The 218,973-nt window shown below is 41.1% G+C and overlaps 4 protein-coding genes and 1 long non-coding RNA gene across 20 annotated transcripts; 3 read left to right on the forward strand and 2 right to left on the reverse strand.

The window, feature by feature from the left end:
• The first annotated feature begins 24,434 nt into the window (after positions 1-24,434).
• Positions 24,435-49,706, forward strand: RNF2 (ring finger protein 2). 4 transcript variants are annotated; one of them, XM_074833129.1, is made up of 7 exons: positions 24,435-24,617; positions 41,987-42,075; positions 42,426-42,586; positions 43,787-44,002; positions 44,845-45,117; positions 46,229-46,400; positions 47,318-49,706. In XM_074833129.1, the coding sequence occupies exons 2-7, from the start codon at positions 41,989-41,991 to the stop codon at positions 47,417-47,419; spliced, it is 1,011 nt and encodes a 336-aa protein (XP_074689230.1). In that variant the 5' UTR covers positions 24,435-24,617; positions 41,987-41,988; the 3' UTR covers positions 47,420-49,706. The 4 variants fall into 4 exon arrangements, with proteins under 4 accessions (XP_074689230.1, XP_074689227.1, XP_074689229.1 ...); XM_074833126.1 differs by lacking the exon at positions 24,435-24,617 and adding an exon at positions 24,801-25,037; XM_074833128.1 differs by lacking the exon at positions 24,435-24,617 and adding an exon at positions 38,442-38,477.
• A 2,418-nt stretch (positions 49,707-52,124) lies between these two features.
• On the reverse strand, positions 52,125-73,293 carry TRMT1L (tRNA methyltransferase 1L). Of its 2 annotated transcripts, none has more exons than XM_074833124.1 (16): positions 72,963-73,293; positions 70,333-70,485; positions 69,081-69,191; positions 67,149-67,262; positions 66,048-66,112; positions 65,423-65,552; positions 62,560-62,683; positions 61,645-61,724; positions 60,347-60,593; positions 58,540-58,752; positions 57,116-57,306; positions 55,649-55,727; positions 54,689-54,855; positions 53,981-54,040; positions 53,435-53,561; positions 52,125-53,303 (listed from the first exon to the last, which is right to left on the reverse strand). In XM_074833124.1, the coding sequence occupies exons 1-16, from the start codon at positions 73,108-73,110 to the stop codon at positions 52,985-52,987; spliced, it is 2,328 nt and encodes a 775-aa protein (XP_074689225.1). In that variant the 5' UTR covers positions 73,111-73,293; the 3' UTR covers positions 52,125-52,984. The 2 variants fall into 2 exon arrangements, with proteins under 2 accessions (XP_074689225.1, XP_074689224.1); XM_074833123.1 differs by having other exon boundaries at positions 69,129-69,191; positions 72,963-73,280.
• Positions 73,294-73,365: 72 nt separating this feature from the next.
• SWT1 (SWT1 RNA endoribonuclease homolog) lies at positions 73,366-116,514 on the forward strand. Of its 10 annotated transcripts, none has more exons than XR_012624200.1 (20): positions 73,366-73,520; positions 75,600-75,674; positions 79,926-79,984; positions 81,550-82,303; positions 83,633-83,698; positions 83,825-83,881; positions 84,516-84,645; positions 84,775-84,876; positions 87,527-87,715; positions 88,278-88,371; positions 89,724-89,857; positions 90,685-90,836; positions 92,107-92,245; positions 93,454-93,599; positions 94,941-95,149; positions 96,766-96,894; positions 108,117-108,183; positions 109,084-109,148; positions 111,034-111,320; positions 115,376-116,514. XR_012624200.1 is itself a non-coding variant. In XM_074833130.1 (19 exons), exons 2-19 carry the CDS (start codon positions 75,609-75,611, stop codon positions 115,479-115,481), a joined length of 2,664 nt encoding a protein of 887 aa, XP_074689231.1. In that variant the 5' UTR covers positions 73,366-73,520; positions 75,600-75,608; the 3' UTR covers positions 115,482-116,514. The 10 variants fall into 10 exon arrangements, 5 of the variants coding, with proteins under 5 accessions (XP_074689231.1, XP_074689232.1, XP_074689235.1 ...); XR_012624201.1 differs by lacking the exon at positions 111,034-111,320 and adding an exon at positions 107,378-107,519 and having other exon boundaries at positions 115,376-115,449; XR_012624204.1 differs by lacking the exons at positions 111,034-111,320; positions 115,376-116,514 and adding an exon at positions 103,638-103,759 and having other exon boundaries at positions 109,084-109,149.
• Positions 116,515-117,847: 1,333 nt separating this feature from the next.
• On the reverse strand, positions 117,848-136,024 carry IVNS1ABP (influenza virus NS1A binding protein). 3 transcript variants are annotated; one of them, XM_074833137.1, is made up of 15 exons: positions 135,778-136,024; positions 128,733-128,981; positions 127,386-127,512; positions 126,907-127,076; positions 126,753-126,828; positions 125,823-125,996; positions 125,296-125,421; positions 123,809-123,916; positions 121,585-121,711; positions 120,801-121,025; positions 120,533-120,654; positions 120,229-120,355; positions 120,008-120,139; positions 119,683-119,856; positions 117,848-119,260 (listed from the first exon to the last, which is right to left on the reverse strand). In XM_074833137.1, exons 3-15 carry the CDS (start codon positions 127,494-127,496, stop codon positions 119,007-119,009), a joined length of 1,926 nt encoding a protein of 641 aa, XP_074689238.1. In that variant the 5' UTR covers positions 127,497-127,512; positions 128,733-128,981; positions 135,778-136,024; the 3' UTR covers positions 117,848-119,006. The 3 variants fall into 3 exon arrangements, with proteins under 3 accessions (XP_074689238.1, XP_074689239.1, XP_074689237.1); XM_074833138.1 differs by lacking the exon at positions 135,778-136,024 and adding an exon at positions 129,391-129,627 and having other exon boundaries at positions 127,386-127,508; XM_074833136.1 differs by lacking the exon at positions 135,778-136,024 and adding an exon at positions 129,391-129,627.
• Positions 136,025-136,136: 112 nt separating this feature from the next.
• Positions 136,137-142,282, forward strand: LOC141926756 (uncharacterized). Its single transcript, XR_012624205.1, has 4 exons — positions 136,137-136,271; positions 139,383-139,464; positions 140,328-140,452; positions 142,148-142,282. It is a non-coding gene; the product is annotated as an uncharacterized LOC141926756 (long non-coding RNA).
• The last annotated feature ends 76,691 nt before the right edge of the window (positions 142,283-218,973 follow it).

The following is a 218,973-nucleotide window of genomic DNA, read 5'->3' on the forward strand; positions in this document are numbered from 1 at the left end:
TTCTTGGCCACCTGGGCACACTGCTGGCTCCTGTTCAGCCGGCTGTCAATCAACCCCCCCAGGTCCCTCTCTGACTGGCAGCTCTCCAGCCACTCCTCCCCAAGCCTGTAGCCCTGCTGGGGGTTGTTGTGGCCCAAGTGCAGCACCCGGCATTTGGCCTTAGTGAAACTCCTCCAGTTGGCCTCAGCCCATCGCTCCAGCCTGTCCAGATCTCTCTGCAGAGCCTCCCTACCCTCGAGCAGATCAACACTCCCACCCAACTTGGTGTCATCTGCAAACTTGTTACCCCCATCTCAAAACCAGCACCCCCTCAGAGACACACTTGGACCCTTTGAAACTTCCCTGGAGGCCACTTTAAAGACCATTGATTGCACACGGAATAGGTATCATGGGATTGAAGTCCACTAGAAATATTCTCCAACACTCTCCAAGAAGAAGGAAGAACCACCTGAAACACCCTTCCAGTAGGACACCGCCTTCCACGAGGCATGTTGAGACACAATGGGATTCATGCGGCTCAGCCTTCAGGGCTGTGTCTTCCCACTCCAGTCAGCCTCTTACGGGGAAACCTGGTGGCCTATATAGGATGCTGTTGATGATATGATTCCAGAATGAACGATAGACCTACAGGGGCAGGAACTAAAGTGCACGTCAGTTCAGTAAAAATTGTCCAGTGATCAAATGAACTTCCTAAAACATGCAAGAGCACCAGTTCGCAGATCCTCTGCACAGCAGTGTAAGATAGTATGAGACAGCTATCTTAAATTCCTTGCCTCTGAATAATAATTTCAGTGAGGCTTTATACCATATGTGACTTTTTAAAGTATTTTATTCTGTTTTGCTCTTTTTATAATGCTCATTCAGCTGACCTGGAATGGGCAGCATGCCATTCGTTATTGTGCCTCATATGTTTAGTATGGAGTTGATGAGTTGCAATGAATATGGATTGTGCTGACACGCTGGAGATTCACAGTGACTGGAAGTTATGCGTTTTAGACTTAAATACTCTTCATTGAGCTTGTACACATCTGTCACTTGCTGTGAAATTGCTTTAACATAGTTAAGCTTGACTTACGTGGATTGTGCAGTCGGTACGTTTAATACTTTGCCACTTGGTTGATCACAGGATGGTTAAAAATTTTTGTGTTGAATCTTAAAACTTTTTGAACCAACACTAAACTTGATCAGATTTGAAATATTGAAGGTGATGTGTAAGATCGAGTTCAGTATTCTGCTAAACAGCCTCTTCCTTCACGAAAGCTGACCGAAGGCAACTTCAGTACCAATTCACGCTCTCTGAGCCTGGTTGTACCAGAGTGTAACAGAGCAATTGTTTAACTACCCTGAGGTGACCAGGTTCATCCAGAGCATCACTAAAACAGTGTTTCACAAGTCTATAGATACCTCAGCTGAGAACATCATACTAAACCAACGGCACTTCTAGAGGTCAAATGTGAATCAGACTCTCTCATCAATGCAGTTGGTTGTTAAGCTCTGCTTGAGAGTTTTGCGCTTGCTTGCAGAAAGGTGGATGCTGTGGTTTGCTCGCTGCACATCTCCGGGCTGCGTGAGCAGACAACGATGAGGAAATACGGTTTGCTGTTGTGCATTTTAAAGGCTCAGAGAAGAATTTGGCCTCCACTGTAGCATAGCTTTTATCAAGTGTATTTGAGAAGCCTTTCGTAATGTACAGTCACATGTAATATGCAAGTCAGCTCCAGGAGTCTGGAGAGATAAACTATGGAAAATTCATGAGCCGTAAACTGGATTGCTATTCTGTCTCATCATTTAGCAGATGAAAATATGCCAAATCCCAGAAGCTTTATACCAAGAACAGATGTCAGTGTGCATACTGAATGGGAAACCTCCCTGTCTAATTACAGCTTGGGTAAAAACAAAATGAGAACTGAATAGTTTTTTAATTATAACATTTTATACATCAGTAATACCTGGTCCCCAAGATCCCCAAGCATTTCACAAATGCTAGATAATTAAAGACCATAATTTTCCTTTTAAGATAGGGAAATGCTATGCTTTAATGGCAAAGTTTGTATCTTAAGTATCTTAAAAAGACACCATGAGAAATGTGAGCAAAGTCAGGAACAGATATAAATTATTTTATTTCTATACTGCTTAATAACAAAACCACCCTTCTCAAAGATAAGAAATCAGCCATGTTAGATTTTAGGCTGGTGTAACGTATCTGCACTGCAGCTATCAATGATAAAGTAATACTATCAAAACAAAAACACCACTGGAGGCGAAACAAGTATTTCCCCGCTTTTTCTCATATGAAATCCTGATCTTTGAGGTTTTTTTTCCTTTACTCTCCCAAAGAGTTCCTTCTCTAAACACCTGCTTTGTATTGCATCCTAACATATTGCAACGTGATGGGGCTCTTCCATGCCATAGAGAAAGTGAACTCCTGAGTGAACAGGACCAGGAGAGGCACCTCCTCCCCAACAAAGGAATGAAGATCTGTCTCCGCTTCCTCTGTGACTTCACCTGTGGCAGCCTGATGTCAGGAGAGAGGTGGTTTCTTACATCACCAGAGTCCACTCTTGATCTGTATCCATGAGGCAGCCAGTGAATGTACTGGGAGCTCTCGGACCCCAAAAGTGCAGCGCACAGTCACTACACTGCCTTATTTTGTCTCAGCCTCCAACTCTGTTTTGGGAGGGAGGGAGAAGGAGGTTGTCTCCACAATCACTTCTTTATTTATCCCTGCGGAGGGAACTGTAATGTAACCCTGATGTGCCACAGACATAGACGTGACAACGAGATCCATTCTCAGCGCAAATGGGCATACCATCGTAATAAACTTCCAGTGGTTGTTAGTCAAACACACAGTCCTTAACGTGACCACAGGGCTGACAAACTGCAGATGTGTCATCAGAGGCACTGACAAAATCTTTGCCACGTCGTTGGCTACTTCTCCTGTGTACCAACAATTGTAAATAAGACGTGCCAAGGAACAAGTTGCTTTGACATGCTGCCTAATAGCACTTGACTGCGCCCTTCGCTCTGGAGGGAACCGCAGGGTTCATCCTCTGTGTACTTTCCCACAACCTTCTTGGTTGTCTCAGAAACAGTTTGTTATCAACCAGAAGCATTTAAGTGAAATGTGTATGAAATTCATCAGGAGAGAAAAGTAATTATCCAAAACTACCTTATAAGGTTTCTCCAAGGGAAAGTAGCCATTTTAAGACTGCTGACTTCTGAAAGCAGGATAACAAGGTGCTGTTGACAAAGACAGCTGCAAATATAATAAAATCCTTGTGGATAAATAATAATTATCTATTGCTAGAGGAAACTGTTAATCATTATTGTCTGAAAGCCAAAACCAGGTTGCAGAAAGTAGTACTGAGAAGATGTGTCAGAAGATAAAAGCAGCTCTTTTCTCAGAACAGGCTGGTGGTTGAAAAATATTCTGAATTCCCTCCATCTAAATAACACAGAAAAATGTTTTTCTTATGAGTTATTTTCAAAAGGTTAGAAGGAGATCTTCAAATCTAGCTGCAGAAGATACTTGAAGAGAATGACAACTGTTCTGGCTGGAGAACCAAAAGTAATACTTTGACAAAAGAGCCTTAAAAAAAAGTTAGAGCTGGTTGTGCTTTAGCTGCTACCCTAATTCTGAAAGACCATCAAGAAGCACTGAAAACCCACAAGCGGGAGAGTGGATTTTAATAGATTCTTAATCACAGAATCATGGAACAGCCCAGGTTTGAAGGGACTTCAAAAGATCATCTGGTCCAACCTTTCATGGGAAAGGGAGCCTAGATGAAATTATCTAGCACCCTGTGCAATTGCATCTTGAGACCCTCCAGCCATGGAGACTCTACCACAACCCTGGGGAGCTTGTTCCAGTGAATGATTGTTCTTAGGATAAAAGATTTCTTTATTTTTACCATAAAAAATATCAAGACAAAGTGAAAAAGCATGATGTGGAGACAGTATATAAAGAGCTAATATCTTCTGGGGAAGAGATAAAAATGGTGTTTATGGTCATTATTCAAAGAAATAAATAAACCCCCTTGTTTTTGTAACTTCAGAAAGCACGGATGACAGTCTGAACCACTCATGAAGGAGGAAAATCAAGGCAAAAGTATATTTCAATAGCAGATGGTATCTTGGTGGTAAAATTATATAATTTGCATCTTTATCTTTCACTAGCTCTGTGAAAGAACAGGGTTTAAAAGGTGATGCAGGTCAAAATGTAATCAGGCCACTGAGTGCACAACCTAATGCAGGAGGAGGCTTTGCTGGCTGCCTCCCTCAATCCTTATTTTCTTCCCAATTATGTTTTCTTGCCATTCAACATGTAAACAGCATTCATTTGAATACTCATTGACTACCAGTGCTCATAAAATGCCAAATTATAAATAATGTTCATCATTTTACCTTGCTTGGTTGCAAATCGTTCATAAATGTCAATCTCGTCCACAGAACTGAATCTGATTCATATTCTTAGAGATTGGTGAAGTTTTTCAGCAATGAAACGTTCTCATAACTCATTCGTGGTGACATGTCAGAGTTCAGCAGTTCTCCACTCGCATTTAGTAAATACATATATACACTGAGCCCGTGATAAGGCTCAGCTAGACATTAGCATTGCTACAAATGTAGAATTTCCATCCTCTGTATCCAAACAGCACACATCTTATTCTTCAAAAACAAATACTTTTTAGTGGAAAGGTAGAAAACACAGGGTAAAAACTATTTTTTCTTAGTTGTCAAAGAATGAGGTGGGGTCATGGAAGCTATGCTGTAAATGAGGGCTAGAAGCTTTTCTCTCTTTTGACACTTGAGATTCTTGAGTGGGAGGATTTAAGTAGCTGGGCCTTAGAGACACTAAGTGTGCAAAACGTGAGGTTGCTGCTTACATAGAATTGCTTCTCAAAAATTAGGAGAATAGCACACTGCTAATGGTAGACACTCAAGAGAAGGTATGTTCTTTTCCTCCCTATTCATAAGGGCCCTTCAGTGTGTCTTAGGTTCCCAGTTCACATGGAGTACAAACAAAAACTTGTAAATATGTTCTGAGCAAGTGATACTATTTATAACAAAATACACAAGCTCTTAGTACTTAGGGCATATTACCAACTTGCAGGTCAAAGCTGCTTTTTAAAAACAGATTCTGAAATTGATTTATTATAAATAAACAGATTCTCTCAAATCCAGCTCTAGATAGTGGCTGTGGAGAAGGAAAAGTACTCTGCACACCACGAGTACTTGAGTAGAAAAGTCCTCTGAAACCAGTAATCTCACAAGAACAAGAGACTTTGCCTTACGTTAACTTTGAAAGAATTAATCTTCAGTCCCCATGGTGAAAAGTTCCCCTGGTCTTCTCTCCTTCCCTCTCTGTTTTTAGTGCAGGAGTGTTGTTGGCCCTGTCACCTGCCATGTCAGGAACCTAACAAGAACACTGCTTTAAGCTTGTTCTTTTGATGTCAGCCTTGTGACTCTTTGAAGCTGGAGTCTGCTTTTGGCAGGTTGGAGGGGCAATGCTGGATCTAGAAGAACAGGAAAGTAAAGAGGTGCAGCAAACCCAATACAAATGGGAACCAGTAAGGAGGAAACTCTGATTGTTAGGGCAGGACACGGGACTAAGGGCATTTGGGAAAGGAATGAATAGGGCTATGAAATTCAGAATCTTTAAGATGTGATTCTTGATTTTATTTCCTATAAATTAAGGAATCCTAGAGCTGAGAATTGCCTCCAGCTGTTGCATACCCAATTTGCCTGTCCCAGTGGCCAAGTAATTACAGGGTTTGTATACATGTAAATGAAATAAATTATATGTGTTGAACTTTTCTTGTTTACTAAATACACAAATAATATTTTGTAAATTCAAACACCATTTCCTTCTCTGCTTAGTCACTAGGTTATGAAATCTGTTAAACGACACAGCTAGAGGTGATCATTCCTGCTCAGCTGCAATTAGAGGCTATATTTTAATTAGAACATTCACGTCAAAGCAGCTAACATACAGGCCTTTGCAGATTAATTGTTGAAGCAAGCTTCCTCATTGTCAAACAAGACACATTGATTTGTTCCCTCACCTTGAAATAGAGGTGGCGTATAGAAACCAGTAAATAAAACCACAGTTGACTGCACTTTCCACTGCCTAGTGCTCACTGAGCTACAGAAGAGCAAACAAGAAGGCATGGCTCAATCTGATGATCTCAGCAGAAAATCCAGGATAAAAATCCATCTCTCAGACATCCAATGGATTCTATACTACCTCAAATGGGCAGCCACACCTGCCTGGGAAGACAAAAAGAAAAACCTTCGTAAGTGGTGGAAATTAGTTTATAGGGTGGGATTTGAAGGAGGCAGCGTTAAAGGCTTTCAGCTCAGGTAACAGAAGAAGGCTCAAGGCACCCCACTGTCTTTGAACAGACTTTAGTGAGGCAAGACATCAAAAGCTAGAAATTAGACTTGTCGTTTTTTCTTCTTAATTAAGTAACTTGTAGTGTGACTTTACTTAGAGGAGCAAGAAATTCCGTTTCCATTTGATTAACAAAGATGTGACCAAAACTTTCTTCCCAGGTTGAGCTGATGTTCATGTATTATTAACTACCCTTCAAAAGCACAGCAGGCATATGCTGCAGAAGCTGAATGATCCTGCAGACATGATTAACGAAGGAGAGGACTAAATCCCCACGACATCTGGATTTGCTCCTTCTGGGCACAGATGGTTTTGGTTGCTTTTTATTCCGAGTATATTCATTAAGACTAAGCACGGGGTTTAAACACAGCCTTCCTGTTCCAAGCCTCCATTTTCCATAGAGAAGCTTCTCATCGGGAGCCTATCCAAGAAGGCATATGTAGTGATTGAAATGGGATTTGCTAAACCATCTTGCACACTGAATGGGCTGCAAGAGTTCAAAAGGAGATACACAAAGGAAAGCTGAATAGTATGGATTTTTTTGTGTTTTTTCCCCCTCTCTCTCAGAAGTGATTGTCTCATCTGCTTCATTTTTTCCAGATCATTTTATAAAAACCTTAGCACTCCTAGGTTTTTAACTTACAGTAAATGAATCCCAAAATGTTTACAAGTTTTCCTGTTCATTAAGTTTAGATTCCCAGAGCGTAAATCCATCCATCCAACCCTATCTTCTGACATGGGAAACCACCGAGTGATAAACCTTCACACCAAAGGACACAATGTACTAATCATGTCAGTGGGTGAGGAACGCACTGATCCTTGTAATCCTGTTAGCCTCGTGCTCCTCCCCAGCTCGTCTGCAGTCACACAAGAATTTGCTCAGGGCAGAGAAGGACATCACCTACTCGATGGCACCAGCACATCCCCAGGGGCCAGTTCCCCCATTCCGGTACATGCTGTGTCGTGATGTGTTTGTTAATGGTGCAGGGTCTGCCACTGTCATGCTGACTGCTGGATAAATTGCAACGAGCATCTTACAGTGAAGCAGGAAGAAAGAATCTTAGAGATTAATCATTATCAAGACCTATTTGGGTAGTAATATCTGGACACAGAGTTTTTCATTGTCCTTTAGGAGAGCAAATGTAATTAACTGTGTATTAATTACCTCTGCACTGATTTTCTTATGCTTACTGCGTTGCTCTTCTAGGTGTTAATGTGGGTAACAAGTAATCTGCTTTTTTAGCTTGTTAACCTGGCTTGGGTTCTCTCTAGTTAGCATCTTTACAGAGGTTGCTGTATCTTGTGAAACATATATATAACCATCTGTAGCAAAATGGGTTGCATTAGCTTTGCTTTATTATACATTCTTCTACGGTAACTAATGCTAAAAAAAAATTTAAAAAAGGAGAAAAGTAAACTGCATTATTGCCATGCAACTCATATAGACATGTCAAGTGCCTGGCCAAGCTAGCAGTGTCGGTTACATCTCTTAAAATGGTTAACACTAATTTGTATAACACCAAACACCCTGGTTTCCTGCAGAAGCAGTGCAAAATATGGTCTCAATCTGTAGAAATTAGAAAGTATCCAATACCTCCTTTTGCTCTAAATTGAGCATTTTTATATAGTCTACTTAGAATTGATGAACTCTGTCAAATCACTAGTAAGTCTGTTTTTTTCAAAGCAACTTAAATGTCAGTGTTTATTTGGCTTTTATAGGAAAACATAATACTCATTAAAAAAATTGCTTGCTTTCATATACATGTCCATCTTTTCAAGCCCAGCTGTTTTGCTGTACTGTATCGAACATACTGGCATATTTACTGCATGAAAGCAGCCCTCTGCAGAAAAAAAAAAAAAGATCATTTTATTATTTTTTTTTATGATGTTTAGCAGAAACCTATATTATCCTGGTTATCTATGCAGTTCAGCTTTACCAGATTGGTTTTGACCACAGTCAATTGCAATAAACTTTGTAAGTGAAATGCAATTATTGCTTTTCCTTCCTTTTCTATTTCATAATAAAGTTAGTATTTCCGTAGGCACTGGAATCCTCATTTGCCTGACATGAGAGAAAATAACAACATTCTTCTGTTATCCCAACTTTGAAACATGATGATTAGAAGTATTATCATAGATCACAGAAAAGTCTAGTTTGGAAGAGACTTCTGGAGACCATCTGGTCCAAACTTCTGCTGGAAGCAGGGCCATTGAGTTTGGTTGTCCAAGGCTCTACCAAGCCAAGTCTTGAATATTTCCAGTGAGGGAAATTCTACCACTTCCCTGGCAACCTATTTCAATGTTTAATTGTTCTCACAGAGAATTTTTCTACTTACATTCAGACAGAATTTCTCCTGAAGCAACTTGTTTGTATTAGCCTTAATGGGTTTTCCCTTGATGTGTTCAGATACGGAAATTAGTGCTTGCCTGTCTAAATAACCAACAGAACAAACAGCAGTGGCCTTGTTTTATTTCTGATGTTATGCTGGGTATTTAGCAATTGAACTACCTGAAGGCTAGCTTTTGTCCAAGTCTTTCATGCCCCTTTGCACAGTGTGCATAAGTACTGGACAGAACCGGGCGGCCTTTAAGTACTCTGTCAAATACCAGAGAACCAAGGAACACAGAAGTGAGCAGGAGGTTGAAATCAAAGGCGTTAATGTTCTGCAACAGCCACACACCCCATTTTAAAATGAATTTTTTTCAAGGACTTTGCCTGTATTAAAGGTCCTAGCCACTGCCTGAAGGCCTGTATTCGACCCTCATTTTGTGCACATACATCACGGATAGGGACTGAAAGCAGTATGCAAAACTAACCTTGTAGTCTTGCCAACAATTACCTGTTACTTGGAGCACTGCCCAGAATAGGATCTTGCAAAATTTTAGACTCTAGTTTCCATTTCTCTGGTATATTTCTATAACTATTTAAACAACTGCCAAAAAAAAAAAAAATATGATAAAGATGTTTAGATTATGGAATAAGCATGCATAATGGTTTGGCTAGAGTTCCCTTCTCTTTCCCCAAATACTTAAAAGAATAACAAGAGGAAATACTAAAAAGAAACAGCAATCTAAACAAAGGTTGTGAGGTCAAACTCTCACTTGCTCCTCCTCCCTTCTCTTTATCGCTGCTAGCCACTTGGCTGCTGGATCTCAGCTGCAGGGATTAGTTGCATTGTTAGCCCATGGACAAAAACAATAAACGACAAAAAATGATTCTGTGGGTGCCTGGTGATATCTTGAGCCGTTCCAGAGTCTTGCCTTGTGCAAAATGAAAATCCTCTGAAAACAAGGAAAAATAAACTGAAGTTCATGTACATGAAGTACACGAATACCAGCCCTAACTCTGGTTACCATCAGTGGTAGTTATCACTAGAATGAGTTGCACAAGTGACAGCCATGTCTGCTGGGTTTAGATGTATCTGCAAGGGATGGTGAGGAAAAGTGCCGCGTCAGCTTGGCAGGACTGTAATTGCAGCTATGAGGGAGGCAGCGGTGGAGGAAAGACGCAAAGACGAGTTATCAAGAGTTTCACTAGTGGGGCGCAAAGGTCTTCCTGCCAATAGGTTGTCATAGCAGTGAAACAGAAGTTTGAGTATGTGAATTTAAAGATAGCCCAGTGAAAGTTTTGCATTAAGTGGCGGTCTGTACAAATAGGTGAAGGACTGCAGAAGTCTGCCAGGCATGAAGATGTTTCTAGGAATCACGCTACATTTGAGGATAGAACGGGTATAAGTAGCTGCTGCTTGGTGCAGTTCATGTAAATCCTGGATTTACCATTGCAAAAGCAGCCGGTAGACCCTGTCTGACAGTGCTCCAGTGTCCTGTTTCCTGGATGTTTCTGCTCTCTGCAAAGAGCAGGCACCTTGTACTGCTACAGCCCTGAAAATAAACAGAGCCGAAGTTGTAACCGAGTTGCATGTTGCCTAATCCAATATTCTGGGAGCACAGACAGCCAATGCTAACTGCATCGTTTGAGAGTCTTTGTAAGTGAATTTTCTAGTTTAACAAGGAACTAGTTCACTGCAGAGGCTGGTATCACATGGCTGTAATTGAAGTACTAGTGTGACACAATAAAAATAAAGGAAGCTATACAGTTCCCACTGAGTTTGCTCTCACACATCTAATTATAGAGGAGTGATAAAGTTTACACTTCTAACCGATCAAAGGCTGGAGTTGCAGACATGAATGACAGGAATCAGATTTTCAGTCGATATTCATACGTCCTGACTGCTTCAACGGATGTTGAGTGCACTAGCTACCAAACTCATGGATGCTCAGTTGTCCTCTTTAACTCTCTGAGGTTATGCAAAATATAACCTCAACCAAAACTTTAGCTGTTCTCTTCCTATTTCATTAAAATGCTCACACACCAAAAGTTACTCCTTGCTATCTGGCGCCCTCTCCCGCACGTTTACTTGTGTAGGCTGCTCTGGTTACAGAAAGTGCGTCCCACACCATCCTCCTGCTCTGGTAAGGCCTTTCAGTACAAAAGTCCCTCCTGACCCAGCAAACCTTACCTGCCTATTTTTCAGCTGCCTAGGTTGTGGCCATTCATTACACTCCGAATGGCTCCCAGGCAACCTTATCTTTGTTAACGAAGAGTTATCAGGCAATCAGTTTTCTTTACAAAGCAAAATTATCCCCAGCATCCTCAACCGTGGTCTAGCTCTCTGCTGGTTGTCTCTGGTCTATTGATAGCAATTACCCTCGCCACAAAATACACCGAGCTGTGTCTTCACCTCCTCAGGGTAATCTCCCCACCTCTTCTACCTTTCCCTTCACAGAGTTCAGCTGAAGTTGAAGAAAATTGCTTTGAGTCTCACTGTCTCCTCACCACCATCACACCACCTTCAGCCTTCTTGCTACTCCCTAGAGTGAGGCAGGAATAACTACGTAGCCGTGATTGCCCCTGCGCTCAGTAAAGGCAAGAAAAAGCAGGCAGATTTTGTGTCTCTGATCCAAATTGAAGTGTTTTGCATGTCGTATCTCAGCAGAGGAAGTTCAGAGAAGTGTGACTTGACCTCTGCCTCCTGACGGCAGGTTCTCAGGTCATCCCGCTGAGATTATAACAATCTGAAACAGCAGCCCTGAGATAGAAAGTCTGCTCCACGTATGGGTTCTTTTCCTCTGGTGTGAGAGAGAATGAACCCACTTCATTATCTGGAGATGAAAATCTATGGTCCCAACTCCCACAAAAGGCAAGGAAGGGGGCACAAACCCTGAGGAGTTTAAGAAGCCATACAAAAGGAAATAATATGGGGCTAGCACTTAATCACCACATTTCTACATCCTCCTCTCACAGGCTGACTGCCAAACCACTTTCTCTTCTGTTTCCTTCCTCCGTGTTGTCTTTTTTACACTCTGTCAAGTCATTCACACTGCTTCCTCATCCCCGCTCAGTGTTCCAAGACTTCTCTATCATATTTTCATAGTTTATCATCAAAAATCTGCCAGAAACAAAGAAATTATGTCTTAGAGAACAACACAGAGAATGCTTTGACTTTTGGCTAATGCTCTGCTGCAGTGTTGGTGGTATGTGATCGATACGTTTTAGAAGGCTTTTTACTTGTAGGTTGGGATGAGAAGTAGATGCCTGTTTTCAGTAAAAGTTCATAGATACTGGCCATTCATTTTCTGTAGCTGCCTTTGAAAAATCTTTCTGCAGGGTGGCCTGCTTGATTATTTGCTGGTCAATGGCTATGTAATACTACTGTAAATTATTTTTACATTATAAATATTTTCAGCTGCTTTGTGGAAACTTAAATCCAGCTGCTTTGTGGAAGCAGGTGTGTACTCTATAGTTTCAATGCCCAAGAATTCTGTATCACTGACTTCTTTAGACACAGATCTTCTTTTTTTTTTTCTATAGACTTCCTGGACCGATGCTGAGTGACAGGATGAAGGCTCCTAAAAATGCATTTGCAATTTTTGTTTGTCTGACTAACCTACATGTGATGCTATGTTCTATCTCCTAGCTGAATAAGATAGGGTGGCTCCAGCTGTTCCTGCTGGAGGTAAGTGTTTAGGACCAGGACATGTGCTAGGCCTGGAAGTTTGTGAAAGCTGTTTCTATACTTGTGTTGTGGATTTAAGTTGTCCCTTCCCCCAAAATCTCCTGGTGCACACCAACTCACTAGACTTCTGTAAAATAAACCACTGAAAGTACTGGGAAAAGGAACCCACAAAGTTTCATGAATTGAAACCACCTACTGTATGATTTACTTCAGTATAGCTGTTCCTGAAACACAGTAGGCAATTCTGTAAAGAATGCAAAAGAACGTAACAAAGCTACTCACAATGCCTACTCTTTTATGGTAGTAAAAGTTTTGGTATCTGTTGATAGTTTTCTCCCACTACAATTTAGCTTATTACTAGTGATGTACGGATCTCCTTTCAAACAGTATTCTTTAAATTATTTCCAGGGTTTGAAGTAGGCTTGTTTTAACTTTTACTAACAAAGTGTTCTCTGTTGTTGCTAAATCACTATCAAAAAACCTTATTTTTGTGGCTCATGGCTAAAAAAGATGTTAACTTTCTCCCACCTGTTTCACTAACTTCAAGGAGTTTCAAAATCTTTAGCTTTGGACCTTTGAGAAAATGTCGTTTTCAAAGCAACTCACATTCTTTTTGAAAGTAGGTATGATTTATGCTTCTTAATCATGTAGATACTATGGAATCAATACCTGAAGAGAACCACTACATCCTATTCCCTTCCTTCCTTCCTTCCTTCCTTCCTTCCTTCCTTCCTTCCTTCCTTCCTTCCTTCCTTCCTTCCTTCCTTCCTTCCTTCCTTCCTTCCTTCCTTCCCAGAATCACAGAATCATTCAGGTTGGAAAAGACCCTTGGGATCATCAAGTCCAACCATCAGCCCTACTCTACAAAGTTCTCCCCTACACCATATCCCCCAGCATCTCATCCAAACGACCCTTAAACACATCCAGGGATGGTGACTCCACCCCCTCCCTGGGCAGCCTATTCCACTCTCTGACCACTCTTTCTGTGAAAATTTTTTCCCTAATGTCCAGTCTGAACCTCCCCTGTTGCAGTTTAAAGCCGTTCCCTCTTGTTCTGTCACTAATCACCTGTGAGAAGAGACCAGCACCAACCTCTCTACAATGTCCTTTCAGGTAGTTGTAGAGAGTGATGAGGTCTCTCCTCAGCCTTCTCTTCCTCAAACTAAACCTTCCTTCCTTCTTTCCCCCTCGACTTTTTTATTCCAAAGTTGTAATTGAAACAGACTTTTTAAAAAAACAAACAAACACAAAACTAATGAAGATCTGTTTTTAAGAACTTAAAATCAGGTTTTTGTCTTTCTGATTAAATCTGTCAAATCATACCTTCCACAATTTCTCTTCCTTGGCTTTCTAAGCTTAGCTTCAAATTGTATTGTAGCTTACTTGTACAAGTTTGGACCAGGCAGAAATCTAGAACTTCAGCTTCAGCTTCACTCTATACATCTAACTTCAGTATGATCCAGAGGACCAAAGCTATCTTGCTAACTCAGTCAATTTAGAGCCATGTAAGCCCAGACAGGACAATTCAGAACATCTAAAGTAGGTGCTTAGAGGATACTGTGTGGAAAAAAATCCCAGCTTCATGTTATGAGTACAAAAAAAAAAGCTTCTTTGAGCTATTAGCCACCTCTGAGCACTCTCCTGCTCTGCATTCATTGCAATGCCTCTTTTCCAGCCAGCCACACTGGCTACATAATAGAAGAGTTCCTTACTGCTTCTAGTTTTTATTGTCATTGTGTTCCCACTGTTATGTTAATTAGATTAAACCAGACTCCCACGGAGACTGTAACAATGATAAACATTGTAGTAATCTGTCAGCTCTCTCTGAAACCACTTCCAATGGCTTTGTAAATGCGCTGCCCCAACAGGCCACGCCGCTGAGTAATGTAAATATTCTGTTTTGATCACACTTGCTCACATATGTTGCAGTAATCAATACAGAAAAATACATTCATAATGACTGGGAACCTGAGGCAAGTTATTAATCTTTCCAATCAACTAACCATGAAGAGGGTAATGGAAACAGAATTATTTAAGATATATATTAATGCTGCCATTTTTTAACTATCCAGTGTAAATGTTGTGGGGAATTATCTCTTGTCAGAAGTTTAAAATGACTGTACATTAATACTTATCATTTTCTTTGTCTGGAAAGATTGTCTTGTTCCATTTTTTCCTCTTTGCCTTAAATAGGATTTAGCCTTTCCACTGCTTCTGCTAAAGATGATAATAAATTCTGACAACTTCTATGGGATTTCACTTCCAGGCAGTTAACTTCTAAATCCATATTCTGAGAGATTTCATCGAAGGAAAAATGAACAATGCAAGAGTAAGTGCTGAACTGCCTTTCTTGTCTTCTTACTGTATGAAGACATTCAGCAACAAGGCACTCCCCATTATCAGACCATATTGAGAAGCAGGGTGGGCTTCAAAAACATAAGTTCTTTACAAGTGACGTGGAAAACATTATAACATATAGTTACGTGCTTCTCACCAGCCCTAATTATGCCTCATTAAATGAAATCCAAAAGGTCTAAGTCTTCTGTATCCAGTGTGTGTGTGCGTGTGTGTGTGCATGTATGGACATACACATATCTGCTGTGCTCATAAACCTACACATCTCATTTCTCCTCTTGCTGCAAATTGGAACCAGATGTGTGAGGCCGTAGAGAATAGGTGTAGGCTATTTTTCTCTAAAGTGTGTTCTTGCTGGTCATTTGGAAGGTAAAAATTTTTCAAATAGCAGAACCACAGACTTTAAAAACAAGTAACAACATCCAGCCAAGATCTCACTTTTCCATCCCTTAGCCCGAAAATAATGACAGAAGAGTGGAGGTGGAACACAGAAAGAGAAATTATTTCTTCTTTAGACCTCTACCCTAACATAATACCTGCCCCCAGCACCTATCAGAGTCCACTAAAGATCCCTGATTCATGAGGTTGTTTAGAAGATGATCTGACAATTGTTATCTCTGTCTCCAGGTGTGGGAGCTGATTCACAAACCCTAAGTGACTTGCTTGGGTTCACATAGGCAGTCTGTGGTACAAGTGGAAATTGGGCCTCCTTGGAAAGAAAGTCTCTTAACTGCAAAATCCTGTTTAATATGTTGGACTGAAATGTGAGTGTGTGCAATATGCATTACCATCCCCAAATAAATTAGAGCTCAGATCTATGTGCCCCAAAATCAGGGGCTGTTCAGACTATAGTACCAGGACTGTCTTTGAGTTAAACAATGTTTATGAGAAAAGAGCAGTGTTATGAAGAAGTGAGCAGAACTGCTTTGGTGAGTCATATGCTGACTTGGAACAAGAACACACCTATTTTCACAATTTCTTGAGGTCACTGCTTAAGTTCAAATAACGGAAAAACCAGATGAGTTAAAAGAAAACCTCTTTGAATTACATTTGAAACACATAGCTCAGGTATAGCCTCGCAAAATTTAACCAGCCTCTGGAAACTATGGCACAATCATCTCCAGTTATGGAAAGTAGCCCACACTTACATATACACACATACAGTTGTATGGGGATCGTATGCTTTGACAGCTACAAGACAAGTCTGTGCTATGTGAAATCCTTTAAAATAAGGTATAAAAAGAGGGAAAGAGCAGTCACGCATTTGCTATAACTGATGCTTAAGCCAGGGATGACCGATTTTGATTTCTTTTTCAGGATTCTTTCTCCCTCTCCTCTTCTTTGCCTGCCTCTGTCCTTATCCTTGACTGTTTATTTAAAAATATACTTTTGTTCATAATTTTTTAAAGGGGCTTGTAGAGATAAACACAACAGGCCAAGACATCCTCCTACTTATTTATCTCTTGCATGCTTTTCAGTGCGAGCATAAACCTTCAACAACTTCAGCAAAAGTGCTCTTGGTTGGGCCATTCACTAGCAGAAAAAGCCTCTGTATTTGCAGAACTAATAATTGTAGGAAAAAGATCTGTATTTGACTGCATCTGTTTCAGTAGCTACAGTTACAAATGTGACTAAACTTATTTGTGCCCTCCTTTAGAGAGATCTTTGCAGATGCTATGAAGACAGAGGAAGAGGCTTCGTTCTGCTATTGCCTGATAAGAAAAACTCCGCAAGAGGGCACCAGATAGTTATCTTAAATACCATCCAGCAGCTACTGATAAAAAACTGTTACTTGCACCTAATTTGAGATCAATAGCTGTATTAACCAACTACAAGTTACGTCTTCAATACAGACACATTCAGTGGCATGTTCAGTGTTTCCATCTACACTCAGCTTGAAGGTTGCTGCTTCTGTTTGGGATCCCGAGAAGAGCTTGTATGCAGGTATTGCTTCTACCTATAAACGTTGCCCCACTTCTAATCTTACTGCCATGCTGCCTTGTGTCACGTACCTAAGATAGCGCACATACCTCAAATATTGCCTAGAGCTCCAGGATGAGAACAGCAGTTGTTACATTTGTTTTCCAGGGCACCACGCAATTCTTTCACCACAAATGAAAAGTTCACCAGTGCAAGAGACGGCTTTCTTATGGGTTAGCCTCAGTCTGTAGAGCTATTCCCCCAAGCACTGCCACCTTCCATGCTTCAAAGGCCTTTGACATTGTCTTTGCAATGCATATGTATAGTTACTTAAAAAAACCCACCCAACCTATTTCAAAACATTGCCTACAGAATTTCCCCTATGGAAAGCCACATTTGATAGGTGTTAATCACACTTGTTTCCTTACTGCAGAGCACAGGATGTTGCAGACATGTTTGTTGAATCCAAAATTAAAAAGCTGTAAAAATGATTTTATCACATCCATATTTCTGTTCAGATTACCTCTGCTAGGCACCCGAGCTGAAGCATTCTGCATTCTTCTTTGTCTTGAGACTACTTAGATCCTTCTGAAAGTATGTGCAAAATCTCCTCAACGATGTTGAGGAAACAAGAAGGTAAAAAACAAACTAAAAAAATTATCTCTTTCCCCTCAATCCACTTATTATAATGCAAAAGGTAAATAAAGTAATAAAAAAGGAGTTACAGGAAAAACAGGCAGCTGGACACCTAGCCTGGGTTCTGTCTTGTTTACTGCCCCTTTTGCAGAGAAAGGTGACCACAGGAATAGCTTCTGTTTCACTAAGGCATTTCAAAAAGTTATCCTTTAGCAAATCTAACAGAGAAATGTTAAATCTTTAAAGCAGATTTACAATGATTCACGTGTAATTATTTTGAAACAACTGCTTAATTGCAGAAGCCCCTGCATAGCATATGAAACTAGCCTTGGCCCCTAGCCATGCTACTAGTGGGAAACGTGGGATGGCAGGACTTTGACCCTCTGGAAGAGAAGAAAGGATTAAGAATCTTTACTGCACAGGGCTAGGAGAGAACAGAAGAAGGTCAGTGACAGTTTGCCAGTCACACACATACTCTAATCTCCTTCAAAAGGGAAGAAAAATGCTCAGTGGGAAAGCAAAGAGTACTCCCAGGCTAGGAGTATTAAGTCTTAGAGCAGTTACTACAGAGAGCGGAGTTCCTCTTCTGTTTTTTGTTTCTAGACATATTCTTAATTAGAAGACTCATTTGACTTTGTATTCAAAAGGAGTAACATTTTATTGCTTTCCTAGTTGCTAATGAGTTACCATTCTTTTGTCTTTCTCTCCCAGCCCTGAATTTCTGGGAACGGAAGGGTATCTATTAGCTTACCTTTTGTAGCTTCAATTTTGAATATCCATTAACTACACAAAACAGGTCATAACACACAACATCGCACAAGTAGAAGGAAACCACATGTGTTTACTGTGTTACACTCATTCCTTGAAATAACCTGGACAAGAATAACATTCTGTTATCAGAGATTAAATCACCAGTGAATTCAAGCCAAAAAAGTTCAGGGTACTCGGAGAGTATAGCTTAGAGTACAAGGAAGCCGGACCAGACAGCTGGCTTCCCGTGCAGGAATCTACACCAGAACGTAAACTAGCCACAGTAAAGTCACACCTGTGTTAGGGGACCTGAATGCCTGTAAACACTGTCAGAAAGTTGCTACTTTGGGCAGATAAACAGCTGCGATCTATTCAGTTCTGATTTTCTTTGGCAGCACATGCAAGAAGAAACAATTATTACCTTTGGTTTTGTTGTGGCTAAACAATACCTTTTAGATAAATGAAATTAATTCTCTTACCGTATTAAAGGGATAAAGGAAATGCCTAAAATAAAGTTCTCACCAAATTAAAACATTTTTAATAAGCTAATTACCTCATTAAATAATTACGTTCGTCTCCCTGCATTTCTACACCTGTTAATATACTGTCTTAAATATCAAATTCAGAATTAATACCAGCCATTAAGTGCATGCTACCCCACTCCAGAAGTCCAAATTAAGCATGTCTTTACAAATGATACCTCTAATTATCCAGCTTTGTTATTTCAGTCAAATGTCTTAATATGCCTTGAAGACATTTCACAAACTAAGGAGACATAAAATGTCTACTCAAAGTATGAATATTCTGAAAACATTGTGTATTTTCGAGCACAAGCCCTAAGGCTACAGATCTGTAAAAATGGGTTTTTTTAGTCTAAGGGAATTTGGGGTTTTTCCTTTTGAAATGTTTAAGAATCTGAATTTCATATACTAACTTTTTCATTTGTATGGTCATTTATGTAATTCGGGGGTGTGCTATTTTGAACTATGTTTCATCTTTTTAATTGGCAAAATCCTTCGATTACTGCCTGAAACTTCATTTTACAGAGTAGATAACATTACCTTGCAGCTCCTCCTGAAGTTCTTGGCTAGTTTTGACCTCTGTTTTTACTTTGCCAATATGATTACTTTCAGAACCATGCAGTTTAATGGTGTTGTGAAAACAGTGTCTGGAAAATACCAAATATTTCTGAATTACTACCAGTTACTGATACCACTGTACTAGTCTTGTTCACCAGCTGTGGTTGTATGATTGTTTGGCTTGTACCATGCCCATACCACTACCAAAACTATTAGACTGTATTGCCAGTTAAGAGTTGAGATAACATTTTTCCTACACTGTCTCTCATCTTTGCCTTCTTAGAAGCAATCTGCAGTACAGAACTTGGCCTGATACTGTTTCCATCAAAGCTGGTGATTTTATGCCCCTGCTTGCTCAAAATCTGTCCGTTGCCATTCTGCACACTGCATTGCCATCATGAGTTTATTAAGGCTGATTTATTAGGCTCAGATAAGCAACATTTTTAGGATACACTGGAGGAGAAAACAAGTCTTTGACCCTTCCTAAGCAAGATCCGCTATGTTACTATCTGCTCCCATCTCGGCTACTCCTAGCTCATTCGGGACTTACAAACTTACAAATTTTTGGCAATATCTTTCCCTCTTGGATCAGCATTGATTGTCCAAATGCTGGCTACGCACTGGTTTCCAGTGACTTTTTTGAAAGCAAGAAATTAATAAGGGTGGGGCCTGAATACTGAAGATCCTGTAGTGTCTCATCCAAAACTTCTTTTCCAAAGGAATAAAGGTGATAGAATCCCTAATTTGTGCGTTTTGCGTAACATGGATTCTGCTACAATTCCCATTTATTCACATTACCTCTGTGAGTAGTTAATATGCCACGTCTTTGTCCTTCCCTCTTATTTTTGTCTACAAGTCTCAAAATAAAGCCACAGTCCTTTCAAAGTATTTTTCAAATATATTACCAGGGTATTATCTTACCTACTAGTCCAGGACATTAATACAGATTATAGCAGAGCTGACTGTTTCTGACACACATTGAATTATTTTCATCACATATACAAACAAGCATCCAGAATGCATGACCCACCACCAAAAGAGATGTCTCCAGATGTATATTACTGCTGAGCATAACCTCATACACCGTTAGCAAGTATATCCGAAGTAACTCCTTACACTTGTCTTCAAGATGCCCATTTGAATGTTGCACAAAGTGACCTAACTTCTGCCTTGGCACAAAAGGTACCCTCCATCACGGGCTGCTTTGGGTCTAGTAAAACCAGCTACAGCCAGAGAACCCTACCTCAAACACGATGCCTTCATGCAAGTGAACTCTCACTTGATGGAAGGGCTTAACTCCTGCCTTTACCATACCTTTTTGCAGCTTTCATGATCCAGAAAAGGGTTTTTCCTCTGGATTGCCACAGGACATTTTCACCAGATTATTATAGCTCTAGCAAGAGGAAGAGGTACATCGCCGTTAAAGCCACGCTGTGGCAGTGTCACAGCAGTCCACCTAACTGTGCCAACGGCGCCTCTCAGTTCGAGATACCATTGTCAAGAAAACGTTTCTGGTTAAGGTACTTTAGTTCAGTTTTGAAGCTGGTATAAACATTAGCATCACATGCAAGTATACAGAGGGTTTTCTTGTATTCTGAACTTCCTCTAGAATGTGACCTGCCACAATACAATCTGTGCTGAGCAATCTTGTTTAATTCCCCTCCATTCATAATATTGAACATTTTCATTAAAGGTCACACAGCTTGCTTGCCTGCCTCTGCTTTATTCTTAAATTGTCACAAAACCACCAGTTCTGAGCTGGTATTGGTTCAGAAGAACACCCTCAGTGTCCTTTCTTCCTGCCTTGCTCCTTGGAACCTGCACAAGGGGTAAATGCCCCAGAAATCTCTCTTGCTCTGTTTGACAGGGGCAGCCAGCATGGGAAAAAGGATTGAGCATTTTACTAATGCTAGGGCAGACAAGTCTACCTGGGACACCACCAATTACCATACCTCATCTTACCAATCCACTGCCCATTTATTTTGCCCTTGCTATCATTTATTTATACACTCACCTTTCTTTACGGTAATGTACCACAGTAGAGTAACACATCAACATGGTCATTTCCTCCTACCTTCTTCCACCTTCGGTGTATTATTTACAGTTCCCTGCCTCCAGTCTTTTCAAATGGGAGCACTTTATTTTCCTTTTTCTTCTCTCTATATACTGGTTTCTAAAAGGCAGTGAATGGGTGACCTTCAATCACTTTAACAGGTAATAAATATTTTACCTGGAAGGAGGACATGGAAACAGCATGTCTCAGTTGACTGGAGTAATTTTCTTTACTATTATTTCGTGCTGCAAGGAGCAGAAGAAATGTTTCCATTACACCAGGAACAGTGGAAACCACGAGCTGATGAAAGCTTTTTCAGCTACCATACTGCATGAGTTTTCTACCTGCCGCAGAGAAAGCTGCCAAGAACAAACATGCTCACAAACGCAAAGGTTTGAAATACAGTATTATCCATATTCCAGGCTTTCTTGTCTGCACTGCGAGTGCAGAATCACAGAATGATGGGGTAACTGAAGCTGGAGGTGACCTCAGGAGGTCCCTGTCCAACATCCTGCTCAAAGCAGGTCAGCTCTGGGGTCAGACCAGGTTGCTCAGGGCATGGACCAGTTGGGGCTTGAAAACCTTCAAGACTGGAGGTGGCACAACCTCGCTGGGCGAACTGCGCTGCTGCTTGAGTGGCCTCATGGGGAATAGGTTTTCCCTGCATTCAGTCCAAACCCTTCTTGTTTCAGTTTGTTGTCACCTCTCACCTTGTTCCCTTGCAACACTGAGAAAAGCCTGGCTCCGTATTCCCAGTAACCTCATGGGAAGGCGCTGGATGGTGTAGGGTCCCCAAAGCCTTCCCTGCCACAGGCTGACTGAGCCCCACTCCCGTGGCCTCTCCTCTCAGGGTGAGTGCTCCAGCCCCAACCACCCTGGGGGCCTCCCTGACCTTGCTCCAGTTTGTCAGTGCCTTTCCTGTACTAGGAGCCCAAAACTGGACCCGGTATCTGGTTGCAACCTAAGGAGTGCTGAGTAGAAGTGACTAATCCCCACCTCGATCTCCTGGCCATGCTGTCTGTGCTGCCCAGGATGCTGCCCCCAGGGCCTTCACTGCAGAGGCAGTAGTGTCCTGGCTCCTACGCCGAGCAGGGTACCTGTTATGGAGAACAACTGTGCATCTGCATCCTATTTTTCCCCTGAACAGCAAAACTTCTTCATGTTGATGTCTTGGTGGACTGACAGCCTGCACTTGAAAAGCATTCAGTGGCTTTTTTTTTTTACGTCCTTAAAAGTAGCAAAAATACTACATTGCTGAGAAGACCCATGGTGCTACTATTAAATGGTAAATACAGAAAATACAAAACAAAATCACACAAATATTCTTATAAATATGGTGAGCTGGACACCATTAGCACAACTTAACTTTTTGCCTCCCTTCCAGCAAAATTTCTTAAAAATGTTTATAGCCTGTTAATTTACATGCCCCCGTATAGTTTTGCGTTTTACCAGATGCTTCCAACTCACTTTGCACTCCCTCTGCCTTTGGAGATCTGCCTACCTTGCATGCTTGCATTTTGCAAATCTTATTTTTGCAACATTCAATGACCTAATATTCATTTTTTCATCTCAAAAAAGATTTTACTGACAGGGGTACATTAACGTAGGGACTTTTTCACTCACTGCAGTACTGCAGACGATTAACAAGTCAAGCAATTTCCACCAAAGGGCACTTTCTGGTACAACAATAGCTTGACAGATGACGTCTTCCTTTCCTGGGCACTGACAAACAGCTGAAACATCAGGAAAATTTCAGTCATTAATTCTGACTAGTGTCATTCTAAAGAGAGGAACTTATCAGAATCTCTTTTTCAGTTCTGTACCAGCTTTGAACTTTAACATTTAAAGAGCTCAACACAACCCATTTAAGAAAAATAATTCTTTAAAAAAAACCTAATCAGGAACAAAAAAGGACTGTTAAATCCTGACCCTAGTTGACTCCCTCCAAGATTTAGCCAAGACATTCGATCACACTTAGGAAACAGAAATGTTATTGCTACCTTATCAAGCTCTTGTGAGGGTTTAATTATATAGGCTGCAGTGCAGGTCACAAGGAGCACGGGGGAGTGAAAGCTACTACATAAAAATAGTTACTTAGAACGACCAGGAATAACCTGGGCTGGAATTTCTTAAAAATACATAAAGTTTTGTAAGGAGGGAAAAAGTCCAAATCAGGACTGTTAATATTCCATTTATGAGAACATTGACTATAAAACTCTAGGAAAACTTAAAATACTCCATACTGAATAATCTTAAATGATGTTGCTGCATCATTAAAGACTGAAGTATTAATTCAAATTTACGTCTCACAAGGTGATCTCTGTTCGCTTTTTACTCGCACCAGATTTAATTAGACTAAGCATACTGCTTTGCTTTTGCTATAAAACAGTTAATGACGGGACCAATAAAGGCACCACTGAAGACCCAAAGCTCATAAAAACTATCTTAATTTAATGAACATTAAAATGCAGACACCGGAAGACAAATGGTTATTTCACGTTACGACTGCAAAGCGGACTTGAGACGCTTGGAAACATCGAATGTGTGTTTTTGTATCTCAGATACAATCACACCGAGTCTTGCGTCAGCTTCGGACCCGTTTTTGAGGGGTGTGTGGATGGCAGCGGGGCTTTTTGGCAGGCATGGTGCCCCGGCCTCACGGCCCAGTCCTGCCCGGACTCCAGCCTTGTCTCTTGGCCTACGGCCGGCTTGGGAGAGGTGGCTGAGAGCGAGAGCGGTCAAGCTGCGCCAGGGCAGGGTCAGACTGGCTCTTAGGAAGTATTTCTTTGCAGAAGGGGTTGTTGGGCGTTGGAATGGGCTGCCCAGGGCAGGGGGGGAGTCCCCATCCCTGGAGGGGTTGAAGAGTCGGGTTGACCCAGCGCTGAGGGATCTGGTGGAGTTGGGAACGGTCAGGGTGAGGTTCATGGTTGGGCTGGAGGAGCTTCAAGGGCTTTTCCAACCAAGGTGATTCTGTGGCTCTGTGAAGAGCCGTGAGTTTAGAGGGCACGTTCAGGGAGAAAAGCCCAGCAAAGGCCAGCCCGAGGCCACGCGGTTTGCCCACGGAGGCCGGCGGACCCGCTCTTGCCCGAAGGCGATCTCCCAACCTCGCTCCACCGGGCGATGAGGCGCGGGCGGCTGCTCGGGGCCAGCCCAGGCTCCCGCCAGGCCGCCGCCATCCCGCCCGCCTCGCTCGGCACGGAGCGACCCGCCGCCGGCTCCCGGGCGGGCACCGCGGCTGCCCGAGGCTCTGCCCCGCGGCCCCCGGCCCCTCCTCGGCGGCGCCGAGCGGGAAATACGCGATCGCCCACCGCGGCTTCACCTCAGGCAGCGGCGGCGCATCCCCCCCGCCGCCAGGCGACACCGCCGGCGGCTGCCTTGAGGGCTCAGCCCCGGAGCGGGGGCCGCGGGCCGAGGTGAGGGCGGGCGGCGGCGGGGAGCTCCGCTGGGCTCGGTGCCGCATCGCCCGGGACCGGCGGCGGGGGAAGGCGGGTGGGGGCGCGGCGCTGGCGCTGGCAGGCGGCGGGGAGCCGGGGGCGGGCGGGCGGCCGCAGCGGGGCTGCGGGGAAGGCGGGGAAAGGAGCGGGCGGCCCCCGGCCCCCGCCGCGCCCCGGCGGGCAGGGAGGGGGAGGAGGGCGCTGGGCGGCCCGGTCTCGGCAGCCCCATCCGCGCTCCCCCTGCCCAGCCCCGGCCATGAATATGTAACTCCCCTCTATTTCCCGAGCTCCATTGCGGAGGCTGCCGCTCGCCATATTGTGCTGCTGGGGCAGCGGCTGCACCGGCGGCGCGAGCGGCGCAGGGAGGCGCGGCGGCCCGAGGCGGGAGCCCGGCGGGCGGTGAGCGCAGGGCGGCGGGCGGGGACCGCGGCCGCCACCGCCGGGTCTGTCCCCACAGCGGGGCCGGGGAGGGGGCGGAACCGCCGGCTGCGGCGGGTGCCCCGGCGGGGCGGCTGGTGCCGGGAGCGGTCCCGACCCTGGTGCGGGGGGAGGCGGAGGAGGGGCCGCGCCTCCCTGAGGGGGTTGCTATGGCGGGGGGGGTGCGGTGTCCCGCAGGGGGCTCCCCGCCAGGCTGGGGGGGCTGCCCGGCCCCGCTGGGCAGTCGCCGCGCAGGTGGGCGCGCTGCCCGCCCCGGCGTCAGGCGGCTCCGCTCGCCCCCAGCCCCTGGCAGGCTGCGCCCGCCGGGCTGGCGCTGCTCGGCCCCGCACGCCGGGGGGGGCCGGGGGGGTGCCGGGGGCCGGGCTCTTCTGCCCCCCCGCCCCCATCCGCCTCCAGCCTGGCACCTTCGGCGGGGCCGCGGGGAGCTCCGCAAGCCCTCAACCGCCCCGGGGAGCCGGCCTCGAAGCCTGGAGGTGCGGGGAAAAAAAAAAAAAAAAATGTATATGTGCACACGCAGACTGTGGAAGCTGCGGGGAGATGGACCATACACACCTCCGTACCACAACCGCATACCGCTAACACCAACCCAGAGAGCGAGGCATTGCCAAACGGGAAGGGAGAGCTGATGAACAGAGTCACGAGCCGTTATTGTTCTTTCTATAAATTGCCCCTGCTTAAAATACAACATTCAATATGATTTATTGCTCTGCGTTCCCAGTCTTTTGTTTCTCTTAAAGCCCGTGCACGTCACCATGCTGAACGGTATTTGCGAGGCGTGATGCTGATAACCTGCTGCCGGCAACGACCTGACTGCTCTTGTGAAATTGTCGTCCTTTCCAGCAGGGCAGCAGGGGCAGAAAGACACTCTGTCGGGAGCTGTAGATGTGTCTCCTCCCTTCACACTCGCTCTCACTGCTTCCAGCACGGATTTAGCACCTGTTTCTTGCCAACTTTTATGCTCTGTGGTAGCTGGCTCTTCAAAATCGTTTGCCTTCCTTGGACCCACCCCAAGGCATAGCATATATGTGAAATGAACACTGAGCAGTGTTCTTCTTCTGGGGATTTTTGTTAAGCTGTTTGTTTTTCAGACCCTCTTCTGTGGAAAATAATTGGATCAAGTGCCTAATTCCATAGAAATCCAGAGGACAGCTAGTGGAGAAAGATGATTTCCAGTGTGATAAATCATTATCCAGTCCTGCTTGGAAGTGGTTACAGCTCTGTGTAATAACTATGCATTGCACGCAGGCTTTTAAGGATTAAAGGGAATTGCTTGCATTTGAAAAAACGTGACTGGTGTGCAGGTGAAATTATTTTTGCTTGGGGAAAATTCTTTAATCAAATATGTCATTCATTCAGTGACAAAGACTTGATTTGTCATAGGAGTTCCCTGCAGAGGTACTCTCATTTGTATTCATCTGTGTTTTCATTAAAAACTTTTGTAATGAGATAATTTGACTTTTTTATACATCATGTCAAGCTCAGAGCTGGCATTCAGCTTGTCAGCTGAGACAGAGGCACTCACTTTGAAAGCAGCGGATACCGATAAGCAGTACATTTGGTATTAAGATACACTTGTTTGAAGCTTTGCTGGTTGTTTGGAGATGGGAGGAATTTTCGCTGGACAGGTGTCAGCGTGAGCCGCAGTGTTGGGTAGCAAGCTTTGTGGCTGGATCTGACTCTTGTTGTGGCGAGCTTCAGTGGTGATATTTCAATAAGTTTAGAACACCTTTAGACCTTGTTGACCCTGTGAATTGTTATTTACGGTGTTCAATAATTGCCTTACTATTTTCTGCATTCAGCTTTGTAATAATAGCGGGACACAGATTTTGCATTGGAGGAGTTTTTTAACTTCTCCAGTGGCTAAAATTTTGACCTTTGGCTTCAAAGCTTTGAAACACCAGTCCTACTGCAGCTGCCAAGAAAAGCACTGCCTGTCATGTCTTAGAGTTGAAATAATACGTGAGTGTCAGTGAAATAAATTGCACGGAGCCCCCTTTATCAGTGACATTTTGCATTTTAAGACTGATGCATGGTAATATGTTGAGTATAAAGACTTGGTTGGGCATCTTGGGTGATTAGAGCAGAATTCTGGCATTTTCAGGGATGTGTTACCATGAAAGAGAAATATGGTTGGCACCTATAGGAAGGCCATCAGTCTTATGTGTGAAATAGATGTTGGGATATGTGAATTTCTTCAGCTCTCTTTAAAAGTTTCCCTTTCCCTTGCTTAACAAAAAAAATGCGATGGGGGGGGGGGGGGGGGAGGGTGTGGAGAAAAGGGAGAGCTTCAAAAATGAGACATAAGTCTGCAACTGCTCACTTGTATTTTTCTGAAAAGGGTCTACTGTTCCAGAAGCATCAGTTCAGAGAACATGTGTGAAAGAAGTATCAGAGTAAGGGAGTTCCTTTCATATTTTTGGGCTTAAATATTCTTTATCTATTTTTACCGAGTAGATCAGCAGTTTAATAATGATGCAAACAAAGAGGAAAAAGATTGGAGAAGGGTTATTGGTGAGCCTAAACTTGGTTCTGCTTGTTGGTGAAAGTAACTGGCCTTTGAAGCTGACCTTAGATTCTTAATTTTCTGAGGAATGAGCAGCGTTCAATATTATGAAGCTGTTTAGACTTGTTGCAGTGGAGAAATATTTTAGGAATTATCCCCGTCTGCCTTCCCCCCACTTCTGGATCATGGAGCTCTCTTGCGAACAGCTGTGAGTTAGCAGTGGTATTCTGCTAACTAATTAAAAACCTAATCCATTCTTTACTCGTCACCACTCAGGGGTAAAATTAAACGATTTTGAATGATTGCTGAGTTTAAACTGTGTATGTACTGCTCCTGCAGTACTGTTTACAAAATGTACAGTGTTATTTGAGAGAGAGTCCTTAAAACACAAAGTGTTGTTAGCTGTCACCCAGCTTTAGATGAAAGCTGTCTGGTTGCCAAATGAACAATTTTGTTTCTGTATATTTATTGTAGCTATTAAGTCAATCATACATAAGATGACTTGGGTCTTTCTTTTTGTCTCTCAAGTGTTGTGGGGGAGTTCATTTTCTGTTTATTAATAACCAAGCTGTCTCTTTTTCTCATTAAGAAAATTATCACTATTGGTCGTGGCTGCCTTCACTATGATAACTGGTAAGCGGGTGAGAAATTTTTGTGGCTATCTAACATAGCTCTGGAAAAACGGAAAACCAAGCGTATTTCTTGATCTGGTATTTTCAGAATTTCTCCCACAATACAAACTCCTTGGAATACTACTGCTTACTGCCATTTATATTAATAAATGTGATGGATAGTAGGTGTGTTGTATGCTGAAGGGAAGGATAACAAAGTGGCTCACTTGATGTGATCCCAGTAGCCCGGGGAGAGCAGTACACACGATTTACAGTATATTTGGCTTGAGCATCTACAGTCTTTCTTAAAATTTGCTTAGGAGCATCTTGGATCCTGTAGCACTGTAACAAAGCAACCAAAGCAGTAGTCCAAGAAGCTGATGAGCACTCTTTCCTGTTTTCTGCTGGTGAAATGAAAAATAACAAACCCACGTTGGTTTGTTGACCACAACTGTCAGGAAGGAACAGGGAAGCTTTGACTACACATACCCCTGGTAGGAGTTTTTTATCTGGGGGAGCACAGTGGTGTGTTAAAACTGCAAAGTCCTGAAGGTGGAATTGAATCAGTGTGTTTCATTATCACCACCAAAAGTGGGTTGAGCTGTTGGGTGAAAAGCAGCTGCGTTTGTTTGTTTTGTGTTTTGTTTTTTTTTTTTTTCCCCTGGTGTAACTGTAGCTGTAGAACTGATTTCTACCAGCACAGTCCTCAGTGAAGAACTACATTTCTCCACGTTCCCAAACTGTAAGTAGAAGACTAGACCTAACCTTTGCTGCTCAACTATTAACAGCACTTGTGGAGATGGGAAAGATCATTTGAATTCTGGTGCAAGTATTTTCATGGGATTTCTATTAAAATGTACAGCAAACTAAAAGGCTGACAACAGGAGGGGTGCAATGATCCAACTTAACCTTTATTGATTGAAGTGGTCAGTTCTTGCTTTCAGCAGCTGTTATTTCAGAGAGACAGTAAGAAATTGGTTAGCCTCAAAAATGTGCCAGCAGTGCTGTGAGGGTAAGAAAGTACTGTAAAAACAAAAGCACTGGTTCTGAAGCATAATTCTGTGGCAAGAGGGTACACTCCACAATAGCAGGGTACGTGGTGTTTTGTTACGGTCAAATCCATGTAAATGTGGTCTTTTACTGTAGACTCTGAGGTCCAGTGCACTATAAACATGCTACTAGACAATGAATTAAAAAAAAAAAACCCAACGCAAAACCAGAAAAGCAATCAAAAAGTCTGATTAAAAACATCCTAAGGCAACATGTATCATTCCTGGTCTGTTTGTGTGTGTTTAGTTGCTGTGACAGATTCAACTTTTCTGGAGTTTGAAGGTTTACTTTTGTTTGCTCCCAGAAGTTTTCAGTCCTTTGTCCCTCCTACTCTGATGCAATACAGCACTGAAATGAATTTTAGGCAGGATTTTAGAATGGCATTTTTGCTTTTCTCCTTCACAGCTGGTTATTAATTCTGAAGTCTAAGATTGATTTAACTCTAAGAGCTTAAGAACTTCATTAACAACTACAGTAGCATGCTTCATATTATGAGAAACTTTGCATAAAATTTAACAAATAACAGAGAATATGGCAATTCTACTCACTCCCCTGCAGAGTTCTGCTTAATATTGTTACTTCACAGGGCTAAATTATGGTGTGGTAATGGCTGTTTTCCTCTTTATATGAATTGTAGGGGAAGGTCTTTAGCATGTTTTAGGTCAAGTGCTTGTCCAATTTATTGGCCCACATGAGGAGTGAAAAGGTGCTGTTCCTGTAACAGTTTTGTTTTCACTCCTGGCAGAAGGTGTTGCTGTGTATTATTTTAGTGCTGACTTTGGACAAGGTATAGATCGTGTGAAAGGGTTCGTAGCTTTAATGATTCAAATAATCTTACTACGTCTTGCATTAGAATGGTGGGCAATGTTTGCTTTCTTTTTTGTACCAAAACCTGAAGTTTTTGACTTAATCTCTCCGAGATAAAAAAAATCTAAAATTTTTAGTACAGGAATAGCCTAGTTTCAGAATGTGAGTTTGAGCATTTATAGATATGACACCTAGAGGAAGATGGGTGAATTCTGGACTACGTGGAGGCAACTGTCATGACAGAGAGCAACCTCTCTGCAAATATTAGGGTAATGTTGTGTATTCCAGTTTTTGTAGCTCAGGAGATGTCTGGGAGGGTATGATACAGAACTGTAAATGGTCAGTTGAGCAGTAAGGGCTGAGGTTATCGGCAGTAATGGAGTGATCCAGGCAGTGCAGGGAATGTAGAACTCATCAGAATAAACTCGGATTTGAGCATCAGCTACATAAGAGCAATGTACATGGACATAGAGTGCTTATATGCTATCATACTTTACTGTATAAGAATAGAGAGAAGCACCAACTAAAATCACATACTTCTGCATGTCCAAAAGTACATGACTGTTCTGCACGCTGTGATAAAACAGCCTTGAGTATGATCAAAAGTTTAATTTGGTACTTCTTTTTTCTTAATGCTCTTGACATCTGAAACAGGAGGATTATCTCTGGTCACTTGTGTTAGCATTAGATTCACTGAATTCTTCCATAGGTGTACATATGTATAGCAGATGGTTTGTATGAGGTCATACCAGAAATGTTTCTAAAGGCCAGGATGAGCAGCTTGACGGCCAGATTGGAAATGCTGCCATACTCTATGCATCAATTCATTTCAGGTCCAGTAAATTGTGAATGGCAATTAACTGGAAGATTCCACATCTTAAGGCACCAGGCAAAATGCTTTCTTCCTTAGGAGAATAAATACAGTGAAGCGACTGTAAAATACCATGTGCTAGCAAGCTAGTGTGTTTCAGAAATACCAGTGTTATTTTTTTCCCCCTCTGTCAGATGTCATCTGTCTGTTGGACGTTTCATAATCCCAGCATTGGGTGTTGTTACTTGGTTTTCAAGGAAGGGGTTTTTTTTATGTTGAAGAGACATGCCTGTTAAGTTTACAGGGCAGGTTGTGGGAAAATGGGAGTTTGGTACTAGTTATCAGGAAAACTAAAAACTCAGAACTAGTGTGATTGAAAGGGACAGTCATGTTGGGAAAACATCTGTACTATTACTGACTGTCGAGGCTGTTAAACTGCGCCAGTGCCTCGGATTTCTCTGCATTCCTCAGTTTTATTGGCTGCTTTGGGACATTTTTGAGTCTGTGGTCTTGAATTAATTATACAACCTTTTTTTCCTTTTTTTTTTTTTTCCTCCTGGCTGGTAGTGCTCAAGGGCAGAAATGAGGTTGTCTGTCTTTGCTAACTGCTCTTTATAGACTGACAAACTTCGGATTTCTCAGTTTGACCATCTGAAAATGCAGAGCTTTATAATACTTGCTTTGGGAATAAACGCAGCTTCCCTAATTTTGATGTACTTCCAGTGTTGAGCGCCATAAAGTAACTTCTCATGTAGTCCCGTCTCTTCTAGATGAAAAGCTCTGTCGTTGAAAGTAATGGGATAAGAGGCAAAAGTATTAATCTTTCTAGGGTGACCTTTACAATGGATTTCAATGAGCTTCATGTTTTGAGACATCTAGACTCAATTTTAAGTGGCAAATGAGAGAACCTAACAAACTGTCTTAAAGATTATGTGCTTTCAAGCAGCCGGTAGCAATGCATGCTTAGAACTTCTCCTACTACGCATTCTGGTGCCACAATACTATAAAGGAAAGAAGGATGTGCTGTTTTTTCATACAGAACAGGCTGGATTTGTATTTTAGATGTAGAACTTGGCACAACCTTGAGTGTAGGGAACATCTGGCACTCACTATGTACAAATAATTTTATTGTATCAGTAACATCTTCCTTGTGCCAGTCGATCAGTTCTCTGATGTTCAGTGGGAGTTAGATGTACCCATCTGAAAGTAAAATTTGTGTTTCATTTTAATATTACTTTTCTGGTTTTATTATAGTTAAATTGTTTTCTCAGCCATAGTGGAGCTACATTGCTGTAGTTGATCAAAACATTTGAATGTTAATCTCTTCATTTACTTCTGTAAATAAAGTAGAATAGGATGGCAAGGAACCAGATGCAAACATTGTTAAATCGGGTTTGTCAGGATCCTTATCACATTGTGTCTATTTCTTGCTGTGCATCACAATATCCTTCAAGTGTAACTGAAATTGCAGTGACTTCAAGTAGTGACAAGGTAGACGTGCTTTAAAGTTGTTTCATCCCGTTAAGCATGGACTGTAACACGCACAGCAGTCAGGTTGCTTGCCTTAATATACATTATTATTTATGGTAATGTGGGGCCTCAGGATAGTCCCAGCCGTTTTTTATTTCCATACATTTTTATTCAGATTTAGTTTATGTTGTTTAGCTCAAAAACAGGTTTCCAGGTTTGATTTTTAAGAATGAAATACAGAACCCCTTAAAAATGGACCTGGGAAAAGAGGAGAGAGGATGCTGAACTATGCAAGTGCCTTGTGGCTAATAGCTTTCCTGAGGTCCGGGTTATAACGTCGGCCTTGGAGCAATCATAAATGTGTTTTTTTACCATTATTCAGTTGTCCTGGGAAGAGTGTAAGGGCAGCAGTGGGATCTGCAGTGGAGGTAGCCGGGGGTTTCTCTCTGGGCTGACATGATCTTTGCTCTTGCAAAGGTGGAAGAGCAGAGGGTTCCTGCAGTGCTGTGGGGACTGCGGAGGATTGCAGGGGGGCGTAGGGGTAACAGGGCCTTGCCTTGGGGTGTTTGGGAAGGAATGGGGAGGACTGGGGTGGTGTTTGGAGGAGTTTTTGGGGGAGTGAAGGTGGTGGTTTGTGTTTTAATGATGCAGATGGTTTTAAACATGCACTACCAAAGCCCAGTTCAGGACCCAAGGATGAGGCCCTGACAAGAATCTGATCCCTTTCTTATTTCCCAGCAACACTGTTGCCCCTGGAGTTGCTGATGTGTTGGTTTCATCTCTTTCATGGAGCATATAACAAGCTGGAGCTATGTCTCTTCTCCCTTATTTTTTTTTTCTAATTCAGTGTTTCTATCCCACGGACGTGTTTGTAAGCTGATACATTGTCAGGGTGGAAAGCACAGTGTAAATACTCATTATTTGTTATCAGATTTGACTTCTGGAGCATGGAATTGCTACTTGAAGTTTCAGTTTCATAGTTTGTATTAATTTGGCATTTTTAATAGTCATAATTGGCTTTGATTGTGCTTTGCAGATGATAGACTTCTAGTTAATGTGTACAAAAGTATTTTAAACGCTGCCTTTGAGTAAGCATTGCTAACTACTCGTTTTTAAATGTAGGCATTTACGAAGGAGCTTACTTACATTACTCTAGAATATTAACTGATAAAGTGGTAATAATTTTGAAATTAGCTCATGAATGTACTTTTAGGCGTCCTGTGATAGTAGCTGAAACTATTCACTTGAGAACATTCCTTTTGTAATCTATATCTGATCCTCATGAACTTGCATCCTTATGAATTGACTACTAATCTGTCACCGCTTACAGCTCTATTCCAACAGCTACAAATGTTAAATTTGGGCAAATACCTTCAGCTCTCAAGAGGCCTGCTTTTCAGTAGGTGGTCAAAACCCAAGGCAGTTTTGCTTGCTCTTGGTCGATTTAAATGTACATGCAGGAGAGAGAAACTGTACTCTCAAACATTTGTGTATTTGTGTGGTGTTTTGGGGCTTACTTGTTAATTTTCCAATTGAGACAAAAATATCTAGTTGCGAATTTTACTCCTGGTTCCACAAGTTCTCAGAAGATATTTAAGGAAAGTGTTCTTTTTCTTAAATATGCGGTTACAGCATGTGTTTATGGAGGAGACTTCCATCTTAAGCAGACTTGCTGGATATTTTTTATAACACTAGGTATCTGAAGGCCTAGTTCCCTTGTTGCTGTTTTCACACAGTTCAGACAAATGGATTCTAGTTTGTATAAAGCTAGTGGTCACTCTAGTCCCAGAAAAGCCTTCTGATATTTCTTCGGTGGTTAAGGAGGATGTTCATATAATCATATTCAGCCCTGTAGATTGTAAAAGGTGTGTGGAGTAGGAGAGGATCCTGTTCAGGTTTCTTCAGCTTTTTATTATGGCAGTGCTTTATCGGCTGATGAGTGTTGGTTGCCATTGGCTTTTCTTGGTTGTGTCACTTTCTGTACAGCAAAACTAAGTATAAATGTCTCCAACAGTAAGATAACCCCATAATTAGAATAACTTGGGTTGGAAGAGACCTCCAGAGATTGTCTAATACAACCTCCTGGTAAAAGCAGGGCTACTTAGATCAGGTTGTTCATGACCACATCCAGTTGAGTGTGATTGTCTCCAGGAGTGGACATCCCACACCCTCTCAGAGGTGGCCTTTTATTAGTGATCCTTTTGCTGCAGCTTTATGCTTTCCGTATAGAATTCGTTTCCCCTGTGAATTTTACTGCTCAACACTTAGCAGTTTATTCTGTCTGTCCATATGCCTTTTGTTGTGGCAAATACTTTCTCCTTTTGTTTTTGGTAGCTTATGTTATTGTTGCTTTATGTCTGACTCACGGTATGAGTCCACGGCACAAGCTCCTAAAGATTTTAAATGTGGTTTACTGCCTGTAAGAGATTATGGTGGGTACCAAATTGTATCTTAGATGTCTGCAAGACTGACAACTTGCACCTCGCGTGTTGGAGGTGAGCTGCACTGCAGAGGCACTCTGTTTTGATTGCAACTCTGAACGTGAATCAATGAGCTTGAATTTGTTGTTAGCATAGATCACGACTGATTGTGCCAAGAGAAGATGACTGTACGTGTGGCTAATATAATATTGAATTGAATTTTCAAATACAAATAAGTGAAAATCTTCCCAGTAAGGCACATTGTGACATTGAACTTGATATTGGGAGGGCAAGGATGGATAGCTGAGTGAACTAAAACCACTTTGGTGTCTTTCAAGTTTATCCCCTTTTGAGATCAGTATATAATTACAGTGAGTGCAATATAAACTTACCGAGAGATAATTGGAGGAGTGGTGACAATATGAGTAAACAGGCAGGAGAGGAAGGGGAGGCAGACAGATGCAGTGACATACTTGTTCGGGATCAGCGAGCAGTTAATTTCAGATCTGGGAACAAAATGAGCTCCAGGCCAGAACCTGATTCAGCTGTCTCCCAGGGATTTTGAGATCCAGAGATGAAAAAAACTTCAGAAAAGAGTGAATACTAAAAGTAGTAGATTGTAATCTAGTACTAGTTGTCCTAGATTACAACTGGATGTAGAGCAATCTGAGCTGCCAGTGAACTGCAGTGAAGATGAATTCCTTCAAATACTCTATTCAGAAATGATTTTTTTTCAAATCAAGCTCTTAGCTAGAAAGTAAAAGCAGAATTACTTAAATTTCAGAATGCTTTAATTGAATAAATTGAAATGAATGGTTGAATACTTTGTCAAAACATGCAATTTGTCCCTAATACTAGTTACAGTATCAGAGAGAGTAAAACCTAAAACTCTAATCCTGTTAAGCTTCAAGTAACTTCACTATGATACCTGTTTTTAAAAGAACTAATCCTTTGGAAAAAAAAGTCAGAATGGTTGAAAGTACTGTTGAACTTGGCATACCAAATAGAGGTCTAACTCTCTTACTGTTTTAAGTCTAAATATTTACCTTTTAAAACTTGGAACAAAAATCAGTTGATTTCTAAGGATTTAATACTGTGTAAAAATGTGTGTATTAATTTTTTTTAAAGAGCCTGATGCAATTTTTTTCCTCAAAAGTATTTTTTCATGAAAATATCAGAGATCAGTACATGTTTTTGAGTTAAATAGCAGCTGGTATGGTTATGGCCACACCTGAGCTGGGTTTGGGGGTTATCTCTTCCAGCTGCTTGGTACCATTCCACCCTTACTCTGGTCTCGAGGTGTGCTGACACAGCCACTCCTCCAGTTGCTTTTTAGCCTTTGCCTGGGCAAAAATAGGCACTGTAAAGCATTTCTGAGAAAATTCATCTTGTGGGGGATCTCTGATGACATCCAGTAGAAAGTCCCTCCTCCCTGGTTAAAGTAGGACCACCATCAGGGTTAGTTCCAAGCTAGAGCTAAGGAAATCTTAAATTTTCGCAAATGACAAATTTTGAGAAATAAGACTAAGGAGCGATTATACATTGGTGAATCTAAGGGTAGTAGAACTCTGAAAAGGTAAAGTAGGGACGAGCAGGAGCAGTGAGAGGCTGCTGCTGAGCTCCTGCTTTGGCTGCTTTGTAGCCAGAAGAGCCTGCCTGCCCGCAGCTCTGAGCCATCTGAAGTGTACTTGTTGTCAGTTGGATTTTTATTTTTACTGGACAGTTTCAGGAATAGGATGCCCAAACGCCCAACCTACTGCGACTCATGACTACATTGGAGCAAATAATTAAATGCATTTCAGTATAAGCTTGTAAAGTGGCTGTGGTGTGTGACAAGTGCGGATGTTGCTCTGCTGGAGGTTTTTTCTAAGGTTGTTGGAAGGACTCTCTGGTATAAATTCCCCAGTCAGTAATCAGGCAGGAGATCAGAGAGGCTTTTCTGATGGGGTCTTTCATACTGTTATTTTTCCTGTAACTGTCTGCCTGTTTTCCAGCACTTGAGGAACAAGACTTATTTTGTTGTTACATTTTTAAACCTCAGCCATTTGTCTTCAAATTTGTTTTGGAAAATAGTCTACAGATGGGTGAGCACAAAGAGCGAGATTGCATAAGCCCTGTTTTTCAAGGAAATTGGGCTTAAATAGCAAGTCTTTCAAATGAGGTGATGCGCTGCTTTTTACTGAAGCGGGCAGGCTCATCTCCCAGCTCTATTAGGGAGCTGTTCAACTTGTGGATAAAGTTTGGTTATATAAAGTCGATCAAATGTTTCCAAAGCTCCTTAAGAACAGCACAGGTGGGTTTTGTTTTCTTTTGTTTCTAATGTTCTGGCAATGTGGAGAACTGAGAAACATCCTGGATACAAAGAAATACAAATTTATACGTTCTGATAATCTTCAGCAATCTCCCTGTTTCATCTTCCAGTCTTGTATAAAAGGCACGAAGCAACTAGGCAAGTTTTATGACTAAACAGTAAATGTGGGCTTGTTTCCCTTTTTTTCAGATGCTGTTTGGAAATGGGGAGTGACAGGGAATCAAACCTGAAGAGATTCATAACATTTCTGGTTCTCAGATATGTAATATCTTCTTTTGGTTATATCAGCTCTCGCTTTGACAGTGGCAGATGGGTGTACTCTGTAATTACGAAGTTTATGCTTAAGAGTTTCACTGTGCTTGAAGACTGAGTCAGTCTGAAGGATTGCAGGTGTCCTTATATTGGTTAGGGTTTGTTGGTTTTTCTATGACTGACAAGAGTGGCCCTCTGGCTATAGCATAAAGCACAGCAACTAGCACTTCTCAGTGGCTCCAAGAGAAAGATGTTTGATCTGCCTTCAGGAATGTGGCTTTTCCCCTTCATACCATCCTGGTGTCGTGTGACTGGTTGCTTTCCTCTTCTATCCAGAGGGTATAGACAAGTCATAAAGGTAAAAAATGATTAAAAAGTATGAAGTTGTGATCTGTTAGAAGTTTTTTCAAAACCTTAATGATAAAAAAAGGCTTACAGGGGGTATCTGGCTTCACATTGTTCCTAATGCTAGCACATGTGACCTGTGAAGAAGAGATCCCATCTTCTTCATTTATAAAGCGGAAAAGATCTGAAATGTTGAATAGTTGAAAACTTAAGTAGATATTGTGATGAAATCTGCTTCATATTTTGAGTCAGAAAAATGAGCATGAGAACATTGTTATGTAAGACTTTTTCTTTTTTTAAATGCTGAAAGGGATGCAGAGGCTGAAAGGGATGCAGAGGAGTAGTGAACTATGTCAGTGAAGATCCAACTGATCTTAAGAATGTGAGATTTGAGTGGAATAAATTTTCAGACTGAAGAATAAATGTGAGGTTTTATATTTATTCTGTATCTTCTCTCCCCTTGCCAGTAGTAGTTAATAAAAAGTCTGTCGCACCTTCTGTCTAAAAACTTTCCACTTCATATTTTTCACTCTGAACAAAGTGTCAACAACAGAAGAAATTCTTTCTTTGGCTCATGAAAGACTTTTCCTAATTTTCTAGCTTTAGAAAGGATCAGCTAGTCTGGCCTGCACCATCCGGGATTTCTTTTAGCAGATGCCTGCTTCAAATCTAGTAGCAGTGGACTGTCCTAAAAAGAAAACTGAACTAAGGAGTATTCTTTGTATTATTGTTGCAGGCTGTGAATGTCTTGGCACTGTCAGAACAGCTAGAAAAAACCCTTCTGTCGGATTCACCTTCGTGTCAGAGGAGACCTGGAGATGGTCTGTCTACAGCAATTCAGCTCCACAGGCAGCATAAGAGCAGAGAGAATGGTGGGGTCCAGTCCTGTCTTGCTCATTAGGGTTTTTTCTACTGGAGATAAACAGCTTAAACGACACCTGAAAAGGAACTAAGCAGTGCTGTTTGGGATGTGCTTTGAAAATGACTGCCCATAAAGAGTGCTTGCTACTTAAAACAGATTTTGGTATAACTGCCCAGCTATTTGCTGTTAAACCTGAGAGCAAGGGGCCAGTGCAAACTCCTCCTGGGTGGTTGTAGTGCTTGAGTCAGCTAACTGTAGAGGTTTTTCCTACCTCCGTTCTCCAGGCGGATGGTGAAGATCAGTCATTGATGAGAACATCTAAAGAGCTGGTTTACTGGTTATGATTTTGAGACTGCTAGTTGACACTTGGTGGCTATTACGTGGTCAGTGCAATTTTAGATCAAAATGCCTCTCTTGGTTATGGAGTTTGATCTTTGATACTGGTGCCAGCTGTTGATGTTGCTATGTTAGATTTCAGCAGTGCGAAGAAAGGTAATTCAATCTGATGTCCAACAATGTCATAAGGAAGAGAAGTCAGGCCTCATTCAGGTGCATTTTTCAGGCCCAGTATAGGTCTGGAAATTGTAGGGGAACAGGGAAAAAGCTAAGGAGGCTTATTTATTGATCATCAAACAGATTAAAAACTCCATGCAGTGTAATGTGATTTTTATTTCTTTTTTTTTTGGTTGATTTTTGAGGCAGGGTCCTTTTTGGCATGTTTGAATTGACCATGTTTCTACTGATTTCAACTTTGTACATACCAGAGGCGGAGGAGGTGTTTGCTAGTGATGAAGTGGGCTATGTGGATCCCTCCAGCTTTCAGCTAGCTTTAAGGCCAGTGGTTTTCCTCTTAAAATTTGAAAGAGCTGTCACTGCAGACCTTAGGGTGAGAATGAAGCACTCACCATCTCAGATTAGAAGCCTTTAGAATAAAGCTGGTCAATTATTTATCATGACACTTGTACCGTGTCTTCTGCAGTGTAGCCTTGGGCTTGTAGGCAAGGCTGCAATATAAATGATAGTGTTAATAGGTTTATTCTCAGGATTGATAGGTTTGCTGACAGATGGGCACCCGGAGAGCTGCTGTTCTGTGTTAGCAAGTGTAAGCACGCAAGCTTCAGCAAGGTATTACTTTTGCCTGCGATGATCTCTTTACTATGGGACTGCTTAGATGAGCTCTTCACTGTGATGGAGCTGCCTGCTGTTGGGAGCAGGCTTTCTGTTAAGAGAGGCTGGATTTACTGGGATTTAGTTGTCTTAATCTGCTGCAGTCTGACTGTATGCTTCAGCAGATTTCAGGAAGGGTGTGAATGATTAGCAGCTTCACGAATCTCTCTCAGTAGTTGAAATGGTGGTTAATTAAATGTGTCAGCTTTAAAAGAACTCAGGAGTAGTATCCAGTGCAGGTACAGAATAATAATGTTGGGCCTCTGTTAGAACAACCGACTGGCAACAACACGTAACAAAAATCCTTACATGAAAGGATTTGACTTCTTGTGTGCCTGGAATTACCTTAAATGATAGTGGAAATTAGAACACAGAGAAATAGTACTTCCTCTTTTTGCCCCTAGTACACTTCTCAGCGTTGCTTCTTTGCTGAGATGTGTCACTTAATACCATCATTAAATTCATACCTCTGCATAATTTAAATAAAATACCCACAATCCTGACAGGACAGTCCAATGCTTGGCCAGACTGGGAGCTGACAGTCTGCACCTGGGTCGTGGTGGCTTGTCACTTTTAATGGGGAGGTAGGGTCCTAACTGGATGTTTTACTTTTCTGATCGACGCAGAGGATCATGTCTCTTGTGACAAGTAAACTGTATTTTTAGGCATAATATTTATACAGTAAAAATTGGAATTGATGGTCTGTCATCACCTAATTATTTCTTTTGACACCTCTTCAGACCGTTGTTACTTATTAGACATAATAGTGGATGTGGCTACTTTATGTGAGGCTCTTCTCCCCCCTTCCTCCTTCTTTTTATCATAAGGTGAGAAAATTCTAATTTCTGTGCCCGGGTAGAAGTAGATATAATAATCTTTGCTGCACTGCTTCTCTTCCTTTCCCCTCAATAATTAATTAACGCTTCTAAAGTAACCTTGTTCTCCAGAGAGGTTGACCCTTTTCATACAGAACTAGATGATTTGGAAACTGAATTATAATGTACCTGGTAGATGCCAATAGAATCTGCATTTGGCTGCTGATTTGAAGGATCTGGAAATACAAACCCAGATTTAAAAAAAAAGCAATAAAAGAAAGGATGAAAGCACTTCTGCTTTTTCCACCTAGTAGAAATGTAATCTTGTCTCTTACATGGTTACATTTAGTTTTTTAAACATACCACCACAGTCTGGGATAAGTTTTCCTGCTTCAAGGCAGGCAGTTTTGGAGAGATGGGGAGGATTGCCCCCTTATCCCCACTGTGAAAATATTTTCTGTTTAGAAACATCTTTTTCTTCTGTTGTTTTGACCTGACTTTCTTTTACATGTCTGCAGTGACCACGTGTGGTAATTTTGCCTCATCTCACACAATAATCCCAAAATTTTCACGGGAAAGCATTACAGTTTCTCTGTGTGATCTTTTTGTGTTGCGTTTTATTTACATTTTTGTGGGGTTTTTTAATGAAAAGGTGATGCGTGCCTTTTGCCTGCAAGCAAACCCTGCAGCAGTGATTGTGGTGTCAGTTGTCTGGTGAGTGCCGTCATTTCTAGCCCTGACCATTTCCAGGAGTGCCCATCTACCACTACTGATACCACAAATGAGCAAAACCCTGATACTGTGTGTATGATTTGGGTTTCTGAAACTTAAAAACTTCTGACTTCCTCCCCCAAGTCACCGGAGGTGCGCATCCACTGAAGCTGACCAGGATTGCACAGAAAAACTGGATTGAAATTACCCAGTGACTAGGTTTTACTTGACCTTTTGGTGTTCTCTAAACTTCTGATTGGAAACCCCTAGCCATGTATTTTCAGGAGGAGAAAGAAAGGCATTATAGTGTGCTTCCAGTGAACACGTTTAGCTAGTTTTCTGTGTGCGTGCATAATTTTGACCTTCCACGTGGTTAGGAAGTAGACCCTCCTTGACCCGAATGCATGTTTGTAAGTGGATGTTTTATGAATGTTTTCCGCATCAGGTGGCATTTGCAGCCTTCACACCACCCAGCCGAAGTTTTATGGCCTTCAGTTCCATGTCGCTTTTGTTTGACAACCTTAATTGATTTTTGCAAAGTGTTCATGGCTGACTGACTCCCTCATTTTTTTTTTCTGGAGTGGCACAGAGCATGGGATTCTCCGTGTGTAGCACAGCGGAGCCTGGTCCGGGGCTGAGCGAGCGTGGCCCCTGCGCTGGTGGCACAGAGCCCGCTGTGGCTGCGTGGACGTGGGCACACGAGCGCGGGGCAGGCAGCGGGTGCCTGCAGCCAGAGGTACACCAGTGTGCAACTTGCTTCTCTTTGTCTTCCCAGCCATGTCTCAAGCCGTCCAGACGAACGGGACACAACCTTTAAGCAAAACATGGGAGCTCAGTTTGTACGAATTGCAAAGAACACCTCAGGTAATATCTGCTAAAGAGCTGGCCTTTGTGGCTGGGCTTTTCTTTAATACTTCTTAGAACGTGAATCTTGATGTTTAAGATTTTCCTTTAGGAGTGTTAACTGCCTGTTCTAAAGGACAGAATCTTAAAAATAGCCTCCAAAACCCTCTCTCATATTTAAAAAAAAAAAAAAATTTGATCTTTCTTTTTTCCTTTCCTTAGCAGCATGGGGGTGTGTGCTTGCTGTGGTTGTATATGTGTCTTGTTTTATCTTTTTACTGTGTTTCTCTTTAAAAGAATAGTAAAACATGAAGTCTCCGTGAGCAAGTTACTAAATTCCATTAGAGAATTTTTACTTTATTTTACGCTAGGAAGCAATCACCGATGGCTTGGAAATAGTGGTGTCACCCAGGAGCCTGCACAGTGAGCTGATGTGTCCCATCTGTTTGGATATGTTAAAAAACACCATGACGACAAAAGAATGTTTGCATCGCTTCTGTGCTGACTGTATCATTACAGCCCTCAGGAGTGGGTATGTAAATATTAGTACAGGGAAAAGGGATTTCACTTAAGATGAAAATGTGATCAAGGAAATCCTTTAAGTCCCAGGTGTCGATGTGGAACAGTTACACGCCTGTGCACTGCAAGTTTCTGAAGGTGTAGCACACCTTTCATATTTCATTCTTGTGTGTTCAGCCATCTGTGGCAGCCCAGATCTGTTTTTTTCCTCATATGAAAAATCATCCCATAACTTGGTTTCTTGTAGGGAGTTGAAAACCTCTTTTCTCTTCTTTTTTTTTTCTTTTTTCTTCTTTCTTTTTTTTAGATCCAGTAGCATCAAAACAAAAATATACTACATTAATTACAAAAATGAGTCTCATAGCCCTTACTCTTCCTAATAATAAATTGCAAATTGTGTGCCCTTTCAGCAGTAGTCCTGCTTCCAAGCTTCACTACTGAAACAACCTATGTAAATAATTTTTCTTGTATTCTTCAGTTACGAGTTCATATTTTCCTAAAAGCAACAGAATTCTGAGGTAACCAACAGCAATTAAGTCAGTGATGTGAGTATCTATTTCCAATAATGGCAATTACCTGGGTTCAGAGGTCACACTTAATTTGCTGTGCCTGTGTAAATTCTGATGAGTAATTGGCAAAAATACATTAGAGGGAAACAAGAAAACCATCAGGAGTAAAGACACCAGCGTTCAGCTGTTGAGGCCTCTTCCTCTTACAGGAAAAAAATTGTGTGAACCTGACATTTCAGTTAAATGAGAACAAAATGGTAGGAAGGACAAGACTTTTAGTTTTCCCAGTAATTAGTGCTTGAACTATAGAGTAAGTTCTTAACCTTTGTTTTGTCCCGTGAGTTCTAGAAAGACTGTGTCTTAATATAATTTCCATCAGACATGCATTTTTTTCTAGGTGAAAATCCAGCCAGAGGGAAGAACCAGTTTGCAGAGTGGAACTTTTGAACTCTTCAGTCTAAATACAGTTTGCTTAAACATACTTTAAAAAAAAAAAAAAAAAAGCAGGGAGATGTATGTTTGGGGTTTTTGTTTAAATATCTGGAACTACCTGATCTGTCAAAAGATAGAAGGAAGCCCCATGCCAGATTTACTAGAAATATTGAGACTTAATGAGCACTTTGGCTAAGACTTGAGGCATTAGGGCAGAGTGTTGTTATTGCTGGAGAGTTAGTACTGTTTTCTCCCTTCTTGTTCATGTTCAGCAACAAAGAATGTCCCACGTGTCGTAAAAAGCTAGTTTCAAAAAGATCACTGAGACCAGATCCCAATTTTGATGCTCTCATCAGTAAAATTTATCCAAGCCGAGATGAATATGAAGCTCATCAGGAGAGAGTGCTAGCAAGAATCAGCAAGCACAATAACCAGCAAGCTCTGAGTCACAGCATTGAGGAGGGATTAAAGATTCAGGCTATGAACAGGTATGTAATCCACGTAATTTGTCCACATGGAACCTTGTTTGCCTTAACGCTAAAAGTAAAATGTCTGGCCTCACTCCCTGCATAGCTTGAGATTCGTCTTCTCTCCGCTGAAGTCTGCCAAAATAATTTCTAACCTTTGGCAAAACAATTTTAAACCATTTGTCCACTAACAGAAACCTTTGTATTGCTCCCTGCAACTTCTGTGGCAGCCTGGTGTAGACAGCAGATTTCAGCTTAGCTTTACCAAATTATGGCTGTCATGTCTTAGATAACAAACTGTAATACAATGAATTCTGTACCATCGTATTGCCAGGATGTACAAAGAAATGCACATAATGCTAGAACTTAGGTTTTAACTGCGACTTAATTCACAAGGCTGGAATAGATGGTGTTTCACACAGTAGTGAAGTGCTGGGTGTGCATTTAAATGTAAGAGAGCCAGCTGGGAAAGAGGCCCCAGACTTCGTTGTGGTGATTTGTATTCCTAATCACATGTGGATTCATATTTAGATGAAAATAATGATCTGAAATTGCCTGAAAAATAAAAATAACTATATGACTTTAAAAATGATCTTAAACTATGTCTAAAAGGTGTTTGAGGGACAGGAAAAAATCCACAGTCTCGTCTAAAAAGAGTATCTCTTTAGAAGAAAGGATACATTTTATTTTTAAAAAAAAAAACTTTAAATATCTCTGAAATGTTTAGTGCTTGTGTGTGCATAGTTCTAACATCTGGCACAACGGAGACCAGGAGAGGGAGGAGTTGTACAAGCGTTGCGGGCCTGTACGTTGGGTGAATTCTGAACGTGGATTAACGTTTATTTCTACCTATTTCTGATCAGGCTACAGAGGGGCAAGAAACAACAGATTGAGAATGGCAGTGGAGCAGAAGATAACGGTGACAGTTCACACTGTAGCAATGCCTCAACACACAGCAATCAGGAAGCGGGGCCTAGTAATAAGAGGACCAAAACGTCGGATGATTCTGGGCTAGAACTGGACAATAACAACACAACTGTGGCAATAGACCCCGTAATGGATGGTGCTAGTGAAATTGAATTGGTCTTCAGGCCTCATCCGACCCTCATGGAGAACGATGACAGTGCACAGACGAGGTAAATGGGTAAATGTCTTCTCTTCCTTTCCATGAATTCTGCTGTTGTATTCTGGTGCTTTTGTTCTCTATCACTCCTTGGAGCTTTTTAAAATCAATTTACTTTGGTCATACCACATCCTGTTTAATCATATGCACTCTTTCCCTCTTTCCATTGCAAGGCAGGTAGATGTGTTAAACCTTTGATCACAAATAAAGATGTTTTCAAGGCTTTCTAGCATTGCAGTTCACAGTAGGTACTAGGATGATGGTGTAGTATCAGCCCCTTTCTACTTATTATGAGATTCTTTGGGAATAAACAAACCTTGTGTAAGTGTCGGCAGTTTTCAGAGCGGCTTTGTCAGTGGGATTTGTAGGCTGGAAGCTTTTCCTGGCATTTTTTTTCATGATCCAGTCCAAGCACAGACTGCAAATTTTGGATCAGAGCAATGAGCAGTCTCGTGGAGTTTCCTCAGATCTCTTCCTGGCTTTCTCTCCTGGTGAGACATCTCTCTGTAGTGCCTATAAATATATCATAAGCTTCCGCCAGCTTTTCTTTTTGGTTTGGAATTGCAAGGGAGTTCTGGAGGTTGTTCTGAACAGCGAAGAGAAAGCTAAGCTTCCGGGAGCGGCCTCTGCAGCATTTGTGTCAGCCTTTAATTCTTGCACGAAGAATTGAAGTGAGAACAGACAGTGAGACAATAGGGAAGGGTAACTTTAATGAGGTGTGGCGTGTTGCGTGTGTAGCTCTCGCACCTTAAGGCTTTCTGTCCAGGCCCTCCAGGCTGTATCTATGCTCCAAAGATTTCAGCAGTCATGAGCAGTTCTCAGAAGCTTTTGACAACCTGTTGCTAGGTTTTTCATTTTGAGCAGATGAGAGGGCAGTGCTGTCTTCTCTACAAAGAACAGGAGGGCCTGTGGGAGAAATGTCAAAAAGGTGTAAGGGCGCTTAGGAACAGTATAATTTGGTGAGCTGCTTGCCTGTCTTGGGTGAAAGCAATTAATATTCTTGTTTGGGAACTGTCTTTAAAGGCCTTTCACACTTGAAGCTTAATATTTGGGATGTTCCAGGTGCCTCTTTCCCATACCTGCAACTCAGATGTCTTTGATTATCTTTGTGGTTGTTGTCACAGATACATCAAGACCTCGGGCAATGCCACCGTTGATCACTTGTCCAAGTACCTGGCTGTGAGATTGGCTTTGGAGGAGCTTCGTAGCAAAGGAGAATCAAACCAGATGAACCTCGACACAGCCAGTGAGAAGCAGTACACCATTTACATTGCTACTGCCAACGGGCAGTTCACTGTAAGTAGAACTTCTGTCCAAGAGTAAAACTGAGCATTATAACATCTTTGATACAGATTTGATTAAAATCCACTCAGCTGGACTTTTCCTGAGTTGGCTTTAGGGTAAAATGCGTAGCACCAGGTTGTTTATTTAGAAGCAGATCAGTTGCTTTATAGGAAAATGTATACACCAAAAGCTTCGTTAGTAGAAAAGAAGGCACATAAATTACTTGGGAAAATCCAGTGATGCCAGCAACTACGAGCTGACTTACGCCATTGCTTTACAGTTAAAATGGAAGAGGAACAACATTACTTCATCTGAGAATCTTGCTTCAAGAGCAGATAGCTCTAGCACCAGGAAGTGTCTGTTCTAAGGTGGCATTTGTCCACTCCTGTGTAGGCTTCTCGTCCTCTGCTAGGGAAGAATCCCCCCGCTCGGCTGCTGGCTTCAGAATATACACATACAACAACAAGGCAATACCACACCTAGATTGAACTCTGAGCCTGGTCTTACATGTGGGCATTTATCTGACTAAAATAAGTCTTCTGGTTGAGAGACAGGCAGATGCTTTGCAAGAGACAGCTTTCACCCATGACTGCAGATGGTCCCTTAGACAAAAGCAGAGATGCTTCTGGTGTAAATACACATCTGCTGCTCCCTCTGTTGCAGAGAAAAACTCAAATTCACTTAATTTACAACTATAGTCACTTTGCCAAAGTGTTTTTTGGTGCCATTTTTGTGAGATCAGCAGGAGTTCAGCCTAGCTTGCATTGTTGCTTTCTGAGGCCGAGTGGGGAGCCAAGTATCTTCTCCACATCACCAGTGACTTCTTTAAGTCAGCACACTCCTCTGATTTCAGGAGTTGTGGGTTGCTACAGTACTGCCTGTGCAAGCCATCAGGTTTCTTTAATTTCTGTTTTGGTGTTCCCTTCTAGGTACTGAATGGGTCGTTTTCCTTGGAACTGGTCAGTGAGAAGTACTGGAAAGTGAACAAACCCATGGAACTGTACTATGCACCAACAAAGGAACATAAATAAGCTGTGCTGGAAAACTGAGATGGGACTGATTCTTTTTATAGCTATGACTTCTTTAATATTACAAGAAGGCACCACCATTATCTTCATGAACAATACATGTGATGCCTTCAGGCTCTCTCAGTATACTTATTAATATGATTAGACGGTATTCTGGGTTGTATTTAATTTAGTCTTTGTTTTGGGTTTTTGGTTTTTCCCTAGGAGACTAAATGACCTTCTCCGGTGCATTCCAGTGTTTGACATGCTTTTTTGTTCCTAATGCATGATAACTGAACGAGTGTTCCAGTTTGGAATGTCTTAATTTTGTCCAGGTAAATCTGGATTTCTAATACATTTGACACAGTTATAGTAGCCTCTGTGAAGTATTGAGCATTGGATGGCTAAGTAAGTCTATTCAATAGTAACATATGCCAAGGAATGTGTTAAATGTTGTACTTTGCTAATGGTTATCCATATAAAAGATTGGTAGAGAATTGATTTCTGATAGTCTTGCAGCTAGAGGTAATCTGATTCCCTAGAAGAGATTTATTAGTCATTTTCTTGTGAACAAATAGAGCTGTAGTGAGAAAACTGACACTTTAAAACCTTGCTGCTTACTGGGCGTAATACTTCAGTGCAAGGTGATTCATGAGATTTGGTTTGCTTTTTAACAAATATTTCGGACAAAAAAAAAAAACCAAACAACCTGAAAACCTGTAACTGTCCCTCATGTAGAAGATGCCAATCCTGATGCACACTGCCGCTTCCCGCCTGGCCCTGCTGCAGTGTCACCCTGCCCTCACGAGCTCCACTGGAGAAAATCTTCCCGAAGTTTTACAGCCCTGCTCTGTTCCCTACAATAACAGATTCTTACGGTGAATGTATTAGAATGTTCTGTAAAGAGTATTTTAAAGCAAATCCCCAAAATTCCAGCACACAGACATAACGCAACATGGAAATGCTTTGCTTTATGGAATTGGTGCCACCCCAGCTGTGAGCTTATCCAGGCTTCAGTTTAAGTAGGGAGGACTTCAACCGTAAGCTGCTTGAAGATTATATTATTATTTTCTTTTTTTTTTTTTTTTTTTTTTTTTTGCCATAGCTTTAACAAATGTGGCTTAGCACTTTGGAAGACAATTTTAGTACTTGACAAAGTTTACCATTTAGTGTCTTAAATTTAGGTTCAAGTTTTAAAACTTGGCAGTAGGCCGTTGTGTGAAGTCCAGTAGCTGCTGTTCATTTGCATGTTAAACTCCTCTTCCCTCGCTCTGGACCTTGCTGTCACTTAATGGGGGTTGCTCTACCTCTTGGCATTCTGTCTGAAGGGAAATGATGTGACCGCCAGATTCCCTTTGCTCTAAGACTTGCTGATGAAGCCTTTACCCTGTCGCACCTGAAGCTAGAAGCAAAAAAATGTTGCGGGTAGGTGAGAAGTAACATCCTCTAAACCGTACGGTATTGCTGCTTCTTCGTCTTGCCTGTAGTCAGACTGGTTTTGGCGCGTGGTACGCAGGTATTCAGATGCTCGGGGATTCTCTTGGGAAGGAAGGAGCCTTCCCTCGCTTCCGTCTTTCAAGCCTAGCACTTGTAAATACGTGTCCATTCCAGATCAGCTTTATCCTGATGTGAAAACTCCACAGGCTTCTTTGAGTAACTTATTTTCTCTTACTGGAAAGACTTGGTTTTTTTTTGTGACATGAAATGGAAGCTTTCAGGCCCCAGAACACAGAGGGGGCAGTTTTTAAAGAAATAACATTATTCATGACTTTCTGGTGAAACGTTGCATTGTATAGACTAGTAGTGCATGTCCACTAAATATAATCTGGGGGGGGATGGGGGAGCCGTGATTATAAATGCTTTAAAATTTACGGGGAAACTTCTAGATTAGTTGCAGCATACCTTCCCATTGTGATAGCTAAGGTAATGTCCAGTCCCTTAAGCAAGAGAGGTGTTTGTGAAGCTGAGCAGTCTGTCTAGGAGCTGTCTGTCACTTTGTCCCCAGTTCTTTAAAAAGCGTGGGAGAATGTGAAGCTTTTATTTTCATGTTGTAGTGAATTTACTGAATATTTATGTTCTTTAAATATTATATATATAATGTAGTTGTTTGATTAAACCATTGATTGCACTGTGACTCTTTAGTGCTATAAACTATTTTATTTTCAAAATGACTTTACCACCTTTTAAAGCCATGCTATTTTTTAAGTACGTAACATGTGTTAGGTACGGGTAAGCCTAATAGCTCTGGTATCCAACTAAAGTCACACTGAAATTCTCAAACTGACAATAAAAGCAAAAATGTTATCAACAACCTCTTGGAAATTCCAGTGCTGTTTCCTCTTACGATTCATCAGAGAAACCCTTCAGCCAGGCCAGTTTTGTTTGTTAGTGCTGCTGTTTGTGGCCGCCCGGAGGGAAGGGTGAGAAGGTGCAGCTGATCTCCCCGGGGTGGTGGTGGGGGGAGTCTGGCCCCCCAGCACGTTCCAGCCCTTTGAAACCAGCTCAGAGGCAGGTAGAAGATAAAGAGCAGCTCTGCCAGAGCCCTGCCGGAGTGCTGCTGTGCTAACTGGGTCCTGGTGCCCCAGAAACGGGGTGATGAAGGGTTTTCACAGCACTCACGTTAAAGCCAGAAACTGTGGTTGTATTTAACTGTGTATTAAGCAGCTGCAACAGAAAACATTGTAGGGTACTATAACGAATCACTTGAGGTATATTATTAAAAAAAAGTTCTGTTCCTTTCCTGCTTTTATCTCAACAGTTATTACACCTTTTAACCATCAAGATGCACCTGGAGTTAAGAGGGAATGCTTGTGTAGGCTAAGAGTAGGGTTTCTGGAGGTGTAGTGACCATACTCTCTGACTGGGGAAGATCCCTTCGTGCCTGTGCTGCTGCTCGCTGGGCTGCCACTGGTTCTCGGAGCCTTCTCTGAACAGCTTTAACTCCCTTAAAGGAGCTTTGAGCTTCTTGAATCACAGCTGAACAGCAAACCCCCAGAGAGCTCCTGGGCAGCTCCTGCCTGCTCCATGGGGGGTAGGTGGACATCTCCCTCTGCTGAAAAGCATTTAGAGGTGTCACTGTCCTACGCCAACTGGTAACTAGAGCAGCCCCTAAAATCTTTTGCATCATCCTGGGGTGTTTGTCCTCCACATGCTGATCAGCCAGTAACCCCGTACCAAGTTCAGTACCTTAATGGTTCCAGCGGTTCATCAGTTCTGATTCAGTTCAGCACAAGCCGCGTGCAGCAACACCTTGATCTGAGCAAAGGTTTGTTGCCTGTTGCAGGTCTGTCACTAGCGATGGCAGCACAGAGTGCCAGGCAAAGGACTACAGCAAGTGGCAGCACAACATGGGTCAGCCCTAAGAACTTAACAAGCAGCAGCAGCAACCTTGCCAGCCACACCTGCATTACCCTAACTCGTTTAGCACTCTGTTTCCTACTGCCGTAGCTGGCCACAGCAATATGGATTGTCCAGGTTGATGACAACAGCTTGGGGGCTGCTGCCGTGCACTGAGCACACCGCAGGGCCGGAGGCACAGCCAAGCAGGCTGCCGTGCTCCCCACACCCCACTTCCCTGCAGCACGAGGACAGCGGACTCGTCCTGCCTCCCCAGATAGTCAAGGAATAAGCAGCAGCCCCCCAACAACAGCCCTGAACCAGCACTGTTAACTAGTTAGTGCAGGACTGACCCTACCTGATGAACAGCTGAGACAACTCTTGAAGAAAATTCTTGTAGGCCTGAGTCACAAACAGCCCTTCTGCTGGTCCCTTACAACAGGCAAAACGCTTTGGCCCAGATTATAGTCACTTCTGCCCATCAGACACAGGAAAAAAGCCTGAACTGTAGGGACAGGCCTGAACTCCACTCACTCTGCCTCTCCTTGTGCACAGCTGCAAACGCCAAGGAAGAGTTACTTTGACTTGGAAAAGATGCACAATACCTTCTGTTACTGAGGAGGAGCTGTAAAAGTAATCAAAAATATTTCCCACAACAGGCTTCAGTTAAACTTTCTGTTTAGCCTACTTTATTGTAATTGGAACACTCCCTTTTGCTCCAGTTAACCGACTTCGACTGGTTCTATCCCACTTACGTTAACGCTGAAGCGAGCAGTGCCTTACCTGCAAGCAGAGCCTTCCAACAGCCTCTCCACTTAAAAAAAAAACCAAACATAGTTCAGAACAACTAGGGAATGCTAATTTTTCTTTCTTCTTGCATCTGTCTTTCCAGTTTGATCCCAAGTTATCTTTGGAAAAGAAATATAGGCACTAAATTTTTGAAGGAAACGTTGTTTGTTGCTGTATCGCTGCTGCAGTGCAATCTATTATCCCTTTAGTGGTCTCCTCTTTTGTTTAATTAGGACAGGATGAAAATACCTCATCACCAAAACAGCCTTAAATTTAAGATGGTATAAGAGGCAGTAACTTGATTCTGGCCTGCCAGGAGCTAAGGAAGTTTTGCATGATCAGGAGTGTGTCAGTCACGTTACTCTCGGTCGGCGCTCAGTGAGAGAGAACCAGCACTCGTATGTGCAGTTTCAGAGGTGGATAAATAAGAATAACCCCTCCTCGTATTCTGCTCTTAGATAAGCCCAGCACTGGGGGCCAGGCTGAACACCAAACCTGTGAAAAACTGGAACGACTAGTTCGGTTGTGAGAGCTGTTCCCAATTCACGTGCACTATATGGAAGTACCTGAACAACGTTTGGGGGAAAGAAAGGACAAAGTCAAGCTTCTTTGGCTGGAATGCTGCCATGTATTTAAGGAAACCAGAACCGAGTACCAACACGCAGCATCTCTGCTCGTTCACGGAAGAGATCTTTCTAACAGCTAAGGTTGTATTATTGACAAATTCATAGCAAAACTTCACCTTGAACTTCAGCTTGTGGTAAGCTGCCTTGTCCCTCTACCTTTTTGCAGTACACAGCCAACTGTAATCTCTGAACAAACAACTACCCAGGGTGACTAACACAATTCACTAAAGGTTGGTTAAAAACTGAAGTTCCAGTAACAGTCTTCCTTTCCTTTTTCCTTTCAGTTCTTACTGGTGTTACGTCCTTGCTTGTAGGCAGAACTATGAAAACAGAACCGAATGCCAAATGACACGTGCAATCTGGAGTTAGAAGTGCACAGAGCCAGGCTTGCTTAAACTCAGATCATCATCTTAACATGACCTCCCCTCTGGCTTGTAACCAGTGAGGTTTTAGGAATGGTTCATTTTAGGAATATTCTGGTTTGTATTAACCTCATGTTCAGAACTGCTTAAGACTTTTGGCCCCATCCACCCTTCTGGATTCTGTGCTACGGGTAAGGCTTCCACAGAGTGGGGAGTAGCCGCAGTACCTCCGTGGGAAGGGGGATGTGAGCATAAAAGTAACTGTCTCCGAGACTTTCTCGCAGTAACAGTACCTTGACCACACATGCTGTGATCAGGGGTAAGTTCTGCTATGTGATTCTAAAACTTCTTTCCAAATTAAAGTAGCAGGCAACCCAAATTTTCAAAATCCAGTTTGGTAAGAAGTACTGGCTTACTTGAACAGGGTGTGCTTGCAAGTCTGCAATATCCTGATCTATAAGCAAACAGCCCGTGCATTAGTCGGCTGCACAGTAAGTCGGGTAGTCTTTTGTCAACGTGGCGGCAGCGACTTCAGATTTATCATATTCCACGAACTCAGCATCATCTTCTGCCTTGCTGTCTGCAGCAGCTTCAACCTGTTCTCCTGCCTGGACGCCTTCAGCTAGGTGGACAGGGCCTTCCGCCTGCCCCCCCGTGTAGGTGGGAGCACTATACTTCATCAGGATCGTCTTAAACTGTGCCAAGGGCGCGTTCGTGCGAACTCCCATGGGGTCAAAGTGGGTTCTGCTTACTCTGTATCCAGCTTCACAGAGATAGCTTAAGAACTTATTCAACCTGAAAAAAAAAAAAAAAACCAACCACCAAAACATTTAAGAAGGAGTTAATGCTAATAAGGCTGATTCCATACAAGTTATGTATCAGTTGTCATAACAATGTAAGACTGGAACTTAAAACAAAAACCTTACTTTGGCATGTTCATTCCTTTAATGCTGTGTCTGTGGATATTGTAGTAAAATGCAGGGTGCTCAGCACTGTTCTCAGATTTTTGTCGCTTGCCTGCATTTTGAACCACTTCTTCACTTTTTCTTTTTCCTGGACCACAAAAAAATGCCAGTGAAACCAGCGAATATTCAGCAAAACTACAAAAAACCCCAGTGAAGCCAAAGAGTACATACAAAGAAAAGCCACACAGCAACTACACCTTTGTGTCTGCTTTTATAAGCTAGTATTTTGCTGAGTTAAACCCAAGCCTGAATTTAATTAACACGCCATTTTCAGTAATAAAAAAGTGAACTCAAGAAGGCTTCATGCAGTATTTAGCATTCTGCTTTTACCAGTGACTATGATTCTGAATGAAGGCAAAGTAAAATCAGTGTTCAGTGGGAAAATAAATCCGGACTACTAGTATTATCAAATATAAAAAAAGATGTGAACAGGAGGTTGGCTTAGCTATCACTTAAACTATAGTTTCATTTGAAACTTCTAAAGCTACACCAAAATGATCTACTTACCGTGTATCAAGAGGGATTCTGCAGAAGTATTTGGTGTTTTAATATATACGCCACACTCTTCTACAATACAATTGAAAGTCAAAATTAATTCTACTGTAAGACAGTAAAATGGCAAAATGCCTTGGTTAAACAGAAAGAAATAATACCACGTTCTGGCCTAAAGAAGGAAGTGTAGTAAGAAGCATACATACGGATAACTTTTACTTACTAACTCAGTAACTTGAATTTAGAGGGGGCACTCAAATACAATTTAATTTATAAAACATCATTCCCATACAGAAAGCCATTTGATTTGCAATCCCTGCGGAGTGTGCAGAGCACGACAGCTGGAGCGCTCTCTTCTGGACAGCACACGCGCTCAGGTTGGGATCGGGAAACACCACAGAACTAGCAGACACGTCGTTTTTCCATCTCCTTCAGGGAACATGCTGGATTTCATGGCAGTCAACCTGCCTGCGTTAGGTTACTTGGTTTAGGACCTGTCACACTGCTGAAAGCTCTCCAAGTCCAGCACTGCCTCTGACAGACCCCACTCTCTCTGCAGCATCCAAGACCATCTGACAAGAGCTGACAAGTCCCACACTGCAATCAAAGCTACATTTTCTTGACATTTTTATGTATACACTGCTGTTAGTCAGTTATCAAAGAGCAGAACCTCTCTCAATCACCACAAAGCCAGTCCTTCTTGTGAACAGTCTTTTCTCTTACCTTGTTTGTTCTCATCATAAGAACTATAGATAGAATAAGGTTTTAAAGTTGTGCACTCAGCTTCGCAAACTAATGTCTTCAAAAGTGACTGAGCTTCATCCAAACCATAATGGGCAGCCTCAAAAAACATTCTCCTGAGGAATCCAGTGTTGAAGAGGGCTCCCGACCTATGAAATACAAGGCAAGTGAAAAGTTAAGACTTCCTAATGAAAGCAAAATGTTGCTCTAGAAACCTCTCGCCCAAACTGATCAGCAATTACATTACACCGAAGTGCTGAATCAGGCTGGCTGTGTTCTTAGCTCAGCGATACTGAATTGCTTTGTTTTCAGTGACAGTAACATTGCTCTCATGTAAAAAAATCAAGATCTCAACAACGGTAATTTTATTTCCACCGCTGACTTGCCCTACTACGTTGAGAAACTAATTTAACCCCCACAAGAAAGGCACTGTCAGTTGTCAACTGTTTTTAATACTGCTTTGAAATGGTTAGAAGACTTAACAAAAGGATTTATTCTTGTTTCTCACAAGAGAAAATTCTAAGTATTAATTATCGAGCCGTGTCTTATTTACTACCAAGAGCACATGAAAGGATTTGCTAAATAAATTCTCCACAAGTATCAAGTAACTGACTGTTGCTTAACATTTGGCAACTAGAGGAACACACAGCCAGGTTCTTCAGTGCAGGATGTTTTACGTGTTGCGCTCAATGTGAAATTTAAAGCAAATTTCTTATTATTTATGAACTGGTTTGAGCTCTATAAACCAAAGCAAAAACTGAATACCCTACTAAATTCAAATCAATTAAACGCTTCCTGGATTGCTCCCGATTGCTATACTGCCTTCTGTAGAGCTAAGACATCCAGCAGACTTGCATTTTTATTGTATGACTGAACAGCTGACCTCCGGAGATCCTTCCAACCTAAATTATTCTCCAGTTCTGTATTGTGTTCTGTACGTACCAGAGAGGACCAAGAACTACTGCTGTCTTCCCAGGCATGCTGCCGTGACAATCGCAGGGCAGCTGCTGGTAAGGGTTTTCTACAACAGAAAAACAGGATTTCAGTTGTTTTGACATAGTCAGGAATGCCCGCTTTACTGGGGAGAGGTGACATAGATAGGAAGTAGTAGCTGACTTCAGGGGAAGTATTTGGAAGGGCAAGAAACAGCAGAAGTGTGATACCGTTCTCACTGCCGCCAAGCAGTGCTCGTGAGAATTTAGTGATTGATGACTTGATCCTTAATCATTATGCAAACGTTGAAGGAAAAAAAGCACACCTAAAAAGCCACATAATTCCTATGTTTCTTGGCAGATTTCAAGGAACAAGGAAATTGTTAGCCTTCCTACACCTACATAAGTAGCTGTCCAGGTTAACAGTAAGTAAAAAGAAAAATTTCAGACATCAGCCAGTTACACCTACAAAATACAGCCCACCTACAAGCTTTCTAAGCCTTAAGTCAGCTCACTTGCAAGTAAGGCATTAAGTAAACAATTCATTTACTAATTAAGATCTCTATCATAACACTGTACTTAGCAGTTACTCATTTCTGTTCTTAAAACTTTAAGTTTTTTTAAAATCTTTTTAAACAAGCTCATTGCATGCTCCTGCACCTGACTTTGAGCAGGGCAGTCAAAGACACCTCCAGTTAGTAGTTAGATAGACAAGAAACACTAACTTTGAAACAAGGTTTTTTCCCTTTATATTCATTGAAACTACCAGCTGGCTAGTAGCCACTTCCTAGCTTAATTCTTGACTCCTACCTCTGCTAACTCGTGTATAGAGACAGCCCACAGTCAACTTCTATCCGGCAGGTTGCCTTCATTTACCACCAAGGGTTAGCTGAACTACAGGAACGCTGCAGGCCTTTCCTACCACACCTGCTGAGATACCTCCCTCAGGCACATGCGGATTGTGCCCAAGGCCAGGCAGAACACACCCTCATCTGAGGGGGAAGAGATACTCTTTAGCCCACAACATCTTTAGGTAACTGCAGTGAACAGTACAAAAGCGATCTGTCACTGCCATCTATCAAGCTGCTGCGGTATGGAGGAACCAAATGCTAGCAAGGACTGTCCCACTCTTCCTGCCCTTCACTGAAAGGACAAGATCCAGGGGCACATCAGCAGCCTGGCAGCTTCAGCAGCTACACCGAGTTGGAATATGTCCTGTTGAGAAACATCCAGTATGTTTATAGGAAAATCCATGCAGACAACAAATCTAACCCACTACCACAAAGCACAGTACCTTCTCCACCTCACACAGTGGGGTGGAGATACCTTCCCCACCTCATACAATACACTGCTTGTTACGTTAAAGGGAATTATTACTTTACTAAAGGGATGCAAAAATAAACAAGGCCCAAAACAAGCACAAAACAGAGATACAGGAATTGGACCTTCTAGAAAGTACGAAGAAAAATCCATTTACCTTCTACCATATTACCCTCTTTCTGAAAAATTCTCTCTTCGCACCACTGGCAGTGGATGAGGTATCTTATTTTCTTTGCTGAATCATCCGCAGGGCTTGGTCCCCTTAAAACTCTGACCACTACTAGAACAAAATGTTCTAGAGCTACCGAGAGTAAAACATCAATGCCTTTGTTACAGCGAGCTGCAGCTCTGTGGAGGAAAAACAAACACAAAGCCACATTGTACTGAAATGAGCAGTTTAAGATTGCCAGACACCTGAGCCTGCTGTAAGATTCTTGAGCTCATCCACTTTCTAGAAAGAGATACTAAACATCTGAGGAAGTGATCAGGAGAAAGTGGTGTTTCCTAAGTGCCTAGCTTCCTGCAAGGCTAAGCAAACCTTGTGTTACTTCTTTTTATCATGTTTAGAAATACTGGTCTGCCATCTTCATCACCTTTCTATCCAAATACCTACCTATTGCCAGGATATTGTAACAAAAACTATAAAGAAACTAAATTAAAATCTGAGAAAGTAGGAATGTAGAGGGACACACATGCTGGTACATCATCAAATGTTAACTGAATAAGGACCGTGTGAAGGCAAGTCAGCAGTTCCTGAATAGGTAAGCATTGAGAAGGAAGAAGAAATCTTTAGGGAGTTGGAGCACGTAACCCAGAACACAATTAAAAATGTGCTTGAGCAGCAGGTCTGTATCCAAGAATATTCTGCAGGGAGCAACTTCACATGTGCAGGGAGAAAGGGAAGAAAAATCTAAACATATTCAGGTCAGCATTTGCGCTCCGGCATTCTGAAGACCTCCATGCACTTAACCTCCTCCCCACCTCCTGAGCATCCTCGTGCCTGTATCTTCTTTTCCCCAATTAGGGACCAGGGTTTATGTCTTCGCTTATTTAACAGACTGAATTTACGGAGAATATCTATATGCAAATGACTAATTTCACAAGTTAGTAATTACATATATCTTTTTAACCTCAAGCATGAGGATCTGAGGTGAACATTGAAGCGAGTCTAACTAATGCTTAGCTAGAAGCCATTCAAGCAGCTTAATTAATAGTTACAAAGTTTATTTATTTAGTGCTGTGCAGCACTAAAATGACAAAATAGAGGAATAAAAGAATTTGCAGACAGACTGGGCATTACGGTCTGGGTATTATTTTCTGTTACCATCCCTCCCCACCACCTGAAACCCCCACCCTGTTTATGCTTTTTCACCTTGCCCAGTCTTCTAGTTTAAAATTTACATTACCCCATACCAGCACACATAAAATATGAAACATTAATTTTGTATCGAGAAGTCTGGCTTTTAGAATTCAGGAATTCTGGAAACTGAAAATGTACAACCTACAGCAGCAGTCCTTCATTTTATCACCTGTAATTTTTTAGTAATTTTTTTACCATAATTTGAGCTGATTTAGCAGTACCTTGTCACAGCAGCTATTACTATTCTGGCTGCCAGTTCCTTGTAGTACTCTGTTCTGACAATATTACACCCATAATGGCGCAGGGCAACGTGTTGAGCCTTTGCATACAGAGAACTGATGTCTGTGGACGTCAATGACACAATTCCAAAATTTCTCACATTGCAAAAGGCAGAATCCAGATAATTCACAGAAGTTCCGAAGGGGTCCAAATGGCTGAAAAGAAAGTAAGTACCACTGAGTATCTATAAAGGCTCAAGAGTTTTAACTTTATACTGAGGAAAACACTATTTTACAATCTTCACTTACGGTCATATTTAAAACAAAAGGAGGAAATGGGACTAAAATTTACAGCACACCTTTCATGAATTCCTCTGGAATAGTTAAGTGTCAAATTGCAAGAGCCAGGGAAGCACTGTGCTGGAAAATACACATCACCACAAAGCCAGCCAAGTCCTTTTTTTTGCATCCTGACCCACTGATTAATTCAAGTTACAGCAATATTGGCCTGATGCTTACCTTCATCCTTAAAACAAAGGGAAACTTCTAAACCCAAAAATATCCTCAAATATATGCATTCTGGTTTATGTCCTAAATAATTAGCGTAATTTTCAGCCTGAATACCTGCTGCTTAGATCTGGGTTTTAATCAACAAATTCAAATAATTTTGATGCCTGTATAGGTTTTGAATGTAGGCATCTATAAACCCAACTTGGAAGAATTAGCTTAATGTAATTGAAAATAAATGTGCTGCAAAATGGATTAGAACAAGAGATGCAATAAAGTCCTACACAACAACATGCCAAGGTAGGATTTTTAAACAAATTCAATAAATTGCCCAGAAAGCCAACAGTCTCCTGGGCTGCATCCAGAGCAGTGTGGGCAGCAGGGCGAGGGAGGGGATTCTGCCCCTCTGCTCTGCTCTGGTCAGACCCCCCCCTGCAGTGCTGGGTCCAGCTCTGGGGGCACCAACATCAGAAGGACACGGACCTGCTCAAGAGAGTCCAGAGGAGGGCATGAAGATGCTCGGGGGGGCTGGAGCACCTCCCCTGTGAGGACAGGCTGAGAGAGTTGGGGGTGCTCAGCTGGAGAAGAGAAGGCTCCAGGGAGACCTTAGAGGGGCCTCCCAGTGCTTAAAGGGGCTACAGGAAAGGGGGGGGAGGGACTCTATCAGGGACTGTAGTGATCGGATGAGGGGTAATGGTTTTAAACTGACAGAGGGTAGATTTAGATTAGATAGAGGGAAGAATTTCTTCCCTGTGAGGGTGGTAAGACACTGGCACAGGTTGCCCAGAGCAGCTGTGGCTGCCCCCTCCCTGGAAGGGTTCAAGGCCAGGTTGCCCAGGGCTTTGGGCAACCTGGGCTAGTGGAAGGTGTCCCTGCCCGTGGCAGGGGGGTTGGAACTAGGTGATCTTTAAGGTCCCTTCCAACCCAAACCAGTCTATGGTTCTATGAAAAGTTTTAAGAAAAAAAAAAAAAACAACCCACTAATTTGACATTTCTCTTTCTCAAACAGATAATGAAGTTATAAAAAAAATAGTTTGGCTTAAACTTTTCATGTACATTTGAAGTCCATTCTGGATGTCAAAGGGCTTAATATTTTTCCAGCAATTTCTAAAATTTTTAAGATTAAAGTTCTGTTCCCACCCATTTCTGGGACAACGGAATTAAATTTAAAATACCAAAATACCAAGTGACTGTTGGTTGATTCTTTCATTCCAACCTCCCTAAATAATCATACACTGGGACATGGGGTGAGGTGTGTCATTATCAAATCAGAAAATTATTGACTGAAACATTCAACACTTACATAAAATCAAATGATCTCAAATGCATTATAACATTGGCATCCATTTTTGTCACCTCAATGGTGTCAGTATTTTCTTCTCCATCTCCCATAGCTTCATCATTATCTTCTTCCTTAGCGTTCAGTTTTACCTTCATTTTGTTTAAATGGCAGTTTTCCTGAATCATTGTCACAGAATTTTCATTACAATCATTAATTGTAACTTTCACAGAACTTCTGAGGTGCTTTGCCCATTGTAATCCCATTATACCTAAGGAAAGACAGAATTGTAACTCCGTGAGAGAATAAGGAATTGGTTTCTGGGTTGCTGAACTCCCTAAGAAAAAAATTCACCCTTTTAAATACTTGTAATACAGAAGTGTGTGTGATGCAAATTTTGTCATGTTCCTGCAAAACTGTGTTGGTGACCTCCTGCCTCAGCAGAGAGTGACAATGGGGTATGTAAAGGGACAGTCTATTTGTCACCTTCTTATATGATAATTGGGGCTACAGACTGAAAGCCCCGTGATTTTTGCAGTGAGCTGGAGCCACAATCTGCAGGAAAGCCCCCTGGCTTGTTTAACATTCCGGTGTAGGAGACAGACCACCGTAAAACACAAACATGAGAACAGGCCCCGTGCAGATTTTCAGGCTGCCTCCAAGTATTTATTGCTGACTTCCATAGTAAAGTCTATGATTATGTTGTAGAAATGCAGGACAGGATGCATTTGGGAAGTCTGGCCTAGTTCAGAATGGTGATACATTCATTAGCAAGAATTGTTACGCAAAGTGCTAAGCAGTTACTGCTGTTCTCAACTATGTCCTTAAGTTTACAGTAGCTGGCTGATTATGAGGCAGCAATCCACATCTCTTCAGATTTTTGTTCCCGTTGGTTAATAGACACTAATATAACTACTTTATATTTAGTTCGTGTTCAGAATTTTTGTAATCAGTGAAGACATTCTGATAACAAAGCTTGGATTCATCACCATTTTTAAACCACAGGTTGATTTTACAGCCAAATTCCACAGCCTCGGAGTCCCAAGAGATCTGTGACCTTGGACCCAAGTTTAGGAAGATGCCATTTTATGGACATTAAGGCAACTGATTTTAAGGAGACCACTAAACTTTAATATTCTTCACAGTCTTTTTCAAGGCCTAATACCAGGCTCTTGATGGCTGGTTTTTTTTTTTTTTGTATGGAAGCTAAGAAAATTATTGTGTACCTCACATTATTTTTGAATACATGATGTTGGTTACTACTGATTTCACAGCTTCCTACTACTGGATATTAGCCAAGAGATTAAAGAAATTGACTTTACCGGTGGCACCAAACGCATCCAAACACTCTATCGGTTTACGTTCCTCAGCTAGAACGGCTAGTGCGCAGAATATCAATTGCCTTGAAAATAAAAAAGAATGGTCATCCTAAGCAAGTTGAGAAAATACTTTTCCTTATTTATTTCCCTTAAACATAACACTGGCACATTTAAGCTAAACTCTACCTTTTACAAGTTTAATTCTACAGCAAGATATTCATAAGGTAAGATCCTGAACCAACTTACTAGTTACTCTAACACTGGAAACAGTGTCTAGCATTGAAAACAGTGTTTTTCTTACTTTCCTAGCACAATCTGATACTACCCTACTAACGCCTCTGTGTTTTTAAAAAGATGTCAGAAATTACTGTAGAGCAAAGGAATTCCACTGTGTTGAGGAACAGGCCTTGTTCTTTTAGATGTGGCCGTAACCTTACTTGCAGTGGCCTTCTTCAGAGGCATGCCTTTGCTTTCACAGCTTTCAGATATTAACAGCACTGAGAAATGGGGGCTCAGCACAGGCCGAAAAAGCCTAAAATATGAAAACTGTAAATTCTAGGTATGCTGCTGTTCAGTTAGAGAGAGCAGTGACTATCCATAGTATCTCGTGGAGATTCACAGAGGAACATCTTAAGTGTATACAATGAAGTTAGTTTTCTAGTATGCTCCGTTCAAATCCTGTTCTCCACAAACGACTCATTATAGAAAAATACTTAATTACTTCAGAAATTACAGTATTTCCCATATAGTGTTCTTGGCTTTAAATAAATATTACTTGTCAGGAGTTTTCTGGTGGAAAACTGTTTCTCCTGCCCTCTGAACATAAGTTTTGCAGGGTTTGCTTTTCAAAGCATATGAGGATTTTTCACCTCAAACTCACCACTCCTCTGGTGCATCCCCCACCCCCTGTTCTCTTACCTGTTGAGTTTCATTTTAGGATTAAAGTAGGAATCTGTTTTTTGAGGTGTGGAGTAGTTGGGAAGAACCCGCACTTCTGTGGCAGACTCTTTCAGCACCTCATGAGAAGACACGGGAGCGGGAACTAAAAGAAAGAGTTAGCGAGAACTGACATGAGCACATTTGATAAATTAAATTGAAAATTTGCTGCCATATAGCAAGAAGTCTGGGTTATGCCGTAATCCAACTAGCACACAGATCAGTTAACAAGAATGTTGAGGGAAAAAAAAAACAGGCAACAATTTATCTTCCAGTCCTAAGAGCGATAGATAAGGATCGAGCTCTAGTTTTCTTCCCATAAAACATCAGATTTGTTTCTCAGTTGGGCTCCTATGTATCCACTCAAAATTAAGAAAGCAAGCCCCTGAGCCTGAGGCTTAGCCCATTTGTTTTGCATGTTCAAACATAATGCATTGCTAATTAATTAAAACCCAATTAGCATAGTCCTGCACGTGTATCAATGAATGGCAAAAATCCCTCAAAACCCTTGATCTAATCTCCGGAAGTCATCAGCCAGCTTCATGAAATGTGTATAGACAGCACAAGCATAGAGACAATTTCAGCACTTAAGCTTTCTACGAAATAGTCTGAGGCAAAACAAGCTTTCTGATTTGACAGCTGTAAACACATGCTGCCACTCCTCTGAGCAATTTATCCCCAGTCTAGCAGTAGCAAAATTTACCCAGGAACGACCAGGAAGAATTTGTTAGTTATCAGCTGGGTACCTTTCCGTGCTCAGCCTGCCTAGCTCTCAGTGCTTTCAAATACACAGACTGTGTATCAGTGAACTGCTCTACCGTGTGCTCCACTTTCACAGCCCCTAAGTGCTGCTTTAGCGCCTACGAGGCGAGGTATATCTGGCCTCTGAATTTCTCCTCTCCCTGTGAGGAAAAACAGGCACATGCATGTTGTTAAAAAATGACAAATGGGCCATTCTTTACTTACAGCTCTGAAGGGAACCACACAGAGATTAACATATTTCACAAGACAAACTCTATTGAAGTTAAAGGCATGGAATATGGTATGGATGATACTACTATCACTGCTTCTCAGACATGCAAACTGATGCCCAGACACTGAACTACTATTCTTAAACCACATATTGTTAACAGAAAGAAGTGTGAACCTCATAGCTCCCAGGATCATCTTTACTATACTGTATCTAGATAAAATCCATACGCGTACACAGGAGACAGAGAAAAAGAAATCAGACTAATTCTCAACAGTGACAGTCCAGGCTGCAGCAAAAAACCTTAATTTTTACACATCAGCTAATCAATTATGTGTTTTTTACTTGACAGCTGTAGAGAATAGACAGCTTGCAAAAATAAAGGAAATAAAATGAATTTTCAAGATTTGGCATGCTGATTATTTAAAATGTTTTCAGCCTAGTTTATCCAAGTTTAGAAACAAAAGTCTAATTCTGGAGAAAGTCAGGTAGGATTGTAATTTACCAAAGAACCACTGACACCTCTATCATGACTCTCCAGGACTGAAAAAACATCATCTTGCTTTTTGTGAACCCATTTGGATAAAGTGCAGTCTGGATAAAAAACAATTTATATTGCAGAAAGATTTACTCTAGACTGTTTTAGGAAGAAAGATGGAGAAAGAGAGAGGCATGAAATCCTCTGTACAGATTTTGTTTTATGGATGCCATGCCCCCCATTCTTTTGGAGATGCTGAAGTCTGTATTTATAACGTTCAACTAATTGTGAAGGGAGTATTATATAAGAACAGAGTAACTGGTCAGTGCTGACACTAAATCACAACACTGCTGCATCTCTGAGGAAAACAATAATTCTGAAATATTAAGGGCAGATTTCTCATTAGTAAAGCTAAATCTGTTTCGGGATTTTTCTCACGTCTCTGTCGTGTTAAGAGTATGAGTCTGACACGTGACTGAGGGAAGCCCTCCCGCTGAGTCACGAGGTTCAGAAAGGACCCCCTTGCTTTCTAGACTCCTTCTCAGAGAGGAGTCTAGGTGCGGCTAGGTCCAGTCTTAGTCCCAGACTTCGTCAATGGTTTATGTCTAAAGGAATACGTGTGTAGCCACTTACCAGAGTCAATGTTTGCCTGTCAGAGCCCTCTCAAGGACTTTCACTGAGACAGTTTTGCAAAGTTGAAAAGATAGGTGATTTATTATGGCGACAGATAAAACAAATTTGGAACTGCCACTGGTAAATACACTTACTACAAGAAGCGAGCTCGAGTTAATCTAATAGCTCAGCAGTTTAGTTAACAGTATTTTCTCAGGTAACATCCAACACAGTTGGAGGCGTGAATCTTACCAAAGAGGTGTCCCTGCTTGGGGAGGAGAGAGGTCCGGGCCCATCGACCCATCTGATAGTTAGAATACCTGTCCTCAAAATGGAGGTTTCTAAATACCAGATTTATACTCTTGGCACGGTGGGGCTAAGTCACTTACCGTGTGCCGACTGGCTCTTAACAAGGCTTGTTGCGTGGTGATCAAAAGAGAGGGAGGGAAGGTGGTCGGTGCAGAGGTGTGACTGTTCTTCCGGCATTACTGAAGCAACATTGGGCTGTGAGGCCTCTGCTTCACCCCACACATCACCCAGTCGCTAATGACTGGGCTTTCGAGCGATAAGACTGCAAACTCTCACACCTGTCCTGTTCTTTGCCAGATAAGCAAGTTCCTCAACTCCTGTCCTTGATCAGGCCTGGTGCTTATGGGTGAAGGGGAAGCATGCTGCATTCTAACACCAAGCCTGGTAATTCTCCACAGTCTCACCCACATATCATAGTTACTGCATGTGCTACATAGTATAAAAAGATTGAACGTGTTATGTAAGTAAGAACCTACCTATAATAAACCTTGATTCAGTTTCTCCTTTATTCACATGACGGTTAATATGACTTATCATGTCAGTTCTTCGTGTGATAGTTGCTGAACAGACGATACAATGGTAATGGGCTCCCATCTTTGAAAATGTCTGTAAAACATATGTGTAGCTTCAGAATACATAAACATAGTTAAAATAGAACTATACCTGAACATAGGCATATGAAGAAGTTGTCTGTCACCTCTAGCACATAAAAACATTTTGCATTGACAGCCACAGAGAGGGTGAATAATCACACCCACAGAGCCAGCACAGCACCGCTATCCCGCCACAGCAGCACAGCCAGCTAACTGCCAAGGGTCCATGCCCTGGCCTAAAGAACCCAAAGCTGCTGCTTACTCCAAACTGTGACAGTGATTTACAGGATCTAGGTAGCTACCCACCAAAATAAGAGAGAGATACAACTACGTTCAATCACCCACGGGTTACATCAAATACTTTTATTCTGGACCAATAAGCTTTTGGTATCCCACACCAGATAGCAAGATGTATTTTGCGACTAAGTAGATCGCAAAAGTTGCCCTAAATCACCCATTTCCCCCACTTTGTAGGGTAACAAATACTTCTGTGATTCAGCATTTTTACCTGGTCTCCAATGAAGTTTGGTTTTACTGGACGACAAGGTAAGTGACAGATGCACATCCTGTACCCTGGAAAGCAAGTTCTTGTCACATCACAGTACAGTAAGTAAGCAGAATGTACATGTCCTATACCACTCGGTCTCATTTAAGATTCCCAAATACTACCACAAGACAGCAATAAGAGCACATCACTAATTATTGGCACATTCACCCTCTGCACAGAGAAATTTATCCACTAATTATACATTTCAAATTTCAAAAAATGCACAAAAATTACATACAGGAAACTAATTTTAATAAGTCTGTTAGCATCCTACAAAGCTACATTGAGTCTTCAGGCTATACTGTATGTAACTTTTTTGAAAGTACTTGTGAGTATTATGCAAAAGTATTGTTACCTGGCTAGAAGACTTGTGTGAAGACTCTATAGAATTATGTTCTACACTTTAAAGGAAAACAAAAAACTAAAAGACACCTGCTAATGCATGCAAAACCAGAACTCCAGTCAGATCATTTTTAGTTTAACTTTAATCTTGTCCATCTTCTAATTAGTCATTTTATTTCCCGCAAACCCATACACCTAGTTCTTTAAAAAACACATACTGCTCGCTGCCTTTTCCTTCTTAAACTTCTTGTAGGGATTTTAATGCATCTTAGAAGCAGATCACAGAGTTTGTTAAAAAACAGATAAGGCTACTAAATAAATACTTTAGCTACTTATCTGAAACCACGGAATCTTTATGATGAGCCAAAAATAACTGTATGCACGTATGTGTGTCTGATTATTAACAATATAATCAAAACTTTTATTAAAGTCGTTTTCATTATATATACATTTTAAATTTGACAGTAATTTTCAGGACATGCCAAGTAATTGTTTTTTTAAAGGAGAAAATGCACAACTGTAACTATTTTGGTGTGTAGAAGAATACAGAGCTATTTAACATCCCAGGTCAAAACTCATTATGTCAAAATATGGTTCCAATTCAGAGCTGGTAACAAGATGCTTAAGTCAAGAGAAATTTAAAAAGACGAAACACAGAACGCTGTCCTACATGTCCACAATTTCTTCTAGTATTTACTATTCAAATATGATTGTCATTACCTTCAAATTCAACAGAAACTTTCCAGTGCAAATTCTGAAGGTGACGATGGAGTTTATGACTATAGCAAGCTTTGTATTTCTCCTCAGGACACAATGGACAAGGCTTCTTTTCATCTGAAAACATAAATAAACAAAAAGTATGAGAAACATAAGAAACGCAGCTACCACTCATATTAATAGAGATGCATGCTAAGAGAAAAAAGAATGAAGGGACTATCAGTGGGAGTTAGATTTGTTCCCCAGGGTATTTTCTATTTCAGGCATACACAAACTTCAAATTTATGGATTGCCTCTTTCTACTCCACAGAATAGAGACAAGAACCACTATTACTTCAAAGATCAACAACTTCTACAACCTTTAGTATTTTTTACTCCAGCAGAACAAGGCTAATGCAACTTCTGAAGAGTATTGCAGAGTAACAGAATTTTATAGGTGAAGTCTAGAGACTTGCATTGTTTCAGAAAAAACCCAACTGAAGAGGCTAGAACAAGAATCTGTCTTTCCTCCTCCCGAATCTTTTAGATAAAACAAGCACCTGGTATCTTTTTAAGCTGCAAAAAAAGCTAATGTACTCTATGTTAAAATAATTGTTCTTCTTGGAAATCCTGCATAAGGGACAAAAAAGCCAAGACGAGATTATCTGCTATCAAAGGTGCTGAAGCACTACTAACCTAAATAAAAACTGTGAGATGTATGCTGTAGAGCTGTACATAGGAATTATATATCAGAGCACGCACACATCTGCTCGGTCTTAAGACTGCTGACTGGCAAACAACCTCTCATGCACAATTTAGAGAAAAACTTCTATGTTTCAGAACAGTACAGGATGAATACCGAAACATGCCACACACCATGTGCATCTGGAATAACAATTACTTATCTTAGGCTTGCACAACAGTAAAATTCCTTTTTTATTACTTTTTTATGAGTGGATTACTATGTCCATGCAGAGTTCCATGCCACTGAAACCAACAGCAGCAACTTAGAGCTCACCAAATAAATCACCAGTGTTCTCTAACGTTTATCAGACTCTTTTACTGACTTATGATTTATTGAGTATCAAATACAGGAGGTGATGGTAATAAATACGAGTCAGTCCATTAACACACGTGGCGGAAGAATGCTACATCCATGGCAGAAGAAAAAAAAATAACCATTGAGAATAGACAAGGAAATAATGAGTTTCTTATCACTACCACAGCTACCAGTACCAAACCTATCAGACACTTATGATGTATCTCCTCAAGAAAAATGGAACAAACTCTCTGTAGAAGTTTTTGGCCTATTTGTTAGTAAAATTAAACAGACATGGAGGTAGGCTGTTATTTCCATCAGTGGCCATTCTAAAAGATCTAAAAGGTGCAAGAGCCAAATGATGCAGAGTCTATGTAGACCCTGATATTTTTCTTGATCTGTAAATAAAACTAGTTTCCGTTGCAAGAGCTGCCACTACCAGCACTAAATACATACATGTAATCAAAGAAAAACTTAAAGTTGTAATAAAAACACTTTGCAGTCTTAAAGCAATCCTCCAATATACATCTGGATCAGAAATAAATACAGAGTGGGGAAAAAAAACCCAAAACAGAATACATTTTTACTCAAACTGATGTTTAAACACTGCAAAGTCAACAATTAGCTTCCCTCTTATTGCAGCACTCGAAGTAAAATAAAAATGAGACCAAGCTGCTGATGTGTAGCTAGAATTAACATTTTGCTGATCCACGCACACTGCCAACATTAGAAATCCTACAATGCAGAGGAAAAAGATGGAATGGAATCATTAAGGCCTTAAATTTACTGAAGGAAGTAGGACATTCAGTAAGCAAGGGAACAAATCATAAAGCTCATTTTTATGCAACCCCTAGTCTTCAAGCATTATAAATATATGTAGTGTGTTAAAAATAAAAACCAAGAAAAAATGTAAATACCTGTAACATGAAGATCTGTGTTCTGGGATACAGCCATGGTTAACTCACCTTCTTTCAGGTCAGCTAGTTTCTCTAGATCAGCAAGATGTCTTTGAATTGAAATATGTTTCTCTAGAAAGCAGAGATATTTAGAAGTTAAACACTCTTAGTTAAAAAAATATTTTTAGTTTACTGCTATTTTTCTACGCATCATTTCAAATCTAACACTTAGAGGATGACTATAGTACTAATTGGAACACTTGTTTGGATCCTTTAAATTCCATGGTAGAAGGAATGACTGCAAAATTAATCCCCAGAATGGTTCTTCAGTAAGTTCCATATATTTCTAATAGTTTTTTAACGCTGACACACATCAAATTTCTCAAATTGGAAAGCCCTTCATTTAAAAAAACAAGCAGAAAAGATGAAGTCACATTCCATTTACCCCCTATTTCACTGCTTGGCGTCGTTAGTGAATGCGAACCATGCACAAAGCAGTATAAAAACATGCTATGAACTCTCTGGCAAAACTAAAATATCAGCTAGAAGTGGACCAATTGCAAGTAACAATTATTCACTGTACAGCCAGGATACATTAAATTCTACCACTCCCCCCCCCCCCCCCCCGAGACTATCCTTTACATTTACCTCCTGATTTTTCAACTTATCAGTCAACGGGAACAGTGGAGAATTTGCTAAAAACAAGAGAATTAGCTTATCCAATAAATCAGCTTTATTGGTTTGAGCACACAACATCCCAGTTTACAGTAATACTGATTCTGTAGTGATTTTAAACCTTTAGGATGTTTTTACAAGATTAGCTTTCAGGTTTTCTTACGTGAAACAAAGACAGCAGTTGATCAACATGCTCAAGATAGAGGTGAGTTTTAAAGCTAGGGTTAAAAGCAATTCCTAGCTTTTAATTTCTGCACTTAGATACAAGAGATTGTCTCTGCTCTCTGTGGTGCTTTAAGCATCAGAGCCTGAGGGAGATCATACCTCATCTAACCTTGACTTCTGTCACTGTGTATGTGCAAATTTCCGCAGTGATTTCTAGAAATGTTAGTAAGGGGAAAATGGCATCTCATTTGAAAGGTATTTCCAAGGCTTTAGGAAAATATTTTATTCAGATGCATGGGAAAATGTGTCCAGACCTATCAGATGTATGGAAAATGTGATGTCACATATTCCCTTTACCTTTCTTCCCCACCACCTTTTCTCCTTCTTCCTTCAAGCATACAACACAAATATTCTTAAGAGTTTTTTAGCAAACCTCTTGGATAATCAGATGATACATCCAAAATGTTGCTATCGCATTCCCTTGTGGATTCTTCCTCCGTTTCTTTTTCTTCGGTTTCCAATTCTGCCTCAGTAACTTTCACATCCAGGTCGTTGCTTTTCACTTCTTCAGAGACAACCACGCCATCTTAACAAAATCAATCGAAAAAAACAGTAAAAGTGTTGTTGATATAACTGAATTACACAAATACGTTCATTTGTTTCCAACGACTTGGTGCTTCTAACAGGCACAAATGACTACAAGTGTGAAGGAGGAAAAAAAATATATAAACAGCATGTCGAAAAATAATGTGAGATTAATTTTCACTCATCCTTGGAAACCACTGTGAAATAATGCCACCCTGGACAGACGAAACTGTTCACCTATCTGTATCATCAGATGTTTAAAGAAAATAATATTTACATACTCAATATACTAGCAGCTAAGAAAATTTGAAAACAGAAGTTTAGAACTGTTTATGACTAGTTGAACAATCTGAAAAAAGGAGGGAAGTGAGAAAAGAATTTGCTATCATCAGGGGCCCGTGATGAGAGTGAAGTGCTGGTGCCATCAGCATTTACAAATGAATGACTTCTCTGAGGTGGCGCAGATGGGCCGACTGAAGAATGTCTGAAGGACTTAAGAGGCTGAGTGATTGGGCCATAAAATGACAAAAAAGAAAAGAGTCAAGCGGTGGGCCTGGGGAAAAAAAAGCCTTAATTTTGATTTACATATGAATGCATGGAGTCTGAGCTGAGCACCACCATTCAGGACTACTACCTTGGGATTTTAAAATAGTTTTGACAGAAAGGAGGTATAAATCCTCAGAAGCGGTGGGTTCCTCTCCCGAAATGACATCAGCAAGTACCAGGAAAGGCTGCAGCAAGCCACGGGCAGCCTGCATACTCAACTAGAAATTCAGAGCAGAAGAACGTTCTCCACACAACTGACCGCTAACGCCGCGGATCTCCCTGCCACAGGCTGCTGCAAGTCTACGAGTGCCAAAGCGAGAATTTTATCGAAAAGAAATCCACTATCGGATTTTAAATATGAAAACAGGACCTTTGGCTCAAGAAACTGCGAGTGACGAACTGTTTTGCATTTGAAGATATTTCTGGAGGATGCGATGTCTGGTTGCTCTGTTCTGCTAGCCTTCCCTAGCCATCTACTGGCCACTGCTGAAGACAGAATAAGGGCTGGAAGCAGTTCTCATGATTCCCCTGGGGTTTGTCGTTTGTTTGCTTTTAAAGATTGCAGTTGGATACAGATCTTTGATATTAAAAAAAACACCAACAGAGGAAATCGAAGGAATACCTCAAGACAGGGCTTCGAAAAGTTGTTTAGACAGAAGCACAGAGTAAAATTATTCTACCTACGTTAAAATATATCAAGAGCACCACTGCTAGGCGGTATTTCTCACAGATCTATAAGCTGATAACTCACCTGAGTCAGACTTATATTTCCTGCCTACTTCTCAATTAAAAAGTTGCAAGATGCCTGGTGATACAGTTTCTACACATTTATTAATAAGAGACAGAAAGCAAATGACGACGTGAACGGATTTTTGATTAGAAAACCGTAATTAGAGCAATGATCGATTATGACTACATGTGCTGTGAGAAAAACTGGTAACAGTTACAAAAATGCATAGCGAGGGCATAGCAGTCACCAAAGTCCACCCGAGCTGGTCAGCACCTTCAGAGCAAGTGTATAGGTTAAAATAGTTGATAAAGACAGTATGCGTGCATGCACATATGGTTTGTAGATACATCTACATGAGGAGAGGTAAACTTTCACACTAAATTATTCAAGAAAGGACAGGAAAAAAAGAAAAGGAGGCTACTACCGAAGCAAGACGGCAGGATTTTTAAAATGCCTGTGAGGAATCACGGATTACGCACATAGATAATAATGCTTCAAAGAGCCTAAATTATATATATTTTTTTCATCAGAAGAACCAGTTCACTTCAACTGTAAGACTGCGGTAGCAAATGACTGGCATCAAGGGCACATTTGGCGCGGCTGGAAAACCGGCGCAACCAGTTTAAACGCATCTGGAGAAAAAACGGGAGGAGAAAGCGCATGGGGCAGAGCCGGCATGGCACACAGCGCATCCCGCCCCTCCGGCGGCCTGGAACGGGACCTTGTGGACCACGGTTCGAGAGAATAAAAAGATCATCATCAGCAACAAAAATCTCCCCGAAGGGAGGACAGGGCGATGGTCTCGCTGTTTCAAAGCTCCCCCAGCACGGCGGGAGGCGCCGGGCCGCCGCGGGCAGCACGCGTGGCCTCGCCGCCTGCCCAATTCTCCACAAAGTCGGTAAAACCGGGGAAAACCGCGCTTCGTTCGCCTCGCAGGGGCTTCCCGGCGCAGGCGGCGAGAGAAAGGAGCCGGCGTGAAGGCGGCTGCAGGCGCCCGGCTGTAAATTCAAACCCCCGCGGGGGCTCGCTCAGGGCGCTGCTCCCTCCCGCGGCTCCGCATGGCCCCCGCCCGCCCTCAGCCCGCCCCGGGCACACCGGGGAAGAGCAGCGGAGCTCCCCTCAGCGAGGGGCCCGGCTCCCGCCACACCGCGTTACACCGCGCCGCCCGCCCGCTCACGGCCCCCCCCAGGCCCAGCCCTCACTGAGCGCTGCGGTCTCCTCGCCGCCGCCTTCGGGGTTCTCCTCGTTGCCGCTTTCGGGGTTCTCCTCATCGCCCTCCCGGTCCGGCTGCTTCCCCTCCGAGGGGGACAGCCGCGCCAGCGAGGCCTCCGCAGCCTCCTCCGCTGCCATCTTCTCCGGAGACAGCCCAGCGGCGGGCGAAGGGAGCCGAGCCGAGGCGGGGGGACGCGCCGCTGTAGCCGCACGCCGCTGGTTGGGGCGCGGGGGCAGCGCTGAGGGAGGCGGGCGGGGAGGCCTGGCGGCGGCGGGCGGCCCGGCACGTAGGGCGGCAGCGGAGGCGGGCCCGCACCGCCTACATTTCCCAGAGCACCTCAAGGCCCCGCGGCCCGGGTCTGGCCCAGCGCGCCCCGCGGCGGGGAGGGGCCGGCGCCGCGGCCGCCCCCGGAGGCGAGCGGGGCGGGGGGCTGTGCCTGACGGGGAAGTCCCGGGGCCGTTTTTCGGGGCAGCCCTGAGGCCCCCTCCGACAGAACCGTCCTCCTTTGGCCGCTGCCCGCCTCCGCTTCGACTTCTTGGACGGGAGGGTACGTCGGAGCTGGCTGGCGGTGAGGCGGGGCCGCCCCTGAGCCCCGCTGCCGGGGAGGGCAGGGCTGGGCGCTGCCGGGGCGGTGGGGGGCCGGCCGGCTTGTGCTCTGAAGGGCCCCGGGGCGCGCCCTGGGTTTGCCGTTTCCTCACGCGCGGGCTCGGGGACAGGAGGCTGCCGCCCCTTCGGTTGTGGCGGAGCAGCAGCTCTTCCGTCAGCCGCTTCCACCCGCCCCGCTGAAGGCTGCCTTAGAGCCCTGTGTTTACTTCGGCTTCCCTGCTTTATGGCCGGGTTACTCCTGGGGCTTATTATCTGTTGAGGCAGCTGACCTGTACTCTGGAAACTAGAGCTTCGGGAGCTTCTGGTGCGGCTCTCTAAAGATTGAAGAGAAAGAAGCTTGCTTTCTTAAACCTCTTGTTTGTGGCATACTCGCAGGACTAGGTTGTGTAGAGGGTGGTGCAGCTTTTACAGGATGTCACGATATTAACTCCACCCCAAGGGAAGGCGGGGGGGCTAAGGCCAGAGTTACAGAGTTGGAACTGCTTTAAAACTTGACCGATCTCTTTACTTCCCCATTAAGGGCTTCCCATTGCGTGACATCTGCCCATATGGCACAGGAATCGACACAGATAATCTTTGCTCTGTTCGTACTGCTAGAACAACTGCCCTTAATTCTCCTACTCATGTGCTACCTTCACCTTCTTCTGTTACTTGTTTGGCGGTGTTAATTCCTAATGCAGCAGCCTTATATTGTCATTTACCATTTATTCTTTCTTGCTGAGGTGCTGGGAAACCAAATGCCTTCAGTTGGTGTCAGTGAGGGGAGGTGCACCTAGAATTGGTGAAGGCTTAAATGGCTGTTTTAGTGCTAGTGGGCCAGGCAGTTGTAATCTGGAAATTGTTGTCCTTCAGTCATTTGCATTTCACCTGCTAGTCCCACCAGGTAGGCGTGCAATTTCCTTTTTGTGCAATTCTTTCTGGTTGAGCAGTTCCTTTTAGGACTGTTTCTGGCCCTCTGGTCTGAACAGGTTGTTCCTGGTGTATTTTCTCTGCTCGGACTAAAGACAAAAGTCAAATAGTTGTAATTACTTGCGAGTAGATACTCTAGAATATCAAATCATGACATACCAGTGTAAATATTTAAACCTTAGAATGGTTTGGTTTGGAAGGGACCTTAAAGATCATCTAGTTCCACCCCCCCACCTCCACCCCCATGTTCTGGCAGATCTATTTCCATGCTTTTAAGTTCATGACAAGTCTGTGCTACAGACAGCGCCATCCTCTTCTGAACACGAGCAACATCACTTCCTCTTCATCAGCGTCTATCAGCAGATGAGCTTGGAAATATTTGTGAAATCTATTCTTTGAAATCCTCGTGAAATCTGCCCTGAGAGGCATCCCAACTCAGAGGGTGTTACTGGGTCACAGCCTGCTGTGATCCCAGAGAGCTCAAAGGGTCTCACTTAGGATCGCTATTTAGAGGATCTCGAGATGATTGACTTTAGTTAGTATTTTTTATTTTGTCCACAATTCTTCTCAGGTAATTCTGGTATCTTCCAGAGCGGGCTGTGATCCAGACAGCAGGAGTTTTAGATATGGTTCCCAGGCAACAGGAGTTTCAGGTATGGTTAGGGAGTACCTAATCATCCCAACTCACTGTGCTTGTATAAAGGACAAGAAAGTGCCACATCGTCCCAGCTCGCTGCACTTGTAACCACGACAAGAGAGCGGTGTTGGCTGGCCCTGGCATCGCAACGTGGCGCGGGGCGGGAGGGAGGTCTATACCACCACAATGACTAAATGTTAGAAGATGTTTGTGTCTATTAGGCTGGTATGTTTGCTGGTACAAAATATGTGTGTCTGGAGCAGATGGCAAAGTAATTGCCATCCTTTTTTTCTGTGAAGTTCTCTTCGTAGTGAGATGTGAATAATTAACTGTGTTGAAATCTGCTGTGGATCTGTAATGAGAAAACAAAAGACGAGTATTATTTTTTTCTCTATGTGGTCAAAGTTTGTTTTTTCATAACAACTGGAAATAAAAACCTGAAACAAATAATAATGACAACACTCTTTTTCTTAGGATTTGAAGATGTCTAAAAAGAAACTGAAGAAATTAACAGGAAAGGAAGACTGTCTGGATGGCCGGGATGACAAAGTAGGAACAGCTGTACTATTACTATTACCATTATTTTAATTCGCACCCTCACATTCAAGAGAAGAGCATGAATTGTTTAGCAGTCTTGTGGTAGGAGGATGAATCAAGTTTAAAGGTGGGGTCCTTAAGAACAGCAGGAATTGTTCAGATAACTGCAAATTGTAGCTAGATAACTAGCTTATGTTTTTTTCCAGAGGCTATGAGTAGTGTGGGTATCAGAAAATAAGAGATTTTTTTATTTTAGTCTGTCTTCCTGATTGAGGAAAGTTGAGATTACAACTGTTATCAAACCCACTACTGTTTTCCTGCATTATGCTTTATCTTGGATTGTATATCTTAATTTTCTGATTAACCTCGAATTGTGCTTCACAGCATTTTAGCAAGCAACTCTCAAATACTTCTTTTTAACCACAGAGACATAAATCAATGACCAAAATTCTTAGTATACTCTGGTACATCTTTGTATCTAGTGAGTAAGCTTTCACTGAATTGCTTCTAAAATGCAGGTGCTACAGGGGTGATAATCTTTCTGGTCACACTTTTGTGTAGTTTCCCATTCTTTTTCTGGTGTTTGTATCCCCTCCTGGGAAGTTATTTCCTGCCAGTAGTGTAATACATATCCAGTAAATCAGTAGTTTAATAAATCTACACTTCAGTTTGCTAGATTTTTTTTTTCCCTTAGATTTTGTAAGGTGTATATGAAATAAGAGAACTTTAACGGTCTTATCATAAATGTCTCAACAAATGTTTGGAAGTGTTTATGAATATGATATTATGGCCTTATAAACTGAGTTACACATTAAAAGCCTTTTGCTTGTGTAGAAAATGTTGTTCAAAGCCAAATATTTGAAACTTTTTTCCTCCTGAATTCCTTATTATTATTCTTTTAACATTATTATTAGTCTTTTAACATTAATTTATCCTAATGTGGCTTTTTTTTAAATTTCTGTAATACAAAGGCAAAAACTTGGCTTAAAACCTTGTACTATAGCTGTATTGCCGTTGCTAATGCCTATACTAGTTTGAAAAATACAGTTTTAACTGCTGCATGACTTCAGTCTGTTTGAGACAGTGTTAAATATGCAGACATTGACCAGTGCAAGCAACAGTGGGAACCTAAACTAATAATAGTAAAAAGATAGGAAGCCTCTGAATAGTAGCAAGTGTTTCTTCAATGTGATCGCAGTAGGGATAAGAGGTATCTTCAGCTCTTACAGGTGAGAGCAAGTTGTTTAAGTAGAGTCATATTTAGGCATGATTGTATAGGGGCTTTGGGGTTTTTCTTGTGTGGTGTAAGCATGACCAAAGATTACAGAAAACTTTATGCCTGTTGGCTTTTAGTACTTTGCCATATAAGTCCGTGAGCATGAGTGAAAGGAGATTTGTCACAGTGTAAATTAGAACAGCTTTACACAGAGATGTCTGGAGGAGTCAGCACAGCTGCCTCTTGGTGACATGGCCTGGATAACACCAGGTGATACGACAGCCATGGGATTGTAAACAGAACACCTAAAACCAGTGTTAGGTGTTGGAAGCGTGAGGAAGGCAAAAGAGTGAGAAATCTGTAAAACATACATTTTCCTTGACACAGAGTGCCCAGGATAAACACAGGATGGGATGAAGGTCCAGTGATCTGTGTTTGATGTGGCGCCAAGGAGGAATGCGAAGCGGGGTGCAGGCCGCGTGGTCCCATTCTTTCACTTCAAGGACATATTTATCTCCTGTTCTACTCGTTTCTCTCGAAAGATGATTTTTTTGTAGCAACCTTCCAACTCTGTGCCTCATCCTCCCTTTTTTCCCCACACAACCCAGCTGCACCCCTCGCCCCAAGTCAACCTTGCTTCTTGTCCTCCCTCTTTTTTCCCACAAAACCCAGCTGTACCCCTTGGCACCACAAAATGAATTATGTCTTTACTCAAAAAATAATGACTTGACTACAGTCCCACCCACTCACCCATACCTACTAAGATAAATAGTACCCCAAGTTTGTACCTAACTGGGAGGGACGATAATCTGACACCAAATTGGAGGGACAGATCGACGGGTTTGTGCTCTCGCACCCCCCAGAAGGGACGCCTTTTGGTAAGATTTCCTCAGCTATGCTGAGTGTATCCCCAGGTGTGTGTGTGGTTGCAATTCTTTTTCTTTTGTGTAGTGCTGTAGAGCCAACCTGCAGTTTGTGCATTTATCGTAGGCAATCTTAAGGAATCTGTAGATGTTGCATGAAAATAAACCGTACTATTTGTGAATCTGACTGCTTCTCTTGAATGCAACCAGACTTACAGTGTTTGGGCTGGGTCAGACCTACAGTTATGGCCCCAACTGACATACCTATTAAGAGATAAATCCAGCTGCCCCTAGTCCCTCTAATCTCTGAGGTTCGGCTAGAACGCAAGGGGATTCATCTCTTACCAAATTTATTCTCACCCTAAATGCAACAACCAGTCTGCTCCAAGAGGACATTTGCCCCAAACTGATAATGCTAAGAGGAAACTAACAGTAAGAAAGTTTGCTTAAAATGACCAAATTAAGTGAAAATCAAGGGATTATCAAGAAACTTGAGAAAAGAAGGCGCTAGGTTGAAAAGAAATACTATAAACATCCTGAGAACTCATGGTTCTAGGAAAGTAGGCCTTGAAGAGAGAAAGCAGTAACTGAGCAGCAGTCAAGCTGGGCTTGATACTGCCAGAAGTTGTCCCACCAGCATGACAACCTCCCCCTGCCCCAATAGAGCAGCTCCACGGCTGGAGCATGTGCACTAGCAGATTGTAGGAAGTGGCACAGGTGCACACACAGCTGGAGCACCTGTGTCCTCAGCTGTGTGAGTGTGGGTGCCAAAGCCTGTCATGGAGGGCTGTGAGATTAAAACTTTCTGGTACCAAGAGATCTGAGCTGGTATCATTTTGTAATTATCTGTTATTATAGTTTTTTTCTGTTGTGTTGCTAGTCTTGATCCTGAGTGTGTAGTTCACTGATTACCAGTTAATTGAGTTGTTAATAAACCAATAAAACACTAGTTCCTATCTGATTATAATCATGTGAGTTGAACAGGTTTTCCTGCAGCACGTTGCATCAATACAATCCTCAGTGGCAGCAGCCTTTAACAGTCTTCTGAGTTATGATTTCATTGGTTTTGCTGCTGTTACAACTCCACAACCAACCATGGGCAGAAGTTCTCAACTTTTTTTTAATTCGTTAGGACCCCACTGGTTTCTGCAACCCTTTTATTTTTTTAAGGAAGTGCTTTCCTATGTGGAAGTAAACCAGCTTAAGGCCTCATTAGGCCTTTGCAGGCCTCTCTAGTTAGGAAAATCTAACTAGGTCACAGCAGTGACCTAATGGCCTCACAGAGTCAGCATGACCCAATTATTGAAGGAGTGAATTAGTTGTAAAAGGGTGTACTGTTTGGAGCTTCCTTATCTGTGACCATTCTCTGTTGTAATTTCCTATGTCCTGCTATAGTTTTGAGAAAACTGAAGCTTATAACCCAAAGGTATATAAAAATTAAGTGCTTTGTGGGGCAGAGTTCATATCACCAGAGTCTGTCGCTTTGCTGCTCTCAGTTCTTTCCCATAGCTGCAATAATAAACTGCTTTCAGTTCTGACCTGATCAAAGTCATCTTACAGTTATTCTGCAATATAAATGCAACGTAGTTTGCAATATAGGTATGCCAAGCAGTGGTATAGCTTGCTTTCTAAACGAGGACTGTTCAGACTCTTTGTTTGGGGACTATCTTTACTCTTAATGAGGCCTACATAACTGCAGGTTCACACTGTTCCACCTAATTAGTAAATCTGATGAGAATTAATAACACATCTCTTCTGCACAAAAACCTCCCATAGACATATCCTCTCTTGGACCTTACCTAAGGGGTATCTGGAAGTAGTCTTCAGGTAACTTTCTTTTCCCTAAGAATTTTTATAAATATACAAAAATGCGTATTTTACATACTAATATACTTGTAGAGTATATGAAACACATGAATCGTAAATGTGTTTTATTAGTTGAGCTTTCTCTATTTATAACCCAGAACTGTGTGCCACATTTTAAGTTTTCCTCTTGTGGTGTTCTTAAATGCAACAAAATCTAAATGCTAAATTATAGCAAGGTATGTGGCTGCCTTTTTCAAAGTTAACTTATTCAACATCATAGTGAATCCAGTATGAAATAATAGCTTATTTCATCTTATGAAGGTTTTTTTTAACTGCAGTTTCCTCTATAATAAGCTCTTGGATTTTTTCCTCTTTCAGAACTCTGAAGACACAAGATCTTATACCCATACAGTGAAAGGAGAGACAGAAGTTCAGAGGTAAATTCTTGTTCTGTCATTAAATGGAACTACTTAAAAATAAAACAATCACAGGCTTTTTTTAATACTGAATTTAAGAGTTTTGTTTGACCTGTTCACCAAATAAAATATGGTATTTTAACTGATGGCATTGCATTAATGAGTGGATTCTGTCTGAGCTGGGAAGTTTGAGATAGTTGAGAACACAGGATTCAGAATTACTGTCTTTAACTGTAATGTATGATACTACAGTTCAGATAAGGTAGGAATTATATCCTTCCAACACTGCTGTTATAAAAAGATCAATTTTTTTTTTGTCTTGAGCACTACTTTGTTGGTCTGTATTTCACATTAGATGTTTTTTTAGCAAGAAAAGGCTCCAGTGAAGTCTGGAGGATAGTTCTGCATTGTACTTAGTGCCTTTAACAGTTTCCTGTAGTCCTGAGATCATTGACTTCTGATGCTTGAAGTAATTGTTTCCAAGGCAAAGAAAGCAAAAGCAATCTTTCACCTTGAGTGTAGCAAATGTAAACAGTGTTTGGAAACTAATTCATGTAAAGTTTGAATCCTGAGATGGAAAAAGCTTTTGATTGTTTCTTAACCATGGCAAAATCTTGTTGCCGTTTCTCTCAGACTGGAGTTGTAAATTATAGGACATTTAGCTGTGTGTATACATGCTGTTAAGCACTGTTTGTTAGTACAGTATGATACACTATGTCATGCCAAAACTGTCCAGTCCAGTATCTCCCCCCTGACAGTGGCCAGTAGGGCTTGCATAGGAAGGAATATGTGAAACAAGACAAGTACAAAATGATTTCACTTGTTGTTTACACCCTTCCAGCTTCTAAGAACCAGTTAGGGGTCTCCTAAGTCAGAAGTTGGAGGCCAGTCAGAGCATTTAAATTACCTGTCCTGTGTGAGTTTGTCAGATGGCCTTTACCTCCCCAACATTTTTGACAACACTGTTATAGAGTAGGATAGAAGCTTTCTTTGGATATTTTAAACCTACTGTACGATAAATTTATCAAGTACTTTCTCTGCTCTTATAAGAAAGTTTCCTATTCAGTTTTCATAACATTCATGATTTCTGTAGGATGTTACTATATTCCCATCAATCGTTCCTTTTCCAAGCTCTCCAGTCTGTTTATCCTGCGCTGTTTGAACGCTGTGTGGTGTTTGGCACTGTGTGACCAAGCTGAGCTGCTGCACGCTCAAATTTTAGGGTAACACACCTCATATGCCATTAAACTGCTCTTAAGACTTATCTGTATGACAAGATGAAACTAAACTTTGTAGGGCATCTCTCAAACCAATAGCTAGTGAATGCAGAAAAAGCTTTTTCTTAATTTTGTAAGCTAAAAAGCTGTGCAGCTAGGCAAAATGTAAGTACTAAAAATGCTGTATCAAACAATTTTAAAGGACAGATGTTGCTGCAAGTTCCTATTTAAGAACATACCAAACTAGTACTCATACTTAGCTGTAAGTGCTTAAATCCAAGGCAGGTTGGGGGTTTTTTGGTGTTTATTTTTTGTTCTTTTACATTACCTGAGCTAGATTACATTACTTTTTTTGTTATGTTTCTATAGATTCAAAATAGAGAAAGATGGGCAAGAGAAGAAGCAAGACCAAAGTTCTACCATTTCTCATGGCACTGATGGACGATCCCAAGGAAAATCTCCAAATAGAAGCAAATCCACAGACAATTCTTTAATCCAAGCTGAAAAGCAAAAGAGAATAGTTATCCAATTTAAAGCCAAAGAAATTAAACATGGAAAAAGTACACGCACTCCTGATGTAGTGACTACTAGCAAAGAAAGTTACAACAAAAGTCGTTTTGATGGCACAGAAGGAAAAAGACTCTGGCATAGCTTTGCAGTTCAGAGGCACAAGGCGCTGAAGAAAAAGACAGAGGAAGCTGAACTCTGCAAACTAAAGTTAAAAGCGGAACAAACTATGTTGGAAAAATTTAAGTCATCTGCGTACGATTCACATGTACCACATAAAAAGGCAGATAGATCAAAAAAACGGAGTGAAGATGTCAGAATTCAAAAAAAGTCATCTGACACCTCTACAAGGACTATGTGTGATGATAGGCCTTTCACCAAGAAGCTAAGTACATTATCTAGGACTTGGGAAGAAGAGTATGAAGAAGAATATAAGGAGTTTTCTAAGAAAGAACAGCACGTGAATAAACATACACCTTCACACTATTCAGCTGAAACACCACGACGATGGGACTCTTCTAAACGGAAAAAACAGGATGCTGATACCAGTGAAGCTACTGGTAATTCAGGGACTGAAGAAAGGGACTTTGAAGCCACAGCATTTTGTTTTAAGCAGGTAATGAGAAACCAGTTCTTTTTATTATGCAGGTAGGTGTTTCAGGCTAGTTTCTGAATGGCAGTTTCTATATGCAGACTGTCGTCTTACAGATTTCAAACAGGATTGCATCACCAACTAGCTGGATTTTTCTGATCCCAATGTAAACCACGTTAAAATGTTCCTCTGCTCTGCTAAATGGTTAAACAAGCTAGAAGAATAAAGGTCTTGCGTATTAGGACTGTGTCTGCATGTATGCTTCCATACCTTTGCTTTGCTGCTGGGGGTGTGGAATGCTTCCATTTAGGTATAAATCAGCAGAATTTTTTTTGAACTGACATGGTTGTATCGTTTTTTGAATGAATAAACTGAACCAATGAAAACTTGCCTGCCAAACAGGTTCTCCTTGCTGGCAAAGTGATGCCGGGAGAACTTGTAGATCTGGGACTAAATTTGTACCTTTCCTGCAGAACTTCACGTTTGGCTGTAATTGTTTTGTTTCTGAGTTCTAGCCTGAACTGCATCTCAACTTTATCTTGAGTGTGGTTACTTTGTTGTTCTCATTTAACATGCCTAACATTTTTGGAGATTTCAGTTCACGTTACGGTAGCGCGATCGTTTTGTGCGTATGTGAAGATAGTAATTACATGTGGAATCATGGAATCGTTGAGGTTGGAAGGCACCTCTGGAGATCGTCTAGTCCAGCCCCCTTGCTCAAGTAGGGTCAGCTAGAGCAGGTTGCCCAGGACTGTGTCCAGTCAGGTTTTGAATATCTCTAAGGATGGAGACTCCACAACCTCTCTGGGCAGCCTGTTTGAGCACCTTCACTGTAAAAAAGTGGGGTTTTTAATGTTCGGATGGAATTTGCTGTGCTTCAGTTTGTGCTCATTGCCTCTTGTCCTGGCTCTGGGCACTGCTAAGAGTCTGGTTCCATCTTTACACCCTCCTATCAGATATTTATAAACATGAATAAGACTCCCCCTTCTCTTCTCCAGGTCAAACAGTCCCAGCTGTTTCAGCCTCCTGTATGACATGCCCCAGTCCTTTAATGGTCTTAGCAACCCTTTGTACAATTCACTCCATTAAATTCATGTCTATCTTGTGCTGGGAAGCCCAGAGCAAGAATAACAGTCACAAACCTGCAAGACACTGGAAAAACAGGCTTACTGTGTAAACCACCGTATTTATTTTAAGGGAAATCCATCTTCTAAACCCTGTAGATGCTGCTTCGTGGATATCAAAAATAGGTTTTCTGTTACCTATTCAGTTTACTTGGGAATACTCAGCGTTCTCTAAAGAGCACTCTAAAAGACTGATACATGTTCTATTTCTGTTCCTGCTTGTTTCTAGAATGTTGAGGTACCGTGCACGTCTGACTCCTACCAAGAAGGTGAGACCATAAAGTCTGTCCAAAAGGTTAGTGATGTGCTTGTTTAACACGAAAGAGCTATATTCTGAAACTCTTGACATGAGGATCACTTGTTCCTCAGTCTTCCTTGATATTCTGTATTGTTGGTATGTTTTTTTTAATTCTTTCTACAGAGCTTTGAAGTCTTTCCACCCCTTCAAAACAGTCAGATCCCAGAAACAGACCAAGAGGTTAGTAATGCTTTAATTTAACGCTTCTAAGTTGTATTAAAAACTCATGGCACCGAGGTTGTGTAGGTGGACAATTCCATGACCTTTCCTAGTATTTTACATTGTTGCCTTATGTCAACATGCTCCACATGTCAAAAAATATGGAGCATTTTTTTCAAATACTAAACAAACTTGCTAAAGTATTGGGAACTTTCTGAGATGGAAGGATTGCCTTTCTGTTATTCTCCGCAATGTAGGAGGCCTTCATATTTGCTTACATACTCTAGGTATCTTCTTTTCCATCCTCTAACTTTCAAATTGGAAAAGAGATTGGGTTTTTTTTTAAGAAACACCTGTCAGGAAACTTGCAGTCAGTGTAGCAAAAAATGGAACAAAGTTTTTGTGTACCAGATAGAAAGGTCATAAACAAATCTTCATTGTAGGCCATATTTTAGATGTCTTTTGTGGACTACTTATAGTGGAGGATGTGCAGAAAGTCCTCCTTTACATTTGCTGTACCAACTTAAAATTTTTCGTGCTTGTTTTTAGTCAGTTTTAACACAACAGCATTAATGTGACAGTATTTTTTTCGGGAACAATTCAGAAGTGATTACTTGCAATTGATTTCATACATGCAAATTTTTATTCATTGTAGATGCAGATAGTTGAAGATTTGCATGTTGCTCGTGTTCAGAAGAGCATGGCGCTGTCTGTAGCACAGACTTGTGGAGAACTTACAAGTATGGAAATAGATCTGCCAGAACAGGATTTAAATATTTCTGCTGGTATGTCATGATGTTCTTTGGTATCTACTTGCAACTAGTTGTTGGTTAATGGTCTGAGTAGAGTACACAACTGATTTTTTCGCAACTGGGTTGTTTTTTTTCTCTTTTTTTTTTTTTTTCCCCCCCCAGAGGCCTTTACTTCTGGTCTGAACATATTGGTGGTGATTGATACAAATATAATGATTAGTCACCTTGAGTTTGTCAGATCCCTGAAATCTGAGGATATACCAGGTATGTGAATACATGGTGATCAATAAGACATTTTAAGAAAAAACAGATGTTGTAAGAACTTCAGGCTACGTGAAGAAAAACAAACCTGGGCTTCTTAAAAAGGCAGCAGGTTTCATACAGAGGCAGAAGCAGAAGGCTCACACTTAAAAGGCTGACTCTTAAGGAAAGTTCAGCTATGCAAGTAGAACCCACTATGCTTATACCTACAGAGAATCACGGTCGATGTTCCCGGGAAAGTGGATGAGTTCTTAGAGGTAAATAAGTCTTACCTATTGTAAAAAAAAACCCCAACTTTTAAACATTTAATCCATTACTAATGGTAATGATGTTTTCTGATCTCTTTAGCATTTTCTTTCTAGTCTAAAAAGTCTAAAAACTTTTAAAATCTGATAAGCAGTCATTATTTCTGTCTTGGTAAAGGTTACAGAATTCATGTGTGAGCAATTTCTCAGGAATTCAGATTGCAGACTCTGGCTTTAATGTTTGGCTTTATGTTGTGAATCTTTTAGTGATTTAATGTTAGCAGGATTGGGATCATGTGTGTCAGTTGTTGGTAGACATATTTGGTATCTATCAGAATACTTAGGGTGCTTTGATGCTTTCAGCTAATGAATATACTTATTCTGGCCACCTGGAAAATAACTTTAATAGGGGCCTGAGTAGTTTTCAAGAATGTGTCAGACTGTATTTCTCTCTCCCATACTAGGGGTGGTGTTGCATTGGGATGCCTTTTTTAGAATATTGCATTGGTGCTGCATTGGCATGGGATGCCTTTTTTTAGAATATTGCAGCTCCCAATTTCTTGTCCTGCACCAGACCTATTATGTACAGAAGATTCCTGATTCCTTACCTATTTATTACAGAGCAGATGGATATCAATGCATTTTTTCAAAATTGTATTCTTATAATGTGAATGAGAAAGAAAACAGTTGAAGTGTTTGTCATGGGTGGATGTCACGGATGAGGGATTTAGATCACTTAACGAATCACTGTCAAAGATGATAGCAAAAGTGATTTTAACATGAATTTGTAAACATATGACTTAACAAAGTTTGATAGTGTGGTGGTTTAGCCCCTGCTGGGGTCTGAGACCACGCGGCCGCTACCCCAGGACAGATAGTAAATGTGACAGTGGTTTAACAAGATTCAATGACAAGGTTCACTTGATACTTACTGCATAGAGGACAGAGTCAGACAGAACTGTCAGGGAGACCCTCCTGTTGAGTCATGAGGTTCAGAATGGACCCCCTTGCTTTCTAAACTCCTCCTCAGAGGAGTCTAGGTGCAGCTGGATCCATTCCTAGTCCCACACTTGGTCAATGGTTTACATCTAATAGAAAGATACAAAGGGTAAGGAAAACCTTCTGTTGAGTTACTACATCAATTAATGTTGTGGAGGCTCACAAAATTAACTTAGGTAGGTTTTATAAGCTCTAAGGAATTTTGTTCTAATCAAAAATCATTTAATACTTTGACAATATCAGCAAACCACAGGTTCAGGATGTAAGATGGGTTAATTACCGCATGACCAATTTAAGAATTCTCAAGCTTTAGAAATGATGACCCAAAATGCGCAAATCGCTCACCTAAAAGATGGGGGCTCTCAACCTTGAGGAGTTACCTCAGGCAACATCCCGACCCAAGGAGAGAGTCCCCGACTGCAGACCTGGTACTCCAAGGAGGACTGGTGTCATTTCTCCTCTGGAGGGACTCCAGTTATACCCTGGTCGAATCTGATCTGTGGTCAAAATATGGTCCTGTTTGTCCACACTGGCTGAGGGTCTGAGCCTTCGACCAAAGTGCGGATCTAACAATAGCCAGTTGTGCAACCCTGTTGTGACCAAAATCAGCAGATGTTGTGGTTATTTGAGTCTGTCCAAAGTCAGCAGATATTTGTCAGAACTAGCAGATATTTTTATATTTTGCTAGAGACCAAGGTCAGCAGATGTTTTTATGTTTCACCAGAGTTAGCAGTCTGGTGGCTCAACGGTCTTTCATCAGGGGTGGGTGCACCTACCACAGTGGACCAATAGAACAGTCATTACGTTTCTGATTTAACATGTATTTCATATATAATAGTTTTAAAATTCAGACCATACTTACATACAAATAAATCCATGGTGCAATATCCATACTTCCTGTTCCTGGCATGGAATGCTGGTTGGCAATTAGCGCAAACCATTGCTCTGTTTATTTGATGACTATTTTGGCACAGTGACTGTTGCGGTCGTTCAGGTATTTTCAGGCTGTTATTTCAGCTGCTGTCACCTTGCTTCAACGTCTTACAGTGAGCGTGTGACAAGATGATAATTGCTGTAAATATATTTTGTAATATTGCTGCACACTGTTGTCAAAGTATTCTGTTGATTAAACTTGTGTCTTCCTTTTCTTTACCTAATATTGTCATTTTTACACAGAACCAATGTAATGCCAGTTTGAGGTTAGCTTAGAGAGAACTTGGCCTTTTTCAGTTGTTTATTTTTTAATGCTAGATACTCTTGAGCATGGAATGTGAAAGCTGCTGGCAAAATAGATGTGTGAACTTAGATAAATATGATATTTGAATTAAAAGTTATCTGTAGTAGTTTGCATGGCTCTTCACAATGTCTTTCTTTTTTGGTGGTGTTTTTTTTTTTTTTCTTCATTCCAGGCGTTGGCAGACTTGCATTAATAATTCCCTGGGTCGTTCTACAAGAATTGGACAACTTGAAGAAGGGGAAAATGTTGCAGCATGTTCGGGACAAAGCTATCCCTGCAGTCCAGTTCATCTACATGTGTCTCAAAAAACAAGATTCAAAATTGTGGGGGCAATCCATGCAGCTCGCTTCTCAAAAAATATGTAATATACTTGCGATCAGTTTGTTTTGGGTACTTAATCCTTGCAGTTCACCTAGTGTGAACCTTAGCACTAAATTTTGAGTTTAATACAGTCTTCACTCTTCAGTTTGCTGATTAAAATTAGCTAATAGTTTACAGCAGCCTTCAGAGCCTATCCAAGGATGCAAATACCTTATTCAATTAGTGCTTTGTTCACTATTGTTTTGTCAATTGTTTCTCACTTTTAGCTACATCTATTGCTGAGTGGGGGATTACTTAATGAAAATTCATCTAGTTACTTCTACCTGTGAGCTAAGGATATGTTGTGTGCTTTTACTTTTTACTTGGTCATCACAAAATCTAACATAGTTTTGGTGTGTCTCACTTGATGTTTTCTGGCAAACCGCAGTGGTTTGAGTGGAGCGGTACCTAAGAATTCAAAGCTCGGATTTGTGTTTGGATTACACTTCTGTGTCGTTGTTTGGAGAGTATTAAATTTAAAAACAGTACCATGACAATGCTGAAGTATTTCTTATGTTGAGTTACTTCTGAACATGTCAGCACTGTCTTATCTAAATTTGCAGATGGCCTGAGTGATGAGAACAATGATGATCGTGTTTTACAATGTTGTCTGCAGTATCAGAACCTCTTTCCTCAAGCTGTTGTCATACTCTGCACGTGAGTTCCTGTGTGGTTTTAGGTCTCTGATGAGGTGTAAGTTAGTCTCATGCTAAATATCCTATTTTCCAATCATACTGTAAAATGAGGAGCTGTGTCTGAAGTAAGCTTTTTGAAGAGCAATCACCCTCTTAAAAGCTAGAGTAGAAGGATATAATAAAACACAGAGATTGTAGACTTAATCAACTTTATGTGCTTGAGGCCTGAAGTAGAATTAAGTTTAATCAGTATTCAATTTTAAGACTTTTTGAAGCATAGCTTTCTCAGATTTTACTCCGATTTCTCACAAAAAGTGTTACTGGAGTTACAGAATAGGAAAAAAAGATGCATTAATGATTGAGATCCAGTTACTTTGTTTCTGCTCACCTGTTTTGGAACAGTGATAAATATTGTCAGGGGTTAATCTTAGAGGGAAGGTGGAGATAGATTTGCCTCTGGTTTGGGGAGGATGAGAGGCGTTTAAGGTTGATCTTGGAGGGTGGAGATAGGTTTGCCTTTGTTTTTGTTTTGTGAGGATAACAGCTGACTTCTGAGTATTGATTCTCAATTTTATACAAGACACATGAAACTATTTTTTAAAGGGCTAATATTCCTCGACAGGCACTGTAAACAGCTTGCTTTGGTCTTTGCTACAACCATTTCTTGCACAGTTTCAGTAAGTGGAGTTAAGACAGCAGGCATCAGTTGGTTTATTTAAGTTGACATGTGGATTGGGTTGCTGCTGAAATTACTCTTTCAATCACAGTATTGGTAGGGCTGTTGATAATCATTTTGGGTTTCTCTGAGTAAAGAACAAGAGGTGACTTCAGAAGTGCTTTTCTTTTGAAAATCCATTTATCCTTTATCGATATAAGCAATGGGCTTTTTTGAGAAAGTGCTAGGAGCCAACTTTGTACTGCATCTTTATAGTAGTTCTGCTGGAGCTGTGTATACGTCAGGGTGGCATCTGGGGCAATGATTTGGCTAGTAGAACAGTAAAAAAGGGTGTAGAAAGTGAGAATTTATTATAGGAATTAAATAAGATACTACTGTCTTAGAATTATTTCCTTGTTTGCATTCTAAGATCATAGCAACTAGGCATCATTGCTGTAGTATTTATAGCTGTTTTTTTTCTTAAAGCAAGCCTAGAACCTGAAACATTTTTCAGTATGTTTCTAATTTTTTCAGAATAGATGCTTTACTTAATTTCCTGGTTTAATTTTTTGAACTGCTTCTAAATGCTTGAGAAAGAAAACTTCATATATAATGCTCAGAAAATAGGCTTGCAAAAGACAGTTTTTCAGTGTGATGCATTTATTACTTACTATGTAGTAATATCAGTTTTATGTCAATAATTAATTCTCTTTTCCTAGGGATGATAAAAATTTATGTAATAAAGCCATTGTGAGTGAGGTCAAGGCATTCTGCAAAGCTGATCTGGTTACTGCTCTACAGAATCTGAACGTAAACAGACACCAGAACTGTCGTGAGCTGCAACAGTCAAAATGTAATAAAACTGTTTAATGTACATGTATACATCTGCTGGTTTTTGAGTCCCATAGCAATCAGTGTAGAAGAGCGAGAATAGTTTCTACTATAACTTCAGCTTTCATATACTTTGAATCCTTAGGAGTGCTTTTTGTTTGGAGCAGATTTTTTTTTTTTTCCAAAGGTTTTCTGAAAGTTTGAGACCTTTATTAAAACATCTGTCTCTTAGAGTTCTAGGAAATTCAAATAGGACATATTTTTGTTTTTGAGAAAGAAAAACAGTATGCATTTCCTGTGTTTATAGTCATTTAAAAGGTATCCTGAACGTTTTAGGACTGAGAAGGGTTTTTTCCAGTTGAGCCAGTTTGGGTCCTGTTCTTAGTAGCTGTAAAATTCAGTATGCTAAGATCACTTCTTACATTTTATGCTAATACTTCTACCTTCATCCCAGACAGTAGAACTTGATTCTTGGGTTCCCTGTTCGTTTTTCCAAAGATACAAATACCACTTACAGTATTAAGAAGAAATCTTCTTATACTTGCTGATAACCCCCCAGGCTGTGTATAATCTAAGTTATTTAAGGAAAAAAGAAATGTGGAATAAGATCACAAATGAATAATGCTCTGGGGAAATTAATCTTCTTGGTTAGTAGCTCATAATTAAAAATATCCACAGTACAAGTGGGTATAACTAGAAATACTTGAAACCTAATTAGGTGTAGTCCATCTGCTTTGTAATATAAAGTGCAGTCTGTCTTTATTTATGGGGCAAGTTATTTGTGTACTAATACAAATTAGGTATAGAAACGGTTACAATAAGTAACTTTTATTGTCATTGGTTTGACAGATACAGAATTCAAGAAAACAGAAGGAGATGATGCTGGTCCTCCTGCACGATTCCCAAATATACTTCCAGACCTTGAAAAGAACTTGGGAGAAGCTTTATCTTGTATTTTGGAGACTGAAATGAAAATTGCGTTTGGAAACCTATGGGTGGAGGTGGTTTCTTATGTCATCTTGCTTCATATTTCAAGTATTAAGAGGTTTAAATGTCCTTGGTATTTTAATGATATTAGTACCTGTGCTAAGCCAGATAGCTAAGTCAGCTAGTTCACTAACAGTAAATAGTTCAGTGTCCAGTTTAACTATTTCATATTATAACAAGGTTATACTATTTGACCAGTAACAACTGTGCAGTGTTTTAATAGTCTTTTAATAATTATGGTAACAGAGATGCTGGCTGCTCAGCGTGAATTTTCAGAAGTCTTTGTGTTGCCTTAAATTTCTATTTCGTTTTTTCTAGTATGGTTAAATCACTGCATTGTGAAGACGTCCTTCAAGAAATTTATCCCATCATGTTTTAGATAATATTGAGGCACTGTTGTTGCAGGCACTTCTTTCCCATCAGAACAGATCCTTTTAGACACTATGTGGATAAAATCGCTCTTGGCTACTCTGGTTACAATGCAGATACAGAATTACGAGGATGTTAATGAGAACCTCAAACATTCAGTTTTTCAAAAGTATTGTTAGCAGAAAATAATTACTCATGTACAAGGCACTTTCAAATCATCCATTCTTTGGTTTAGATTCTATTTTATAGCAGGTAAGGGTTAGTTAGAAGTTTAAATTTATTGCAGATAAACCTATGTGGTTTTCAAAAATAAAAAAAAATCATTTGTATGGGATGACTGTAGTCCCACAAGATAGAGCTTTGATTAGCTGTTAAGGTTTAGGCACTTCTGATTAACTTAGTTGATTCCTGTTAACATCTCTCCAAACTCTGGTTTCACTTGGTAGTAATAAATTTCAATTTTATTGCAAAATGCATGTATTACTTCATTTATTATATAGTCGCACCTAGGAAAACTGTGTTTATTTTTACTTTTTTCACAATACTGGAAAATCAACGGCATACTTACTGTTGTTCTGGCTTTTGTACACGAGTAATACATTAAATCACTTCAAGGGATAACTAAAGACTATTTGGAATGTTTGATGAAAGGGGAACCAAAAATCATGAAAAAGTTGAAAGATTATTATTGTACACTGAACGCTTCTACATGAGCATCTGTTTAACCTGAATGAAATCTATTTTAATAGATATACTTGTTAAATCTGAGTATGGCCTTATTTCTGAGGAATCGTTGGAATTCTACTCCAGCAAACACAAACCATAACATTATTGAAGAATAGAGCAGTTGTGAAATATATAGGAATGTGTCTGTATGAAAGTCAGCCTTTGAATTTATAACATATTATCTTTCAGATACTGTATCTGAAGCCACCATGGACATTAGCAAACTTGCTGAAGTGTTACAGAAAACATTGGATGGCTGTTTTTGGTTATGTTGTGCCAAGGAGTTTACTTTCAGCCATTGAGTGTCTTGATAAACACCTTTGTACAGGTGAGAATCTGAGAGTGTTAATTAATTAACTTGTAAAAAACCTCACTGTTCTGGTTTTAGTAGTTACGGAAAAGGCATGTACCCTGTATGTTTAAATAGTGATGTGTTCTACGCTCCTCTGCTTTCTTATTTCAGTTTAAGATTATCCAAATGGAGCCATAACTTGGACAGTCTTATCTATTTTTGTATTGGTTCACAATTTATTCCCCAGATGGGTGGCAGAATTCCAGCACTGTTTTTGTAGCCTTAAAGCCAACATTGAGTTGAAATTGATGAGCTATGGATTATATTTAAAAACAAAACAAAAAAAATCCCAAAAAACCCAAACAAACAAAAAACCAACCCAAAACAAACAAACAAAAAAGCGAGGGAAAAAAAAAAAGGAAGCTTGTGCCGAGATCAAGTCTGTCCAGGCCTGTGGTCCCTGATAGTCTAAATATCACCTGCAAAAATCATGCAAATTACTTTGGAAATGTTTCCTTCCCTTTTCTTTTTTTAATTCAGGATTCTGCTGGCTTTTTTCTATTTTTTATACAAAGACAATAAAAGCAAATGTATGGACACTGTCAGGTGTGTAAGAATCATTCACACATCTCTATGTACCTGCACAAATCAGGGAAAAAATGTTTTAATGAAAAAATATATATATGTGTGTGTGTGTATATATATATATATATATATATAAATGGTCACCAAGATCTCTGAACTATTTTTAAAAAGCAAGTAATCTTTCTCCCTTCTATGCCACCATGTTGTGTGTGGCCAAATTATCTGCATTTGCCAAATAAATTATGGAGAAGTGAAGACTACTTAATGTGGTAGATGAGGGCAGGGAGTTTTGTTTTCAAAAAAAAAGCCCACAAAAAGACCCCAAACCCCTTTAATTTATTTAAAGATGTCTTTAAGAGTATGATTTTAACAGATATACCTCTTTTGGGATATTGCTGTTCTGCAGAATAATTTTAGATATGCCAGTTGATCTTCTTGCTAGATCCTGAGATAAATTTGGAAGACTTGATTAAGAAGTGAGAAATTTTGACCTGACACGTTTCTCCTGAGCCTGTTTTATCTAATGCTTCTAAACCATTTTCAGGGCTTTTTATGTGCTTCAGTTAATTCAGATATTTGAATATTAAATTTGCTTCCTAAGATTGATAACTCCTAGCATCTAATACTTTTTTTCCCCCATATTAATGTCTAAATATCAGGTAAACCAGTTGACACCTCAACAGTGCGTATCTTGCTCCAGGAATCAAAAAAAATACTCCATGCTTTCAGCTTAAGGTCAGACTATAATGGTGTACTTCCTCAGGCTTATGCTGAAGTGAATAAGCTATACCAAACATTTACAGAGGTAAGGGGAGCTTTAGTATTTGTTCACCTAACATCATCTTGAAGTTGCTCCATGTTCATATTACAAATTTGGTTTAGATTTCTAAATTGTTCTCATAATTTCAACAGATTATTGCTGGAAATGTTGTTGCTAGAGTGTTTTCAAAATTAATAGACCTCAAATTTAACTCTTATTTTCATGTAGCAAATTTCTGCCTGTATGTATGTGCTTGGTAGGCTTTTTTTATTCCCCTAATATAAAGGTGTTAGTCTCGGGAGGGTGATTGAAAAACATTATTTAGCTGCTTTCAGGAAAAATGTCTTAGTTTTGTATTGCATTTGTAGCGGATGCAAAAGGGCCTTAAAGATTAAAATTAAAATTTTTGTTTCTACTTCTGATATTGATCCGATACTGCTATTCCTAGGTGTGCTGTTTCAACTTTCATTGTCTTGGTAGCTCTGGTGCTACATGTGCAGAAAGGACTCACTTGTATCATGCTTTGTGATAATTAATGGGGGGTGTCTTGACACCTTTTGTGTTCTGAGAAGTATGTCTTCCAGCTTATCTCTTGAATTGCTGTGGGAGAAATTTCAGTGTCTTGCTTTGTGGTTACTGTATGTAATGGCATAAAATGGAATAATGAGCATGGATAACTTGAAACATTTCTATATATGGGAAAGAATACAGGTCAGAATATCTGTAAAAAGTTCTTTTCAGTTTTGGAGAAAGCTGAAGGGGAAAGGAAGAAGGTGGTCAAGGAGAAGAAAGATGATCTGGGGAGTCTTGATTGTCTACTGTGCTGTAGCTTCTGCGTGTGTTGCTGTCAGCCACTTGGCCCACAGCTCTGTGAACGGTGCTGCTGTAAGAAGCAGGTGTTCTGTCTGAAAACTTGATTCCTCCTGCCCTTGTCCTGACAGGTGTTTGACTTCCCAGAGAACTGCCCTTATACAGCCCAGGTTGTGCCAGATCAGTTTCAGTTTAACCCGGACACATTTTCTGAACCATTTTACCAAGAGTAGCTGAATACTTTGTGCTGTTGCAGAAGACAATGTGCCATCAGTCGTGGGATAGGGAGTAAGAGTAGGAAGCAGTTCTCGTTTATACCAGCTTACCATGCCTGCAAAGCTTTGGCATAGGGTTTCCCTTTGCTTCAGTTTCCCCTCTGTAGAAATACCAATATACATATAGAAGAAAGACTGAGAGATGCTTTAGAGACAGAGACTAGAATAAAGGTAGTTATGACTAGAAGAGTTCAGCCTTGCTTTTTTGAGCATTGCTTTAAAAAAAGTGTAGAAGTGTTCAAGTTTTCTTAAGTTAGGAACCAAATACATTCATTATTTGTTTGCTAAACTGTTTTATAAGGTGAGGTCAGACAGTGAGCAGGATTTATCAGAAGACATCATGGTTCTTTCAGAAAATGCTGTGTGTGAAAAAATGGAAGCAATGACACCAAATCTGCAAAACTCTGAAGAAAAAAAGCCACATCCAAGCTTTCATGTGACTCAAGAAAACAGACGCCAGGAAATCTGGTCAGTCCTTGAAGGTGTATGGAATACAATAAACTTGTACAGGTACGGTGTGCTAAAGAAGTTCACGCTACATAACCTTACATAATTTTCAAACAAATGCACTTTACAAATTGTTTTTTTCTTCCTATTTTAGAGAAGAAGCTATTAGTAATTAATGAAAATTGACAATTAAAAAATCATGCAACTTGTCAGGCAAAGAAGTTAGGAGCATGCAAATTGTTCTGTGTATGCAGTCAGTGATCTGTCTAGTCTACTGCTCTTTTTCTGGACAGTGGCTGAAATAAGTTGCCTTAGAGAATAGTGTTGAAAACACTGTACAAGCCACAAATGTTGGACATCCATGGAAATCTCATCTTTATCCATAGAAAAAAGGCATTCAAGTTCTAAGTTTTGATATGGTTATTTTCTTTTCAAATCATGTGAAGGTATACTAGCTTATTGTTTACTTTTTTAACCTTTAATCAATCTGAAATATAATAAATTTTCATGTTAAGCAAAATCCTTCACTCTATAAAATCCAAATGCAGAATCTAGTGATGAATTTCCTTTCTCATATAAACTCAAAATTGCAGGAAATTACCCCCCCCCCATCTAGATGTTTTGTCAGTGTTTTTATTTCAGTTATTTTTGAAAAATCTGCTTGAAAGTCACTGAGATACCATTCTTTTGGATGCTATCACAAAATCTAAATAGATGCTGTGTTTTCTTTTTGTAGTCTTAATCTGAAACCTTTTCAAAGGAGGGACTCAGTTATGTCAAGCACAAAGGAATTCCATTTTTGGTGGTCTGTTAAGGACTTGCCTAATAAACAGTGATAATAATAATGCACCAGCATACTCCTCATTGCTTACACCAGTGCAGATCAGTCTGAATTGAGGCTGGTTAGGAGTCGGCTTGGTGTGGTGTTGAGGTCCGCTGAGGTTATGCACCAGAGAACAGTCTCAGTGTTGGGATAGTAATCATGAACTTGAAGGTTTCATGTAGGCCTCGAGGGAAGACTCATTCAGGTGTACCACTTTATAATGAAAATGCAACAGAACTGTTGGCTCTTGCCACCTGTAAAGGAGCATGCTGTGAAAAGAGGATGAAGTTTTAGAATCAAAGGTCACTTTGCACTCTTCTTGCTCATGTCAAGAAAACACTACTTACCTTGCAGCTGTGGGGGTAATTCTTCATGAGTGCACTGCAGCTCATTGTCCCAACACAACCATTGCAGGGGAGGTGTCAAGCACGTGCCAGTAAATCTGGAAAATGAAGCTGCTTGGAAAATTGATGGGAAGTACTTTACTTTGCTTCTTAAACCTAACAATTCGCTTCTAAGAGAGGTTTACTCGGGTCGTGCATGAAGAGACTGTTGCGTTCTCAAGTGAAGTTTAGTGATAAATCTACTTATTTCAAAGGTAAAATACTTTTATAGAATGTAGTTGCCAAGGAAAATTTTAAACGGCAAAGTACAATTGTATGGCATGGTCTTTCTACCATTTAGTCTAAGGCTATTTTAGATAACACGTTTTTTAGTATAGATTTACACTTGACCTTGTGGGGTTTTTTTAATAGTCAAAATACAGTGCATACAATAGATACTGGGTTTCTCTGAATTTTGAGGATTTTTATTAACTGCTCTTCAACTACTCTTCTTTGTTTCTTTTTAATATTAGTATTGAAATTTTCCAAAAGTTGGACCCCAACACAGTAACTATGACTGCAAAGTCTTCATTTGAAGAAGCTTTTTTAGGTCTGCAGAAACTGTTGGCAGCTGTGAATGATATCCGTGAAGGAATTAGTAGGTAAGTGTTTAAGCTGGTCATAAAAGCTAGTAATAGTAACAGTCACCTAAAGGCATAAAAGTCACTGACATCTTTTGATGCCAAACTACAGTTTATTATTTGTGCTTAGTTACATGATTTTCAGTAAAAATCTTGGTATGAAGGCTACCTAGAACTATTCCTTCATAGCAAAAGAATAAGGAACTGTTGCAGAGATTCAGATCTCTGGAGTGAATTTTCTTTTTTACGACTTGGAATTTGTTTTCTGGTGTTTGAAGACGAGCCACTCACCTCTGCTCAGAGTGTAACCAGAGCTGTGACATGATTAACTAATACATTAGCTCTGATGGCAAGAACTCTGAATAATTCAGAACATTTGTTTTTCAAGTGTGAGGCCCCCTGGAATTGGGGGCAAATCCCTGATATAGTGAAGGACACAAAGTTTTGGTACTTCAATGTTGCCAATTCTAGAGTATTTTTCATGAGTCAAAACCTGTATTGTAGCAGTAACAGTCATCTGGACTCTCAGTTTAGGAAGGATAATATTCCCTCTGTCTTCTCCCTCTTTTTAAAGAGTAATAATAATAAAAATGAAGCTTTGGAAAGAACAAGGTATCTCCTGTGTAGTCTTAGCTTAGTCCTTTTTTTCTAGCAATGAAGTTTATTCACCAGCAGGAACAGCCACAGAAGAATGCTTTAAATTGTCACTTTGACGATTGTGGAGTTCCTCAGTTTCCCACTGACTAAAGAGTGTTTGTAGGAACTGGTTTGTAACTGTGGTTAAAGTTCTGGTAACTGCTGTGAGCATCCTAAAGTGTTAGGGGCTGTGAATCTGAGTGGCTGAAGCTATTTGATTTGGGAAAACACTACCACTTTGCACACTTTTTTTGCATAGTATGGATGCAGATAGGTTAGAAGACTGTGAAATAGATGCATCCAAACGACTGGGCTTGCCCTGTACAGAAACAATCTGCCTTTTAAGTAAGTGTTGAGGTATTTTACATTTCTACTGTATACTGTTACAGCTTTGTTAGACATTATCTAACAGACATGTAATTTTTTTCAAGAAGTGTTTTTTCTGTCATTCTACCATAGCAGTGAGCTTTTAAACTTGCATCATCAGTACTTAGCAAGGTTCATTTCAGTCTTTTCTGAAGGCTCACAGTCCTTACGCTATAGTTATCACAGCAGTCTTGCCAAGTGTGGGCGTATGGTTGTCCCAGTTGTAAAGTGTGAGGTCTGACCTGTCAAGGCACCTCAAAAGTCTGGAGCTCTGTCACTTGGGACTTAAGCTAGTTTTCATCTGTAACTACTAGGATATTTTTTTTTAATAAAAATTATGATAGAATCATGCAAACATTTGCTTCACTTGTCACCACTTCCAAATAAGTTTTCATTGCTTTTTTTTATTATGATCAAAAGAATACTTCTTTAATTAAAGTGTTTCAGTAAAATATATATTCCGTAGGTCCTAAACAAGCTTCAAGGTACATTAATGTGAAATAGTGTGTTCACATGAGCATAAAAGACCATCCCTGCATCAGCAGTATTATAGCCCAAGTCTTAGGTCTGTTTGTTTTTTTTTTTTTTTCTGTATAGCACACTGATAGTGGATAAATCCACTCAAAGAATTGTTGTCTTTCAAAGATAAATGGTCTAAGTATTATGGAAGTAGAAACAGAAAAATATGGGTAGAAATGTGAGCTAGAGCAGCTTGATGGTAATTGATTCGTTTTCATTGCTGATTATTTTTTTCCTCTAAAGAAATTGTTTTAATAAAACAGGTTACTGCTAAACTTGGTTCTTTTTATTCCAGTCCTAAAGTTTTTGCAAGAAATCCTGGGGTATCAGTTTATATATGTGGTGGATGAGATATAAGGGGAATATGGTGCTTCAGGATTGTTACTTTGGTGTTAAAGAGGTGTTTCATTAAAACTTTGCGTGGCGATAACAAAAGACAGTTTGTATTTCTTTTAGTGAAAGCTACTTATGTCCTGTATTTCCATTTATGGGAGAACTCTGTGAAAATACACAGGTCTAACAAGATATCAGAGAAATCTATTTTATAAAATATGTACTGTCTTGATTAGAATATCTGGAGCAAAGTCAAACAGGTTTCTGTCATTTGACTTTATTTGAAACGGAGAGCCTATTTTCCGTTCCACATGATTACCATGGCGCTCAATACCTTTGAAATGGCTTTAAAAATTCTTTTCATGTTTTTTTAATTTTTTTTTTTCCAACCACTAAACTGAAATACACTATTTATGCATCCAGGATGACTTTCGGAGTGGAGTAATTTTCCTGCACGGTTGTGTTTGGGAAATGCCTGCTCCGAGTTTGTTCTGCAGATTTGCAGTAGGGGGCATTGTGGAGCAAGAAATTCAGAGGGACTGTAACATGGCATCTTCTCTTTTAGTCTCAAGTCTAGGTATTTAAGTTAGAGACTTCTGAATAGGTTTTCCAAAGAGTCAGAAGCCATGTTTATGAATCGTTGTAGGTTTATGTATTTTACAGAGTATTAAAACAAGCAGTCTGAAGTTTTCAAAAGTGAGAGGGAGGCTCCTTTTGCCTAGGTCACTCAGCCTTTCTAAAACTGAACTTGGAGTTTGTTTATTTTTCTTCATTTAAAAAAAAATTCCTTTCAGTGACTTATAGTTAATCTAATGGTGTGATTGCAGAAAAGAAGGCGTGTGGAGAAAAAGTAGTGAAAAAGTTCTAGCTTGAATATATAGAGGTAATATAGCTTTTAGTGATAAAATACAAGTTTTTTCTGTGTTACCTTCTATTCCTTCCAGAACAAAGAAGAAACTGTCTTGTGAAAGTCTGGAAATTTTACAAATAAGTTATATTGAAAGTTCAACTGCATTAAAAATTCAGATTTTCAGATTGTTAAAAGCAATTAGAAAAGCACAATCACAGTTCTGGAGATTAATGTATGTAATGGTACCCTTCCTCATTAAAAAACAACTACACTTGTGGCACTAGTACAGCTATTCAGACTTGATGACCAGAAATCTGTTTGTTTATGACATACAGATATTAAAAAAGGGGGAAAAAAAAAAAGAGACCTGTTTCATGGAAGAGGTCTTATTAACAGCTTTTACCCTGTTTTTGTAACTTTTGTCATACCATACAGATTTTTAATTTTATCTTTGCTTCTTCTTCAGACAACATTGGTAGCAGAATGGTATTTATACTGCAAAATACTGCATGCCATAAATGTTTTACAGTACTTCAGCTCTAAAATGAAGACAATAACTAGTATGGTTAGCAACTGTGGATAACTGATGTGCTTATTTTGGCAGTAGGAATGTATTTAGACAAGTTATGTGTTAGTTGTCTCATCAAATATAGCTGATCCTTGCAGCCACTGTTGTATCAGTGTGTTCCTGAGACTTACACACTTGAAAAGTGAGTATGAAACTCATGACCTATTTTCTACTTTTCACAGCAGAGGGTATTACATAAGTTGATGTATACTGCATTGACTAGCAATGATCAAAGATTATTAAACACCTGAAACTTATACTTCAAGTCAAACTGTAAAACCATGGTGTGTTTTTAAATAATTTTGAATTGAATAATATTTCTGACTGTTTTCAGTGATGGTTTACTCTTGTATTTGTGTTGTGTATTATTTTGGTTGGGTATTATTTGGAACCAGTTAACTAGGGGACCTAATTTAAGGTCTCTTAAATCCTTAAAACAAATTAAAATAATTATCTTCAAAAATCTTTAAAATAATTTCTTGGTTTTCAAGTAGCTCTTTGAGGCAAGAGAAGTATTTCTACAACTTGGGGTTTTCAAGTTTGTGCTAAATCTTTCATCACTTCTAGAAATTCTTCCACTGATTCTGCTGGAAGGTGTTTGGGCCCTTCATCTCTGGAAAGAAAAGAGGTTTAAGTACTTATCACAACAATTAACTGTTACAGATCTTGTTCTAATAAGTGCAGAATGCCTTGCAAGGTATTGCTGCTGGGGGGTATACATACTTGAGATATACTTGACTCTATATTTAAGTTATGTCATAATTTCTCTCTGCTTTCTGAGTGCAGGGTGTGTTTCTCTCTTAACCTGTTGAAAGTAATGTGTGCACCAACACCAGTAGAAGGCTGCAAGTACTCGTAGGTTTTCGTGATCAGTCATCCGAGACATATTTTGTGTCTTGTTGCTGTTAAATCTTCCCATTAACATACTGACCAAAATACTGGGTACAGGTAGCTTTCTTACCCTTTTAAAGGCTTCAGCAGTGGCATTTAAATGTATCTTTAGTGGTTTACATCAGCCAACGTTTTCCCTTCACTGAATATAACTTCTGATACAAAGCACCCTTAGGGAATTTTACATGTCTTCATGTTCCCTGCCCAAGTTACTTCTAGATAAGAAATCCCTGTTAACAGAAAAGAAAAAGAAAGTTTAGTCTTTGGTGAATTGATACAGTTATTTCTAGTTTGATTTTTTTTCATCTGTTTGCTAAGAAATAATTGTTTTGTTCACATGCCAACTTTAAAGTCTCTCACAATTTACAACATATACTCTTAGATACAATACTCATAAACATTTATACTACTATAGTGTTAGCTTTAAATATATTTCTCTGTAACTTACTGCAGTAAGGAACCTGAATTCTGCTTTTCTAATATTTTATCTAAATGGAATTTCTCTCAAATTACCTATGGTTTTGTTTGTATGGAAAGCACTGATTTAGATGAGGTCTCCATAAACATTTGTAAATTAAAAGTATAATTTTTTTAAGATCTCGGTATTCGGGAAAGCATTACTGTATCAGAACTGATCACTGAATTTAATAGTTTGGCATTAAATAACTTGAAACCAGTTATACAGGTTTACTGATTCAAAAACAGAATTCTACAGATGCAGAGAAACTGATTCCTCTCTGCTTATTCAGATGGTCAGTGGAGGAACTGAGGTTTCTTTTTCTTGGTGTCTAGTTAGAAAATTGTCTTCATTCCCTTAGACTGCCAAGGCATTTAGTAATTTCTGTCATAAAGTCTCTAGATTAAGAGCTCTACTTTTAATCTTCCTCCACATGCAGTCTCCTTCTGGAAACAAAATGGAGATTAACTCCCAGTTCAAAAAGTATCAGACTTTCCTATCACTAGTTGTTTGATTTTTGTTTGTTTGTTTTTTGATTTATTTAGGTGAAACCCGAAATGTTCTTGGCCCAATGAAGGAGAACAGTTGAATTACTGCCTCAGAGTGCTGGGCTTTGTGTGGTTTTCCAAAGTAAACAGAATTTATTATGCATGAGGAATGGGTGTTGGAAAGACTGTACTTAAACATGATACAACTCAGGGCATGGCTCCTGCTTCCTTTTCTTAGTGGCGGCTGTGGCTAACAGTGCTGCCCACCAGCTGTCTTTTGACCTCTGGAGAAGAGATGTACTGTCGTTTGCATAACTTGCAAATTGCGAGCAAGAGGAGGATTTACAACCTCCTCCATGGAGCGTTTTGACCACACGTAGTCAGACTGGCACAGCTGAGAGCAGGATTATGGTTGGATGAGCCATAGGGCATCTTGCAGAGAGATGGTGTAGGTAGAAATGTCCCTCCCCGGGGGCCAGCACTAGTGTGGAAACATCCCCTCGGTTACTAAGAAAATGACCGCTTGATATCCATAATAGCATTTCCAAAGCTCATCTTTCTGGAGTATTGTATCCTTTAATTATCATGTCTGATATAGTTGAAAATGTGCAGTATCTGACAAAAGGTTTTCTCCTTGTTCTAGTGTTTGCTTTTCTACATTGATTCTTTGCCATCTCCTATCACATTCGAATTTATCTACAGCCTTCTCTGCTGCCAGGGGCCAAATTTGTCCTTCACCCTTCTGCCTATTTTAATGAGAGCTGTAAGAAATTAAAAAGTTTCAAGACAGCTGCCTCTGTCAGATACAGCTGAAATTGGCCAGTGCTTAACAAGGTGCAGGGCAGAGGTGATGCTGTGGCAGCTGCTTAAGCCTTGTTGCCTTGAAAGCAGTCTAAAAAGCAGAAAAGTTAGAATAAATGAGTTAGTGTTGTAAAAGCTATGGCCCTTTCTGACCTTGTAAAGCTAAAGAATAGGCGTCTAGACAAAGTGACCCTAGGATCTGACATTTGAAGTACTTCCACAATAGAAGAAGGCGTGAGCTTGATTTTCTTTTGGGAAAAATCCCCTTAATTTCCCAATAGGTTGATGCTGAACAAAACTCTGGCATGTGTTGGTCATTGTAACATCAGTTTGAGGCCCTTACTGCAGTGCAGTGTAATGAGGAATTGCTAATAAGCCACAGAAGTTTTGTTTTTCCATTTCTCATCTTTTTTGCTTCCCTGGTATTCTGACCGTGAGGATAACTAGGGCTTTTAATGGGTTAAGTTGACTTTTATACAATTAAGTCCTACACCTTTTTGATTAACCGCACAGGTTTACCGAATTGGTTAATGCTTTATGACAGTGTTACCAGTCTTACGCCGCAGGCGATTACATCGAACTGTTAAAGAGGAATGGCTCAGTGTGACAAACACGGAGGTGCAGAGGCTGGGCTGGGTTGAGAGTGATTACCATGTAGTCTCATGTGACTTTTATCCATATGCTTTACTAGTCATTGCCCCAGATTTTAGTGTTTGAGAGCAGCTAGCAGGCTGACCTGCTTTCACTGCCAGATTACCTTGTGGGTTGTGTTGTTTTGTTGTGGGTTTTTTTTTTCCTTCTATTTGATAAATTAATTTTCTGATCCTTTCTAAATAGGCTTTGTTTGTTTCCCAGGTCTTCTCTGTGCACAAGGGAGGAACCCCATTGTGAGCTGTCTCCTATCTGTTTCCATTTTTGGTTATTGTATCTCACACTCTATGCATGCGTGTGGCATCAGATGGGTGACAGGACAGTAGGTAAAGAAACGTTCCGAGTGGTTTGGGAAGCCCTATTGCTTATGAGATAGAAATCACTAAAGTCTGACTCTCTCCTTTTTCCCTTCTGCCCCTAGAACAGTATCTAACCTCTGTTTTGTAGCTGGTACCCATAGTCACTTTTAGTGTCTTTCTATGACATGCTTTTCTCTACTTTACATACTAAATGTTTTCAGAAAACTGCATAGAACCATACTATAGTTGTTAGCTTGATCAACAGATTGCATTTTAGTTGCAACCCAGCTTCCATGTCACCCAGCACCCTTGCTGACACCTGCTCAGAGCATGCTGTTTGGATTAATTAACAGCTGAAGTACATAGCGTGGAATTGTTTGTAGTTTAGTATTGCATGGCTGTGCTGATAGGAAGGACAAAGTGATTCAGTGGATTTCCACCCTCTGCTTTTGAAATAGGTTTGATGTCATGTTGAGAGAGAAGAAAAAGCAGTGGTTAAGATGGCAGTGCTCACAGTCCTGAGATTCAGATTGCTCATTAGAAGAGTTTTACGTAAGAGCCCATTTGCTTCATGTATTATGAATTTAGAGGGTGTTCTCTGGACATAGTTCTATAGCTGAGGCAGATTTTTTTTCACTGAGAAACTTTGAAAACGAGATCAACTTGATTTAATAAAGTAATAGATGCAGAGTTGATGTGCATACAAACGTGTCCAGATTTCCCAATGTACATCTTCTCTTAAAATTTCTGTTTTCTGTAACACAGAATGGTGGCTAAGGAGATGAACATAAAAAGATTAAAACCAGTAGACAGCAGCAGTTGTATGGAATCCCTGCCCTGCAGACAGGAATGCATTACAGTTTTCTACAGAAAAATATATTCCAAGACTGAAGCTTGTATCCCAGTTCCTATTTAGTTGAAAACAGCAATAAGCATGTTTTATGAATGCTGACCTGTTAAGAATTTGTGGAGGAAGTTACGGTGCAAGCTCTTCTCTCACCAACTTCTTTTCAGTACAGTGCTCTGTGTGTAGCAGTGCTTCTTCCTTGAAAACAACAAATGCCTTTTATTTGAAGATATTGTAAAGCTTTGAGCCAAATGTCAGACTTCTCATTTTATGTTATAAACCCAGAAACAATTGTTGTCATAATCCAAGCAAATACCATAAAATAAGTCACAGGATTTAATGATAAGTTACTTGTATGCTTATTTACATATTTTACTTTGTTTTTTTCCAAAGAACTGGAAGCACGGCCAGTTTGTACATCCACCTGGGGTCTGGTAACTTACAGGGTGCGAAACTGATAAAGTTAAGTTTGCTAGGATGCTTTGCTCAGCAGTACAAAAATAAGTACGTTTTTCAATTTTATGTCCTCACAAGAAATGAATACAGTGAGGGGTGAGGGTTACCTTGTTGAGGGCAGAGACTGCATAGTCTGAGAAACACCAGTGGAATAATTTTGAAGTCTGCAGCATCCTAACTGGTGTTGAGATTCAGAAAGTTTAATAAATAAATTGTTTACTTTCTCCAGTAATCGTTGAAAAGTGTTCCCTTAAGTGAGAAAAGGCCAAATATAGTATATATGATGCTGCTGCTTTCACGGTGTTACATTTGTGAGAGGAAAGGAAATGTGGGAAGTGTGTTGGCTGCTTTCATAGGAACAGTAGAATTAAAGGTCTGGGCAAAACCAGAGGGCTAAAAATGACCTTGGAATTCTGGACTAATATTGCGTGAAAAATTACTTTCAAACTGGTTTTCTTCAGATGTAGCCTTCTTAAGAACAACGGAGTGAAACTTTCTAGCCACTTCTGTGCCCTGGGAAGTTGGGTCAAGTGGACAGAAATAGGCCATGTGGAGATGCCACACAGTCAGAAGGAAAGGCAGTACCGTTTAAGCCTGCCTTCCACTCTGCTATCAGTCTCTTCCTTCACCTTTTTGTAGCTCAGACATATATTTTTCTTCCACAGAATCAAGAAGCCTATAATTAATACAGGTCTTTCTCTCACCAGCCACCCTTTTCCCCACTCTCCATCCTTCCTGTAGGAAGCTTGCCTGGCTGGGTTTCCCACTGACAGCCCAGCTGTAGCATCATAGAATCATCTGGGTTGGAAAAGCCCTTGAAGCTCCTCCAGTCCAACCATTAACCTCACACTGACCGTTCCCAACTCCACCAGATCCCTCAGCTCTGGGTCAACCTGACTCTTCAACCCCTCCAGGGATGGGGACTCCCCCCCTGCCCTGGGCAGCCCATTCCAACGCCCAACAACCCCTTCTGCAAAGAAATCCTTCCTAAGAGCCAGTCTGACCCTGCCCTGGCGCAGCTTGAGGCCATTCCCTCTTGGCCTGCCGCTGGTTCCTTGGCTCAAGAGACTCATCCCCCCTCTCTGCACCCTCCTGTCAGGTAGTTGTAGAGGGCCATGAGGTCTCCCCTCAGCCTCCTCTTCTCCAGACTAAACCCCCCCCAGTTCCCTCAGCCACTCCTAGTAAGCCTTACCCAGCACCTTTGTATCTGTGTCCTTGGCATAGCAGGAAAAATACAGCAATGAACCTATTTTGCCCCAACATACTGTGGCAACATGGGATGGCCTTCAGGTGAAGTTATTACTAATATCTTACCTTTTGTGTTTTGTACGGTTCTGCACTCAGTTTTATGAAAACAGACGTTCAAGCTTTCCTCCTTTTTTGCATGAAATAGAGGGTGGAGTGGTACAAAAATCATCAGCAATAGAAATCACACTTTCCCAGGCTCGGGTACACTCGTTTATTGATGTTGCAGATGACTGATACGATAGCTAAAGCTGATGTATTGTCCCGTGCAGACAGGGTTGCTGGCTAATGGCTACATGGAGCTGGTCGGTGGGAATCTAAGCTGCGATGCAGTCCAAGCTGCCAAGATTTCCCAGCGTTTCCAAGGATGTTTGCCAAATAGTCTCTGCCGGGGTTTTACGCTGTCAAAGCTGATAGCTTTCTCACTGAGGAAGCAGTTGAAGGCTTCGAGGTATTTTTAGGACAACGAGCCAATTGGTTCTCTTGCTGACTTTTAGTTGGCAGGTTAAGGTTTTAGTTTAAGAAAAAAATTCTGGGTACATGTCCTTACGAAGGGGGAAGGAACGTGTGACTAATTTTTGTAACAGTGATAATTCCTATGTAAAATCATGAAAATAAGCAGCGGACTTCCTAGTTACCATAAATCCTGTGGTGTGTCATGGTCTTCCAGCCTGTTTAAAATACAGTATCGTCTTTAACTGGGATTTTTCACTTATTCTGTTAGTTTTCTGGGTTTTTTTCAGTTCCTAATTAATTCATTTATAAAGGCTTACAGCTTGCAAGGGGAAGGAGGGGAGAATTTGGGCACTTTCCCATGGGAAACTAAATAAAGCTTCCCAAAAAGATTTTTTTTTCAATATTTTTTTCCAAATCCAGTCATTTTTGTAATTCATTAGTTACATACTTGAAACTTAACATAAGGCAGAAGTGTTACGTGGTTTTTAATGTAGATTTTAATGTACATTTTGTAATGGTTCTGTTTTTTCCCTAGTGAATGCAAAATGAGTTATAACTGCATTATATCTGCTTAAACAGATTAGGAGAATTAATTTTTGAGATAATCACTTCCTTATTGGATCATTTTTGGAGCCTTGCAGAGAAGGGAGTACATCTCTTGGAACTTCACAAGACCTTACGGCGCGACCAAAGCTGATGCTCTCTTCTGGGGGTCGTGTATCTGCTTCTAACGTGGCGAATGAGGACGAGATTTTGGGAAAGCCTGAAATGTCGCTGGCTGCTGTGTGCATTCCTGGCTAAAATACCAGTATTTCACATGATACTGGGTTCTTCATAAAGACACCTCTTTTCAGCTCTCAAATCCCGTTTTCAGTTCTCAGTATTGGGTGGGAATTGGTTATTATTAGAAGTAGCAAAAATGGTCTGTAAAGTGTAGCATTTGAGCTGTACATCACAATACCGGAGGGCATGAGTTAAAGCTTTAGCTGGTGTGGGAAAGTTCTGTATTGCGTGTCACTTTTCTGTTGCTCCACATTAGTACAGCAGGCTTTGCTTATGTGAAACAAAAGGCTTTTAATTATGGCTGGTTTTCTTCCCATCTATATAGAGAAATTGCTCATAAAAACATCAGTTGAATTTTTAATTAGGAAAAACCTTCACAGAAAGTCCTGACAGAAATAATAAGCTCACTTAATTCTTTTAGAGGAGTGGAAAGGGATGGAAGGGAAAATTCTTCAAAGATTAGCATTTCCTTTTTGTTTAAAGAAGGTAATCAGATTTTTTTTTTCCCCCCATGAAGCATTTATGACTATTTTCTTAACTCTTCCATAGAATCTTTTTATACTTGCTTAAAAGAATCCCAAAATTTTTCTTTTTCAGAATTTTGACCCCAACCAGTAGTTTCCAGGATATTTGGACACTCTATAACTTCCTCATAAGCAACGAGGTATGAAGTTTTCTTTAATGTTTTGTCAGGCACCCTTCAGTTATGTTTTTTTATTTAAAGTAGTTACAAGGTTAGCTGTCTCATCATTGTGTTTCCACTAAGTTAGAATGTTGAATATTTGCTTATGTTAGGCATTGGACATAAAAATAGATTTTTGGTTGGCACCTACCAAAAGTTATTCAAATCTCTGCCGGTATCTGAGTGGCTTGCTTGACTTTCTGAGCACTCATTTGTTGTGAATGACTCACTGTTGAGAGTAAAAAGCCTTGAAGGTGAAGTCACCAAAGCATCCATCCCTAACCTAGTAATTTTAAGAAGAGAGAGAGAGTACGTTGCATTAGGTAGGTCTACAAAGAATATTGGCTGCAGTTCAGAGAAGAAAAGATAAATTGAAATTGCCAGTTATTCATGAAGTTTTAAGTAATTTGTGCTGAAAGATTTTAAGAAGAGAAATTGAAATGAATGTTTGCAGTAGAAGAGGTATTTTCCATTTGGTATATGACATAATTCAGATTTGCAGTCCTCTCCTATACAGGAAGATATCTTTGGCTTTTGGGCCGGTATTTATGGAATTAACGCAAATCAGAACTTCCTTTGCTGTAGAACTATAGGGTAAATTAAGAGGGGAGGAAGAATTATTTAAGGTCTTTTAAAATTTGTTCAGAACTTGTTAGAAAATGAAGCTGAAATGATATCTATCACTCCCATTATATGCAATCATGATTGTTAACTTGTAATATTTGATTTTATAATACCATAGCATGACTGTTCTATGTCCTGCCTCAACTTGAGGGCCTGTTAGGTAATACATTAATGATATCTGTTATACCAGCTGTATAATTTTAACTGATATGTGATACTTGGTAAATTACTATGTTAATTCTTTGTTCTTTGTTTTAGATCAATAACAGCATAAAATTCACTGCTGAGGAGCTTTATGACTGTGTTTCACAAGAGATATATCGGTAAGCCAATTACTGACCACATCAGATGGGTTTTGAGACAGCATTTGAGCATGTACTGTATTAACCAAAGTACCCTAAGAGAAATCCTTTGGATAAATAAGGGAGGGGCCTAGGGAAGTTGAGTGGGGGTGTTTTCTTTTTTAATGACCTACTATTACAACAGAGTCGGAGAGGACAGAAATTAAATTAGATCTACACAGTGATTTTCAGCTGTTTGAGGTGAGATGTTGGTCCCTCTTTCCTCTGCCAGTTTTGAATTCATGGCTTAGTGGCTGGCAGGGCCAATGTAGGTCAGCATTCATTGTAAGGCAGGCTAGAGCATGAGACTGCCTGTAAATGAATTTGATTATAACTGAAATTCTGTTTTGGGGAGGTATTTCTTGTAACAGAACTCATTATTCTGAGAACTTTGCTTAAATCAGCAGAGGAAAAAACCCTGCAATTCTCAAGGCTATTCAAATGATTGAACTGTACCATGAAAAGTGGGTATATCTGCAGCTGCTGTGCTACATTGTGGCCATCATTATTAAAATCATAAATTAAGCCATTGTTTGTTACTAAGCCATCTGTAAGTACAGTTAGAAAAAAAGAAACAAATGTAAGATTCCAAGTACTTGTTTCCATTTTAGGAGGCTCTTTTACAGTTCAGTCACAGGAAAATAAATGTTCTGTTGTACAGCTGAGTTAAAGGCCTTGAAAACATTAATCTAAAAATGAGTGTCAAGCAAGTTCTTTACGGTAAAGTTTCTGGCTCGTAAAAGGTTTCTTTCTGTAATTGAGGGCTTGTGAATCCAGGTTCTGTGAGGTTTTTTAAAATGCCATAATGTTTTGTTTAATAATCTTAAGTGGATAGTAAAACACAGGTAAATATTTTCTTTGGTGCTGCTGTTATATGGATATGAATTAGCTGTAATTTGCCAGGATAGGAAGCATGGTTCCATCAGCTGTCTAAAAGGCTTGCAGATCGTTTTAATCTGAGTAGGTGAATTACTCTAAAAAGCTTTCCTTTGCCTGGATTGATCCTGATTTTTCTAAATCATCTGTGAATTTGAAAGTGCAAACTGCTAGATCAGGGGAGAAAAGTTACGCAGGGAGGGGGAGATTCAACCTACATATCAGTAGTGCAAAGTAGTTTAGAAGCTTCACTAACTGTCTTACGCTGATGGCCAGCACTTCTGTAGTTCTCACATTTTCAGATGTCTGTGGACATCTCCATCATTGTCTGTATAAAACCTGCAGCGTACCACAGCCTTCGGTATTGCGCTGCGGGTAGCGAGGGGGCGGCAGTTTCTTGATATTTGAAAGGTGTCCCTAGGTCCATATTTTATCAGGAAGTCTGAAAACTCGGACCATTGTTGTGAATTCTGTGTGCCACAGTAGATTTCATGGCCAAAACAAACTTTCTCACCAGATTTTCTGGATGAGCAGTCCAGAGTGAGAGCGGCATTTTTGTTACGTATAAGTTACAGCTGTTGAAAACATATCAAGCAAACAAAGCAAAGCTTAAGATCTGTTGCTGTAAATTCAATCCATGCGTTTTCAAAGTGCTACTTGTGTCTAATTGTTGTTCCCAGTTATTACAGCAATGAAACTATTTGGTAGTACAGAAGTGAAATAAAATATGATTCCACGCAATAAAGCAGAGGTGCTAAATGAGGTTTTAAAAGTGCTTAATTAAAAAGAGATGTTCCGAGAGCAAAGGCACAGGAAAGGAGACTGCTTTAAGGCAGGCTGAATTACTCGTGCTTTGGCAGAAACATGCTGAACAAAGTGTTTCCCCTTGTTTCAGTCGCCAGTGAACGCTTTTAGTTCAACCTGGCCTCCGAATTCTTTGGGAGATAAATTCCAGTCTAGAATATTTGTACTCTGCCTGTTCCTTTTTCAGGATATACCAAAGACACTCTCATCTTGAAATGTTGATCCAACGGGTTTCTCGTTATCGGGAGAAGGAACCAAGGACTACTTAGAGCTAAATAGCCAAAGCTACATGCACAATTCTCACTGGTTTTGTATCCCTAAGTGCTGCTGTAGGCTTTGGTATCGCAGCAGCATTTAGAAGACGCCAGCCGAGGACTGGGGTCCAGATCTTTAGCATATAAATGGAACAAAAAGACTGACCCTGCCCCAGAAATCCATTGTAACAATTTTTTGCATCTTCCACAAACTCGCAAAGTAAGTTTTTTTCCATCAGAAACTCTTACATGACTTTTTAAAAATCTTTTCTGAACTTGCTTGCTGGTGACCTGGTAGATTCCAGCCTTCCTGTCATAGACCTCTCTTTTTTTTTTTTGGTGGGGTCACCCACCCCACCATTGCTTCTGCATGTCCCCCATCCTTATATTGGCAGAGACTGAGATGTGATGAGAGCAAAGCCCTGCAGCAAGACAAGAAAGGTCTGTCGGACCGAGTCAGCTGGGTCACAGTTACCAACACTGCTGGGGGCAAGGCAGTGGCCTGCGAGGGGGCGGACGGCAGGCCTGGCCCTGGATTTCTGCCTCTTCAGGCCTGATAAAGTGGGTTTAGGAACATCCCAGCCTGGTGAATCTTTAATTGGAATGAAGTTTTTTGCTTTATGAACTGTGGGAACGTACCACAGTCCTGAGCTGCTTCAGCAGCAGAATTAGGTAGATCGAGGGAGGTTTAGTTAAAGTCCTTGTTTCTGCCTCCCTCCCTTCCCATTCAAGCGGGTGCTGCGGGCAGTGGGGTTGCTGGGTTGCAGGAAGAGTTTCAGAGAGGTCACTCTGGTTTTTATGGCAAACAGTTAATGTGAAGACTTATAGTTACCTGTTTAGTACTTTCTAAGGCTTTTGAATTTTCACTGTTGAACAGTGACAGTTTATATGATTTTAATAATTGACGGTTTGATGGTAAGTGGTAGAAAGAATTATTCAGGCTTTATTTTCCAAGCCTATGATCTTGTCTGAACTAAGAAAATACGCTGTTTGGAGGCCTGGGTGTCTTAAGTAGATCTCTCAAAAGCTGCACGTGACTTTCACACTGCTCCTATCGCTCTTCCACCTGGTGCCCCCCCTCACAGTGAACTGCCGAAGGAGGTGGAGGCGACTGAGTTAGGCAGGGCTTGGTGGGTACTCGGGGAGTACTAACTGCATCTTTTGCAAACCTTAGCCCTTCTCCTGTTTCTTGACAGTCCTTTTCAGTGCCCTGTACCCCCCTTTGCCAGCCTGGGTGTCCCACAGCGGCATCACACATTTCAGTGGAAGTTATTTGCAATCCAGGGTATTTTGGAGGGTGCAGAAACAATCTCTTTTGAGCTATTTAACATTATTTCTAGTTACTGTAGTAACTACACTTGAATTATGTTGCACTGTTCTTGGGTGTAAAAGTCTGTGTGTAGCATCGTACTATTTACCATTTTTACTGTTACTCAGTGGCCACCAGAATGATGTAGGGAAAATGTTACTTGAGATAAGGGTAATGAAATATTCATGTCTCAGACAAGTTATTTTTCTGCACTGGTTTTTAAGAGCTCTGCTTGAAAACTGTCAAGGCACTCACTGTTGTGGAGGGGCTGTAACTTGTGCTGCTGAGGCATCAAGATACTCTCGGCTCCCTACGCAGAATTGACTGATAGGCTGAGTAAGTACTCAGTGTGCTTACTACTGGCTGCCTGGTAGTGCCTAACTCACCGGCGCAGTTTGTAGCTGATGGATGGAGCTCATTCATCAGGAGGAGGGATGTTCTTTTGTCAGAGTAGCTGTGCCAGTGCTGCAGGTTATTGCTGGAGAAATGCTGTCCATTTAGACTGCTTTTTGTGATAGAATTCATCTCCTGCTCCGCCGGGCTGATCTGCCAATTCTGCTCCCTGTGAGAGCAAAAAATACTGGCAGGATATGGTGTGTATCCTCTTAAAAGCATCCCTTAGTTTGAACTGCATTAAAAATATATATAAAAAGAAGTTGATCAAGTGGAAAAAAAAAACAAAGCAAACTAACAAATCTAGCTGTTGGATATAGATCTGCCTCGATACAGGCATAAAGAAAATAATGGGTGTAAATTTGTGCTCAGCATAGTGGAAAAAAAATTCCTTCAGGGGCTGGTCTGGTAGCCCTCAGGCTGCACTTGTGTAACTTACCCTGGCTTTTTTTCTTTTTTTTTTTTGAGGACCTTTTAAATGGTCTTTTGAGAAAGTATCTTTTGGGAAAACAAAGTTACAAAATGTTTTCTACGTAATCACGTTTAGATTCCTCTTTTGAAACAATAAATCACTGTAGTCAAGAGATTCATTTTGTGTGTAAATACATTATATGTAAATATATGAAGGATCATTTGAATTGAACCTTCCAAATCCCCATTCTGTCAAGAAAGCTGATGTAAGTGACCCTTCAATGCCGATTATTTTTTAAAATTACCTTTACATAATACAGTAAAAAGTAAAAAGGAACTCTGCCTTTTCCCTGAGCTGTGGTTTGGTTGTTTTAAGGTGGTCATATAAAATCCGTGGTTTTAGCAGCTTTAGAGCAAAAGCCACTGCTACTTCTTGGGTGTTATGGAAATTGCCTTTTTGATATACACATCACGACTGCATAGTTTGTCTTCTGCCATATCCCTTTTTAGTTCAAAATTGTCTTAAATTGTGAGTCAGGACAACTGGTTTCAAGCTCTGTAGCCACTTTCCTAGTAGGAAAGCAACAAATCACTCCCAGTAGCTGCTGCTCCTCAGAGGTTACGTTTGGTTGGAAATACTGCAGAAATGAGCCAGGGGATAACGTGTAGGGTGGTTGCTAGTCCCTCTGTACCTTGTGTGCGGAGGGGCTGTCGGGAGGGTGTGAGTAGGCAGGAGGGGTGCACAATGCTTGGGGCAGAGCACAGGGTCCTTTTCCCCAGGGGGGTGAAGGGGAATTTTTGCATCTCTTGCACATCGTGCTTATACAAGCAAGAACATGAAAATCTGTGCTAGTTGTTTACAATAACACTTTTTTTTATGTATGCATGAGGTCATTTTTTTAAACTCTTGGAATTCAGCTACCTTATCTGTGGTTTTTATTTTTTTTTTTTGCTCCCTAAGTGCAATAGCCAATGTATTTGCAAAATACTCAAGCTTAAGTCATTAAGAAATGAGGATTTTGGTTTTTCCTTGCTGTTTACCATTTAACCAATTTTACCATCTAATTCCAAGTTCAAATAGAAAAACCAGAGCAGGCATTTTGGCAGGTTTGCAGCTAAGAAAAAAGCAAACTGCGTAGGTCAAACTGTGTGAGCAAATAAAAATGCAGCAGCCCTGCAGTGCTTCAGTGCCTACACGTGATTTTTATGCAACTAGACGTGGGGAAACGACATCCTGGATCTGGTCATTTTTGCCAACCTTTATTAAAGCACTCTGAGGGACAGAAGCTTTGTTTCGCTTTCTTTCAGAAGAACATTGAAATTGGGAAGGTTTTGCATTTGTTGAGCCAGAATGGCTGCTGTTTAAACATTCAACGCTGTTTGCCAGCCTGCCATATGTTCCAAAACAGGAATCGCTGTGGTTACTGGAAATGCATGCTTAGGGGGTTTTTTGTTTCCAAAAAAATGTTTCTCATAGTATTTTTTTCTGAGTGCAGGTGTCCCATATTGAGTATGTGATCCTAAGTCCCTTTAGGAGTAGCTAATTTAAACAATATTTAACTCGTGTGAGCATAAGCCTGTAAAATGTCACTGATCGGTGACACTCTGCAGATTATCAGAAAAATTACAAATGTCGGGTGAGTGCGAGAAGAACAAGTGTTGCAGCCAGTAAAGATTGAAGTCAGATTGTCCCAGAAGCCTAAAATCAGTCTCTGACCAGGTCGTAACTGTGGGTAGAACTTGTTTCTATCATCTGCAACGCATAAACCTGTAGGAAATGTATAGTTGATTCGCAGCTTAAACACATTCAGTAAAGACCAGTGATGTTCTATATTTGGAGGTTTGAGTTTTGGGTTGAGAAGACTGAACTAAAGTCTGTCTGCTCAGTGGCTCTTAGGCTGTTCCTAGTTAAAGATTTCATTGCAGGTTACACCTGGGGACACGCAGGGATTAGCCAGCTCAGTAATACATGTGATCTTTTGCTATAAAGGTAAAAATACATTTGGATTTCCAGAGGTACTGAGTATTCTCTGCCTTTGTCAGAGTTAAAGCATGGTATTAGTATCCTTTTGAATTTTGTTTTAAAGGCATATGGGGAAATGTTCCTGTCTGTAAAATGGGTCGCTCGTGCCCTGATAACCTGTGTGTCTTCTCCTCCCTAGGGCGAGGTTGGAAGTTGGCTGTTGCCAGCTGGCACAGCTGGAGCAGACGATGGAGCAGTGCCAGGCATCGGTTCAGGCAGCGGCCAGGAGCAGGGGCTGGCTGTGACACCCGGGCTGGGCTTCGGGGCGGCCGCGCTCCCCCCCCGCCCTTTGCCTTCTCCAAACGAAGCCCAAATCCTCCGGGGTGCGGGAGGGAGATACTCGAGGAGCCAACACCATCTGCTACCTTTTTTTCTTGAGGGTGCTGTTTTAGGGTTGAAGGAAAAAACCCCAACTAGTTACATATGTTGGTTAAATGTCAGAATTTAGCTAAGAATAGGAAGCCAATAGAATTTTGCCTCAGGTGAGGAGCGCTGCAGCTGGTTTGGGGTACAGCAGCTGGGCGGGGCTGCTGTTCTCCATTCCAGGCGTTCGCCATAGGAGCTCTGTCTGTTCACGGCTGTACAGGGAAATCTGTGTAAGGCTGCTGTTTTGCTGATACTTTAGAAGTGACAAGTGGGGGAAAAAAGACTATATTGTGACAGCTGGGGGCTGAAAGGGCAGCAGCCCCATCGGGTGCTTGCTGCCCCCACGGCCACAACACAGGTACAGTGTACATATCCTGTCGTGAACAAGTTGAGGCTTAGAGAGGATATAGAAAGGGGGAAGAAGTGGATTTTTTTTTTTAAAAACCAAAACAAAAAAGCCCCCTTCACGCAGGTGTGTTTGTCCTGGACCTCTTTTCAGAGGAAAGGGGTGTTTTTCCTTCATTAAGATACTTAGTCCCCTCAGAGCGGAACCTGCTCGCAGTGTTCTTTTGGAAAACTCCTCCTCCGCCGCTGCCCCCTCCTCTGCCAAGGCTGGGGGTTCCCTCCCGGGCTCTCTCCTCTCCTCTCGGCTCCCTCTCTCTCTCTGAATGTACCGGTGGTCGCTTTCAAGCCTGCTTTAAGCCCACACCACTTTCTGAAAGCCACTCTCTGTGCTGCTGTGGCCTCTGAAGCTACCTCTGCCTTGTATGTATTTGTACAGAGAAGAGATGACTGGCAAAGTTCTAGAAGGGTTTATTTTGGTATTAACTTTTGGATGTATTTGTAAAAATCTTTATTGTAAAAATATAATTTATTGTTCCAGTAAATAGCAGTTAATTCTGCACGGCTGTTGCTTGGAGTGGCTCTACTTTCACTTCACCTCATTACTGTGGATGCAAGTTTAATGCAGGTCTTGGCCCCAGACATGGGGAAGTCAGAGAAGGGGCCTGAAGTTACTGTCCGAGCAAAATTCATTTTAAGGGCTGTTTCCCTTCCAGGTATGGGATGAGTTTTGTTACACTCAAACAACTTCTAGTGGCAGTTTGTATCCTAAAGGGGGAAAGCTGGGTCAACTGAAGCAGATGTCTCTGTCCTTGCTCCCATCTGCTTTAGTGAGGCTTTAGGGAAGAGCTGCTGCAGATTCACACAACTCCCTCCTTACTCTCACTGTGACTCTCCCTGCTTGGATGCTCCCAGCTTGGAATAAATCAACAACTGCTTTTGGGCTGGTGTTTCCCTGCCCCTGTGCAGAGGCGGGGGCTCTGCCTCAGCTGAAATAACCCCTGGCCCAGGGAGCAGACTGTGGAGCAGAGGCTGGGACAGTAACTGAAATGAGTAACAGTGCTGGTGTGGCTTCACTTCCTTAAGTGAACAGCTGCCCCAGTACTGAAGGAGCACATCCTGTTCCTCACCACAGCTGTGGGTGTTTCTTTTGACCACTTTTCCTTCAAGTGGACATGAGACCTCTCTCATCTCACCTCTTCAATTTGCACAGAGCTTTTACTAAGCTGATCCTGAGAGCAGCCTGCCAGGAGGTACATCCCCCTGAGAACAGGGGGTACCACCCCAGGAGCCAGGCCCTGGCCTGACCTTTAGTCTTCTGAAAGACACAACTCCCTGGGGGCAGGCAGGAGGGGGATGGGGCCCTGCCCCCCTCTCTGTTTCTACCCAAAGAGGGGTTCAGTTCATCCCTCTGAGAGATCTATTTTAAGAGCACAGTCTCCTGGTTGGAAAAGCCCTTGAAGCTCCTCCAGTCCAACCATGAACCTCACCCTGACCGTTCCCAACTCCACCAGATCCCTCAGCGCTGGGTCAACCCGACTCTTCAACCCCTCCAGGGATGGGGACTCCCCCCCTGCCCTGGGCAGCCCATTCCAACGCCCAACAGCCCCTTCTGCAAAGAAATCCTTCCTAAGAGCCAGTCTGACCCTGCCCTGGCGCAGCTTGAGGCCATTCCCTCTTGGCCTGGCGCTGGTTCCTTGGCTCAAGAGACTCATCCCCCCTCTCTGCACCCTCCTTTCAGGGAGTTGCAGAGGGCCATGAGGTCTCCCCTCAGCCTCCTCTTCTCCAGACTAAACCCCCCCAGTTCCCTCAGCCGCTCCCCATCAGACCTGTGCTCCAGCACCACCTCCATTAAAGTTGTTCTCGTTAAAGAAAAGGACACAAAGACACGTCACCGCCATCCTGTGGTGCGAGGATTTCCCAAAAGGTACCTTTAATGTGTTTGCGGCAGCAGCAAGCAGTCAGTGCTAGTTTTGGCACCCGGGGTTAGATGTGCAGCACTACACATTAGACACCAAGTCATCCTAACCAACGTTTTATCCGTAGGAATAGAGAAAGGGAACTAAAACATAGTACTATGAGCACATACGAAATCAAGTTATTTGTGTCCTATTACATTTTCAGCTTGTAATATTAGAAAAATAAACTTAAGACAGTTACTACTCAGATGAATACATTGTCATTGCCAACGGGCAAGAGTTTAAAACCCATGAGAAAACCCCCCCCTCAAGTTTTTGTTTTACAAAGGTCAGCTCACCCCTAGTAACAAAACCCCTGTCCAGCAAGTGCCCTCTGCATGTCTGTCAAAACAGCTGGAGCCCAAATCCTCTCCCCATCCTTGGAGTCAGAGCTCCGTGCTGTGGAGGACCTGGGCCCCGCTCTAACGCAGGGACAATCGTGCAGCAGACGCTCACCTACAGCGGTACCGCGGGCGTCCCCTCAGGCTCTAGGCTCTCCAAGGTTGTCTCTTTGCTTCGATAACCATTTATCTGCCAGGTTCGTTTCAACAGATAAAATACTCTGCTGAGTATATAAAAACTGTTATAAAAAGGCAATCATAAAAGATAAGGTATTGGCAGGCATGTCAGCTTTTTTAATAAAAAAAATAGCCATTATATCTATTTAAATAAGGCTTCTTGTTACAGATTGTTCCAGTTACTGAAGGAAAACAAGGCCTGATGAAAAAAACAATCCCCCATACATCCCCCTTCCACTTCCTGCCCCAAGAACACAGCCTACAGGAAAAGTCATTTAATGTGCAAAGTGACAAAACAAACACTGGGGGAAGCTCCTGAAATGATATGCCCAGTCTCATTTCTCTTGCATTATCTTCAAAATCTTTAAAAAAACCCCAAAACAAAGTTCTAAAATACACAAAAAACCCTTCATCTCGATATTCTTTCCAAAACAAATATGTACAGCACATTAATATGCAATATGCAAAAGCTCTGTGTTGCTGTTGGCAACATCTATGCCCTCCCCAACCCTATTCACATGTGTACCTCTACTAAAACACAATTACATCACTAAGCCTGTTAGTTTGAAAAGGGAATTTAATTCACTTAAAACTTGTAAATTTTTGTGTAGGGGCTCCATTCGTTTGACTCTGGATGGTAGACTTCAACTGTGTTCAAGAATTCATTGCCGTCAAATCCCCCAACTGCGTAAATAGTGTTGGCCACCGTGGTGATGCCGGCGTTGCTCCTGGGAGTGGTCATGCTGCCCATCATCCTCCACTCGTTCTTGAGAGGGTCGTACACCTCCACGCAGCTCACCGCGTGAGAGCCGTCAAAGCCGCCACCGACAAAGAGTTTTCCTACCGAAAGGAAACAAGAAGTGAGTGCTGGGCGGCTCGGTGGCAGCTGCCTCCTTTCTGGGGAGGCCAAAGCGATGGCACGTCGGGCTTCCTGTCAGCAACCTCAAGGTCTGAAGTGACAGCGTTGACCCACTTTGGCTCTCCTGATCATTAGAGCTGACTGGAAATTATTTCCGAGTAAGTGCAAAGCCCAAACGCAAACTGATACGGCTGCTGAAGCCGAGAGGGAAGAGGTGGGGGCGAACGCCCCAAAACAAAAATGAGGTTTTTTGGTTTTCTGATTAAAGTTGGAAGCACAGCCAGATTCTTACTGTATTGTTGCCACCCTGGGAAGGAACACAGCTTTGTATTCTACTTGCATCACAGCTTAAAGTGAAAGATTCCCCGAGTACAAGAGGCTGCTCGGAGGCGCGGAAGCCTACCGTCACGAACTGCCACTCCAGCCCCTCGTCGAGCCACGTTCATGGGCGCAATCAGGGTCCAGGTGTTGTTCTCTGGGTTGTAACGCTCCACGCTGTTGAGGCAGTTCCACGACTCCGCTCCTCCAATGATGTACAAATATCCCCCCAGCTCACACACCGCGGACTGATGCCTCCCTGCAATCAGACGCCAGGGGTTACAGCCCAGCACACCAGTCATGCACTAACAGCATGCCCCAGAATTTAACAGGTTTGTGGCTTGGTTTGAAACCTGCAGTTTTGCAAACGCCATTTCCCTGCTCCCACCCAAACCACACAGCAAACTTACGGATGTTAAGGGGAGCACAGCTTGTCCAGGATTTTGTCACAGGATCAAACACATCACAGTTCTTCAGTCCCTTTTGGCCATAAGGATCCGAACCACCAACGATGTACAGTTTTCCATTCAGGGCACATACTCCTAGGCACACGGGAAAGAATAATAAGCAAGCTAATAAATGAATACATTTTAAAAAACCCCAAACAGTCGATCAACTGCAGATGGGATACCTGCATTGCAGCGATTGGTTCTCAGTTCCGGAACGGGAGTCCAGTCATCTATTTCTGGCTCATACATTTCTCCACAGCTCAAGTCATCAGAGTGACCGTTTGACCCCCCCACAACATAGAGCTGCCCCTAAATGGGAAAAAAAAAAATACTCGCTTCACACCTAAGAACGCAACAATTCAAATCATTTGCGCTTTAGTAACTACAGTTAAGCGATTCCTGCTACCGCTGCGTCAGGTTCGCCCTGCTTGTCCCACCTCGGCTGACACAAGGTCAGCTTTGATCCGCTCTCCCCCCCCCACACACCATGAGCACTGCCATCTGGAACCGAGCTCGCGGCGTCCTCATCGGCGCAATGAAAGTCCAGGTGTCCTTCTGCGGGTCGTAGCATTCCACCGTGCGCAAACACTCCTCTCGGTTATACCCACCTAAAAGCAAAAGGTCGGATGACATCACATTCCTAAAGGCCAACTGCTCCGACGCGGCGTAGAGACTCAGGAAGGCGCTGCCCCCCCCCCCCCCCCCCCGCCCCCTGCCAGGCCGCCCGTTGAAGAATCGACCCCGTGTCCTTTACCTGCGGCGATGAGCTTGCCGTTGAGCTCGGCGGTGCCCAGCCCCGAGCGAGCGTACTGCATCGGCGACATGGGCTTCTCTACGATGTCGTTGGGTTGAAGCTCGAAGCTCAGGCTCTTCAGCAGGCGCGGCGTGCTCGTGGGAGAGCTCTGCGGGCTGTTACGGCCGTGCAGGAATATCACGCACAGCACCCCATCCAGAACAGCCAGACACAGGTAGGTGTTACCTGTCGGCAGGAGAAAAGGAAACCACCCGTATTAGTAAAATTTTAGGTGAACTTAAGTGAATGCCAGCTAGGGTCTTCTGATTACGCTTCTCCCCTTGTAAGTGTGAAAACTGTTTTTTCTAGTTACTGGTTCCAAGTGTTAGCCTACTTACTGAAAAATACAAGTTTTAGATTATTAATAGAGTGCTCAAAGGACGCAAGACAGCAATCTAAAGATGTGCTAGGAGAAAGCCTCCTCGCACGCACACAGCAAATGGCTCCGTTAAGCAGAGGCTGCCTACCTCCTGAGGACTCCCTGGGTAGGTTACACACCCCAGGGGACTCGGGATGGCCCTGCCGAGAAGGCATCAGGATGATGTAAGTGATCCCCAGTTTGGCCACATTATTGTGTCGGAAACATCCCACAAATTGCTGGGCCAATTACCGGACTTGCATCATCAGTAAGAAAAAGCACTTCTGCATCCCTGACAGATGTTGAAGGAAACCCCCGGGGAGTGGGAGGTGGTAGGTACACAACACCAGACGCGTCTTTTAGACAAACCCCGCCCCGGTTACTCACTTGACGTTTTCTCTGAAGCAATGATTTTCCACTCGTGTTTAGGACTCTGAACAGCAGCATTTGGAGAAAGACTTCCAGAGGAGCTGCTACTAATCTGCTTGTGATCATTCTCACGTGGTGGCTTCTTCTGCAAAATCAAAAGGCAGCTACAGAAACCTAGCCAGAGACTACATCTCCTTCTACCTTTGCTTCTCTGAGCTAACACGTAACTACTCAAGAGAACACTTCATCTACTACCTCCGCAGAGCATCATTTATAGCACACCTAAATTTTCAACAGAACATCTTGCCTGCTCAGCAACAGTGGCCAAAAACCACCCTACATCTTCTTTTGGTACTCCTTTCATCCTGTGACTGCTGCTTTCTACTGCTGGTGTCTGACTAGAAATCATTTCAAACTCCTAGAAGAGAGTACATGTTAGTAGCAGGGTTTTCAAATGTAAGGAAAAACCTACATCCATTTGGAGAGAACTCATCTAGAGACTAGAAGCCTCACTCGCAAGCTCTGCTTCTGGAACTTGAGTTAATTATGTAACACTATTTGGAGGTGAATTAACCATTCTCTTCGTTCCCTGAAGACAAATTAATTTCGCCTCAGTTCCCCTCTGTGCTCAGATTAGCCGTTTCTTGGATTTTACTCCCTTGATGCTTCCCACTAACAGGACATTTCTGCTTTCTTTTCTTCTTCAATTAGATTTATACTGTAGCTTACATTAAAAAACGCAAAATTTCACATTTCAGATTAGATTGCACAGTTGGCTGTTCAGGCTTTTCCTGAACCATACGAACTAAACACAGAAAGTTACCGTTCTGTCTATTCTGTTTAGCAGCAAGGATTACGACCACAGTACCAAGCTTGCGATGCCTGCACAGTTCCCTGGAGTCTGATCTCTATGGAAACTGTCCTAAGACTTCTGGAATACATCACCCAACTCAGATAACCTTACACAGAAGGGTTTGATTGCTATACTCAGCACGCCATGAAAAACAATTCATTTGTGGATAGCGTTTCTGTTATTGCTGGACCTTCATCCAATTAACAGCTTATTCTCTTATCCTTAAATCACCTCGACAGTTACAGAAATGACAAACTTTTGTAATTCAAAAATTTACAAGTTACAATTTTTCCAGGACTGTCATCTATGGGTTTTCTGGAGTTATTTCTTTCAACCATCCAGAACGTCTGAAGTTGGCAATTCTTATTGTCAGAAAAGATTTAAAAAAAATTAAAAGTTGAGAATTTTCAGCCTTATTTCTGAAAATGAACTTTTTGAACGTTTGCCTCTCAGCTTCTAAGTATTACAGGGTGTAGTATCCAAAGGTGGCGAAGTCTGCGAAGGCTTACTAAAAACAATTCAGCAACTGCAAAATTAGCTGGCTTTTCATTTTCCTCTCTTTTCACTTCTAAAATCCATGTTCTGGGATGGAGAGTATTTTACAGAAACATTAGCTAAAAATTTCAAGAAGTATACTTTCGTATCACATTCCACTGTTATGAGTTTAAATTCACTGAGTTAGAAGCAAATATATTGTGATATTTTAAGAACCTTAATTTGTATAAAGCAATTGATAATTAGCCCTTTTTTATTCTTTATTTCTTAAGCAGCCTCCACTGTGCTAAGCCATGTGTTTTTCAGGATTTTCAAGTAATTATATTTGCCTAGAACTAAAAAATAAAAATCTCAAAGCTCAGGACTGATTTGTACACAGTCAAAGCATTGGCTATCTCTACATCAGAAGTTATCTACTGCTGGTTTTTTTGAAATCTCTCCTGCTCATTATCAGTGCAGCTGAACAAAAGAAACGGACGCTGGCAGCTGATGGCTCAGAACTTATGTCTGGAATCTTTTTCTGTGCCAAAATTTAACAGATGCATTCTCCGCTGCCAGCCAAGCACTCCGTGATTCTTTACAGTCTCTTGAATATCTCTACAAAGCCACAGCTGCCTGGCTACAGCTGACTGCTTTTCTACCTCTTCTTTCTTCTAACAGCCTAAGATTTATTTTGAAGTCAAACCTAAAGCACTCCGTTTTGCAAAGGCTGAGTCAGACTGCTGAAAAACCAGCAGCAGAGCCTAATCATCGCCTCCAGCAGTTTCAATACTTTCTCATCATGTTTCTCTTACAGCTGCTGCTGCTTCCTCTGCCACAGTACACAAGACTTCAGGTGTGCTGTAAACTGCTCCAGTCTATCTGGGGTTACCTGAGACTGTCTGCAATTTGTACCTGCACAAACTGAATGTGGTCATCATCACTGCCATACACCTCAGCCTGTCCATCTAGCAGATTTCCATCAAGCAGCTTGTGATCAGCTGAGTAGTACAGCGTTTGAACCTGCAAAAACAACAACAGAATACCCATGTGGCTACTGTCTCCATTGCTACTTAGCTACAGGCAGATTACAAAAGGCAGTCGCCAGCATACTTCTCGTCATCTCATCTCAATCTAGCAGAATGACAAAACTAAAAGGAAGCAGATGTCATGGTGGCAATCTTCAAACATGGGATGAAGGTTCCTTACTTTCTCAGCTTGAGAGAAATCTTCATTTTCCAGGGACTTCTACTGTTTTTCCAGCACAGAAACATTAGACAAGCAAAAGGCACATTAATTTGCAGAATTACACAGATTCACAATCTCATGCAAGCATTTTTGCTATCCCTGCAAACAAGTTTTCTGCTCTGAAAAATACACATCTTTTATCTTGATCAAAAAAAAGAGAAGTCAACAGTGGACTCTAAAAGAAAGGTATGGGAATGAGGGAAGACAACACAAATTTAAGTTCTGGAGGAAACTCTTGTCCTAACTAAACATCAGATGCAACTGTTTCAATGTCATGCATCTGAATTTCAACATGATCAAAGCTTTTAAAATGAGTTTTTCCAAGAGGAAATACAGACTTGAGAATATATGACAGTATCAACATGTACTTTTGCCTATACAAGTGTTTCCGAAGATCTATTGTGCTTGTAATAACAAACTTGGAAATTTTTGATGCTTCATGGGTTTTTGTAAAGTCCATTTTCTCTAGCCAATTAAAAATTTAGACTCCCCACTAATTCAAACACTGCCCAGGCTACATCTAGTATTAGTATTCATGAGTAAAGCCATTTAATAACACACAACTTTCAAAATAATGCATCCTGTAAAGGAGTAAGTAAACACCATTAAATCATCATCATCGTTCTCTGCCCACAGCGGATTTTCTTAGGAGAACTGGGGCAGGACTGCTGCTTCTGTACGTGTCAATACACTTGAGGTTTCTTCTTGGTTCTTCAGCCTTGGTATCCTAGTTTTGTTAATAAACCTATGGGGAGATAAATCAACGGGGAGGAACAACCATTAGAAGCTTTTACCTACTTCGCATTTACAAGCAAAACCTGCAAAGGAAAACATCAAGAATCTACGGCAAGTTTCAGTACCACCTCCCCAATTCTAAAGCAAGATACACGCCACTTTGAGGTTACTATACAGCACGTAGTGAGCAAAAAAGGAAAGCGGAAGACCAGACTGAACAGTTCATTCAGCTCACCTGAACACCCCCCCAGTTTCTCAGCTTAGGGGTACCTACAGTAAAATTTAAATTCTTTAGGGTCACAGTTAAAAAAGTGAAAAAATAAAAAAAAAATTAAAAGAAAAAGGGATCATCCTTCATATTGACTTTTTTTTTTTAAAAAAAAAAAAAAATGTTTAATCCCATTTTCTTAAAGACTAACCTCTTCCATTAGATCTTCCAGGCTGTCTCCGTTCTCCCAGATGCTGCGCTGTACCCAGTTGATTACCTTTGTGTACAATTTGCCATTGCTGGGTAGGCCAACATTGTCTTCCAGCATTACTTCAAGCTTGAATTAGAAGAAAAAAGCATGATTTACTCTATAGGCACTACCTTTGTATCTGTAGCATACTGTACTTTATGTAGCGAGCATTACTCTGGCTTTACCACAGAGCTAGAAAACACCACCTACGAGGAGCTTTCAAGCCTATGCCACTGAAACTAGGAAGCACACGTAAGTACAGCTGCAGTTATCTGTGCGCTTGGAGAGGGTGACAGTACGTATTCTCTAGAGTTAAGGTTCACAGAAGCAGTAATACCACACAGATCCAGAATTTTTTACACTGTTGGTAAAAAAAGCCAGTACACCAAGCTTTCCTACTCTCAAAAAGGAAGCCACAGTAGTTGCTCCTTGAGTTGTTTTTTTAGAAATCATGTACCAGAGAAGGAAGTCTAGAAGCTTAAGCTAACCTTTAACCGTGGAAGTTTGAGAAATTCTTCCTGTTCTGAAATCTGTAAAAGATGTTCCTGAATGTACCCATCGATCCTGTTCAACAAACGTGAGTCTCCCATACAACTGGCAAAGTTTCGGTAAGAGATGCAGCTCTGAACATCCATCTTGGAGAGCAAATAGTCACCACAAACCTTTTAGGAAAAACAGGCTGCATCTTAGTTTACAATTAGACAAGATTTTTTTACGTTTAAATTATCCATCCCAAGATACAGCAACAGCTGTTTTCTAACTGCAGAACAGTGCCTGACTGTTGTCATCCCCGCCCTGTGCTAGAGCTGTAAACAAAGTGCTGCCTTCCACAGGAATATGCATGTATTAAAAGAAAAAAAAGTCACACACGGCTGCAAGCTGCTCACATTGACCCCTACCGAACACCTATTCAAAACAGCTCATCTGCAGTCAAGTGAAGATGAGAATCCCAATTCCCTTGGCAGAGGTATCCCCATTTGCGGCAAGAGGAAGTATTTCTTAACTCAAGCGCTACCAAACTTATGTTCAGAATTGTATGGATTATTCTTTTTTCCACATATGACTGCCACAAATCAACAGGTTTAATTATGTCCCCCAATGCAACCAAGCACACCGCCACTTCCACGAACCTGAAGATAAGTAACCAGCTGTGATTCAGAAGCCATTTCGCTTACACAGGTGCACAAATACAAATCTTAGTTTCAGAGAACCCTTCAGCACAAAGGTAACACTGGTGGTGGAAGCAATACATACTGATGTCACTCAAATCCACACAATGCTGACGAACATCTAAAGAAACTTATACGCTGAGCACTTTTCCCACAGAATCATCATGTTTTGTCACAGTAACACCAAAAAGCATAATGCTATCAGCCTGGGAGAGCAGAATGGACTTCTGGCAGAGCTGAGAACTGTACCTGTTTAACTCTCTCCATCTTCAACTTCTTTGCTGCAGAATATACATCTTTCACCAGTTCTTTATCAGCTTTTAACCTATTAAAGAAATTCACCTTTATTATTTTGATTTTTTAAATTAAAGACTACTCTCTAGTTTCTGTGCAAACTACTTACTGAGCAGTATAGGCATAATTCAACAGAACTTCAACAGCTTCTGGATTGAGATCATCGAATTTAACATGGGAAACTCCATGAGAATCACTGTCACTATTGAAGATTTCAAACAGATAGGGACTGCAGCAAGCTAGCACAGCTCGGTGCGCCAACATCTCATGTCCACATACCTTTATTTAAAACAAAAATAAGAAACCCACATGCTACTAAGAATTTTGGTTAAGTACATTTATATTATAACAATATAGATGTCTACCCAACTGAATGTCACAGTTCCAATCAATTTTTCAAATCAATACAGTCTCCAGCGTACATCAGCTGAAAAAATGTTAGTGTCGCTTCTCTCAAAGTAGATCTAAATTTTTTAAGTCTGCATTTTTCAGAAAAATCAGATTCTAAAATCTCAGGTCTCACGCTCAATAAGCATTAACAAAAAACCCACCGTGTTCAACCATCATACTCAGACAGAAAAAAAGTACCTGGAGGCGGACATCGCAGAACTGACCACTTTTACGTAAGGCATTTAATTTGGCAACAGATGACTCGATGAAGTTTTCATCTTCAAACATCAAATATCCATTAGGAATCATTTTGGTGTTGGTCTGGCTGAAAACAGAGCGTGTAAAGTTTACAGATACGACAGTTTACTTCAGAATACAAGCAAACAAACATTCATGGGAAATTAAAAAAAAAAAATCCATCTCAAAAAAAAGTCTGGAAGTGTACTACTGCTGAGTATGTGTTGACAACAAGCCTTCGGGCTGACTTTTAACTTATTCACATCACTTCAGTAAGCACCAACTCCACAACTACATGCTGAACCTGTGCTAGCTCTGGATTACACAAGAAGCTTCATTCCCCTCGATAAAGATCAGATTTGGTAGATTCATCACTATTTTCTCCTCACTGCATGAAATCTGTCATACTGGTCAGCTTCACTTTTTGCACAGACCCAAAAACCAGCTACACTGAAAAGTAAGAACTGAGAATTTAAAGTAACAAGTAGAAGAATAGCTACAGAAATAATTTTATGAGTAATGGCTTAAATATTTTAGAGTAGCTGGAAGTCATGAAAGAACAGTAGCACCAACAAAACAGAATTAAACACACTCTGAACAGCAATCATGTATTTTAAATCATCTCGAAGCTAAAAAAAACTTCCCCTGAAGATCTTACCCATATACAAACGCACCACCTCAGGTAAATTGGACCAAGACTGGAAAAATAACTTCAGGAAACTAACTTCTGAATTTGGAAGCTATTTTATAGCTCATTTAATTGATTCTCTTTTTAGTTTTAGGGAAAGTCCACTTTCCAAATAGGAAGCTAATTAAGAATCCTATAATATGACCTGACCTAATGTATTTGAAATAATAATTAAAAAAGAAAAATCAAATTTGTAAGTTTGAGCTGCTAACATACACAAAAGTATACTTTCCTCAACAATTTTATAGGTAAGAATATGTGGGATGTTACTCATATTACCAGGAACAATTTTTATTTCCATCTGAAGTTTAAGAAAATTCTGAAGATCAGACTAAACAAGAAAACCCCCAAAACAGGAAAAGTGGATAGCAAAAACCAGTAATAAAAATAGCAAGCCCTACACAAAATAATTCTAGTGTTAATCCGTTTATTTTAAATCCACTTACTACTGAAAACATTTGACCCTAAACTGGCAACAATAATCTTACTTACAAAGATCACTATTTGTATACACTTTCATTTGTTGTGTTTTATTAAAAAAAAGGCAGCAAGGTTTTCAAGTGGCAGAATTTCAACAGAAGTATTAACTATTGTATACGCAGCTAACAGTATCAACTTACCTAGCAAATATATTACTGTAAATTTTTAAATGGGAGATCTTAAAATAATCCAATGGTATCACTGGGTTAAAACAGAGCACTTCAGTTTCAGTATCTTCTGACAGGGAAGATGTTTGTTGAAATGCAAAAAGCAGACGTGTCTTTGCAGCTGCAATACGGATTCCAAAACTATCAGGCTTGAAGATGATGTAATAAAGTCCTTAAGAGCTATAGACATGAATTTCTTCTGTGATAATCATGCATCATAATCTGCAATAAAGGAAAAGTTATCAAGTAAGGACAACAGATAGTACTACCATGGATTTCAGATGAAACTTTAATAGTGTCTTAAAGCAGAAGCTCCTGACCCAAACAAGTTTTTCTTCACAAAAAGGAAACAACCTGACAAATTCCATACTGACACCAATACATTCTCGTGCCTAACAATAGGTCAACCACATCAATTTTTATACCCACGCAGACAAGACAGTGGCTAAATTAGTGCTTAGAGAAATAGTTGGAACAGCTGAATCCCATTTTTTTAGACAATTCCTTACCAACTCTAACCTTTAGCATCTCCTGCATCTAGATGATTATTGCTTGTTTACACAATAATGCTTAAGTAACACAACAAAAATGACTAAGGTTTTCAAAAGAAACTAATCCACATGCCTCCTACCTTTTGCTTTTCCTGTACTCATCTACTTATATCCTTCTTCTACTGAATGCCTAAAATGGACTGAAGATGGATTAAGGACATGTCTGAAATGACTGGGCATGTCTCCAGTCTTCGGTACTTCCAAAAAAATTATAAAGTCAGAAATCGCTATTTCAATGATAACTTTCTTTGATAAAAAGTCTCTTCGCTACCCTGTGAACAGAACCTGTCAAGTTCTGCACTGGCAGCGCAGACTGGGGCAGCTCTGTCGGGACTCTGCTTGTGGGTGGGCTGTTTATGCCGGACTTTTTCGGGGAGGGGAGGAGGAGGAGGAGCAGCAGCAACGGGGAGGGAACAGGCATCAAACACCCACTCTGGAATTTTCCATGACCCTGATGCCACCTCTGGAAAACATCGATCACTTCATCCACTTGAGTTCCCCACTGCAGTTCCAAAGCCATATTTGTATCTACAGATTAAATGCCACACTGGGAATCAGGTTTCCTAAAAATAGGTGCAGCTCATTTTTCCTCGTCAAAAATTTAAGGAGTCACCTTTGCTGTAGGCAGGAGAGCCTGGCGACCCCAGTGCTTACAGACAGGATCATTTGGGCAAGACCTGTACCTCCCTTGGACTCTAAGTAGACGAGCAGCTCAAGTGTGAGGCTGATTCCCAAGAGGGGCAGGGGGCACCATCCCACCACACACCAGCTCCCGGGAAGAGTGCTCCCATCCTCATCAGCTTCTTGCAACCCTGGAGACAGAATATTTCAGCCAGCAGATAACCACAGAGAAAGAATTAATGTTCATTAAGTTTGGCTACTAGAACAAATCAACCCACAGATATAAAGGAGGAAACAACTGCTCCAGGGCAGCAGTGGTGTCTGTCTGTAACACAGCACCCCCACCGCAGGGAGGACTATGGGAACAGTACCCCAGGGACTGCAACTTTCTACAATGTACTTCAATGTCAGCATACTTTGAAAGGAAAAAAAAAAAAATCTCAAAGATGAAATGTATGTTCCTTCTATAATCCTACAAGCAAGTTAAGAAACTGAAACCAAGATCTATTTACCAAATATTATTTAACTACGCATTTGGAAGTCAACACTTCTCTTGTTGGTACAACTGGTATAACCATTTCAGTTTCTAAAGCAATCTAAACGTTTCACTTCTCAAAAAGAGAAGCAAACAGTCTGATGTCCACACTTTCCCCACAGATTCACCTCACCTGAAACATTCTGTTATTCAAAGATGCAGAGGTATTATTTCAACACACTTGTTGCAATGAATTAGCTTGTCATGACTCTATTAGAAGTTATGCTTCACCAAGACTATCCATGAATGTGCAAGAGAAGTATCACCAAGAGACCTCTGACTTTAGCATTTCGGATTTTAAACCTTCCATTTCTGTTGTAGGAATTCTCGAGACATGATGGCCAGACCTACCCAGCCAAACGCAAACTACAGCAGGCATCTAAAAAATTAAGTCAAGGGGGGCAAGCTCCAAGTCCCATGCAGGAGTTGCACTGGGTGGTTGGTACAGCATCACACCATTTTGGACCAATCCAGTCTTCTGAGCAGCAAGCGACACTTTGCACATCAGATTATCCACCTTGCTCACACTGGTTTTAAACCAGCTTCTTCTCGACTGTCAGATCTCTCAAAAAAGTTCTGTTGTTAACGGAGTAGAGCTCCGTAATTACCAAAGCAAATTAAATGTATATTGCTACCACAGTTCAGACAACCAGGCTGCTGGTCTGCTCTCACACCACATTATGCATTCCCCCATTCAATATTCATTGGGATTGCTGTTAATTACTGGTACTGAGGCTCTGGGGAGATTTCAAGTTACACGATAACTATTCAAACAATTTCAACCAAATTCCAGAATCATCCTTGCTTGGTTTACATCTCTGGGCACGTTCTGCTGTAACGGAAGAACTTTCAAAGCGCAGTGTTTTAACTTTGCCCGAGGTACTTGCTTATGACCTTCAAGACCTAAAAAGGACATCCAAAATAATTCTGGATTGAAATGGAAGATCTGTCTTTTAAAGTCCTCCTTTGTGCATGAGGTCAAAACCACACATTTTGCGTTTACGCACCTACTAGTATTGTCCAATCTGAATATCTAGGAATTTGAACATCTTAATTCTTGCCACAAAGTTTCAATACTGTTGTGTGTGAACCATGGCTAGTATTTCCACTCAAAATGGCATTAAATAGCACAAGCATATTCATTACTTTCTGCCTTCTTTTTGGTTTGGTATACTACTACTAGAACAAAAGCCAAACAATTGGCCAAAATCCAATGAAAAGCCAAAAATTATGTGTTTTCTGCAGTAAAGGTTATAAACAGGGACTGCAAACAAATGCCTTTCTTAAACTATTTTTTAAAAAATCCAAATCACTTGTCATTATCTTTTCCCCCCCCTTACTTATACTCCCTTCTAGCTTACCACATCAGGAACTGTCAGAGGCTTTTTTTATAATTTTCCAGGCTTTTGAATTATTTTCAACCAAGTGTGATATTCACAAATCACTGTCAGCCAGGTAAAGTATGAAGTCTGATGCCTCTGAAATGATTACTTTTCAAGCTCCATCAAAACGCCCTTGTTTAAACATGTTAAAACTACAGAATTAGCATTCCACAATGGGAACAACACAGTCCATTTGAGAAAATTCTTACTTGAGAGCAGGCCTATTTCCTGCACTTATTTTTAAAAGGAAGCCAAAACCAAGAGCGATAGATAGGCTCTGGATCTCCATTCTAATTTAATATTAAAGACTGAGAGACAGCACCACCTTTGATCAAGAGTCGATCACGTTAGGTGTGCTTCTGCAGAGGACTGAGCCAGGCCCGAAGCCATGAAGCGTTCCCGTGGTGCGTTTCGATGGTAGGGCTGTACCCAAGCAGAGGAACAGAGCACTCAAATGTCTGCCCAGTTGCTCGATTTAAACGTAACTGTGTTTAATAATTGTGTTTCCTAAACACTTACTGTTATGCACAGACTGAGATTTTCATTTGCTACATATACGTACCACTGGCCCATGAAAGAATCACAGCTCATAATAAATTCAGAGATAAATTTGCTGCATGTAACTGACTTCCACAAGAGAAATTTCCCCCCTTTAAATTCATCTTTCCACTTCACTGTCTCTATGTTTAAAGGTGCATTTAAGAACTCACCTAAATAACAACGATACTAAGTCTTCTCATCCTCCACTATGCTATCCTCTTAGATGTATCTTGCGAACGCAAATACTACTGAAATATGATTAGCTCAGTTACAAGAGCAAATAGATGTCATAATTAATACACTTTAAATTCTTAACAGTGTTTAGAATTTAGGATCTGTTTATGCCAATTTTTTTTAAACAGCTGTTCACTGCAGAAAACATTCCAACATTTAAAAAACCTGCTGCCTGATGATTACTGTTGAATTCCTCTGAGATCTCAAACCCGTTACGGTGCCGTAGGACTCTCCGCTGCAGAGCCACTGCCAGGGGCTGTGGTCCAAGCTGTGGTCTCAGGTGAGGCACCAAGCCAACAGGTCCCAGAGCCACCCACTGAGGCAAAAGCCACCTTGCCCATGACCTAACACTACAGGTAGTATTTACTTTTCCTCCCATCCGAGAACTCTCATCTTTAGTATAGTCCATTGGTACATGCCATGTGCAGTGCTGCATTTAAAAAGTCAACAAAGCCCTGCTTTGTCCCAGTTTTACACAAATTTTTTTGTCAGATTAAGGTACTACTTCAACTCACATGTAAAACACTAATTTGGGGGAGATACTTTTCAATCTTTTGACTAGGAGTCAATCTTTCTTGATATAATGACAGACACTTCGTTAACATTTGTTGGTACAGTAAAGCAGAAATGGGATTAACACCACAGTTGGTGCTTTTTAGTTGCTGTGGGCTTCCTGGCTTTTCACAGCCCAGGTAGAAGAAATGCAGGTCATACCTACAACTACTCATAGTCCATTACCTGTATCAGAAGATAAAACCAGACATCCTCAAAAACTTTCCTCCATACATTAGCATTTATTTATGGTAAAAGCACACAATCTTTTCATGTCTGAGTTTGCATTTGGGCAAAACATCATGGGCCAAGACCTGTATCAACATACTTTACACCACTAAACAGGCTCAACTTCTTTACACCAGTGATTTAAAATAAGACTCATAGAATTTGTATCAATTTTGGTTTGCATATTCACTTTTCAGTTTTTTCCACTAAAGATTTAGTTTCATTGGTAACTATGACTTGTAAACAAAATTGTTGTATTTCACTGCAAATCAGCCTCAGTTGTGCTCCCACCCCGCCAGTGAAGAGAGACGGAGAGAATATTTGTTATCACCGGCTAAGAATTAAACGGGAAGAAAAAAGTGCTGTGGACACTTTCCAAAATCTTTTACAAGCAGTCCAAGACGTAATACTTGGACTGTCCTCTACAGAGAGCAAGCCTAGAGAGCTCTTTCAAACACGCATTTACGTATACAGACTTCAAAAATTTATCAGAGGCAGGTTTTATGCTTGAATGTTACTGCTCTTTCAACTACAACTCTCAGCTGTAAGACACCAGCTGCCCATTTAGCACTCACTGCCAGTGCTATCCCCCCCAAGCTTTCGATATACTCTTTCCCGGAGTCTTAGCACTGGTCATTACATCCTCCTTCCACACTGGTTCTGTGTTTCTTCTTCCACGTTATACTCTTTTTGTCATAGTCTTTATCTACACCTCTTTTTCTACCTTCTGCCTCACATGCACTCTCTTAAAACCTGAGCTCTTTCCTTCTTTTTTTTTTCCCCCCCTCCACATGGGTTCTTTTTTTCTACTAACACACATTTCCCACAGTTCTTCAAACATATCACACTACCAGCAAACTGGTGGTTTTTTATTTGCGTGTCATTGTTGTCTCCCACTCCCCATTCTAGGCAGTTTTTGCCTTTCTTACTACCTCCTGCTCCTTAAGAACTCAAGCTGAGGAAAACAACATTAGACCCACTGTAAATACTGCAAAAAACCATTTCCTAACTGGAAAGTATTCCCTGACTGTTGCATCCTGTGCTCCAGGAGTTAGGCTTGTGGCTACAAAATCCGCTTTCTAAAATTAAACCAATCTCACCATCAAAGCACCACATCCTGCTTGGTTTCTTATTTTGTAGATCCCTGACAGAAGAGAATAAATGTGGTGTCTACACACCCATCACTTGAAACAAAAAAATCCTTCCCTTCACAAACCACGACAAATAAGGAGAGTGACATGATTCTGAATTTCCACTAGTCTATCACCGCTCAGTCTTGCTATCCTTAGTAAATAACTCCCTGCCTCTCACTTCATCAACATTTTTCCACCCTGCATGAAATCGTAACCAATTCAGTTTTTATGTCTATGGGAATCCTGTGTGAAGGACAAGTGATGCTGCCAATGTGAAGATATTTTCTACCTTGGAGCACCTCTGAAAAATTCTAAAAAGCTACCGGAAATTTGTGCAGGCAGGCAGGCAGAAAATACCGTACTTCTCTCCCCCCTCGCCCTCCCCCAGAAAAATCCTTCTGGTCATTCATACCCATCACCTTTCTGCAGAAGCACTAACGTGGACTGACAGGCACTGTTTTGCCTGTATTATCTCCTATTTCCTAGAACTGGTATAGATGACAGGGAGGGTCATGACATTGGCAAGCAGCTGTCAGGACACGTTCTTCAGCTCCAAACGGCTATTTTCTTCACTCCAAGTCCAGGATTTCTGCCAGTCTCTCCCCCCCCGCCCCCACTTACTAGAAAGGGCTTAAGAAAGGTGCCACTCGCGGTTGCAGCGTGGCGCTTGGGAAGGCGCGCAGGCAACGCCTGACCTTGGAACAATACCCACCCGTGCGGGGAACAGATGATTTTCCGGGCTGGGGGGGCTATTTTCCGGGCACTTCCCCCAGCCGCCGGTGCCCAGCGGGGCCGCGGCAGGGCCGCCGACCCCCCCGAAACCCCCCGCGGGACGAGGGCCGGCAGCCGTGAGGGAATCATTCCCCGGCCATTTACACAACTTCGCCTCGACGAGCACGGCAACTTCCGAGATCTGGCCAGCCTTTGAGAAACTGCCGCCAAATAAGCAACGAAAGGCCGCGGAGCCGGAGAGGCTCCTGCTCCTCCAGCCGAGGGCGCGGGGAGGGCACGGGCCAACGGGCCGGGCCGCCCCCGCCAGCAGCCCCGGGCCGCTGGCCCCCCGCGCCGAGCGGGGAACAAAGAGCGCCGGGGCCGGGGCGGCGCAGCGCCCGGCCGCCCCCCGCCTCATGGCCGCTGCCCGCCTCCCCCCCCCGCCACCGCCCTTCCCGCCAGCGCGGGCCGCGACTGGGCCGGCCGCCCGGGCCCGTCCCGCCGGGGCCCGCCGCCGCCCCGCCGCCGTACCTGGTGCCTCTCAGCGCAGACGATGCTGTTCATATTGGGAGCCTCCAGGCTGAGGGGGAAGCCGACGCGGAGACGCAGCCCCAGCCCGCCGGGAAGAGGGAGCAGAGGGCGCGGGCAGAGCGAGGCGAGGCGCTGAGGGGAGGGCGGCAGGAGCGGCGCGGCACCAGGGCACCGACAGACCGGCGGCGGCAGCGGCAGGATCCCACCCCGCCTGCGCGGGCGCGGCACTGCGCCCCGGAACCCTCCGCCTCCGGCGGGCGGGCGGGAGGCGGCGCTGCGCCCAGAAACGAGTCCGGCCGCGCCCCTCCCTCCCTCCCTCCTCTGGCGGGGGCGGCGGGGCCTCAGCCTGAGGGGGCGGCGCGCGACGCGGCTCCAAAGGCGCTGCGGGGCGAGATGCGCGGCCGCGGGAGAAGCGGGGCCTGAGCCGCGTTTCTACGAGTACGTGCCCCCGCATTCGTTACTCGTAGCTCTCGGCCACAAGCCCACCTGGTCCGGTAATTTTATTTTTCCAACCTGGCGCTGCCTTTTCTCCTCAGCGATGACTTCCTCTTATCGCTGGCAGATATCTGTAGTGCAAGGCGTCGTGTCTGCTTAACCAAAAAAATCGGGTATTTAATGCTGGAAGCTGTCCCTGGCAGCCCGCCCTGCGTGCGCGGGGGCCAGCCCGCCCTCCGTCCCGCCTCGGGCTCCGGCAGCGTTCTGGGAAAGGCATTTGCCCGTCTGGATGAGAAATATCCCCCCACACTTTTCACGATAAATCCTATCTTGCTAGGCAAAGTAGTTTTAAAACATCACAGCTGATAAATAGGGGGTGTTTGAAGTCTTGTCTGTTTGTTATGTGTTTGCATGCTAGATAGCGTAATGGGTTTCTGATTCATGGCTGGGGCCCTGAGTGCTGCTGCAATAGCATCATAAATAAAACATGGAGCTGGATGAAGTCTGAGTTCCCTTGCTTGCTTCCTGATTTAAAACGCCAAGGTCACCTGGAAGGCAGCAGTAGCTTCTCCATGCTCTTTCCCTGCGCACTTTCTACTGACTTGGAGGCCGCCTTGGTCAGAAACTAGGAGACCTATTGGAGGTTACGTTAGATAACGGCTCCAGGGTCTCTGCTGCCAAACGAGTGTGACATATATAATATTTACCCCTGTCTCTAATGCTCTTCAAGAATCTCAGTGGAGAAGCATATTTCAAAACACTGAAGTTGGATGATTCTGAGGTTTCAAGAAGTGCTACTGAAAAGCACGGTCTTGCCTCACCAGAAGCGAGCAGAGGCATTAAGCTGTAGGTATGTTCCTCACCTACGCGAATGCCTCCGTCTCTGGAGACAGACACGATAGCACGGTGCCCACGCTGCACCTGGGCCCTCTCTTCAGCTTCTCATTTTGCCGGCAGCAAACAGGACTTCTCACCTCTCTCTGATACGTTTCCACTCCCTTCAATTTTTAAATCACCAGCCACACCTCAGTGCTTACCTTCCCGCTCCCTGCTTTCTTTTTAATGAAGCGACTTATTAGGGCTGTGCTAATCAAAGGCACTTGTGGTAAAGCTGGGAGGGAGAGGGAGGTGAAGACAAGAGACAGCAACTATGATCAAATAAAACAGTGCTGGGGATGTTCCTTAATTAAGTAAATTTCACGATTACGCAAGCTGCTGTTCCAGTATTCTTAGGAAAGGAGATGTCTTTATGAATCACCATCATTTTTCATTATCAGTCACTGCAAGTTGACATCAAAGAGCAAGTGTAGCATCTTTCCGATAGCACAGAGTTAACAGACAGGTGTTTCCAGTTCTTTCCCCGTAGATTCCAGTGACGGGGAAACACATTTGGGATTTTGCAAACCGTGGCTAGGCTGGGAGCTCAGGCAGCATCTCCTTTGGGCCAGTTGCATTCTAATCACCCAAACTCACCTCTCACTGAAAAAAACGGGGTTTTTTCTGCTTCTTGCTTTGGAATCAACATGAAATTAGTTTACATCATTAAAACACTGCTGTTCCAGCTGAGATGTGACCATATTTCCTGTGATGATGGAAAAGACTTCTATAACATGCAAATAGCTTAATTTCAATTTGCTAGATACTTTGCAATCCTTCCCAGTGAAACTTGCACTAAATCTTAATTGATTTCTGAAGAAGAACACTTTATTGAAAGGGACCAGTGGGATTGAGTGGATACCAGACAACCGAGTTACTGGGAGCTGAACCAGAAGAACTAGTTAGCACACGCGCAACCATGAGAGCAATGATGTTCATTAGGGTCTTAGATCTCCTGTTTGACAACTGTCTTTCCTTGTAACAGTGTTTGTAAGATGTCAAGAACACGTCTTTAGCAAAACCACTTCTCTAGCAACACCGTATTTTTTAAAAAAAAAGGATCAAGTTATGCTTGTGGAGGCTCTGGATGTTCTGCATACCTGTTGTCTCCCACCACAAAAGATACAGTCTTCCTAATTAATGAATGGAAAATCCTCCCCTGGAAAACCCTCTTGCTTTTCTTCCAAATGGTGTGTTACTCCTAAATCAGGCGGTTTGTAGGTGTCCCTGTCTCTGACGTGGCTCATCTGCTGGTCCCTGTCTCATTATAAGGGCCTCCACATGTCTCATCTTAAGATCTAATGTCTAAAGGAAAGGCTGAATTCGTTAACTCTGGATATTGCAAGGGCTTAATGTCATAACATTAAACTCTGCTTCTGCCAAAGCTTAGTCATGAAGACCACCTGAGAGGGGAAAATACTATATTTGGTGAGAGCAAAATATGTGGCTTGGATTGCTGCACTAAAAATGGAGAAATTGTAGGAAAAATATGTTAGTCCTTGAAGTAAGAAAATGACCTTTTTTCACGTAAGTCACTCTACAATATGTCTAAATCTAGTGTCGCGTCACATTTCTCTTTGGGCACGGTTCAGTATAGCTCAGTGAAGCTCACCACCTGAGCGAGGTATGCTACCAGTCAAGGATCTGGTCCATGGTTTTCTTTTAAAAAGAAAATTCTTTTTATGAACGAACAAAAGGTTTTGTAAAACTGAATACAATTTAGTGAAATGTGATTTATTATGTATATGTTTAAAATATATATAGATATGTGTTGCAATTAAAGGGTACTTGTGTTCTCCATAAGTATCATATATACCAATCTACTTGTTCCATAACTTTTCCTTGCTGCATTTTGGAAGGATTTTCAATAATTCGTTACGGTTGCAGAAATCCTTGTGTAGAACATGTTTTGTGTGTGCCTTGGCTCTGAGAGTCCTTAGCAGCGACGTTTTAATGGTGTTTGGGGTGTAGAGGCTGTGTTGGAATTAATGATCCGTGTTGGACTCTTTCCTGTAAATTCTGGCACGTCGTTTGCCATCTGGCTGTCTGATAACAGCTACTCCGAGAAGGGCAGTTAGTCTCCTTTCCTTTCCCTATTCTTAGGCAAAGCAATGATCATCTTGGATGAATTCTTTACTTGGGAGCAAAGATTGTAGAAAATTTACATGCGGTATCAAAGAGTATTAGAAGGCTCGGTTTTAATAGCTGTGCTTTAAATTTTAAAGGCAGGTTCTCTATCAAATCTCTCTTCATCTTTCTTAAACAATGTAAACAACTTTTCTTCTTCATTTCAGGAGACACCATTGTCACCACAGTGACCTTCCTTGATTTCAAATAGTGTTGGATGGAAAACCAGAGACTCTCTTCCGCACCAAGGTTGTAAATTATGTCTTGTCTCATTTCCATTAAGCAAACAGAAGTCTTTTTAATTAATTCCATTAGGCTAAGTCCATAGGAAACACACAGAGGATTTTGACAGAGCCTCTAGTGAATATCTTAAAAAAACCCCCACTTCTTCTGACTACCTGTTCTTGAAGGATCAATCCTGCAATCTCAGAACCACAGCTTTCAGGATGAAGCATCATGGGAGCTCCCAGCTGCAAATATATCTTGCATAGAGAAAATAGCTACAATTTTTGAAAAATTATAGCTTTTACAGCTCTTTCAAGACAATTCTAACCAGGCAACTGTCAGCAGATCCATCCTGTGCATGGAGATACTACCTTTATTTATGTTACAAGTTATTTTTGCTTGACCTGGGACAGTCATCACAGTATTTAACACCGATGTAACACCAATTTGAAAGTATGGATGTGCTTATGTCAACTGCATAATAGTGTTCACAAAGCAGTACCTGTCCTGTCATTGTTCTCTGAGCAAGGAAATCAAAATTTGATATTCAAATCTGATTCCCCAGCCAACGTGGTGGGACAGATTAAGGAGATTTGTTTAAAGTCTGGTCCTTTGGACTGTGCATGTTCAAGAGCTTCTCAAGGGCTGGATCAGGAATCAGCCTTTTAAAAAAATCTCTAGTTTATGGCTTTCCTGTAGAACCTGGAATTTTGTTACTGATTCTTTAGGACCGGAAGTCTAGTTAAAATTAAATTATCTTTCCCATGCTTTCCAGCTGTATTAATTTATGGTAACTGTGTGGTGATATTTGCAAATACATTCTACTTGTTCATTATAAAAATGCTGACTTGTTCCATACACCTGTGTGTCTTTCTTGCTTCCTTAAGGACATTAGTTTCTTTGGCTGAAACATCCTGTTCAGAGTGTTACAATAAAAGGCTGTAAAACAGTTTGCTTTTAAATTGGTTGCCTTCATGACCCTTAAGCTCTCTGGCAGCTTCTGACTGTGCATGTAAGTAAGCTTTGTACTATTTGTCCTTGGTATTGCATTCACCAAATATGTTTGTTGGCTCTCCTGCAGTCTGGTAGCTCCCAATTTGCTTTTCCTTCTTTTTTGTCCGCCCTTGAAACTACATCATTACTTTCACTTATGGTCCTAATGAAAAACTAGAATGTAAAGAAAAACAATATAGAAATTTTCAATTGTAAGAAAGCTTCTTCAAATATTAAGAATGGTAGCACTGGGAAATCTCTGGAAAACCAACCAACTAACCAACACCTAATTGCCTGTACCCCAAAGAAAAGCTATGTCTGTGTGGGGTCATGCAAGCAAAAGAAAGGGAGATGTGTAAGTCCCAGCAGCTGCCTCTTGTGCCAAAGAATCGGTGACTCCTCTTATGCCACTGCAACTGGAAAAGGCTCCTTTTTGCCAGTGGTGTGTCACTTACGGTTCTGCAGACTTTTACATCCCTAATTTGGTCATTAAGTGATGACTGTAATTAGAAGCACTAGAATACAACATTGGTAGCAGGCATAGTGCCATCCTAACAGATTGGGAGATCGTGTCTGTGCTCCAAGACAGACCGTTTTCATTCCTGTGGCTGTGAGGAGTACGTTATCTATCTGGCATCTCCATCTCCGAGATAGGTTAGCTTTTAAAATAACATAAAGGCTGTGAGGGCAGGAATGACCAGGTAGTGATTTATCTGCTTTTCTGGGAAAGTAAAAGAGAATTAAACATCCTGTTCTATCATAAGCTCAGAAAATGTACCAAAGTAGGTCCAAAGCTCCTGTTCCAGTGCTTTTTTCTGAAGCAAAGCTCTTTTTACAGCTTTTGCAGAAGAACCCAGTGCCCTTCAATTTTATTTTTTTTAATCAATGCTAACATCTAAAGCTAATGAGAACAAAACTGATTTAAGAGGTGATCTGTGCATTTGTAATCTCTGCACTAGCAGAAGAGTAGCATTTTATCTAAAGTTACTTTAATGCTGCTTATATGTTTTAGTCACAATAATGCTATAGCTAAGAAGAAAAATGTAGAAAAACCTTCATGTCGTGTGAAAGGAAAGCTATTCCCATTGTGTATCCATGCTAGCAGGAAGGCAGAAGGTTAATGAGAAAGCCTCCTTTAGGGTTGTTTTTCAGATGTGCACAGAACGAGCCAAAGATGAGCTATATTGTTTCTTGATCAAGAGCAATGAATTAATCTTAAAAACTCATAATTTATCCCAAGGAACACAGAAATTTATTATAACAGTGTCCTCGTTCTGTATTATGCTGCAGCTTGACAGCATCTGAAAAAATAACCCTCTTATATGTAGATCCTCTTTGATTTCATTGATGTCATGAGTCAACATGGGGGGCAGTTGTTTAAACATTGGGACAGGTCTCTTTTATTGGTATGATTTGTTTCCAAAAACATTGGTAAGTGCTCCAAGTGGCCTGCTGTAGATTGTAGGTTTTGATAGGGCTGAGGAATACTTCCACGGAAATGAGATCTGTTTGAACTGAAGCTAGAGTTTAACCATCAGAGTTTGTGTTGAAATGATTTCTTGCACATGACTCATGATACTTCTCAGTTCTGTAATGCTTTCTGCCTGAACACCTCAGAACTGTATGTAAATTAATTCAACAGCATAGAAATGCATAGGAGGAGACAAGTATTTTATATTTATGCTTTGCTTTTCATTGTTGTTTGTTTTCACAGACGAGTGGACTGCATGAAGAGAACAGTTTGATTTGCCTGAGATCCCAAAAGTGCAAGAACTGGCATCAGTGACAGAAGCTAAGTTTCCCAACTCTTGAATCTAGAGAGAATACAATAAAATGAAAGCTGAGGCAGCCTGCGTTCATCAGAATTTCTGTGGGACTTCTGCAGGTGTGGCGTATGGTGTGTCCCTGATGTGTGGCACGCTGTTCTAGGGGTGACCCGAAATACCTGGGAGGGGCTAGAGAGAGGGAGCTGCAGCAGAAAGCCCACGGTGGGAACCATGTTAATGAGCAGGTTGGAGAACTGCCTGTGATTTTAACAGCTGGCTGTGCTGAGCCATGCCCAACTGCTTCCAGCACAGCCCTGCCTGTGGCATTGGTAATTCCAGCATCCCAACCCAAGTGCTCCCTCCTAGGATCTGCGCGGGGGCTGGATCTTCTCTGTTCTGCAGGGGCTGTAGCTACCTGTGCCTTCAGTGGCTCTCTCCTCTCCCTGGAGCCCTAAGGAGGCTAGGGCTCGCCGGAGAGGATATGGGGGACAGGGGCTGTATCAGGAAGGCTACAATAGCTTGGGGCTGGAAGGACTTCATTAGACTACTTATTGCAGTGGGATTCACTTTAATGGTTGGGCTAAGAGGATAACTTGAGGCAGCGGAGGCCCCTCTCCTTTCAAAACTGAGCAGGTCACTGTTTCCAGCTTTTATTTTTTTCATATTCAGCTGGTAGCTGCTGATTGCAATGCTAATACGAACAAATCTCTGACAACTTAAGTAGGAGATGTTCGTATTTAGTATCTGTAGTGTGACCTGTTTATACTTAAGGAAATTGCCACCATTAAAATAAAAGGACACAAGTAACTGCAAGTTTCTCCTTAATGAGAATATTCAGTTTAAATACAAGTAAACAGGAACAAAGCAGTCTTATTTTAGAGCTAGTCAGCCCACATATTAATCAGGAATCAGTTCATGCACAGAAGCAACCTTAGGTTGCCAACACCTTGTAACGCAGTCACAGAAAATCTGCATAACCAAAATACCACGCACTTTGAAGACACGCTCACAAGTGTAAATAGGACGAGCACTGAAAGGTTTGTGGAAGATAGAGCAGAACAGGGGAAACTGTAAAGGAGCACATCTGGAGCAAGAAACACTTTCCCTGCAGCACCAGTGTCCCTTCAAGAATCTGCATTACTGCACAGCCATGAGAGGAGGCAAAAAGGCTGCAGAGATTTAAAATTCCAGCACGATGGCTGCTGATGGAAATGAACAAAATGCAACAAGAGTATGTAACGTACACTAGTGTCACGTGTATCTGCTCTCCCGAGGACTGCAAATTCCATTATAAGGTCACACATCTCACTTTTTGGCTCCATCCTTTTAGCACGGGGAATGATAACTGCTACAAGGTTGCCTCATGTTACCCTAGAGTATTAATAGTGTCGTTATCTGGCCAAACACTGCAGTGAAATGACCAGCTTATTTCTTTAAATATAGATATATGTATATGTGCGTTACATAGTGCATTTCTTATGTGTCATATATTAGCATACCAGGGTATTCAGGAGAGGAATTTAAACAATAAACTCAGTTTTTATTAAGATAAAATACCGTATTTTGGCCCTCAAGTGAAGCACTCAGTCATTTTATTATCATATGTCAGATGAAGAGTTTGTAGCATGCTGATATATAAATGTTTAGGGTGCCAAGATAATTACTGGTGTGTGATAGCCATGTGTATTTTGTTCCAGCTTCAAAACTCTGCAGACATCCCTACCAGTCAACACCAAGTTCCTACTCCTATTATAGTTAAAAGCATGTTTACCTTTGAACTCTGTGGGAACAAGAACTGGGCCCTTGGGTAATTGTCTGAAATTACAGACTTTAGTAAAATTTACTTGACTTATGCAATCAGCCCTGGGAGTTGATTTGAACCAAATTACTCAGGTAATTGCAGCATGGTTTACTTACAGTTTTACATTTTTAATTATCATGCAAGTCTCTAACATGAGGACTTATATGCATTTAGGAAGAAGAGAAAAAGGTATTAGTGGTTTTCTACAAGCAGTGTTCAGATAATACACACAGACCAAAAAAACCATACAGCCGCTCCAAAATATATATAGTGTGTATCCAGCTTTTGTGAATTCTAGTAGTTACTAGACCAAACAAAGCAAATGCTCGTTTTATATCAGTCCAAAGAAACTTTTTCACTTTCTATCGCTGAGTTCTGAAAAGAAACTGAGAATGTTGTCTTGCTTTTCCCCAAAAGAAGTTAACTGATAATCTATCTTCAACTCTTAATTTTTGCCTCTTGTTCTTTTCTCTTCTTTTCTCTTGTTCATTTATTGTCTGTCTTCTGAATGTCCTTTCTTCGTAATTTTCTTTGTCTGCTTTTATATCACTTGGCAAAACCCAAGGTGATAAATTACAGACTCTTCATTAGAGAGAACAATCACCAGTGGCCTCACTCCTGTGGTACTTTTATGGGATGCCTTGTCTTTTCCTTTCACTTATAAATGAATGAGATCTGAAATGTGTTTGATGGGAAAGGGGAAGTGGCATAACCATTTATAAAGTCACAGCCACAATGTTGAGAAGGAAAACAAGTTTAATATCTGTAAGTGAAAGCTTTTGGTTTTGTAGTCATTCCCTTTTTATGAGTGAATCAGGGTTATGCATTGTTGTTATTTCGAATTCTACTATAGTTACTTTTCTTGAAGTTTTCCTCACTGTAATATCTGATCGCATCACCGAGATTAATGATTGTAGTCTCACAGCAACTCACAGAGATTTATAGACCTGATTTTACAGCTTAAGAAACTGAGGCTCAGAAAGGCTAAGTCATTGGTTCAGGTTACAAAGGAAGAATGTAGCAAAATTGTGAGTTAAATTTGGATCACCCAAGTCCTCTATCAACACTTTCACTCTAAAGCTATTGTTCTGTTGGGATGCAAAGAATAATATGTGAGTCATGCATCTATGCTTCTTTTGTATATAACCATTTTGAAGAGGACCACCTTATAAATATGGATAACCCAGCACGGTTTTAAGGAGGAAATATCCAGAAAGGTGTATTAGCATTTGGGTAAGGTTAAAAATTTGAGATTTGTTAAGTCATCAGTGAAGGCTGATGGCCAAAATAACTGGCTAGCTGCAGGCATTGCTGTAGTCTCTTCCCATGCTTCCTAGCTACCTCTTCGAAAATTTAGATGTTGGGACTGGGAAACTGTGTATTTGGTGAAAGAATGGGTAATGGCATGATCATAGTGGAAAGTCTGGTGGAGGAAATAAAAGAAGGAAACACTCTCAAGCTTTCCAGGATTTCTGAATTTCAGAATTGAAAAAACAAGCCAACCAGGCAGAATGAAGGAGATACTATTTGACACTTTGTGACATCTTTCCTTTCGGCTGTAGCCCTCCCATGATTTTCCTTTACCCTTCTCTACCTACAAACTCAATTGATCTTCATTCACCAACTAACTCTTGGCAAAGTTGACTTTGCTGGTCCTGACTCTTCCTTATCTTAGGACTTGCTTAGCTCATTATAATCCACAGCCATTTTTCCAGTCTCTGTTCACATCCCCAGGCACACCTCTACCTCCTCTCCCTGTAAACCCTTCCTTTATTACCAAACCTCTCAACACCGTTCACTTCTGAACTCTCTCTGCATGATCCTGAGCTCCTTGCTGCCTCCCTCCTTTACTCAAAGTTTAGGCCAGAGAAGCAGCTGGTGAAGTCAGATGTTACTGCTCCATAAACCCACTGACAGATGCAGAAACACTTGCTCTCCTATCGCAGACCACCTGCATGCAGCTGCTGCCGTATCTAGAGGAACAGGAGATCAGGTGGCGAGAAAACTGTTCCTACACAGGGAAAACACATGTTCTGAGTGTGGCTGAAGGAAGTCAGCTCTGCGGAAAGATCCCAAATCCCTCACCTTCTGCCTTCTCCTCCTGCTGTGGGACTGGGGGTAGTGGATGCGAATCAGATGCACTGCAGGTTTCAGGGACTTGGATGGGTGCTGTGCTGCACAGGCAGAGATGTATCCTCCAAGAGCCCTAGCACAGCTGAGGGTGTTGGGCAGTAGGAGGGACCACGGCAAGCGGTCAGGCTCATGGGCTCTCCCGAAACAGCATTTCTGTTTGTCACTGCCGGAGGCAGAAACCTGGGTGAGATGGACCGTTGGCCTAAGGGCATTTCTTGTAGCCACTATATAAATAGGCCTGGGGTTGCTAAATATATATCTCAGATATTTGGATTTGCTTGAGTTTTGAGTAGTACAGTACCCAATAGTATGTGAACTGAATACTGTAACAATAAGCATAAGATAAAACATTGTGAGGGGTCTTGGGAAACAAGCTACAGCCAGGCACAAAAATAACCATTTCAAATACGTACTGAAGAAGAGGTTACTCTTTTATGGTCCAACATTATTGGTATTAAATAGAATTTGTGCCTAAGAGAAACAACCAGCATTTCTGCTCTAGTTTCCTTGGTACTTTGGAAGTGTGGAAATGAGCGGTTTTGAGAATACTTCGAGAGATATCTGGAGGCTGATGGCCAGAGGAAGGTAGCTGCTGTACAGATGCAGTTGTACCATATAGCCCTTCTTCTCTCTCACGAAGATGCCTGCAGTTAGGCTGGGTGTAACTTGGAGTTTTGGTGGTTTTTTTTATTGACCAACATACTCTTTCTGTTGTTAAACACTCATGATACAGCAGTGATTAACTCTGAACCTCTTCTGATCTATGCTGTTCCCAAGTGGCCCAATCTACTGCAAACACATTGCTCACCCTTTTCTCTGGACATGACACAAAGTAAGATATTTAGAGGGACAAAGAACGCCCATTTAAAGATATAAGATGAGACAGCTTGTATTATTTTTAAAATTTTGGGTCAAATGCCTTTCTGGCTCAGTACATTTGCGGCATATTGATTTTTCTGAAGTTATGTGAGACATAAACCCAGCCCTTTGTCACCAAAAGCAGTACAGCTGTTTCCAGGACTGTGAGTCATGTGTATGACTTCTCTTTTTAACTTCCCACTGGCTTTTTAAAAATATACTTTAAATCAGTTTTGCTTTTCAACACCAAAGAGAAACAGCAATTTGGGAGATTTGGGCAAAACATTAAGTTTTCATATGCTAAGAAGGTTGTGGTGCAAAGTTGTTTTAAACTCTGGTATTTACACAATGTTACAGAATACCAGAGAAGTAATACATAGGATTATATACATCTAGAATTCATGTTGGAGGTACAAAAATTGCCTTATTTAAGCAATAGTGAAACACAGCTACTGGAGGGCTGCTGGAGCTATTTTAGATAACTGGGCAGTCTAGACCTTCTCTGACCAAGTCAGGCATCAGAGTGGTTAAAATGTTGTTTGCTAGAACACCTGGTAGAAACAAATTAATGTTAGCAGCAGTGGGAAAAATTGAGAAGTTTAGGCTACACTCCCACTTTTGTGGCAATGTGTTCATATATAGTTAATTAAGTATTGAAGCCTATGAAAGTTCAAGGTTTTTTCCAACCTCGATGACTCTGTGATTCTGTGAAAGTGGCTGAAAAAACAATAAACACAGGTACAGGGTGAGATTGAAATTCTCATTGAAGTATTTTGTGTAATCCCATCTGGATTAGCAAAAACAGCCACTGATGATTAAGACCAGCTTTTCCTCATCCTCTTTCTGTAGTACTTCAGAGGTAGAGCAGCCTGGTCTTTGTGCCACACCAATGTGAGAGCATTTGCTTTAGAACCTTGTTTGGTTTTGCTCCAGCTTTTGTGCCAGGGATCTAACCTGACCTGGATGTACCTCCAAAGGGAACTCTTTGTGCTCTTTGGGAGCGGTGTCATCTCTGGGTCTTCTGGGTTCCTGGAATTGCACACAGGGGGTTATTTGGACAAGACTGTGGCCCCAGCCTTTGTTCGATGCCCCAAACTTCTCCAGTGGTACAAAGAAGCTGCAGTCTTCTCGGCTGCTCACTTAGTCTCTTTTTATAAAAATAGCAGGGAAAGACAGCGCGGCAGAAGCTTGTTTTAAAAATTACCTTGTTCCTTGTCAGAGACTGTGGCTACACTTGAAAATGTTCAGCTCCCTGTCATTTAATTCTAGTGACTGTGCGATTTGCCACAAAGATGCAGCCGGTGGTGGAGGGAAGAGAGAACACAGTGCCCTGAAGACAGAGTTATCTAAGCATGTATCCGTGGGTAGTCCTGCCGTGATCCCAGGACTGAGCAGCCTGGTGTGTCCCCCTGTCTGTTATCACAGTATCTCCCAGGGGCCTACAAAGCCGAGCCAGAGCACTGCATTAAACACACAAAGAAAACAAGATGTGGGTAACTATGTGATTCCTCCCAAGTCACCAGGCAATCTGTGCTGCATCCGGGGGACTTTATGCATTAGTTTTATGGGTTGCAGTCCAGCCTATTTACCGCAAGGCTCATGAAGCGAGGAATTTATGACACCTCTCCTCAATCTAACTCCCTCTTACAGGTTTAAAAAGCCACAGCAGTGCTTTGCCTGGCTTCCCAGGTGCTGTACCAGCACACAGATACGTGACTTGTCTCTCGAGAGCAATACTGAGGATTAGGTGAAGTGTCTAAGCACTCTGAAGATTACAAGCACAGCAGTCCTAGGTACTACATGGAAATGGTGGCTCCCCAGCGGTTTAGACTGGATTTGCTGAAGTCACATCACCTGCACGTCTAAAATTATATGATCTCCATATTGTATACATATGATAAATGTATGAAATCTATATATTTGCACTCATCTCCTCTAAGGCTTTTGGTCTGTTTTATGAGCTGAGAAGACATCATGCATCCTCCTGACTGCTGTATTCAAGATCAAATGTGAAAATTCAGCAAAGGATTAATGAGCAAAATCTCCAAATGTTTTTACAGTTTCATGCGTCTTGCACACTTGCATAAATTTCAGCAAATGAGTAACTTTTAATAAAAATAACAGCAAAGGCATGACAATGCATGAAAGGCTGAGACGTTACTTGATAGTTCTTGTATGTATTACAAACCTCTCTGGTTTGCTTCAGAGCTTTTCACTTTTATGTCTGAAGTCTGTCGAGAAACTCAAACAAACCAAACCTGATGCAAGGTTTTTATGAAGGATTTTTTCTAAGGCAAAAAAATCAGTAGACCAGCTTCATACCACCACCACAGTTTAGGTAATTATTAATTAATTTAAGAGGACAGCTACTAGGTTTTAAGTCAATTTGTACCGATACTCACAAAAATGCACACAAGGACACAAACATAATTTCTTTTTATCTCTGCATGTACATATATGTATCTCCACACATGTACATACCTGTGTGAGTTATACAGAGACATATATTAGTGCATAGGTGGGAGGTACATATAAGTTACCTTTCTTGGGCATAACCCTGTGAATAACCATATGCACAAGTCAGCGCAGGATCAGGCCCTGGCTCTGCCTTTTAGAAAGCAATGCTGCTGCTTAGCAACCATTTTCTGCCTGGATGAAAGCAGAAACCTTGCAAATCATAAACAAATACGCAGGTCCATTCGGAGGCCAAGTTAAATAAAGTGGTATCCTTTACCCTAACTCCGTCTGCTCCTCTTTCTTCGTGGTAAAGATTCCAAAAGTAAGAGGGAGACAGAGCTTTAAAGGAGGGATTTTAAAAAAAAAAAAAGAAATGAACATCATGCACAAGAACTTTTCAGCCACTCTGGAAAATAAAAAAGACCTCAATTCAGTCTTTTAAAGGCGAAATTTAAAGTGGATTTAAAATTTTCCTTTCCTCCACAAGTAATAATTACAAATATATGTTATTTCTACCATAAAAATTAATGTGGAATGGAGAGGAGAAGGAGTTACTTTTGATATCTTTATTTACAGTTATTTTTAGTCATGTCAGCCAGATGTACTCATGCACTGAAATTTCATTAACACTCAAGGCAGACTGGGGGAGCTTCAAAAAGAGAGCCACAGCTGGCAGACTACAGAGCTGGTGTTCTTGAGCTTGCTTACTGACACACCACAGGATCTCTGGCAAATTGCTAAGAGTCCAGTTTTCAGAGATTTTTGCATCCCTAGAAATGCAACTGGCACCCAGACATCGCATTTTCAAAAAAAAAAATTCTGATGAAAAGAAAATTAGGTGCCTAAATCTCATGGCAGCTAGATGCTTAAACTATTAAGGTACTTCTGAAAGTCCTATTGGGCATCTAAATATCTTTGGAAAAATCTGGTCCTCTGAGGTTGAGCAAAATCCCCTTGAAGTCTATGGGAGTCACTCCACTAACTTCAGGAGGTTTTGAGTTAGGCTGTTCTGTTGTACCAGTTGCATTGCTGTATCTGTATATCTGTTTTGCATCCCTAAACAGCAAACAGTAACCCTATAGCTGCTGCACAGGAGAAGGATGCCCGCCCTCAAGTATCACCTCAACTGGAGAGCGCAGCAGGGTACCTAATCAAGTAATTTCTTACTCTACGTTAGTTTACATGATATAAAAGATATATATGATATTATAGAAATAATAGTCGTTGAGCACAAGTGGGTACAAGCGGCTGAGCTCTTGGTTTGTGGTCTGGAGACAGTGGTATGGCGAGCCTAAAGGAAGCAGATCCTTTCTGAGAGCGATGCCTGCACACCCCACTCTGGCACAGACCATCTCCCACTTACACAAACAGCTCTTTTACCACTTCCATTCATCTCCCCACTCCCGTAGATGTGGAGAATCCCTGGGTCAGATCTGCTCCCCCTGTGAATACACACTACCCAAGACATGGTTGGTACTTCATTTTCTGTGTCTGCTTTGTAATGTGAAAGTTTTACAGTCTGCAGGAAAAAAAAAAGCTTCTCTGTACAAATGCTCCCCTCACATCTCACTTACCAGTCTGGCTGTAGAGCAACTCCCGATGGACTGATCTCTGTGTGCATCGCTGTATACATCTCTGTATTTTTTAACTTCAATACACCTAATCATGGCCCAATAGTTGTCTAAAGAAGCACAAATTTTCCCCAAATGATGAACAAGACAGGCAAGCCCCACTGTTTTCTTTATCTCCTGATCTAGAAACTTTGGGGCAACAAGACTGAGCCCGTGCCTTCTCCAACAAAAAAGGCTGCTGGTTAATGTGAAAAATACAGAGACCTGCTTATATTTTCAAAAGCACCTGAAGCTTTTCCTTTCCTTTAAGGTTTAAATACTTCCAAGCACCTGTTATTAAGGATTTATTATTAAAGAAAAACCACTTTGGATGCTAAAATTGTGGCCTTACTTTGAAAATCCAATCAATAGGGAATGGATTAGTTTGCTATACAATTCCAGTAACAAAAAAAAAGGGAAACTGTAATTTTTTTTTCCCTCAGAAATGCCTCAGTGCCAATTTCCCTTATAGTTTGATCACAGGTAACCTACAAACGATGAGCTCAGTGTTGCAAGGTGCCCAGACATCTTAATACCCATAGCAGGAGGAACTCAGCGGAGTTGGCCTTGCAGCAGCCAGTGAGCTGAAAGATGAGATCAGAGAGAGTCGAATGATCAAATTTTCTTGATGCTCTTTGATCTGTCCATTCCCTGGCAGGTTCATTTGTCTGATTATCTCTGCATGGTCTTGCTCATGCAAACTAAAGGCAACCAGGTGGGCTCTTGCAGCTACAGCAGGAAAGGAAAACAGGAATACTGCCTGGCGAATGGAAGGGAAGAAGATTGGAAATTTTTACAGAGAAGCTTTTGAAAATTGCTGAAACCTGTGAATCTTTAGGAGCACGGTGACAAGTTTCCTGTAAAACAGAAGGGAATGTAAAACATTTTCAATTCTTAATATAATGATGATGCTTTTTAACTTATGCTAAGAGTAAAGTGACACACTCATATGTTTAAGACGTTTTACTGTAGAATTTCCAACCTTACAAGTGCCACATTTTGGCCCTGGAGGCTGCTTTTGTATAAAGCCATGTTGACATACTCACCAATCTTTGGAGGGCTTTGAGCAAGAAAATAATATGTGAGCTGGAGGCGTGTCTGCAGAAAGCATTCTGTGTACATAATGCCATCATAAACAAAGTTCAGTGTTACAAAAATAAATTTCTATTTTCTGGTTATCTTCCTATTTTGAAGTCTCAATATCAAATGTTGTAAAAACCTTCAGGAATGGAGCAATCGGTGCTGTTATTTTTAAGCAAGTAAAGCTGGTATCGTCACTAAATATTGGGTGGATTTTGATTAGAGACAGATCAGTGCTATCAATTCTGTTTAGGAGAGATGAAGCACTGCCAAACTTCATGATGGTGCTTCTGATACCATGGGTCTTAGACATCAACTAAACCTCTAAAAAGTACCTTTCAAAATAGTACTCCTAACTATTTCTGATTCAAACATCTGTTTTATGGGAAGTTACACGGTTGTGTGAAAGGGAAGGAGGACATCTTGACTGCTAACAGTGACCACAGTTTTCAATTTTATAAGCTTTTCCACCACAATATTAATCCTTCAGTATGAAAATGGCTGGCAAAAGACTTCTGGATGACTGGAGGAGATTGTCACAGAAATGCCTGTGGAAAGATGTTGTGATTAACAGGGAGCCTTCCCTCTTGGGCAGAATAAGTCCTTCCCTAAGACAACTGATCCTCGGCATGTGCAAACAGAGTAAAACCAAGCAACTACACTCAGAATGAAAAAGGGAAATCGTATCAATTAATTTTGGTTGCATTTTCATCAGTGTTTATCAAGGGAAATTACTTCAGGGTGAAAGAGAACATCAAGTACAGGGTGCTCAGCCAATCACCATCAAAGGTGAATATTTATGAATATTTAATAGGACTTGTGGATTATAACCGGTGTCTTTCAAGGCTGACTACCAAGGAACATACAGAGAAGTCATGTGATGGGAAATAAAGTTTACAACCCTAGTCCACGTGAGTTGATTGAGGCCAGATAACACAATTTAATCTGTCAACCTTCTTGTGTGTTATACTCTAATCACAATTAATAGCTCTGTGTACATGAAGTCTCTTAGCAATTAGCTTGTTCTGCTTGAGCTTGAAGTCAGGAATATAATTCAGATATAACTGTTAATCTGGAAAAGTCTAGAAGTCCAGAAGCAATCTGAGAATAAACAAACACACCTCCTTCGCTGGAAACAACACGCTTGTAAAGTCTTGTGCAAATATTTCCTGAGAATGATTGTAAACATAAATTCTCTTAAGCCCTAAAAATGTCACAGGTAGCAGGACCTTCACCTTCAGGGTGGTGACAGACTGAGCAAAGTCATCCCTAACAGCAAAACTCAGAAAGAGCTGGTCTGCCTCACATGTGAATTGTATTATTCAGTGCAAAAGCTAAACTTTGTGGGAGCTACTTAATCTGGCATCAATTTATCCTTCACAGTAGAGGTTTTGATGTTTAAATGCTCAGCTACATGCTGCTTATTTTACTTTAATGTCTGAGTGAATCAGTGGATCAATAGGCTGAAGCCCAACTACCCCAACTTCAGACTGTGAAACACAAATCCTATGCCGGTCGGGAGGAAGAACAAAATCTTCCTCACATCACAGGATCAATATCCTTCATTTAAACATTATAAAGAGCTAATAAAACTTGTCCCATCTTTGCATAAAGAAGGCAGGTATTATCAATCTCATCTTAGGAGTGCTGACATCTGAGAGAGATGTAAAGTAACTTGACCAGCTGAGCTGGATCCTTGTTTTAATCAGTAGGTAACATCCTCAACATAAGAAGACATTAGTTTTAAATATTAACACTTCAAAATATGAAACCTGTCTCCAGCTAAAAAATAGGTTGTTTAATGAGGGAATAAATAGAATGGTTCCTTTTGAAATGCAAAACTGGCTTTGGTTGTAGCAGAGTAAATATTAAAAGTACTTCTTATTAATAAACCTCAGACATTCACTGCCCAAAACTGGATGCACAGCACTTGATGGGCTCAACACAACACAGACAAAATATAATATATAATAATAATAATATATGCAGATTCCTCCAGAAGGGTACTATAGACTCTACTGCAAATCTGTTTACCTCTGTACAAATGTCTTCTTATTTCTTTGTAGTCCATCCATAACAGAAGACAAGCTGGTGTTTGGTGGTGAGTTAATTTTGTTTGACATTGACATCTTTCCCCAAGGTAGTGAGGAGTTATTTCTGTAACATTTGAAATCTGAAATTTATATTTTGATGTGGCAATAGTATTTAACATACAACGTGGTGTTAAAATAGGGACTGAAAATGTCAGTTATTATGAGTAGTGTTTTGTGGGAAGGCATTGTTCTCTTGTTTGCTCCATTCCAATATTTACAATTTTAAATGTCACCACTGTGGGGTTCAACCACCTGTCTCATAATTTAGATAATTTTACTTTTTTCAGGATTTGCTTTTATTTCACAGTGATAATGAATACTGCCACTTTTATAAATAACTGTTATCTCTTTCCCTTCACAAACCATTTTCATTGAGAAAAATATATGGAGAATTTGCAAATAGGAGAATATGGTTTCAAATGTTGCATGTTAACTCTTAGCTTGTCCCTCTTTATGCTTTAACAGTTCATTTGGGGGTTGGGTTTCAGTGAGCTGGCAGCACGCCGATGCTGAGGAGGGATGGTAGATGCTTGGAGCTGCACTGTGTCAGGCTGGGCACCCTTCTCCCCTCTGTTTTGCTGATTGAGGATGTCAATTAAACACAGACAGCAGAGTGAAAAGAGTAGGCCTATCTCACTGTTAATAATTAAAGGATATACGCAAGTAATACAGAAAATAAGCAATAAGAAAAATACGGAATAGCACACTTAATTATTACTATATACAGTTAATTATAGAAAATAAGAATAAGCAAGGCAACGCACCTAATCATTACTACACGACCAGGAGAACAGTGATTACGAAGGATACCTCACCCCTTGCACCCGTTCCCATCATCCAGACCCGCAGGCGCTGGGCAGCCCCGGTTACAGCGAGGATTTGTTGAGCCTTTCCCAGAGAGTGGGAAGTCCTACGCGGTGCCTCCACCCGTCGGTGAGGCTTCCAAAGTCGCTGTGAGCGGGTCCAGCCTTATATACCAAAAATCACCAAGCCAGAAAAACTGTCACCTTTGTTTTGAGTGGAAACATCTGGTTTCATCCTCCTGTTGGATTCCACCCAGAGCCTGGCCAGGGCTTGGTGGGGAGAACCAAGGGAGTTTCTAACAAGGCCGAACACTTGGGTTCTCAGCCTTGAACAACATCCTTGCGTCCCATCCTCGAACAAGGCTGAGCGAGGAGAGTTGGATCCATTCTCTCAGCATTTCATCCTCACTACTGACTATATTCTGTCTAAGCTGCATCTTTCACTAGCGAGCTTACATATTTTGTTAATGATCAGATACTAATTAATAAACGCTAATGGTAATACAGATTTTACTAATTAGCGGATACTAATGATGGATTTGGTTCTGGGTTCATCCAGAGGTCAACTTTGTTTCAGGGCCTATTATTCAGGCCCTAGCACTACACCCTTGAAGGGGGAAATGACGCAGCACAGCTGGGAAGCACTGGTGGGGTCCCTGGCACCACCACGCACAACATCCGTGGGCATAAAATTCATTACCTGCCTTATGCACGTGGGAGAATTCAGAGGAATTGGCCTTTGCTTCAGGTTTTGCTGAGATTGGGCTGCTGAGGGCTGGGCAGCAGCAGATCTTCCCTGGTCACTGCTGCTCTCCACGTGCTCCTGGCAATACAGAGCCATAAAACCTGGTAGACAGCTTGAGTCATAATTTTGGTACTCACTTTCTCACGTACAGAAAAGTGGTAAATACGCTGTTTCAGTGGATGGCAGACAGACCTGAGAGCAGTTACGCTCCCCAGTACAAAATGTCTCACATTAATAAGGCTCAGTTTAGTGCTGGGCATCCAGTGGGAGACTGCATCTGACTCCAATGCGCTGTAGACCCTAAACAGAAAACATTCCATTACCTTAACTTGGCTTTTTAAAATAGACTGCTGATATCAAGAATTATATAAAAAATACATAATTTTACTGTTCAACATCGTGGATATCTGCCCTGTGGTAAACATGTCTGTCTGTATTAGAGAAGTAGAATGAAATTAAGGTTACTTAATGCTGGGAAACTTAACATTACTTGGGTTATTTTGTTATTCCTAATATATGAATCAAATCCATCTCAGCTATGGTTCCTTATTCACTGTCTTTACTAGTAGTGCCTCATTTGCCTCTCTTCTAAAATTAATATTTACACTCCATGTTTAATGTATGGCCTTTTTAATGAAGAACCTCAATGTTGAAATGAACATGTGATTTTTTTTCTGTCTTTGTAGTTCCCAGTTATGTGAACTGTCCCACCAAAGAACAGCTGGGCTTTACATCCGATACAGTTTTTCACTTGCAAAACCAGATCAATTGACTAGAAAAAGTGTGTAAGCTGACTGTAGGCCCAGCAACTTTATTTTCTAATGGTGGCTACTAGTCAAAACTTTCTATCTTTAAGCATGATTTTCCAAAAATTCAGATTCTGGCTAAGTGTCCTGCTCTGTCTTTTGCAAGTATAAAAGTATTTGAAGCTTTAATACATTCTGCTTCCACATTTCACTGGTGAGGGATTATTCTCATGCTAAGGACCAGCTTTGTTACAGGGTGGATCTCGATACACAGTTCATATCCTATTAGAGATTAATGTTGCAGAGAGTTTTAGGTGAGGAGGAAACAAATGGGTGCCACTTCATTTCACACTCACCGAGTGGTAACAGCTTCAGTCTGGTCCATGCAATGTGGAAGCTATCAGAAAGGGTTTCATAGTTAATTACAGGTAGATCAAAATGCCCAGTCACACACAGTCCTAACAGCACAGAATTATTCAATTTTTTCAGCTGTTATACCTCCCTCTGGAAGAACCAAGGGAGCAAGAACAGCATTCCAGAAACTTCAGGAAGACTTTTGTCCAACATACTGTGTACAGAGCACAAGGCGGCCTCTGGACCTCTAGTGAGGTGCCCAAGGTTGTTTTTGGGGAACTCTTTATCCCTACACGAAGTACTATTTGCAAAGTATGAAAACTGTAGCGTATCAGTTAAAGAAAAAGCCAGTTTATAGCGCTGATGCCGTGCTCCATAGGGACTGAAACATACACTGTCCAAGCAGAATCCGTAATAGCTCACACAGTCCCTAAGCACAGAGCATAGCAGGTTTATGACTGCTAAGAAAACAAGGGTAGGAAACCTAGATGAGATCATAAATGCAAATATAAAATGAAAAAGATGAAAATGCTGAGCTAAATAGATGTTCTTATGTTCATAAATGCAGTAGAGTCTCTATCATGCAAAACATTTTTATTTGTGTCTTGATTTTAACCTGAGGCTGTAACAGCTACTAGGGTTTTGCATCATTTGTCAGAATGGTGTGATTCATCTGAAAGCCTTTATATCAGTTTATCTCTGCTGACTTCACTGGTATTATGTCTTTATCTCTCTCCTCTCTAATAAAAGATTCCTGAATTTTCATTGTCACTTTAAGCACTGAAAGAAATACCGTATTTTTTTTTCTGTTCATATAAGCAGAGTCCCTCCCTTTTAGGGTCGAATACAATTTTGATTAAGTCAACACAATGTTTTTATTTTTTTTCTATGGGAACTGGATCATACTTTCACAGCATAAACTAAATTAGGTATCACCTCATAGTATATACATTGTAAATTATCAGGAGACTTCATGCGTTCAGTTTGAAAGGTGAAGCTAACACAAACCACATTCAGTAGATGGAGTAAGAGCTTCTTACTCAAAATCCATTAAAGTAATTTCACGTGAAAACAGCCTGGCTCCAAATTATATCCAGGACATTTCAAGAAGTTAGTGATACACAGTCAGATCTCACATGACACCATGGGAAAAGGCGGGAAAAAAGGAAAGATAAAGAAAAATTGTAAATATTTCTAAGACTGTAATTGTTCAAGATATAAGAAACATTAGCTCTTAACATAGTCAGTGGGAAGCATTATCTGTAGTGAGCAAGTGTTATTTTCTAGATGTGCTTGTCTAAAAGAGTTCTGCCTCTATGTCTCTGCAGGAAGCACCGGATAGCTTATGAATCTACTAGGCAACAGTAATTAATCTGAGACAGTTAAAACCAAGAAATCCCTGCTGTGAGATAAGGTTTATTCAATTTTTAAAAAAAGAGCTTGGTAGGCTTTACATCCCTCTTGGGTGATGACAGTTATTCATGACACTACATTTAGAAAACTAAGAGCTTATATGAATATGTAAAATACCACTAACCTCCTGAGACCAAACTTGTAAGTATAAATTGAAAAATAAACTATTATAGTGTGTAAAGAATGAGTGATGAAGCATTACTGAATATGCAGAAATATTTTCTGATCATTGACTACCATAAAAAGAATTACTCAAGTCACTGTAGCTCCACTGAACCCATTGAAATACAGATATTTAAGGGTTCTGATCATGTCTTGGGGCATCACTTCTGGAAGGTCTTTTTTTTTTTTTTTGCATAACCCGTTTTCAACTACATATCCGTTTTTATAATGACAGTGATGAAAAGATAACCAACACAGAGATGAAGAGCTCTTAGATTTTTGAAGCAAACAGGGTGTTATGTGGTTCATATCATTTAGTTCTCATGGTCAGCGAACAGAGGTATCCAACTATTGAGGGCATTATGCATTTAAAAAACAGATCTGAGGTAGGCTGAAGGGTCCAGATGCCAGGACAATCAAAAAACCATGAACATAGCTTGGGTTACAAACTTTTTTATTGAGTAGAAGCTGTCTCATACTGATGAATCAATATAAACTTGCTGGGTCTTTATAGCAGAAAAAAATTCTGCCTTATTACCACAACCTTTTCTTTTCATTCCTCAGATGCAGAGGGCTTCGACGAACTTACATTACAAAGCAGTCTCTGTATGTGGCAAACTCAGAGTAAACTTGAGTCTTCCCTATTTTATACACAAGAGCATAAAGTGGCTTCCTACAAAGGAGGTCAAGTGGCTTCACCTGAAGATGAAGAGCAGGGAAATAAAAATACTTTATCTCAATGTCTGCTTCCCACATAGATCTCTGCACTGACCTCTGGCAGAGCATATCTTTTTTAGGCAAGCTATATGGGGTATTTGAATTAAGATAGTCTATGATCAACTTTGTCTCTTTATGATTATGAGTTTATAAGTTCATAAGCTTGTAAGTACAATATTTTTCTTGTTTCTTACAACATGCACACTCACTGGGATGGGAGACCCTGTGACTGTTACGACAGCAGAGTTTAGGTGAGGTATTTTTATTTGGAAAGACATGATAAATCCCTATCCTGTGAACTTCCTCTACAGATTGTTTAAGAATAATGAAGCAGAGCAAAACCAGTTCTGAAAGATGTTTAATAGAAAAACACTGTCCAGTAGGATGTGATGAAATATAACTGAACAAAAGAGTTTGAAATTTAACTTAAACATTTAGCTTAAGATATTTACCTGTGACAGAGTTTTCAGGATGTTTTCACTCCAAGGATAATTAATCTGTAATGTAAATAGAATCACAGAATCACAGAATCAACTAGGTTGGAAAGGACCTTGAAGATCATCTAGTCCAACCATTAACCCAGCACTGCCAGTTCCCATCTACACCATATCACCCAGCGCTATATCGACCCTACTCTTAAACACCTCCAGGGATGGGGATTCCACCACCTCCCTGGGCAATCCATTCCACTGCCTAATAACCCGTTCTGTAAAGAAATACTTCCTGACATCTAGTCTAAACCTTCCCTGGCGCAACTTGAGGCCATGCCCTCTTGTCCTATCACTTGTTACTTGGTTAAAGAGACTCATCCCCCCTCTCTGCACCCTCCTTTCAGGGAGTTGTAGAGGGCGATGAGGTCTCCCCTCAGCCTCCTCTTCTCCAGACTAAACAACCCCAGTTCCCTCAGCCACTCCCCATCAGACCTGTGCTCCAGACCCTGCACCAGCTCCGTTGCCCTTCTCTGGACACGCTCGAGTAATTCAATGTCCTTTTTGTAGTGAGGGGCCCAAAACTGAACCCAGTAATCGAGGTGCGGCCTCACCAGTGCCAAGTACAGGGGTAAGATCCCTTCCCTGTCTCTGCTGGCCACGCTATTTCTGATGCAGGCCAGAATGCCATTGGCCTTCTTGGCCACCTGGGCACACTGCTGGCTCATGTTCAGCCGGCTGTCAATCAACACCCCCAGGTCCCTCTCTGACTGGCAGCTCTCCAGCCACTCCTCCCCAAGCCTGTAGCGCTGCTGGGGGTTGTTGTGACCCAAGTGCAGCACCCGGCATTTGGCCTTATTGAACTTCATACAGTTGGCCTGGGCCCATCGCTCCAGCCTGTCCAGGTCTCTCTGCAGAGCCTCCCTACCCTCAAGCAGATCAACACTCCCACCCAGCTTGGTGTCATCTGCAAACTTACTGAGGGTGCACTCGATCCCCTCGTCTAGATCATCAATAAAGATGTAAAACAGGAGTGGCCCCAAAACCGAGCCCTGGGGGACACCACTCGTGACCGGCCTCCAACCGGATTTAACTCCGTTCACCACAACTCTCTGGGCCCGGCCATCCAGCCAGTTTCTTACCCAGCAAAGTGTGCGATCATCTAAGCCTCGAGCAGCCAGTTTCACCAGAAGAATGTTGTGGGAAACGGTGTCAAAGGCCTTGCTAAAGTCAAGGTAAACTACATCCACAGCCTTTCCCTCATCCAATAAGGAGGTTACTTTGTCGTAGAAGGAGATCAGGTTTGTCAAGCAGGACCTGCCTTTCATAAACCCATGCTGACTGGGCCTGATCCCCTGGTTGTCCCGCATGTGTTGTAAGATGGTACTCAGGATGAGCTGCTCCATCAGCTTCCCGGGTATCGAAGTCAAGCTGACAGGCCTGTAATTTCCCGGATCATCCTTCCGACCCTTCGTATAGATGGGCGTCACATTGGCCAGTTTCCAATCTGTCGGGACCTCCCCGGTCAGCCAGGACTGCTGGTAAATGATGGAAAGCGGCTTGGCGAGCACCCCAGCCAGCTCCTTCAGCACCCTTGGGTGTATCCCATCTGGTCCCATAGACTTGTGTGTGTCTATGTGGTGTAGCAGGTCACTGACTCTCTCCTGGATTGCGGGGGGGGTCGCTCTCCCAGTCTCTATCATCTGGGTGAGGGGGCTGGATTCCCTCAACACAACTAGTCTTGTTATTAAAGACTGAGGCAAAGAAGGCATTAAGGACCTCAACCTTCCCCTCATCACTTGTTACCAATACTATCCATGCATTTGGGAAATAGCAGATCTAATTGAGAAGTGAGTATCCAATAGTAAGTACAGTGTATTCATCCTCCTGTAGTTACTCTGCTTTATTTCAGCAGTAGCTGTCAAGTAAGTATTTTTTTTTCTCTGAAGTTACATAATTTTTTTTTTTTCAACTACAAGGTACATAGTTTTTAGTTGGTTTGGAAAATCTTGCACCATATCATGGCAGATTTCTGTCATTTTGACTTGTAAAACAGCAGTCAGAGATCAGCACTAAGTACTTACAACCTGCAATTGCTATGGGCAAACATGTGCAAAACACATTCTATTGACTAGTTGAAAATGTAATGTTTGATGGTAAAGAATCATTGGTTTGAAGGATAAGATTTTATTACTTTCATCTCTAAAGTTTTCAGTTCACACTCAGGTTGGCATGGGCTAAAAAAGATGAGATTTGTGCTGGCCAGGTAGAAATGTGATTTCTGTTCTGTTCCAGAGGGACAAGTATCTCTACTCCCCAGAGTTTCAGTAATAAGGACAAGGATTGAAGAGGTTTGAAGACTGAACTCCTCCTTTCTCTCCATGGCCCCTCAATCAGCTATCTACATCAAAGTTGTGGCTGCCCAACAGCTCTAAGTAAGTAGTAAGTACTGCTCTGTTCTACCCGGGCAGCCTCTCTTTTGAGGTTAGAGAAATGACAACGTGAATGGTACCGCATCGGATGCCTGTGAGAAAATAAAAGTGCAGTGAAGACTGTGTTTTGAAGAAGGAGTCTCTCGTAGGAGGTTATTTAAGAAAACAAAGCATAAATTGTAACACCTACTTGCATGTTAAGGGAGAAATGTACTCAGTCATGCTATCACGGATAAACAAAGCAAGGAGGTGAAAATAGTAGGAGTGTCTGTCTGAATAATGAGAGGTTTGGATATACGGACAAACTAGACTATTCAGGAGCAATGAAAAGAGACTTCAGAGCAGACTTATTTCTCTTGCCACCTCCAGCATGCAGACAGTGCAAATAATAATGGGAAATGCAAACTGTACTGCCAGATCTGTTCTTCATTTTTATTCTGCTTGATGTTTTTAGGGAAGGGAACATCTTGCACTTTCCTGAATGGCTCAGTTTCAGTTTCTGTGACATTTTTTAAACTGCCCTTCCTAAAAAACAATGTCATCTTAGTAAATGGAGATGAGCAAGATACAGGATCATTAAAAGCAAACTATCAGAGCTGAACAGCAGTATAATTATCTGAATTAAAAGTGATTTCTAGGTAGTCAGTGCATGAGTAATGAAGGAGAAGGCAAGTGTCAGTATGCCAGATCTGACATGCAAACATCCACCCCACCTCCTCCTAAATTTCAATCTGCTTCAGATGTCTGGCTAGCCAAGGTTTTTCTGTGCAGGCTTACATCTGGTGTAAGCATGTAAAGGTGATGGCCAGCACAACTGCCTATGAATGTGATCTCATTGTATGATCTTCTGTACTTAGGGAAAATTAAGTAATTTAAAAAAAACACCCACAGGCCCTAAAACCCACATGCAAGTTCAAAAAGAAAGAAGCACCCTAAACAAGTTGTTGAGCTAGAAAACAAGACACAGTACCCCTCCCCTCTGGCTTTATCCAAGGCTTCTTTTGCCTGCGTTCTGCTCTAGCTCTGGCATATCTAGGCCAGCATTTACTAATTACCAGGAAGTGGAAAACAGTTGCTGAATAGTGTTAAAGGAAGATTCTCACATTTAAAGCCTATGTTGATCTAATCGGCTTCAGAAAAAAAGGTTTAAGAAAACAAAAATAATTACATTACTAGACAATTGGAGCTCAAGCTGGGTACATTATGTAATAGCACTTACCAATCCAGCTGGATTTTACCTATTTACCCATCCCTCCAAGCACAAGACACAGTAATTGTTACCACACCTTAGAAACTTTCCACGGGAAGGTGTGGTCTATTGTTGTCAGAATTACATCAGATCTTGAAATTGCATCCACAGTGAGGAAGTAGTTAGAACCTGCCAGTCACTACAGCAGAGAGACAGAAGAAATTTGGAAGAAGAAAGTAGAAAAAAACTGCTGAAGGCTTACCATAAATAAACCTCTTTTTTTTCCTTTTTTTTTCATAGAATCATTTAGATTGGAAAAGACCCTTAAGATAATTTTCAGGTTACTAAAAACTTTTGCATAAAGGGTTGTTTGCAGAACTGGAAATAGGTGAGGACAAGGGTGCTAGCATACCATCAGCTATTAACAGTATGCAGAATATGTGTCCAAAGGGAAGATTTATTAATGCTTCAGGCAAAGCCATAAAGGACAGGAAGGTGTTTGGGAGCTGGCATAGCTCATGTGACTGGCAGTGGTATGCAGTCTTCTGAAAGCTGCTCACCAGGTTAAATTCTGGCCAGGTAGGGTTAGACATTACCACTGCCAGCAAAGCTGGCAATTGATTTGGGTATGATATTATTAGATGGACATTTGCTAAGCTAAGACATATGTATAACTTTAATTTCACTTCTCTAGCTGACACATTCAGCCCAAATATGTGAATTAGCATTGTTAGGTTCATGTCAGTTTTTTGAGGTGCTTGTCAAATTAGGAAATGTCAGAGTACAGTAAAAAAAAGTTGGTTTTGTAAAGCAACTTTTATAAAGATTTAAAATCAGAAGTGCTAGTAGTATATTCAAATTTTCTAAAGGAAAAGAAACCACCAAGTAGACTGCAGAAGTTGTTGTAGTGCTAGCTTTATCAGTAGATTTGCAGTAAATCCATGGGCTTATATATAGAAACAGAACTGTGTTAGCATTCTGTGAGAAAAAGACTATTTTAGTCTGTTCATCCACTAAGGAGATAAAGCAGACTGTTATGTCAGCCTTGACAGCAACTCTGAGTTTTCCTGGATATGTCTAAGAAAAGGGTTTTATAACTATCACCATATGGAGCTATAACATGTGATGCAGGCAAAAGCCATTTCCTTTGAAAGCAGAGCTCTAGATTCCTGTAATAAAGCCATGGATGTAAAAGCCTGTTGTTAACTTGACAAAACAAGGTATCTGACGTGATTAAGTTACATCTCACCAGAATAAATTTGCAATTTGAAATTACCTATTAGTACCTGCAGTGGGATATAGAATAACCATACCATTTTATTTACCTGTGATTTTTTTGGCTGCAGACCTCTAAAAAGGGCTTTAGGTAGCTCTGGTCCTGTGGGTAGCTGGTTAGTCCAGAGCCATGTGGGATTTACCAGCCCGACCAGACACTGAGGTTGTAAGACTGTTTCGAGCCTTAGTGGGGTGAGATGGAACAGAGGTCTGGGAAAATGTTTAAATCAAACAATATTTGTGAGTCCACTGGCTTTTTTTGAACAGAGGAGTATGGTGTGCTGTGCTGCCCTGGAGCTCTGCCAGCTACTCCAGGCACAGTGATTTTTCAGACAGAGGGGTTAGGATAGAGAGTGCAGAATTTGTTTCCTTTATGCTAGTGTCCATTAAATCAATATGTAAAGAGCAGGTTGGTGGTTTTAATGGAGAAGACACCTGCTGTTTCTTATCTTCTCCAAAACATGCCCGTATGAGGGACAGTTGAGAGGAGCAGGCTTCAACTCTAATCAGTGCAGAAATAGCTCCACTGCTTCTTTTTGCTTTACCTTTGTGCCTCCTGCAGGGAAGCAAACTGCTCTGTGAAGTTTTTTCTTCTGCTTTCTGTCAGAGGCTGTTTGAGTGGGGAGGCTGCAGCATGAGGGCGTATCTTTTTCCATGTGTGTGTGTTTTTTTCTTTTCTGTACAACGCTGCACACGTGTTCCCTTGTCCCCTTTCTTACCTCTCGACACAGAAGATGAGGTACTGTGTAAAGCAACATGCACCCACTAGTATGGGTGAACTCTATTTTAACTAGTGAGCAGTAGAGAAAATATTCATGAAAGCAAACATTAAAACAGACTGTTGGAAAGTTACAGGTTCTGACAAGACCAAGAATCTTAGTTACTACATGTTCTAGCCAGATATCCCTGTTTGGTTAAAATAATATATATTTATACTTACTCTGAATAAAAGACCATAACCATAGTGGTATTTAACATGAGGAGGTGTACATGTCAGGGCTTAAATTCAGTGAAGAATGTGAGTAAAATAATTGTTGGCTCTCTTTCTTGACCAGGAGTTACTATCTTATTAATGGTGGGACACAGGTTTACACAAGATGTCATCCTGAGTAATAGCAGAGATAATCATTGACATAATGCAAAATAATGCTGCAAGGTTAATGAGTAGATTTTTTTAATTAACAGCCTGTGGGGGATAAGAATCATGGCCATAACTCTGAAAGCATTTGCAAATAAATATACTGTACATACCCAAAGTAAATCTGTTCAAGCTCTGAAGCACAGCAGAGAGAAACAAGTGTTAGGAGCTCAATCTAAGGAGATGGGGCATTACCAGAAAAGGGTAATCCTCCTGGATGGGAATGCTACTTCCATCGCTGCCTCAGAGAAATCATAACTGTTAGATCGCTATACATCAATCAGTAGGTCAACACCATTTTACCAGACAAAGCTATTGCCGTGAAGAGTTGAGGTGTTTGGCCCAGGCTTTCTGCAGTGCTGGATGAAATAACTTTGATGGAGCACCAATTCTTGTGGTGATTATTTGCTCCTGTTAGGCTTACAGTGCTTAATGGACATGGGGAATTCAGTGGCAGGAGGTACAGTGAATATCTGCATAAGCATATTCACATGACAGCGATTGACGTTATGGATGTTTAAACTAGAGATAGTAGGTAACCAATCATATCTGTTGAGCAACTGTTAAGAACTGGAAATGCTTTTACTTATAGGTTAAGTACAACTGTCCCTACTGTTGACATTGAGCGAGTCCTGTCATCTACTCTATCATTCATTGGAATAAGGGGGAAATGCACTCATTTTAGGACAGGTTGGTATTGGCACCCATCAGCCAGCAGCAGGCCCACCGCCTGCATATAGACACCTGCACGTGGCGGGGGGTTGGGGGCACGGCACAGACACCAAGGGGAGCAGAGCAGCCTCTGCCATCCGCTGCTCCGCTGGGGCTGTCTGGAGGCTGTGCAGGGAGCTTCCCTCCCAGGAGCTGCCATGGCAGCGCTCAGTCAGCACATCACTCACATGGAAATGGGAAAGGGAGACATCACTAATTCAAACTCAGCGGACAGGACAGCCTGAAGCACCTCTGCTTTCCTGTGAAACTCGTATTCCCACAAGGACCTGCGTCTTCGTCTGAGCAAAATGCTGGTGGTTTTAAACTTATCCAGAGCGTGAATCCCTTGCCTAGCTGCCCTGATGCTGGGAATGTGTTTCCTTCACTGGAGGAGCTTGTTCTCCATCGCAGGATGCCGGAGCAGAGCCCCCACGGCAGCGTGGCCCCCGCGGCCCCTGAATCACAGAATCATCAAGGTTGGAAAAGCCCTTGAAGATCCTCCAGTCCAACCATTAACCTCACCCTGATGGTTCTCAACTCCACCAGATCCCTCAGCACTAATCCCCTGCTGAGGGGAGGGGGTAGTGCTGGCTGCTCATGGCGCTGGTGGGGTCGCTCCCAGATGGATTTTATTTCCTCAGACTGGGAGGAGATTTGGGTCAGAAGGGGCACCTGAAAGGTGCCATCTTAAAACATAAAGTCTCTCTTCATCTTCCTTGAGGCCGCAGTCTCTGGTTGCTCCCCACAGGGCACCGAATGGCCTTTCATCAACAGTCACTCCCATCCTCTCTTGCTTGGGATATTTTTTTTCCTCATCCATTTTAGCCACCTTCAGAGCCTGCGCAATGGCAGAGCCACTTCCTCCCCCAGCACCAGCTGCATCACAGTGCCATCTCTCCTCTTTGCCCGCAGCCCCCGTGGTGTCCGTGCTGTCCTCAGCCCTGGTTTGTCCTCACCTCAGGGCACGGCCTGGCCAGAGCCATTTTGGCTGCTCAGGGACCAAAGTCTGACAGCTCATCAGCTGTGGCAGACATAGATGCCTGAGGGAAGAAGGTGGGTAATGGAGGGACAGCCGCATGCCCAGGTGGCTAAGGCAAGGCAAATTCAGGGCTAATACGCCACACAGTTGGCACTGGATGATAGAAATGTAAAAACACAGCGGGCATGGGGCTGGAGGTGGGTTTAACTGGTGCATGGAGGCTGCGGTGCCGGGGAGCATGCCAGAGCTGGGGTTTCTGGCAGCTCCCCACCCAAGAGCAGCCTGTCATTATATTTTGGGTAAATTAATTAGTGTCATTGGGCTTTTTTTTTTATGAGAGCCTATGTAGCTTGAGTCAAACCACATTTCTTGCTGCAGGTGTGTGAGAAGAGGTAGTGCTGCAATGGGCATTCATGTTTCCATTACAGCAGGGGGGATGAAAATTGCAGGGCAGAGCAAAACCCCAATTTTCCTTTCAATATTTCAATTTATACTTTCAACTTTTAGGAAAAAGGGAGCAGTAACATGAGAGGAAGGGCAGTGTTTGTGACTCATGCATTTGTATGTCTCATGCAGACACTGCAGACATGCCTGTAACAGTGTGAATAATCATTTTGCTTAAACTGGGTCTACTTAGGCATTGCAAATCAGTCATGCAGCTGTGCTTTACTGAGCCAGGACCCTGGTAAACCCTGCCTGAGTTTCTGCTGACTAACAAAAGGCTCTTAAGTGCAAAAACTGAAACGGGAGAGCCAGTTCCTGACTTTAAGGAACTTTCTGTTACGTGAGGGATGAAAAAGGGATTTCAGACCTAAAAATGCTCAGCCTTAACAGTTTCAGCCTGATCCAAAGCCCACCAAAATTGGTCTCAGCCTAACCCCAGTTCAGTGAAGATCTTTATATCATAAGGTATTATTTGGAATAGAGCAGCAGGAGGAAAAAGAGTCAGTCTGAGCTAAAAGTACACAACAAACTTATGTGTAATGTGAAAATGCACACTAAAAGCTGTCCTAGCACACTAAACCTTCCCTTCATTTGAAATTGCCCTTTTATCTTCTAGTATCCTTCTTCAAGATTATGCTTAAAATTAACTATGCTGTATAATTTCAGGAGTGATAATTCACAGAAGTGGATTGAAAAGTTGTGTTTGTCGTCTTCTTTGTGGAAGGAGTGAGAGGCTAGAACCTGGGCGTTGCAGTGGGGAAGAAAAGTGGTCCAGTTAAAGCAGGGCATACAGCAAAGAGGGAATACACAACCTGTATAAACATGTGGAGGGATAGGAGAGGACTTTGGAAATCTTATACATATATAAATATAAATATAACCTAAACCCTAATAGTGGAAGCTGGTCATACCAGCTGCAGTCTTGCTAAAGTTTCCATTATACCAACATGTTTTCACCCGCTTGATTTTTGGACAGAAGTCCTGCATGACCTGTTGCTGCTTGAAGACTAGTGTTAGAAAACCTGAGCAAAAATTGCTTTGCTGCTTCTTGAAAGCATTGCAAGAAAGCAGAATAAATATACATGTCTCCTATTGTAAAAACACTTTGGTTATGCTCCTTAAAATGCTAATGCAAAAAGTAAAAAAACCAACTGACAGAAAAGATAAAGTTGGAAATGTGAATGACTCTTTCAGGATCCAGCCATAACCAGAGAAGGCTTATATTTTCTTTTGAAATTGCTCATTCAGTACCTGGAAATGTTTATTTAAAAACTTCATCCTGCAAACATCTAAAAGTATTAATTTCATACTTGTGAACGGTTATTAAATGCAGTGGATGTGAGATCACAGTCTGAATTCTGCTCAATTACTTCATGTTTAGTTTACTAAAGCTAGCATGTCTAGGGTTGTCTGGTTTCTGTTCAGACAATTTACCTAGTGAAGAGGTATAAACCTATCAAGGAAAGCATTTGCAAAAAATTTAAATACAACTGCTTTCAAATCTGGGGGGGGGGGGGGGGCAGATTGCCCATTTTTGCTGAAAAGATTTTGTCACAATTAAAGAGATCTGATGCCGTGTGGTTTAAAATCACTCCTCCAGATAACAGTTTCTGATATAAACATAATAGTCCAAATCATTTCTCTGTTATGTGATGCTTTCCTGCAAGGACAGCAGGAGCATTGCCCCTGAATAATCATCCTGCTTATATATAGATGCTTCCCAGATTGCTGGCTGTAGCAGAAACGCTGCGCTCTGCAGAAGGAGCTAAAATGTTTTCTGGAGGCAAGGTTTGCCATAGAGGGGCTCCATCAGTAGCAAAGAGGCTTCTTCTAATCTAATTTGTGTTTTTTTCCTGAATAATAGCTTCTCTTGATAAACAAGTGACAAACATTACAATCTCTTACAGAATGTTAAATGCCCACCAGGTGATACCTGAAGTTACTGGAAACACCCCGTAATCCTGCCTTCCCCGAGGGACAGTGGGAAGAGAAAAGTAAGAGCCTGTCAGTTGTTTAGTTGGATTCTAAGTCACGTGGTGAAAGGGTCAGTGTAAACTGGGCATATGCTTTATAATTAGTTTCCAGAGATTAGTGATATGCTAATGACACAAATGCCAAGAGTTGTTCTTAATGCACACAGAGGGCATGCAGGTGTATTGGATTCATAGTCTCAGCAGTACGATAGGAAATACGGACTCTAGAAGGAAAGAAAGCAGAGTTAAAGCTATTTTTAAAGATATTATAGTTTTGAAAGTTGAAAAGGAAATATATTAAAAGAGGAAAATGTAAAAAATTGGACAGTGCGAAAGAAAGGAAATAGCCTGAGTAAACTAAAAAGTGATGAACCAAATTTTAGACGTGTATTGGCTTCTGATTCACGTATCCTCACTTAAATTATTGAGCTTTCCTATGATAAGAAAAGCTCTTTCCCAGTCATTCGCATCTAACATATGAATGTACCTGGACAGATTATCCAGGCAGTGCCTGGTGGGTACCCGTCCCCTCGCTGCTGAAATGGAGCACAGGGCTGCGTTGTTCTCTGTCAGCTCAACGCCACAAGCGTTCTCCTCCCTCCCTTTCCAAAAGGCATGGCAGGGGCAGAGAGGAAAGAAATCCCCAAGGATTAGATCAGTGTCAGAGCATTAACACTTAGTTGATGACAACTGTAAGGATTAATTCAAGCTGGTTAAATCCTTCTTAGCTAGAATAGGAACCAGCAAACCATCTGGTGGGAAGAGCAGTATGACAGGGCTAAAAGGAGATACTGTCTGAGTAGTCAAAGGAAAAATTAACCTTTCTGCAGACTTTTGAGAACTGCTGTTTTCTAAGTGTCTGGCCACAACAAGTGACAGTTTTGATTACAGTAGTTTAAATAAATATTGTGGCAAAATATTGTGTTTGCAGCTGAGAAAAAAAATCTGATTTTAAGCTTTTATATTTGCTATAATAATGCACAACACTTGAATAAAAAGACTATGTGAAAAATCATGCATTCTGTGAAAGAATATTATACTGTACAATCTATTTTCCTGCTAACATCTGTTGCCATACTGCATTATTCTATTGCTTCATCAGTGAATGATCTTCACAGGTAAATCTCTCTTTTCCCCCACTGTTTCCAGAAGCCCCTTTCTACTTCCCTCCTTTGAGAGAGGTGCTGTTGGTCTCCATGCACACTTTGCTTTTCTGTGAAGAGGAATAAATGAACTAATAAACAAAGATAAAATACAAGCGACCCAAATTTACAGATAAGGTTAGTATCACAACTCTTGGGGCTAGTAAAGATGGGCTGGCCTACAGAGACAAGGTGATCAGCCTTGTAAACTGCTTTGAGGTTACCTCTCCAGGAATTAATAGTGTTTGTCTCTGGAGAAGATCAGACAATGTGAACTGGATTAGCAGTGAAGTCTCTCCTCTATGATGTCACTCACTGATGTTTATACCAGAAATAAAGTCTTGCTTCTGATGGGTTTAAGCTTGGCTCACTTGTTTTAGTCTCCTTATAAATAAAGGAATTTGAAGAAACCTTGTAAGAATTTAAATTACAGCCTCTGTTTTATGAGGTGCATGCTGCTACCAGTGACCTGTATATAATGGCAATTGGCTCACTGTGAATGATTGGTGGTCACTCTGCATGCTGTCTCACCAGAAGTTTCCAAAGGACATTCAGTAAATATGTTTTTCATTCACTTTGTTAGTTATTCCTTTTTTAAATCTAGAAAGTCTCTTGTTTGTTTATCACAGTCTTGAAATGTAAAAGTGTTTACGCAGCTTATGTTGTTGTTCCATGGCAAGGTTTTACTAATTTCCTGATTATAGAGAGCTTGTTTGTCTACGGAAAGTTTTCATCCTGCTGCTCCCCAAATATTGCCATGCGAAGGAATTTATAAATGCATCAGACTGGCATGTAGTCTAATGTAGCAAATGGCTTTGCAAATACAAGAACTGAGCAGAAATGTTTGATTACCTGAAAGAAAAGCAATCAAGCATTGGTTCACACTCCTCTTCTGAATGTGGAAATTCTTGATGTGAAAATGGCAGAGTAAATCTGAACAGGAGAGTCCTAAGATCTGTAAGGCTTGTCTGGTACTTGCAACGAACCTATTTACTGCTAGAGACAATAAGTCAACATGCTTTGAGCCTATATTGCAAAAGAGGGAGCCAAATTTTCCTTTAAAATGCTGGCATGGACAGCAGTCCTGTTCTTGAGCTCAACCTTGCCCTCTGAATGCTGCTGGGTTTGGAAAAAAGTTTTCAGAATGTATAATTTCATCACTGCGCAGAAGTTTCATGGATCTTAAAAGATTGTTTTCTCTCAGCGGAGGCTAAAATAAAGATAAATTGGGAATTTTTGGATCCAGATTTAAAATAAGAGGATCAAAGGAATCAAAATATCAGCAAAGATAAAAGAATTTGTTTGACAATGTCAGGTCTTACTGCTGATACTGAAGGCTCTTTCGATCCTTGGCAATATCAAGCAGGAAGCATCTGTGTGTGCTTATCAGCTTTTTTACAACACAAAATCACACATTTCTGGCCTTTGCCTTATCAACGATAGGGAGTAAGATGTCTCTTAACGAAGTCTGTCTGTCAGAATGTTGGACATACCCCAAAATCTGGAGTGACTTGGTTTGTGTCTTTTAGATTAGTTTATGGGCGGTGTGTCTAATAACATTAAAACTGTGTGAAAGGTTGAAGCTGTCCATCCCCTTCTGCTTTGATCTTGATGATAATCCATCAGTCTGGTCAACTGTTCTCACACAACAGCTGTGCCCTTAGCATGAAGAATAAATAAGAGGAATGAGTCGTCACAGCAAACTTACAGGAGTCCTGAAGGAAAAAATTATCCTGGAAAACTGAGTCATGAGAATGCATCTTCTCAAAACATCTTGATAAATCATAAACTGTACAGCAAGATTCCCAGTGCTATCAATAATTGTTTACCAATTGCTAATTATTAATTACTAGCTAGCACTAAGCATGGTGCTCCAAGCATATCAGCTCAAGACAGGACAGTAAATGCTATATAGTTTTTTTGGTAATTAATATTTATTTTTTTTTTTTAAATTTCACTCTGATTTTATGCATCATGAGAACGGACATGCTGATTCAGACCAAGGTACTGCATGGCCCAATACTTTGACTCCAATATTAGACAGAAGTGGATGGATGACAAGAAAAAAGTAAAAATATGGTAAATGTATATATCACAGTTTTTTCCTCTCCCTCTCTTCCTCCTGCCTATCCCCATGTACTCCCACCCCCCAGCCATTTTCAGGCAAGGCTGATAGGAATTTTCAGTTTTGTTATCCTGACTGCAGCTCTTTCCTAAGCATTTGTCCAGTTGCCTTGCGATCTCATGGAAACTTTTAGCCTATTAAAATTGGAAAAGGCAACAAATGCAAAGGGCAACAAAGGTACAGAAGAATGTCCATGTGAGGTTTGATTGAGCAGAACTCCACAAAGGAGACAGTTAGTTACACAACCTGTGGTAGACCTGTACAACACTTCACCAAAGGATGCTGTGGGTGCACAAAATTTACATTAGTTTGGAAGACGTTTGAACAAGTGCTTTGGAAAGAACCAACAACCATGGTTTGTTCTAAGCCTGACTTGCGTGAGCTTCACTTTCTCTTCCAGCACAAGAACCAGTGCATGAGATGAATAGTTGATTCTTATCCACCTCCTCCAGGCCGTTCAAGAGTACATAAACATCTAAAATATCCCCTTTAAGTCAAATCTTTTCTGTGCTGTAGAGTTTCCACTCACTCATTCCTCATATGGAAGTTGTTTCGTACATTTGACCATCCTCAGTGCTCTCTTATGAACCTTTTCCACTTTTAATGTTTTATGTTTCACCAGAGCTTCACAGAGTACTTGGTGTGAAAGAATCATAGATGTATGTAATGGCATAATGTTATTTTCTGTTTCATGCTCTATTGTTTTTGTAATAACTCCTGAGAGTCAGCTGTCCTTTTTGACAGCTGCCAACCACTGAGTTGATGATTTTTATGAAAGTCTTAATCTAAACCCTACTTCTTGCTGTATCCATTTTCCTGTAGATGTTCAAGATGTTGATTTAATAATTCCAGAACTAATGAATAATATTTTTCATTACAGCTATTTCCAAGATCATGCTTGCATATGCATGCTGAATTTAATTAGCTTTAATAGTTTGAGTGATTTCAATCTGCATCTTTAGGCATCTTAATATCTTTTTTACTTTTGGCCTGAAATGAGTGTTAAATATCTTGTTGTGGCAGTTTGGGGTCACCATAATCATCGTTGTGTAATATAGAATGTATGAAACAGAGCTATGCCATCTGCAATTACATATGCTTTGTAATGGATAATTAATGAGATACCTTCAAGTTATTGAAAATATGTTCATACACTTATAATTAATCATAGAAATCCGAAACTGAAAAGCAATATTAGTGTTTCTCTTTTTTTGTCATTCTGTCACTACAGGATTGATCATAGCCTCCTTTTCCTTCAGTCTAACTCCCAAGGTCTGTGTCTCTTTTTCCCATAGCAAAAACTTGCTTAGGGGTCTCAGGGAAGAAGCTTTTGACTTTGGCAAGACCTTAATCCAGGAGAGATGTTCAGTTTTCCGTGTTGAAGTATGCATTTCAAGAATGAGGTGGACCAGTGCAAACAGTCTAGAGGTGAGTGATGAGAGTTATCAGGGATATGGAAAATAAGGTGTACGAGGCAGTCTGAAAGCATGAAGATTGTATTGCTTGAGGAAAGGGAGACCGAAGAAGGACCAAGGACTAAGAAGCTGCTGTAAAGGCAAAGGCACTACTCTGTTCTCCATGTCCATGAAATCTATAATACATAACATCAAGAAAAAATTATTTTGCAGCTGATTTTCTGGGAAACTGCCATGTCTCCACCACAGAGGTCTTGAAACAAAGGTCTGTTATTCCTGTTATGAGGCCAGTCAGCAGCTGAAGAGCCAGGAATGTAGTTACAACCTCAGCAGCACCTGGGGGTCAAGCGTACGTGCCTCTCCCAGAAATAAGACCAAATAAGACCCTGTTGATCCTTGCACTCAGCAGGAACATGTGTAGGCCCTCAGTCCCTTGCCACTATTGATCCATTGTGTTTTCCTTGTGTGAAAGGCAAGAGATGAGCTGATGGAGAGGAGTTTCTTGCAGCTTGGAGAGCTGGGTGCCCATACGTAGCTCGTGAAGGAACTCAGTGGAAATCATGGCTCCAGGACTGCTGCTGCTCCAGGTGAAGCTCTCACTGTAAAAGAGCTCTGGTTTACTCTTCTTGGTGAGAAAGGGACAATATTTAAATGTATTTGATATTACGGTATGCTTCTGCAGACTTTCAATATCAAACGCTAGATGAAGCTGATCCAATATCAAGTATGAGACTGTACCCTCTTAGATTCTTTCCAGCCCTACCTATAGCTGGCAAAAGTAGTTGAATAATAGTTTACATTTTCTAGAGAAAAATCACAATGACATATCTGAACTTACTGTCTGGTAAGAACATCACAATTTTTGGCATTTTTTTCCACTTTATTCTTTGCATTATAATTCCTTTATTTGAAATGGATCTAATGCCCTGAACTTTTATTCTATATGCGATTTACAGATTGTTCTGCAGATCTTCTGGTACTTTGTTCTTTACCAGCTTGATATTGTTAAACTCAGTAACAAAATCTCTTGAGAAGCTGGAAAAAAATTTAGGGCAAGCCAGCTCAAATTAATTTCACTGTCTGGAGCACAGTGTTCTTAAGGATGTAAATAATCTAATGCTTAGAATATCTTTGAAATCTTCACAGTTTGTCAGCCTCTATTAAAATACTCTCACGAACACGTTCTCAAGAATTTATTAAGGATGAAACAATTGCAACTTCTGTGATAATCAAAGCACTTAGAGCTTAATGGAAAGTGATGTGCTTTTAAATGGACTCTTTAATGAATCTGTTTTATTCTGTAGCAGATGCATACACCAGAAAACGTATGGCAGCAAGTATCACTTTCTGTTAGGCTGTAATAATACAAAGACTTATGCACATGATAATTTGATGTCTTGCTGCAATGAATGTAAAAATATATGCATAAATCTTAAGAAAACCTTCTCTGAAATGCATACTAAAAAAAAAGGAAAATACTCTAAGAATCTATGTAAGTTCCACAAAGTTCTTCCATGATTCAGCTCTTACATGAGTTGTTCAGATGAGGTCTTTCTGAAAGTTGTGCAGGTGGTGTAGCCAGGAAGACTTTTCCAAAAATGTAAGTGGATGCACAATGACAACATACAGCCTAATTACAAACAACAGTACCCGTGAGAACCTGATTTTTTTTGATACTTAATTTTAGGACCATGTTGGTTTGATTTTTTAGCATGTTCATTTTTACGTCTTTGCTTGAGACCAGAAAAGTAGCAATATTTTGGACTTGTAGAGTTGGGTTCTAATTACTTCCATCATTTGTAGCCACAGGCACCCCATAAAATTCGTTGGGACTGCAGACTAGAAGAAAATTAAAGGAAAATTATACAGCAGCTTCTGTTTTGATATTGTCTGTTGGCCAGTGTACCTGCCTGAGTTATACGCTGAATGCTGGCATAGGATTGCCACAGGGCATAGGATCTGAGATCCTTTCTTGAGCAGACTTTTTCATTCCAGAAACTGAATTAAAGAAAATACCAAAAAAAAATATCTAAAATTTGAAGGGCAAGAATTTTGATGCAGCTGAGGAATTAGTAGGATGAATTATTACAAAAGGGGAATGCCACAGCTTGATGGGAGGTTATAATGCTGGTCTTGCGACTCACAGCAAACACAGGCAAGGGCTGTTGGTCATTCTGTAAGACATCAAAGCAGCAGTAGATACTCATGCATGCTACAGATAGGGAAGCCTTCAAAAAATTTGGACAAAATCCCTATAGGAGGGGTCAGTGCACAGTTATTTGAAGTGTATGGAGGAGATATGACTGCAGGAACATACTGGGCCAGTGAGAAGGTGCCATAAAATAATCTGAGGGAAAGGCTCGCAGTGGCAAAAAGCTGTGAGCAGTGATGGCAGCTGGTGCAGGGGGTGTTGCAAGTTGGAGGAATGGTGCTTCTCAGGCATTTCAGCAAAGGTGGAAGTTGTGGGGGAATTTGTCTCCAGCCCTGAAAGGTGCAGCAATACAGAAACAGAAGCTATGCTGGTGGGCCAGGCATGATCTTACGATATGAATGTTGATGCCCTTTTTACCTTACAGCTGCTTGCTGCAAGAAAAACAAGAGGGCATAGCAAGCAAAGAACCTCATGCTTCTTATTATGTTGACTGCTTGAGCTTGCATTCAAAGAGCTTGCTCCTGTTAGCACAGATGAGGAATTAGCTGGTTTTGGTCTGTTGAAAAGTTGTATGGCAAGCTCGTTAGGCAGGAAGGCTTTCTAATTTTACCATTCAGTTTCTGAATCTTTCCAGTTTCTTTAATTACCCTTATCTGGAAGAGCTGTGTCTTCTGATATTAAATGATCACAAATATCAAATTCCCTTTTCTCTTGCCATTTTTGCTTTTTGAGGTCTTACCTTTCTTTCTGTACAAGAATCAGCACCAGAGATTCAGTGGCAGTAGTTATACGGTTTAGTGACCTGAGAATAGGACCAAAACCTAGAAATTTGGTGAGTTTTCATCCTATTGCTGGCCTAAACTTGTATGGAATTGTCAGCTGAAGGCATAGTTAAAATGTTTTGTAGAGGATGGGACTGAACTATGGCTTGTCTGTGGTGCTTGAGTGTGGGTAAACTTTAGTTTTTACTGCTGCTTTGTTTTCCACGTTTGTAATATATGATAAATAATGCTCCTTACCCCTTACAGGATTATTGTGTGTGTTATCTAATGTGTATGTCAAGCACTTTGAAGAGATGAAACATTGCCTACCTGCTAGATACAAGTGATATTCTGACAGCTGGTCATGACTGATTTAAACTCCTGATTCTAATCTTGTGCTTCGTGTGAGTCATTTACATTTCTCCAGCAGTCAGTAGCATTAAAGAGCTATTACCAGGGTAATTTTTATTAGTACGATATCAGAATTGGGCTCAAGGATTGCTTTCTAGATAGTGTGATTCCGTATTTGATTTCCAAATAATCATTACTCTAATGTCTTGAGAATGCTAATATTGCCAAGAAATTGGTGCTTTATGCCTGAAGTATCTCAATAAGATGATTAAGGAAACAGAATTTGCCAATATTTATTTGAGGCAAAGTTCTGACAGTGGCTGCAGATGCGGTAGCTCCGAAGAAAGGCAAGTCAGCATGTTTAACACACCTCAGAACAGTAGAAGGGGTAAACAGAAAACCAGCTGGAGTAAAAAGATGAATTGCAGCATGAAGACAACTTCATTTCTTAGCAGTAAGATACTGTGTTGGTTTTTTTTAACCAACAGTCTTGCAGCAGAGAAAATATTTTATAGCTTTCTTTTCCTTTCTTTCTAAGATTATTGCAGTGTGGTTAAATACCATGTTTATTTTCCGTAGTCATGTGGCTAAAATCTGTCTCTGAAACCCAGCTTCAAATAATGGTAGTAGTCCTTGCAAGGCTGGAAAATAGGTGCCCTTTAATATATGCATTAGAAATGCTTCATCCCACGCTGTTTCTTCGTGACGAAAGGCTGTAGTACACTTGACGTATCATAGCTTAAGCTTTGTGCTTGAGGTGAAACGTGGCCAGTGCTGTAGGACTCATGGATGGATGAGTCAGAGTGGACGTCAGTTGAAATGCACCTCCCACCTCCAGGGCAAAACCACTGGGAAATATGAAGGGAAAGTCATGAAAAGAATGCTTTAAAAAAAAAAAAAAAAAAAAAAGGCAATATTCACCTTCCCCAAAGAATTCCTGGACAAGGGGAAAAGCACAGCTCTCTCCAGACATAGGACAGAAAATCACTTCTCTTGTCCGAGACCTTTTGTGTCTCTGGCAAATGAAGACAGCATATACCCAGGTCCACAGAAACCAAGAGTAATTCATGCATCAGGTTCAGCAAGTTCACTGCAGTTCAAATTTCTGCTTAGATTAAAAACTGTGTGGCTCTCTGGAAGAGCAAACCCAAGCCTTTGTGCTCCCCCCTCCCTTGCTTCAGCTGCCTGGTGAGCATCTCTTCCATGTTTACATTAGGTGTAAACTAGTTTGCCTGCATGGCTGATCAAATAAATTGTGTGGCAACTGATGCATTCCTGCTAATTTCCTTACCAGCAGGGGATAATGCACAGCACTGGTAAATGTAACTCTTTCAGTGCTCCTTTCCAAACGTCTCACCTACTTTCTGTCACATGGTGGCTACAGCTAGCCAGGACTTGTTCCCCATACTCTGTAAGGTAGTGGCAGTGACACTTCCAAAGTCCACTTGATGGTTTGAATGTTAGGATTTTTTAAAAAATATCTGTTACAGAAACTATCTAGAACAATAAATACCATCACCACTTCTGCTCTTGGCTTTTCACTAGTACCTCCCATATGAGTGTCTTAATGACAGTTCATGATTTTTGACCAATGACCATCCTCTCCATAAACAAAATTAATTGATAGCGTCTCTGCACCGGTCATAAAACTTGTTCCTCTGATAATGATGAGTCCAGCATCTTAATCTGTGTCTGCATCTCCTGTTGTGCCATTTTTAATTAGGAATGTTAACCTCTTATCCAAACACCCATTTGTAAACTCAGTACTTGTTTCAAGCTTTTTTTGCTAGTCTTACGTTGAAGGAAATACCTCTTATACCATGCAGAACTGCCTAGAAATGCCATTTTTATTGAAACAAAATTGTTGATGGACTCTACCTTTGGTAAGTGTAATAAGGGAACACATGGCAAAAATAGTTTGCATTTGAAAATGTTGTGGAAGCTGATGAAAGCTCTTCTCCTGAGGTTAATTTCTGAGAATGTATCTGTTATTTTTTCCTCAGAAGTTGCTCAACCCTATGCCCAGGCTATTATTCAGCTACTCTCTAGCCTTGTTCTATGTTCTAAGTGTGCTTAGGTTGGCCCTGTGCTGTGCTGCACGTTTAGCTAGTACTCTGCTCCCTTGGACATATTGAAAAACCAGCAGAGGAAAAAGTGCATCTAGAGCTCTACTCTAATGTCACTATCTGGTCTGTTTATGCAACAGGGTCAATAAAAGCTAATTGAGATTGGCTTTTTGTTGCTCCACTTCTCTTATTTTTCCAGCGTGTCCCTTGTCAGATGGAGATTACATTCATCTCCAGCTGTCAATGCTGGTTTGCCACTGTTGTCTTTAAATCCATAAAAATGCACTGGTATTTTCTGTGTCTGTATTCCTGGGGCGTCGTAGGGCTCGGAGATATCGTCATGTCAGTAACTATATTGGGAGATGGTCGAAGAGCGAGGCATATACACTAATGTGCTGTGTTCAGTGTATGAACATCACCCTGTAGTAAGACTGTTTCACAAAGTACCTAATACCATTCATAAAAAACAGGTTTGGATGATTAAAGTCTTATTTGCCTGAAATGCAGCACTTCTACCCTGTGTGCCGTTACAGTTAAACACCAGTTACAATTAAATGGATATCACACTAATATAGGGATTTTATATATGTTTTAAAAATCACAGAATCATTTGATTCCATTTAGTAACCTCACATTGGTTTTCATTTATTTGTTTATTTATAAATCTAGCGTACAATATTTCTTAGTGACAGCTTGAGCAACTTCCCTGTTGCCTTGCTTCGCTTAGTGTCTGCTTAAATCCTTAAATGCTCTTGTAAGATATAAGGTATAAGACTGAAGTGTAAGAAGAGAACACCTAGGTATCTACATTGTTGTTATTTCCCCCTGAATTATCATTTCTTACATTGGAAATGGTCAACAAGGATAAGCCCTTACTTGAAGTAACGTCTCTTACTGCTTAATGTTAAAAGGTTAAAAATAATTAACTGACTTTGAACTTTTTGAGCTCTGCTGCTGTGCTTACAGCCTGCATTTCGCAAGGCTATAGGACCAGATTTGCAGCAGTGCTTATGTTTGTTTGCTGTGCTTCTCTTTGTTCTTCCAGTTGTCCCTCATCAGACACAGGTTACATACACGTCTTAATCTATACACTACTTTCCCTAAATCAACAGCAAAGCTTTTGTTTCTGTGATCCCCTACAGAGGCTAAATCTCAGTGTTCTTCCTGTTGCCTCTTTTTCCTTTTTAGTCCTCAGTTTTTAAAGTTGACATATAATAAATGGATTTGGTGATTCATCATCTGAATAGCAGCCATGAAACCAAAGATGTGATCTTTGGGACAAATTCAGCTTCAGTGCAAGTTTTTGGTTAACTCTACTGACTTAAGTGGTGGCATTGGGCATGCTAGGGCTGATGAGTACAAATTCAGATCTTGCTTGTGTTGTTTTATGGGGACCTGATGTAGACACTCATTCACAGAGTTTTTCTCTGTAGCCTTCTGCACCTGCAAATCCTTTTTAGGCAAATTAACACTAAATATCATGGTTTCTGAAATGCGGCATGTTGGAAGGAGTCTTAAAGTGTTGCTCAGTCATGGTTACGTAACTAGTAACGCAGAAGAAGCTTTTGTTTGCAGCTACTTGAAAAACTAGAAATATTGGCATTTTCCAGGTCTTCCACTCTTTCTGCTGCAAACAGAAATACAATCAACGTCATCTACAATTGCTTTCATGTGCTGGGTCAGATTCAGTGTCCAATTCAGAGTCAACCCAGTGTGAAAATCTGTGGAGTTTAAGATGAAATGTTGGGGTTTCCAATTACCCATGTTCTATAAGGTTACTAACAGGAAGGAAAGCTCAATGCAAAAGGCAGGTAAAAGAGCAAAAGAAAAAAGTGCTTGCTGGATCAAACAGTTGAAAATTGCCAACTGCATTCTTTCCCCAAAATTTCTGAAGATTTGGATGTGTATATTGATCTTTTTTTCTGTGCTAGTATTTCAAGCATGGATGCAGCATAGGAATGGAAGAATCCTATCAGTAGCACCTACTGATATCAACTGTTTTGATGACATTAAAGCGAGCTTTCCGTTTCATCGGAGCATAACTCTTGCAGCTGTAATACAGTATAAGTATAAAAGGGAGAGGAAATCAATGGCCTGGTTAAGAAAATTAATCTTTGCCTGTGTTTCCAAGGCAACACAGATAAGGAAAGTAGTAACTGCCGTGCTTAGAGAATGGGTTCATCACATTCAAGGGGAAAATCATGTGTGGAGCACTAATAGCACAGAGGGAGGTGTCTTGTATTTACTATGAACACAGACTGTATCCTCATAGGAATTTAGATGCACTTACCAGAATATCAGTTTTGTTGTTTGAGTATGTTCTTAAACAATTAAAATGTCTACTAAAAATACTTGTCTTTTGAGAGTTTCACAGTATTTTAGGACCTAACTGAAATAAACAATACAAAAAAGCTGGGGAAGAAGTTCTTTCTGTTGTAGCTTAATCCTTACCTCAGTAATAAGGGTCCTGCTAATAATACTTACTTAGGTTTTATATCTATCTATATATATATTTGCAAATCCTGCTTAGGCAGTTGGCTTCCGTACTCAGAAGGGTTGCATTGTTGCTAACACCAGGTCACCTGTTTGGCGACTGGGAAGTTAGTAGAAATGCCAAAGCTGGTATAAATGTTGCCATTGATGCAGCAGAACTTCTGTAAGCATTTCACCACTTAAAATCCCACTGGCAAGGTTCTTCTGATTTGTATTTTAAGATAATCTCATGGGTTTTGCTTGTTTGATTTTTAACCTTTCCTAGACTTCTTTTTTTTTTTTTTTTTTAAATTAGTTTCTAGACTAAGATCAGCTTCTGTTCTTACTTTTCTTTAAAGAAAAGGTCTGTTCCAAAACAGTATCTTAAAATAGGTGAGAACAGGATCCAGTGCCTAAAGGCTTAAGTAGAAGTGAAAGATTTGGAGAGGAGGTTGCTGTAAAACTGCTTCTAGATTTGCCCTTTCAGACTGCTCTCTCCCAACTCTCCCTTAGTTTTCTTCCACAGATGCTATGTGAGCCAACGCCCCCAACTTTCTTCAAGTGAAATAGTAGAATTGGATCACTCTGCTGGATCAATTTCTACAGGCTATATTTATTTCACAGTTTCTTATAATAGAAAGAAAGATAAACAAAAGTAATAGTGCTTCTGTTTTTTTCCTATTGATTTAAGATTGTGTAATTGAACATCAGCAATAGCAGTGATGAATGATTTGGAAGCTTTCAAGAAAAAAGTTTGAACTTTTCTTGTGTCTGATGGAGTAAGATGAGAGGATATAACAGGGTATATTATATGTACTCTCTTCTTAGGCATTGCATTTTGTGGCTAAGCATCCCTGAAAAATCAATTTTATTCTGCAGAAGTGAGAATCAAGAATTCCTGGTGGAAACTTTTACTCTCCTGTGTGAATTTTTGTGGTAAAACAGCTGTTTAAAAGTGAATTGGATGTTCTTACATTCATAAATTCAATTTTTAAAAATTATTTTTCTTGCATTATTGCATTCTTCCTTGCCTTCCCTCTACTTTTTTTTTTTTTTTTGGATGAGGCTTGCAAGATGATGTTTAGGTCTCTTACATGTTTTCCTTTGCATGTTTTCCTTTTGACATCATTACTTCTACAGATTTGAAAAGACAGCTGGAAAAGGGTTTTTTGGGAGGAGAGGGAGCTGAAGAAGTGGCAAACTGACATTTTCATTATATTTGAGGGCAAGAAAAGATTTAAATAGAAAACTGAAGATCTTTCAATTTTTGCTGAAATCTTATTTGATGCAAAGCTTGGTGTATCTTGAAATATCTGGAAACCTGCTTTTCTGTTGGAAAGCTTTCAGCTGAAGAACCTCCAGAAGCTCTTTCTGTGGTTTACATTGTGTATTTTTTCTCCACTTTGGCAAGTGGATAGAGTTCAAATTCATGTGGATGCTTTAGCATGATTTTCCATCTCCTAAGTCATTAGTGACTTAGTGGGACTTAGAGATGTCAGTCCAGTGGAGCTCAACGGTGGATTACTAGATGGCTGACCTTACTCCGGTCTTCCCTCTTCTGCACTACTAGCACTCCCTTTAGTGATCTCACTGACAAATTACTAGTCACCTCAAGTTGACAGCAGCTGAATTGCTCTTTCACCTGTAAAAGGTGGGACCATAACAACAGGGCAATGTGGAAATGCTTATGTTTACATACATCCCCCCTTCTATAGATAAGTATAGGATTGGAGTCTTGGGTGGTCACATTTGAAAAGTGTCTTTAATAATATATATAGATTTTAAGCAGGAATAGTGGTAGGTGACAGCGTGACTTGGGGGGTAGGGGTGGGGGTGTTCTGCTATTTTGTGTGTTTGTTTATTTCTAATTGAATAGAAATCCCATCTGTAATGGGATTATAGTATCTGTCAGGAATGCCTGTGGGCTTTTAAAGCATTGACTTTCTGACATCACTGAAAATGGGAAATGAGATGCTTGCTTGCTGTGGCTCATGGAACAGAAGTCTGAATAATTGAGTCTTTAATGTACTGGGCTTATTATTATCAGCTATAGCTGGTAAGATACGTGGTGGGTATGGGCAGGGTGTGTGCATGTATAGGAAAGGAGCGAGAGAGAGGAAGGAAGAGAAAAAGGGGAAGAGAGAGTGGAAGAGAAGAATAGAGAGGAAAAAAAAAAAAAAAGGAATGGCAGTACAGGAAAGGAAGACAAAAGGAAGACAAAGGGGGGAAAAACATCTTGTGTATTCCCTTGCATGCTTAAGGCCTGGGCAAAGGGAGGAAATCTCTCAGCCAGTGCAGTGTAATGCCTAATAAGGAGCCTCCCAAACAATGCTCTTTGAAACAACAGCAAGGTAATAGATCTAAAGGTTCAGATTACCTTACTTGACCCGGGTGATAGAGCTGTTTTGCCAAAGCTGAGAGTTTAGGGATCAAAGGAGACCCTTGCTGTACAAAGGTCTTCCTGAAAGGCCTCAGGGGAGAGGTTGTTGACAGCAGTCAGATGACATGTACTGATTGAATCGAGTTCCTTGGTAAGCAGGGTGTCACTTTGATTCAAAAAAGATCAGGATTAGTCAGGTTTATGCAGGTGCTTGAAGGAAATGTCGCACACAAGGAAGGTGCTAGGAGTGTGTATCTTGTGGGTTTGCACTGTCTTTATTTTAGCAAAGCACCTCCATCTTGCAATGATGAATCCACTTGTGTAAAACACCAAACTCCTTCTGCCTACTGGTACCCAAAAAGCAACAGTATTTGCCAGTCCTGTAACTCTACCACCAACCAGGCTTATAACCACCTGTGTCATTTGGCCTTCCCCTGGAAGAATGGAGATACAGACATCTGACTTTAGAGCCCTCAACTTTTAGTGTGATTACAAGAGATTGTTTAGTTTGACCACGCGCACTGAAGAAACTCTTCTGCGGAGAAGGAATTGAGGCTGGTAGAGGGAACGGCAAACCGAGTGCTCATCAGCAATGCTCTACTGTGGTTGAGGAGGTAAACATCACACGAGAGTGTGAAATAAGGAGCATTACCTGAAAAAGTGTGGTAATGTATCTGCCTGGCTTGGCGTTAGTAAGACCTTGACTGGAGAGCTGAGTCCGGCGTTGGATACTACATTTCAGGAGAGACATAAGCTGATTGGAGAGCGTTGGAGGGAGGCAGTGAGAGTAGTCAGAGATCTGAGAAATACGGTTCTTAAGGAAAGATTAAAACAACCCCAATTCTTTCAGTTTAAAAACAACTGAAGGGAGTCTCATATAAATATGTAAGACCTTAAAAAGCTGCTGCAAAAAGAAAAGAAAACAGTATATCCTCTACGTCCACAGTGGACAAGACAAAAAATGACCCTAATTACATTAAGGGAGATTTGGGTTGTTTTTTGGAAAAGCTCTTCTATCAGTAAATGTGATTAAGCCTTGGGGAGAAAAAACCCAAACATATAGGGAGCACGTGGAATCATTTTGCCACTAGAGGATTTTAAGAGTGAGTTTGATAAACAACTGGAAGCAATTGTATTGACAGAACTGATCCTGTGGGTCAGAGGGTAGGTAAGATAGTCTCTTTCAGGTCCTGTTTCTTTGCTTTTTGACTTACTTACTTTTCAATTTGTCAAGACAACTTTGAGTTCTGATCCTGTCCTCCAAAACATCTGCAATTGCTTTGCAAATTTTGTACGCAAACTTTCTCTATTCTCATCCCAGTCCTTGCATTAAGATACGACTTCTAGACAACCTGGACAACATGATCCCACTTGCAATGCCCTTCAGGTTTGATAATAAATCTTCTGCTGATGGCTACGTTTGGAGAGGAATTTTTTTCAGTGAGTTGGACATCCATGATTTGGTAGCTTCAGTCTGGGCAATAGTTCCTTATAAGAATGTCCTGTGGGAATGTGCCTTACCAAGTGAGGGGACAAATCCTCTGTGGCTTCCCCTTCTGCCACTGGGCCACTTGCCCCATCCAGGAAAGTAAGTACATTACTTTGACATATCTTGCTGCTTTTTTTTTAAATTAATCTGTCTTCTTGTTTCATATTTGTTTGTGCGTGAGTTTTCAAGGGATTAAAGTTTGGCTGACTGATACATTAGCTCAGATTTCCTTTTACCCTTTTTTTAAAGACAGTAGTATATTTGCTCAACACACTGCAGATCAAATCCTGTTTTAGCAAGCTTAGGTAAACAGCCCATATCTCTGCGAGGACACAACACGTATTGTACTTTATTGGAGAGGACTCATCTAGTGATCTGTGTAAAATAAGGGAATGGTTTAGCCCAGCTCTGTAGAGAGCACTGCACAGAGCTATGTCCTGGATAGGAGGGAGGCAAGTCCAAGACTGCGTGAATGTTGTAACTGCACGGTGGTTGTACACACTTTTGGGGCCAAGTAACCAAAACTTATGCTGTTTTCTGTTCCACTGTAAATATTTAAAAGGAAATATGAGTGTTTACAAGTTCTGGGAGGGATCTGGCCCTTTCAAGAGTACAATCTTGATTCAAACCGAAAAGAAAACACGGAGGGGCAGTTTTTAGCTGTCCTCCTGACTATGGGAAAAATGACCTTTCCAGACAACAGATCTCTGCATGCCTTGTTTCCCCAGGCAGGTAGCCCACTTGATAGCAGACTTTCAAATGCGTATGGCAGAAGGGGGTGGTCTGCTCAGCTTTCTGTAAACAAGATGCAACCATTGCTCCCTGGACGCCTGCCAGCATGGCCTTAAACCAGGCAAAACACGAATTCCTGTCTTTGAACCCGTACCTTCTATTTCCCAGCATTTTTTTTTTTTTTTTATGAACTTGCTTATTTTGTGGCCAGGTTGACATAAGGATATGGGTCATTAAAACAAATATATTTCAGGTGATTAAAAACATCAACACAATGTTAGCACAAGGAGTAGGTTAAGTGTGAAGCTGAGGGAACACTCTGTGCAGCCTTGAGAAGGGTAACAGAAACAGACTATTCCCATAGTAACTCCACAAAACCATTTGTACTGTTTGTTGTATACAAAACAAGTAGTGGTAGGTAGCACAGTTCAATTAGCATTGAAGTAGATCCAATTTTATTTAGTATTCCGGAATTTTTGCCATACATCAGGTACTCAGGATACTTTGAAAGGAGCTAACAGCAATTTGGCTAAAGACATGGAAATGCAAGGTTTCCATTCACCTCTCTATCTAACTGTAGAGAGTAGCCTTGTATAAACGTCTGTGAAATAAAATAAACCTGCTAGTGGTTTGAGGAAATTCTTCCAGTAAAGAGAAAAAACCATATTTCTGCTTAGTCTGCATTCAAGACAGAAATATTACAACAGCGTCCAGGAACATCTATGGGATAATCTATGATAGCTGCAGAAAGAACAAACTTCTGATTTACTTTGAGGAGTCTGTGCTCATATTTTCCCTTGCCTTTGTGTAGATCTATTTATGCTTGTGTCACTTGTTTTAATAACACTTCTCGCTACAATATATGGGTGTGGGGCTTATGATACGTTTTTCGTATGCCTGGCTGCTTCTCCATTTCTCCCCAGAGTACATCCACCTAAGGACAAACCAGGCAGCCATTCCGCCATGAGGTGCGTGGGGTGTCCTTAGGGCCGCTCAGTTCTGGCTCCCAGGCTGCCAAAAAGCAGCAATTTCCAAATATCATGGAAACCTCTTGCTGCTCCCAGTCTGGGAGATGGTGCTGCATGTCACTGCTGCCTGGCATGTCCTCTGCCTTGCTTCCTTTCCTTTGGTGCTACAGGCTCACTGCCTTTCCATAGGATTTCCTCCACCTCAGGGCTGACTCTCCACCAACAGTTTTTCACACATCATGTGTACATCAGTTGATTGTCTACTATGGTAGACAAAGTGGTTCCCACTGTATCAAAGACACCATCTGCTGCCAGATGCCTGAAGAACTACGTAGCCTTTTTGTGTGTGTAACTCTATACTGTAGGTGTTTGAGTACCTGTTTTTTGGGAACTGAAGTTGACTATAGGTACTTATGTCTATAGAAAGCTCTTGGACAAGACGTCTGTGTTCAGGCATCCCTGAAAGACCTCTGAGGAGAAACAGTGACTGGATTCAGCCTCAATCCAGAGAAAATCACGTCAGGCACAGCTAGATCTACCTGCAACAGAGCAATGACTGTCTGGAGGGGGTCCGGACCAGGCTCAGCTAGAAAAAGTAGTTACCATGCATGCTCAGGATGTTTTTCAATATGATAAAATGTTGGCAGCATATGTTATTGGCTCTGTTTCATATGGAAACACTTCCATGGCTCACTGATCTTGTTCTGGAGTGACCTATCAATATGTAAACCAAGCCTGGATTGTACTTTGAATGCTCCAAGGAGGTCACTAAGACTGCAGTTGATTAAAAATTTACTTTTATAAAAGGCATGACACATTATATAGGCCACGTGTATGAGTCAGATAAGGCAGAAAGACAAAATACACGAGGCTTTCAGTTTTAGGAAATATATCAATATTTGTTGTGTTAAAGAAAAACAACTCAGAAAACTTTTTTTCATGAGGGGAAGTGAACTGTTGAAAAATGTAAATTTAATTAGTTATGTAAAGATATTCCTTTTACTACATAAGTACAAATCTGAAACAAACTGAGGATTACAGAGGAAATCCCTTAATTTGCAGATGGAGCCTCTAACATGCTGCTTCTTTTAGCTGTTATGCAAATACATCCCGTAGTAAATCGTCACCTCTTCAGAGGTATTCTTCACTGCTTCCACTTCTCAAAGTTTGGCATAAGAGTTCAAAACCATGGCAGTGGGGACTTCCTGATAGCCAATGGCTCTACAAAAGAAAAAACAGTCTTGGTTTCTTCATTGTTGGTAAGGTAGGATGTCCTGAAAGGCTTATGTCTGGTTGTCGAAACTCCTGTTCATTCTCTGTACCTACTATTTCCTATTTGCTGGCTCTAAGCCTATAGAGATGGTGATAATGAATACTAGCTTGGTGGCTGGAGTGAGCATCAGGCACAGACAGCTCACGGGAGCTCGGTTTGTGTCAAGTCACTGATAATCCCAAACTGGCTTCTCTTGCAGACTGACTGCTCGGGGTGGAAGCGGCCACACTGATAGTGTATTTCTCACAAAACACAAGTCAAGTGTTATGGGGCCCATCTGACTTGCATTCCTTGAGCCTGAAAATTAAGTCTAAGCCTGAAATGGTCCTACTTTGTGGCCTTTGTTCATCTACTTCGAGCAGAGACAGTTGAAAATCTCATTAAAAAGCCTGTGCTTATGTTAAAAGGGAGAAAGAGACTTGAATGCATATCTGAATTCAATATCAAAACTATTGCTGACTTAAATCCTGTTTGGCGTCTTATCTTAACTTTTTAGGATTTTTGTCTGTCCCTAAAGAGCTTGATAAAGTGAGGAAGGCCATCACTGAAAGCCCTGCAAAGGGATTGCTGATGAGACCCTTTTCTATTTTTAAAAAGTAAGTAGAAAGAAACAGAGGCATGTGTGGGAGTTTTAGGTTTTACCTCAGAGAAAGAACAAATAGTTAGAGATCAGAGAAATTAAATGTTTGCAGATTTATTTTAGTGGCCTAGATGAAACTAGAATTCCAAACAACTGGCCCTAATTTATTATGTTCATTGTACAGTGAAGGTTTTTTTCTCACAGCAAATGTTTTCTGTGTTATATTGATATAAATGACTGTGTTGGTCCCAGAAGGAAAATATTTTCAGATTCCAATGCTTTCTTTTAGAATGCACTGAAATCTCTCATGGGGTTACTCTGCTGATAAGCCATGTTGTCTTTGGGAAGAAATTATTAGTTCAGATGAAACACAAGTCCAGAAAAATAGTCTATAAACAGTTTATTTGAACTAATATTAGCTGAATTTAAAAATTATTATTGAGGGAGGAAGGGAAAGAACATTGTAATCAGTTTTCCATCCATTACATCCAGCTGCAATGATATAAACATAACAGATTTGGGGAGATTTGCTGTCCTGCTCTTCTCCCCTCTTCCTGCAGTGAGGCTGTTTGCAATTTTCAGAGAAACTCAAGCTTGTGAAGATGCAAGCTAGAGGGTGGACTACTGATGATCTTTCTGGGAAAGCTTTTCATTTGAGATCACATTTTCCTAACCAGAAATACAAGCAACTCGAATTAGAAAGAAATAACTTAGTGTTTAATGCTTGGGTTTTTATTAAACGGTTGTTTTTGTCCTGGTAAGACCTTTCTGTTTTGCTGTTGATGATTTATTTTGTTATGGATCGCAGTGTTAATAATTTGCAAGATTACCTGGCGAATGGAATCGATGTTTCAATTTAACATTTTAGAAAGAAAACAAATCAAATCAACATTAGAGACTTTGATACACAGGGTCATTGATCCATCTGCTAAAGCTGACAATAAACAAATGACTCACGCAAAAATGCAATAGCTCACTTCAAACATGTAGCCAACTGCTTAAGCAGTACTACTGAGTGTATGTGAGTATCCCTAAACCTATGGTGGACCTGCTGCACGGCTTCTTGAGTCCCAAAGATATCACCAATGGTATTGTTTTAAACCATAACAACTCAGTATTGCTCATAACCTGGACTTTGGCGAGAAGGACGATACACTTGTGCTATGAAATATTTTTCCACATTTATCTTTTGTGGGGTTTTTTTCCCTCTCTCATTTACATGTAGGGTATTACCATTTGGGGCAGAATTACTTCTTTTAACACTTCAAAAAAAACCCCAAACCAAAAACCCAGCATAAAAAATGAAATCAAATGCCACATAGATTGGAAATGAAACTCCTGAATACTTGTTCTTTATTCTTTTGCAGGCTTACTTTGTGACACTGATCAAATTGCCTAAAGGACTGTGTTCATTTTAGGGTTCACAGTGGTTTGTGTAAGTATTAGCCATGACTTATGGTCTCATCACTAAAATCCACCTTTGGAGAAGATGGGAGTAACAGGAACCCAAGAGAAAATAGCATTTCCTGGCAAGGAGGCACATCTGGGATGCTTAGCTAGAAGGACTCCAGCTCTTACTTTCAACCTGTTTCTATAGTGAAAAGCATCAGGAGAAGATGGCAATACTAGTGCTTTACCATTCTCGGGAGGAATACATCACAAAGCACGCGGTGACTCTGAGGCACAGCAGAAGTGCTTGTTTTGCAGGAGCTCTGCCTCTATTGCCCATTGTCTGTTCATGAGGTGTTTTATGATCCTTGATGATGCATTCTGTGCAAGACGAAAGCTCTTTTCCCCCCTCTAAACCCACTGAAGAGTCCTGCAGTATGTCTTCCTTACACTGATACATATATACCAACATCTTAGTTTTACTACTAAACCCAATGTTTCACTGTTCACCAGTCTTAAGTGGGTAGGTTGTGGGTACATGAAACTCTGATCTAGAGCCTAATCTGTGTGTAGCAAGTGACTCTTTTTAAAAGAAATCAAAATCAGGATCTGAGCATCACTGAACACAATGGCAGCTAGCTTTTGCATCTAGCTATGGATTAATTTTACAGTTAGACCCTTTTTCTTGAGCTGTTATGACAGAAAACCCCTGTATCTGATTAGGGTTAAAGAGCCTTATTATCACATGAAATGTGTTAAGTGTTACCTGGCACAGAAGATCTGTGTTTTTAATGGAGAAGTTGGTGTGTTTGTTTGCAGGTGCAAGGATGAAGCGTTGCTACATTTTACTCCTATGACATTAGCCAACATTTCCATTCTTTACTCTTACATACCAATGGTATACCAGAAGTCACTGCTGCAGGTCAGAAGATTACTCTATATGCATCTGGTTTAAGGACAACAAGTAAACCTGAAACTGCACAGGGAGTCCAGCTGATACGAAAATGGACTCGTCATTGAGAATGGTTTTCCTCCTGCTTGCGCTGAGGCTAGGATCCAGTGTTGCAATCGTGGAAACTTACAATTTAGAAGCTCATTTTAGTAGTGGTGAGGATTTTGTGCCAGCTGAGTTCCTTCTAGATATAAATTCCTCAAAAAATTTTGTTAAATGCCTTGTTACTCATCCCTTCTTGGCCTTGGTTAGGACTGTGTAGCATCTACTGCTTTTTCAATTGCTGTGGAAATGATTGATGGGTCATTAGCCAAAACTGCAGAACAACCTCTATCCTTTCGAAATGGGCACTACAAAAATCTGGAGTCTCAGTCCTCTTCAGTGTAATACTCCCACGACAGTAGAATTTTCCTGAAGCTCAGTGTGTGCATACATGTTAAATCTAGAAACTGTGTTAGGTATGGCATAATAACTGAGATTATTTCTAACTGAAAATCTGGGGTTCAAACCTATTCGACAGTTTGATCTGAGTTTCTCTGTTGCAAGCCTAAAGTTTATCAGTCCTGTAGTCAGTGCTATTCTGGAAAGCAATGAGAGTTGTGTCTATCCTGAACTTGATTAAGAGTTTTTTCTGTGGCCATGGGGGATAATTGACATCAGATGATGACTTAATTGGTAAGAGATGCCAGTGTAAGCTTTCCTTTTGTATCAAGATTAAAACAAAATGGCCTTTGTGAGTCGATCTGTTGCTGCCTTCTCTGTTTTGAGGCCATGTAAGGCGTATTCTGCAAGATCCATCAGAGCAGAAATTCTTGTTTCCATGTTTTAAAACTGGCTCTGGGAACACTACTACTCTTTTGCAGTAGCATGAGCTCTTGTTTTCTCTCCATCATCTTAAACCTGGCAGTGGGGAAATGAGTTGAGTGCTGGGAGTACAACAGGAGACAGAAGAACTAAAAAATGCCCCGTTTCTGGGAAAACTTGTGCACTTGAGCGTGCAGCACAGAGACACATAAACATGTGCACATCCACAGGTCCTATGTCCAGGTCCAGATGGGAACACAAGGACATGTCCAACTCCCTTTTATTGCTTAAGAAGGAGGGTTCCAGGTGCCACAGTGTAAACAATATCATTCACTCTGTTATACTGTTCTGGTAGATGAATAATTTAATACACTCAGTTTTAAGGGCCAACACTATTTCAACAAGTGTCAAAGAAGGTAGTTTCTAAACTAAAAAACCTGTTGTCTCTTTTCCATTATGCATAATAAAAATCGTATACACAATTGAGCTAAGATTGTGGTAGTGATCTTCTAAATATACTGCTATATAATTCATAATGAAACAGTGTAAGGTTGGAGCAAGGCTAAAAAAACAGTAGAAGAAGGATGAATATGATATGTGACTTTATTATGATGATACATTACTTATATGTATTAAGTGCAGTTACAATACAGACCATCTTTTTTACTATAGAGGCTTAATACGGTTGAAATGATACGAGAAAAGGAGGCTTTCTTTTTTGTCATTTATATATTAAAAGCTTTAAAGCTTTGTGTAAGCTGGATTTCTGAATTTATCATGTAATTGACACTGGAATCTCATAGCAAGCAGTTCAAGGGAAATAGTGATATACTGGCACTGATCTATCTCGGTGAGAGACAGTATGTAAAGACTGATCCTTCATAAAGGTGAACTAAAACCAGACTTATATCAGGAGTTTAGTGTAAGCTGTTCTTGCAACAGTATTACCTTATGCTGCCGAATTAAACCTTAGGTCACTGTTCCAATCACTGTGACTGCAAGAAAATAACTATAAAACAATAGAAAGGTAACAGAAAGCCTAGAGAAGATATTGAATTTATCAGAGGGAATTTCAGATGAATGAGTACTTTTCAAAGGGCAAAATAATTAAGGTAATCTTGGAGACCTATGAGGACTCTTTCTGGAATAACGTTTGGACCTAATCCTGCAAGCCCTTGGTCACATAAATAATCCTGCCTTACACAAGGAGCGTCACCTGACGTCAATAAAATGATTTGCAGGGGAAAGGATTACTCACATGACTAAGGGCTTGTATGTTTACTTTAATTGCTTTCTCTCTCTCTTTTTTTTTTTTTTTTTTTGAAAAGTCAGGAGTAACTTCCCCAGTATTTTTCTTTCCACACCCATTTTGTTCAAAATAGCATATGAAATATATACAGTCACACACAGATTTATAGTGCATTTTAATTCTGTGTAATTATAACAGCATCAAAACCATTTACACACAGTCACAGGGGAGACTATAAAGGGACCCAGGTTCTCTCGTCATCCCGGATGTAGCAACACTGATCTTTTGTTGAACAAGTTTATACTTTTCATATAATTTGTGGGGAACAGACTCCAACCAGAATAAAACGAATATGAACTATATTGGTTCTTTAAGTGTATTTAATTGCCCTACATGTAAAACAACATGAAGAACTAGTTCTAAATAATGTTTTGAGACAGAATGAACGTGTTAATACTGAACAAACCAAACCCACAAACATACGTATTCAAAAGTAACTGGAGAAACATGAATCTTCTGAATGCCTCTGGTACGTGGTCACCTTGAAGCTACCAAAATCAAACCTTAAAACCAGTGCCTGCAACACTGTCAGGATAAGTCAAAAGAGAACAAGAAATTATTCTTTATTTCAGAGACCAGTAAGCTAGTCATAGTAATTTATGCCTTTGTCACTTCAAGACTGTACTACTGTAAGACTGTTGCAGGTAGGGGTTAGCTTTGGAAAATACACAAAATCTGTCTGTTCTAACCCAGATTTGAGGAGAAGCACACAAGAGCAATGTGACCACAGGAACCTTGTGCACAAATTTTATCAGACTTCAGATCCTCTAGAAGATCTTAGTCTTAAAATCAAAAGTTTTTGAAAGCCTGATTCAGATGTCAGATATCCTACTCTGTAGTTTTCCAGACCTCTATCAATACCCATGTTAAAAGTTGGTGTGTTACTTGCCACTTCCCAAGTTTCCAGTTTCAAGAGAGACGTTAGGTGCCATAGTTACTATTCCATCAGTCACATCACTGAAATCCTTTAGCATCTGTCACCAGTCTGTTGGATGAACATGACCTGATCCTGATTTCAGGTCACAGTTCATTTTTCTCTTTGTTCAATAACCTCTTCTTTGCCTTTTACAAATTGTTTCTCAAAAAATTTGTTTTGGCCTGCCTTAATGTTTGGGGTTTTTTTGTGTGCGTTTTACGTTTAACCTGCCAGAGTTTGCAGTGCTTCCTGTTGTCCTAATCTGTACTTAACTTCAGCTTTTTGAAGGATGCCTGCTTAATAACTTCCCTTACTTTGTTTGGCCATGCCTTTTTCTCTTATCTCTTTCTCAAACCTTTCTGATAAACCTTTGCTTTGTACTTCCAGTTCAGTACTCTTAAGTTGTCACAAAACTTGTATTTCTCCGTTAGCTGCCCTTTCTTTCTATTTTTTAACAGGTTTACCCACTTATATGTAGTCTCCTCACTTAAAGCTGTGACGTTACCTTGGCTTTCACTCCTGGAAGAATGCTGACTCTGTCCAGGCTGCTGCCATTGCAGCGGAGCAGCTCTTAGCTGAAATACGCTCAACTGGGTTTTACACATTACTGGGGGGAAAAGAAATATCTCCTTCTCATTAGCTCCCTATGCTGCTGTTACACAGATGTGTTAGTATTGCTAAACTGGTAGTTCAAGTGGATTTCCAGTGAGAGAAGACTTTCTGCAAAGTCAAAGATCTACTGCAGAACTGGAATAATTAAATTTCTTGGAGAACTGAAATGCTAGTTGTTGCATTTTATTGCTCTGGTGCCTAAGCTTTGCAGATAAGGCACAGATTTGCTTCACTGAATGTTTTGTGTTATTCTGGCAAATTAGCAAATGGTCTATTTAAAAAATTTAAAAAGTCCCCCCAGAAAAATACAAATCCAAAGAACAGGGGTGTGTGTGGGATTAATTTTTGTTGTTACTGTTGGTTTGGGGATTTTTTGTGAACTCCTTGCTGGCAGCTGGTAAGGCTTAAGGCCTCCTAAAAAAACCTAAACCAAACCAAAATAAAAAACCCCAAGACCCCCAAACCCTCTCCAAGAACACTGGCACATCTGATGTTTGTGGTCTTTCCAAAAATGGGAGATGGGAATTGTGCAAACAACTGTACAATGGGAATTTCTGTTGATTTTCTTTCTTCCTTATCTCGGTTTAACTTTTCTACGTACTCTTTGGAGACTATAAAGGGAAAGAAAAGTACATTGAAGTCTTCATAGTTCTTTTTTCAAGCAACCCGTAAGACCTTCAATATGCTATTAATCTCTTTGGAAGCGTTAAGTTTACTTGACAACTTTGAAAACAAAAGATAAAATACAGACTGTCAGTGTTAGCATCTCCTTGCTGGTTAAAACCAGGGGCCCAGGACTTATGAATACTTCATTATCTTTGATGGCTACTCTGCCAGCATCACATATTCATATTTAAAAAAAAAAAAAAATCCTACTCTAGCAGGAAATGAATTTTCATATCAGATCAGACAGGTAAATAGATTGTCCTGCTTTTAACATGAGTATGCAAATCCCTGCAAAAACTCAAGGAGTAAAGAAACTGAAGGAGGTCAGAACTACGAGGTATTCCAAAGAACTATTTTATAAGTATTTGTGGAAGATATTGCCATAACCTATGAATCAAGAAACCCTTTGGGCTCAATAGAAGGAGAGAGGTCTCTAAGTTAGATGTTTTGCGTAGCTCAGGGGACTATAATGATCATACAGAGAGCTTCAGCTTCTAAATTAAGCTAAGAATAGCTGGTTTGTGTAACAAGGTGGTCAGTAGCTTTTTGTTCTTCCAATACTTCAGTCCAGAAATTTGGTCAACAAGTAGGGACTTGTTTTCTCCTCGTGGGAAACTCCTGTAGAAAAGCTTGCACTGGATTCCACCATGGTGTAGATTTTATGTTTGGTTGTTTTTTTTTCAGCTGAACCTTAGCTCAAGCACTAAGTAAAATAAAACGAACAACGGTTTCAGCTGAACATTAGCTCGACCACTAAGTAAAATAAAAAGAACTGTTTCTTTTTGGAAACAGGTTCAGCTTCTAGAAAATTAGCAAATCAATCCTTGGAGCAGGTAGTAAAAGGAACAACATACCCTCATCTTTTGAAGAAATCAAAGTCCGGTGAGGGTAATTCATTGATCTCTACAAGAATTCCAGCACTCTGTGACACGGGATTCCAGCGTTGTCACCATTTTCCACTTTCCATGACTGTTCTTATTAATACTAGTTATTCAATTAGTGCCATTTACTGCCATTCCTTCTTTTGTTTGAATAAGTGATACATAAAACAGAGGAGGATTATTTTTTTCAGCCTTTGTTAGCGGCAAGCCTTTGAACTTCCACCCTGCTCATAGCAACCACAGCAAAGGGTTGAGTCAGTTGACAAAACTGATATGCTGAGTGCTATTGTAGATGACTACTCTATGTTTGAATGCAAGTAATTAAGTGGTTTATTGGTCCTTTGGACTCCACTAAACAAAAGGTAATATCTTTGCCAAGCATTGTGGTGCAAGTAGCTGTGTGTGCCCAGTCATCCTTATGCTGGAAAAAGCTCTGGAGGTTCATGGAAACAAGTCAGAATGACTTTGTCTGTATCAGCAAGCAAAATCTACTGCTGTCCCTCCCCTAAAAAGCACCTTGGAAGGTCTCTTCTTTCAATGCTAGTGACTTGGGCCTGTTAAAAGTGAAAAGAAACGTGCATAGAGTGGCATGTATCTGCTGCTCTCCAGATGTCCATAGATATTCTGCTTGTTCTTGCACTGAACAGAGGAGCCTGGGCTGTTAAACCACTGTTGCCTGGTGCCTTGTCCCTTATCGTTTAGGGCTCACCCGTGTGCTCACCTTGGTGGGACCATGGCCCTGAGCAGCCTCTGAGAGTCAGAAGACCTTCCCAGCTGGCAGGGAGCCCTCTGACAGTGTCCAGGAGTCGCAGAGCAGGCCTGCTGATGGTACAGTGAGCAAACGGCCCAGTGCACTGGGCTAAGTGAAAGGAGAAGCTATTGCTGCCTCTTCTCCCAGTCTCCTAAAGAAATAAATCCCTTCTGCAATGAGAACCATCATAAGAGATGCTTCTGCTTTGCTGCTGCCCGTCAAGTCAGTCTGTGCCTTCCTTGGGCTCCTTCTGCTCCTCACGTAGTCAGACATCTGGAGAATCTGGTCTGGACCTGGGCCTTAGACTTTGCAGTGCTTGATAACAGAGCTGAAACAACGTGAATAAATTGCAAGTAAATACTGATTACTTCCTCAGTTATTTATCTTGCTGAAGGTAAGCAGGAGATGCTACCTGAGCTTGCTATTTTGGTTCTTCTGTAGAAAGAGGGTGCAAGTTGAGCAAGATAAAGCAGTATATTGTACTGATAATTTACATTACAGCCGTGACTTTCTTTTTAACCCACTTGTATAGGATTGCTTAATAATCCAGCACAGGCAGGAAGTCTCTTTCAATTCTTTTCTTTTCAAAATCTTACTCACTGTGCTACAATGGAAGTTATTTCTTCTCAAAATCATAATAACAACATGTATTTATCAGTTGTAGCTACAATGACCTTGAACTTCATTTTTAATGAATAATAAAAGTCAACACAATACTAGCTCTTGATAATCTTTAAAAGACATCAAAAGAAAAAAGAGAAAGGTTAGGTAAGGAAGGCATATAAAACCAGGTAATAATCATTTAAAGAATCCCGTTATTACTATTTATACTATTACTGGGAGCTAACAAAGTTAATATAACCTGTCAATCCTTCTTTCAAAATTAAGTCTTGTGGGTTTTTTTCTTAACTAGAGAGAAGGACAAAGATAAGCAAACTGGAAAAAAGTCAAACCAAGGTCAGAGATTTAGTCCAATATAAAAAGAACATAATTCAGTAGGATATTGAACAGTGTATGTTGTGGGGGTGGGGGTGGATGAGAGGACATGTCTCAATGTAGGAATTAAGAAAAACATGAAAACACTATCAGAATTTTTTCTTTATAAACTTGCTGTAATATGCCTGCCCATTTCTTGCTTCCTTTTAATAATCTAGGTCTAACTCGTTAATTGCTGTACATGATGGTTGCCTGTGGCTTTGTTCTTGTGGTCGACTGCATTTTTAATTGTCAAGGGCACCTACAACACTGTCTAGGTACCGTTTTGGTCTGTAGTTACAAAACCAGATAAAGGTAAATAGAAGTTTTACTTGGAAAAACTCCACTGTTCACAGGAAGGGAATTTATAAACTTCACTCTTGAATAAGCCTGAGCAATTAACTCTGAATTTGCATTCTGCAACATTTCTTCCAAGTTACTTATCAAATCAGGGAGCAAGAACAATTTTAAGGGACTTGGAGTTAAACTTACTTAAATTGTAGCTTCAGAAATTAATTTTGACTACCAAGCCAATATGTAAAACAAGCTCATCAAAAAGCAAAAATAAGCATTTTTAAAACTTAAAAACATCCAAGAAAAATCTCAAACAGACACACAGCAAAGAGGAGTGGTATATTGTTGGATGAGCTGTGCAGTAGGCATTTCACTGAGCTGTATGCAGCACTGAGCATGTGGCAGAGTCTGAAATCAGTCTGGACACAGTGTAGTAAAATACAGCTTTACATGTATGTATGCTATGCACTCCCTCTTCTGGATAATCTTGTAGTGGCTGGCTGGTGGAATTTCCTCCCTACTCTCCTGAGCCTGAAAACTCATCAGGGATGAAATTACGACTACATACGTGCTGTTACTGGACTGTGCTTACTCAAAGTAGGAGCAAGCACAGGAGGAGCAAGCAAGCACAGCAAGCAATCGAAGGCCTATGACTTAGGAGCTCTTATGACCAGATCACAAGCATTGGGTTGTTACCATCTCTTTGGAGGACTTGTATCTCTTGAAGGTAAATGTGGCACAAAGGGGACCTGACCAACTTCGGGCAGGTGCTGTCAGAACCAGCGTTTTAGTACCGACCACTTCAAAACCGAGAATCTGGATCCAAGCGTGGTGGCTGACCTCTTCCTTTGTAATGAATCATGCTGAAATAATGTTTTGAATGCCCTAGATGCCAAGCTTCCAAAGCTTTGATCACAATTTGGGCACTGCAGCTCAGGCTCATCCCTATGAAAATATGATTTTCATTTAGGAGAGTAGCTGTGATCTTGTAGTTATGTCATCTAAAAAAGATAGGGCTCTGACCCTTTCCCACCTCTGCCACAGACTGCCCAGCTGACTTTGGGCATGTCATCTGGTCACTTTTTGCTGTAATTCTCTGTCTGTAAAGCAAGGCTGACAATATTTCTGGTTATCTTGTGAAGAAAATGAAGCCACATATTGATATAATTTGATATATGGCATTATTAGCCGCGAACAGTCTTGTCAGGCAGCGAAACAAAAATGTTTATATGAAATATTTTTATCCATTCATTCCTTTTTTAGCCTGACTGTTCACTTCAGTTAGGAAGAGACTTTACAGTATCTCTTCTTGTAATCTTTGTGTGCCCCCTCCGCCTCCCTCCAAGCTCCACAACTAAGCAAAAAGCTCCAATTCTCCATCACTTTCACCACTTCTCCACCTGAAGCACACTGATAAGGATTGCCTAATTAATTCCATAGGGCTGGAGAACATACCAGCCACTTGTACCCTCCCCCACCCCCCCCCAACACCCTTAGCCTACTCCAATTTTTAGTCTTAAACTCATCTGAAGAAAACAGAGTTTTGGGGTAATCCGTTGTTTGGACTTTCCTTCCCACAACCCTTATGGGGTTACAGATGTATTAAAGCTCTTGTATGTCATATGCCCCCCCCCCAACAAAATCATTAATGACAATCTGTTTTTAAAGTATAATTAAGGCCTCAATGTCCTATTTGGGCCATGGAATTTCATTGCCAAGCGTTATGCTGCTGACAGAAGGGAATGCTTCAATTTGAAGCCCCTGAGATTTACAGGAATAAAGTAAAGCTTTGCTTTAGGTTTTCAAAAGCCCAAACTATGCCTGTGCATCTATTATACATGACAGAATGATTATACTACAAAAAAAAAAATTACATATCCAATCTTTTGTATTTTGGCTGCAGGCAGTTGAGCTCTGTCTGGTTGAGTGCACGTTGTGTGTTCTTCCTTTTGATACACAAACAACTCTAGGTTAGCAATGAAAGGGGCAGGGGTCTGAAATCACATTAGACTGTTTTCTCATTGTGTTTAGACAAGGTAAGAACATGCACTGCATAAAGAGGAATCTCTGTGGATCATCAGTTGCTGTAGGCAAACTCAGTCTCCTATTGTTCTGATGCAAAATTAGAAATATTAGTTCATAATATGTTGAAAGATTTCTTTGCATCCTGAAAAAATGACCAAGTCATCTAACACATGGGCTTGCTTTTTATTGAGGCATATATCCATCTTCTGCAGCTGTGTATCAGACCCAGCTAAACTCATGCAATTTCTAAGGTAAAGAGCTCAATAATTCAATGAGGGTTATATTGATGAAATCAAACTGTTACTTACCTTCCTGCTGCATTTATTTACCTGGAATAATTGTTTCTATAGAAGTAGGTGAATTTCTCAATATTTTTAGCATGATACCACCTTCTACAAGCAATTAAAACACAAAGGTCTGAAGAACCAGCCACCTCTTTCTACCCATTTCAGTGAAACTATGCTGGTGTTTGAAATGCTTCATGTCCTACAGGTGTAACCGATACAGATGAGGACTCGTTAACCCTTTGGTGTGAGCAGACAGAGTTTGGGGTCTTGCAGATTATCTTATGTGAAAGAAGTTTGTGATCGTCAGGTACATCCTTATGAACTAGCAAGGCTGCATCTAGATATATACAAGTCCCATTTTTCAGAGTGCTGGTATTTTTCTTGTTTTTTCTTTCAGCTGGTCTTACTGATCCATAACACACTGTTGAGCTACTCATTCAAGGGTCACACTGCAGGCGGTCCTGTGGCTGTGTAAGGCTTCAGCTCCTCATTCTTCTCAAACTTTTTCCTCATTCAACCCTTTACTTCTGCCACACATGTACCAGTCTTGCACACAAATGTGTATAAGGTGACATGCTTGTGCACTGTATACACACACTTCTATCTCAGTCCCGAACAAAACCCCTCACTTGCAAGCTTCAAATTCCCAAATGGACTCACATGGCCTGTAGGATTTTTCGTTGATTATTTCAAGCAGCTGCTTCTGTAAAAGCATTTACTGAGCGCCTATGGTAAATGAAGAACAAGCGTTACACACGCTAGCCTTGATAGGGCTTGAAATCTTTTCCAACAGAGAGTTAGTTTTGTTCCAGATTTGCCAACATCTCTTGCTTATGTTGTTGCCCGTTACTAAAGTTACTAATACTCTAGCACTCGTGTTATTTTTTTTTCTCCTGAGCTGGATTTACTGTATGCAGAGCTAACAAAAGTCAAGGAGTAGAGTAACTACAGCTCCTGTTAGTCAAATGTGGGATGTATGCTACGAGTCACACGTGATGTGGTCACTGCTGCACAGATCACAGAATCACAGAATCATTCAGGTTGGAAAAGACCCTTGGGATCATCGAGTCCAACCATCAGCCCTACTCTACAAGTTCTCACAGATGATGCACTGGACTCCTCTCTCCTTGCTTATTTTGTTACCTGAAATACTGTTTTTCCTTTCTTCTTCCCCTTTCTGCTCTTCCCCCCATACCCCAAAGGACTTCTGTTTTCTTCTCTCTCCTCTGCCCATGGGGTCTGCCCCATTTTCTGCTGAAGAACAGGATGCGTTGGCTGAGCTGAACCATTCCTCATGTGAGGAGGAGCTGGTGTCAATATAAAACTGTATTTGGAATCCAGTCTTTCTCCAGTGAAATCAAGTGGAGGTTAGCTACGGACACCGATAGGACCGTATCTAGACCCCTTCAGGCTCTCAGCATCTGACGTTTTGCAGTTCGTGAAACTCGACTTGAAAAAAAGGGTGTTTACTGTTCCTAAGGCAGAGCTGTGCAGTGAGTTACTTCACCTTCAGCTGCCTGAGAACTCAGGTGATTAATAGCTGACTTCCCGACCTCTCACAACATCTAAACATTTGTGAGGGGAAAAACAAAGCCCCATGCTAAGGAAGGAGGAGGAAGTTCAGACTGTTTATGTGTGGTTATGGTTTCCTTTGTTTCTTCCTATTTTGTGCTATGCCTGATTTTTTTTTTTTTTTTGAAGTTGCAGAAAGCAGACTTCACAGTGTTGGCAATAATATTATTTTCTAGGGATACAGGGCTGTGCTTGCATTTTTCTGAAATATGGGCTTCTATGAGAAGTCCTAAGACCTGTTATAGAATATAAATAGAATAAAATTGTACAGAATAGAAAATATGTTTTGGTTGCTTGAGTGAGTGGATGATTTCAGTGCATGACAGGTAAAGGCCAGCTTCAAACCGAATTAGCTGTTCTCAAGCAGTGCGTAAATCAACTGGGCTGTGTGGGAGGGGTGGGGTACACCGTTACACGGACAGTACTTTTCTAGCCAGTATGCTCTATCTTTGCTGGGCCCAGTTTCAGATGTTTTTCTCTCCTGGCATTCTCTGTTTATAGCTCTTTTGTGCCTATGGTTGAAGGCCTCTCCTCCCACTTCACTGTCTAGTTCATGTCACATTTAGTTTCTCATGTCCACATACTCCCTGGCTCTCTATCTCCAAATGACATGTAGAATATCTCAAACATTAATGCTGGTCTTCAGTAATACATGAACTTTTTTTCTGGATTCCTCTTCAGCGGAGGGAGACTAAGGGTTTCTTTCTGGACTCTTCAAGCAAAGCTCGAGAAAAATAAGCCACCTTCTGGGATACGCTGAACACGCATCGCTACAATTGTCTTAATATATCTGAAATTTGCTCTCTAAAACTGCTAGTCATGCCTCTCCTTAAGTCAGCAACACTAACTGCTATGTGATGAGAGAGTTGATCTGGCTGGAAAGCAATTTATATAATTTTTTTCTCTGTTAATTAGCAGATGGATCTACTGACTTGGGCCAGCTCTGAGGGCAGGAATTGGGAACGGTGGGTACATGCCTTTTGTGCAGCAGAGAATTTAAACTGGCTTAAGCCATTTATAAATAACACACCTATTCTCAACCATAACTTTCCCCTTTTTAAAAAAAACAATGACTGTAGGAAAATGTGTTCTTGCGGGTGTAATCACAATGCCAAACTCAGCAATCAGCTTGTGTTTATTCCTTACATGGAGGAGAAGGACTTCTGCAGCCCATTGCTGATGGTAAACAAGTTATGACTGCTAAGTCAACAACCATGTAAGTCCTATATCTTTTTATGTTGTTATTGTCAAGCTCATGTCTTCAACATTGAGGCAACAATAATTTTTTTTCAATGAAAATTGAGATTCTGTGTTCAAGAAGCTGGGAGCAGGTGAAAAGCAAGAAAGGCTTCAGAAGCTAGAAGGTGTAGTAACACTAGGGTGTTGTAACACTAGGGTGTTGTAATGCTGTTTGTAGCATGTGAGGAGGAGGGTGTTGACACACAAGTGGAAGAGACAGACTTGATCTTGCTGAAAGCAAGAGAGACAGGCCTGGTGTGTAGTATAGCCAGTGCTTCAGAGCAACCTTGCCAAGGTGGCAAAAGGCTGCCTCTCAAACTCTTGTAATTGCACGTGCTTTGTATTCCTCTGTAGTCTGCTTGTAGAAAGGAGTCATAAAAGCTTGGGAGATGCACTTGGATCCTTCTACCTCCCCCAGTACTGTCTTGACAAATTCACTCTGTTCTGCCACTGTTTTCTGAGGTTTTGTGAGCTGAGGACTGAGTAATGACGGCTTAAGGCATGGCTTGGAGCCCTTGCATGTTGGCATGATGTCAGTGGGGAGGAGTGCAGGATGTAGGTTTGCAACGGTCTCAAAAGAACCACCTCTCCTTGCAGTGCTTTTGGCTTTCTGATCAGCTAAAGCCATTCTCCACCCATCTATGAAGTAATCTGCCTCTGAGTTATTTGCTTGGATGTCAGTTACAGTAAGTAATATGCTGGTGGTCTAATTCTCTCCTTTTAGTGACCTAATAACAAATTAGGGGATTTGTTCAGATAATTCAAAAGGATTTTATTAGCATAGTGCTTATAATAAAGCATTTTAACAGGGATGGAAGGAGGTAGCCTAAGTAAGAGCTGTGCCAGGATCATCTACCTCATTCTCTTGAGGTTACCATGTACAGTGTTAAAGAACATGTATGCTTTCTGCCTAGGGGAAATTAGTCCCATTTTTTTATGTTTTAGGATATAATTTCCTTGAGGTATAGAGACATACCTGGATATGTATTTTTGGTGGATCTAGGCTATTTAGTGCATCTTCTAATAATAATGCATATCACTTTGTTTTTGGAGAGACCTTAAAGCATGTTCATCCCCTTTTTGTCTTTGTGTTTGCAGTAACTTCCTAGGGAGTGTTGGTTAGGTACTTGCCACGGGTTGTGCAATTAAAACGCAGTACATTTTTGTATATAATGTCAATGACCTAGAGCATTACCGAGGATTACTCTGCTCTTTCAAATGAACCTACAGGCTCTGAAGATTGTTTTTGTAGCACTAATTGTCCTCCTTGTATTACACGTACATGCTCTAAAACAGCGTCTGCCTTTGGTCTTGGAGCTACGAAGCAATCTCTGATCATTTTGAGGTGGTGAACTGCACCTTGAGGGTTGCGGAATTGTGCTGCCGTTAGTGTAAGTCATGGATGAAAGCGCTGGCAGAAGTAAGGCTGTAACTCTGAAAACTGTGCAATGGCCAGACTGTTATTTTTCCCTGAGGATAATTTGAAAGAAAAATGTTTATGCTGGCTTTGAAATGTTTCAGTCCGGTCCCAAACTACTGACCTCCTGAAAGCAAAACGGAAATATGCCAACACCTCACTGAAAAAAGGCCATTCCCCAAGCATGTGCTAATACCAGTCAGTTTGCCTGAATACTCACAAATAATAAATAAAAGGAGCCACATGTCTGGTTGAATCACAGAGCAATTAGGAACCTTGAATGAAGGTTTGCAGATGCTGGTCTTGCAATTTATGGTTTGTGCTTTCCTGTTCCTATACTTTTTAAAGACTAAACGAGAATATTAGATCAATGAGAGCTGTCAGCGTATCCTAGTTGCCCTAATATCCTTACTTTTAGATCTTAATATTTCTATTTTGAGTAAGTGTTTAAATAGAGAAAGAGAAGAATTTCATGCCTTCTTGCTGAATCAGCAAAGCCTGGAAATCTCCTGTTGCTTTTCTTTTCAGTTATTTATAGCTAGGGTTGTCTTCTCCCCAACTCTTCACTCTTGGATTCTGTAAATCCAGCTAAGAGTCATGTAGGACAAGAGTAGTCATGATGATACGAATTGCAAAAGACCCTGAAGTTCTAGTTTTAGACTTCTATTGCCTATATTTGTTACCTTTTCCTCTTGCTTCCGTTGCCTCAGTTCTCTCTCTGACCTGACCTAAAATGTGCCCGTGAACATTTTGCACATGCAAATCCAGCCCAGTTGAAGAGCTGACTTTTGACCTCCAGTAGCAGAACTCTTGTGCAATGCACACGTCTACATCCCTCTGTTCTGAAGGTCGCCAGAGAGCAGATATGCTCCTGCTGATCAGTCCTGCTTTCAAATGCTGCAGCTCATGGCAACTTTTCTTCTAAGTCTACTTGCTGTAAGTAACAAAGAGCCATGAATCTCTGTTCCGCCCTAACGGACTGGCGTAAACAGTGGGCAGAGGAAATGTTAATTGGAGTATTGACAGCTTTAGCTTATTAGAAGGGGATAGAGTTAAAGTGCAAATGGAGAAGTGGCCTCTGAACTGTGCTTTCTCTTAACACTGGTGCAAGGGAATTGAGGATGTCTGTTGTCTACAGCATGTAATGTCTGCCAGTGTGTTGAGGAAGGACCTTGCACGAAGGACTTTGAATTGAGCTTTCAATGGGATGCCTTCTTGCTGTAGACTGAAGGAGATGTCAAACCAAAGAACAAGAAACATAACACAATCCTGAGAAGTACATGGGTTTTGTCTCCCCACAGAAAGCTGTATCACTGGAAAAGTGTTTTATCATTTAGGGCAGCAGTTAGCATGCTTCCATAAGTAAGAAGCATGATTGCTGTGGCCTTGCTGGTTTACTTTACAGGACGGTTGCTGAACTGTAAGGAAGGGAGTGGGGTGTGTAGGGCAGGATCTGCCTCCACTTTTATATCTATTCCTGGCAGCAGGATCAGCACTACAACTCTAAGTCTTTCCAAAGACTTTCCATACCACTTCCCTCTCCCCATCTTATGATGGAAACAGAACCATTCCTCAGACTTTGAGTACCAAAATCCAATACTTACTATGATTCTGGGGTGGCAGTAATGCTTCCAGCAAAGGCTGGACAAAGAGCCCAAAGCCCAAAGAACCACTGGCAGGAACCGAGGCAAATCTGGACATGTGGCTCCAAGACCCAGCGGGATGTAGATGTGTGCATTGCACAAGAGTTCTGCTACTGGAGATCAAAAGTCAGCTCTTCAACTGGGCTGGATTTGCATGTGCAAAATGTTCACGAGCACTTTTTTTGCATGCTCGCACATCTACTCCTAACAAAATGGATAAGTTCGTTTGTGGGTGTAGGAGTTTTGCTTGAGTCTCTCTGCTCTCTTTGTACCTTTGAATCAAGGTTTAGTTTCAGATTTAGTGTTTGATTAGCTACTCACAGGGTTGTTCCCTAACCCGGTGTTTAACGTACTTTCAGGGTGATCCAGTAATAGGCAAATATTTTACCTTAACCCACTAAACTACTAATTTAAAAGTAGAAAAGCACCAGCCTCTGGGGTTTAGTCACTGCAGTTTTCCATCCATTGTCAACTGTAATTGCAGGGCACATAAGGCATGATTTTCAGGGGCAAAAAAGTTGCTCATTCAGTTTCTTATGTATCAGAAATTAAAAGGCAACTTGCGTTTGTGTATCAAGTTTGTGATCACACAACTATGGGGCAGTGTCAAGCTCTGAGTCCCTCTGGCTGGGGGGGACACTGGGGGCTCTATATAATGTAGCTGCCTCTGTACTAGACACAATCTTCCTCTTGCAATAGTCATGCACATAACCAGTTGTGTCCCCTAGCTATACAGGAGGCTGATAAGATACTCTGATTTATCTTTTTTCCTCTGGCAATGAGATTGTATTTGTAACTGTTCCTACCAGTAAGGTGCTGTGTACAGACCCTGGTAAAAATATTACTTGAGACCAGGTAGATGAAAGGAGAAACACTTATCAAATATGGGCACACTGTCTGGCATTTGAAACTCATCCTCCATTGAGGTGAAACACATCCGCCATTGAAAATCCTTCCAAAATAGATGTCAGCACATAAAATTATTTTTAAACTTGTCTGCTGTATTTGCAATTTGAGCAAAATGAGATAAGACTTAATGAGTTGTTTTGAAATGCAAATATATCTACATTTAAACAAAACAGAGCCAAAGTATCACCCCAGCAAAGTCCGGGTAACCTCATTTACTGATTAAGAAGACTTCAGATTTAAGGATGAGATGACTTGTACCTAACTTTAGATACCTAAAAATTGTTTGTTTAAGGAAGCTAAGTAGCTTTTCAAATAGGGTACCGTGAATGTGCACAACACCCCATTCTGCTCGTTTGGAAGTGAGGTGCTTCTGTGCAATGTGTCATCTGTATTTGTTACAGTATTATTACAGTATAAAGAGAAAGTCCTGTTGTGTTTGTCTAATCAAACGTATTAGTAAGTAAGCAAGGGAAAGGGGGATTTTCCTTTCCACACTACATCACCACAGTCTGCTACCTGACTGGGTAAGCCAAACAGTCTGGTTTTACAAGTTTGAAATTGTGATGAAAATAAACAGCCTTGGGGGAAATGACTGATGGAACATTTTCTACTCTTTTCCTTCACAACTTAGCATATCTGAGAGACTGGTTATAAACCAAATTATGTAGATATATGGCAGTCCTGACACAGACTTTCCCACAACCTTTCCCTTTAGGTTTCCCCCAGTTGTGCTAGCACTGCTTGCTCTATTTACAGCTGATCCTAAAAAAAAAAAAAAAACCCAAATCAATCAAACAAACAAGAAAACCACCAAAACCTAGTTATGAATTATTTTATCAGGCAAGTGATTTTTTGTCATAGTGTCTTGAACTCTTCCACATCACCTCAGTGATAAAATCAGTTGCATTAATTGTATTAAATACTCTGTTGAAATCAGTACTGAGATTTTTGACTTCACTGAATGGGCATACTGAGGACATTTGCACACCTGAATGATTCCAATGTCCTTTGACCAGCATCTTCCAGAATACACTGAGAAAGGAAATGAAAACCTTTTTATGTTACATGAAAGAGTAAATTGTTCATTGAAACACAGAGTAGGAGTTACAGTCTACCTATCTGGTTGTGCAGCCATCTGAAAAGCTAGTTAGGTGATCAGGCTCACAGGGACATGGTTAATAGATGGTTGCCTATCTGGAGGCTGATAAAAAGTGGAGTAGCACAGATACCTGTCCTTGGACCTGTCCTGTTTGACATCTTTATCAGTGTTCTGGAAGAAGCTATGGAGAGCAGTCTCATCAAGCTTGCAAATGGCATCAAACTGGGGGTACCAGGTGACAGCCTGAGAGCAGGGTTGCCATTCAGAGTGAGCTACACAGCCTGGAGGGGTGGGCTGAGCTGAAGCTCAGGAAATTCAATTCAGTGCAAAGCGCTGCCCTGGGGAAGCAGTCTTTGTCAGCGATCCAGCCTGAGCCTGCCTGGCTGGGGGCAGCTCTGCAGGAAAGGTGCTGGGGCCTGCGGGCATGAAGAAGGGGGCGCCCATAGTTCCCTGGCATCACTGAGGGCAGTGGCATCCTCAGCAGCATGGAGAAGCACGACCAACAGATCAAGGTGGGGGTTATCCCCCCTCTGCTCAGCACTCAGTAGATCACATCCAGACCCTGTGTCCAGTTTTGGGTTCCTAGTACAGGAAAGACTGTAAACTGAAGCGGGTTCAGTGGAGGACCACCAAGATGCTCAGGGCTAGAGCACTTGCTATGTGAGGAGAAGCTGAGGAAATGGAGGTTGTGCAGCCTGGACAAGAGACAGCTTGTGGAGGGATGCCACAGCAGCCTCCAGTACTATGAGGGCCTTATTGAGAAGTTGGAGTTCTTCACTGCAGTGCAGGGTGGGAGGAGCATAACTGAAACAGGAGAGATTCAGACTGGATATAAGGAAGAACTTTTCCACCATGAGGATAACCAAACCTTGGAGGTTGTGCAATCTCCATCCTTTGACTTTTCAAAGACCCTACTGGATGAAGCCCTGAGCAGTCTGGTCTGGCCTCAGAGCTGGCCCTGCTTTGAATAGGAGCTTGGACCAGAGACATCCTAAGGTCCCTTCCAACCTGAACGGTCCTATGAAAATTAGAAATTGAAAAGATCTCTGGAGGTCATCTGGTCAAAGCAAGGTGAGCTTAGATAAGGTTCAGTTGAGTTCTTAATATCTCCAAGCATGGAGACTCCACAACATCTCCAGGTGACTTGTGCCACTGTTTGACTACTCTCAAGCATGACAAGACTCCTGAAGCAGTTGGGACTTGATACACACTGTATGTCTTTAAATAAAAGTTTTGGTAACATAGGTTAAGGTGGGGTCAATGTGGATAGGTAGAGTAGGTAGTATCAATATAGATAATGGGGCAAAAAACTTCAAGATACTCTTAAGAATTGAAATAAGATAAAAAGTTTGCATATTGTTGACATCATCATTGCTGATCTGATAGATTATATTGTCTTTCTTTCCTGTGTTTAGATGCATTATCATAATACTCTTATCTTGTTTTCTCTCTGTTCATTTCCTATCTCCATGGTTCTATAAAGCCACTAACGAAGTGATTCATGGTGGATCTGCAGCTCAGAGAGGGGCCAGAAGTGAGTAAAATCTGTGAGCAAATGTTTTCCTCAACTAGTGCAGATGCAGTGCTGTCAGTTGTGCTTTGTGTTGGAGTTGATATACATTTAGTGGGTATGGGGAAAGGCTGGGGGAGCCTGTAGTGCCTCAAATGGTGCCTCACTGGTCCAGGATAGTGGGTCTGAGTGCCAAGGGTGTTTAACTGGTGCTTCAAAAGAGCTTTTACGTTGGAAGCAGTACATACATCTGGAAGATTGTATTTCCTACTCTGCATTGCACTAAAGATTTCTTTTCTATCATATAGCTAACATGTAGTTTAACAAATCATTATGTGGTGTCTGGGGGAAAAACAGGTCAGTGGAAATTCAGAGATTGAGGATAATTTCCATAATCTTCATTAATGCTTTCCTTTGAAGTAAAAATATTCCAAATGGCAATAAATGTCCTTACAGCATTTTGGCACTAGCAGCCAGCCTGTGGTGTCCTGAAATTCATTGCTGCATATGAATAGATACAAGTGGATAATCTAGAGCAGGGGGTTATAGTTCCATAGGGGCAACACATAAGAATGCAAAACAATGACTTTGCGTGAGAACCTGTTAAAACCCTGTAAGAGTTTTTCTATAAATAATATGTTGTTTCTCTCAATCATCTTTGAGAAAATATTAAATCCAGCAGGGCTGGCATATAAAATCCTGATTTAAGAGAACTATAAATGCTGTTTCTTTCTAAAGAGATGCTAGAAAGGGGCATAATCAGTAATTAGGGTTATTTAAGGGTGGTGACTGATCTGGGAGGTATGAGAGGTAATGTGCTGTGATGGACAGTTTGCATGTTTTGGATGACATTAGGAGAGCCCAGCATGGGTAAGAAATCACAGCAGGAGGGAAGGAGAGTACCAGCCTTTCTGCAACAGCTGACTGCGTTCATGATTTAGTAGCAGTGCTGTCACGCCTGCAAGGAAAAGCAAGCAAGGTGTGAAGGGAGAGTCAATATCCCCTAGGAGACCAATTACTGTAATTGGGGAAAAGCAGACAAAGGTTTGGTCAGACATGCAGTTCCTGAGGTTTTGATGAGGCAGCTCTGCTGATTGCTTTTACCTCATTAAAAGCATTAGCTGGCAAGAGGTGCTCCAGAGTCAAGCAATTTTGATTCAGGTTTGACAGTTTGGGCCTGTAAACAGTACCTGGCAAATGCAAAAGGCCTTGCTTGTATTAGCAAATGCAAAAGGCCCATGAAATAAGTGGGAATAAATACATCAGTTGGAGTATTTATGGTTCGGTGGTGGTACATGAGGTCTATGAGTGCTGCTGCTGGTAAACTGGAAGAGAAGAGCAGGCTCTTGGAGAAAATGTGGGAATTACTAACAGAGTTATCCTGAGGAAGACTTGAGTTTGTATGTGTCCAGACTTTTGCCCTCTAAAGATAAAACACTAAATCTGTGCAAATTGATTGTTAAGACAGATTGGAAATTCAGGCTTTTTTTTTTTTTTTTTTTTTTTTTCAGTAAGAAGCTGCTCAAGGAGCTGGAGGTTGAATTTTCTTTCACCCTCTTATTACAGATCATAATTAGTCCATTTGTATGTACCCGCAACTCACCAATCTCCCTTGAATCCTCAGGCTGTCTGCAGAGATCCTTCAACCAGATGTGTTTACCAACCAGATCTGAAAATACCTTCCCTTTTTATAATTTTGAGTAATTTTACCAAAAACAACAGCTTTTTGCCCATTGCAGCCTGAAAGGCTTCTCTGATGCTTTAATGCGCTATGCTGAACAGATTTCAAAGTTAAGATGTTTTGAAACAGATGGAAGAAGAAGACCACTTCAATGCAAGGCCTCCTTGCTTTTGGCCAATTAATATTGGCGAGATTTAGGACTCGCCTTTGCAGGAACACTGAAGGAATAATCTAAATTATCTAAAAATGTGATTTTAACATAGTTTAGTCAAACTGCATTAAGTCTCTGGGTGGTTAATCATAGTCAGAATTAAACTGGCCTTAATTTGATCAAGCTGGCTTCATTTCCAAAGTCAAATTAAAGTTACTTGACTTCTGAATAGAGATTTTGTTAATCTTCTTTAAAAGTTAATTTCTTCTTTACACAAGCTCTTGATAAATACAGCAGCTTTAAAAAGAGTTACTCCTGGCCTAGATTGGTTGAATCACCAGCAGTGGTTATTCCCACGTTCAGTGGTGTGCTCGTTTGATCTCTTGCTGTACAGTCACTGGCCACCTCCTTTGGGGGGGAAGGGGGGTGGATTTCTACAGGTAAATTTTCCCCTTTTGCTAAGAAATTTTTACAAGCAGGTGCTCAAAATGTTTTCTTTCTTGTCTTAAAGATCCCTTATTTTCTAGACAGTGAATAATTACCGGTATTCTTACTCTTACTCAGATTTTTATAAGCTCTGATTTACTTCTCCTGAGCCACTTGGCAATCTCTACAGCATCACTTGTATCATAGCTTCCTACCAACGTGACCTAATCAATGCTTTTGCATTTGGCTTCCGAAAAGTTCAGCCTTATCACTACTGTCTTCAAGGTGCAGGCTGCTTCCAGGATGTACTCAAGGTAGTGCTGATGAGTGAACCTCAAACCTTCCAGATTCTCAAAGAGTTTGGATAATCACCAGAAAGTCTGGATGTTTATCTGAACCATATTTAAGCCATTCCAGCCCCTTGGGTCTGCAAATTTAGGTTAGAAATCTTTTGCGTAAGACTCCTGGTATTTCCTGTTTCTGACAAGGCCAGATATGCTCAAGTGTCTCTTTGAGGTGGTATTTGTCTCCTGTTTTTACTACCGTTACAAGGTTATCAGGTCACCAGTTCTTGGATTCTGGTTCAGGAAAAGCCTTAAATATGTTCTTGGTCTTAAGTATAAAGCAAAACAACAAAGACTAGAAAATGTGCTTTAAAGGAATGAGATAGACAATAGGAAAATATATCAGAGACAGAAAGAAGTTATGACAGCTGGGGTGCACGTGACTGATTTGAGACAGCAGACATCTGTAGATCATAAACCTTTGATTAGTCTGTGGGAGAAGAGGAAAGTTGCTTATAAAAGTCAGATAAGTTAAATGGAAGGATGAATTAAGAATGTAAATGAACATGAGAAAGTGCTTTTATATTCAACTTATGGTTTACATTAAGCTTTACCAAGAAAGAAGGAATACAAGTATTGTATACAAAAGTATGAAAACTGATTTAAAAAACCATTCACCTTTGTTGAAGATCAGACAGGTATAAATCTAAACTTACAATACAAAAATGCGTGAGCTGTAAGGGCTATATCTCATTCCCTTTTTCCTCTTGAATGAGCTTGTCGTCTTAATCAGGCCTCAGAATTCAGGATTGAGGGTTCTGGAAATATGTGTTTTCTGGGATTTCTAGAATGACAAGCCTATATTTTAGGACATGATTTATGTAGGACTCGATTTAGGATTGAACTGCTTAAGAGCCAGAATAGCAAGCATGTCTAATCATTCCCCAGGATACTCAGAGTTTAGCAAGTGCCTTGAGCAAGGACACTGCACCTGAACTCTTAATGCAACCACCCTGGCTGAGGCTTTGTGGAAGAAAGATGCGGTTGTAGAGCAAAATATTAATCTCAGCCAAACTGAGAACAACAAGAAAAGAAGTTTTCTTTGTAAATCTAATAAAATTTTAAAAACAAGCTAACTATTGAAGAAGTATCTGAAATTTGCCTTTGAACAAGAATAGCTTTCATGTAAACTCAACTGAAGTCTTCTGTGTGATAAAGTAAATAACTTTTTACCAAATAAGTATTATTTTAATCTTTGTCCTTGAAGTTAACAAATTAACTTTCTCTGTGATTTCCCCATTTGTGACAGCCTCTGGCTGTGTTTTTACTGTCGTAACAGCTTCTGGCAGACTGTGTGTCTCTCACATTCACTACAAAGTAAACAGGAATTTTTTCCAAGGGTAACTGGCCATGGTCCAGTGGAAGAATGTAAGTTATTCATAAGTTCTGGTAGGCTCATTTCTGCTTAATATGGTCTGGTTTTATTGTGGATTTTATGAAGAAAAAAAGTTGTGAAATTTTTTCAATCCCCTGGGATTATTTTCTTCAAACATATGGGAAATTGCCTCTCCCCCTCACCCCCCAACACATAGTACATTGCTATTTGTCCTGACTATGTTCATCTTTTTTCCACCTTCAGTTACAAGAGACTGCCAGAATGTTACGAAGATGCGGCTAGGACAGGTCATACTATTTTGAGGACATAATTGATGTTGCAGACAGCAATCCATCACGGTTGTGGTGAAGATCTGCTGGAGTGCCAACAGCATTGTCTGCCCTGCAGATTCCACTTCGCAAGCACAGGCAGCAGCAGCAGCAGGAAGGGGTTTCTTTATGCCTGGCATAACCCTGGCAGAAAAGGCAGAGAAGTACTTTAGGGGTTCAAGAAGATTCAATATTAATGAGACAGACCAGGGTCAGGTGAATCCTGCTCAGTGCCTGTGTCTTTCATGGCCTGTGGCACCAGCAGGTCCCAGGTACCCATGCAGCCAAACTCAGTTATTCTGCTTTTCCTGCTGTTGTCTGTTTTGGTCTCTGCAGCTGCTCAGTTTACTTTGTGGTTCTTTCTGTCTGAACAAGCTGAGCAGCTCTTTGGTGTTTTCCCAGGGACTTGTGGGAGTACGTGGGATCATTCCTGCCTACAGATAGAGCTGGGGGGAAAGCTATGAAGCTGAAGGCAGATGTCGACATAAGGACAAAAGGATATGAACTGGATGGAGGCTTCTTAGAAGATTTCCTAGTAGGACGAGTGAGGGAACTTGATTCATTAAGACAGGGATTATATAATAATTCTACAGAAATACTGTTTGTGACAAAAAGAGACTGAATTTGATGAACAGGGAGGTGTGTTTCAAACCTAATTTCCTCTTTTTTCCTGGGTACACAAGAATGACGGTAGAACTAGACTATAATTGAGGACTATCAACACTTTATTGACTTTGCAAAATGGTTGGATTGTTAAGCCAAGTGAAAGTGTTATCATGACCCTAACCTACATAATGGATAAATCAGCTGGTTGTAGTTGGAAACAGCACTACACTCAAGTCAAAAGGGTTTGCATGTTAATGGGTGTGGAATTCAGGACAACATTTCATTAAAAGCAATAATTGAGTATTTCATTTTAATATTGGTAATGTTTCTATAATACCTTTTAGTTTGAAGTCTCAAGCTGCTTTTATCTGGTTTTGTGTATGGGGAATGCAGAAAAAAGGTGATTTCTCTGAGGTCACTCCAGGAGAGCTATATAAGGGCGAGCCACAGAACCTTTTAACACTGGATTTTCAGGTGGAAGACATCCTACAGAAAGTGCATGCAATGAAAGATGGGCATCAAACTTAGCAGGTGATTGGTCAGGGCCTGCTGGTAAACCTCATGGGATATTTTGAGGCTGACATGATAGCAGCTGAGCAGAAAATGTTTTTCTTCATTTGCCCTTTGGTTAGAGTTGAGCAGACAGGTTAACTCGGTCCAATTTGTTCCAATCACCTCTCTTCCCATTTTCTGTTTTTCCTTTGACTGTTCGAGTGCCCGTCTTTTGTTTCCACTAATGCTCAAAGAGGAGGTTTTAATTTCACATGAAGGAGCATATTGATGTGGGATGCCAGGGATTTACACCAGCATTGCTGGCATACTCAACTCTCTGTTTTGGCTGCCGGTATGTATTTGGAAATTAGGGTATTAAAAAGAAAGGGGAGACTATTCATCATAATGCTTAGCATTGTGTGGCTCTTCTAAATGTTCAAAGCACTGTCCAGACATCATCTAAATAATCTCATGATCTTTCCAGGGAATGAGAATGTAAACAGAGTTTATCTTCTTCTCTGACACTGCTAGTAAACTGCAAGTAAACTGCTCAAGGCCAGCAGTGGGAGAGGCTCCCTTTCTCTTATCACTGCCTTCCTCCTGAAATCGTTGGTACAAATACATCTCCTCAGGTTCGGTATGGAGATCAGGATGAACAAGGAAGGGATGCTAGGGGCGAAGGCAAGGTGCAATCAACGCAGAGATAAGAGTTCCTTGTGGGTGCATGGATGATAGATTAAACATTTTAATACATATAAAACACTGCTAATTCATGCTAAGCAAGCCTCCTTTTTGATGCCTTTCTTAATCAGGAGGCAAGCTGAAAGGAAATACATGCAGGACAACCAGGGGATCAGGCCCAGTCAGCATGGGTTTATGAAAGGCAGGTCATGCTTGACAAACCTGATCTCCTTCTACGACAGAGTGACCTGCTTATTGGATGAGGGAAAGGCTGTGGATGTAGTTTACCTTGACTTTAGCAAGGCCTTTGACACCGTTTCCCACAGCATTCTCCTGGTGAAACTGGCTGCTCACGGCTTGGCTGATCGCACACTTTGCTGGGTAAAAAACTGGCTGGATGTCCGGGCCCAAAGAGTTGTGGTGAACGGAGTTAAATCCAGTTGGCGGCTGGTCACGAGTGGTGTCCCCCAGGGCTCGGTTTTGGGGCCACTCCTGTTTAACATCTTTATTGATGATCTAGACGAGGGGATCGAGTGCACCCTCAGTCAGTTTGCAGATGACACCAAGCTGGGTGGGAGTGTTGATCTGCTCGAGGGTAGGGAGGCTCTGCAGAGAGACCTGGACAGGCTGGAGCGATGGGCTGAGGCCAACTGCATGAGGTTCAATAAGGCCAAATGCCGGGTGCTGCACTTGGGCCACAACAACCCTCAGCAGGGCTACAGGCTTGGGGAGGAGTGGCTGGAGAGCTGCCAGTCAGAGAGGGACCTGGGGGTGTTGATTGACAGCCGGCTGAACAGGAGCCAGCAGTGTGCCCAGGTGGCCAAGAAGGCCAATGGCATCCTGGCCTGTATCAGCAATAGTGTGGCCAGCAGGGACAGGGAAGGGATCTCACCCCTGTACTCGGCACTGGTGAGGCCGCACCTCGATGAGTGGGTTCAGTTTTGGGCCCCTCACTACAAAAAGGACATTGAATGACTCGAGCGTGTCCAGAGAAGGGCAACGGAGCTGGTGCAGGGTCTGGAGCACAGGTCTGATGGGGAGCGGCTGAGGGAACTGGGGGGGTTTAGTCTGGAGAAGAGGAGGCTGAGGGGAGACCTCATGGCCCTCTCCAACTCCCTGAAAGGAGGGTGCAGAGAGGGGGGATGAGCCTCTTTAACCAAGTAACAAGCGATAGGACAAGAGGTAATGGCCTCAAGTTGCGCCAGGGAAGGTTTAGGCTAGATGTCAGGAAGTATTTCTTTACAGAACGGGTTATTAGGCAGTGGAATGGATTGCCCAGGGAGGTGGTGAAGTCCCCATCCCTGGAGGTGTTTAAGAGTAGGGTCAACATAGCGCTGAGGGATCTGGTGTAGATGGGAACTGGCAGTGCTGGGTTAATGGTTGGACTAGATGATCTTCAAGGTCCTTTCCAACCTAGTTGATTCTGTGATTCTGTGATTCTGTGAAATAAGTAGACCTGTATCTTCCTTTCACTGAATGAAGTGTGAACAATCATGTAAAATGTTTATGACACACAGCTGGAGAAAACAAGAAGAGGTAACCAAGAGAGGAGATGTACTCAACCCATTGTCCTAAATGGAGGGCAAGATTTCATTGCTTTTCAAAGAGAAAACCAGAGAAGCCAACTTTATGGCACTGATGCATTATTATTAGATATCACTGCAACTGCTGTATCCCACAAAACTGATAGGATTCCTTCTGCCAGCAAACTTTGAGAAGTATGTCTTTATTTACTTTTTAAGATTGAAAAACATGTATGCCACTCAATTTAAAATCACTGCATGAAAATCGTGAAAAGAATATCCTTGACTGCAGAATTCATTCATGAATAGGGTCCTGAGTCTGCCTTGGAAGCAATGCTATATCGTTTCTGCTCTTAAAGCACTAACTCATCAGCTCCTGCACCAGAGAACAGTGAAGAACATGCCTCTAGGCACTGTGATTTTTGTGCCAGAAAGCTTTATGCAAAGGTGGCCACAGGTCAAGCAGTTTTTTTATTCCTCTTCTTCACTTTCCAAAGAACAGCAGATAGGGGGAACTATTCCTACATGG

This window comes from Strix aluco, chromosome 8 (genome assembly GCF_031877795.1).
Source record: "Strix aluco isolate bStrAlu1 chromosome 8, bStrAlu1.hap1, whole genome shotgun sequence".
Lineage (NCBI taxonomy): Eukaryota > Metazoa > Chordata > Aves > Strigiformes > Strigidae > Strix > Strix aluco.

Coding starts and splice junctions, on each gene's coding strand:
- IVNS1ABP (XM_074833137.1), bottom strand. CDS start 127,496: ATGATTCCTAATGGATATTTGATGTTTGAAGATGAAAACTTCATCGAG. Junction 125,997..126,752: donor AGATGGAGAGAGTTAAACAG/GTACAGTTCTCA, acceptor TTTTCCTAAAAG/GTTTGTGGTGACTATTTGCT. Junction 120,655..120,800: donor CGGCAAGCTCATCGCCGCAG/GTAAAGGACACG, acceptor TTTTGCTTTTAG/GTGGGTATAACCGAGAGGAG.
- TRMT1L (XM_074833124.1), bottom strand. CDS start 73,110: ATGGCAGCGGAGGAGGCTGCGGAGGCCTCGCTGGCGCGGCTGTCCCCC. Junction 61,725..62,559: donor CCTAAAATGAAACTCAACAG/GTAAGAGAACAG, acceptor TTTATTTTCAAG/GCAATTGATATTCTGCGCAC. Junction 57,307..58,539: donor GTAATAGCTGCTGTGACAAG/GTACTGCTAAAT, acceptor TTTCCTCCACAG/AGCTGCAGCTCGCTGTAACA.
- RNF2 (XM_074833129.1), top strand. CDS start 41,989: ATGTCTCAAGCCGTCCAGACGAACGGGACACAACCTTTAAGCAAAACA. Junction 42,076..42,425: donor AATTGCAAAGAACACCTCAG/GTAATATCTGCT, acceptor ATTTTACGCTAG/GAAGCAATCACCGATGGCTT. Junction 46,401..47,317: donor CTGCCAACGGGCAGTTCACT/GTAAGTAGAACT, acceptor GTTCCCTTCTAG/GTACTGAATGGGTCGTTTTC.
- SWT1 (XM_074833130.1), top strand. CDS start 75,609: ATGTCTAAAAAGAAACTGAAGAAATTAACAGGAAAGGAAGACTGTCTG. Junction 84,877..87,526: donor GAAATCTGAGGATATACCAG/GTATGTGAATAC, acceptor TCTTCATTCCAG/GCGTTGGCAGACTTGCATTA. Junction 93,600..94,940: donor TATACCAAACATTTACAGAG/GTAAGGGGAGCT, acceptor CTGTTTTATAAG/GTGAGGTCAGACAGTGAGCA.